This window comes from Elephas maximus, chromosome 3 (genome assembly GCF_024166365.1).
Source record: "Elephas maximus indicus isolate mEleMax1 chromosome 3, mEleMax1 primary haplotype, whole genome shotgun sequence".
Lineage (NCBI taxonomy): Eukaryota > Metazoa > Chordata > Mammalia > Proboscidea > Elephantidae > Elephas > Elephas maximus.
Window position 1 is genome coordinate 158578752 of NC_064821.1, and position 288358 is coordinate 158867109.

Consider the following 288358-nt stretch of genomic DNA (forward strand, 5'->3'; position numbering starts at 1 on the left):
AACCTGAGGGGCTCATCTTGCAGCACTCTACCACACGATGTTCTATTGCTATTCATAATGTTTTCAGTGCCCAATGTTTTCAGAAGTAGACTGCCAGATCCTTCTTTCTAGTTTGTCTTAGTCTGGAAGCTCTGCTGAACCTTGTCCACCATGGGTATCCGCCACTCATGTATCAGGTTTTAATACTGTGGCGGCTTGCATGTTGTTGTGATGCTGGAAGATATGCCATTGGTATTTCAAATATCTATTATTCGTAGTTATTTTAAATTCATTGTCTGTTAGTATTAACATATGTGTCACATCTGAATCTGGTTCTAATGTTTACTTTTTCTCTTCCAACAGTGTTTTTTCTTTCCTTTATGTATTATTTACACCTCATAACTTTTTGTTGAAAGCCTGACATGTTGTATAGGACAATAGATACTGATACGTGTGTGTATTTATTTATTTATGCTTGGGAGATAAGCATGTCTTTCCTTTTGCTATGCCTTTAGTGTTGGGAGTTGTGCTAATCTAGTCATGTATCTTTTTACTAAATGTCAAACCTGTTGTCATTGAATTTATTCTGGCTCATGGCAACTCCATGTGTTGCTGAGTAGAACTGCTTCGTAGGGTTTTCTTGGCTGTAATCTTTACAGAAACAGTTTGCCAGTACATTTCTCCACTGAGTGCTTTCGAACTGCCAACCTTTAGGTTAGCAGCTGATTGCAAACCCCTCATGCCACCCGGGGACATAAGTGTATGTGTGTGTTTGTTTTGGAGATAAGCACACATTTCCATTTGCTAGACCCTCAGTGTTGGGAGTTGTGCTGATCTAGTAGAGACTTTGGCTGTGGTGGCAGTTTGTTGTTGCTGAGGTTACTGTCAACACACCACAGGCTTCAAATTCCTCTAGTGATGTCCTGTGCTTAGGATGTTGACTAGTTTGCCTGAGTATTCTTTTTCTTTTTCTTCAGTTGCTACTCCCTGCTTGACTTTGAGTCTACCTTTTATCCTACTCTCCAAGGATAACCTGTTTCTTGAAGATTTCCCAGCTGTATTTGACTGTTATTTTTACTCATGTTTGTTAGAGGGCTAATGGGGAATAAAGGAGTGGTATTCTGTTATGTTCCAGTTAAATCTCAGTCTTAGGATAGTGAACCTGGGTCTTGGGGGTGTAGCCTTCACAAAAGACCCCCCCCTTTCAGCTGTAGAGCTGGACTTAGCACTTATTCCTGCCCCTCCTTGAAAGGTAGAGCTCTTCTCCCCTATTCCTTCCCCAGCTGCAATGAGTTTCCTCAGTGCCCTTTGGTCAACACAGTTTTTGCTGTTCTTCCCTATGACAACCTGGTGGAGTTCATGGAGGAAAAGCAAAACCCTCTTATGTCTATCGCCCCCAAGACTTTACAATCTCATGCTATCCCATACTTAGTCTTCAGCAATTCATTTAAAATTTTAATTGAGTGTTCCTACCCATTTATATGGCATCTGGCACTGGGTTGTTTTTTTTTGGGTGGCTTCTGCCCCAGTTAAAAAAAAAATGCTTGAGTCTTGTTTTTCCCTGCAAGAGTCTATCTCTCCCCAGTTTTCCATTTAGGTATTTGCTTTGATGGGTTCAAGAAAAGCCATTAATTTGCATTTTGTCCAGCTTTTGTTATGTTGTAATGGTGGGAGCAACACATTTTCCAGCTCTAAATCTCCAAGCTTAAACCTGATGTCTATACACTGCTTTTGAAAACTATCAACATTTGGTACTCACTAATAAATGCAAACATACAGTTACTATGTTGTTGTTGTTAGGTGCTGTCAAGACACTTCTGGCTCATAGTGACCCTATGCACAACAGAACAAAACACTGCCCGGTCCTGCATCATTCTTACAATTGTTGCTATGCTTGAGCCCATTGTTGCAGCCACTTCGTCATTCCATTTTTTTAAAGGTCTTCTTCTTTTTTGCTGACCCTCTACTTTACCACACATGAGGTCCTTCTCCAGGGACTGATCCGTCCCGATAACATGCCCAAAGTATGTGAGATAAAGTCTCGCCATACTTGCTTCTAAGGAGCATTCTGGCTGTATTTATCCCAAGTCAGATTTGTCATTCTTTTGGCAGTTCATGGTATATTCAATATTCTTTGCCAACACCACAATTCAAAGGTGTCAATTCTTCATTCTTCCTTATTCATTGTCTAGATTTTGTATGCATATGAGGCGATTGAAAACACCATGGCTTGGGTCAGGTGCACCTTAGTCCTCAAGGTGACATCTTGGCTTTTTAACACTTTAAAAAGATCTCTTGTACCCGATTTGCCCAATGCAATATGTCTTTTGATTTCTCAACTGCTGCTTACATGGGTGTTGATTGTGGTTCCAAGTAAAATGAAATCCTTATCGTGATGTGGTTTATTGGTCCAGTTGTGAAGATTTTTGTTTTCTTTATGTTGAGGTATAATGCATAATGAAGGCTGTGGTCTTTGATCTTCATCAGTAGGTGCTTCAAGTCCTTTTCACTTTCAGCAAGGCTGTGTCATCTGCATAACCCAGGTTGTTAATGAGTCTTCCTCCAATCCCGATGCCCTGTTCTTCTTCATATAGTCCAGTTTCTTGGATTATTTGCTTAGCATACAGATTGAGTAGGTATGGTGAAAGGATACGACCCTGACGCACACCTTTCCTGACTTAAAACCATGCAGTATCCCCTTGTTCTGTTTGAATGACTTCCTCTTGATTCATGTACAGATTCCTCATATGCACAAATAAATGTTCTAGAATTCCCACTCTCTGCAATGTCATCCATAATTTTGTTATGATTCACACAGTTGAATATCTTAGCATAGTCAATAAAACACAGGTAAACATCTTTCTGGTATTCTCTGCCCTCAGCCAGGATCCATCTGACATCAGCAGTGATATCCCTGGTTCCACATCCTCTTCGGAATCCAACTTGAATTTCTGGCAGTTCTCTGTTGATGTACTGCTGCAGCTGGTTTTGAATGATCTTCAGCAAACCTTTGCTTGCATGTGATATTGTTTGATAATTTCTGCATTCAGTTGGTTCTCCTTTCTTGGAATAGGCATAAACATCGACCTCTTCCTGTTGGTTGACCAGGTAGCTGTCTTCCAAATTTCTTGGCATAGACGAGTGAGCACTTGCAGTGCTGCATCTGTTTCTTGAAACATCTCAACTGGTATTCCACCAACTCCTGAACCCTTGTTTTTCATCAATGCCTTCAGTGCATCTTGGACTTCTTCCTTCAGTACCATTGGTTCTTGATTATATGCTACCTCCCACTTTATGGGACAAATAATAAAGGCCATCTGTTGTATTTTTCCCATTTTTCAGAGACTCCATTGTTCTTATCACCCCCAGTCTTCTGGTCTTGTGGAAAGGACCAATGGAATCATAAAAACTCAATTGGTGGAGATGGGGCCAAGATGGCAGAATAGGCAGATGCTTCTGGTGAGCTCTCTTACAATAAAGACCCCCCAAAACAAGTGAAATGAGTATATTTCTGACAAGCTAGGAGCCTTGAACATTAAAGGCAAAGTTAGAAAACGAACTGAGCAGGAGGGGGAGGAACAGATGATTCAGAAGCAGAGAGGAGTTACCAGACGTGAATTGCCAGGAGCCCTCAGTCACCATTCCTGGGAGTGGCTGTGGTGGGCTGATAATAGCGTTTGGCTGCAGTTTCCTCAGGAAGAAGCTGCCAGCCACAGAGCCTACTCACACATCTGGAACCAGAGAAGAACTGCACTCTTGGCAAAAGCTCAGTATTTGTGAATGTTTTACTAGGCCCCAAGCCCCCAAGCAGGCTTCAGAGGCTGTTGGTTTCACTGGGCCTGAGATAGGCCCTGTTGAGCATCTAGAGCCATCTTCCTGGCCTTGGAGAAGGAATAAATTCACAATTGGGGGAAAAGATAATTTGCCATCTCCACAACCTGGTGAGCTCAGGACAGAAGCAGTTCCTGTTCAGACATAAATGGTCCATGGACTTCGAGTACCTTTCCCACCTGCATGGACCTGTGTGGGCCTATTTCAGAGAATAGGCCCTTGTTGGCAGACTACAACTTTTTTTCAGCTGTGCAGTGAAGAGGTGGGTGTTTGATGTTTGACACTGCTTTGCCTTTTAAACAGGGTCCACACATACCCACATCAGGGGGCTAAGGATTGGTGGCTCCACGCAGGTCATGCAGCCACCCACGACAGGGGTCCAAGGATAACTGGTACCTCCCAGTCTTTACAATGAAAAACACTGGGTGCCCATAGTCCATCTTCAGAACCCACCAACCTGTACATTGTAGGGAAGAGGGACATGCTTTCTTCAGAGATACTTGGGGGAAGATTCTCATCCCCCTGCCTTGTTTTGAGTGTGACCCACTGCTGCAACGAGATACTGGTACCTACACCAATCATCTCTGCCCTCTAAGACTGTAGGACAGAGCTGTACCATACACTTGGTGTTAAGCTACCTGGACACCTGAGCTGAATTTTCATACAAGAAAGTGAATGAACTCCTAGACTGATATAACTGATAACAGCTCTAGCCATCTGGGTACAGGACATCAGAGCTCCAAAGGTGAAAATAATCAAGCTAGCTCACTCAAGCAACCCATTTGGGCATATAAAAAGAAAACAAAGCAAGAATCTACGGTACAGTAAGCAAACTTAAACTAATTCCATAACTTATAGATGGACCGGAGACAACAGTCAATATCAAATCACATAAATAAACAGACCATGATTACCTCAACAAATTCTCAAAACAAAGAATCAAGGGATCTTCTAGATGAAAATACCTTCCTGGAATTACTGGATGCAGGATACAAAAGATTAATATACAGAACCTTTTAAGACATCAGGAAGGAAATCAGGGAATAAGCAGAACAAGCCAAGGAATACACTGATAAAGGAGTTGAAGAAATTAAAAAGGTTATTCAAGAACATAATGAAAAATTTAATAAGCTGAAAAAATCCATAGACAGCAATCAGAAATTCAGAAGACTAATGATAAAATTACAGAATTAGACAATTTAATAGAAAGTCAGAGGAGTAGAATTGAGCAAGTGGAAGGCAGAATTTGTGAACTTGAAGATAAAGCACTTGGCACTAATATATTTGAAGAAAAATCAGATAAAAGAATTAAAAAAAAATGAAGAAACCTTAAGAATCATGTAGGACTCTATCAAGAGAAATAACCTATGAGTGATTGGAGTACCAGAACAGGGAGGGATATCAGAAAATACAGAAAGAATTATTGAAGATTTATTGGCAGAAAACTTCCCTGATATTGTGAAAGATGAGAAGATATCTATCCAAGATGCTCATCAAACTCCACACAAGGTAGATTTTAAAAGAAAGTCACCAAGACATACTATAATTAAAATTGCCAAAACCAAAGATAGAGACTTTTAAGAGCAGCTGGGGGTAAACGAAAAGCCACCTACAAAGGAGAGCCAATAAGAATAAGCTCGGACTATTTGGCAGAAACCATGCAGGCAAGAAGGCAATGAGATGACTTATATAAAGCATTGAAGGAAAAAAATTGCCAGCTAAGAATCATATATCCGGCAGAACTGTGTCTCAAAAATGAAGGTAAAATTAGGATATTTCTGGATAAACAGAAGTTTAGGGAATTCGTAAAAACCAAACCAAAACCACAAGAAATACTAAAGGGAGTTCTTTGGTTAGAAAATCAATAATATCAGGTATCAACCAAATACTAGACCACTGGACAGAACAATCAGATGTCAGCCCAGACAGGGAAATCACAAAAGTAAATCAATACAAAAAAACACTCAGAACAGGGAAACAGCGATGTTATTATGTAAAAGAAGACAACATTAAAACAATAAAGAGGGAGTAAGAAATGTAGTCATAGATCTTCGATATGGAAAGGATGATAAAGTCATCCAAAAAAATAAAAGTTAGATTTAAATTTAGAAAAATAGGGGTAAATAATAAGTTAACCATAAAGGAGACAAACTATCCTACACATCAAAATAAAATAGAAGAAAAAATTAGAGACTCAGCAGAAAACAACAACAATGAATATGAGGAAAGGACAATATATAATCTACTCAGCACATAAAATTAAGTGGGAAAAAGAAACTATCAACAACACACACACAAAAGACATCAAAATGATAGCACTAAATTCATACCTATCCATAATTACCCTGAGTGTAAATGGACTAAATGCACCAATAAAGAGACAGAGAGTGGCAGAATGGACTAAAAAATACGATCTATGTATATGCTGCCTACAAGAGACACACATTAGACTTAGAGACACAAACAAACTAAAACTCAAAGGATGGAAAAAATATATATCAAGCAAACAACAATCAAAAAAGAGCAGGAGTGGCAATATTAATTTCTGACAAAATAGACTTTAAAGTTAAACCCATCAGATAGGATAAGGATGGACACCACATAATGATTAAAGGGACAATATACCAGGAGGATATAACCTTATTAAATATTTATGCACCCAGTGAGAAGGCTGCAAGATACATAAAACAAACTCTATCAGCATCGACAAGTGAGATAGACAGCTCCACAATAATAGTAGGAAACTTTAACACACCACACTCAGTGAAGGACAGGACATGCAGAAAGAAGCTCAGTAAAGACACGGAAGATCTAAATGCCACAATCAACGAACTTGACCTCATTGACATATACAGAACACTCCACCCAACAGCAGCCAGGTATACTTTCTTTTCCAATGCACATGGAACATTCTCTAGAATAGACCACATATTAGGTCATAAAGCAAGCCTTAGCAGAATTCAAAACATTGAAATATTACAAAGCATCTTCTATGACCATAAGGCCATAAAAGTGGAAATCAATAACAGGAAAAGCAGGGAAAAGAAATCAAATGCTTGGAAACTGAACAATACCCTGCTCAAAACAGACTGGATTATAGAAGACATTAAGAGTGGAATAAAGAAATTTATAGAATCCAATGAGAATGAAAACACTGCCTATCAGAACCTTTGGGACACAGTGAAAGCAGTGCTCAGAGGTCAATTTATATCAATAAATGCACACATCCGAAAAGAAAGGCCAAAATCAAAGAAGTATCCCTACAACTTGAACAAATAGAGAGCAACAAGAGAAACCCTCAGGCACCAGAAGAAAACAAATAATAAAAATTAGAGCAGAATTAAATGAAATAGAAAACAGAAAAACAATTGAAAGAGTTAACAAGACCAAAAGCTGGTTCTTTAAAAAATCAACAAAATTGATAAACCACTGGCCAAACTGACAAAAGAAAAACTGGAGAGGAAGGAAATAACCTGAACAAGAGATGAAATGGGTGATATTACAACAGACCCAACTGAAATTAAAAGAATCAAATCAGGTTACTATAAAAAATTGTACTCTAACAAATTTGAAAACCTAGAAGAAATGGATGAATTCCTAGAAATACACTACCTACCTAAACTAACACAGAGGTAGAAGAACTAAATAGACCCATAACAAAAGAAGAGATTGAAAAGGTAATCAAAAAACTCCCAATAAAAAAAAGCCCTGGCCCAGACAACTTCACCGCAGAGTTCTACCAAACTTTCAGAGAAGAGTTAACGCCACTACTACTAAAGGTATTTCAGAGCACAGAATAAGATGAAATACTCCCAAACTCATTCTATGAAACCAGCATATCCCTGATACCAAAACCAAGTAAAGATACCACAAAAAAGAAAATTACAGACCTATATCCCTCATGAACTTAGATGTAAAAATCCTCAACAAAATTCTAGCCAATAGAATTCAACAACATATCAAAAAAATAATTCACCATGACCAAGTGGGATTTATACCAGGTATGCAGGGATGGTTTTGAGCTGCAGACTTTCCAAGGAGCGCCTGGTGGATTCAAACTGCCAACCTTTTGGTTAGCAGCTGTAGCTCTTCACCATTATGCCACCACAGTTTCCTATATGCCAAGAAATATGGAAGGCAGCTTCTTGGCAAACTGACTGGAACAGATCCATATTTATGCCTATTCCCAAGAAAGATGATAAAAATGAATGTGGAAATTATAAAACAATATCATTAATATCAAACCCAAGCAAAATTTTGCTGAAGATCATTCAAAAGCAGGTGCAGCAGTATATTGACAGAGAACTGCCAGAAATTCAGGCCGGTTTCAGAAGAGGACGTGGAACCAGGGATATCATTGCTGATGTCAGAAGGATCCTGGCTGAAAGTAGAGAATACCAGAAGGATGTTTACCTGTGTTTTATTGACCATGCAAAGGCATTCAATTGTGTGGATCATAACAAATTATGGATAACATTGCCAAGAATGGGAATTCCAGAACACTTAATTGTGCTCATGAGGAACCTTTACATAGATCAAGAGGCAGTTGTTCGGACAGAACAAGGGGATACTGATTGGTTTCAAGTTAGGAAAGGTGTGCATCAGGGTTGTATTCTTTCACCATACCTATTCAATCTCTATGCTGAGCAAATAATCCTAGAAGCTGGGCTACATGAAGAAGAATGGGGCATCAGGATTGGAGGAAAACTCATTAACAATCTTCGTTATGCAGATGACACAACCTTGCTTCCTGAAAGTGAAGAGGACTTGAAGCACTTACTAATGAAGATCAAAGACCACAGCCTTCAGTATGGATTGCACCTCAACATAAAGAAAACAAAAATCCTTACAAATGGACCAATGAGCAACATCATGATAAACAGAGAAAAGACTGAAGTCGTCAAGGATTTCATTATACTTGGATCCACAATCAACAGCCATGGGAGCAGCAGTCAAGTAATCAAAAGATGCATTGCACTGGGTAAACCTGCTGCAAAGGACCTCTTTAAAGTGTTGAAGAGCAAAGATGTCACCTTGAAGACTAAGGTGCGCCTGACCCAAGCCATGGTGTTTTCAATCGCATCATACGCATGTGAAAGCTGGACAACGAATAAGGAAGACCGAAGAATTGATGCCTTTGAATTGTGGTGTTGGTGAAGAATATGGAATATACCATGGACTGCCGAAAGAATGAACAAATCTGTCTCAGAAGAAGTACAACCAGAATGCTCCTCAGAAGCAAGGAAGGCGAGACTGTGTCTTACATACTTTGGACATGTTGTCAGGAGGAATCAGTCCCTGGACAAGGACATCATGCTTGGCAGAGTACAGGGTCAGCAGAAAAAAGGAAGACCCTCAGCGAGGTGGATTGACACAGTGGCTGCAACAATGAGCTCAAGCATAACAACGATTGTAAGGATGGCGCAGGACTGGGCAGTGTTTCGTTCGGTTGTGCATAAGGTCACTATGAGTCAGAACCGGCTCTACGGCACCTAACCATAACAGCAACATGCAGGGATGGTTGAACATTAGAAAAAAAATTATTGTAATCCATCATATAAATAAAATAAAAGACAAGAATTGGCAAGGAAGAAGTAAAAGTATCTCTATTTGCAGACGACAGGATCTTATACACAGAAAACTCTAAGGAATCCTCAAGAAAACTACTGAAACTAATAAAAGAGTTCAGCAGAGAGTCAGGATACAAGATAAACACAAAAATCAGTTGGATTCCTCTACACCAACAAAATGAACATCGAAGAGGAAATCACCAAGTCAATACCATTTATAGTAGCCCCCAAGAGGATAAAATACTTAGGAATAAATCTTACCAGAGATGTAAAAGACATGTATAAAGAAAACTATGAAACACTTCTGCAAGAAACCAAAAGAGACCTACATAAGTGGAAAAAACATACCTTGCTCACTGATAGGAAGACTTTACATTGTAAAAATGTCTATTCTACCAAAAGCGATCTATAGATTTAATGCAATTCTGATCCAAATTCTAAAGACATTTTTTAATGAGATAGAGAAACAAATCACCAACTTCATATGGAAGGGAAAGAGGCCCCAGATAAGTAAAGCATTACTGAAAAAGAAAAACAAAGTGGGAAGCCTCACAATACCTGATTTTAGAACCTACTTTACTGCCACAGTAGCCAAAACAGCCTGGTACTTGTATAACAACAGAGGCATAGACCAATGGAACAGAATTGAGAATCCAGACATAAAACCATCCACACACGAGCAGTTGATATTTGATCAAGGCTCCAAACCAGTTAAATGGGGAAAGACAGTCTTTTTAACAAATGGTGCTGGCATAACTGGATATCCATGTTCAAAAAAATGAAACAAGACCCATACATCACACTATGCACAAAAACAAACTCAAAAATGATTCAAAGACCTAAATATAAAATCCAAAACAATGAAGATAATGGAATTAAAAATAGAGACTATGTTAGGAGCCCTAATACATGGCATAAAGAGTATACAAAACATCACTAACAATGCAGAAGAAAAACTAGATAACTGGGAGCTGTTGAAAATCAAACACCTATGCTCATCCAAAGACTTCACCAAAAGAGTAAAAAGATTACCCACAGACTTGGAAAAAGTTTTTAGCTATGACATTTCCAATTAGCACCTGATCTCTAAAATCTACATGATACTGTAAAAACTCAGCTACAAAAAGACAAATAACCCAATTAAAAAATGGGTAAAAGATATGAACAGACACTTCACTAAAGAAGACATTCAGGTAGCTAACAGATGAGGAAATGCCCTTGATCATTAGCCATTAGAAAAATGCAAATCAAAACTACAACGAGATTCCATCTCACTCCAACAAGGCTGGCATTAATCCAAAAAACACAAAATAATAAATGTTGGAGAGGTTGTGGAGAGACTGGAACACTTATACACTGCTGGTGGGAATGTGAAATGGTATAACTACTTTGGAAATTGATTTGGCACTTCCTTAAAAAGCTGGAAATAGAACTGCCATATGATCCAGCAATCCCACTCCTTAGAATACATCCTAGAGAAATAAGAGCCTTTACATGAACAGATATATGCACACCCATGTTCATTGCTGCACTGTTTACAATAGCAAAAAGATGGAAGCAACCAAGGTGCCCATCAACAGATGAATGGATAAATTATGGTATATTCACACAATGGAATACTACCCATCGATAAAGAACAGTGATGAACCTGTGAAACATTTCATAACATGAACGCATTATGCTGAGTGAAATTAGTCAGTCGCTGAAGGACAAATATTGTATAAGACCACTATTCTAAGAACTGGAGAAATAGTTTACACAGAGAAGAAAATATTCTTTGATGGTTGCGGGGTGGGGGGGGGACACAGGGAGGGAGGGAGGGAGAGGAAACAAACAAACAAAAAAACCCAAATCTGTTGCCATTAAGTTGACTTAGACTCAGTGACCCTATAGGTCAGAGTAGAACTGCCCCATAGAGTTTCTAAGGAGCACCTGGTAGATTTGAACTGCTGACCTTTTGGTTAGGAGCTGTAGCACTTAACCACTACACCACCAGGGTTTCCAGAGGGAGAGGGGTATTCACTAATTAGAGAGTAGATAAGAACTACTTTAGGTGAAGGGAAAGACAACACGCAATACAGGAAAGGTCAGCACAACTGTACTAAAACAAAAGCAAAGAATTTCCTGAATGAATTTAATGCTTCGAAGTCCGGTGAAGCAGGGGTGGGGGTTTGGGGACTATGGCTTCAGGGGACACCTAAGTCAATTGGCATAATAAAATTTATTAAGAAAACATTCTGCATCCCACTTTGGAGAGTGGCTTCTGGGGTCTTAAATGCTAGCAAGCAGCCATCCAAGATGCATCAATTGGTCTCAACCCACCTGGACCAAAGGCGAATGAAGAACATAAAACGCAAGGTAATTATGAGCCCAAGAGACAGAAGGGGCCACATAAACCAGAGACTACATCAGCCTGAGACCAGAACTAGATGGTGCCTGGTAGAACTGATGACAGCCCTGACAGGGAACACAACAGAGAACCCCTGAGGGAGCAGGAGAGCAGTGGGATGCAGACCCCAAATACTTGTAAAAAGATCAGACTTAATGGTCTGACTGAGACTAGAAGGACACCAGACCTTCTGTTAGCCCAAGACAGGAACCATTCCCAAAGCCAACTCTTCAGACAGGGATTGGACTGGACAATGTGATAGAAAAAGATGCTAGTGAAGAATGAGCTTCTTGGATCAAGTACACACTTGAGACTATGTTGGCATCTTCTTTCTGGAGGCGAGATGAGAGGGCAGAGGGGGTCAGAAGCTGCGGAATGCACACGAAAGAGAGAGTGGAGGGAAGGAGTGAGCTGTCTCATTAGGGGGAGAGCAATTAGGAGTATATAGCAAGGTGTATATAAATTTTTGTATGAGAGACTGACTTGATTTGTAAACTTTAACTTACAGCACACACACACACACAAAATCAATTGGTGAAGCTCAGAGCATCTATGGAATTGTCCTGGCTGCAGGCCCTCCCATTAGTGTTAATGAACCTAAGGGTCACTCCTTTTGGCCTGCATAAATTAACTCTTTATGAGATCTTAACAAGTTGATCAATGAACTTACTTTATTCAGCAGTCATTGCAGATTCAAATTTATCCAAGCCAAACTATTAAGGTATTGTCAATCACTGATTAATTATGCTAAAGAACATGCCAAATTTCTTAAGGAGACTTTTGACAATAGGGGGAATGAGTGTCGATAGTTCCGTCCCTTTTACCGGGAGATTATTGGAAAAGACATCAACTAAAGGATTCCCTTGAACCTTGATGGGAGGGGCTTTACTTAGTCTTACTTACAAATTCTTGTGCTGCCAAATTACAGGGAGTCAAGGCTTGGATTCATTTCTCCCAACTGAAGAAAGCCCCGACTCCCAAATGGACTGTTGAGCCTCATGAAGGATTAAAATTAAAATTCAGACATCACCAGGAAGAGAAGCAGATGACAGCTGGGTAAACTGCTTTCCCAAGATCTCCAGATTTGGTCTCAAACTGCCTATGCAGCCTGCAGTAAAATTTGGGCTGTGTGGTTTTTTCTTTGTCGTTTTTGGTATCTTAGTACTATTAGCTTTTATGCGTGACTAGGGAATTATATCCTGGTGGTTTTGGTTTTTATATCATGCCAATTGTTACCTTTGAAATAAGTTACTTAAATGAGGGCTTTAACTATTTTTAAATTTCTCTTCATCACTGGGATCATAATTTTTAGTTGTGAGTATTGATGGTTTCACCTTCTGACTGTTATAGTTATTTTTGCTTAATCCAAGTTTATAATTTGTATGGGATTTTAGGATTACTAGCTCTTTTCCTGTCTTAAGTTTTATAATTGTTTCCACCATTTATATTCTATTAACCCCTTCCTGGATTAATGCCAGTCACAAGTTAATTTAGTAGGACACATGAATTTTGAAATAGCATTGTATCTTTTTCATTAGCTTTCTAATTATTAAAACAAACAAAGAAAAAAACCCAAACCTGCTGCCGAGTTGACTCATAAGAACCCTACAGGATGGAGAAGATTTGCCCTTAGGGTTTCTAAGGAGCAGCTGGTGAATTTGAACTGCTGATCTTTTGATTAGCAGCCAAGATCTTAACCACTGTACCACCAGGGCTCTATTCCTCGTAAACCCCCCGTTGCCTTCTTATTTGTCCTTTATTTGTTAGTAGCCTTCTTATCCTCCTTCATGCCTTTCACTGCTGAAGTTAGTTTGTCATCACTATTATTTGCATGTTAGTAGCCCTTGTTTACTTCTTTCGGGCTGTGTTTCTCCACTATAAAGCCCTTCTTAAACTTTCTGCCCATACCGCTCCTCATCACAGCTCCCGTTAACTCCTAGGCACAAAAATTCGTTTCTTAGATTAGCTAAGGCAGTTTCAGGGGCTGTTAATCTCACCGATTGCTGGATAGGCCAGACGGTTCCTTGGGCTGTCCATCAGAATTTGAACCTGGTGGCAGCCCCCGTAATTAATTATTCTCATGTGCCTCCTGTGATAATTAACAAAACCATTACTTTCAGAAAAGCAATCCTGGTAAGGCTATGGCACCCCCGTGACTTACTGTAGGAGCCATGGCTACCCTGTTTTAATTTAAACCAGATCGGGGACAAAGCTATGGAAAATTGCACCTGGGTAAGAGACATCCTAGGTATGAACCATGCCTTTAAAACCTCACAACCCATTTTACTCCTGGTGCAGAAAATAAAAGCTTTCTTGGTCAGGACTGATTTAAACGAACTATCCCACCTCTCCAAGAAACTTTTGAATCCGTCAAAATTGGAACAATTTTTTAATTGAAACCTGGCTTAAACAAGGCAAACAGTCCATCCCATTTCCTCATGATTACACTGAAAGGAAAAAGCTTTGTGCTCCTTTTGGGTATACTTTCTTATGTGGAAGAAAAGGATACCCTGTGAAAATGAATCCTTGTCCTCATTCTGACTCTTATGTTTGGTGGTTGCCTAGATGATTGGAGCATGGTAAGTCAATGCAACCTGGTTCACGTTAGAATCCTTTAGACATTTATACACATAATGAAAGTAGTCATTGGACTAGTAGATTAGGCTTAAAATTATTAGATAGAAAAAAAGACTACGAAAGGTTTAAGCTATGGGTTTAATGCCATGAACGATAAACTGGGGGAGGGATTCTCATTTGTGAGGTCTTTGCATCCTGGTGGAGAGTGGCTGATTTAAAACACGCCATTAGAAACCTCTCTGACACTATGGAGCAAATAGCTGATGATGTTGCCAGTGTCCAGGCTGCCCAGGAAAAGTAACTGAACTCGCTAGCAGTAGTGGTGATTGACAATAGGATCACTTTAGGCTACTTTCTTGCTCAGCAAGTTGGGGTCTGCGCAATTGCAAATACCTCGTATTGCACCTGGATTAACACTTCAGGAGAAGTAGAACAATGGTACTGAAAAATACAAAAAAGGCCATCTGTTTACGCATTCCCAAACTTACCGGATTTGGTTTTTGCCTATCTGATATGTTTATCTTGCTACCCAAAGGAGTGAGCACATGTTATTAGTTGTTGTTAGGTGCTGTCGAGTCTGTCTACCTCAGAGTGACCCTATGTAGAACAGAACGATATACTGCCTGATTCTGCACCATCCTCACAATCATTGTTATGCTTCAGCCTGTTGTTGCAGCCACTGTCAATCTGTCTTATTGAGGGTCTTCCTCTTTTAACTTGGCCCTCTACTTTATCAAACACGATGCCCTTCTTCAGGGACTGGTCCCTCCTGATAACATGTCCAGAGAGCGCAAGATGAATTTCGCCATTCTCACTTCCAAGGAGCATTCTGATTGTGCTCCTAGCAAGGCAGATTTTTTGGAAGTCCATGGAATATTCAATATTCTTCTCCAACACCATAATTCAAAGATGTCAATTCTTCTTTGGTCTTCCTTATCCATTGTCCAGGTTTCCATGCATATAAAAATAGGTGATTGAAAATCCCATGGCTTGGGTCAGGCAGACCATAGTCCTCAAAGTGACATCTTTATTTTTTAACACTTTAAAGAATTCTTTGGCTCTTTGGCAGCAGATTTGCCCAATGCAATACATTGTTGATTTCCTGACTGTTGCTTCTATGGGAATTGATTGTGGATCCAAATGAAACGAAATCCTTGACAACTTCAATATTTTCTGTTTATTATATGATGTTGCTTATTGGTCCAGTTGTGAGGATTTTTGTATCCTTTATGTTGAGGTGTAATCCACACTGAAGGCTGTCGTCTTTGATCTGCATCAGTACGTGATTCAAGTCCTCTTGACTCTCAGCAAGCAAGGTTGTGTCATCTGCATATTGCAGGTCGTTAGTGAGTCTTCCCCCAATCTCGATTCAATGTTTTTCTTTATATAGTCCAGTTTCTTGGATTATTTGCTCAGCATACAGATCGAATAAATATAGTGAAAGGATATAACCCTGACACACACTTTTCCTGACTTTAAGCCACACAGTGTCCCCTTGTTCTGTTTGAATGATGCCTCTTGGTCTCTGTACAGGTTCCTCAGGAGCACAATTAAGTGTTCTGGAATTCCCATTCTTCACAATGTTATCCATAATTTGTTATGATTCACACAGTAAAATGCCTTTGCATAGTTAATAAAATGCAGGTAAACATCTATCTGGTATTCTGACATCAGCCAAGATCCATCTGACGTCAGCAATGATATCCCTGGTTTCACATCCTCTTCTGCATCCAGCTTGAATTTCTGTCAGTTCCCTGTCAATGTACTGCTGCAACCACTTTTGAAAGATCTTCAGCAAAATTTTACTTGCTTATGATATTAATGATGTTGTTTGATAATTTCCCCATTCTGTTGGATCACCTTTCTTCAGATTGGGCACAAATATATGGATCTCTTCCATCAGTTGGCCAGATAGATATCTTTCATATTTCTTGGCATAGATGAGTGAGCACTTCAAGTGTTGCATCCGTTTGTTGAAAGAACTCAATTGGTATTCCATCAACTCCTGGAATCTTGTTTTTCACCAATGCCTTCAATACAGCTTGGACCGATTCTTTCAGTACCATCTGTTCTTGATCATATGCTACCTTCTAAGATGATAAAATGTCAACTGATTCTTTTTGGTACAGCAACTCTGTGTATTTCTTCCATCTGCTTTTGATGCTTACTGTGATCCCTGGTGGCACAGTGGTTAAGAGCTATGGCTGCTATCCAAAAGGTTGGCAGTTTGAATCCACCAGCTGCTCCTTGGAAACCCTGTGGGGCAGTTCTGCTCTGCCCTATATGGCCACTATGAGTCGGAATCAACTCAACAGCAACAGAATTGTGTCGTTCAATATTTTCCCTTATAGAAGCCTTCAATATTGCAACTAGGGGCTTGAATTTTTTTTTTTTTTCAGTTCTTTCAGTTTGAGAAATGCTGAGGATGTTCTTACCTTTTGGTTTTCTAACTCCAGGTCTATGCACATTTAATTATGATACTTTACTTTGTCTTCTTAAGCCATCCTTTGAAATCTTCTGTTCAGTTTTTTTTTAAATTACTTTTTCATTTCTTCCATTTTTTATTTTTTTTTAGCTACTCTACATTTGAGAGCAAGTTTCAGAGTCTCTTCTTACATCTCTTTTGGTCTTTTCTTTTTTTCAAGTCTTTTTAATGACCTTTTTCTCTCTTCTTATATGATGTCCTTGATGTAATTCCACAACTCATCTGCTTTTTAGTCATTAATGTTCAATGCATCAAATGTATTCTCGAGATGGTCTCTAAATTCAGGTGGAATATACTCAAGGTCGTATTTTGGCTCTCGTGGACTTGCATTAATTTTCTTCGACTTCAGTTTGAATTTGTGATGGTCTTTTCTGCAGTTGGCCCTGGCCTTCCTCTGAATGATAATATTGAGCTTTTCCATCATCTCTTTCCACAAATGTAGTAGATTAGATTCCTGTGTATTCCATCTGGTGAGGTCCATGTGTACAGTCGCAGTTTATGTTGGTGGAAAAGGTATTTGCAATGAAGACGTCGTTCGTCTTGCAAAATTCACATGAGATCTCTGGCATTGTTTCTATCACCAAGGCCATATTTTCTAACAATGGATCTTTTTTCTTTGTTTCCAACTTTCACAGTCCAATCACCAGTAATTATCGGTGCATCCTGATTGCATGTTTGATCAATTTCAGCCTGCAGAAGTTGGTAAAAATCTTCAATTTCTTAATCTTTGGTCTTAGTGGTTGGTGTATAAATATGAGCAACAGTTGTATTAAGTGGTCTTCCTTGTTGTCGTTGTTAGGTGCTGTGGAGTCGGTTCCAACCCATAGCAACACTATGCGCAACAGAACGAAACACTCCCCAGTCCTTCGCCATCCTTCAATTATTGTTATGCTTGATCCCATTGCTGCAGCCACTGTGTCCATCCACCTCGCTGAGGGTCTTCCTCTTTTCTGCTGACCCTGTACTTTGCCAAACATGACGTCCTTCTCCAGAGACTGGTCCCTCCTGACAACATGTCCAAAGTATGTAAGATGCCATCTCACCATCCTTGCTTCTAAGGAGCGTTCTGGTTGCACTTCTTCCAAGACAAATTTTTTCATTCTTTTAACAGTCCATGGTGTATTCAATATTCTTCGCCAACACCACAATTCAAAGGCATCAACTCTTCTTTGGTCTTCCTTATTCACTGTCCAGCTTTCACATGCATATGATGTCATTGAAAATACCGTGGCTTGGGTCAGGCACACCTTAGTCTTCAAGGTGACATCTTTGCTCTTCAACACTTTAAAGAGGTCCTTTGCAGCAGATTTACCCAATGCAATGGGTCATTTGATTTCTCGACTGCTGCTTCCATGGCTGTTGAATGTGGATCCAAGTAAAATGAAATCCTTGACGACTTCAATCTTTCTCTGTTTATCATGATGTTGCTCATTGGTCCATTTGTAAGGATTTTTGTTTTCTTTATGTTGAGGTGCAATCCATACTGAAGGCTGTGGTCTTTGATCTTCATTAGTAAGTGCTTCAAGTCCTCTTCACTTTTAGCAAGCAAGGCTGTGTCATCTGCATAACGCAGATTGTTAATGAGTCTTCCTCCAATCCTGATGCCCCATTCTTCTTCATATAGTCCAGCTTCTCAGATTATTTGCTCAGCATACAGATTGAATAGGTATGGTGAAAGAATACAACCCTGACGCACACCTTTCCTGACTTTAAACCAATCAGTATCCCCTTGTTCTGTCTGAACAACTGCCTCTTGATCTATGTAAAGGTTCCTCATGAGCACAATTAAGTGTTCTAGAATTCCCATTCTTCACAGTGTTATCCATAATTTATTATGATTCACACAGTCGAATGCCTTTGCATAGTCAATAAAACACAGGTAAACATCCTTCTGGTATACTCTGCTTTCAGCCAGGATCCATCTGACATCAGCAATTATATCCCTGGTTTCATGTCCTCTTCTGAAACTGACCTGAATTTCTGGCAGTTCCCTGTTGATATACTGCTGCAGCCATTTTTGAATGATCTTCAGCAAAATTTTGATTGGGTGTGATATTAATGGTATTGTTCTATAATTTCCACATTTGGTTGGACCACTTTTCTTGGGAATAGGCGTAAATATAGATCTCTTCCAGTCAGTTGGCCAGGAAGCTGTCTTTCGTATTTCTTGGCATAGATGATTGACCACCTCCAGCGCTGCACCTGTTTGTTGAAACATCTCAGTTGATATTCCATCAATTCCTGGAGTCTTGTTTTTCGCGAATGCCTTCAGAGCAGCTTGGACTTATTCCTTCAGTACCATTGGTTCCTGATCATATGCTACCTCTTGAAATGGTTGAACATAGACTAATTCTTTTTGGTATAATGACTCTGTGTATTCCTTCCATCTTCTTTTGATGCTTACTGCATCATTTAATATTTTCTGCATAGAATCCTTCACAAGGCTTGAATTTTTTCTTCAGTTCTTTCAGCCTGAGAAACACCGAGCAAGTGAAATCCTTATGAATAGCAGTGGAACATTGTCTGATATAGTGCTGGAAGATGAGCCCCCCAGGTTGGAAGCACTTAAAAGACGAGTGGGGAAGAGCTGCCTCCTCAAAGTAGAGTCAACCTTAATGACGTGGATGGAGTAAAACTTTCAGGACCTTCATTTGCTGATGTGGCATGACTCAAAAAGAGAGGAAACAGCTGCAAACATCCATGGTTGATGTAGTCATTCTGTTATGTCATGAAACCATAGTTGATATTCATATCTTCCTTCTTCAGCTGTCCATTCTGTGTTCTTTTTGCTTTCAGTTATTGTTTCAGTTAGAGAAGTGACACAAACTTTCAGCTGTAAGATGTCCGAACCTTTATTTCCCTCCTTTATTGATTTACTCTAATCTTTCATTAAGTTATACTACTGGCCATGGAAGTTCTCAGAGAATTCTCTGGGTTCTAGACCTAAGCTCTCTTCCTTCATTATTTACCAATATGATACACTTGGGCAGCAGAAATGGTTAAATTAGCCAAAAGATTCGCAGTTCTAACCCAACCAGAGGAGCCTTGGAAGACAGAAAACCATGAAAACTCTATGGAGTACTTCTACTCTGCACACATGGGGTCATCATGAGTTGGGATCCACTCAACAGCTACTAACAACAATTTCCGCGTGATAACATGTGTTTTATGAGGACACCTAGCATCCCCTGCTGGATGTTGGACACCAATGCCCCTCTCACCCCTCCAAGAATTTATATGGATGCTTGGATGAATGACTTAAAGACACCAATGGATATAAAATAAAGTTAATTACTCACATAGTAAACAGCAACAAGATTTTCCAAGAGAAAGTATCATGTTCTGTCTAGGGTGAATGAAGAGTAAATGTTTGGCTTTGATTTTTATTGTGGCTAGGAGAGGGAGCCCTGCTGATGTTTGCTTGGTTTGAATTTCCTGCTTGTGCCATGGGAGGGAGTGCATGGCCTTTTTTACTGACTTGCCCAGATGTAAGGCAAATAGGGAAAGGTGAAAGTGGGGCTCAAAAGCTTTAGATAGCCAAACATCAAAAATGGAATTTTTTATTAAAAAATGGGCAAAGAATATGAACAGACACTTCACCAAAGAAGACATTCAGGCAGCTCACAGATACATGAGGAAACGTTCACAATCATTAGCCATAAGAGAAATGCAAATCAAATTTACAATGGGATACCATCTCACCCCACCCAGGCTAGCACTAATCCAGAAAACACAAAATAATAAATGTTGGAGAGGTTGTGGAGAGAATGGAACACTTACACACTGCTGGTGGGAATGTAAAATGGTACAACCACTTTAGAAATCTATTTGGCTCTTCCTTAAAAAACTAGAAATAGAAGTAGCATACCATCCAGCAACCCCACTCCTTGGAATATATTCTAGAGAAATAAGAGCCACCTCATGAATAGATATGTGTACACACATGTTTATTGCAGCACTGTTCACACAGTAAAAAGATGGAAACAACCCAGGTACCCATCAATGGATGGATGGATAGACAAATTATGGTTTATTCACCCAATGGAATACTACACAATGATAGAGAACAATGATGAATCCTTGAAATACCTCACAACATGAATGAATCTGAAAAGCATTATGCTGCGTGAGATTAGTCAGTCTCAACAGGACAAATATTGTATGAGACCACTATTATAAGAACTCAGGAAAAGGTTTAAACACAGAAGAAAACATTTTTTGATGGTTACCAGGGTGGGGAGAGAGGGAAAGGGGAATTCGCTACCCAGATAATACAGAAGAATTATCTTAGGTGAAGGGAAGGACAACACACAATACAGGGGAAGTCAGCATAACTGTACTAAACCAAAAGCTATGAAGTTTCCTGAACTCAAGCAAACTCTTTGAGGGACAGGGTAGCAGGGGCGGGGGTCTGGAGACCATGGTTTCAGGGGACATCTAGGTCAATTGGCATAACAAAGTTTAAGAAAATGTTCTGCATCCCATTTTGGTGAGCTGCATCTGGGGTCTTAAAAGCTTGTGAGCGGCCAAGTAGAATGTATCAATTGGTCCTAACCTACCTGGAGGCAAAGGAGAATGAAGAACACCAAAGGCAAAAGCAAAATATTATCCCAAGAGACAAAAGAGCTGCATAAACCAGAGACTCCATCAGCTTGAGACCAGAACTAGATGGTTCCCAGCTACCACCAATGACCACCCTGGCAGAAAATACAACAGAGAGTCCCTAATGGAGCAAGAGAAAAGTGGGTTCAGAACTCATATTCAAGTAAAAAGACCAGAATTAATGGTCTGACTGGGATTAGAGGAATCCCAGAAGACATGGCCCCTGGGCGCTTTGTTAATCCAGAACTAAAATCATTCCCAAAGCCAACTCTTCAGACAAAGATTAAACTGGACTATAAAACATAAAATAATAGTCGTGAAGAGTGTGTTTCTTAGTTTAAGTAGATACACGAGGCTAAATGGGCAGCTCCTGTCTGTGGGCAGGATGAGAAGGCAGAAAGGGATAGGAGCTGGTTGAATGGGCATGGGAAATCCGGGGTGGAAAGGAGGAGTTTGCTGTCACATTACAGGGACTACAACTATGGTCACAAAACAATATGTGTATAAATTTTTGTATGAGAGCTGTAAATTTTCACCTAAAACACAATAAAAATTAAAAAAAAAAAGAAGCAAGAGCTTAATAAATTCTTTGCTTGTTTTTACTGAAAAACAAAACAAAACAGGAGTCTTTTTCTTTATTTCAATAGAGAACAGCCACCCCAGGAAATACAGCAACTTCCTACTTTGCCTGTTGGTTCGGTTGCTTCCGGAGTCCAAAATGGAAAGCGGCCATCTCAACTTCTAGTCTCATGTACTGTTATTATATTCCCTAATGGGACCTTCCTTCCTTGGGAATTTAGACAGCTATGCTAGAAAAGCCCAGACACAAAAGCCCTATGAGTGGGTTATTAGGTAAAATAGTAAAAGAAACAATTCCTACTTTCACCGTTTGGCCCATGATTTTTACTTGAGTCTACACAATATATTGCCACACAATATATTTACTCACTGCTTCAAAACATATATTGCCTTTTGTCTAAAGCATCCAAACTTTGCAATGTGTTGTATCCCAGCTGGCCCTCTAGCTGAGTTTTCAGTAGGCTGTTCCAACATTCTATAAGGCCATTTGCCTTCAGATAATAATGTACATGGTAAGAGCAGTTGACTGCCCTTGTTTTGCTATGAAATGAATTCCTGGGTGAAAACTGGTGGTGTCAGATCTTGTCTGACTTCAGAGGGAGAGATGAAAATGAAGATTAGCATCAGCCCAAAGCTGACTCCTATGAGGTGGAGGTCAGACATACCTCCACTCTCCAACCACTTTACCAATTCTAACAATAATGGTCCCTCCCAAAGCAGTTTCTACTTCTCTGCTGGGTTTGATAATTCTTTGCAATGGCCACACAGAACTCACAGACTATACCCATGATAATGAGGTTTATTAGGGAAGTAATAGGTTACAATTCAGGATCAGGGTTAACTTGGAAATAACAGGAAAAACTCAGGATACCGTTCTTCGATCAAGACAGCTTCTTCTCAGCCATGCCTGCATGCAGGCCTCTGCCACCAGGCCCTGTTTGAGCCTGGCCTCTGCCCTGCTCGGGCAAATGTTACAGCTCCTTAGCTTGCTGATACGTGCTCGTAGGTAACCCGCTCCACCAAGAAGCCTTCTGCCTGAAGGTGCTCAACTTTCTTACTCCAGGGCTTAGCAAAATCACTGTACCTATCTGCCAGTTCCAGGCCGCTGCTGGTCTGTGTCACCACTGCCTCCAGTGATATAGCTCTCCAGTGTCATAATTCTCTATCTCCTGGGTTTATGAGGTTCACCGCAGCACAGGGATCCTGGGTCCAAAGGATGCACTCTGATCCAGTTCTTCTTCTTGATGGTGGCGAGGTACCCCCTCCCCAAACTGTAGGTTTGACTCTTTTTTTTTTTTTCTTGTACTTTAAGTGAAAGATTGACTCTTTTTAAGCCTAGTGGGATGGCAAAGTTGACCAATCCCCTCGATGGACCATAGGCTGCTTATTCGCATAGCCCCAGCCAATTCCAGCAAGAATTTTACACATCTTATTTCCATACCCCGCCCAACAGTTTTGTGGGAGTTGTAAGGCCATGGCCAGAAAGGCCATATAAAAAGAGAAATCCATTGCCCTGCACTTGGGCATAATGTCATGTGTGATAATATGACAACTAAGGCGTTTCATAATTCCATGAATGATGATGTCGACAGAAGAGTAAGTGTCTATTCCAATGGAAAAATCTCTCCTCTCTTCATGGTGGAAATGGTTTAACATAATCTTCTGCCACTGGTGGGAACAATCCTATATCAAGGGCTCTGAGTTGGTTACTATAGTTGGCAAATTGGGCACTCAACATTGGAGTAAGATCAGCCTTGATGAAGGGAAGCTAATGTTGTGGAGCTAATGTATTATATCCATCTTTGCCACCATAACTATTTTGTACATGAGCCTATTGAGCAAGCATTGGGGTGTTTTGGGAAAGAGGCTGATTAGTATCTACACAGCATGCCATCTTCTCCATATCATTTTGAGAGCCTTCTCTGTAAGTGTCCTTTTATGAGAATTCCCATTGGATGCATATGTTTTTATAACTGTCCCCATTTTGAGAGGTTTATTCACAAACCTCTTCCCCAGACCTTCTTGTTAGCAATATTCTAATCTCATTTTCTTGAAGTTCCTGACCAGATCATTAGTCAGTGTGATAGTTAAGGCTGTGTGTCGACTTGGCTGAGCCATGATTCTCAGTGCTTTTGCGGTTACATAATGATGTAGTTTGGCAATTACATAATGATGTAGTTTGAAAGTTACATCATGATGTAGGTAGTCTCCGTTTTGTAATATAATTACCTCCATGGTGTGATCTGATGTGAGCAGTTGATCATTTGTAAGGGGAATTCCCTTGGGGGTGTGGCCTGCATCCAATATATATGGATGCCCTGGCAAAGCTGGATGGTTTTTCTTGCTCTGGATCCTGCATCTGGCTCATAATGTTACTTCCAGTTCTTGGGGCTTGGGCCAGCAGTCTGCTGTATTCCCTACCAACCGTGGGATTCATCGGCCTCCACAGCCTGTGAGGCTGCAGCCTTCTATCTTACTTGTCGATCAGCCTCTGCCGCTGCGTGAGTCAGAAGCCTCTAGCCTGAAGTCTGTTGCCTGACGGCTGACGCCTGATGCCTGACTCACATATTTGGGACTTGCCAGCCTTTACAACCATTTGAGCCATTTCCTTGAGATAAATTTCTCTCTCTCTCTCTCCATACGCTTCATTGGTTTTGCTTCTCTAGAGAACGCAGCCTAAGAGAGTCACTACCCACGAACTGGTATCAATCCATATTTATGGTTATTTCTCATTCCACACAGAAGAGACAACCAGATTTATTGCTCATGGTTCTGCCCATGGGAAGGATTAAGTTTCCCCATTGTCTTTCAGGACCACTCCTGAGTGAGGTGCTAATGCTGTAGCAGTGCACTTCTGCCTGGTGATGAAGTATCGTGTGAAACTATCTGGAAACCAGGTCCCAAATTTTTCTTCTTCAGTAAACCAGCCTTGGAGAACTTTCCAAGAGCCCATTGATTTGGGTCAGGTGCAGTGGAGTAAGTGGTGTGGAAGTGTGAGCCACTCGGTCATGCGGCTAATTTGTGTCTTTAGGACTGTTTTAAGCCTAGTATTGTACACAGCACTTCCACTTGATGATGGTGTGCTGCTCATTCACCCACATTTACGACTTGGTGGGTCAGAGAGTGCCCAGTTCATATGGACAGCTCAGATAACAAAGTCAGTTTGTATCCCATGGCCAGGTATTTATACTCTGTAGGGCCCAGGAGTAACCAAGAGAAGAATTATTTGTAGAAGAGGACATGGCTTTCCTCCAAAATCCTAGAGGATGGGCAGTGTGATTCTTCTCAGAGGCTTTATTTGGCATCCCTGTATGCCACAGACCGTTAAAACATCCTTGAATCTGTTGGTTCAGACAGTCTGAGAACAGAGTGAGAGTGACACTCTATTGTAATGACTCAAGTTAGGTCTCTAGTCACCAGCCTTAGAGTGTTTCATGTTATATAGAACAGGTAATATTTAGTAGGATGCCCAGTTATTTCAGACCTAGAGACACTGTGACCATTTAGCCACTGCCAAAGATCTCTGCAGATTACCCAGCCACATGACCTCTACCACCCTCGAATCTCATAACCCACACTGAAATCAGGGAACTGTCTTCAATAGTGATATCTTCTACGGCCATTCTCAGCCACTACAAGCTTTGCAAGGATGCTAGTGCTCCTTTTCTCAATGCAGCCTGTAAGAGGCCTTGGCGGAGGGAATGTGGTTTGGTCCCTCCTCGAGGACTTTCTTTGTGGGAGTAGGATAAGAAGGTCGTATATGATAAATCCACTGCAACATGCTTTCTCCCTAAAGCTTCAAATCCCGCCCTCTACATTAAACCAGGATTTTTTTCAGCACCTCAACTTTATTGAATGTGGGCCACAGTAGAGTCTAGGTTTCACCCACCCAACCAAAGAAACTGTAAGAGCCACTCCAAACTGCTCAAGGTTACCCACTGAACGCAAAATTTCTGATAACCGCACCCATGTGAATATACTCAAATTGACACAGCAATGTGCTTTGTCCTTTTTGATCTAGCACCCTAAGAATCCATCCTCATACATACTCTTGAGGCTTTTGTCAATAAAATAGTAAAGTCTTGGGCTACGTGTGTGTGTGTGTGAATGTTATAACCTTCTGGGTTATAATTTGTTCTATTCCTCTGAGGCACGCTGGGATTGGATTCCAGTTAAGAGTTGGGAAGAAATGAGGCATGATGGGTGAGGAACTTAAAGAAAATTAACATTACTTATAAAACAATTGTCTCAGGTCAGATTCATCCATTAAGGGAAACCTTGGCGGCGTAGTGGTTAAGTGCTACAGCTGCTAACCAAAATGTCAGCAGTGTGAATCCGCTAGGTGCTCCTTGGAAACTCTATGGGGCAGGTCTACTCTGCCCTATAGGGTCACTACGAGTCAGAAGAGACTCAACGGCAGTGGGTTTTTTTGGTTTGAGTGTCCTCAGATGAGTGAGGAGGGGCTGCTTCTACTGACAAGGTAAGTAAATGAGGATTTAGGGGATCAAGGTTCTCATATTTGCCCAAATCCACCCACAATTCCCCATTCTAATTATCAGGGTCCCTTTCTTTCCCCTGTGCCTCTAACTGGCTCATAAGTGGCAATTATGTGCCCCTAACTGCCACATAAAAGACCTGGAGAAATCATGGATTCAACCTACTTTATAATTCTGCAATCCACAGAATCAAATTTTTGGTCTGATTTTCAGTTTAATGGGTTTTGAATGAGAAAAGATTTTCTGGTTATCTGACCTTGCCTTGAGTAAGAAATTCAGTGCCTGAACCTGTCATTTTCTTCCTATAAACTGCCCAATGCAGTCAGTAATACCCAGTGCCGTCGAGTAGATTTAGCAGTCAGTAAAGGGTCCTTGTAGTTCTCATTGCCATCATAAAGGTCTGTTGCAGCAGTAATTTGGTATTCCAAAGCCTGGTTTTCAAAAGACATTTTAAGCATCTTTTTTGTTATTGCATGCTATGGACTATGAGATTCCTATTTTCAAGTGGCCACGATGCTATCACTACATTCAGACTCTATTTGGTGAGGTAACCAATCCCAGATTTCTACCTTTGAAGTTATGTTTCCTGGAACCACTCCTGATATCAAATATTGTTAGTGTTCACAGAGGAATCCAGAAACTAACCTAGATATTTCAACCTAGAGGAATTTGACATAGGAAATACATTATAAAATTGGTGGAAGGACTGAAAGAGGAAAAAAAGGAGAAAGGGAATGTCCTCTACAGTGAAGCCTCTAACCCTCATATAGAGCCCACACATGTTTCTATGACCCTACGTTGCCGGCACAGCTACTATAGAAGACTGCAAACATCAGCTGATGCCACCACAAGTCTGTTTCTGCCACTGCAGAGCTAATCTGCCGTTGTTGCTACTGCTACCAGATCCAGAAGAAGGCAACTTCTCTTTTGTTCATTATTCCTTTTACTCTCTTGTATATGACTCCTGTTGTCAGAACCTAAGATGGTACCCTGCTGGCAATAAAGTCTGAGAAATAAGATTTCAGGCTTTCAGTCCCTGTGATGCAGGGGAGAACCTAGAATGATAGAGATGGTGTTGAGAACCTACAGAGCATATCTGGCGCAGCTTTACTTTGTAAAGTGAGAAAAGGGTCCTTGTCAAAGGAGAGAGAGAAAGGAGTCCTTCGGAAGATTAACTTTAGGAACTGGTCCGTAGGAATTAAGGATCTGGAAATGGACTCCCTAAGACTATCTATGCTACAATTTCATGAAAAAATTTCAGGAGTTGTATGTCCCAGCTTGGAGACCACTAATCTAGGCACTAATATTCCCAGAGTGCCGACCCTCCAAATAGTTTGCTCAGGGCACCTTTGACCTCTTTGTTTCTGAGGCTGTAGATGATGGGGTTCAACATGGGGGTCATAACACAGAAGAGCACAGAGACCAGGATGTCCACATCTAGGGAGTAGCCTACATTGGGTCTGTCGTAGTTGAAGTTGGCAGTTCCATAAAAGCCCACCACCACAGTGAGGCGGGAAGCACAGGTAGAGAAGGCCTTGCTTCTACCCTGAGCAGAGGGAATCCTCAGAATGGCAGAGATGATGAGTATGTAGGACTCTGCAGTAAACAGGCAGAGGCTTAATCCAATGGTAGCGCTGGCCACATGGAGCACAGACTCATTGATGGAGGTGTCCGAGCAGGACAGCTTGAGGAGCAGTGGGACATCACAGAGGAAGTGACTGATCTGGTTGGGCCCACACAGAGTGAGTGTAGTTGCCAGCACTGTGTGTGTCAGAGAATTCACCGGCCCACATAGCCAGGATCCAATCACCAAACACACACAGACCTTCACGCTCATGAGGACTGAATACTGAAGGGGGCGGCAGATGGCTACATAGCGGTCATAAGCCATTGCAGCTAATAAGACACATTCCGTGCCGACACAGGTCGCAAAGAAGAAGACCTGGGAAAGGCAGCCCTCATAGGAAATGGTCTTCTTCTCCCGGAAGAAGTTCACCAGCATGACTGGAATGGTGGTGGATGTGTAGCAGATGTCCAAGAAGCTGAGGTTGCTGAGAAAATAATACATAGGAGTTTGGAGGGCAGAACTGACCCTGGTGGCAGTTATTATGAGCGTGTTCCCCAGGAGAGTTGTCAGGTAAATGACCAGGAAGATCAGGAAGAACAACCCCTGTAGTTTAGGGTGATTGGAAAGTCCCAAGAAGATGAATTCGGTGACATCCGTTTGATTATTCATTTTAAACTCTTTCACAGCTACCAAACAATGAAAAAAAAGAAAAAGAAACCATAATGAGAGTGTAAAGAGAATACTCCAAATGAGTTTGTAAAGTTGCAAGGCAATTATCCCATAGTGTTGGATATAGAGCAATCGGGGCAGGGGAGGTAGATGTGGAGGGGTGTCTTCTCTGAAGCCAGCACTTCTCACTTAGCTCAGCTTCAGGGATCTCTCGTGTGGACTTCCATGGTTGCTGGTGGGTTTTTTCATAGGGTAATTTCTATGGACCTATCTCCAAGTCCACGAATTCTTTCTCCAGATGTGTCAAGTCTAGTTGACACATCAAAGGAACTCTTTTCTTTGTTACATTGTTCTTTATTTCTAGCATTTGCATTTGATCCTTTCTTATAGTTTGCATCTCTCTGCTGAAATGATCTGCTTGATCTTAAATGTTGTCTACCTTTTCCAAAAAAGCCTTTAACCTATTCCCCAGAAACATTTTAACTTCCTTGTATGATAGTTTTAACATCTCTGTCATAGCTGAGTCTGAAACTGATGTGCAAGTTGTCTACTCAGATTATATTTTTTCTTACCTTTTGATGCCTCATAACTTTTTTGTTATAAGCCATCGTATTGTGTATTGTTCTATATTGTATAGGACAGTACATACCAAGGAAAAAAAATTTTTTTTGCTTGTATATGAACATGACTTTCCTTCTGCTAGGCCTTTAGTGTGGGAGTTTATATTAATTTAGCCAGGAGTTGGGCATAGTTTGAAGTTTGTTGTTACTACGGTCAGCCTCAGTTCACCCCGGGTTTCAAATTTCTCTAGTGATATCCTGTACTTAAGGGGTAGGCTAGTGTACCTACATTTCTGCTCCCTGCTTGACTATGAGTTTTTCCTATGCACTGATATCCAGAGATAACTTGTTTCTTGAAGATCTCTCGGCTGTATTCAACTGTTATTTTTACTTAATAGTGGGTAGAGGGCAAGGGAGGTGCATTCTCTGATGTTCCAGTTAAGCCTGGGTCTTGGGAGTTCGTGAAGTGCCTGTGAAGTGTGGGAAGTGTCCAGCTGCAGTGCCACATATTCCTGCACCTTTCTTAGAAGTAAGCCTTTTTTTGCCCCCATCCTCTTCCCCAGCTGCAATGGGTTTCCACAGTGCCCTACAGTGAGAGTTGCTCTTGTCCCTGCAGATTACGGCATTTGTTCTGTAGAAAAAATAGGCAAAAGGGGCTGGGAGAAGTTTTGACAATGGCTGCTGTTCCCTCCACTCCCCCAGACAGTACCATCACGGAACCTTTCTCACAATACTTCCTGATCTTCCTTGTGAGCATCTGGTAGAACTCACAGAGGAAAAGCAAGAGGGTGCAAACGCTCTACGTCTGTGGAGCCCAGAGACTTCACACTCTCATGCTAACCCTTATTCAGTCTGCAGTAATTCATTAAAAGCGTTTAGCTGAACATTTTTTAATGTGGTGAAAATATACATAGCAAAACATACACCATCTCAACAATTTCTACATGTTTAACTCAGTGACATTGATTACATTCAAGTTGTGCATCCGTTCTCACTGTCCTTTTCCCAGTCATTCCACTACCATGAACATAAACTCAATGCCCCCTAAGCAAAAACTCCCCCTTTATTCTCCTGCCAATCCCTGGTAACTACTAATAATCTTTGGTTTCTGCATATTTGCTTATTCCACGTAAACGAGATCAGACAGTATTTATTCTTTTGTAACTGACTCATTTCACTCAGCATGATGTTTTCAAGTTTCATTCATGTAGCAGCATGTATTAGGACTTCATCTCTCTTTATGGCCGAGTGGTATTCCATTGTGTGTATATATCAAATTTTGTTCATTCATTTGGTTATTCATTCATCTGTTTATGGATATTTTGATTGTTTCTTTCCTTTGGCTATTGTGAGAAGTGCTGCAATGAACAATGGTGTATATATATCTGTTTGAGTTGCTGCTTTCACGTCTCTTGGGTATATACCTACAACTGGGATTGCTGGGTCATATGGTAGTTCCATGTTCAACATTTTGAGGAACCACCAAACTGTCTTCCACAGCTGCTAATACACAGCTGAACATTCTTACTAGCTAATATGTCAACTAGTGGCTTCTGCCCCAGGTAAAAAGAAAGGATTTTATCTTGTTTCTTCCTTTAAGTGTTTATCTCTCCATTTTTCCATTTAGGTCTTTGCCTTGAGGCCCCAATTCCCAGAACAGTTCAAGAAAAGTCATTAATTTGCATTTTGACCAGATTTTGTTATTGTTGCAATGGTGGAAACAGTAGGCCTTTCAACTCTTTAAATCTCCAAGCTTAACCTGAAGTCTATAAGCCAGTTTTGAAACCGATTTGGCAGTTTCTAATAAAGTTAAACCTACAGTTATTCTGCAACCCAGCAATTCCACTCCTAGGTATATACTCAAGAAAAATGAGAGAATATGTGCACAAAAAGATTGTTATGAGAACCTTCAATGCAGGTTTATCTATAAAAGCCCAAACAAACAGTATACCTGTCAGCATAACAGATAAACAAATTGTGGCATATTCAGACAGTGGAATATTACAGTTATTAAAAAACACAAATGAATGATAGATGTAATAGCAATGATAAATCTAAAAACCATTTTGTTTGGTGAAAGAAGCCATACACAGAACAATACATACTATATGCTTCCATTTAAATGAAGTTCAAAAATAGGCAAAACAAATCTATGGTGACCAAGTGAGAATAGTGGATACTTCGGAGGAGGGTGGTGTTGACTGGAAAGGAGCATGAGGAATTTTCTGGTGTGATGGAAGTGTTATGCATCTTGATTTTGGTTGTTTATATATTTGTAAAATTTCATCAATCTGTACATTTAAGGTTTTTGCATTTTACTGGGTGTGAATTATAATTCAATTTTAAAAATAAAATAGAGAGAGAGAAAAGGAGGAGGCATTTTTCATGCAATTTTCATCTCAGGATTGGTCACACCTAGACCTGAATACTTTTTATGTCACTAAGATCTAAGTCTTTTTTTTTCTTTTTTCTGGTTTTGTATATTTCCACTTTCTTTCTACCGCAATTATAGTTCAATAACTTTTATAAATCACATCAAGTCACTCTATTCATAATGACTTACTTGGAGGAGTGAACCTGATAGGTGGGTGCATGCACCCTGGAGCATAGATGCCAAGCCCTGCTCACAAAGAATGTGTGTGTGTGTGTATGTTTCATTGCGGGGGTCGGGGACATGTGTAAGAACACTGTCCTATAGACAAAGAGATGTCAGGCTGGCATCCCAAGCAATACTGGTGGTAGAAACCTCAGTAAAATAGACAGCATGGGGCTGTGTGGTTCAAGGGCAAACACATTCAAGGAGACTTATGTTGTCCTAATGGCTACAAGACAAAAGATCCCAAGGCTGCTGGGATACCAGGAAACTTCTCTGGGAGCTGTGTTGCCACTAGAGGAAGGAAGGCTGCCGAATTCTCAGCTCTGCTGGCAGCACTCTCATGTGCAGCTGTATCCTCTGATCTTGGAGATGCCTGCCAGATTGCAGGAGCTGGTGGGGTAATCCTAGCTGGTTAATTCTGAGGTGTTGGTGATTTTCACTTTAAGCATGACCTCATTACCTACCTCAGGGGAGGTGGCAGGGAATCAGCTGTCCCAGGAGCCCTGGACTGGGCTATGGGAAGCTGTGGCAGGCTTGCCTTTCTGGCTAAGGTCTTCAGGGACAAAAATAACCTAGTGCTCCTGCCGCAGAGGCCTCAGCAAACATATCCTCCATTCCCTCATAAGCCTGCGAGGAGACCAGATGCCTGCCTGAAAGCCAGGCTTTGGTTTGAGAATGGACAGAGATGGCTGTAGGGTATCAACACTGGGGAACTATTGGCTACATTGTAGGGGAGGGCAGGGGACATATGGGGGTAAATAGCCTGGGTTTTAGAAAACTCTCAGCTTTGAGAAACTGATAAAAATCTATAGATAGAGAATATACACATATATCCATGTAGAGAATCTTCCACGCAATTTTAAAGGGGTCATAGAATTGTGAAGCCCATTCCCATAGTTCTGTACAGTCCCTGTGAGTTACTAAACAAAAGAGCTTTGTCCAAGAAAGTCTTCTGAGAGCTAGAAACAGATTAAAATGAAATGGCCTTTAATTGACAATTTAGGTTCGTGGAGCTCAGAGAAAATCCGTTAAGCAATAGTTCATAGAACAGGAGCCATGTTAGGAGAACTTTAAAGTCCAAAGTGATGAGAACACGGTGAGGACACCAAATCATTTTGGGTGCCAGCCTGGGTGGAGGGTGGAATCATTAATTAAAACAGGAAATATTGAGATACAGCAGGTTTGTGAGTAGGAAATAGTGGATTAGATTTGAGTAATCTTGAGTTTTATATGTCTGTGGGTTATGCATGTGGAAATGCCCAACGGGTATAGTAAATACAGGATTTGTCCTCAGAAGTCAGGCTAGAACTGCAAATATGGATTTGGTTGTCATTGTCTTGAAGGTGGCTGTTGAAGCCATGTGTGTACATGAAATCAACTAAGGAAATAGTGAGAAGAGAAGGCTAAGGTGAAACTCTTGGGAATCCCAAAATTTACAGGAAGTGTGGTAGAAGATGTGTCCATGAAGTATTCTAAAAAGGAATTTAATCGATACTCACCTCTCTGTCTATATTACCTATAGGCATTGCTACCCCTAAGTCTTATTAACCTTTCATCTTTGCTCTGGTTCCTTTATAGATGATTATTTAAAGGTACGCAGTACTCACTGGTAATATTCTTTATGCTTATTTTAAAGGTCTTGAAATGTGACTTCTAATAACTTGAAGTCAGTCCCTGGAGAACATATTCCTGGGGGAAAAGACCTAGTGATCTGCTTCCATAAAGATTGTAGCCTGGGAAACACTATGGGGCAGTTCTATCCTGTCCTGTGGGGTAGTTAGGAGTTGGAATTGACTAGAAGGCACATAACAGCAAACAACAACAGTAGGTTAAATGTTCGTTCTTAAAACATTTACCAAGAAAAATTCTACATCCCGTCTCAGAAATTCATCCCAACATTTAATATTTTTTTCAGCTCTTTTATCTCACCTATGCTTCTCCTTTTGTAAACGGGAAGGGGAAGACAAATTACCCTCTCTTCTAGCATGTAAGAGCTCTCCAGCTATACAATTCTTCAAGCTATACGAGTCTCATTTCTTTTCACCATCTTCCAACAATCTTTTCTTGGTATTGGCTAGCTTTTGTTTCAAACAAGTTTGGTTTCTCCATAATGTCCAATTAGGCCCTGTACTAGGCATATGAGAAAGTCTGAAGATGATTAAGACATGCTTCTTGTCCTCAGTGAGCTGACAATCTAATGAAGAAGATAAACTAGAATATGAGGCAGAACGCTTTTGTTTTTTGTTTACATTAAAAACAAAATTTAACTTCTCTTTGGTCGGATAAAGGCGCCCTGGTGGCGCAATGGTTCACTGTTCGGCTGCTAACCAAAAGGTCAGTGATTCAAACACGCCAGCCACTCCACAGGAGAAAAATATGGCAGTCTACTTCCATAAAGATTACATCCTTAGAAACCCTATGGGAAAGTTCCACCCTGTCCCATAGGGCCAGTATGAGTAAGAACTGACTTGATGGCAGTGTGTTTGTGTTGGTCTAATGCTTCTGCTTGAACACATGGAGGAAGAGGTCACTCGTTACTTGCTTACTGCCCCTCATTCCATCTTGAATATCAGCTCCTTGAGATCAGGGTCCGAGTTTTTAATTGCGTGTCTTTAGGAACCAGTGCAGGACCTAGCATATAGTGTGCAGTCAATAAATTATTGATGAATGAAGAAGTGCCGTAAAGAACACCTATGAGAGCAGAAGTATCAAAAAGCCTCTTTAAAGACATGATATTGAAATGGACCCTAAAGGATTTAAAAGAAATGTGGCATTTGAGATAGAGAAGGGGAGCGAAGGCATGGAGGTTTGGGTGTGCAGAGTTGACTCTTTTTTCTGAATTAGCTCCATGTTTTGTCCCTCTCCCATTTGTCCCAAATCATGAATTTCTTAAAAAACATGAATAGAGTAAATTTAACAGGTTTGCTTCTCTTACAGCATTACTTAAGCTTCTGTTTCCTTATTTCCAAAACAAAGACCCAGACCAGTTGACCTCTGTGATCCTTTCCGTCTCAAATGGCTCATGGTGGTAATGACAAGATGACCTTGTTTTAACTTGTTAAGTTTCGGGAAACTTCTGCCAATTTGTGATGAGCCAGTCAAGGCTACCTCAAAGTGGGCATTGCCTTTTTCTATCCTCTTGTACATATTGCTAAAACCAGCAGCATGTTCCCAATTTAATATTTGCTGAGGGCCTCCTACGTGCCAGGAACACTTCATGAATTTTCCCTTTAATTCTGAAAACAACTTGAAGTGCTGTTATGAGACCTGTCTTACAGATGAAAAATTCAAGTCTTCAAGGGGTTAGTTAGCCTGGTAGCCTGAATTCAGGGCCCCAGACTTGACCACTAAGCAATATTCCCTCCCCTTACTAATGCTCCTGCTTATAAATCCACTTGCCTCCTTCACTCCAAGCATTTCTTGTTTATGCATGTGGCCAATGCCAAATTCACATTGAATTAAATCTCCTCGCCCTTGTGCTCAATTGAGGTATGTAAATTTAAGTATAGCAGCTTGGTACCTATTTTTGTTTTTGTTGTTGTTTTAGCCTCGCAACATTTTGTTTCACTGTCTGAATTTAGGCTAGTTAAGCAAACACTTTATAATATAGAGTCATGAATTTGCATCACTGGAGATTTTAAAGCAAAGGCTAAATTGCTGCATCTCCTACAAAGCGGAATGATTCAAGTCCCAAGTGAAGATCAATTGAGTTAATTCTTACAGTTCTTTTCAGCCCCGAAATCCCATTGTCCTATAGATGTCATGAGGAGCCCTGGTGGCACAGTTGTTAATGTACTCAGCTGCTAATCGAAGGTCGGAGGTTTGAACCCACCAGCCACTCCTTGGGAGACAGACATGGCAGTCTGCTTCTCTAAATAGTTCAGCCTTGGAAACCCCATGGGGCAGTTCTACTCTGTCCTATAGGATTGTTGTGAGTCAGAATTGACTTATGGCAGTGGGTTGATATTTTGGTTTTTTACTGATGTCATTATACATGTGAAAACATGGTGTTACTAAGATCATGAAAATTTCATGTTTTGTATTTCTGGATCAGACTCAATATTGCAATGCAGACCTTATTTTTCCCATACTTGGGGAAAATCTCCTTTTATCATTCTTGAACATCCTCTAGAGTGATAAATATTACTCATGACCAAAAGCCTCCTTAGTGCCAATATTATAACTAATTAAAAAACCCATTGCTGCCCAGTTGATTCTGACTCATAATGACCCTACAGGACAGAGTAGAACTGCCCCCATAGGGTTTTCAAGGAGCACCTGGTGGATTCGAACTGCCGACCTTTTGGTTAGCAACCAAACTCTTAACCACTGCACCACCAGGGTTTCCATATCATAAATACATATCCCTTATTTTACTTGTTTTCTTTACATATTTTTTAAATTTTGAAATACTTATAGATACATACAAATTTGCAAAAAATGTACAAGAAATCCTGCCATTATATTTTTAAAATGAAAACAACTACAGGATTTTTCATCTCATAAGTAGCACATGCTCACTGAAAATTTTTACATAAGGCCAAGTATATGAAATGAAAATGGAATATCTTTACCTTCATACCACACTCTGCCCAGAACGACTGTTAACAATTTGGTGTGTGTCCCTCAGTCCTTTGTTTATACACATATACAATTGACCAATAAAAGAAAGCACTTTAGCAAACAACCTCAGCTTCCTCTCCATCCCTGCATAGCCCTATCCAAAAGTATTGTGATTGTCAGATACAACAGCTCAAATATAATAATAACTACTGTTTGTTGAGTATTTATGCTTTACCAGGCACTGGGCTGCATACTCTACCCATAAGACTCATGTATCTCATGTATCTATCACAACAACCTTATACAGGAGGTATTCTATTGGGGTTTGCAAGTGAGGAAACTGATGGTCAAGGTTACCCAGCTACTAATAGAAAAAAAAAAAGTCAGGTCCATGTGACTGACGCCCATAACTTTTCCACTTCACTGTCCTGGAAAGAAAATTCTATGGAATAAGAAATCAAAAAAAAAAAAAAAAAAAGAAAGAAAGAAAAGAGAGAGAGGGCCAAATAGGGAAAATATCTACACTTTTTAAATTTCCTGAGAATTCAGTCAAACCATCACACACACAAAAAAATTAATAGTAACATCAGTCAAACCAATTTCTTGGAACTATGCTTATAAAAAGAGTTGAATGATTGGCTCTTTACTTTTCCACCCATTATACCTGGTCAGCACCAGCATGAGAGCTTGTGGCCTTTATCAACCATGGATTTCATAGGGTCTGTCTCTGCCACAAATATGACATAGGTCAGCATTTCCTAACTAGTATATTTAGACTCAAGATTTAGGAAAGGGTGACCCTCTTTATAATTTACCCCTCTTCCACCTATGCCATGGTGGAGGTCACCAAGTCCTCTGTCATGCATGTGGGTGTCATGCTGGAGAAGGGCTGACCTCAACTAATGACCTCTCCTTGAGAGACCTCTCCTGCCGTTGACCCTTTGCCATCGTGGAGCCTGTTACTACCAATGGCATCTGATCTCCCTGTCTATTGAAGCTAAATACAGAGTCACAGCTTGAGGCACAAGAACTGCTCATGAAGAAGCTGGTTGAAGTCAATGGAACAGGGAGAAACAAAATCCAGCACTTTGGTCAGGTCCACAGTGAAAGAGGAGGTTGAGAAGAGGCAAATCAGTGGAACTCAGGAGGACATTTCTGACCAGCAGTTCCAGTGTAAACACCTTACTGACCTGAGAAATAACAGCCCATGGGGCATAAATGTGTCCCCATGTCCTCTTGCCCTGTGTTGGTTCTAGTGTTCTCCTCTCCTATGAGAAGAGTTGTGCTTAGTGGAGACCTCGTGGCAGCATCTACTCAATCCCGGCCAGAGTGCAGCAACTCTTGTTTGTTTGTTTTTCTAATCAAGTAACAGTCTCCAAAGGCAAATAAGAGAGAATGAAGTTATTTAGGAATAACCCTGAATCTATGAGATTTCTTTAAAAGGAGGGAGGTGGGGGAAGTACATCATCCACAAAACAAAGGACCTTATTGCAGTTAATAAATTGGTTGCAGGACAACACTTTGCAAACACCAATGTATTGTCCATAAAGATAAGAGCCCTTAGCTAAGCAAATAAAAATGTTTGCAAACATAAATGTTATGTAAATTTATTTATATTTATTTAAATAACTAGTTTGTGACCTATTGACATTCATATATAATTCACTGTGACAAATTTTCCACTCAAAATATCTCACGTAAGGTTTTCAGGCACCCCTCAGATTTTGGAGTAGATAACCTCTAGAGTCAGTGCCACTCTGGTTCTATGAGTACAATTATAGAAATAGACATACACACACAAGACATTAAATCTATGTCACTAAATAAATGCTAATAAGTCATAATAAAAATGTGTACAGTATTTTGTAATATACTCTTATGAGTTAGCTATCTCCTGACACTGGGCAGAGTTTTTCTCAATTATCATGATAAATACACAAACTACTTACCATTGACTCTTGCCAAAAACTTTGGATTTCTGGTTATGGTGTGGGGCTTGTTGATTTCCACACTACTGCCTGGTCTGTAATGGATAATCCTTGGCAATATAAGCTGTTGACTGCGACAGGTCATGAGGAGTTCCTACTATTCTAGGAGCTGCCTAGAGCATACTCATTGCCTAATGCAGAAGTCTAAAATCCTTCTTTGATATCTCCATGAATTCATTTTTCTAATGGTCATTTAAAATCATCTCTGGACCAACCTTTTGGGAGTATCCACCTAATCTCTCTCTAAGCAGCTGTTCTGGGACTTCTCAGAGTGCAAACACAACTGAGGGGCAAGAGGCTACATAGAAACTGTAGAAATGGAGAACAATTAATTCTCTCTTGGACTCATTAAGTTCTTGGCAAACATCTTTTCCCAGGATGCAATGAGGTGATCATCTTCCTATCTCAGGACATTTGTGGGTGAATTTCAGTGCTAGATTACTATTAGAGAATTACAGGTGACTGAAACCTATGAAACTGACTTTTTTCCCTGTTCATTTGGGAGAGAATGGGTAAGGGTTGATGTGCACTTATTTGGTTGGATTCCATGAGACAATTGGGAGTTTTCTCCATTTCCTCTGGAGCCCTGATTTCTGGTCCTGCAATTGCTCATGACCTAGTTAAGAAACACTTGCTTTGGAGTTCCAAAGAGGAAAAAGGCAGAGTTCTGTTGAGCACTGATGTGGAGAAAGCATATGTACTACACTGATGCAGAGATGGGTGTTGTAGGTTTGGAAGTCACGCAATATTTTACGACACCAAAACTAGGACAAAAACATCAGACATTGTCAAGAATTAAGCCTCCAAAGCTAAAAAATTCCATTAGTAACTTGGGTTTCTTTTTTTCCCCCTTCATGTGATGGAAAAGCACAGAAATGGTGCTTATTAAAAGGCCTTGAATCATTAGTCATCCAATAAATGGAAACCTAAATCACATTGAGATACCACTTCACAGTTACCAGGAAGGCTATCATAAAGAAAGACAGATAATAACAAGTGTTGAAGATATGGAGAAATTAGATCTCTCATGCACTGCTCTTAGTAATGTAAAATGGTTGAGCTGCTTTGGAAAACACTCTGACAATTCTTCAAAAACAAAGCATAGAGTTACCATTTGATCTAGAAATTCTACTCCTAGGTATATATCCAAGAAAAACAAAAACATATGTCCACACAAAAACTTGTACACGAGTATTCACAGCAACATTATTCATATAGCCTAAAAGTGAAAAAAAAAAATCCAAATGTCTATCAATTGATGAATGCATAAATACAATGTGGTATATTCATACAATAGAATATTATCCAGCAATTAAAAGGAATGAAGTACTGCTACATGCTACAACATGAGTGGACTTTAAAAACATTATGTTAAGTGAAGGAAGCCAGTCACAAAAGGCCACATATATTATTCTGTTTATGTGAAGCATCAAGAATAGACACATCCATAGTCACAAATAGCAGATTAGTGGTTCTAGGGTTGAAAGTTTGGGGGATGAGAGGGAAATGGGAATGACTACTAATGACTATGGAGCTTCTTTTTGGGGGTGTCAAAAATGCTCTAAAATATCAATGGATAAGAGAACGAGTGCACGTATGATCACAATGTGAAATGCTCGGTGCTGGTGTAGCTGTTAGTCTTGGTGGGATGTGGCACTGCAGTGGTCAAGAGATGCTATATAGAGGGAGCTCTGCTACAACTGCAGCCAGAATGCTCGTGTTTTTCCCCAAGTAAGAATCATTCCCCAGAATGAAAAATATTGATCTAATCACTGATCTTACTAGAGAATCCATGTCCTCCAGCCAGCCTCTTCAGGGCCCCTTGGGCCTCCTTGTTTCTCAGGCTGTAGGTGATGGGGTTCAACATGGGGGTCATAACGCAAAAGAACACAGAGACCAGGATGTCCATGTCAAGGCTGTAGCCTACATTGGCTTTGTCATAGCTGAAAGTTGGCCATTCCAAAGGAGACTACCACCACAGTGAGGTGAGAAGCACAAGTAGAGAAGGCCTTGCTAGAAGCAATCCTCAGGATGCAGGAATGATGGGTATGTAGGACACTGCAGTAAACAGGCAGGGGTTCAGGCCAATGGTGGCACTGGCTGCATGGAGTATAGATTCATTGATGGAGGTATCTGAGCAGGAGAGCTTCAGGAGCAGTGGGATGTCACAGAGGAAGTAGGTGATCTGGTTGGACCCACACAGAGTGAGTGTGGCTGCCAGTACCGTGTGTGAGAGAATTAACTAGCCCACACAGCCAGCATCCAGTCGCCAAACACACACAGACCTTCACACTCATGAGGACTGGATGTTGAAGAGACTGGCAGATGGCTACATAGTGGTCATAAGCCATAGCTGCATAGGACGTCCTCAGTGCCTGCACAGGTCACAAGAAAGAAGATCTGGGAAAGGCAGCCCTCATACGAGATGGTCTTCTTCTCCTGGAAGAAGTTCACCAGCATGACTGGGATGGCGGTGGATGTGTAGCACATATCTAAGAAGCTGAGGTTGCTGAGGAAATCATACATAAGAGTTTGAAGCGCAGGACTGATCCTGATGGCCATTATTATGAGTGTGTTCCCCAGGAAAGTTGTCAGGTAAATGACCAGGAAGATCAAGCAGAACAACCCCTGTAGATTGGGGTGGTTGGAAAATCCCAAGAAGATTAATTCTGTGACATCTGTTTGATTATTCATCTCAAATGGTGTCACAGCTATAAACAAAACAAACAAACAAACAAAAAATCATTCTGAGAATTTACTGAGAGCACCACAAATGGATACTCTCAAATAATGGCCATGCCAAATAATGTTGGATATATAGCTCAGTTTGCTCATTGCATTATGATATTAAGAGTGCCTATCTCATGGTTTCTGGAAATAGTACCATGGGTAATATAAGCAACGTGCCTGGAAATAATAGGAGCTCAATGTACCATAGCTATCATTCTATTATTTTTAACACATTCATAAACCTTCCCAGGTAAAATGTATTCTTTGACACTACCTTACAAATAAATACAAATGTGACTACTTCTCATCACCATCACCACTGATAGCTCAGTCCAAGTAGCCATTTGCTCTTTATCCATGTCCTATTTCCTTCTACCTCTGTCCCCTTTTAGTCTGTTTCCTCACAGGAGCAGCCAGAGTGAGTTTTTATAATGTAAATTAAATCATGCCACTCTCATGCTCAAAACCCTCCAATGGTTTCCCATCTTACTCACAATAGAATCCAAAGACCTTTCTTTGGCCTACAAAGCCTATGGGATCTGACCTCTAACTACCTCTCTTATATTAATTCCCACCATTCCTCCTCTTTGCCCACCAATTCTAGTTACACAGGGCTGCTTTCTGTTTTTAAAGGACAACAAGCACTTTCCCATCTGTTATGGGTTAAACTGTTTCCCCCCAAAATGTGTGCCAACTTGGCTAGGCCATGATTCCCAGTATTGTGGGATGTCCTCCATTTTGTTATCTGATGTAATTACGCTATGTGTTGTAAATGCTAACCTCTATGATACTAATGAGGCAGAATTAGAGGCAGTTATGAGGCAGGACACAATCTATAGGATTAGGTTGTATCTTGAATCAATCTCTTTTTGAGATATAAAGAGAGAAGAGAGCAAATAGGAGAGGGGTCTCATACCACCAAGAAAGAAGAGTCAGGAGCACAGAGTATCCTTTGGGCCTGGGATCCCTGCTCTGAGAAAATCCTAGACCCAAGAGAAGATTGTTGACAAGGTCCTCCCCCAATAGCCGACAGAAAGAAAGCCTTCTCCTGAAGTCAGTGCCTGAACTGCAGACTTCCCTTTGTTAAAGCCATCCACTTGTGGTTTTTCTCTTATAGTAGCACAAGATAACTAAGATGCTATCTTAGGGGCTTGTACTTACTATCTCCTCTGTCAGGAACAATTTTACCCAGTTTTTGCATGGACCACTTCCTGTTTTCACTGAAATTTTTTCTGAAGTGTTTACTCTTCAGGGATACTTGCCCTGACAAATTCTATCTAAAATAGCAGTCCTATCACCGTGTGTCCTATTTTCCAGCTTTACTTTTCTTTGTAGCTCTTATGCTACACCTGGCATGAATTTCTCTATTTGCGTATGTTTGTAGTATAAGCTCTGCGAGGCCATGTCTCAGTTGTGTTCACTCTTCACCCCTAGTATATAAGACAGTGCCTGGCATACAGTACATGCTCAATGAATATTTGTTGAATGAATTAATTAATCTATATTTTTATTTAAATGATTCTGGATTCACTTTATTTCCTGTGAGAATATCTAGTATAATTTTTTTTTTCCATTTTGCCTAATTACGCCCAACTTATCTTCCTTGTATTTCTCTCTTGATCTCTGGATATCATCCTGAGTTAGTTATCCAGTGCTGCTATAACAGAAATACCACACGTGGATGACTTTAACAAAGAGAAGTTTATTCTCTCACAGTTTAGGAGGCTAGAAGTCTAAATTTATGGTGTCAGCTCTAGGCGAAGACTTGCTTCTCTGTTAGCTCTGGGGGAAGGGTCCTTGTCATCAATCTTCTGGTCCAGGAGCACAAGGACCCTGGTTCCTCTTGCTTGGTGATCCAGAGGTCCCTCTCTTCTCTGCTTTATTCTCTTTTACATGTCAAAAGAGACTGACTTAAGATGCAACCTAATCCTGCAGACTGAATGTTGCCTCATTAACATAACTGATTCTAATCCTGCCTCATTAACAACATAGAGATTAGGATTCACAATACATAAGATAATCACATCAGATCACAAAATGGAGTACAACCACACCACACAGAGAATCACGGTTTAGCCAAGTTGATACTCATTTTGGGGGAACACAATCCCATTCATAACACACGCCATCATGATTTTTTAATCCATATAGCAGGAAACTTTGAGTGTTGGAAATTTTAACCTGTTGCTTTGTATTGTAAAAACTACTAACTGTTCAAAGCAAAAATAATAGAAAAGTATTGGAGGGCTTGTAAGATAGATAGTATTGAAATATATAACAATATCAGCACAAAGAGTCAGAAGAAGAATGAATGGAAAAATATTTTGTAATGTTCTTGCATTGTACATTATGAAGGGAAATATTAATTGAAGGCAGACTGTGTTAAGTAAACAATCCATAACACAGCACATGCCCCTCCCCCAAAAAACTGACTGCCGTCGAGTCGATTCCGAATCATAGTGACCCTATAGGACAGAGTAGAACTGCCCCATTGAGTTTCCAAGGAGCATGTGGCGGATTTGAACTGCCGACCCTCCAGTTAGCAGCTGTAGCACTTAACCACTACGCCACCAGGGTTTCCACAACACCTGCAGTGACCACTAAAACAACAAAGGGGTATATCCAAAATTTGATAGAGAACATTAAATGGAGTAATAATAATAATTTACAAAAAACCTTGATCCAAAAGAAGTCATGATAGGTGGGGAAATGAAAAAAAAAAAGCAAAATATTAGATCTAACTCAATCATATCAGTAATACTAGAAAATGTAAAAGAAGTAAACATTCCAATGCAAAGACAGAGGTTGTCAGACAGGATTTTAAAATGATCCAGCTATATTCTCTCTTCAAGAAACATATTACAGAGTCAGGATGAGAAGGCAGGAAGGGACAGGAGCTGGTTGAATGGACAAAGAATATGGACACAGGATGGAAAGGGGAAGAGTATTGTCACATTATAGGGATTGCATCTAATGTCACATTACAATATGTGTATAAATTTTTGCATGAGAAATTAACTTGAGCCGTAAACTTTCACCTAAAGCACAATAAAACAAACAAACATTACATATAAGATCTTGGATACTTTCAACACAAAAGGATGGAGACAAATACATCATGTAAAAACTAAACATAAAAGGCTGAGGTGTAGGCTTTTGGACAGCAAGTATTTCCCAAATAAAGAGGAACGTTTCATAATAATAATAAAAAGAGTCAATTGATCAAGAAGACATAATAATTACAAATGTGTAAGAGCATATAATAAATTTACTTCAAAATATGTAAAACCAAAATAGACAAAAGAACAGTTAGACAGGTTCACAATCATAGTTAGAGATTTTCAACACTTCTTTCTCATTAAAAGTGATAAAATATGCAGAGAAAAATTCAGTATGAATATAGAATATTTAAACAACACAACTAATCAGCTTGAGGTAATTGACGTTTATAGAAAATTATAACCAACAATTGCAGAATGAACATCTAGTTAAAATAGACCATATATTTGACTAGAAAGCAAGTCGCAATAAATGTAAAAGAATTGTAATAATTTAGAGTATGTTACCTGACCATAATGGAATTGAATTAATAATTAACAAAAATGTATCTGAAAGATCCCAAATATTTTGAAATGGAGCAAGCATTACTACAAAACCTATGGGTCAACAAAGTCAAAAGGGAAATAGAAATATTTTGAATAAAATGACAATGAAAATAAAGCATATCAAAAATTTGGGTGTAACTGCAGCAGTGCTAAAGGAAAATTTACAGCTTTTAAAATCAATGATCTAGGCGTCCGCCCTTAGAATTATTTCTAATTTATTGCTCTGAAATAGAGAATAAAACCAAACCCAAATAAAAAAGAAGGAAAAATGTGAAAGATCTGAAGTTCATAAGATAGAAAACATTCTATGATAAGAAATACACAAAGCCAAAAACTGGTTCTTTGAAATGTTTAATAAAATTGAGGCACCACCAGCCAGACTGTTTAAGGAAACAAAAGGCAACATACAAATGATCAAAATCAAGAAAGAAAAATGGGATACCACCTCAGATCCTACAAACATTAAATAGATCATAAGAAAAGATTAGGAACCATTTTATTCCATAAATTTGAAAGTTTAGACTAAATGGACAAATTTCTTCAAAAACAGTTTTCCAAAACATAATAAACTGACATAAGAAGAAAAAAAATTTTGAATAGTCCTATGCCCATTAAAATAAATTTGTAATTAAAAACTTTTCCACAAAGAAACTGCAGGGCCAGATAGTTTCCTTAGTGAAGTCTACCAAACATTTTAAGAAGGTAAAATACAAGAGAACAGAAAAAAAGGGAATACTTTCTATCATGTTTAATAATGGCAGCCCAATTCTGACACCAAAATGTGGTACGTTTGTTACAAGTGAAGAAAATTACAAGCTAATTTCCCTTACAAAAATGGACACTAAAATCCTGAACAAAATACTAATGCACCAATTGAAGAGATGCTTAAAAAGGACAGTACCCCATGAACAATTGTGATTTATTCTAGGAATACAAGGTTGTTTGAACATATAAATATGAATCATTGAGACACCTACTGGATAGGAGAAAAATATTTGGAATCATATATTTAATATAAGGGTCTAATATCCAGAATACATATAGCTCAATAACAGAAAGACACATAACTCAATTAGAAAATGGGCAAAAAGCTTGAATAGATATTTTTCCAAAGAAAAGGTACAATAGCCAATGAGCACATGCTCAACATTGTTAGTCATTAGGGAAATGCAAATCAAAATCACAATGAGATACCACTTCACACCCACTAGGATGGCTATTGTCAGAAAAATGGAAAATAACAAGTGTTGGTAAGGATGTGGAGAAATTGAAATCTTTGTGCATTGCTGGTGGGAATGTAAAACGGTGCAGCCATTGTAAATAATGGTCTGGCAGTTCCTCAGAAGTTAAACATGGAGTTACCATATCACTCAGGGATTCTACTCCTAGGTATATAACCAAAAGACTTGAAGGCAGGGATTCAAACAGACACTTGTACACCAAAGCTCATTGAAATGTTATTCACAATAGTCAAAAGGTGAAATTAACCCATGTCCATCAACAAATGCATGAATAAATAAAATACAGTATATACATAAAATGGATGGTTAGCCATAAACAGAAATGAAGTTCTGAAAGCATACTATGATATGGATGAACCTTGAAAACACTATGCTGAGTGAAACAAGGCAGACACAAAAGGACAAATACTGTGTGATTCCACTAACATGAAAAATCTAGAATAGGCAAATGCATAGAAACCACAGTTTATTAGTGGTTACCAGGACCTGGAGGAAGGGATAATGCGGAGTTATTCATTGAGGAGTACTGCATTTCTTTTCTGGCTGATGAACAACTTTTAGAAATTGATAGTTATGATGGCTGCACAACATGATGAGTACTCTTAAAAAGGCAAATTTTTGTTATATATGTTTTACCACAAAAAATTTTTTTAAGTTAAAAAATTAATCATTGTTGGGCTTCTGGCAAACATGGTGCGGTGCCATGAACAGAGGCACCATGCTGTCCTTCCACAACAAAGACCTGAAAAACTAAGTAAACAAAGACAAGCATCAATCCTGGAATTGTTAAATGAAGGGATAAAGAACTCAGCCAGCACTGAATGGAATAAGAAACCAACAGAGAACACAGTGAGAAGAGATATGTGTAGATGCCCCCATCAGCTAATGCAGCACAGATTTGCCATCTTGTACTCCTGTCTGAAACTGGCAGACAAGGATACGTGAAAGCACCTTCACCAAACTCCCACCAGGAGACAGAACACCGGGTAACCAGCGATACACACTTTCCCACCCCCATCCTCTCCCCCAACTCTACCTCTGAGCTTCCCAGCTGGCAGGAGTGACTTGGCCAGCCAGGAAGTGCAGCGTCCGTGCTGCTTGGATTTGCTGCACCCACACTTGGAGATCAGTGGACAGGGAGGATGGGAAAGCAGCTTCACGATGTTCCCAGCAGGAGATGGAGCACCCGGTAATCAGTGATACATGCTTTCCTAACCCTCACTCTTCTACCCCTACACCTTGGCCTCCTCTGCTTCCTGCCAGCCAGCCTCTTGGCCAGGAGGCAAGTGCTTCAGACCTGGGGCACATGGATTCACCACATCCACACTGGCCAGCTTCCTGAGTGCTATTTGTCTGTTGTTGGAATATATATTTTTTTACATTTCTTTTGGTTTCTTCCATGCCTCCCACCACCTCCCCCATCCTTTCTCTTGAATACCTGGCTCTGTGTGCCACCTTTGCTTCCTCTTGAACAGCTGTGAAGCACCACTTGACTGAGGAACCACTCCCCTGGCCTAGGACACCTTGTGGGTGAGATCCCCAGAGCATTTTTTTTTGCTTTGTTCTGTTTTTTTGTTTGTTTGTTTTCATCTTCTTTTCGTGGCTTGGGAGCCCCTTCTAGCTGGGCTGCACTGCACAGCTTAGGAGCCATTTCCCCTGTCTGCACAGCCCGGTTGATGGGATCCCTGGAAGAACTTCTTTTTCTTTTTTTAATATCTTTTTTTCCTTCCTGAGTTTCTTCATTTCTCAGTTCTCATCTCTCTGTCTACCTTCTTTTCCTGTCCCTTGAATACCTGGCGCTGTGTGACATCTATACTCCTCTAGCCAGGCTACACTGTGCAGCCTGGGACCTAATTCCCCGGTCTTCACAGCGACACCACTGAAAACCCTGGGGGTTTTTCTTTTTACAAATTTTTATCTAGTTTTTCCCCCTTTTTCTCTTATTTCCTTTTTGTTTTTCTCCATTACTCCGGTTCTCATGTCTCCACTCCAATGGCAAGCTCCATTAGTACTCTTTTTTTGGGCTCCTGTTTTTCTCTCCTTTGTCTCCTCTTTCCCATACCCATATTAGTGCCACACATCACACACTCGCCCATCCTTCCTGCCCACCTGCACTCTGCACTGAACATCACACCCCAGAGCAGCACTGGCACTGGCTACTGGAACCTGTCCAGCACTGATTCCCAGCTCGCCCTGTGGGCCATCATATGTGCCATAAACAATGCAGCCCAGCGCCCCCCTTCACCTGGACCTGCTTTGCTGCACCATACCTGAGCAACTGACCCTGCTCATTAGACAAGGAGGTGAAAAGTATCATGACCACAGATGAGTAAACAACAAAGGACACAGAGCGGGCCTGCTTGGACATAAACAAATAAAAAAATAAGCAGGATGAAACAAACATATCTACAGTCAATAAATAAAGAAAATAACTACTGAATGTCCCAAAGACAGCACACAAAATCAAAACACATAAAAAAAAAAACAGGACAGCATGATTCCATTAGGTGTCCAAAATAAAACACCAGATGAATTTCCATTAGGTGTCCAAAATAAAATACCGGATGACTTTCCAGTAGAACAAAAGGCACCAGAACTGCCTGATAGGAAATTCAAATCTCTAATATTCAGAGCTAGCCAAGAGTTGAAGTAAAAAGCAGACAAAATGAGAGAAAAAAAAAAAAGGACAAATTCATGGAAAAGGCAGGTAAATTCAAGGAAAATAAAGACAAAAAATGGAAGAATTCAGGAAAATAATACAGGAACAAAATCCCAAAATAAATTCACAACTAGAAATCACATAAAAAAAAAAATGAGAAACTCAAAATATAACAAGAAGATTACAGAAATGGATAGTGTCATAGAAGGACTGAGGAGCAGGTTTGAAAGGATGAAAGACAGGATCAGTGAAATTGAGGACAAACACTCGGCTACAACTCTGTTTCAGGAAAAATCAGAAAAAAGAATGAAACAAAATGAAGAAATCCTGAGAATTATGTGGAATACGATCAAAAGCAAAAATTTGTGAATGATAACAGTTCCAGAACAGGAGGAGAAAACACAGAGAGGGTCATTGAAGAATTGCTGACAGAAAACTTCCCTAATATAATGAAAGATGAAAAGGTGAGCATCCAAGAACCTCAGCGAATCCCGTATAGGCTAGACTCCAAAAGAAAATCACCAAGGCATATCATAATCACACTCACTGAAACCAAAGGCAAAGAAAGAATCCTGAGAGCAGCTAGAGAAAAACAAAAAGTCACATCCACAGGAGAAACAATAAAACCAAGCTCTGATTATTTGGCAGAAACCACGCAGGCAAGAAGGCAATGGGATGACATATATAAAACCTTGAACAATAAAAATTGCCAGCCAAGAATAATATATCCTGTAAAACTCTCATTCAAATATGGTGGTGAAATTAAGGCATTTCCAGATAAACAGAAATTAAAGGAATATGTAAAAACCAGACTTATAAGAATTATTAAAGGGAGTCCTTTGGTCTGAGAACAGGCAACATCAGGCCACAGCCTGAATCTAGGATGCAACATTGTACCAGCCAGACACCAATTTAGGAAATGAACTCTCAAGTACTAGCCAAAATCAAAAGAATTACAACAGGGAACCGGAGAGGTTAATTTGTAAATGACAACAACGTCAGAACAATAAAAAAAGGGAATAAATAGTGTAGGTATAGAGCTTTCTAATGGAGATGAAGGTAAGGAGATACCAAGTAATAAAAGGCTGGTTCATACCGAGGATGATAACAGTAAATTTTAAGGTAACCATAAAGAAAGTTAACAAACCTACTCATCAAAAAAGAAGAAAAACATAAAGTCACAATAAAAACAAAATTTACAACAGAAGAAATGAAAAAGTAATCCACAAACAGACAGAATTAAGCACAGGATAGTTAGAGGAACAAAGAACATGTAAGCAGCACAAAAAAAAAAAGAAGCACTACAAAATGACAGCAATAAACTCACACCTATCAATAATTACACCAAATGTAAATGGCCTAAATGCACCCATAAAGAGACAGAGAGTGGCAGAATGGATAAAAAAAAAGGAAACATCAATATTCTGTCCACAAGAGACACGCCTTAGAAACAAAGACATAAATTTTTTAAAAATCATATGATAGAAAAAAAAAATATATATATCAAGCAAATAACTTCCAAAAAAGAGCTGGAGTGGCAATGCTAATCTCAGATAAAATAGACTTTAAAACAAAGTCCACCATAAAAGACAAAGAAGGTCAGTATTTAATGATTAGAGAGAAGATTCATCATGAAGACTTAACCATAGTAAACATCTACACACCCAATGACAGGGCTCCAAAATACATTAAACAAACTCAACAGCACTGAAAAGAGAAATTGACACTTTCACAATAACAGCTGGAGACTTCAACACATCCCTCTCAGTAAAGGACAGAGCATCTAGAAAGAAACTCAACAAAGACACAGAAGAGCTAAAGGGCACAATCAGCCAACTTGACCTCATAGACATACATAGAACACTCTGCCTGACAGCTGCAAAGAACACATTCTTTTCCAACGCACATAGAACGTTCTCCAGAATAGACCACATCTTAGGCCACAGAACAACCCTCAGTAATATCCAAAGCTCTGAGATAATATAAAGTACCTTCTCTGGCCATGACACCACCAAAGTAGAAATTAAGACAGGAAGAGCAAGGAAAAAAGAAAAAAAATCAATTACATGAAAACTGAACAATGCCCTGCTTAAAAACCACTGGGTGACAGAAAAAATCAGAGATGGAATAAAAAAATTCCAAGAATGAAAACACATCATACCAAAATCTTTGGGACACAGCAAAGGCAGTCCTCAGAGATCAATTTATAGCAATAGATGCAGACATCAAAAAAGATGAAAGGGACAAAATACAAACATTAGCTACACAACTAGAACAAATACAAAGTGAGCACCAAAAGAAACCTAAAGCCACCAGAAGAAAGGAAATAATAAAGATCAGAGCAGAAATAAATAGAGACTAGAAAAGCAATAGAAAGAATCAACAAACCAAAAGTTGGTTCTTTGAAAAGATCAACAAAATCGACAAACCACTGATCAAAGTGACAAGAGAAAACAGGAGAGGGTGCAAATAACCCAAATAAGAAATGATATGGGGGAAAGTACAACAGACCCAACTGAAATAAAAAGGATCATAACAGAGTATTATGAAAAACTACTCCAACAAATTTGAAAACCTAGAGGAAATGGACAAATTTCTAGAAACATACTATCTGCCCAAACTAACACAAAATGATATTGAAAATCTGAGTAGACCCATAACAAAAGAAGAGATTGAAAAGGTAACTAAAAAAGACTCCCAACCAAAAGAAGCCTATGGCCCAGATGGCTTCACTGGAGAATTCTACCAAATATTCAGAGAAGAGCTTGGAGCACTACTACTCAAACTATTTCAGAACATAGAAAAGCAAGTGATACTTCTGAATTCATTCTACGAAGGTAGCATAACCCTGATACCAAAACCAGGCAAAGACACCACAAAAAAAGAAAATTACAAACCAATATCTCTCATGAACATAGGTGTAAAAACTCTCAACAAAATAGTAGCCAATAGAATTCAGCACCATATCAAGAAAATAATACACCATGACCAAGTAGGATTCATACAAGGTATGCAAGGTGGTTCTACATTAGAAAATCAAAGTAATCCACCACATAAATAAAAGGAAAGAAAAGAATTACATAATCATCTCAATCAATGCCGAAAAAGCACTTGACAGAGTCCAACATCCATTACAGATAAAAATTCTCAATAAATTAGGTATAGAAGGGAAATTTCTCAACATAATAAAGGGCATCTATGCAAAACCAATGGCCAACATCATTCTTAACAGAGAGAGGCTTAAAACATTCCCTTTGAGAACAGGAACAAGACAAGGATGCCCACACCTATTCAACATTGTGCTGGAAGTCCTAGCTAGAGCAATAAGTAAAGAAACAGAAATAAACTGCATCCAAATTGGTAACGAAGAAGTTAACTTGTTCCTGTCGAGTTGATTCTGACTCATAGAAACCTGATAGGTCAGAGCAGAACTGCCCCATAGAGTTTCCAAGGAGCACCTGGTAGATTTGAACTGCCGACCTTTTTGGTTTGCAGCCACAGCACTTAACCACTATGCCACCAGGGTTTCCATGAAGAAGTTAAACTGTCCCTATTTGCAGATGATATGATACTATACATAGAAAACCCAAACGACTCCACTAGACAACTACTGGAACTAATGCAAAGATTCAGCAGATGAGCAGGATACAAGATAAACATACAAAATCAGTTGGATGTCTATACACCAATAAAGAGAGCCATGAAAAGGAAATCAGGAAAACAATACCATTTATAATAGCCCTTAAAAAAATAAAATACTTAGGAATAAATCTAATCAGGGATATAAAGGAACTATACAAAGAAAACTACAAAACACGACTGCAAAAAACCAAAAGAGATCTACTTACATGGAAAAACATACAAAGCTCATGGATAGGTAGACTCAACATTGTGAAAATGATAATTCTACCCAAAGTGATTTACAAATAAAATTCAATCTCAATCCTAATACCAACAACATTCTTTAAAGAGATAGAAAAAGTTATCATTAACTTCATATGGAAAGGGAAGAAGCCCCAAATAAGTAAAGCACTATTGAAGATATTGAAGAAGAAGAATAAAGTAGGACTCGCACTACCTGACCTGTGAACCCACTATACAGCTACAGTAGTCAAAACAGCCTGGTACTGGTAGTATGACAGATACATTGACCAATGGAACAGAATTGAGAACCCACGTGCGTATCCACCTGCCTATGGTCACCTGATCTTCCACAAGGGCCCAAAGCCCACGAAATGGGGAAAAGATAGTCTTTTTAACAAATGGTGCTGGCAAAACTGGATGTCCATCTGCAAAAAAATGAAGCAAGACCCATACATCACACCATATATAAGAACTAATTCAAAATGGATGAAAGCCCTAAATATAAAGCCAAAAACTGTGAAGTTCACACAAGAAAAAATAGGATCAGTGCTAGAGGTCCTAATACACAGCATCAATAAGATACAAACAACAACCAACAACACACAAGCTCCGGAAGATAAGCTAGATAATCGGGATCTTCTAAAAATCAAACACTTATGCTCAACAAAAGACTTCACTAAAAGAGAAAAAAGAGAACCTAAAGGCTCGGAAAAATTTTGTTGGCTATTTCAAATCAGACAAATATCTAATCTCGAAAATCTACAAGAAAATCCAATACCTCTACAACAAAAAGGCAAATAATCCACTTAAAAAATGGGTAAAGGAAATGAACAGACTTTTCACCAAAGAAGACATTCAAGTGGCCAACAGACACATAAGGAAATGCTAGCAATCACTAGCCATTAGAGAAATACAAATCAAAACCACAATGAGATATCACGTCACCCTTGCATTACTTGCACAAATCGAAAAAACAAGAAATAGCAAATGTTGGAGACGCTGTGGGGAGATCGGAACTCTTATGCACTGCTGGTGGGAATGCAAAATGGTGCAACCATTTTGGAAAAAGATATGACACTTCCTTAGAAAGGTAGAAATAGAAATACCATATGATCCAGCAATCCAACTCCTAGGAATATATCCTAGAGAAATGAGTCATCACACGAATGCACACATGCATACCCATGTTCATCGCAGCGTTGTTCACAATAGAAAAAAAGATGGAAACAACCTAGATGCCCATCAACAGACGAATGGATAATCGAACTGTGGTACATATACACAATGAAGCATCATGCAACAATAGAGAACAACAATGAATCTGGGAAGCATCTCACAACATGGGTGAATTTGGAGGGCATTATGCTAAGTAACATAAGCCAATCACAAAAGGACAAATATTGTATGAGATCACTACTATAAAAACTCATGAAAAGGCTTACACACACACAAAAAAAATCTTTGATGGTTGCGAGGGAGGGAAGGGGTGAGGATGGAAAAGCACTAAATAGACAATAGATAATTGGTAACTTTGGTGAAGGGTAAGACAGTACACAATATTGGGGAAGCCAGCACAACTTGCACAAGGCAAGTCATCGAAGCTCCATAGACACATCCAAACTCCTTGAGGGATGGAATTGCTGGGGTACGGGCTGTGGGGACCACGGTCTCGGGGAACAATTATCAACAGGCATAACGTAGTTTATAAAGAAAATGTTCTACATTCTACTTTGTTGAGTAGTATCTTGGGTTTTAAGAGCCTGTGTGAGGCCATCTAGGATACTCCCCTGGTCTCACCCCTTCGAGAGCAAGGAATAATGAAGAAAACTAAAGATACAAGGGAAAGATTAGTCCAAAGGACTAATGCACCACATCTACCATGGCCTCCACCGGATTGCCAGCTATGACCACTGACTGCTCTGACAGGGATCACAATAAACGGTCCCGGACAGAGCTGGACAAAAATGTAGAACAAAATACTAACTCAAAAAGAAAGAATTGACTTGCCGGCCTGACAGAGACTGGGGAAACCCCGAGAGTATGACCTCCAGACACGCTTTCATCTCAGTAATGAAGTCACTTCTGAGGTTCACCCTTCAGCCAAAGATTGGACAGGCCCATAAGAAAAAAAAAAAATTGAGACTAAAGGGGCACACCAGCCCAGAGGCAAGGACTAGAAGGTAGGAGGGGACAGGAAAGCTAGTAATAGGGAACACAAGGTTGAGAAGGAAGAGTGTTGACATGTCATGGGGTTGTTAACCAATGTCATAAAATAAATATGCATACTCACTGTTTAATGACAAAGTAGTTTGTTCTGTACACCTTCATCTACAGTACAATAAAAATATATACATATATATAAACTAATCATTGTCATACTTGCATTAACAAAATAATGGAGAAAAATGTGAACATTTCAATAAATGCATAAAAAGCATTTGATAAAATCAACACTCATTCATAATAAATAAACATTCAGCAAACTAGGAAAAAATGGGAGCTTCTTCAATCTGCTAAAGTATATCTTAAAAAAACCTGTTCCTGTTATTATACGTAATGGTGACACTTTCTGTGTAACACATAGAACAAAACCAGGATGTCCATTGTCACCATTTTATTCAAAATGTTACTGGAGATTCTAACCAGTGCAATAAGGAAAGAAAAGTACATAAAAGACTTAAATGTGTTAAAGGATGATGTCAAACAGCCTTTATTTGTAGATGTCATGATTGTGTATGTTTAGAAAACTAAAAGGAATTAACAAAGTAATATTTAATGAAATCTCAGGAAGGTCAACACATAAATATCAATTTTATTTCTATAATCAAACTTTGTGAGCGTAATTAATGTCACTAAATTGTATACTTAAAAAAGAATGTAATAGCAATATTGTATTACATATATTTTACCACAATTAAAAAAAAGAAACAGAGTTCAGAAATAGACCCACGTATATCTGGTCTATTGATTTTCAACAAAGCTGCCAAGGCCATTCAATGGGGGTAAAGAAAGACTTCTAAATAAATGGAGCTTGATCAACAGAATATATGTATGGAAAAAAAGAATTTTGACTCCCAACTTACTTGACAAAATTGACAATCTTTTTTCAAAAATTCATTTTATTTTATGCTGTTATTGTTGAGAAACATACACAGTAGAACATACGCCAATTCAACATTTTCTACATGTTCGATTCAGTAACATTGGTTACATTCTTCAGGTTGTACAACCATTCTCAGCCTCCTTTTCTGAATTGTTTCTTCCCCATTAACATAAACTCACTGTCTCTTAAGTTTCATATCTAATCTCTCCAGTTGTTTTTGTCGATTTGACCTCATATAGGTAGTTCTTTAAAAAGCACAATCTCAAAGCAGACATTCTTTACTATTTAAGCTAAATGATTTTTTGGTTTAAAGAAGACTTCAGAGGATATTTTTAAGGTTTAAAGGTTACAACAGGGCAATAGTTTCAGGGGTTCTCCCAGTCTCAATGGCTCCAGAAAGTCTGGATTCCTTCAGAATCTGAAATTCTGTTCTACATTTCCCCCCTTTTGATCAGGATTCTGCTATAGAATCTTTGATCAAAATATCCAGTAATTGTAGCTGAGCACCATGCAGTTCTGGTCTTACGGCAAAGGAGGCAGTGGTTCATGGAGACAATTAGCCACACATTCCATTTTCTCTTCCTATTCCTGACTCTCCTTCCTTTGTTGGTCCAGGGATATAGAGGCCAATTGCTGTACCTTGAATGGCCATTTGCAAGGTTTTAAGACCCCAGGCACAACAAACTAGGAGGTAGAACAGAAGCACTAAATATATTAGGTTAATTAACTGGATGTCCCATGAAACTATAACCCTAAACCTCCAAGCCAAGAAACCAAATTCTATGAGGTGTTTGGTTCTATATAAGCAGCCTCAGTGCTACTCTTTTTGTTGTTGTTGTATAGATATATCTGTCACATCCAGAACACTTGCCAATTCAGCTATTTGCAGGCATACAACTTATTGACATCAATCGGCTATGCAACCCTTACCCTTAATCAATGTGATTTTTTTTTCCTCTCCATAAGCTGAAACTTAGTGCTCAGTAAGCAATAACCCCTTTTCCCTACTCCTTCCTACCCTTGGTAACCACTTAACTTTGGCCTCTATACATTTACTTATTCTTGTCTTTTTATATAAGTGAGGTAACAAGAGCCAAAATGTGGAAACAACCTAAATGCTCATCAATGGATGAACACATAAACAAAAAAAATTTGGCACATACATACTATGGAATACTACTCATCCAGAAAGAGAATGAAGTCTTGATACATGCTACAATATGGATGGAGCTTAAAGACATTATGCAGAATGAAGTAAGTCAATCACAAAATTGACACTCTTACTCCACTTCATTCAAATTAAGAATTTCGCTCCTCAAAAAAAAAAAAAAAAAACCGTCAAAAGGTAAAAAGTCAGGTTAGAGAGTGGGAAAATATATTTATCTCACAAAAGAATTACACCCATGCCTCATTTATTGACATGGCTAGATCCCAGAGACCAGGTCGTTATGCAAAAATCGGTGTTATACGATAATGGAGGATTTTTTTTTCTGTTTTCAGACCATGCATTTGTCTGATTTTTTTTTTTAATTTAGAAAATATGATCATAGACATAATAACTGGTAAAATTTACTGATGTGATCATCACTGTGACACAACATCCAGTTAGGGATTATTTCTCTGAGGTAAAGGAGGCTTGGAGGAGACAAAGCTGGATAAAGCTGGGCTCTGTGACTGGAAGAGTCAGTTCGCTTTCCTCCTATGCTGGGTCAGAGTATCCTTCACAGAGCTGTCTCCAGTGTTCCACTCCCACCCCTACAAGCCCTGCGTTCAGGATCCCAAAGCCTGCTCTGCCCTCTGTGCCTGAAAAGTCACCGGGGCTCAGGGCCTTCTGCCAGGGCACTGAGAGCCTGGTTGTGCACCCGGCCCCACCAAAGTGGAGGCTTCAGGCCCAGTTTGACTTTGGGATGTCATTAAATTCGCACACACTTCTTCCGAACACTCTCTCTAATGCCTCTTTCTTTCTTTCCTCCCTTACCAGCCATTGCAATTTTGAGCTGCAGGGCCTCAGGCCGCTAGGAGCTGGGAACCCAGAAGACGCGCCTGCTGCCTCCAAATGGCCTGTACAGCAGACTGGAAGCCATGGCCACAGAGGAGGTGGGCCCTGCTGCAGCGGGATATGGGGCCTCCGGCAGCCAGCGGGAGGGAGTGGGGGCAAGGGGGCAGTGAGGCCCAGCTTCCCCTAGGCTGCCCAGAGACCCTCCTTGAGGGAGGGAATGCTCCCTTGCCGCCAGGCTGGCCGCCTAGTTAATTTGAAAAATAGTAGATTTTTTACTATAGCCGTAAATGGGACGTATTGGATAATGAGATAGTGACAAGTAGGTGTCTATACAAAATACACACAAAAATTCTATAAATCGATAATAAAAACACAAAAAGGCAAACAACTCAATGGAAAAACGGGCAAGCAACTTGAACAGTCACTTCAGAGAAGAATACACCTAAATGGCCGATTGCTTAGGAGAAGGTTCTCAACATCACTATTCATCAGGGAAATTAAATTAAAACGATGCAAAATAGCAATGGTGAGAAAGGACTTCTTTGCCTTGTACCTGATCTCAAGAGCAAAGTATTTGGTATTTTACCATGAAATATGATATTATCTCTACAGTGATTTTTTTTTAGATGCCCATTATATGGTTAAAGAAGTCACCTTCTATCCCTACTTTTTATCATAAATAGATATTAAATTTTGTTAAATGATTTTTTAGCATTCATTGAGATGCATTTTCTAATAATCTTACTTTGGTATGCCAATTATATGTTTGTTTGATACTGTACAATGACTCTTGGTTACTCTTGTTATGTTACTCTATTTCTCTTCTTGTGTTGCTTTAAGTCATTTCTACTGACATAGTCTCAAATTCACTGATGCTTTGGCTGATGAGCCCATTAAAGGTGTTCTTCATCTCTGTTAACTGTATTTTGATTTCTAGGATTTCCATTTGACCTTTTCTTGTTGAGTCTATCTCTGTTGAAATTAGCTGTCTTGTCTTGAATGTTGTCTACCTTTTCCACTAAAGCTTTTAATCTATTACTCATGTTGTTGTTGTGGTTGTTAGGTTCCACAGAATCTGTTCCAACTCAAAGAGATCCTATGTACAACAGAACAAAACATTGCTTGGTCCTGTGCCATTCTCAGAATTGTTGCTATGCTTGAGCCCATCATGGCAGCCACCGTATCTAATCCATCTCACTAAGGTTCTTCCTTTCTTTTCACTGACCCCCTGCTTACCAAGCATGATGTCCTTTTTCAGATACTGGTTCCTGCTGATATCATGTCCAAAATAAGTGAGACAAAAACTCGCCATCCTCGTGTCTAAGGAGCATTCTGGTATATTTCTTCCAAGATGGATTGGTTCCTTCTTCTGGCATTCCGTGGTATATTCAATATTCTTCACCAACACCCTAATTCGAAGGCATCAATTCTTCTTCAGTCTTCCTTACTCATTGTCCAGTTTTCACATACATATGAGATGATTGAAAATACTGTGGCTTGGGTCAGGTGAATCTTAGTCCTCAAGGTGACATCTCTAGTTTTTAATACTTTAAAGAGGTCTTTTGCAACAGATTTGCCCAATGCAATACGTCGTTTGATTTCTTGTCTGCTGCTTCCATGGGTGTTGATTGTGGATCTAAATAAAATGAAATTCTTGACAACTTCAATCTTTTCTCCATTTATCATGATGTTGCTTATTGGTACAGTTGTGAGGATTTTTGATTACTTTATGTTGAGTTGTAATTCATACTGAAGGCTGTAGTCTTTGATTTTCATCAGTAAGTGCTTCAAGTCTACTTTCCTCAAGCAAGGTTGTGTCATCTGCATATCACAAGTTGTTAATGAGTCTTCCTCCAATCTTGATGCCCCATTCTTCTTTGTCTAGTCGAGCTTCTTGGATTATTTGCTCAGCATACAGATTGAATAAGTATGCTGAAAGGATACAACCCTGACACACGGAACAACTTCCTCTTGATCTATGTACAGTTTCCTCATGAGCACAATAAAGTGTTCTGAAATTCCCATTCTTCCCAAAGTTATCCACAATTTGTTGTGATCCACATGGTCGAATGCCTTTGCACATTCAATAAAACACGCTAAACATCTTTCTGGTGTTTCCTGCTTTCGACCAGAATCCATCTGACATCTGCAACGATATCCCCGGTTCCATGCCCTCTTCTGAATCCAGCTTGAATTTCTGGCAGTTCCCTGTCGATACACTGCTGCACCCTCTTTTGAATGACCTTCAGCAAAATCTTACTTGCGTGTGATATTGTTCAATAATTTCCACATTCTGTTGGATTACCTTTCTTTGGAATGAGCACAAACATGGATCTCTTCCAGTCATTTGGCCAGGTAGCTGTCTCCCAAATCTCTTGGCATAAAGGAGTGAGTGCCTCCAACACTGCATCCATTTGTTGAAACATCTAAATTGGTATTCTGTCAGTTCTAGGAGCCTTGCTTTTCCCAATGCCTTCAGTGTAGCTTGGACTTATTCCTTCAGTACCATCAGTTCTTGATCATATGCTACCTCCTGAAATGGTTAAATGTCGACTGATTCTTTTTGATACAGCAATTCCATGTATTCTTTCCTTCTTCATTTGATCTTCCTGTGGCTTTTAATATTTTGCCCATAGAATTCTTCAATATTGCAACTCGAGGATTGAATTCTTTCAGCTTGAGAAATGCTGAGCATGTTCTTCACTTTTGGTTATCTAACTCCAGGCCTTTGCAGATTGCATTATAATACCTTGTTTTCTTGAGCCACTCTTTGAAATCTTCTGTTCAGCTCTATACTTCATCATTTCTTCCACTCACCTTAGGTACTCTACATTCAAGAAAAAGTTTCAGAGTTTCTTCTGACTTGCATTTTGGTCTTTTCTTTCTTTCCTGCCTTTTTAAGGACCTTTTGCTTTCTTCATGTATGATGTCCTTGATGTCGTTCTACAACTAATCTGGTCTTTGGTCATTAGCATTCAATGCATCACGAAAATTCTCAATATTCTAGCCAATAGAATTTAGCATCATATCAAAAAAATAATACACCAGGACCAAGTTGGATTCATACCAGGTATGCAAGGATGATTCAACATAAGAAAACCAATCAACATAATCCACCACATAAATAAAAGAATCACATGAACATCTCAATTGATGCAGAAAAGGCACTTGACAACGTCCAACAATCATTGCATATAAAACCTTTCAATGAAATAAGTATAGAAGGGAAATTCCTCAACATAATAAAGGGCATGTATAGAAAACCAACAGCCAACGTCATTCTTAATGGAGAGAGGCTGAAAACATTCCCCTTGAGAACAGAAACAAGAGAAGGATGCCCTTTATCACCACTCCTATTTAACATTGTGCTGCAAGTCCTAGCTAGGGCAATAAGGCAAAAAAAAAAAAAAAAAGAAATAAAGGGAATTCAAAATGGTAATGAAGAAGTAAAACTGCCCCTATTTGCAGATCATATACTATACATAGAAAACTTAAAGGACTCTGTGAGAAAACTATTGGAACTAATAGAAAGATTTAGCAGATGAGAAGGATACAAGACAAACATACAAAAGCCGGCTGGATTCCTATACACCAATAAAGAGAACAAAAAGGAAATCAGGAAAAAATACCATTTATATAATAGCCCTTAAATAAATAAAATACTTAGGAACAAATTTAACCAGGGATGTAAAAGACCTATACGAAGAAAACTACAGAATACTACGCAAGAAACCAAAAGAGATCTACATAAATGGAAAAACATACCATGCTCATGGGTAGGTAGACTCAGCACTGTGAAAATGACAATAGGATCCAAAGCAATATACAAATACAATGCAATCCCAATAAAATACCAACAACATTCTTTAAAGAGATGGGAAAACTAAAGGGGAAGAGGCCCCAGAGAAGCAAAGCCCTATTGAAGAAGAGGAATAAAGTAGGAGGACTCACACTACCTGACCTCAGAACCTACTCTGCAGTTACGGTAGTCAGAACAGCCTGGTACTGGCACCACTACAGATACATTGACCAATGGAAAAGAATTGAGAACTCTGATGTAAATCCATCTACCTACAGTCTCCTGATCTTCCACAAGGGCCCAAAGTCCATCAAATGGGGAAAAGACAGTCTTTTTAACAAATTTTGCTGGCAAAACTGGATGTCCATTTGCAAAAAAATGAAACAGCTTCCATACCTCACACCATACCCAAAAACTAATTTAAAATGGATCAAAGGCTCAAATATCAAACCAAAAACAATAAAGATCGTAGAAGAAAAAATAGGATCAATGCTAGAGGCTCGAATACATGGCAGTAACAGGATACAAACCATAACTAATGCACAAACTCCAGAAGATAAGCTAGATAACTGGAATCTTCTAAAAATTAAACACTTGTGCTCATCAAAAGACTTCACCAAAAGAGTAAAAAGAGAACCTACAGAAGGGAAGAATTTTTTGGCTCTGACAAATTCAACAAAAGTCTAATCTCTAAAATCCTATAAGAAAATCCAACACCTCTACAACAAAAAGACAAAGAATCCAGCTAAAAGCTGGGTAAAGGAAATGAACAAACACTTCACCAAAGAAGACATTCAAGTGGCCAGTAGACACATGAGGAAATGCTTGCGATCACTAGCCATTAAAAAAAAATGGAAATCAAAGCCACCATGAGATACCATCTCACCCCAGCATTATTGGCACGAATCAAAAAAACAGAAAGTAACAAATGTTGAAGAGGCTTTGGGAAGATTGGAACTCTTATGGACTGCTGGTGGGAATGCAAAATGGTACAACCATTTTGAAAAATGATGCTCTGTTTCCTTAGAAAGCTAGAAATAGAAATACCATGTGATCCAGCAATTCCACTCCTAGGAGTATATTCTAGTGAAATAAGAGCCGTCACATGAATAAACATATGCACAGTCATGTTCATTGTAGCATTGTTCACAATCATAAAGAGATAGAAACAACCTAGATGCCCATCAGCAGATGGGACTGTAGTACATACACACAATGAAGGACTATGCAACAATAAAGAACAGCAATGAATCTGGGAAGCATCTCACAACATGGATGACTCTGGAGGGCATTATGCTGAGTGAAATAACTCAATCACAAAAGGACAAATATTGTATGAGACCACTGCTATAAACATTCATGAAAAGGTTTACAAACACAAAGAAATATTCTTCGATGATTGTGAGGGAGGAAAAGGGTGAGAGTGGAAAAACACTAAATAGACAGTAGATAATTGGTAACTTTGGTGAAGGGTAAGACAGTACACAATACTGGGGAAGCCAGTACAACTTGTAAAAGGCAAGGTCATCAAAGCTCCATAAAAAGACAGTACACAATACTGGGGAAGCCAGTACAACTTGTAAAAGGCAAGGTCATCAAAGCTCCATAGACACATTCAAACTACCTGAGGGACCGAATTTTTAGAGGGACAGGTGTGGGGACCATGGCCTCAGGGAACACCTAGCTCAATTGGCATAACATTGTTTATAAAGAAAATGTTCTACATCCTACTTTGGTGAATAGCGTTTGGGGTCTTAAAAGCTTGTGAGCAGCCATCTAAGATACTCCACTGGTTTCACCCCATCAGGAGCAAGGGAAAATGAAGAAAACTAAAGACACAAGGGAAAGATTTGTCCAAAGGACTAATGGACCACAATTACCACAGCCTCTACCAGACTGTGTCCAGTACAACTAGGTGCTACTTGGCTACCACTACTAACTGCTCTGACAGAGATTACAATAGAGGGCCCTGGACAGAGCTGCAGAAAAATGTAGAACAAAATTCTAACGTGCAAAAGAAGATCAGACTTACTGGCCTGAGAGAGACTGAAGAAACCCCAAGAGTACGGCCCCGAAACACTCTTTTAGCTCAGTAATGAAGTCACTTCTGAGGTTCACCCTTCACCCAAAGACTAGACAGGCTCATAAAACAAAACGAGACTAAAGGGGCACACTAGCCCAGGGGCAATGACTAAAAGGCAAATCCCCTCCCCTTGCCGTCGAGTCGATTCTGACTCATAGCGACCCTGTTGGACAGAGTAGAACTGCCCCAAAGGGTTTCCAAGGAGCACCTGGTGGATTCAAACTGCCGACCTTTTGGTTGGCAGTCAAACTCTTAACTATTTTACCACCAGGATTTCCAAAGGGCAGAAGGGGATAGGAAAACTGGTAACAGGGGACCCAAGGTTGAGAAGACTCAGTGTTGACATGTCCTGTGGTTGGTAACCAATATCATAAAACAGTATGTGTACTATCTGTTTAATGAGAAGCTACTTTGTTCTGAAAATCTTCATCTGAAGTACAACAATAAAACAAAATAAAAACACTAGGAAATCCTGGTGGCATAGTAGTTAAGTGCTACAGCTGCTAACCATATGGTGGGCAGTTCAAACTCACCAGAAGCCCCTTGGAAACTATATGGGGTGGTTCGGCTCTGACCTATAGTGTCACTGTGGGTCAGAATTGACTCAACAGCAATGGGTTTGGTTTTGTTTTGTTTTTGGTGAGGGAATATGGATATAATTCTATCATTGATAGCGTACTTCAGGATAGATCTTGAAACGTTCTTTTTAGTGATGAATGCAGTGTCATTCCTCTCCAATTTGTCATTCCTGGCATAGTAGACCATATGATTGTCTTTTCAAAATGGGCAATACCAGTCCATTTCAGTTCACTAATGCCTTGGATAGCCATCTTTATGTGTTACATTTCATTTTTGATGACTTCCAACTTTCCTAGATTCATACTTTTTAATGGATGTTTGCAGCTGCTTCTTCTCATTTTGAGTCATGCCATATCAGCAAAAAATGTCCCAAAAGTTTGATTCCATCCATGCCATCAAGGTCCACTCTGCTTTGAGGAGGCAGCTTTTCCTAAGTCATATTTTGAACGCCTTCCAACCTGTGGGGCTCATCTTCCAGCTGTCTACCAGACGATGTTCTGTTGCTATTCATAATGTTTTCAGTGGCCATTTTTTTTTTCAGAAATAGACTGCCAGGTCCTTTTTCTTAGTTTGTCTTAGTCTGGAAGCTCCACTGAAACCTGTTCACCATGGGTGACCACGACTCATGTATCAGGTTTTCATACTGTGGTGGCTTGCATGTTGTGATACTGGAAGCTATGCCACTGGTATTTCAAATATCTTAAATTCATTGTCTGATAGTATTAACATATGTGTCACATCTGAATTTGGTTCTAATGTTTACTTTGTCCCTTCCAACAGTGTTTTTTTTTTCTATGTATTATTTACACCTCATAATTTTTTGTTGAAAGCCTGACATGTTGTATAGGACAATAGATACTGATACGTGTGTGTGTATTTATTTATTTACGCTTGGGAGATAAGCATGCCTTTCCTTTTGCTATGCCTTTAGTGTTGCGAGTTGTGCTAATCTAGTCATGTACCTTTTTCCTAAATTTCACACTTGTTGTCATTGAATTTATTCCGACTCATGGCAACTCCATGTGTTGCTGAGTAGAACTGCTCCGTAGGATTTTCTTAGCTATAATCTTTACGGAAGCAGTTTGCCAGGATGTTTCTCCAATGAGTGGGTTTGAACTGCTAACCTTTAGGATAGCAGCTGATTGCAAACCCCTCATGCCACCCAGTGACATATGTATGTATGTATGTGTGTGTGTATTTGGTTTGGAGATAAGCATGCATTTCCTTTTGCCAGGTCTTCAGTGTTGGGAGTTGTGCTGATCTAGTCAAGACTTAGGCTGACATTGTGGCTTGTTGTTGCTAAGGTTAACCTCAACACACCACAGGCTTCAAATTCCTCTAGTGATGTCCTGTGCTTAGGATGTTGACTGGTTTACCTGAGTATTCTTTTTTTTTTTTTTTTAGTTGCTACTCCCTGCTTCACTTTGAGTCTTCCCTTTATCCTACTCCCCAAGGATAACCTGTTTCTTGAAGATTTCCCAGCTGGATTTTACTGTTATTTTTACTCACTGTTTATTAGTGGGATAACAGGGAATAAAGGAGTGGTGTTTTTTTGTTGTTGTTGTTCTGTTATGTTCCAGTTAAATCTCAGTCTTAGGTATATTGAACCTGGGTCTTGGGGGTGTAGCCTTCACAAGTGATCCTGTCCCTCCTTCAGCTGTGGAGCTGAACCTAGCACTTATTCCTGCCCATCCTTGAAAGGTAGCGCTCTTCTCCCCTATTCCTTCCCCAGCTGCAATGAGTTTCCTCAGTGCCCATTGGTTGACACAGTTTTTGCTGCTCTTCCCTGTGACAACCTGGTGGAGCTCATGGAGGGAAAGCCAAACCCTCTTACATCTATGGCCTCAAATAGTTTACAATCTGATGCTAACCCATGCTTAGTCTTCAGCGCTTCATTTAAAATTTTAGCTGAGCATTCCTACCCATTTATATGGCATCTGGTAGCTTCTGCACCAGGTTAAAAAAAATGCTTGAGTCTTGTTCTTCTCTGCAAGAGCCTATCTGCCTACCTCTCCCTAGTTTTCCATTTGGGTGTTCACTTTGAGGACTCAATTCCCTGATGGGTTCAAGAAAAGCCATTAATTTGCATTTTGTCTAGCTTTTGTTATGTTGTAATGGTGGAAGCAACACATTTTCCAGTTCTTTTATCTCCAAGCTTAAACTTGAAGTCTATACACTGCTTTTGAAAACTATCAACATTTGGTACTCTCTAATAAATGCAAACATACAGTTACTATGTTGTTATCATTAGGTGCTGTCAAGTCACTTCTGACTCATAGTGACCCTATGTATGACAGAAGGAAACACTGCCCAGTCCCACATCATCCTCACAATTGTTGCTATGCTTGAGCCCATTGTTGCAGCCACTGTGTCATTCCATCTTCTTGAAGGTCTTCCTCTTTTTCCCTGACCCTATCAAGCATGAGGTCCTTGTCATTCCTAACATAGTAGACTGTATGATTGATTCAAAATGGCCAATGCCAGTTCATTTCAGCTCACTAATGCCTAGGATATCAATCCTTAGGCAGTCTATTTCATTTTTGATGACTTCCAATTATCCTAGATTTATCTTGTACATTCCACATTCCGATTATTAATGGATGTCTGCAGCTATTTCTTCTCATTTTGAGTCATTCTACATCAGTTAATGGAGGTCCTGAAAGCTTGACTCCATGCACGTCATGAAGGTTAACTCTACTTGGTAGAGTTTTATTTTGAAAGTCTTCCAACCTGAGGGGCTCATCTCTCAACACTATTCCAGACAATGTTCTACTATTATTCATAAGCTTTACACTGGCCAATTTTTTCAGAAGTAGACAGCCAGGTCCTTCTTCCTAGTCTGTCTTAGTCTGGAAGCTCAGCTGAAACCTGTCCACCATGGGTGACCTTATCAGTATTTGAAATATTGGTGTCATAGCTTCCAGCAACAAGCAAGGTACCACAATATGACAAACTGACAGATACGTGGTGGATGAGTACCAGCACACGATATATGGCATAGTTTAACTCTTTGGTTAGTCAGCATTCACTTATATCCTTAAACTCCAAATCAAACATCTAAATAACAACAACATACTGGTTCTGCCAAACATGAAACCATTTTCCCTCACACAAAGACACACCGTATTTCCATAACGCTGAGTTCCAGAGACCCATCAGTCCTTGTATATTTCTCTAGATGATCTCATTATTTCATAGTTTAGTTATCATTCCATCTAAATATCTTGTACTTAAAGGCTAAATCATTAAATTAACCACCCACAAATATTCTTTTAAAGGATTGTTGTTGTTAAGTGCCATCGAGTCGATTCTGACTCATAGCTACCCTTTGCACTACAGAACCAAACACTGCCTGGTCCTGCGCCATCCTCACAATTGTTGCTATGCATAAACCCATTGTTGAGGCTACTGTGTCAATCTGTCTTGTTAAGGGTCTTCCTCTTTTTCAGTGATGTCTTTCTCTAGGGACTGATTCCTCCTGATAACATGTCCAAAGTATGTGAGGCATAGTCTGACCATCTTTGCTTCTAAGGAGCATTATGGTTATACTTCTTTCAAGACAGGTTTGTTCATTCTTTTGGCAGTCCATGGCATATTCAATATTATTCACCAACATCACAATTCAAAGGTGACAGTTCTTCTTCGGGTTTCCTTATTCATTGTCCAGATATAACATGCATATGAGGCGATTTGAAAACACCATGGCTTTGGTCAGATGCATCTTAGTCCTCAAGGTGACAACTTTGCTTTTCAACACTTTAAAGAGGTCTTTTGCAGCAGATTTGCCCAATTCAATGCATCTTTGATTTCTTGGCTGGTGTTTCCATGGGTGTTAATTGTGGATCCAAGTAAAATGAAATCATTGACAACCTCAATCTTTTCTCCTGTTATCATGATGTTGCTTATTGGTCCTGTTGTGAGGATTTTTGTTTTCTTTTTGTTGAGGTATAATCCATATAGAAGGCTGTGGCCTTTGATCTTCAGCAGCAAGTGCTTCAAGTCCACTTCATGTTCAGCAAGCAATGTTGTGTCATGTGCATAATGCAGGTTGGTAATGCTTCTTCCACCAACCCTGATGCTCTATGCTTCTTCATAGATTCTCAGATTATTTGCTCAGCATACAGATTGAAGAGGTATGGTGAAAGGATACAACCCTGACGCACACCTTTCCTGACTTTAAACCATGCAGTATCCCCTTGTTCTGTTTGAATGACAGTCTGTTGATTTATGTACAGATTCCTCATGAGCACAATTTAGTGCATTCTTTGCAATATTATCCATAATTTGTTATGATCTACAAGTCCAATGCCTTAGCATAATAGATAAAACACAGGTAAACATCTTTCTGGTACTCTTCTGCCTTCAGTCAGGATTCTTCTGACATCAGCAATGATATCCCTGGTTTCACATCCTCTTCTGAATCCAGCTTGAATTTCTGGAAGTTCCCTGTCAATACACTGCTACAGCCGCTTTTGAATGATCTTCAGCAAAATTTTACTTGCATGTGATATTAATGATTTTGTTTGATAATTTCTGTATTGAGTTGGATCACCTTTCTTGGGAATAGGCACAAATATGGATCTCTTCCATCGGTTGGCTAGGTAGGTGTCTTCCAAATTTCTTGGCATAGATGAGTGAGCACTGCCAGTGCTGCATCTGTTGGTTCAAACATCTCAATTGGTATTCCATCAATTCTCGGAGCCTTGCTTTTCGCCAATGCCTTCAGTGCAGCTTGGACTTCTTCCTCCAGTGCCATGTGTTCCTCATCATATGTTACCTCCTGAAATGTTTGAATGTCGACCAATTTTTTTTGGTATAGTGACTCTGTGTATTCCTTCCATCTTCTTTTGATGCTTCCTGTGTCATTTAATATTTTCCCCATGGAATACTTCAATATTGCAACTTGAGGCTTGAATTTTTTCTTCAGTTGTTTCAGCTTGACAAATGCTCAGGATTTTCTTCCCTCTTGGTTTTCTATCTTCAGGTCTTTGCACATGTCATCATAATACTTTATCTTATCAAGCTGCCCTTTGAAATATTCTGTTCAGCTCTTTTACTACTTCATTTTTTTTCTTTTGCTTTAGCTACGCAACATTCAGGAGAAGTTTTAAAGTCTCTTCTGACATCAGTTAGGTCTTTTTTCTCTCCTATCTTTTTAATGATCTGTTGCTTTCTGCACATATGATGTCCTTGATGTCATTCCACAACTCCTCTGGTCTTCAGTCATTAGTGTTCAAAGCATCAACTCTATTCTTGAGATGGTCTCTAAATTCAGGTGAGATATATGCAAGGTTGTTCTTTGGCTCTCACGGACTTGTTCTAATTTTCTTCAGTTTCAACTTGAACTTGCACATGAGTAATTGATGGTCTGATCCACCGTCAGCCCGTGGCCTTGTTCCGACTGATGATATTAAGCTTTTCCACCATCTCTTTCCACAGATGTAGTTGATTTGACTCCTGTGCATTCAATCTGGTGAGGTCCATGTGTATAGTCACCTTTTATGTTGGTGGAGAAGGTATTTGCAATGAAGAAGTCGTTGGTCTTGCAAAATTCGATCATGAGATTTCCGGCATTGTTTTTGTCACCAAGGCCATATTTTCCAACTACTGATCCTTCTTAGTTTCCAGCTTTCACAGTCCAATCACCAGTAATTATCAGTGCATCCTGATTGTATGTTCAATCAATTTCAGCCTGCAGAAGTTGGTAAAAATCTTCAATTTCATCATCTTTGGCCTTAGTGGTTGGTGTGTAAATATGAATAACAGTCATATTAAGTGGTCTTCCTTGTTGTTGTTGCTGTTAGGTGTCTTTGAGTCGGTTCCAACTCATAGCAACCCTATGCACAATAGAACGAAACACTGCCTAGTCCTGCGCCATCCTTACAATCGTTGTTATGCTTGAGGACATTGTTGCAGCCACTGTGCCAATCCACCTCATTGAGGATCTTCCTTTTTTCTAATGACCTGGTACTTTGCCAAGCCTGATGTCCTTCTCCAGGGACTGATCCCTTCTGATAACCTGTCCAAAGTATGTAAGATGCAGTCTCACCATCCTTGCTTCTGAGGAGTCTTCTGGTTGTACTTCTTCCAAGACAGATCTGTTCATTCTTGTAGCAGTCCACAGTATATTCAATATTCTTTACCAACTCCACAATTCAAAGGTGTCAGTTCTTCTTCTATCTTCAGTATTCATTGTCCAGCTTTCACATGATGCAATTGAAAACACCATGACTTGGGACAGGAACGTCACAGACTTATTTACCAATACTATATACTCGGGTAGCACAAATGGTTAAACTAGCCAAAAGGTTGGTGGAGGCGGAGCCAAGATGGCAGAATAGACAGATGCTTCCAGCGGCCCCTCTTACAACAAAGACCCAAAAAATAAGTGGAAGGAGTATATTTATGACAAGCTAGGACCCCTGAACATCAAAGGCAAGCTTAGAAAATGAACTAAGGGGCAGGGGGAGGAAGAGAGGGTTCAGAAGCAGAAAGGAGTTACTGGACCTGAATCACAGGGAGCCCTCAGGCACCATTCCTGGGACTGGCAGCGGTGGGCTTGTACTAGTGTTTGGCTGCAGTTTCCTCAGGGAGAACCAGCCAGCCACACAGCCTACTCACACCTCCAGAACCAGGGAAGAATGGTGCTCTCAGCAAGAGCTACATACTTGAGTATATTTTACCACACCCCCCACCCCCTGCTCCTAAGCTGCTTCAGCAGCTGATTTCACTGGGCCTGAGATAGGCCCTGTTGAGTGCCTACAGCCATCCTCCTGTCCTTGGAGAAGGAATAAATTTGCAATTGGAGGAAAAGCTAATTTGCCAGCTCCACCAACTGGGGGAGCTCAGGACAGAAGCAGCTCCTGTCCAGGCAAAAATGGTCTGTGGACTTTGAGTACCTTTCCCCTCTGCATGGACCTGTGTGGGCCTATTTCAGGAGAATAGGCCCTTGTTGGCAGACTCCAACCATTTCAGCTGTGTGACAGAGAGGTGGGCATTTGATGTTTGACATTGCTTTGCCTATAAACAGGGTCCTTGCCTACCCACATGAGGGGCCTAAGGACTGGTGGCTCCACTCAAGTCACCCAGCTACCCTGACAGGGTTCCAAGGATAACTGGTACTTCCCAGTCCTTACAACCCAAAACACTGGGCGCCCACAGTCTGTCTGCAGAACCCACCAACCTTTATGCTTTAGGGAACAGGGACATGCTTTCCTCAGAGACACATGGGGGACAATTCTCAGCCCCCTGCCTTGTTAAGAGTGTGATCCCTGCTACAATCAGATACTGGTACCTACACTAATCATCCCTGTTCCTCTAAGACTGTAGGACAGAGGCTGTACCATACACTTCACAATCAGCTACCTGGACACCTGAGCTGTATTCATACAAGAAAAGTGAATGGATTCCTAGACTGATATACCTAATAACAGCTCTAACCATCTGGGGACAGGATGTCACAGCTCCAAAGGTGAAAATACTCAAGCTAGCTCACTCATGCAACCCATTTGGGTATATCAAAACAAAACAAAGCAAGAAACTACAACACAGTAAGCAAACATAAAATAAACTAATGCAATAACTTGTAGATGGCTCAGAAACAGCAGTCAATATCAAGTCACGTAAAGAAACAGATCATGATCGTCTCGATAAGCTCTCAGAACAAAGAATCAAGGGATCTTCTAGACGAAAGTGCCTTCCTGGAATTACCTGAGGCAGAATGCAAAAAATGAATATACAGAACCCTTCAAGACATCAGGAAGGAAATGAGGCAATACCGAGAACAAGCCAAGGAACACACAGATAAAGCAATTGAAAAAATTAAAAAGATTATTTAGGAACATATGAAAAATCTAATAAGCTGGAAAAATCTGTAGACAGACAGCAATCAGAAATTCAGAAGCTTAACAATAAAATTACAGAAGAAGACAAGTCAATAGAAAGCCAGAGGAGCACAATTGAGCAAGTGGAAGGCAGCATTTCTGAACTTGAAGATAAAGCACTTGTCACTAATATTTTTGAAGAAAAATCAGGTAAAAGAATTTTAAAAAATGAAGAAAACTTAAGAATCATGTGGGACTTTATCAAGAGAAATAACTGACAAGTGATTGGAGTACCAGAACAGGGAGGGATAACAGAAAATACAGAAAGGACTGCTGAAGATTTGCTGGCAGAAAATTTCCCTGATATCATGAAAGATGAGATGATATCTATCCAAGATGCTCACTGAACTCCGCATAAGGTAGATGTTAAAAGAAAGTCACCAAGACATATTATAATCAAACTTGCTAAAACCAAAGATAAAGAAAGAACTTTAAGAACAGCTAGGGATAAAGGAAAAGTCACCTACAAAGGGGAGTCAATATGAATAAGCTCGGACTACTCGGCAGAAACCATGCAGGCAAGAAGGCAATGGGATGACTTATACAAAAATCTGAAGGAAAAAAATTACCAGCCAAGATATCTACCAAAACTTTGTCTCAAATATGAAGGTGAAATTAGGACATTTCCAGATAAACACAAGTTTAGGGAATTTGTAAAAAGCAAACCAAAACTATAAGAAATACTAAAAGGAGTTCTTCGGCCAGAAAATCAATAATATCAGGTATCAACCCAAGACTAGAACACTGAGCAGAGCAATGAGAAGTCAACCCAGATGGGGAAATCACAAAAATAAATTAAGACAAAAAACGCTCAAAACAGGGAAACGGTGATGTTATTATGTAAAGAAGACAACATTAAAACAATAAAGATGGACTAAGAAATGTAGTCATAGATCTTTCATATGAAGAGGAAGACAAGGAGATACAAAGAAATAAAAGTTAGGTTTAATTTTAGAAAAACAGGGTAAATGATAAGGTAACCACAAAGGAGACAAACTACCCTACACAACAAAATGAAACACAATAAAAAAATAGACACTCAGGGGAAACAAAATCAACAACAATGAATATGAGGAAAGGGCAATATATAAAGATAACCTACCCAGGACATAAAATTAAGGGGGAAAACGAAACTGTCAAAAACACACACACAAAAGACATCAAAATGATAGCACTAAATTCATTAAAAAAAAAAAAATTTTTTTTTTTTTATTCATAAAACCTATCCATAAATACCCAGAGTGTAAACGGAATAAATGTACCAATAAAGAGACAGAGAGCGGTAGAGTGGATTAAAAAATGATCCGTCTCTATGCTGCATACAAGAGACACACCTTAGACTTAGAGACACAAACAAACTAAAACTCCAAGGGTGGAAAAATGTATCACGCAAACTACAATCAAAAAAGAACAGGAGTGGCAATGTTAATTTCTGACAAAATAGACTTTACAATTAAATCCATCACAAAGGATAAGGAAGGGCACTATATAATGATTAAAGGGACAATATACCAAGAAGACATAACCATATTAAATATTTATGCACTCAGTGAAAGGGCTGCAAGATACATAAAACAAACTCTATCAGCATTGAAAAGTGAGATAGACAGCTCCACAATAATAGTAGGAGATTTCAACACATCACTTTCAGAGAAGGACAGGACATCCAGAAAGAAGCTCAATAAAGACATAGAAGATCTAAATGTCTATGAGGTCTATAACCTCATAGACATATACAGAACACTCCACCCAATAGCAGCAAAGTGTACGTTCTTTTCTAGTGCACATGGAACATTCTCTAGAATAGACCACATATTAGGTCATAAAGCAAGCCTTAGCAGAATCCAAAACATTGAAATATTACAAAGCATTTTCTCTAACCTAAACCGAAACACCAAATCCACTGCCGTCGAGTCAATCCCCACTCATAGCGACCCTATACGACAGAGTAGAACTGCCTCATAGAGTTTCCAAGGAACACCTGGCGGATTCGAACTGTTGATCTCTTGGTTAGCAGCCATAGCACTTAACCACTGCACCACCAGGGTTTCCCTTCTCTGACCATAAGTCCATAAAAGTGTAAATCAGTAACAGAAAAAGCAGGGAAAGAAATCAAACACTTAGAAACTGAACAAGACCCTGCTCAAGAAAGACTTGGTTATAGAAGACATTAAGGATGGAATAAAGAAATTCATAGACTGCAATGAGAATGAAAACACTTCCTATCAGAACCTTTGGGACACAGCAAAAGCAGTGCTCAGAGGTGAATTTATATCAATAAAAGCACACATACAAAAAGAAAGGGCCAAAATCAAAGAAGTATCCCTACAACTTGAACAAATAGAAATAGAGCAACAAAAGAAACCCTAAGGCACAAGAGGAAAACAAACAATAAAAATTAGAGCAGAACCAAATGAAATACAAAAGACAAAAACAATTGAAACAATTAACAAGACCAAAAGCTGGTTCTCTAAAAAAATCAACTAAATTAATATACCATTTGCCTATCTGACAAAAGAAAAACAGGACAGGAAGCAAATAACCTGAACAAGAAATGAGGTGGGTGATATTTCAACAGACCCAACTGAAATTAAAAGAATCATATCAGATTACTACGAAAAACTGTACTCTAATAAATTTGAACACCTAGAAGAAATGGATGAATTCCTAGAAACACACTACCTACCTAAACTAACACAAACAGAGGTAGAACAACTAAATAGACCCATTAACAAAAGAAGAGATTGAAAAGGTAATCAAAAAACTCCTAACAGAAAAAGCCCTGACCCAGACAGCTTCACTGAAGAGTTCTACCAAACTTTCAGAGAAGAGTTAACACCACTAGTACTAAAGGTATTTCATAGCATAGAAAAGGACAGAATACTCCCAAACTCATTCTATGAAGCCAGCATATCCCTGATACAAAAACGAGGGAAAGACACCACAAAAAAAGAAAATTACAGACCTATATCCCTCATGAACTTAGATGCGAAAATCCTCAACAAAATTCTAGCCAATACAATTCAACAACATACCAAAAAAAAAAAAAAAAAACCCCACCGTGACCAAGTGGGATTCAAACCAGGTATACAGGGATGGTTCTACATTAGAAAAACAATTAATGTAATCCCTCATACAAATAAAACAAAAGACAAGAATCGCATGATTTTATCAACTTATGCAGAGAAGGCATTTGAAAAAGTTCAACACCTATTCATGATAAAAACCCTTAGCAAAATAGGAATAAAAGGAAAATTCCTCAACATAATAAAGGGCATTTATACAAAGCCAACAGACAACATCACCCTAAATGGAGAGAGCCTGAAAACATTCACCTTGAGATTGGGAACCAGACAAGGATGCCCTTTATCACCACTCTTATTCAACATTGTGCTGGAGGTCCTAACCAGAGCAATTAGGCTAGATAAAGAAATAAAGTGCACCCAGATTGGTACGGAAGAAGTAAAATTATATCTGTTTGCAGACGACATGATCTTATACACAGAAAACCCTAAGGAATCCTCCAGAAAACTACTGAAACTAATAGAAGAGTTCAGCAGAGTATTGGCATACAAGATAAACATACAAAAATCAGTTGGATTCCTCTACACCAATAAAAAGAACATCAAAGAGGAAATCACCAAATCAATACCATTTACAGTAGCCCCCAAGAAGATAAAATACTTAGGAATAAATCTTACCAGAGATGTAAAAGGCTTATACAAAGAAAACTACAATACACTTCTGCAAGAAACCAAAAGAGATCTACATAAGTGGAAAAACATACCTTGTTCATGGATAGGAAGACTTAACATTATAAAGATGTGTATTCTACCAAAAGCTATCTATACATTTAATGCAATTTCGATTCAAATTCCAATGACATTCTTTAGTGAGATGGAGAAACAAATCACCCATTTCATATGGAAGGGAAAGAGGCCCCGGATAAGTAAAGCATTACTGAAAAAAAGAACAAAGTGGGAGGCCTTACTCTACCTGATTTTAGAACCTATTATACCGCCACAGTAGTCAAAACAGCCTGGTACTGATACAACAGATATATAGACCAATAGAACAGAATTGAGAATCCAGACATAAATCCATCCACATATGAGCAGTTGATATTTGACAAAGGCCCCAAATCAGTGAATTGGGGAAAAGACAGTCTTTTTAACAAATAGTGCTGGCATAACTGGTTATGCATTTGCAAAAAAATGAAACAAGACCCATACCTCACTCTGTGCACAAAAACTAACTCAAAATGGATCAAAGACCTAAATATAAAGTCTAAAATGATAAAGATCATGGAAGAAAAGATAGGGAGAAGGTTAGGAGCCCTAATAAATACATGGCATAAACAGTACATAAAACATTACTAACAATGCAGAAGAAAAACTAGATAACTGGGAGCTCCTAAAAATCAAACACCTATGCTCGTCCAAAGAGTAAAAAGACTACCTACAGACTGGGAAAAAGTTTTTAGCTATGACATTTCCCATCAGCTCCTGATCTCTAAAATCTACATGATACTGCAAAAACCCAACTACAGAAAGACAACCCAATTTAAAAATGGCCAAAAGATATGAACAAACACTTCACTAAAGGAGACATTCAGGTAGCTAACAGATACATGAGGAAATGCTCATGATCATTAGCCATTAGAGAAATGGAGATCAAAACTACAATGAGATTTCATCTCATTCCAACAACGCTGGCATTAATCCAAAAAACACAAAATAATAAATGGTGGAGAGGATGTGGAGAGACTGGGACACTTATACACTGCTGGTGGGAATGTAAAATGGTACAACCACTTTGGAAATTGATTTGGCGCTTCCTTAAAAAGCTAGAAATAGAACTACCATATGATCCACCAATCCCACTCCTTGGAATATATCCTAGAGAAATAAGAGCTTTTACAGAAACAGTTATATGCACACCCGTGTTCATTGCAGCGCTATTTACAATAGCAAAAAGATGGAAGCAACCAAGGTGCCCATCAACGGATGAATGGATAAATAAATTATAGTATATTCACACAATGGAATACTATGCATCGATAAAGAACAGTGAGGAACCTGTAAAACAATCATAACATGGAAGAATCTGGAAGACATTATGCTGAGTGAAATTAGTCAGTTGCAAAAGGACAAATATTGTATTAGACTGCTATTATAAGAACTGGAGAAATAGTTTAAACAGAGAAGAAAATACTCTTTGATGGTTACGAGAGGGAGGAGGGAGGTAGGGTGGGAGAGGAATATTCACTAATTTGATAGTAGATAAGAACTACTTTAGGCGAAGGGAAGACAACACACAATATAGGCGAGGCCAGCACAACTGGACTAAACCAAAAGCAAAGAAGTTTCCTGAATAAACTGAATGCTTCGAAGGCCAGCGTAGCAGGGCCAGGCATTTGGGGACCATGGTTTCAGGAGACATCTAAGTCCATTGGCCTAATAAAATCTATTAAGAAACATTCTGCATCCCACTTTGGAGAGTGGCCTCTGAGGTCATAAAGGCTAACAAGAGGCCATCTAAGATGCATCAATTGTTCCCAACCCACCTGGACCAAAGGAGAATGAAGAACACCAAGGACACAAGGTAATTATGAGCCCAAGAGACAGAAAGGGCCACATCACCAGAGACTACATCACCCTGAGACCAGAAGAACTAGATGGTGCCCACCTACAACTGATAAGTGCCCTGACAGGAACACAATAGACAACCCCTGAGGGAGCAGGAAAGCAGTGGGATGCAGACCCAAAATTCTTCTAAAAAGATGAGGCTCAATGGTCTGACTGAGACTATAAGGACCCCAGTGGTCATGGCCCCACACCTTTTGTTGGCCCAGGACAGGAATCACTCTCAAAGCTAACTCTTCAGACAGGGATTGGACAGGACCATGGGATGGAGAGGGATGCTGGTGAGGAATGAGCTTCTTGGATCAGGTGGACACTTGAGACTATGTTGGCATCTCCTGTCTGGAGGGGAGATGAGAGGGTAGAGGGGGTTAGAAGCTGACGAAATGGACACGGAAAGAGAGATTGGAGGGAGGGAGCGGGCTGTCCCATTGTCTCATTGTCTCATTAGGGGGAGAGTAATTGGGAGTGTGTAGCAAGGTGTATATAAGTTTTTGTGTGACAGGCTGACTTGATTTGTAAACTTTCACTTCAAGCACAATAAAAATTAAAAAAAAAAAAAGATTGGTGGTTCGAACCCAACCAGAGGAGCCTGGAAAGACAGGAAACCTTGAAAACTCTATGGGGAACTTCTACTCTGCACACATGGGGTCATCATGAATTGGAATCCACTCAACAGCTACTAACAACAATTTCTCTCTGATAATGTATGTTTTATGAGGGCATCTAGCATCCACTGCTGGATGTTGGACACAAATGCCCCTTCCACCCCTCCAGGAATTTCTATGGATGCTTGGACGAATGACTCAAAGACACCAATGAATATGAAATAAAGTTAATTGCTCACATAGTAAATAGGAACAACATTTCCCAAGAGAAAGAATCACGTTCTGTCTCAGAGGAAGGAAGAGTAAAGGTTTGGCTTTGAGTTTTTTTGTGGCTAGGAGAGGGGGCCCTGCTGATGTTTGCATGGCTTGAATTTCCTGCTTGTGCCATGGGAGGGAGTGCATGGCCTTTCTTACTGACTTGCCCAGATGTGGGGCAAATTGGGAAAGGTGAAAGTGGGGCTTGAAAGCTTTAGGCAGTCAAACATCAAAAATGGAGTTTTATTAAAAAATGGGCAAAGGATATGAACAGGCACTTCACAAAGAAGACATTCAGGCAGCTAACAGATACATGAGGAAATGCTCACAATCATTAGCCATTAGAGAAATGCAAATCAAAACTACAGCGAGATAACCATCTCACCCCAATCAGGATAGCACCAATCCAAAAAACATAAAATAATACATGTTGGAGAGGTTGTGGAGAGAATGGAACACTTATGCGCTGCTGGTGGGAATGTAAAATGGTACAACTACTTTGAAAATCGATTTGGCTCTTCCTTAAAAAGGTAGAAATACAAGTAGCATACCATCCAGCGATCCCACTGCTTGGGACATATTCTAGAGAGATAAGAGCCACCACATGAATTGATATATGTACATATGTGTTCATCTCAGCACTGTTCACACAGCAAAAATATGGTAGCAACCCAGGTGCCCATCAACGGACAGATGTATAGACAAATTATGGTATATTCACACAATGGAATACTATACAATGATAGAGAACAATGATGAATCCTCGAAACATCTCACAACATGAATGAACCTGGAAAGCATTACACTGAGTGAGATTAGTCAGTCTCAAAAGAACAAATATTGTATGAGACCACTATTACAAGAACTCAGGAAAAGGTTTAATCACAGAAGAAAACATTTTTTGATGGTTAAGAGGGTGGGTAGGGAGGGATAGGGGAATTCACTACCCAGACAGTATACAAGAATCATCTTAAGTGAAGGGAAGGACAACACACAATATAGGGAAAGTCAGTGCAACTGGACTAAATGAAAAGCTAAAAACTTTCCTGAACACAACCAAGCACTTCGAGGGACAGAGTAGTAGGGGCAGGGGTCTGGAGACCGTGGTTTCAGGGGACATCTAGACCAACTGGCATAACAAATTTTATTAAGAAAATGTTCTGCATCCCACTTTGGTGAGTGGCTTCTGGGGTCTTAAAAGCTTGTGAGTGGCCATCTAAGATGCATCAATTGGTCCTAACCTACCTGGAGCAAAGGAGAATGAGGAATACCAAAGACACAAAGAAAATATTATCCCAAGAGACAGAAGAGCCACATAAACCAGAGACTCCATCAGCCTGAAACCAGAACTAGATGGTGCCCAGCTACCACCAATGACCACCCCGACAAGGAATACAACAGAGAGTTCCTAATGGAGCAGGGGAACACTGGGTTCAGAACTCATATTCATGTAAAAAGACAAGAATTAATGGTCTGAGTTAGACTTGAGGAATCCCAGAAGACATGGCCACTGGACTCTTTGTTTAATCCAGAACTAAAACCATTCCCGAAGCCTCCTCTTCAGATAAAGATTAAACTGGACTATAAAACATAAAATAATAGAGTGTGCTTCGTAGTTCAAGTAGATACACAAGGCTAAATGGGCAGCTCCTGTCCATGGGTGGGATGAGAAGGCAGAAAGGGATAGGAGCTAGTTGAATGGGCACGGGAAATCTGGGGTGGAAAGGAGGAGTTCGCTGTCACATTATAGGGACTGCAACTAGGGTCACATAACAATATGTGTATAAACTTTTGTATGTGAGCTGTAAATTTTCACCTAAAGCACAATAAAAATTAAAAAAAAAAAAGCAAGAGCTTAATAAATCCTTTGCTTCTTTTTACTAAAAAAGAAAAAAAGGAGTCTTTTTCTTTATTTCAATAGGGAACAACCACCCCAGGTAATATAGCAACTTCCTACTTTCCTGTTGGTTCAGTTGCTTCCAGAGTCCAAAATGCAAAGTGGCCATATCAACTTCTAGTCTCATGTAACTGTTATTGTATTCCCTAATAGGACCTTCCTCCCCTAGGAATGTAGACTGCTACACTAGAAAAGCCCAGAAACAAAACCCCTATGAGTGGGTTATTAGGTAAAATAGTAACAGAAACAATTCCCACTTTCACCATTTGGCTACAGACCCATGGTTTTTACTTGAGTCTACACAATATGTTGCCACACAATATATTTACTCACTGCTTCAAAACATATATTTCCTTTTATCTAAAGCATCCAAACTTTGCAGAGTGTTATATCCCACCTGGGACCTTAGCTGAGTCTTCAGTAGGCCATTCCAACATCCTATAAGGCCATTTGCCCTCAGATAATAATGTGCATGGTAAGAGCAGTTGACTGCTCTGTTTTTCTGTGAAATGAATTCCTGGGTGAAAAACGGTGGTGTCGAACCTCATCTGACTTCAGAGGGAGAGATGAAAATGAAGATCAGCATCCCCCCAAAGCTGATTCCTATGAGGTGGAGGTCAGACATATCTCTACTCTCCAACCCTTTTACCAATTCTACTATAGTTGTCTCTCCCATGGCACTCCCTACTTCTCGGCTTGTTTGGTAATTCTTTGCAATGCCCACACAGAACTCACAGACCATACCCATGATTCGGGGTTTATAAGGGAAGTAATAGGTTACAATTCAGGATCAGGGGCAACTGGGAAATAACAGGAAACACTTAGGATACAGTTTTTCAAACAAGACAGCGTCTTCTCAGCCATGCCTGTTCGAGATGCCAGGCCCTGTTTGAGCCTGGCCTCTGCCCTGCTGGGGCAAATGTTACAACTCTTTAGCTTGCTAATAAGTGCTTGGAGGCATCCCGCTCCACCAAGAAGCTTTCTGCCTGAAGGTGCTCAGCTTTCTCACCCCAGGGGTCAGCAAACTCTCTGTAGCTATCTGCCAGTTCTGGGCCGCTGCTGCTCCATGCCACCACTGCCTCCAGTGTTATAGCTCTCAAGTCTTACAATTCTCTGTTTCCTGGGTATAGGAGATTCACTGTAGTACAGGGACCCTGGGTCCAAAGGATGCACTCTGATTCAGGTTCTTCTTCTTGATGGTGGTGATATACCCCCTTCCCAACCTGTGGGATTGACTCTTTGTGTGTGTGTGTGTGTGTGTGTGTGTGTGCTTTAAGTGAAGGATTGACTCTTTAAGCCTAGTGGAATGGCAAAATTGACCAAACCCCTTGATGGGCCTTAGGCAGCTTATTTGCATAGTCCCGTCCAATCCCAGCAAGAGTTCTACACATCTTATTTGCACACCCCACCCAATAGTTCTGTGGGATCTGTAAGACCATGGCCAGAAAGGCCATATAAAAAGAGAAATCCATTGTCCTGCACTGGGTTATAATGTGATGTGTGAAAATATGCCAACTAAGGTGTTCCATAATTCCATGGATGATGGTGTTGACAGAAGAATATCTATTCCAATATAAAAATCTCTGCCCTCTTTATGTTGGAAATGGTTTAACATAATCAATCTGCCACTGGTGGGAATAATGCTATATCAAGGGCCCTATAGTTGGGATACTGATTGGTTTCAAGTCAGGAAAGGTGTGCATCAGGGTTGTATTCTTTCACCATACCTATTCAATCTCTATGCTGAGCAAATAATCCGAGAAGCTGGACTATATGAAGAAGAATGGGGCATCAGGATTGGAGGAAGACTCATTAACAACCTACATTATGCAGATGACACAACCTTGCTTGCTGAAAGTGAAGAGGACTTGAAGCACTTACTAATGAAGATCAAAGACCACAGCCTTCAGTATGGATTATGCCTCAACGTGAAGAAAACAAAAATCCTCACAACTGGACCAGTGAGCAACATCATGATAAACAGAGAAAAGATTGAAGTTGTCAAGGATTTCGTTTTACTTGGATCCACAATCAACAGCCATGGAAGCAACAGTCAAGAAATCAAAAGATGCATTGCATTGGCCAAATCTGCTGCAAAGGACCTCTTCAAAGTGTTGAAGAGCAAAGACGTCACCCTGAAGACTAAGGTGCGCCTGACCCAAGCCGTGGTATTTTCAATTGCATCATATGCATGTGAAAGCTGGACAATGAATAAGGAAGACCAAAGAAGAGCTGATGCCTTTGAATTGTGGTGTTGGTGAAGAATATTAAATATACCATGGACTGCCAAAAGAACGAACAAATCTGTCTTAGAAGAAGTACAACCAGAATGCTCCTTAGAAGCAAGGATGGCGAGACTGCGTCTTACATACTTTGGACATGTTATCAGGAGGGATCAGTCCCTGGAGAAGGACATCATGATTGGCAGAGTACAGGGTCAGTGGAAAAGAGGAAGACTCTCAACGAGGTGGATTGACACAGTGGCTGCAACAATGAGCTCAAGCATAACAGCAATTGTAAGGATGGTGCAGGACTGGGCAGTGTTTCGTTCTGTTGTGCATAGCGTCACTATGAGTCGGAACCGACTTGACGGTACCTATCAACAACAACATAGTTGGCAAATTGGGCACTCATCATTGGAGTAAGATCAGCCTTGAGGAAGGGAAGCTAATGTTGTGGAGCTAATGTATTATAGCCATCCTTGCTGCCATGACTATTTTGTATATTGAGCAAGCACTGGGATGTTTTGGGAAAGAGGCTAATTAGTACCTACAGAGCATGCCATCTTCTCCGTATCATTTTGAGAGCCTTCTCTATAATAAGTGTCCTTTTATGAGAATTCCCATTGGATGCATATGTTTTCATAACTGTCCCCGTTTTGAGAGGTTTATTCACAAACCTCTTCCCCAGACCTTCTTGTTAGCAATATTCTAATCTCTCATTTTCTTGATGTTCCTGACAAGATCGTTAGTCAGTGTGATAGTTAAGGTTGTGTGTCAACTTGGCTGGGCCGTGATGCTCAGTGGTTTGGCAGTTATATAATGATGTAGTTTGGCAATTACATAATGACGTAATTTGACAGTTATGTAATGATGTAGTTAGCCTCCATTTTGTGGCATAATGTCATTACCTCCATGATGTGATCTGATGAGCAGTCAATCAGTTGTAAGGGGAATTTCCTGGGGGTGTGGCCTGCATTCAATATATATGGATCAATGGCTTTTGCTTGCTTTGGACCTGGCATCTGGCTCATCATCTGACCTCCAGTTCTTGCGGCTTGGGCCAGCAGTCTGCTGTATTGCCTACTGACCTTGGAATTCATTGGCCTCTGCAGCCTGTGAGCCAGAAGCCTTATGTCTTACTTGTCAATATTGGATTCATCAGCTCCTGCAGCTACGTGAGTCAGAAGCCTCAAGCCTGATGCCTGATGCCTGACCCACATACTTGAGACTTGCCAGCCTTTACAACCATGTGAGCCATTTCCTTGAGATAAATTTTTCTCTCTTTCTCTTCGTATATAACCTTCACTGGTTTTACTTCTCTAGAGAACCCAGCCTAAGAGAGTCACTACCCCTGAACTAGTATCAGTCCATATTTATTGTTATTTCTCATTCCACACAGAAGAGACAACCAGATTTATTGCTCATGGTTCTGCCCACAGGGAGGATTACGTTTCCCCATTGTCCTTCAGGACCACTCCTGAGTGAGGTGCTGATGCTATATCAGCGCACTTCTGGCTGGTGATGAAGTATCTTGTGAAACTATCTGGAAACCAGGTTCCAAACTTTTCTTCTTCAGTAATCTAGCCTTGGAGAACTTTCCAAGAACCCATTGATTTGGGTCAAGTGCAGTAGAGCAAGTGGTGTGGAAGTGGGAGCCTCTCGGCCATGCAGCTAATTTGTGTCTTTAGGACTGTTTTAAGCCTAGTATTGTACACAGCACTTCCACTTGATGATGGTGTGCTGCTCATTCACCCACATTTATGACTTGGTGGGTCAGAGAGTGCCCAGTTCATATGGACAGCTCAGATAACAAAGTCAGTTTGTATCCCATGGCCAGGTATTTATACTCTGTAGGGCCCAGGAGTAGCCAAGAGAAGAATTATTTGTAGAAGAGGACATGGCTTTCCTCCAAAATCCTAGAGGATGGGCAGTATGATTCTTCTCAGAGCCTTTATTTGGCATCCCTGTATGCCACAGACCGTTAAAACATCCTTGAATCTGTTGGTTCAGACAGTCTGAGAACTGAGTGAGAGTGACACTCTATTGAAATGATTCCAGTTAGGTCTCTGGTCACCAGACTTAGACTGTTTCATATTATATAGAACAGGTAATATTTTAATAGGATGCCCAGTTATTTCAGATCTAAAAACACTGTGACCATTTAGTCACTGCCAAAGAATTCTGCAGATTAAAATTTTCTGATTATTTATTGCCCAACCACATGACCTCTACCACTTCAGAATCTCATAACCCACACTGAAATCATAGAACCCATTTCAATAATGGAATCTTCTAGGGCCATTTTCAGGCTGCACGGTACAAACACTACAAGGTTTACAAGGATGCTAGTGCTCCTCCTATCAATGCAGTCTGTAAGAGGCCTTGGTGGAAGGAATGTGGTTTGGACCCTCCTTGAGTACCTTCCTTGTGGGAGTAGGCTAAGAAGGTCATATACGATAAACCCACTGCAACATTCTTTCTCCCTGAAGCTTTGGATCCCACCCTCTACATTATACCAGTTTTTTTTCTAGCATCTCAACTGTATTGAATATGGGCCACAGAAGAGTCTAGGTTTCAGCCAACCAACCAAAGAAACTGTTAGAGCCACTCCCAGCTGCTCGAGGTTACACATTAAACCCAAAATTTCTGGTAACTGCACCCATGTGAATATACTTAGATTGACCCAGCAACGTGTTTTGTCCTTTTTGGTCTAGCACCCTAAGAATCCATCCTCATACATATTCTTGAGGCTTCTGTCAATAAAATAGTAAAATCTTGGACTTTGCGTGCATGTGTGTGTGTGTGTGAACATTATAACCTTCTGGGTTAAAATTTGTACTGCTTCTCTGAGGTGTGCTGCGACTGGACTCCAGTTAAGAGCTGGGAAGTAATGAGGGTAAGGAACTTAAAGAAAATTAACATCACTTGTAAAATAATTGTCTCAGGTCAGGATCATCAATTAAAGGAAAGCTAGTGTCCTCAGATGAGAGAGGAGGGGCTGCTTCTACTGGCAATGTAAGTAAACGAAGATTTAGGGGATCAAGTTTCTCATATTTGCCTGAATCCACCCACAATTCCCCATTCTAATTATCAGGGTCCCATTCCTTCCCCTGTGCCTCTAACTGGCACATAACTGGCACATTATGTGCCCCTAACTGCCACATAAAAGACCTGGAGAAATTACAGATTCAACCTACTTTATAATTCTGCAATCCACAGAATCAAATTTTTGTTCCGATATTCATCTTAATGGGTCTTGAATGAGAAAAGATTTTCTGGTTGTCTGGCCTTGGCTTGAGTAAGAAATTTAATGCCTTAACCTGTCATTTTCTTCCTATAAACTTCCCAATGCAGTCAGTAATAGCAATCAGTAAAGGGTCCTTGTAGCCCTCATTCCCATCATAAAGTTCTGTTGCAGCAGTAACCTGGTATTCCAAAGCCTGGCTTTCAAAAGACATTTTAAGCATCTCTTTTGTTATTGCATGCTATGAAACATGAGATTCCAATTTTCAAGTGGCTATGATGCTATCACTACATTCAGACTCTATTTGGTGAGGTAACTAATCCTAGAGTTCCACCTTTGAAGCTATGTTTCCTGGAACCACTCCTGATACCAAATAGTGTTAGTGTTCACCGAGGAAGCCAGAAACTACCCTAGATATTTCAACCTAGAGGAATTTAACACAGGAAATACATTATAAAATTGTTGGAAGGACTGGAAGAGGAAAAAAAGGAGAAAGGGAATGTCCTCTATTGTGAAGCCTCTAACCCTCATACAGAAAAATAGGCCACACTAATTATATGCTTATGGCCCTACCTTGCCGGCACAGCTACTATAGAGGACTGCGAACATCAGCTAATGTCATCACAAGTCTGTTTCTGCCACTGCAGAGCTAATCTGCTGTTGTTGCTACTGCTACCAAATCCAGAAGAAGGCAAATTCTTTTTTGTTCATTATTCCTTTTACTCTCCTGTATATGACTCCTGCTGGCAGAACCTAAGTTGGTACCCTGTTGGCAACAGAGTCTGAGAAATAAGATTTCAGACTTTTGGCCCCTGTGATGCAGGGGAGAACCTAGAGTGATAGAGATGGTGTTGAAAACCTACAGAATATATCTGGTACACCTTTACTTTGTAAAGTGAGAAAAGGGTCCTTGACAAAGGAGAGGGAGAAAGGAGTTCTTGGGAAGATTAACTGTAGGAACTGGTCCATAGGAATTGAGGATCTGGAAATGGACTCCCTAAGACTACCTATGCTACAACTTCATGAAAAAATTTCAGAAGTCGCATGTCCCAGCTTGGAGACCACTTATCTAGGTGCTATATTCCCAGAGGGTGTACACCCTCCAAGTAGTTTCCTCAGGGCTCCTTTGACATCCTTGTTTCTGAGGCTGTAGATGATAGGGTTCACCATGGGGGTCATAACACAGAAAAGCACAGAGACCAGGATGTCCATGTCCAGGGAGTAGCCTATATTGCGTCTGTCATAGTTGAAGTTGGCCATTCCATAAAAGACCACCACCACAGTGAGGTGAGAAGCACAGGTAGAGAAGGCCTTGCTTCTGCCCTGAGCAGAGGGAATCCTCAGGATGGCAGAGATGATGAGTATGTAGGATACTGCAGTAAACAAGCAGGGGCTTAAGCCAATGACAGCACTGGTCACATGGATCACAGACTCATTGATGGAAGTGTCTGAGCAGGAGAGCTTCAGGAGTAGTGGGATGTCACAGAAGAAGTGGCTGATCTGGTTGGGCCCACACAGAGTGAGTGTGGCTGCCAGTACTGTGTGTGTCAGAGAATTCACTAGCCCACATAGCCAGGATCCAATCACCAAACACACACAGACCTTCACTCTCATGAGGACTGAATATTGAAGAGGGTGACAGATGGCTACATAGCGGTCATAAGCCATTGCAGCTAATAAGACACATTCAGTGCCAGCACAGGTCACAAGGAAAAAGATCTGGGAAAGGCAGCCCTCGTATGAGATGGTCTTCTTCTCCCAGAAGAAGTTAACCAGCATGACCGGGATGGTGGTGGATATGTAGCAGATGTCCAAGAAGCTGAGGTTGCTGAGAAAATAATACATAGGCGTTTGGAGGACAGGACTGACCCTGGTGGCAGCTATTATGAGTGTGTTCCCCAGAAGAGCTGTCAGGTAAATGACAAGGAAGATCAGGAAGAACAACTCCTGTAGGTTAGGGTGGTTGGAAAACCCCAAGAAGATGAATTTGGTGACATCTGTTTGATTGTTCATTTTAAACTCTTTCACAGCTACAAAACAATGAAAAAAGAAAAAGAAACCATTATGGGAATGTACAGAGAATGTTCCAAATGGGTTTGTAAACTTGCAAGGTAGTATCATATAATGTTGGATATAGAGCAGTCTGCGCAGTGGAGGTAGATGTGGGGGGTTGTCTTCTGTGAAACCACCACTTCTTACTCAGCTCAGGTACAGGGACCTCCTGTGTGGATTGCCATGGCTGCTGGTGGGATTTTTCACTGGGTAATTTCTGTGGATCTGTCTCCAAGTCCACAAATTCTTTCTTCTGCTGTGTGAAGTCTAGTTGACACATCAAAGGAACTCTTTATCTTTGTTAGTATTCTTTATTTCTAGCACTTCCTTTTCATCCTTTCTTTTAGTTTCCATCTTTCTGCTGAAATGACCTGCTTGATCTTGAATGTTGTCTACCTTTTCCCCTAAAGCCTTTAACCTATTCCCTAGATTATTTTAAATTCCCTATATGATAGTTTGAAAACCCTGATGATGTAGTGGTTAAGAGCTACTGCTGCTAATCAAAAGGTCGGCAGTTCAAATCCACCAGGAGCTCCTTGGAAACTCTGTGGGACAGTTCTCCTCTGTCCTATAGGGTTGCTATGGGTGAGAATCGACTCGATGGCAACGGGTTTGTTTTTTTCGTTTAGTATGATAGTTTTTAACATCTCTGTCATATCTGAATCTGAAACTGATGTGTGTGTTGTCTACTCAGGTTATATTTTTTCTCACCTTTTTTTATGCCTTGTAACTTTTTTGTGGTTGCCTTTCATGGAATGGCTCACTTCAAATATGACCAACCCAGAGAAGGCCACCACCTGGACATGGACATCCTGGTCTCTGTGCTCTTCTGGGTTATGACACCTATGTTGAACCCCACCATCTACAACCTTAGAAACAAGGAGGTCAAGGGGGCACTAAGGAAACTAGTTGGAGGATGTGCACTCTCTGCGAATACTAGTACCTGGATCAGATGTTTCCCACGTCGATGGAAAAAGACAATGGAAAAGCTCAATATCATCAGTCAGAACAAGGCCAGGGGCTGACTGCAGAACAGACCATTAATTGCTCATATTCAAATTCAAGTTGAAACTGAAGAACATTAGAACAAGTCTATGAGACACAAAGTACAATGTTGAGTATATCTCACCTGAATTTAGAGACCATCTCGAGAATAGATTTAACGTGTTGAATACTAATGATCAAAGACCAGATAAGTTGTGGAATGACATCAAGGACATCATACATGAAAAAAGCAAGAGGTCATTAAAAAGACAAGAAAGAAAGAAAAGACCAAAATGGGTTTTAGAGGAGACTTTGAAACTTATTCTTGTATGTCAAGTAGCTAAAGTGAAAGGAAGAAACAACGAAGTCACAGAGCTGAACAGGAGATTTTAAAGGGCGGCTTGAGAAGACAAAGTGAAGTATCATGATGACGTGTGCGAAGATATGGAGATAGAAAACCAAAAGGAGAAAGAACACCCTCAGCATTTCTCAAGCTGAAAGAACTGAAGAAAAAAATTCAAGCCTCGAGTTGCAATATCGAAGGGTTCTATGAGGAAAACATTAAATGATGCAGGAAGCATCAAAAGAAGATGGAAGGAATACACAAGCCACTATACCAAAAAAAAAAAAAAACTGGTTAACATTCAAACATCTCAGGAGGTAACATATGATCAGGAACCGATGGTACTGAAGGAAGATGTACAAGCTGCACTGAAGGCATTGGCGAAAAAGAAGGCTCCAGGAATTGATGGAATATCGACTGAGATATTTCAACAAATGCATGCCGTGCTGGAAGTACTCACTTGTCTATGCCAAGAAATTTGGAAGACAGCTACCTGGCCAACCTACTGGAAGAGATCCATATTTATGCCTATTCCCAAGAAAGGTGATCCAATTAAACGTGGAAATTATCAAACAATGTCATTAATATCACACACAAGTAAAATTTTGCTGACGATCATTTAAAAGAGACTGCAGTAGTATATCAACAGGGAGCTGCCAGAAATTGAAGCATGATTCAGAAGAGAATGTGGAATAAGAGATATCATTGCTGATGTCAGATGGATTCTGGGTGAAAGCAGAGAATACCAGAAAGAGGTCTACCTGTGTTTTGTTGATCATGCAAAGGTATTTGACTGTGTGGGGAACATAACAAATTACGGATAACATTGTGAAGAATGGGAATTTCAGAACACTTAATTGTGCTCATGAAAAAACTGTATATAGATTAAGAGGCAGTTGTTCCAAGAGAACAAGGGGATACTGCATGGATTAAAGTCAGGAAAGGTATGTGTCAGGCTTGTATCCTTTCACCATGCTTATTCAATCTGTGTGCTAGGCAAATAATTGAAGAAGCTGAACTATATAAAGAAGAACGGGGCATCAGCGTTGATGGAAGACTTATTAACAATCTGCGTTATGCAGATGAACCAACTTTGTTTGCTGAAAGTGAAGAGGACTTGAAGCCCCTACTGAGGAAGATCATAGACCACAGCCTTCAGTATGGATTACACCTCAACATAAAGAAAATAAAATCCTCACAACTGGACCAATAAGCAACATCATAATAAATGGATAAAAGATTTAAGTTATGAAGGATTTCATTTTACTCAGATCCACAATCAACACCTATGGAGGAAGCAGTCAGAAAATTAAAAGATGCATTGCCTTGGGCAAATCTGCTGTAAAAGACCTCTTTAAAGTATTGAAAAGCAAAGGTGTCACCTTGAAGACTAAGGTGTGCCTGATGAAAGCCATGGTGTTTTCAATTGCCTCATGTATATATGAAACCTGCATGATGAGTAAGGAAGACTGAAGAAGAATCAATGCCTTTGAATTACAGTGTTGGTGAAGAATATCGAATATATCGTGAACTGCGAAAAGAAGGAACAAATCTGTCTTGGAAGAAGTACAACCAGAATGCTCCTTGGAAGCAAGGATGGTGAGACTGCGTCTCACATGCTTTGGACATGTTGTCAGGAGGGCTCAATCTCTGGAGACGGACAACATCCTTGGTAAAGTAGAGGGTCAGCAAAACAGAGGAAGACCCTCAAGGAGATGGATTGACACAGCAGCTGCAACAATGGGCTCAAGAAAACAATTCTCAGGATGGCGCAGGACCAAGGAGTGTTTCATTGTCTTGTACACAGGGCTGCTATGAGTTGAAATTGACTCAATGGCACCTAACAACAACAAAAACAACTGTTTTATAGAAAGCTATTGTATAATGTATTGCTCTATATTGTATAGGACAGTGCATGCTGAAGTAAAAAAAATTTTTTTGCTTGTATATGAACATGACATTCCTTCTGCTAGGCCTTTAATCTGGGAGTTTGTATTAATTAAGGCTGAAGTTGGGCAGAGTTTGAAGTTTCCTGTTACTAGGTCAGCCTCAGTGTACCATAGACTTCAAGTTTCTCGAGTGACAGCTTGTATTTAAGTGGTTGGCTAGTTTGCCTACATTTCTCCTCCCTGTGTGACTTTGAGTCTTCCCTCTGCACTGATATCCGGAGATAACTTATTTCTTGAAGATCTCTCAGCTGTATTCAACTGTTATTTTTACTTAATAGTGGGCAGGTAGAGGCTAAGGGAGGGGCATTCTCTGATGTTCTGGTTAAGCCTCAGTCTTAGGTACTGTACATTTGTGTCCTGGGAGTTTAGCCTTCACAGCTGTGAAGTGTCCAGCTGCAGTACTGGACCTAGCACATATTTCTGTACCTTTCTGAAGAGTAAGCCTTTTTTTGCCCCTGTTCTCTTCCCCAGCTGCAATAGATTTCCACAGTGCCCTAAGGTTGAAAGTTTTTGTCACCCTTGTCCCTGCAGATTACGGCATTTGTTCTGTAGAAAAAATAGGTAAAAGGGGCTGGGAGAAGTTTTGACAGTGGCTGCTGTTCCCTCCACTCCCCCAGACAGTACCATCAGGGAACCTTTCTCACAATACTTCCTGATCTTTCTTGAGAGCATACAGCAGAGCTCACAGAGAAAAAGCAAGAGGGTGCAAACCCCCTACGTCTGTGGAGCCCAGAGACTTCACACTCTTCATGCTAACCCTTATTCAGTCTGCAGTAATTCATTAAAAATGCTTAGCTGAACATTTTTTAATGTGGTGAAAATATACATAGCAAAACATACACCATCTCAACAATTTCTACATGTTTAACTCAGTGACATTGATTACATTCAAGTTGTGCATCCATTCTCACTGTCCTTTTCCCAGTCATTCCACTACCATGAACATAAACTCAATGCCCCCTAAGCAAAAACTCCCCCTTTATTCTCCTGCCAATCCCTGGTAACTACTAATAATCTTTGGTTTCTGCATATTTGCTTATTCCATGTAAACGAGATCAGACAGTATTTATTCTTTTGTAACTGACTTATTTCACTCAGCCTGATGTTTTCAAGTTTCATTCATGTAGCGGCATGTATTAGGACTTCATCTCTCTTTATGGCCGAGTAGTATTCCATTGTGCGTATATATCAAATTTTGTTCGTTCATTTGGTTATTCATTCATCTGTGTATGGATATTTTGATTGTTTCTTCCCTTTCGCTATTGTGAGAAGTGCTGCAATGAACAATGGTGTATATATATCTGTTTGAGTTGCTGCTTTCATGTCTCTTAGGTATATACCTACAACTGGGATTGCTGGGTCATATGGTAGGCCTATGTTCAACAGTTTGAGGAACCTCCAAACTGTCTTCCACAGCTGCTAATACACACCTGATCATTCTCACTAGCTAATATGTCATCCAGCTGCTTCAGCCCCAGGTTAAAAGAAAGGATTTTTTCTTGTTTCTTCCTTTAAGTGTTTATCTCTCTCCATTTTTCCATTTAGGTGTTTGCCTTGAGACCTCAATTCCCAGAACAGTTCAAGAAAAGTCATTAATTTGCATTTTGACCAGATTTTCTTATTGTTGCAATGGTGGGAACAGTAAGCTTTTCAACTCTCTAAACCTCCAAGCTTACCTGAAGTTTATAAGCCAGTTTTGAAACTGATTTGGTAATTTCTAATAAAGTTAAACATACAGTTACTCTGCAACCCAGCAACTCCACTCCTAGGTATATAATAAAAGTATATACTCAAGAAAAATGAGAGAATATATTTATGAAAAGATTGTTATGAGAATGTTCAATGTAGGCTTATTCATAATAGCCCAAACAAACGGTGTGCCTCTCAGCATAACGGATAAACAAATTGTGCGTATTCAGACAGTCGAACACTACAGTTATTAAAAAATGCAAATAATTGATAGATGTAATAACAATGATGAATCTAAAAAACATTTTGTGTGGTGAAAGAAGCCATACTCAAAAGAATATATACTATATGCTTCCATTTAAATGAAGTCACAAAATATGCAAAACAAATCTATGGTGACCAGATGAGAATAGTGGTTACTTCGGAGGAGGATGGTGTTGACTGGAAAGGAGCATGAAGGAATTTACTGGGGTGATAGAAATGTTATGCATCTTGATTTTGGTAGTTTATGTATTTGTAAAATTTCATCACCGTATACATTTAAAATTTTTGCATTTTACTGGACGTGAATTATAATTCAATTTTAAAAACAAAGAGAGAAAAGCAGGAGGCATTTTTTGTGCAATTTTCATCTCAGGATTGATCACTAAGATCTAAGTTTTTTTTTTTTTCCAGTTTTGTATATTTCTACTTTCTCTCTACCACAATTATAGTTCAGTAACTTTTATAAAGCACATCAAGTCACTCTACTCACAATGACTTACCTGGAGGAGTTAACCTGATTGGTGGATACATGGACCTGGAGCATAGATGCAAAGCGCTGCTCACAAAGGATGTATGTGTACGTGTGTGTGTGTATGTATGTTTCATTGCGGGAGTAGGGGATAAGTGTGAGAACACTGTCCTATAGACAAAGAGATGTCAGGCTGGCATCGCAAGCAACACTGGTAGTAGAAATCTCAAGTAAAATAGACAGCATGGGGCTGTGTGGTTCAAGGGCAAACAAGTTCAGGGAGACTTGTGTTGTCCTAATGGCTACAGGACAAAGGATCCCAAGGTTGCTGGGACACCAGGAAACTTTTCTGGGAGCTGTGTTGCCACTAGAGGAAGGAAGGCTGCCAAGTTCTTAGCTCTGCTGGCAGCACCCTCATGTGTAGCTGTATCCTCTGATCTTGGAGATGCCTGCTAGATTGCAGGAGCTGGTGGGGTAATGCTAGCTGGTTAATTCTGAGATGTTGGTGATTTTCACTTTAAGCATGACCTCATTAGCTACCTCAGGGAAGGTGGCAGGGAATCAGCTGCCCCAGGAGCCCTGGACTGGGCTATGGGAAGCTGTGGCAGGCTTGCCTTTCTGGATAAGGTCTTCGGGGACAAAAATGACTTAGTGCTGCTGCCGCAGAGGCCTCAGCAAACATATCTTCCTTTCCCTCATAAGCCTGCAAGGAGACCAGATTCCTGCCTGGAAGCCAGGCTTTGGTTTGAGAATGGACAGAGATGGCTGTAGGGTATCAACAATGGGGAACTATAGGCTACATTCTAGGGGAGGGCAGAGAACATCTTCGGAGGGAAATAGCCTGGGTTTTAGAAATCTCACAGCTTTGAGAAACTGATAAAAATCTGTGGATAGAGAATGTGCACATATATACAAATAGACAGTCTTCCACACAATTTTAAAGGGGTCATAGAATTGTGAAACCCATTCCCATAGTTCTGTACAGTTCATGTGAATTACTAAACCAAACACCTTTGTTTAATCTGAGAGAGTCGTCTGAGAGCTAGAGATTAAAATGAAATGGTCTGTAATTGACAATTTAGGGTCATGGAGCTCAGAGAAAATCCGTGAAGCAATAGTTCATAGAACAGAAGCCATGTTTGGAGAACTTCGAAGCCCACAAGTGGTGAGGACATGGTGAGGACACCAGATCAGTTTGAGGGGCAGCCTGGGTGGATAGTGGAATAATTAATTAAAACAGGAAATGATGAGATATAGCAAGTTTGGGAGTAGGAGATAGTGGATTCGACTTGAGTAATCTTGAGTTTTAGGTCTCTGTGGGATACGCATGTAGAAATGCCCAGTGGGCATAGTAAATACAGGATTTGTCCTCAGAAGTCAGGCTAGAACTGCACATATGGATTTGGGTGTCATTGTCTTGAAGGTGGCTGTTGAAGCCATGGGTATACATGAAATCAACTAAGGAAAATAGTGAGAAGAGAAGAAGGCTAAGGTGAAACTCTTGGGAATCCCAAAATTTACAGGAAGTGTGGTAGAAGATGTGTCCATGAAGTATTCCAAGAAGGAAGTTAATCAATACTCACCACTTTCTCTATATTATCCATAGGCATTGCTACCCTAAGTCTTATTAGCATTGACTTACAGCAAGCAGCATTGGCGCTGGGCTAAGAATCTACACGTCTTCTTAGGAAGTCCTTATGTAAGGTGTGTGTTATTCTTTGTTTTCTCCATCTGCTGCACAGATAAACTCAAATCATTTGAAAATCAGTGACACGTATTTTCTCTTAACTCATGATATTGAAAGGTAGATATGACCATCTTTTGTAAAGGCAGATGTCTAGACATATTCATAGAAAGAAATGAAATCTCTCATGGAAGGTGGTTTCACAGAGTGTACTCTGGGAAATTGATGAATGGTCTGTGGATAACAAAATTTTAAAGGGGAATTTTAAATATTCAGGGATTTAAAAATATATGGTTTCTCAAGTTGTACACACTGCGTATTTAATTTAATTTTTTAAATAATATTTTATTTTCATTGAAGGATACACAGCAAATTAGGTTACATTTTTCACACTGTTTTAACCTTCTCATTAATTCTTTCTGGATGTTTCAGTTCCAGTAATCTGGCTTCCCTGTGCCTGTACCCTTTCATCTTTGCTTTAGAGTAATTGTTGACAATTTGGTCTCATATAGATGATGATTTAAAGGTACACAGTACTCACTGGCAATATTCTTTATCTTACGAGAAACTGCTTATTTTAAATGTCTTAAAATGTAACTTCTAATTATTTGAAGTCAATCCCTGGAGAATATATTCGTGGGAGGAAAGACCTGGCAATCTGCTTCCACAAGGATTATCGCCTAGGAAGTCCTATGAGGCAGTTCTACCCTTCTTATGGGGTCGTTATGAGTTGGAATTGACTGGAAGTCACACAACAACAACAACAGTAGGTTAAATGTTCTTTCTTAACACATTTACCAAGAAAAATTCTACATCCCATCTCAGAAATTCATCCCAATATTTAATATTTTTTTCAGCTCTTTTATCTCACCTAAGCTTCTCCTATTGTAAACAGGAAGGGGACGATAAATTACCCCCTTTTCTAGCATGTAAGAGCTCTCCAGCTATACAATTCTTCAAGCTATACAAGTCTCATTTCTTTTCACTGTCTTCCAACAATCTTTTCTTGGTATTGGCTAGCTTTCATCTCAAACAAGTTTAGTTTCTTCATGTGCCCTGTACTAGGCATATGAGAAAATCTAATGATGATTAAGACCTGATTCTGGTCCTCAATGAGCTGACAATCTAATGAAGAAGATAAACTATAGTATCAGGCAGAATGCTTTTGTTTTTTGTTTACATTAAAAAAAAATTAACTTCTCTTTGGTCTGATAAAGGAGTCCTGGTGGTGAAATGGTTAAGTGTTTGGGTGCTAACCAAAATGTCAGCAGTTGGAACCCACCAGCCACACCACAGGAGAAAGATGTGGCAATCTGCTTCTGTAAAGATTACATCCTAAGGACACTATGGGGCAGCTCTACTCTGTTCTATAGGGTCAGAATGAGTCACAATTGACTCAACGGCAGTGGTTTGTGTTGGTCTGATACCTTCTGCTTGACCACTTCTAGGAAGAGGACACTCATTACTGGCTTACAGCTCCTCAATCCATCTTGAATATCAGCTTCTTGAGATCAGGGTCTGAGTTTTAAATTCTGAGTCTAGAAACTAGTGCAGGACCTAGCATGTAGTGTGTAGTCAATAAATTACTGATGAATGAAGAAGCGCCATAAAGAATATCTATGAGAGTAGAGGTATCAAAAAACCTCTTTAAAGACATGATATTGAAATGGACCCTAAAGGATTTAAACAGGTGGAAATGTGGCATTTGAGATAGAGAGAGAAGGGGAGCGAAGGCATGGAGGTTGGGTGTGCAGAGCTGACTCTTTTTTCTGAATTAGCTACAAGTTTTGCCCCTCTCTCATTTGTCCCAAATCATGAATTTCTTAAAAAATATAAATAGAGTAAATCTAACAAATTTGCTTCTGTTAGAGTATTAGCTAGGCTTTTGTTTCCTTATTTCCAAAACGAAGACCCAGACCAGTTGACCTCTGTGATCCTTTCCATCTCAAATGGCCCATGGTGGTAATGATAAGATGACCTTGTTCTAATCTGTTCAGTTTGGGGAAACTTCTGCCAAATTTGTGACGAGCCAGCCGAGGCTACTTCAAAGTGTGCACTGCCTTTTCCTATCCTCTTGTACATATTGCTAAAACCAGCAGCATGCTCCACATTTAATATTTGCTGAGTGCCTCCTACGTGACAGGAACACTTCATGAATTTTCCCTTTAATTCTGAAAACAACTTGAAGTACTGTTATGAGCCCCATTTTACAGATGAAAAATTGAAGCCTTGGAGGGGTTAGTTAGCCCTGTAGTCTGAATTCAGGGACTCAGACTCGACCACTAAGCAATATTCCCTCCCCTTACTAATGTGCCTGCTTATAAATCCACTTGCCTCCTTTACCCCAAGCATTTCTTGTTTACGCATGTGGCTAATGCCAAATTCACGTTGAATGAAATCTCCACACCCTTGTGCTTAATTGAGGTATGTAAATTTAAGTATAGCAGCTTTGTACCTATCTTTGTTTTTGTTGTTGTTGTAATCTTGCAACACCTTGTTTCACTGACTGAATTTAGGCTAGATAAGCAAGCATTTTATAATACAGAAAGAGTCACGCATTTGCATCATTGGAGATTTTAAGGCAAAGGCTAAATTGCTGTATCTCCTACAAAGCGGAATGATTCAAGTCCCAAGTGAAGATCAATTGAGTTAATTCTTACAGTTCTTTTCAGCCCTGAAATTTCATTGTCCTACCGATGTCATAAGGAGCCCTGGTGGTTCAGTGATTAAAGTACTTGGCTGCTAACCAAAAGGTGGGAGGTTTGAACCCACCAGTCACTCCTTGGGAGACAGACGTGGCAGTCTGCTCCTGTAAATACTTTAGCCTTGGAAACCCCATGGGGCATTTCTACTCTGTCCGATAGGATTGTAGAGTCAGAACTGACTTATGGCAGTGGGATGATATTTTGTTGTTTTTTTACTGATGTTATTACACACACAAAAACATGGCGTTACTAAGATCATGAAAATTTCATGTTTTATGTCTGGATCAGGCCCAATATTGCAATGCACGTCTTATGTTTCCCATACTTGGGGAAAATCCCCTTTTAGCCTTCATGAACATCCTCTAGAGTGGTAAATATTATCCATGACCAAAAGCCTCCTTAGTGCCAATATTATATCATAATTAATTAAAAAAGCCCATTGCCACCCAGTTGATTCTGACTCATAGCGACTTTACAGGACAGAGTAGAACTGCCCTCTTAGGGTTTCCAAGGAGCACCTAGTGGATCTGAACTGCTGATGTTTTGGTAAGCAGCCAAACTCTTAACCACTATACCACCAGGGTTTCCATATCATAAATATATATCCCTTATTTTATTTATTTGTTTTCTTTATATATTTTTAATTTTGAAATAATTAAAGATCCATAGGAAGTTTGCAAAAAATGTACAAGAAATCCTGCCATTATATTTTTAAAATGAAAAAAAAAAAAAAAAACTACAGGATTTTTCATTTCAAAGGAGCACATGCTCATGAAAATTTTCACATAAGGCAAAGTATATGAAATGAAAATGTAATATCCTTACCTTCATACCACACTCTGCTCATCATCACTGTTAACAATTTGGGGGGTGTCCCTCACTCCTTTGTTTATAAAAACACATCTACAATTGACCAATAAAGGAAGGCAGCTTAGCAAACAACCTCAGCTTCCTCTTCATCCTTGCATAGCCCTGTCCAAAAGTATTGTGATTGTCAAGTACAACAGGCCAAATATAATAATCGCTACTGTTTGTTGAGTATTTATGCTTCACCAGGCACTGGGCTGCGAACTCTACACATCAGGCTCCGGTCTCATGTATCTATCACAACAACCTTGTACAGGAGGTATTGTATTGGGGTTTGCAAATGAAGAAACTGATGGTTAAAATTACCCAGCTACTAATACCAGAGCCTGGAATTTAAGTCAGGTCCATCCGACTCTGACACCCATAACCTTTCCACCTCACTGTCCTGGAAAGAAAATTCTATGGAATAAGAAATTAAAAAAAAAAAAAGAGAGAGAGGGCCAATTAGGGAAAACATCTACACTTTTTAAATTTCCTGAGAATTCAGTCAAATCATCACACACACAAAAAAATTAGTGGTAACATGAGTCAAACCAATTTCTTGGAAATATGCTTATAAAAAAGTTGAATGATTGGCTCTTTTACTTTTCTACACATCATACCTACTCCTGGTGAGCACTAGCATGAGAGCTTGTGGCCTTTATCAAGCATGGATTTCATAGGGCCTGTCTCTGCCACAAATACGACATAGGTCAGCATTTCTTAACTAGTATATTGAGACTAAAGTTTTATGAATGGGTGGCTGTCTATATAATTTACCCCTCTTCCACGTATGCAATGGTGGAGGGCACTGAATCCTCTCTCATGAATGTGCGTGTCATGGTAGCGAAGGGCTGACCTCTCCTTGAGAGACCTCTCCTCCTGCCAGTGACCCTCTGCCATCACGGAGCCTGATACTCCCAACGGCATCTGATCTCCCTGTCTATTGAAGCTAAATACAGAGTCACAGCTTGAGACACCAGGATTTCTCATGAACAAGCTGGTTGAAGTCAGTGGAACAGGGAAAAACATAAAATCTAGCACTTTGGTCACATCCACAGAGAAAGAGGACATTGATAAGAGGCAAATCAGCTGAACTCAGGAGGACATATCTGACCAGTAGTTCCAGTTACTGACCCGAGAAATAACAGCCCATGGGACATAAATGTGGCCCTGTGGCCTCTTGGCCTGTGTTGGTCCTAGCTTTTTCCTCTCCTGTGAGAAGAGTTGTGCTCAATGGAGACCTTGTGACAGTATCTGCTCAATCCCCGCCAGAGAACAGCAACTCCTGTTTGTTTTTTTTCTGATCAATTAACAGCCTCCAAAGGCAAATAAGAGAGAATGAAGTTATTCAGAGATAACCCTGAAACTATGAGATTTCTTTAAAAGGAGGGAGATGGGGGAAGTAAATCATTCACAAAATTCAGGACCTGATTACAGTTAATAAATTGGTTGCAGCACAACACTTTGCAAACACCGAAGTATTGTCCATAAAGATAAGAGGCCTTACCTAAGCAAAAAAATTGTTTGCAAACATAAATTTTATGTAAATTTATTTGTATTTATTTAAATAATAGTTTGTGTGCTTGTTGACATACTATGGTGTATCACAGGGGAAATGGAATCTTGTACTTCCTTCCTGAAAATTATTCTTTTCTCTCCTGCTTGTCAAAATTAGAGAAGTACTAATATATATATATAATTTATCGTGACAAATTTTCCACTCAAAATATCTCACTTAAGGAATTTAGGCACCCCTCAGATTTTGGAGCGGATAACCTCTAGAGTCAATGCCACTCTGGTTCTACAAGTACAATTGTAGAAATTGACACACACACACAAGACATTACATCTATGACACTAAATAAATGCTGTGAAAACATAATAAAAATGTGTATACTATTTTGTAATATGCTCTTATGAGTTAGATATCTCCTCACACTGGGCAGAGTTTTTTCTCAATTGTCGTGATAAATACACAAACTACTTACCACTGACTCTTGCCAAAGCCTTGGATTTCTGGCTGTGGTGTGGGGCTTGCTGCTTTCTACACTATTGCCTGGTCTGTAATGGATACTCCTTGGCAATATAGGCTCTTGACTGCCATGGGTCATGAGGAGGCCTTACCACTCGTGGAGCTGCCTAGAGCATACTCATTGCCTAATGCAGAAGTCTAAAATCCTTCTTTGATATCTCCATGAATTCATTTTTCTATGATGGCCATTTATAAACACCTCTGGGCCAACCCTTTGGGAGTATCCATCTAATCCTTCTCTAAGCAGCTGTTCTGGGAATTCTCAGAATGCAAACAGAACTCAGGGGCAAAAGCCTGCATAGAAACTGTAGAAATGGAGAGCAATTAAGTCTCTCTTGGACCCATTAAATTCTTGGCAAACATCTTTTCCCAGGATGCAATGAGGTGATCATCTTCCTATCTCTTTCAAGGCATTCATGGGTGAATTTCAGTGCTAGATTACTATTAGGGAAATTCAGGTGACCGAAACCTATGAAACTTTTTCCATTTCCATTTGGGAGAGAATGGGTAAGGGTTGATGTGCACTTATTTGGTTGGATTCCATGAGGCGCTGGGAGTTTTCTCCATTTCCTCTGGAGCCCCTGATTTCTGGTCCTGCCATTGCTTATGACCTAGTTAAGAAATACTTACTTTGGAGTTCTGAAGGGGAAAAAGGCAGAGCAGAGTTCTGTTGAGCACTGATGCAGAGAAAGCATATGTTCTACACTGATGCAAAGAAGGCTGTTGTAGGTTTGAAAATCATGCAGAATTTTAGTGCACCAAAACTAGGACAAAAACATCAGACATTGTCAAGTATTGAGCCTTCAAAGCTCAAAAATTCCATTAGCAACTTGGGTTTCTTTTTTTTTCCCCCCCTTCATGTGAAGGAAAAGCACAGAAATGGTGCTTATTAAAAGGCCGTGAATCATTAGTCATCCAAGAAAAGCAAACCAAATCATGTTGAGACACTACTTCGCAGTTACTAGGAAGGCTATCATAAAGAAAGACAGATAACAACAAGTGTTGATGAACATATGGAGAAATTAGATCCCTCATACACTGCCCTTACTAATGTGAAATGGTCCAGCTGCTTCGAAAACAATCTGACAATTCTTCAAATACAAAACATAGAGTTACCATATGATTTACAATTCTACTCCTAGGTATATATCCAAGAGAAATAAAAACATATGTCCACACAAAAACTTATACACGAACATTCACAGCAACATTATTCATATAGCCTAAAAGTGAAAAAAAAAAAAAATCCAAATGTCTATCAATTGATGAATGCATAAAGACAATGTGGTATATTCGTACAATAGAATATTCTTCAGCGATTAAAAGGAATGAAGTACTGACACATGGTACAACATGGCTGGACCTTAAAAACATTATGCTAAGTGAAAGAAGCCGGTCACAAAAGGCCACATATTTATTATTCTGTTTATACGAAGCATAAAGAATAGACACATCCATAGTCAAAACTGCAGATTAGTGGTTCTAGGGTTGAGAGTTTTGGAGATGAGGGAGAAATGGGAATGACTGCTAACGACTATGGAGCTTTTTTGGGGGGGTGTCAAAAATGTTCTAAAATATCAGTGAATCAGAGAACGAGTGCATGTATGATCACAGCGTGAAATGTGAAATGCTCAGTGCTGGTGTAGCTGTTAGTCTTGGTAGGATTCGGCACTGCAATGCTCAAGAGATGCTATGTAGAGGGAGCACTGCTACAACTGCAGCAAGAATGCTCATATTTTTCTCTAAATAAGAATCATTCCCCAGAATGAAAAACATTGATCTAATCACTGATCTTAGTAGAGAATCCATGTCCTGCAGCAAGCTTCTTCAGGGCCCCTTTGACCAACTTGTTTCTCAGGCTGTAGATGATGGGGTTCAGCATGGGGGTCATAACACAAAAGAACACAGAGACCAGGATGTCCATGTCAAGGTTGTAGCCTACATTGGGTTTGTCATAGTTGAAGTTGGCCATTCCAAAGAAGACCACCACCACAGTGAAGTGGGAAGCACAGGTAGAGAAGGCCTTGCTTCTACCCTGAGCAGAGGGAATCCTCAGGATGGCAGAGATGATGAGTATGTAGGACACTGCAGTGAACATGCAGGGGCTCAGGCCAATGGTGGCACTGGCAGCATGAAGCACAGACTCATTGATGGAGGTGTCTGAGCAGGAGAGCTTCAAGAGCAGTGGGATGTCACAGAGGAAGTGGCTGATCTGGTTGGGCCCACACAGAGTTAGCATGGTTGCCAGCACTGTGTGTGTCAGAGAATTCACTAGCCCACACAGCCAGGATCCAATCACCAAACACAAACAGACCTTCACACTCATGAGGACTGAATATTGAAGAGGGTGACAGATGGCTACATAGCGGTCATAAGCCATAGCAGCTAATAAGACACCCTCAGTCCCAGCACAGGTCACAAGGAAAAAGATCTGGGAAAGGCAGCCTTCATATGAGATGGTCTTCTTCTCCCGGAAGAAGTTCATCATCATGACTGGAATGGTGGTGGATACATAGCAGATATCCAAGAAGCTGAGGTTGCTGAGGAAAAAATACATAGGAGTTTGGAGGGCAGCACTGACCCTGATGGCCATTATTATCAGTGTGTTCCCCAGGACAGTTGTCAGGTAAATGACCAGGAAGATCAGGAAGAACAACCCCTGTAGATTGGGGTGGTTGGAAAATCCCAAGAATATTAATTCTGTGACATATGTTTGATTTTTCATCTCAAATGGTGTCACAGCTACAAAACAATGAGAAAAAAATCATACTGAGAATTTACAGAGATTACCCTAAATGGATACTGTCAAATAATGGTCATGCCAAATAATGTTGGATATACAGCTCAGTTTGCTCATTGTATTATGATATTAAGACTGCCAACTCGTGGTCCCTGGAAATAATAACATGAATAATATAAGCAATGTGCCTGGAACATAATAGGTGCTTAGTCAACTGTAGCTATCATTCTATTATTTTAAATCTAGTAAAAATCTTTCAAGATAAAATATATTCTTTGATGGTACCTTACAAATATATAAATATACAAATATGGCTACTTCTCCTCACCTTCACCACTGTCCAAGCAGTCATTTGCTCTTTATCTGTGTCACATTTCCTTCTACCTCTGCCCACTTTTAGTCTGTTTCCTCACAGCAGCAGCCAGAGTGAATTTTTGTAATGTAAACTAAATCATGCCACTTTCATGCTCAAAATCCTCCAGTGGTTTCCCATCTTACTTAGAATAGAATCCAAAGATCTTTCCTTGGCCTAAAAAGCCTATGGGACCTGAATTCTAATAACCTCTCTGATATTAGTTCCCATCATCCTTCCCCTTTGTGCGCCCAATTCTAGTTACACAGTGCTGCTTTCTGTTTTTAAACAACCACAAGCACTTTCCCATCTGTTAGGGGTTAAATTGTGTCCCCCCAAAATGTGTGTCAACTGGGCTAGGCCATGATTCCCAGTATCTTGTGGTTGTCCTCCATTTTGTGATCTGATGTCATTATCTTATGTTTTGTAAAAGCTAACCTGTATGATGCTAATGAGGCAGGTTTAGAGGCAGTTATGAGGCAGGACACAATCTATAGGATTAGGTTGTATCTTGAGCCAATCTCTTTTGAGGCACAAAAGAGAGAAGAAAGCAAATAGGGGAGGGGTCTCATACCACCAAGAAAAAAGAGTCAGGAGCACAGAGTGTCCTTTGAACCTGGGATCTTTGCACTGAGAAAATGCTAGACCCAAGAGAAGATTGTCGACGAGGGATAAAGGCTTCTTCTGGAGCTTGTGCCTTAAATTCAGGCTTCTAGCCATCTCGACTGTGTGAGAATAAACTTCTGTTTGTTAAAGCCATCCACTTGTAATATTTCTGTTATAGTAGCACTAGATAACTAAGATACCATCTTGGGGGCTTGTACTTGCTCTCTCCTCTGTCAGGAATAATTTTACCCAGATATTCGCATGGCCCATTTCCTATTTTCACTGAAAATTTTTCTGAAGCATTTCCTCCTCAGAGATATTTTCCCTGAGAATTCTATTTAAAATAGCAGTCTTATCACTGTGTATCCTGTTTTCCAGCTTTAATTTTCTTTGTAGCACTTATGCTACACCTGGCACGAATTTCTCTATTTGAGTCTGTCTGTAGTGTAAGCTCTGTGAGGCCATGTCTCAGTTGTGTTCACTCTTCATCCCTAGTATGTAAGACAGTGCCTGGCATACAGTACATGCTCAATGAATATTTGTTGAATGAATTAATTAATCTATATTATTTAAATGATTCTGAAATTCACCTTATTTCCTGTGAGAAAATCTAGTCAATTTTTTTTCCATTTTGCCTTATTATGCCCAACTTATCTTCCTTGTATTTCTCTCTTGATCTCTGGATATCATCCTGCATTAGTTATCCAGTGCTGCTATAACAGAAATACCACACGTGGATGACTTTAACAAAGAGAAGTTTATTCTCTCACAGTTTAGGAGACTAGAAATCTAAATTGAGGGTGTCACTTCCAGGCGAAGGCTCACTTCTCTGTCAGCTTTAGGGGAAAGGTCCTTGTCATTAATCTTCTGGTCCAGGAGCACAGGGACCCTGGTTCCTGTTGCTTGGTGGTACTGAGGTCCCTCTCTTCTCTGCTTTATTCTCTCTTTTACATCTTAGAAGAGATTGACTCAAGATACAACCTAATCCTGTAGATTGAGTCTTGCCGCATTAACATAACTGACTTTAATCCTGCCTCATTAACAACATAGAGGTTAGGATTCACAACACATAAGATAATCACATCAAATCACAAAATGGAGGACAACCACACCATATAGGGAATCATGGTCTAGCCACATTGGTACTCATTTTGGGGGACACAGTTCAATTTGTAACACACCATCACGACGTTTTAATCTTTATAGTAGAAAACTTTGCATGTTGGAAATTTTAACATGTTACTTTGTATTTTAAAAACTACTAACTGTTCAAAGCAAAAATAACAAAAAAGTATTGGAAGGCTTGTAAGGTAGATAGCATTGAAATACATAAAAATATCAGCACAAAGAGTCAGTAGTAGAATGAATGGAAAAATATTTTGTAATGTTCTTCCATTGTACATTAAGAAGGGAAATGGTAACTGAAGGTAGACTGTATTAAGTAAACAACACATAATACAATGCACAGAGTGACCACTAAAACAACAAAGGGGTATATCCAAAATTTGATAGAGGAGATTAAACAGAGTAATAATTTACAAAAAAAATTTAATCCTAAAGAAGTCATGAAAGTCAGATGTGACAAATGAAAAACAAATAGCAAAATATTAGCTCTAACTGAATCATATCAGTAACACTAGAAAATGTAAATGAAGTAAACATTCCAATATAAAGACAGAGAGTCAGATAGGATTTTAAAATGATCCAGTTATATTCTGTCTTCAAAAAACAATTTACAGAGTCAGGATGAGAAAGCATGAAGGGACAGGAGCTTGTTGAATGGACACAGGAAATGGACACAGGATAGAAAAGGGGAGTATACTGTCACATTATAGGGATTGCAACTAAGGTCATGTGACAATAATGTATAAATTTATGTCTGAGAAATTAACCTGAGCTGTAAACTTTCACCTAAAGCACAATAAAACAAATATATTACACATAAGACTTCAGGTACATTCAACACAAAAGGATGGAGGCAAATACATCATGTATAACTAAACATAAAAAAGTTGAGGTGTAGGCTTTTGGACAGCAAGTATTTCCCAAAGAAAGAGTAACATTGCATAACAATAATAACAAGAGTCAATTGATCAAGAAGGCATAAAAATCATAAATGTGTAAAAGTATCTAATAAATGTGCTTCAAAATACATAAAACAAAAATTGACAAAAGAAAAGTTAGGTTCACAATCATAGAGATTTTTAATACTTCTCTCTCATTAAAAGTGATAAAGTATGCAGAGAAAAATTTAGTATGGATATAGAATATTTAAATGACACAAAAAATCAGCTTGACATAATTGACATTTATACAACATTATAACTGACAATTGCATTTATAGAACATTATAACTGACAATTGCAGAATAACATCCAGTTAAAATAGACCATATGCTTGACTAGAAAACAAGTCTGAATAAATGTAAAACAATTGAAAGAGACTATGCTACCTGACCATAATGAAATTGAATTAGTAATTAATGACAAAAATATATCTGAAAGATCCCAAATATTTTGAAATGGAGCAAGCATTTCTATAAAAGTTATGGGTCAAGAAAGTCATAAGGGAAATAGAAAATATTTTGAATGAAATGACAATGAAAACAGAGCATATCAAAAAATTTGGGATGTAACTACTGCAGAGCTTAAAGGGAAATTGATAGCTCTTAAAATCAATGATCTAGGCTTCCACTGGTAAAATTATTTCTAATTTATTGCTTGGAAATAGAGAATAAAATCAAACGCAAATAAGAAAGAAGGAAAAAATAAGAAATATCTGAAGTCCATAAAATACAAAACATTTTATAATAGGAAATCCACAAAGCCAAAAATCAATTCTTTGAAAAGTTTAATAAAATTGAGGCACCTATAGCCAGACTGTTAGGGAAACAAAAGAGAAAATGCAAAAGATCGAAATCAAGAAAGAAAAAGGGGATACAACCCCAGATCCTACAAACATTAAATAGATCATAAGAAAATATTAGGAACAGTTTTATGCCAATAAATTTGAAAGTTTAGACTAAATGGACAAATTTCTTGAAAAACACAACTTTCCAGAACATAAGAAATTGACATAAGAAGGAGAAAAAAAATTGAATAGTTCTATATCTATTAAAAGAAATTTAATTTGTAATTAAAAATTTTTCAACAAAAAATCTGCAGGCCCAGATAGTTTCACTGGTGGAGCCTACCAAACATTTTAAGATAAAATACAATATTACAAAAATCCTCCAAAGACCAGAAAGAGAGGGAATACTTTCCATCATGTTTAATAATGGCAGCCCAATTCTGACACCAAAATGTGGTAAGTTTGTTGCAGGTGAAGAGAACTACAAGCTAATACCCCTTATGAATATGGACACTAAAATCCTGAACAAAATATTAGTGCCTCAAATCAAGGGATGCTTAAAAACGACAGTAGCCCATGAATAATTGTGGTTTATTCTAGGAATGCAAGGTTGTTTTAACATTGAAAAATGAATCATTGAGACAACCTACTAGATGGGAGAAAATATTTGGAATCATATATTTAATAAGGGCCTAATATCCAGAATACATAAAGAACTATATATAGAGCTCAACAACAACAAAATAAACAACTCAATTAGAAAATCATCAAACAGCTAGAATAGATATTTTTCCAAAGAAAATGTACAATGGCCAATGAGCAGATGCTCAATGAAAAGATGCTCAACATTGTTAGTCATTAGGGAAATGCAAGTCAAAACCACAGCGAGATACCAATTCACACCCACTTGGATGGCTATTACCAGAAAAATGGAAAATAAAAAGTATTGCTGGTGGGAATGTAAAATGGTGCAGCCACTGTAGATAATGCTCTGGCAGTTCCTCACAAAGTTAAACACAGAGTTACCATATCACTCAGGAATTCCAGTCCTAGGTATATAATCAAAAGACTTGAAAGCAGGAATTCAGACAGTTGTATACCAAAGCTTATTGAAATATTATTCACAATAGTCAAAAGGTGAACTTAACCCAAGTGTCCATCAACAGATAAATGAATAAACAAAATGCAGTATATACATACAATGGACTGTTAGCCATAAACAGAAATGAAGTTCTGATAGCATACTATGATATGGATGAACCTTGGAAACATTTTGCTGAGTGAAACAAGTCAGACACAAAAGGACAAATACTGTATAATTCCACTAATATGAAAAATCTGGAATAGGCAAATGCATAGAAACCAAAGTTTATTAGTGGTTACCAGGACCTGGAGGAAGGGATAATGGGAAGTTATTCATTAAGAAGTACTGTATTTCTATTCTGGCTGAAGAACTTTTGGAAATTGATAGTTACGATGGCTGCACAACATGACGAATGCAATTAACATCACTGAATTGTACTCTTAAAAATAGTTAAAATGGCAAATTTTTGGTATATATATTTTACCACAATAAATATTTTTAAGTTAAAAAATTAATCATTACCGGGCTTCTGGCCTACATGGTGCCGTGAACAGAAGTACCATGCCGTCCTTCAACAGCAAAGACCCAAAAAACTGTGCAAAACAAAGACAAGCATCAATCCTGGAACCTGAAGCATTAAATGATGGGGTAAAGACTCAATGAAGCACCAAATGGAATAAGAAACTGACAGAGAACAGAGTGAGAAGAGATAGGTGCAGAGGCCCCCATCAGCTAACACAGCACAGATTCACCATGTTGTATTCCTGTCAGAGATCGGCAGACAGGAAGCATGTCAAAGCACCTTCACCGAGCTCCCAGCAGGAGACAGGGCACACACTAACCAGTGATACACGCTTTCCCACCACCCCCCCGAATCCTCTCCCCACTACTCTACCTCTAAGCTTCCTGGCCGGCAGTGGTGATTTGGCCAGCTGCTTGGATACGCCCCACTCGCATTGAGATCAGTGGACAGAGAGTCTGGGAAAGCAGCTTCATGATGTTCCCAGCAGGAGGCAGAGCAACCAGTAATCAGTGATATAAGCTTTCCTAACTCTCATGCTTTTACCCCCTCCCCTTGGCCTCCTCTGCTTCCCGCCAGCCACAGTATCTTGGCTAGGAGGCAAGTGCTTCAGACCTGGGACACTTGGATTCACCACACCCACACTGACCAGGTTCCTGAGTGCCATTTGTCTATTGCTGGGATTGCTTTTTTCCATTTCTTTTGGTTTCTTTTGTGCCTCCCACCACCTCCCCATCCTTTCTCTCCAACACCTGGCTCCATATGCCGTCTTTGCTTCCTCTGGAAAGGCTGTGAAGTGCCACTTGGCTGAGGAACCACTCCCCTGGCCTGGGATACCACACTGGTGAGATTCCCAGGGCTTTTTTTTTTTTTTTTGCTTTGTTTTGTTTTACTTTGCTCTGTTCCTTTTTTTGTTGTTGTTGTTGTTCATTTTGATTTTTTTTCCTGACTTGGGAGCCCCTTCTAGCCAGGCTGCACTGCACTGTTTAGGAGCCACTTACCCAGTATTCCCAGTCTTGTTGGTGGGATTGCTAGGGGAATTTCTTTTTTTTTTTTTAATTCTTTTTTCCTTTTTGGGTTCCTTCATTTCTCAGTTCTCATCTCCCTATGCTTACCTTCTTTTCCTGTCTCCTGAATAGCTGGCATGGCATGACATCTATACCCCTCTAGCCAGGCTATTCTGTGCAGCCTAGGAGCTAATTCCCCGGTCTTCACAGCTGCACCAGTGGAAACTCTGGGGCTTTTCTTCATTTCTTTTTACAAATTTTTATCCAGTTTTTGTTTTCCCCATTTTCTTTTACTTTTTGTTTTTCTCCATTACTTGGGTTCTCATCTCTCCACTCCAATGGTAAGCTCCATTAACACACTTTTCTTTTCGGTTCCTGTCTTTCTTTCCTCTCTCTCCTCTTTCCCATAACCATATTAGCTCCACACATCACATCTTTGCCCCTTCTTCCTGTCCACCTGCACTGTGCACTGAACATCACATCCCAGAGCAGCACAGGTATGGCCTACTGGAACCTGCCCAGCACTGATTTGCAGCCTGACCTGTGGGCCCTAATACATGCCACAAACAACCCATCCCAGCACCCCTCCCTCCAGCTGGAGCTGCCCTGCTGCACCATAGCTGAGTGACTGGCCCTGGCCATTGGACAAGGATGTGAAAAGTGTCATGACTGGGAGAGTAAGGAACAAAGAAACACAGCTGGCTAAGACATAAAAAAAAAAGACATAACCAAATAAAACAAAAAAGGAGGATGAAACAAACAGATATACAATCAATAAATGAAGAAAATAACTACAGAATGTCCCAAAGACAGCAGACAATATCAAACATATTAAAAAAAAACAAGACAGCATGGTTCTAGCAGGTGTCCAAAATAAAACACCAGATGACTTTCCAGTACAAGAAAAGGCACTAGAACTACCTGATAGGGAGTTCGAATCTCTAATACTCAGAACTATCCAAGAGTTGAAGCAAAAACAGTCAAATATGAGGAAAAAATGGACAAATTCATGGAAAAACAGGCAAATTCATGGAAAATACAGACAAAAATGGAAGAATTCAGGAAAATAATACAAGAACAAAATGCCAAAATAAATTCACAACTAGAACTTGCACACACAAAACAATTAGAAACCCAAAATATAAGCAACAAGATTACAGAAATGGATAGTGTCATCAAAGCACTGAGGAGCAGGTTTGAAAGGATGGAAGACAGCATCAGCGAAATTGAAGACAAACACTTGGCTACAACTCTGTTTCAGGAAAAATCAGAAAAAAAAGAATGAAGAAAAATGAAGAAATCCTGAGAATTATGTGGAATATCATCAATAGTAAAAAATCTGCAAGTGTTAGGAGTTCGAGGACAGGAGGAGAAAACGGAAAACAGAGACAGGATCATTGAAGAATTTGCTGACAGAAAACTTCCCTAATATCATGAAAGATGAAAAACTGACCATCCAAGAACCTCAACGAACCCCATATAGGATAGACCCTAAAAGAAAATCACCAAGGCATATCATAATCACACTCACTGAAACCAAAGACAAAGAAAGAATCCTGAGAGCAGCTAGAGAAAAACAAAAAGTCACATACGGAGGAGAAACAAGATTAAGCTCTGATTATTTAGGAGAAATCATGCAGGCAAGAAAGCAATGGGATACCAAAAAACCCACTGCAGTCGAGTCGATTCTGACTCATCAATGGGATGACATATGTAAAACCTTGAGAGAAAAAAATTGCCAACCAAGAATAATATATCCTGCAAAAACTGTCATTCAAATATGGTGGTGAAATAAGGACATTTCCAGATAAATAGAAATTAAGGGAATATGTAAAAACCAAACCAAACTTACAAGAATTATTAAAGGGAGTCCTTTGGTCTGAGAACAAACAACATCAGGCCACAGCCTGAATCTAGGATGCAACATTGTTCCAGCCAGAGAACAACTTAGGAAATGAACTGTCAAGTACTATCCAAAACCAAAAGAATTACAACAGAGAGCTGGAGAGATTAATCTGAAAATGACAACTATGTCAGAACAATAAAAGAGGGAATAAATGGTGTAGGTATAGAACTTTCTAATGGAGATGAATGTAAGGAGATACCAAGTAATAATAGACTGGTTCAAACTGAGGAAGATAACGGCAAATTTCAAGGTTACCATAAGGAAAGTTAACAAACCTACTTATCAAAATAAAGAAGAAAAACATAAAGCCTCAGTAAAAACAAAATCTACATCAACAAAAGAAATGAAAAAGAAATCCACAAACAAACGGAATTAAGCACAGGATAGTAAGAGGAACAAAGAACATGTAAGCAGCACACACACGCATGCACACACACACAAAGCACTACAAGATGACAGCAATAAACTCACACCTATCAACAATTACACTGAATGTAAATGGCCTAAATGCTCCCATGAAGAGACAGAGAGTGACACAAGGGATAAAAAACAGGATCCATCAATATTCTGTCTACAAGAGACACACCTTAGAAACAAAGACATAAATTTATTAAAAATCAAATGATGGAAAAAGATCAATCAAATAACTTCCAAAAAAGAGCAGGAGTGGCAGTACTAATCTCAGATAAAATAGACTTTAAAACAAAATCCACCATAAAAGACAAAAAAAAAACCCAGTTCCATCAAGTAGATTCCGACTCATAGCGACCCTATAGGACAGAGTAGAACTGCCCCCATAGAGTTTCCAAGGAGCGCCTGGCGGATTTGAACTGCTGACCCTTTGGTTAGCAGCCACAGCATTTGACCACTACACTACCAGGGTTTCCAGAAGGGCAGTATATAATGATTAAAGGGATGATTAATCATGAAGACTTAACTGTAATAAACATCAACACACCCAATGACAGGGCTCCGAAATACATCAAACAAACTCTAACAGCACTGAAAAGAGAAAATGACACTTTCACAATAACAGTTGGAGACTTCAAAACATCCCTCTCAGTAAAGGACAGAACATCCAGAAAGAAACTCAACAAAGATACAGAAGAGCTAAAGGGCACAATCAGCCAACTTGACCTCAAAGACATATAGAACACTCTACCCGACAGCTGCAAAGTACACATTCTTTTGCAATGCACATGGAACGTTTTCCAGAATAGACCACATCTTAGGCCACAGAGCAACCCTCAATAATATCCAAAGCTCTGAGATAATACAAAGTACCTTCTCTGACCACTACACTATCAAAGTAGAATTTAACAACAGGAAGAGCAAGGAAAAAAAATCAATTACATGAAAACTGAATAGCACCCTGTTTAAAAACCACTGGGTAACAGGAGAAATTAGAGATGGAATAAAAAAATTCCTAGAGTCAAACAAGAATGAAAACACATCATACCAAAATTGTTGGGACACAGCAAAGGCAGTTCTCAGAGGTCAATTTATAGCAATAGGTACACACATCAAAAAAGAAGTAAGGGACAAAATCCAAACATTAGCTACACAACATGAAGAGATTGAAAGAGAACAGCAAAAAAAGCCCACAGCCATGAGAAGAAAGGAAATAATAAAGATCAGAAAAGAAGTAAATGAAATAGAAAATAGAAAAACAATAGAAAGAATCAACAAACCAAAAACTGGTTCTTTGAAAGGATCAACAAAATCGACAAACAACTGGCCAAAGTGACAAAGAAAAACATGAGAGGATGCAAATAACCCAAATAAGAAACGAAATGGGGGACAGTACAACAGACCCAAATGAAATAAAAAAGATCATAACAGAATTATGAAAAACTATACTCCAACAAATTTGAAAACCTAGAGGAAACGGGCAAATTTCTAGAAAAACACTACCTGCCCAAACTAACACAAAATGATGTTGAAAATCTGCATAGACTCATAACAAGAGACTGAAAGGGTTAAAAAAAAAAAAAAAACTCCCAACAAAATAAAGCCCTAGCCCAGATGGCTTCACTGGAGAATTCTACCAAACATTCAGAGAAGAGCTTACACCAGTACTACTCAAACTATTTCAGAACACAAATAAGAAAGTGGTACTTCCGAATTCATTCTATGAAGCCAGCATAACCCTGATGCCAAAACCAGGCAAACATACCACAAAAAAACAGGAAATTACAAACCAATATCTCTCATGAATATAGGTGTAAAAATTCTCAACAAAATTCTAGCCAGTAGAATTCAGCATCATATCAAAAAATAAAATACCACAACCAAGTAGGATTCATATAAGGTATGCAAGGATGGTTCAACGCTAGAAAATCAATCGAAATAATCCACCACATAGGTAAAAGGAAAGAAAATAATTACATGATCATCTCAATTGATGCCGAAAAGGCATTTGACAGAGTCCAACATCCATTACTGATAAAAAGTCTCAGTAAACTAGGTATAGAAGGGCAATTTCTCAGCATAATAAAGGGCATTTATGCAAAACCAATGGCCAACATCATTCTTAATGGAGAGAGGCTGAAAACATTCCCTTTGGGAACAGGAACAAGACAAGGATGGCCACTCCTATTTAACATTGAGCTGGAAGTCCTAGCTAGAGCAATAAGTCAAGAAACAGGAATAAAATGCATCCAAATTGGTAATGAAGAAGTTAACCCGTTGCTGTCGAGTTGATTCTGACTCATAGCGAACTGAAAGGTCAGAGTAGAACTGCCCCATAGAGTTTCCAAGGAGCACCTGGTGGATTCGAACTGCCGGGCTTTTTGGTTTGCAGCCACAGCACTTAACCACTACGTCACCACGGTTTCCATGAAGAAGTTAAACTGTCCCTATTTGGAGATGATCCTACACATAGAAAACCCAAACTACTCCTCTAGACATCTACTAGAACTAATGCAAAGATTCAGCAGATGAGCAGGACACAAGATAAACATACAAAATCAGTTGGATGTCTATACACCAATAAAGAGAGCCATGAAAAGGAAATCAGGAAAACAATACCATTTATAACAGCCCCTAAAAAAAATAAAATACTTAGGAATAAATCCAATCAGGGATATAAAGGAACTATACAAAGAAAACTATAAAACACGACTGCAAGAAACCAAAGACTCAATCCAGTGTCGTCGAATCAATTCCGACTCATGATGAAGAAACCAAAGAGATCTACTTAAATGGAAGAACATACTAAGCTCATGGATAGGTAGACTCAACATTGTGAAAATGATAATTCTACCCAACTTGATTTACAAATACAATGCAATCCAAATACCAACAACATTCTTTAAAGAGATGGAAAAACTCATCATTAACTTCATATGGAAAGGGAAGAAGCCCCAGATAAGTAAAGCACTATTGAAGAAGAAGAATAAAGTAGGAGGACTCACACTACTTGGCCTGTGAACCCACTATACAGCTACAGTAGTCAAAACAGCCTGGTACTGCTACAATGATAGATACGTTGACCAATGGAACCAAATTGAGAACCCAGATGCATATCCACCCGCCTATGGTCACCTGATCTTCCACAAGGGCCCAAAGCCCATGAAATGGGGAAAAGACAGTCTTTTTTAACAATTGGTGCTGGCAAAACTGGATGTCCATCTGCAAAAAAAATGAAACAGGACCCATACCTCACACCATATACAAGAACTAATTCAAAATGGATGAAAGACCTAAATATAAAGCCAGGAACTATGAAGTTCATAGAAAAAAAAAATATGATGAATTTGAGAGACCCTAATACACAGCATTAATAGGATAAAACCACAACCAACAACACACAAACTCCAGAAGATAAGCTAGATAACTGGGATCTTCTAAAAATTAAACACTTGTGCTTAACAAAAGACTTCACCAAAAGAGTAGTAAGAGAACCTACAGACTGGGAAAAAAAAATTGGCTATTTCAAATCAACAAATGTCTAATGTCTAAAATATACAAGAAAATCTAACACCTCTACAACAAAAAGACAAATAATCCATTTAAAAAATTGGCAAAGGAAATGAACAGAAATTTCACCAAAGAAGACATTCAAGCAGCCAACAGACACATAAGGAAATGCTAGCGATCACTAGCCATTGGAGAAATACAAATTGAAACCACAATGAGGTATCACCTCACTTTGGCATTACTTGCACAAATGAAAAAAACATAAATAGCAAATGTTGGAAAGGCTGCAGGGAGATCGGAACTTATGCACTGCTGGTGGAAATGCAAACTGATACAATCATTTTGGAAAATGATATGACACTTCCTTAGAAAGCTAGAAATAGAAATACCATATGATCCAGCAATCCAACTCCTAGGAATATATCCTAGAGAAAAAAGAGTCATCACACAAATAGACATATGCACACCCATGTTCATTACAGCATTTTTCACAATAGCAAAAAGATGGACACAACCTAGATGCCCATTGACAGATGAATGGATAATCGAACTGTGGTACATACACACAATGGAGCATTATGTAACGATAAAGGACAACAATGAATCTGGGAAGCATCTCACAACATGGATGCATCTGGATGTACTAACAAATAAAGTAGTTTGTTCTGTACACCTTTATCTAAAGTACTATAAAAATATTTATATATATAAACTAAAAATCATCATCCTCACATTAATAAAATAATGGAGGAAAAACATGAACATTTCAATAAATGCATAAAAATATTTGATAAAATCAACACTCATTCATAATGAAAAAGATTCAACAAACTAGGAAAAAATGAGAACTTCTTCAATCTGGTAAAGTGTAAAAAAAAAAAAAAACCTATTGCTATCATCATACTTAATGGTGACACTTTCTGTGTAACACATGGAACAAAACCAGGATGTCCATTCTCACCATTATATTGAAAATTTTACTAGAGATTCTAACCAGTGCTATAAGGAAAGAAAAGTACATAAAAGACTTAACTGTGTTAAAGGATGCTGTCAACCTGCATTTATTTACAGATGACATGATTGTGCATGTTTAGAAAGCTGAAAGGAATTAACAAAGTAATATTTAATGAAATCTCAGGAAGTAAGGTCAACAGATAAATATCAATTGTATTCCTATAATCAACAAACATTGTGAGTGTAATTGATGTCACTGAATTGTATAATTAAAAAAGAATACAATAGCAATATTGTGTTACATATATTTTACCACGGCCACAGAGGCAGGCCCTGCTGCAGATGGATATGGTGCCTCCACCGGTGGGAGAGAGTAGAGGGCAGGAGAACAAGGGGTAGTGGGGGAAGCAAGGCCCAGGCTTCTTCTAGGCTGCCCAGAGACTGTCCTTGAGGGAGGGAATGCTCTGTTTCCACCAGGCTGGCCGCCTCGTTAATTTGAAAAAATAGTAGATTTTTACTACCGTCCTAAATGGGACATATTGCATAATGAGATAGTGACAAGTAGGTGTCTATACAAAATACATAAAAAATTTCTATAAGTTGGTTATAAAAACACAAAAAGGCAAACAACTCAATGGAAAAATGGGCAAGCAACTTGAACAGTCACTTCAGGGAAGAATATACCTAAATGGGCAATTGCTTAGGAAAAGGTTCTCAACATCATTATTCATCAGGGGAATTAAATTAAAACAATGTGAAATAGCAATGGTGAGAAAAGACATCTTTGCCTTGTACCTGATCTCAAGAGCAAGGTATTTGGTATTTTACTATTAAATATGATATTATCTCTATGGTGATGTTTTTTTAGATGCCCATTATGTGGTTAAAGAAGTCACCTTCTATTCCTACTTTTTATCATGAATAGATATTAAATTTTGTTAAATGATTTTTCAGCATTTGTTGAGATGCATTTTTTAATAATCTTTGGTATGCCAATTATGTGTTTGTTTGATACTGTACAATAGCTCTTGGTTACTCTTGTTATGTTACTCTATTTCTCTTGTGTTGGTTTGAGTCATTTCTACTGATATATTCTCAAATTCACTGATGCTTTGGCTAATGAGCCCATTAAAGGTGTTCATCATCTCTATTACTGTATTTTGATTTCTAGGATTTCCATTTGCCCTTTTCTTGTTAATTCTCTGTTGAAATTAGCTGTCTCATCTTGAATGATGTCTACCTTTTCCACTAAACCTTTTAATCTATTACTCATGCTGCTGGAGTTGTTAGGTGACATCGAATCAATTCTGACTCATAGAGACCCTATGTACAACAGAACAAAACATTGCTTGGTCCTGTGCCATCCTCAGAATTGTTGCTATGCTTGAGCCCATCATTGCAGCCACTGTGTCTAATCCATCTCACTGAGGGTCTTCATCTCTTTTCGCTGACCCTCTACTTACCAAGCATGATGTCCTTTTTCAGAGACTGGTTCCTCCTAATATCATGTCCAAAATATGTGAGACAAAAACCTCACCATCTTCATGTCTAAGTAGCGTTCTGGCTATATTTCTTCCAAAACAGATTGGTTCCTTCTTCTGACAGTCCATGGTATACTCAATATTCTTCACCAACACCCTAATTCAAAGGCATCAATTCTTCTTCAGTCTTCCTTACTCATTGTCCACTTTTCACACACATATGAGATGACTGAAAATACTATGACTTGGGTCAGGTGGACCTTAGTCCTCAAGGTGACATCTCTACTTTTTAACACTTGAAAGAGGTCTTTTGCAACAGATTTGCCCAATGCAACATGCCATTTGATTTCTTGTCTGCTGCTTCCATGGGTGTTGATTGTGGATCTAGATAAAATGAAATTCTTGACAACTTCAGTCTTTTCTCTGTTTATCATGATGTTGCTTATTGGTACAGTTGTGAGGATTTTTGACTACTTTATGTTGAGTTGTAATCCATACTGAAGGCTGTAGTCTTTGATTTTCATCAGTAAGTGCTTCAAGTCCACTTTCCTCAAGCAAAGTTGTGGCATCTGCGTATCGCAAGTTGTTAATGAGTCTTCCTCCAATCCTGATGCCCCATTCTTCTTTGAATAGTCCAGCTTCTCTGATTATTTGCTCAGCATACAGATTAAGTATGGTGACAGGATACAACCCTGACACACACCTGATTTTAACCATGCAGTATCCCTTTGTTCTATTGGAATGACTGCCTCTTGATCTATGTACAGTTTCCTCATGAGCACAATTAAGTGTTCTGAAATTCCCATTCTTCCCAATGTTATCCACAATTTGTCATGATCCACATGGTCGAATGTCTTTGCACAGTCAATAAAACACAGCTAAACAACTTTCTGGTATTCTCTGCTTTCAGCCAGAACCCATCTGACATGAGCAATGATATCCCTGGTTCCACGTCCTCTTCTGAATCAGACTTGAATTTCTGGCAGTTCCCTGTCGATATACTATTGCAATCGCTTTTCAATGATCTTCAGCAAAATTTTACTTTGCGTGTGATATTAATGATATTGTTCAATAATTTCCACATTCTGTTGGATCACCTTTCTTTGGAATGGGCACAAATATGGACCTCTTCCAGTTGTTTGACCAGGTAGCTCTCTCCCAAATTTCCCAGTATAAATGAATGAGTGCCTCCAGCACTGCATCTGTTTGTTGAAATATCTCAATTGGTATTCTGTCAATTCTTGGAGCCTTGTTTTTCCCAATGCCTTCTGTGCATCTTGGACTTCTTCCTTCAATAACATTGGTTCTTGATCATATGCTACCTCTTGAAATAGTTAAATGGCAACTGATTCTTTTTGGTACAGTGATTCTGAGTATTCCTTCCATCTTCTTTTGATGCTTCTTGTGTCTTTCAATATTTTGCCCATAGAATCCTTCAATATTGCCACTCGAGACTTGAATTTTTCCTTCAGTTCTTTCAGCTTGAGAAATGCTGAGCACTTTCTTCCCTTTTGGTTATCTGACTCTGGGTCTTTGCACATTACACTATACTACCTTGTCTTCTTGAGCCATCCTTTGAAATCTTCTGTTCAGCTCTTTTACTTCATCATTTCTTCTGCTCACTTTAGGTACTCTATGCTCAAGAACAAGTTTCAGAGTTTCTTCTGCCATGCATTTTGGTCTTTTCTTTCTTTCCTGCTTTTTTAGTGGCCTTTTGCTTTCTTCATGTATGATGTCCTTGATGTCATTTAAAAACTAATCTGGTCTTCAGTCATTAGCATTCAATGCATCACAAAAATTCTCAACAATATTCTAGCCAATAGAATTTAACATTACATCAAAAAAATAATACACTAGGGCCAAGTGGGATTCCTACCAGGTATGCAAGGATGGTTTAACATAAGATCAATCAACATAATCCACCACATAAATAAAAGAATCACATGATCATCTCAATTGATGCAGAAAAGGCATTGGACAAACTCCAATGCCCATTCCTGGTAAAAACTGTCCATAAAATAGATATAGAAGGGAATTCTTCAACATAATAAAGAGCATTATATAAAACCAACAGCCAACATCATTCTTAATGGAGTGAGGCTGAAAACATTTCCCTTGAGAACAGAAACAAGACAAAGATGCCCTTTATCACCACTCTTATTTAACATTGTGCTGCAAGTCCTAGCTAGAGCAATAGGGCAAGAAAAAGAACTAAAAGGAATTCAAATTGGTAAGGAAGAATTAAAACTGCTCCTATTTGTGGGTGATATACTATACATATAAAACCCAAAAGACTCTATGAGAAAATTATTGGAACTAATAGAAAGATTCAGCAGATGAGAAGGATACAAGATAAACATACAAAAGTCAGTTGGATTCCCATATACCAATGAAGAGAATAACAAAAAGGAGATAAGGAAAACAATACCATTTTTAATAGCCCCTAAAAAAAAAACAAACTTAGGAATAAACTTAACCAGGGATGTAAAAGACCTACATGAAGAAAAATACAAAATACTACTGCAAGAAACCAAAAGAGATCTACATAAAAGGAAAAACATACCATGCTCATGGATAGGTAGATTCAACATTGGGAAAATGACAATCCTACCCAAAGCAATTTACAAATACAATGCAATCCCAATCCAAATACCAACAACACTCTTTAAAGAGAAGGAAAAACTAATCATTAACTTTATATGAAAGGTGAACAGGCCCCAGAAAAGTAAAGCACTATTGAAGAAGAAGAATAAAGTAGGAGGACTCACACTACCTGACCTCAGAACCTACTATACAGATACGGTAGTCTGAACAGTCTGGTACTGATACAATGACAGATACTTTGACCAATGGAACAGAATCGAGAACTCAGATGTAAATCCATCCACCTACAGTCACCTGATCTTCGACAAGGGCCCAAAGTCCATCAAATGGGAAAAAGACAGTCTTTTTAACAAATGGTGCTGGCAAAACTGGATGTCCATCTGCAAAAAAATGAAACAGGACTCATACTTCACACCATATACAAAAACTAACTCAAAATGAACTGAATACTCAAATATCAAACCAAAAACTATAAAGATTATAAAAGAAAAAATAGGATCAATGCTAGAGGCCCTAATACACAGCATTAACAGGACACAAACCATAACCAACACACAAACCCCAGAGGATGAGGTAGATAACTGGGCTTTCTAGAAATTAAATGCTTGTGCTCATCAAAAGACTTCACCAAAAGAGTAAAAAGAGAACCTACAGACTGGGAAAAATTTTTTGGCTGTGACAATTCCAACAAAGGTCTAATCTCTAAAATCTACAAGAAAATCCAACACCTCTACAACAAAAAGACAAATAGTCCAGTTAAAAAATGGGCAAAGGAAATGAACAGACGCTTCACCAAAGAAGATATTCAAGGGGCCAAGAGACACATGAGGAAATGCTCGCCATCACTAATCATTAGAGAAATGCAAATCAAAACCACCATGAGTGCCACCTCACCCCAGCATTACTGGCACGAATCAAAAAAACAGAAAATGACAAATGTTGGAGAGGCTTCGGGAAGATTGGAACTCTCATGTACTGCTGGTGGGAATGCAAAATGGTACAACCATTTTGGAAAACAGTATGGCACTTCCTTAGAAAGCTAGAAATAGAAATACCATATGATCCAGCAACCCCACTCCTAGGAATATATCCTAGAGAAATAAGAGCTGTCACACGAATAGACATATGCACAGCCATGTTCATTGCAGCATGGTTCACAGTAGCAAAAAGATGGAAACAACCTAGATGCCCATCAACAGATAAATGGATAATCGAACTGTGGTACATACGCACAATGGAGCATTAGGTAACGATAAAGAACAATGAATCTGGGAAGCAACTCACAACATGGATGCATCTGGAGGGCATTATGCTGAGTGAAGTAAGTCAGTCACAAAAGGACAAATATTGTATGAGATCACCACTATGAAAACTCATGAAAAGGTTTACACACACAAAAAAAACAATCTTTGATGGTTACCAGGGAGGGGAGGTGTGAGGATGGAAAAACACTAAATAGACAATAAATAGTTGGTAACTTTGGTGAAGGGTAAGACAGTACACAATACTGGGGAAGCCAGCACAACTTGTACAAGGCAAGGTCATGGAAGCTCCATAGATACGTTCAAACTCCCTGAGGGACCGAATTACTAGGCTGATGGCTGTGGAGACCATGGATTCAGGGGACATCTAGCTCAGTTGGCATAATATTGTTTATTAAAAAAAAAATGTTCTACATCCTACTTTGGTGAGTAGTGTCTGGGATCTTTAAAGCTTGTGAGCAGCCATCTAAGATACTCCACTGGTCTCATCCCTTCAAGAGCATGAAAGAATGAAGAAAACTAAAGATACAAGGGAAAGATTGGTCCGAAGGACTAATCTACCACAATTACCACAGCCTCCACCAGACTGAATACAGTAAAAGTAGATGGTACCCAGATACCACCACTAACTGCTCTGATGGGGATTACAATAGAGTGTCCCAGACAGAGCTGGAGAAAAATGTAGAACAAAATTCTAACTCACAAAAAACGACCAGACTTACTGGCCTGACAGATACTGAAGAAACCCTGAGAGTATGGCCCCTGGACACTCTTTTAGCTCAGTAATGAAGTCACTTTTGAGGTTCACCCTTCAGTCAAAATTAGATAGGCTCATAAAAGAAAACAAGACTAAAGGGCCAAACCAGCCCAGAGGCAAGGACTAAAAGGCAGATCTGCCTCCCCTTGCCATCGAGTCCATTCTGACTCATGGCGACCCTATAGAACAGAGTGGAACTGCCCCACAGAGTTTCCAAGAAGCACCTGGTGGATTTGAACAGCCAACCTTTTGGTTGGCAGGCAAACTCTTAACCATTATGCCACCAGGGTTTCCAAAAGGCAAAAGGAGACAGGAAAACTGGTAATAGGGAACCCAAGGTTGAGAAGGTACAGTCTTGACATGTTGTGGGGTTGTTAACCAATGTCACAAAACAATATGTGTACTAACTGTTTAATGAGAAGCTAGTTCATTCTGTAAATCTTCATCTAAAGCACAACAATAAAAAACTAATAATAACAATAGGAAAACCTGGTGGCATAGTAGTAAAGTGCTACAGCTGCTAACCAAATAGTCAGCAGTTCATATCCACCAGGCACTCCTTGGAAACTATATGGGGCAGTTCTGCTCTGACCTATAGAGTCTTTATGAGTCAGAATTGACTGGACGGCAATGGATTTGGCTGTTTTCATTTTCGTTATGGGTATATGGATATAATTCTATCACTGACAGCATTGTACTTCAGGATAGATCTTGAAATGTTCTTTTTGGTGATGAATGCAATGACATTCCTCTTCAATTTGTCATTCCTGGCATGGCAGACTGTATGATTATCTTATTCAAAATGGCCAATACCAGTCCATTTCAGCTCACTAATGCCTAGGATATCAATCTTTATGCATTACATTTCATTTTTGATGACTTCCGACTTTCCTAGATTCTTACTTTGAAATGGATGTTTCCAGCTGTTTCTTCTCATTTTGAGGCATACCATAACAGCAAATAAATTTCTGAAAGTTTGACTCCATCCATGCCATTAAGATCCACTCTACTTTGAGGAGGCAGCCCTTCCTCAGTCATATTTTGAGTGCCTTCCAACCTAAGGGGCTCATCTTCCAACATTATACCAGGCGATGTTCTGTTGCTATTCACAACGTTTTCAGTGGCCAGTTTTTTCAGAAGTAGACCACCAGGTTCTTCTTCCTAGTTTGTCTTAGTCTGGAAGCTCCATTGAAACCTGTCCACCATGGGTGACCACCATTCATGTATCAGGTTTTCATGCTGTGGTGGCTTGCATGTTGTTGTGATACTGGAAGCTATGCTACTGGTGTTTCAAATATCTATTACTCATAAAAAAGGTATTTTAAATTCATTGTCTGTTAGTATTAACATATGTGTCATACCTGCACCTGGTTCTAATGTTTACTTTGTCTCTTCCAACAATGTTTTTTCTTCCTTTATGTATTATTTACACCTCATAATTTTTGTTGAAAACCTGACATATTGTATAGGACAGCAGATAATGATATGTGTGTGTGTGTGTGTGTGTGTATTTATTTATTTATGCTTGGGAGATAAGCATGCCTTTCCTGTTGCAATACCTTTAGTGTTGGGAGTTGTGCTAATCTAGTCATGTACCTTCTTCCTAAATGTCAAACCTGTTGTCGCTGAATTTATTCTGACTCATGGCAACTCCATGTGTTGCTGAGTAGAACTGCTCCACAGGGTTTTCTTGGTTGTAATCTTTACAGAAGCAGTTTGCCAGGACTTTTCTCCACTGAGTGGGTTCAAACTGCCAACCTCTATGTTAGCAGCTGATTGCAAACCACTCATGCCACCTAGGGACGTGTGTGTGTGTGTGTGTGTGTGTGTGTGTATTTGGTTTGGAGATTAGCATGCATTTCATTTTGCTAGACCTTCAGTGTTGGGAGTTGTGCTGATCTAGTCAAGACTTTGGCTGAGATTGCAGTTTATTGTTTCTAAGTTTACCCTCAACACACCACGGGCTTCAAATTCTCTAGTGATGTCCTGTGCTTAGGATGTTGACTAGTTTGCCTGAGTATTCTTTTTTTTACTTCAGTTGCTACTTGCTGCTTAACTTTGTGTCTTCCCTTTATGCTACTTTCCAAGTATAACCTGTTTCTTGAAGATTTCCCAGCTGTATTCTACTGCCATTCTTACTCATTGTTTGTTAGTGGGCAAACAGGGAATAAAGGAGTGGCATTCTGTTATGTTCCAGTTAAATTTCAGTCTTAGGTATAGTGAATCTGGGTCTTGGGGGTGTAGAGTTCACGAGTGACCTTGTCCCTCCTTCAGCTGTAGAGCTGGACCTAGAACTTATTCCTGCCTCTCCTTGAAGGTGGAACTGTTTGCCCCTATCCCCTTACCCAGCTGCAATGGGTTTCCTCAGTGCTCTTAAGTCAACACAGTTTCTGCTGCTCTTGCCTGTGAGCACATGGTGGAGTTCATGGAGGAAAAGCAAAACCCTCTTGTGTCTATGGCCTCCAAGAGTTTACAGTTTCATGCTAACCCATACTTAGTCTTCAGCAATTCATTTAAAATTTGAGCTGAGCATTCCTACCCACTTATATGGGCATCTGGTGGCTTCTGCCCGAGGTTAAAAAAAAAAATCTTGAGTCTTATTCTTCCCTGCAAGAGTCTCTCTCTCTCTCCAGTTTTCCATTTAGGTGTTTGCCTTGAAGACTCAATTCCCTGATGGGTTCAAGAAAAGCTGTTAATTTGCATTTGGACCAGCTTTTGTTATGTTGTAATGGTGGAAGCAACACATTTTCCATCTCTCTAAATTTCCAAGCTTAAACTTGAGGTCTATACACCACTTTTGAAAACTATTAATATTTGGTACTTTCTAATAAAGGCAAGCAAAACAGTTACTATGTTGTTGTTGTTAGGTGCTGTCAAGTCACTTCTGACTCATAGTGACACAACAACATGGCACAACAGAACAAAACATTTCCCGGTCCCGCATCATCCTCACAATTGTTGCTATGCTTCAGCCCATTGTTGCAGCCACTGTGTCAATACATCTCCTTGAAGGTCTTCCTCCTTTTCGCTGACTCTTTACCAAGCATGAGGTCCTTCTCCAGGGACTGATCACTCCTGATAACATGTCCAAAATATGTGAGACAAATTCTCGCCATCCTTGCTTCTAAGGAGCATTCTGGTTGAACTTCCTCCAAGACAGATTTATTCATTCTTTTGGCAGTCCATGGTATATTCAATATTCTTTGCCAACACCACAATTCAGAGGTGTCAATTCTTCTTCAGTCCTCCTTATTCATTGTCCAGCTTTTGCATGCATATGAGGAGATTGAAAACACCATGGCTTGGGTCAGGTGCACCTTAGTCCTCAAGGTGACATCTTGGCTTTTTAACACTTTAAAAAAATCCCTTGTAGCTGATTTGCCCAGTGCAACCCATCTTTTGGTTTCTTGACTGATGCTTCCTGGGGTGTTGATTGTGGATCCAAGTAAAATGAAATCCTTGACAACTTCAATCTTTTCTCCGTTTATCATGACAAGGTTATTGGTCCAGTTGTGAGGATTTTTGTGTTCTTTACTTTGAGGCGTAATCCATACTGAAGCCTGTGGTCGTTGATCCTCATCAGTAGGGGCTTCAAGCCCTCTTCACTTTCAGCAAGAAAGTCTGTGTCACCTGCATAACACAGCTTGTTAATGAGTCTTCCTCCAATCATGATGCCCCATTCTTCTTCATATAGTCCAGCTCCTCTAATTATTTGCTTAGCATACAGATTGAATAGGTATGGTGAAATGATACAACCATGACATGCACCTTTCCTGACTTTAAACCATGCAATACCCCCTTGTTCTTTTTGAATGACTTCCTCTTGATTCACGTACAGATTCCTCATAAGCACAGTTAAGTGCTCCAGAATTCCTGCTCTTTGTAGTGTTATCCATAATTTGTTATGATTCACACAGTCGAATGCCTTAGCACAGTCAATAAAACTCAGGTAAACATCTTTCTGGTATTCTCTGTTTTCAGTCAGGATTCATCTGACATCAGCAATGATATCCCTGGTTCCACATCCTCTTCTGAATCTGGCTTGAATTTCTGGCAGTTCCCTGTCAATGTACTGCCTCAGACACTTTTGAATGATCTTCAGCAAAGCTTTGCTTGCATGGAATATTAATGATATTGTTCAATAATTTCTGCATTAGGTTGGATCACCTTTCTTGAGAATAGTCATAAATATGACCTCTTCCAGTTGGTTGGCCAGGTAGCTGTCTTCCGAATTTCTTGGCATAAACTAGTGAGCATTTCTAGTGCTGCATCTGTTTGTTGAAACATCCAATTGGTATTCTGTCAACTCCTGGAGACTTGTTTTTCATCATCGCCTTCAGTGCAGCTTGGACTTCTTCCTTCAGTACCATCAGTTCTTGATTATATGCTACCTCCTGAAATGGTTGAACACCAACAAATTCTTTTTGGTATAGTGACTCTGTGTATTCCTTCCATCTTCTTTTGATGCTTCCTGCATCGTTTAATATCTTCCCGGTAGAATCCTTCAGTGTTGCAACTTGAGGCTTGAATTTTTTTCTTCAGTTCTTTAAGTTTGAGAAATGCCGAGCATGTTCTTCTTTGGTTTTCTATCTCCAGCTCTTTGCACATGTCATCATAATAATTAGTTTTGTCTTCTTGAGCCATCCTTCGAGGTCTTCTGGTCAGCTCTTTTACTTCTTCATTTTTTTCTTTTGCTTTAGCTACTAGACATTCAAGAGCAAGTTTCAGAGTCTCTCCTGACACCCATTTAGGTCTTTTATTTTTGTCCTGTCTTTTTAATGACCTTTTGCTTTCTCCATGTATGATGTCCTTGATGTCGTTCCTCATCTCGGTCTGGTCTTTGGTCTTTAGTGTTCGATGTGTCAAGTCTATTCTTGAGATGGTCTCTAAATTCAGATGGGATATACTCAAGGTTGTACTTTGGCTTTTGTGGATTTGTTCTACTTTTCTTCAGTTTCAACTTGAACTTGCATATGAGCAATTGATGGTCTGCTCCATAGTCAGCCCCTGGCCTTGTTCTAAATGATGATATTAAGCTTGTCCATCGTCTCTTTCCACAGATGTAGTCGATTTGATTCCTGTGTATTCCATCTGGTGAGGTCTATGTATATAAAAAAAAAAAAAGTATATAGCCATGGTTTATGCTGGTGAAAAAAGGTACCTGCAATGAAGAAGTCATTGGTCTTCCAAAACTTAATCATGTGATTTCTGGCATTGTTTCTATCACCAAGGACCTATTTTCCAACTACTGGTCCTTCTTTGTTTCCAACTTTTGCATTTCAATTTAACAGTAGTTATCAGTGCATCTTGATTGCATGTTCAATCAATTTCAGACTGCAGATGTTGGTAAAAATCTTCGATTTCTTCATCTTTGGCTTTAGTGGTTGGTGCATAAATTTGAATAATAGTCATATCAACTGGCCTTCCTTTTAGGCATGTGGATATTATCCTATCACTGACAGTTTTGTACTTCAGGATAGATCTTGAAATGTTCTTTTTGACAATGAATGCAATGCCATTCCTCTTCAAGTTGTCATTCCTGGCATAGTAGACCATATGATTGTCTGATATAAATAACTAATACCAGTCCATTTCAGCTCACTGAAGCCTAGGATATAGACGTTCATATGTTCCATTTTATTTTTGATGATTTCCAATTTTTCTAGATTCACACTTTGACAGTTGAACATAAATATTATTTAGAGAAGTAACTAATTAGCTCACTTGATCATCATTGTTAGTTTTGCCTATAACTTCATTTAAATTGACATATGCAGTATAAAATATTTTATTTCTGGATTCTTTCACCATAATAATGTTCTTTAGATTAACCCGTGTTTATACGTGTATCAATAATTTGTGTGTGTGTGTCTGTGTGTGTTTTAAATAACTGTGTAGTCTTCTACTATATGACTATGTAACAATTTTTTATACAAATTTCTCTTAATGGACATACTGCTTATTTTCAGTTTGGGCTATTAGGAAAAAATCTGTTTTAAAAACCTTCTTGAATAAGTCCTTTCATCAGGTAAGTGCACTCTTTTCTTGGTTATATGCTTTGAAATAGAATTGCTGGGTTATAGTAACTGTATAGTAACCATGTAGTAACCGTGTAGCACCTGTATAGTAACTGTGTAATAACTGTGTAGTAACTGTGTAGTAACTGTATAGTAACTATACGACCTAGCAGTCCTGCTTCTAGGCGTCTAACCAAGAAAAGTGAGTGCATATACTGACAAAAGGACTTTGTTTGAGACTGTTGAAAGCAGATTTCTTCATAATAGCCCAAACTGAAAATAAACAGTATGTCTATTAAGAGGAAACTGGATAAAAAATTGTTACGTAGTCATACAGTGGAATACTACACAGTTATTAAAACAACACAAACTATTGATACATGTAGAAATATCAGTTAATCTAAAGAATGTTATTTGGGTGAAAGAATCCAGGAATAAAATATTTTATACGGCATATATCTATTTAAATGTTACAAAGTTCAAAAATAGCCAAACTAACAACGATGATCAAGACACCTAATTAGTAACTTTTCTAGATGATATTGATAGGAAAGGAGTATGAAGGAATTTTCTGAAGTGATGGAAGTGTTCTATATATTGACTTGGGTAGTGGTTACACTGGTGTATATACATGTAAAATTTCATCAGTATGTACACTTAAGATTTGTGCATTTACAATATGTGAAATGCAATTCAATTTTTTTAAATAACAAAAGAAATAAAATCAGGAGGTGTATTTCATGCAATTTTCATTTCAGGGCTGGTCAGACCCAAGTCCAACCAATCACTAAGACCTCCTAAATATTTTCCCATTTTCTCATCTTTTTATTTCCTCTCTACTACAGTTATAGTCAGTACCTTATCACCCTTAATCTGGATTATTTCAACTGTCTTCACATGGTTTCCCTGCTTATAGGCTTAAGTCTTCTTGCTTATCTACACACAGCTCACTCTCCTCACAATGACTTATTTGGCTGGTTGGTGGTCCCTTGGATTCTGGACCGCAGATGCAAAGGCATGCTCACAACAGATGTATGTGTATGCAGGTGTGTGCATGTATGTACATGTTTTATTGTGGGGGGAATATGTGTGAGAACACTGTTCTAAATGCACTTTCCTAAAACCAGAGAGAATGCTGTTGGCAAAGGGATGGCAGGCTGGCATCCCAAGCGACACTCTTGACAGAAATCTAAAGCAAAATGGCAGCATGGGTCTGTCCAGCTACGGGCAACAAGCTCAGGGGGACTTGTGTTGACCTAACAGCTCTAAGAAAAAGCAATCCAATGTCTGTAGGACATCAGTGAACTTCTCTGGGAGTTGTGTTGCTGCTAGAAGAAGAGAGTTTGCTGTTTCTGAGCTCTGCTGCCAGCCCTCTCACCTATAGCTACACTCCCTGTCCCTGGAGAACCAGGGAGCTTGTGGGTCAGTCTTGGCTGGTTGCTGCTAAGCTCCATCAGATTAACTCTGAGGAATTTGGGGATTTAAACTTTAAGTAGGACCTCATTTGCTACCACAAGGGAGATGTCAGGGAACCAGGTGCATCTGGGACACACGACTGGGATGTGGGAGGCTGTGTCAAGCCTGTCCTCTGAACAAGGTCCTTGGAAACAGAAGTAACTGAGTGCTCCTGCCACAGGGCCCTCAGAAATATCTTCCCTCCCTTCATGGGTCTTCAGGGACCCCACATGTCCGGGTTGCTTGGAAGCAAGGCTTTGGTGTGAGAATGGACATGTTTTCCTACAGAGTATCAACAATGGAGAGTCATAGACTACATTCTAGGTGAGGGCAGACTGGGAGCAGCAGACATTTGGAGAGAAATAGCCTGGGGTTTTAGAAAACTATCAGAATTGTTAGCTTTGATTGAAAAACTGATTTAAAAACTATTAAAAACCAAACAAAACAGAAAACCAAACTCCCTGCTGCTTAGTCAATTCCAACTTATAGAAATCCTATAGTACAGAGTAGAACTGCCTCATAGGGTTTCCAAGGCTGAAAATCTTTAAGGAAGCAGATGGCCACATCTTTTTTTAGCAGAGTGGCTGGCGGGTTTGAACCATCAGTTAGCTGCTGGGCATTTAACCACTGGGTAACCAGAGCTCCTGATAAAACTACAGATCCAGAAAGTTAATATACACCCAACCATAGAATCTTCCATGTGACTTCAAAGAGATCATATAATTACGAAACCTCTCCTGAGTCCCTTATACTCCATGTGCTTTAGGTTAAAATACCTTTGTTTAGTCCAAGAGTGTCGTCTGAGAGCTAGAACCAAGTCAAAATGAAATGGTCTATATAACTGATGATGTAAGGTCAGAGAATTGGAGAAAATCCCTGAAGTGATAGTTCACAGAGAAGGAGCCATGTTTGGAGTACTTTAAGTCCGTAAGTGGTGAGGACACCAAATCACTTTGGGTGGATGGTGAGATTATTAGTTCAAACAGGAAATATAGGAGGTCTGGTATCCAGGAGATAGTGGATTCAATTTGATTAATATTTAGTTTTAGGTGCCTGTGGGATATGCATGTGGAAATATCCAATCGGCAATTGAAAATATAGGATTTCTCCTCAGAAGAGAGGCTAGAATTGCAAACAGTCATTGTGGCTGTTGAAATTGTGGGTATACTTGAAATCAACCAAAGAAAATAAGTAGAATGAGAAGAATGGAAGAGTTAGTTGGGACTCTTGTGATCCCCCAAAAATACACATTCGAGAAGGATTCCAGGGAGGTGGCTAACCAATACTCATCTGTCTTTCTTGGTTGGCTGTAGACATTATTACTTCTAAGTCTCACAATAAATCAGCATTACAGGGCTAGGAATCTGCATGTCCTCTTAGAAAGCCAGTATGAAATATGTGCATGTTATTCTTTATTTTCTCTCTCTATTCACTGGAAAATCATTGACACATTTTCTCTTTACTCATGGTATCAAAAAAAGTAGATAGGAAGACCTCTTTTATAGGTAGATGTCTAGATGTACTCATAGAAAGACATGAAATCCCTCATGGAGGGTGGTTCTACAAAGAGTGTACTTTAGGTAACTGATGCATGGTCTTTAGATAACTAAACTGTAAAAGTGAATTTTAAATATTAAGAGATTAAAAAAATATGGTTGCACACAATGCTTATTAAAATGCCTTGAAATATGACTTCTAATTAGTTGAAGTCAGTCCCTGAAGGACATATTCATGGAACATAATATACGTATGCAATGGAATCGGAGCCATAAGAAATTTTTTTCCTTGTTCTGACCAGTTCCTCTAATTTCTTGTGGGCCAGTGGGAGGGGTAGGGTGTGGAGCAATGTCCAATCCATTTTCCATATCCCTGATGCTCACGCTCCTCATACAAGGCAACAATGGAGAATTATCATTGTCATCATTATCATTAAAATGATCATTAACATTATAATTGTCACTAGCATTAATAAGACTACTTATGCACTACAGTTTATGTGATACTCTGGACACTAGCCCCTTGGAATATGCATGCTAGTAACTAGGAATGGTGTTGTTAGTTGTCATCGAAGCAGTTCTGACTCATGGCAACATTATGTAAAACAGAACAAAACATTGCTCCATATTCATGATCATTAGTATGTTTGAGTCCATTATTGCTGGTGTTGTGTAGTGCCTTGCAACCAATGGGGCTCATCTTCCAGCACTATGCTGGGCAATACCCTGTTGTAATCCATAAGATTTTCATTGGCTATTTTTTGGAAGTAGCTCTCCAGGCCTTTCTTTCTACCCTGCCTTATTCTGGAAACTGCAGAAAATTGTCCACCCAAAGGTGACCCTGCTGATATTTGAAAAACCAGTGTCTTGGCTTCCAGTATCATAGCCTCACATAACCCTCCATGTACGACAAACTGACAGGTGATTGATCATATATGAATAAAATAAAAAAAAAAAATTTTTTATATATATGATAAAAAAAAGATAGGCAACCTTAATCTCAAACTCTCAAATACTTCTTGCTCCTATTTAATTTATTTATAGATACTGAATTTTTTATTGTGCAATAAATAGATTCATAGGAAATTACAACGAAACGTACAAGGAGTTCTGTCATCATATATATTAAATGAAAAATTTATGGGATTTTAAAATTCAAAAGTAGCACATGCTCACTGTAAGTGTTCAAGTAAGGCAAAGTACATGAAATGAAAATGGTATACTTTACTTTCACACCACAGTCTGCCCAGCAGCTCTGTTAACAACTTGGTGTGTGTCCCTCAGTCCTTTGTTTATATGCATATACAATTGACTAATAAATGAACGGAGTTTAGCAAACAACCCCAGCTTCCTCTCCATCCCTGCTCACCATGTCCAATAGTATTGTGATTGTCAGAAATAGCAGCCCGTAATAGATACTGTTTACTGAGTACTTATGCTTTACCAGGCACTGGGCTGCATACTATGCACCTATACACACAAGACTCCTGTATCTCCTTATACAGGAGGTATTCTATTAGGGTTTGCAAGTGAGAAAACTGATGGTTGAAGTTACCCAGTTATTTATACCAGAGCCTAGAATTTAAGTTAGGTCCATCTGACTCTGATTCCCACAACCTTTCTACTTCATAGTCCTGCAAAGAAATTCTATAGAATAAAATAAAAAAAAAAAAGAAAGAAAGCGCCAAATAAGGAAATACCTACACATTTGAAATTTCTTGAGAATTCAGTCAAATCAACAGGAAAACAAAAAGTTAATGGTAACATCAATTAAGTCAATTTCTTGGAATTATGTTTATTAATAAAGCTGAATAATAGGCTCTTTCACTTTTTATCTATAGTACCTACTCCTAGGCAGCACCAGCACGAGAGAATGTTGCTTTTATCAGGAAAGGTTTCTCAGTGTTTATCTCTGTTACAAAAATGACATAGATCAGCTTTTCTTAACCGGTGTATTTAGACCCAAGTTTGAGAAAAAAAAATTTTTTTTTCTTTTTTTGAGAAAAGGGTGGTTCAATAGGGCTTCATGGGAAATTGCATCCCTCCCTCACCTATGCTATGGTCAGTATGGAGCCACTGAGTCCCCTCTCATGAGAATGTGTGTCAGAGTGGAGAAAGGCTGACCTCAACTAATGACCTCTTCTTGAGAGACCTCTCCTCTGCCATTGACCCTCTGACATCATGGAGCCTGATACTCCCAATGGCATCTGATCTCCCTGTCTATTGGAGCTGAATACAGAGCCACAGCTTGAGCATAAGAAGTGGTCATGAACAAGCTGGTTGAAGTTAGCGGAACAGGGAAAAACACATCCAGCACTTTGGTCAGGTCTACAAAGAAAGAGGAGGTTGAGGCAAATCAGCTGAACTATGGAGGACATTTCTGATCAGCAGTTCCATGCAAACACCTTACTGACCTGAGAAAAATAACAGCCCATGGGACATAAATGTGGCCACGTGGCCTCTTGGCCTGTATCGGTCCTAGCCGTCTCCTCCCCCGTTAGAAGAGTTGTACTCAGTGGAGAAGTCGTGGCAGCATCTGCTCAATCCCGGCCAGACATCAGCAACTCATGTTTGTTTGTTTTTATTTTCTAGTCAATTAAGAATCTCCAAAGACAAATGAGAGAGAATGAAGTTATTTAGGAATAATCCTGAATCCATGAGGTTTCTTTAAAAGGAGGGAAGTGGGGGAAGTAAATCATTCACAAAACTCAGGACCTGATTACAGTTAACAAATTGGTTGCAGGACAACACTTTGCAAACAGCAATATAATGTCCATAAAGATAAAAGCCCTTACCTAAGCAAATAAAAATGTTTGCGAACATAACTCTTACGTGAGTTAACTTGTATTTATTTATATAGTTAATCTGTGTATTATTGACATTCTATGGTATATCACAGGGGGAATAGGATCTTGTACTTTCTTTCTGAAAATTATTTTTTTCTCTCCTGCTTGTCAAAATTAGAGAAATACTAACACATTGCTACATATATAATTAACCGTGACAAATTTTCCACTAAAAATATCTCACTTAGGGAATTCAGGCACCCCTCAGATTTTGGAGTAGACAACCTTTAGAGTCAATGCCACTCCTGTTACATGAGTGTAATCGCAGAAATCGACACACACACACACACACACAATATTAAATCTATGTCACTAAATAAACTCTACGAAATCATAAAAATAATGTGTGCACTATTTTGTAATATGCTCTTATGAGTTACATATCTCCTGACACTGGGCAGAGTTTTTTGCAACTGTCATGATAAATACACAAACCACTTACCACTGACTCTTGCCAAAAGCCTTGGATTTCTGGCTATGGTGTGGAGCTTGCTGCTTTCCACACTATTGCCTGGTCTGTAATGGATACTCCGTGGCAATATAGGCTCTTGACTACCATGGGTCATGAGGAGGTCTTACCATTCTAGGAGCTGCCTAGAGCATACTCATTGCCTAATGCAGACATCTAAAATTCTTCTTCGATATCTCCATGAATTCATTTTTCTATGATGGCCATTTATAAACACCTCTGGATCAACGTTTTGGGAGTATCCATCTAATCTCTCTCTAAGCAGCTGCCCTGGGACTTCTCAGAATGCAAACACAACTCAGAGACAAAAGCCTGCATAGAAACTGTAGAAATGGGGAGCAATTAATTCTCTCTTGGACTCATTAAGCTCTTGGCAAACATCTTTTCCCAGGATGCAATGAGGTGATCATCTTTCTATGTCCTTCAGGACATTCATGGGTGAATTTCAGTGCTAGATTACTATTTGGAAATTACAGGTGACTGAAACCTGTGAAACCAACTTTTTTCCCTCTCCACCTGGGAGAGCATGGGTAAGGGCTGATGTGCACTTATTTGGCTGAATTCCATGCGGCATTGGGAGTTTCTCCGTTTCCTCTGTAGCCCCTGGTTTCTGGTCCTGCCAGTGCTCACGACCTAGTTAAGACACTGCTTGCTTTGGAGTTCCGAAGGGGAAAAAGGCAGAGCAGAGTTCTGTTGAGCACTGATGCAGAGAAAGCATATGTACCTGCATTGATACAGAAAAGACAGTAGGTTTGAAAATCATGCAGTATTTTATGGCACCAAAACTAGGACAAAAACATCAAACATTGTCCAGAATTAAGCCTCCAAAGCTCAGAAATTCCATTAGCAATTTGGGTTTCTCCTTCCTTCCTTCCTTCCTTCCTTCCTTCCTTCCTTCCTTCCTTCCTTCCTTCCTTCCTTCCTTCCTTCCTTCCTTCCTTCCTTCCTTCCTTCCTTCCTTCCTTCCTTCCTTCCTTCCTTCCTTCCTTCCTTCCTTCCTTCCTTCCTTCCTTCCTTCCTTCCTTCCTTCCTTCCTTCCTTCTTTTTTCCTCCAAGTGAAGGAGAAACACAGAAATGGTACTTATTAAAGGCCTTGAATCATTAGTCACCCAAGAAATGCAAACCAAAATCACATTGAGATACTACTTTGCAGTTACTAGCAAGGCTATCATAAAGCAAGACAGATAGTAACAAGTGTTGATGAAGATATGGAGAAATTAGATCCCTCATACACTGCTCTTACTAATGTGAAATAGTCCAGCTGCTTTAGAAAACAGTCTGGTAGCTCTTCAAAGACAAAGCACAGAGTTACCATATGTAGCAATTCTACTCCTAGGTATATATTCAAGAGAAATAAAAACATATGTCCACACAAAAACTTGTACATGAATATTCATAGCAACATTATTCATATAGCCTAAAAGTGAAAAAAAAAAACTAAATATCTGTCAGTTGATGAATGGATAAATGAAATGTAGTATATTCATACAATAGAATATTATTCAGCAATTACAAGAAAGGAAGTACTGATAAATGCTACAACATGGGTGGATCTTAAAAACATTATGCTGAGTGAAAGAAGCCAGTCACAAAAGGCCACATGTTATATTATGGCATTTATACGAAGCATCGAGCATAGGCACACCCAACTCCACTGGTCTCACTCCTTTGGGAGCAAGGAAGAATGAAGGAAACTAAAGATACAAGGGAAAGATTAGTCCAAAGGACTAATGGACCACATCTACCACGGTGTCTGCTAGAACTGAGTCCAGTGTAACCAGGTAGTGCCCAGCTACCACCACTGATTGCTCTGACAAGAATCACAATAGAGGGTCCTGGACAGATCTGGAGAAAAAGGTAGAACAAAATTCTCACTCGAAAAGAAAGACCAGAGTTGCTGGCCTGACAGAGGCTGGAGAATCCCGGAGAGTATGGCCCCCAGACACTCTTTCAGCTCAGTAATGAAGTCATTTTTGAGGTTTACCCTTCAGCCAAAGTATGGACTGGCCCATAAAACAAAAAGAGACTAAAGGGGTACACCAGCCCAGTGGCAGTGACTAGGAGGCAGGAGGAAACAGGAAAGCTGGTAATAGGGAACCCAAAGCTGAAAAGGGAGAGTGTTGACATGTCCTAGGGTTCTTAACCAATGTCATAGAACAATGGCGTGTGTACTGACTGTTTAATGAGAAACTGATTTGTTCTGTAAACCTTCCTCTACTGTACAAAAATAATTAAAAAAAAAAAAAAGAATAGACATAGCCACAGTCACAAACAGCAGATTAGTGGTTGCTTTGGCTGAGAGTTTGGGGGGTGAGGGGCAAATAGGAATGATTGGTAATGATTATAGAGCTTCTTTTGGGAGGTGTCAAAAGTGTTCTAAAATATCAATGGATTAAAGAACGAGTGTACATATATGTTCACAATGTGAAATGTGAAGTGCTCAGTGCTGGTGTAGCAGTTAGTCTTGGTGGTATGGGGCACTGCAGTGCTCAAGAGATGCTATGTAGAGAGAGCACTGTTACAACTACAGCCAGAGTGCTCATGTTTTTCTGCAAATAAGAATCATATCCCAGAATGAAAAACATTGATCTAATCACTGATCTTAGTAGAGAATCCATGTCCTCCAGCCAGTTTCTTCAGGGCCCCTTTGACCTCTTTGTTTCTCAGGCTGTAGATGATGGGGTTCAACATGGGGGTCATAACACAAAAGAACACAGAGACCAGGATGTCCATGTCCAGGTTGTAGCCTACACTGGCTTTGTCATAGTTGAAGTTGGCCATTCCAAAGAAGACCACCACCACAGTGAGGTGAGAGGCACAGGTAGAGAAGGCCTTGCTTCTACCCTGAGCAGAGGGAATCCTCAGGATGGCAGAGATGATGAGTATGTAGGACACTGCAGTAAACAGGCAGGGGCTCAGGCCAATGGTGGCACTGGCAGCATGAAGCACAGACTCATTGATGGAGGTGTCTGAGCAGGAGAGCTTCAAGAGCAGTGGGATGTCACAGAGGAAGTGGCTGATCTGGTTGGGTCCACACAGAGTAAGTGTGGCTGCCAGCACTGTATGTGTCAGAGAATTCACCAGCCCACACAGCCAGGATCCAATCACCAAACACAAACAGACCTTCACACTCATGAGGACTGAATATTGAAGAGGGTGGCAGATGGCTACATAGCGGTCATAAGCCATAGCAGCTAATAAGACACATTCAGTGCCAGTACATGTAACAAGGAAGAATATCTGGGAAAGGCAGCCCTCATACGAGATGGTCTTCTTCTCCCGCAATAAGTTCACCAGCATGACTGGGATGGTGGTGGATGTGTAGCAGATGTCCAAGAAGCTGAGGTTGCTGAGGAAATAATACATAGGAGTTTGGAGGGCAGGACTGACCCTGACAGCCATTATTATCAGTGTGTTCCCCAGGAGAGTTGTCAGGTAAATGACCAAGAAGATCAGGAAGAACAACCCCTGTAGATTGGGGTGGTTGGAAAATCCCAAGAAGATTAACTTGGTGACATCTGTTTGATTCTTCATCTCAAATGGCGTCACGGCTATAAAACAATGAGAAAAAAAGAAATCGTACTGAGAACTTATAGAGCGTGCCCCAAATGGATACTCTCAAATAATGACCATGCCAAATAATGTTGGATATATAGCTCAGCTTGCTCATTGCATTATGATATTAAGACTGCTTATCTCATCGTTCTTTGAAGTAGTAACATGAAATAATATAAGCACTGTGTCTGGAACAAAAAAGGTACTCAATCATCTGTAGCTATCACTCTATTGTTTTTAATCCAGTTATAAACCTTTTAAGGTAAAATATGTTCTTTGACACTACCTTACAAATATATACAAATATGACTAGTTCTCACCATGTTCACCACCAATAGCGGAGTCTAGGTAGTCATTTGCTCTCCCCTAGACTATTGCAATAGCCTACTATCTGCATCCCATTTCCTTCTACCTTTCCCCTCTTTTAGTCTGTTTCCTCACAGGAGCAGCCAGAGCACGTTTTTGTAATGTAAACTAAACCACGCCACTTTCATGCTCAAAATCCTCCAATCGTTTCCCATCTTACTCAGAATAGAATCTAAAGATCTTTCCTTGGCATAAAAAGCCTATGGGATCTGACCTCTAACTACATCTCTGATATTAGTTCCCACCATTCTTCCTTTTTGCCTACCCAACTCTAGCTACACAGGGCTGCTTTCTGTTTTTAAACTACAGCAAGCACTTTCATCTGTTATGGGTTAAATTGTGTCCCCCCAAAATGTGTGTCAACTTGGCTAGGCCATGATTCCCACTACTGTGTGGTTGTCCTCCATTTTGTGATCTGATGTAATTTTTCTATGTGTTGTAAATGGTAACCTCTATGATGTTAATGAGGCAGGATTAGAGGCAGTTATGTTCATGAGGCAGGACACAATCTACAGGATGAGGGTGTATCTTGAGTCAATCTCTTTGGAGATATAAATGGGAGAAGGGAGCAAATAGGAGTAAGATCTCATACCACCAAGAAACAAGAGTCAGAAAGGAGTGCAGTGTGTCATTTGGGCCTGGGATCCCTGCACTGAGAAATTCCTAGACCCAAGGGAAGATTGTTGACAAGGACATTCCCCGACAGTTGACAGAGAGAGAAAGCCTTTTCCTGGAGCTGGTGCCTTGAATTTGGACTTCTAGCCTCCTAGACTGAGAGAATAAATTTCTATTTCTTAAAGCCATCTACTAGTAGTATTTCTATTATCGCAGCATTAGATAAGTAAGACACTCTCTTAGGGGCTTGTGCTTGCTATTTTCTCTGCCAGGAACTATTTTACCCCGATATTTGCATGGTCCATTTCCTATTTTTACTGAAGTTTTTTCTGAACTGTTTCCTATTCAGGGATACTGTCCCTGACAACTCTATTAAAATAGCAGTTCTATCTCTATGTATCCCCTTCTCTAGCTTTAATTTTCTTTGTAGCACTTATGTTACACCTGGCATGAATTTGTTTCTCTATTTGAGCCTGTTTGTAATATAAGCTCTGTGAGGCCATTGTCTCAGTTTTGTTCACTCTTCATCCCCAGTATTTAAGACAGTGCCTAGCATATAGTACATGCTTAATGAATATTTGTTGAATGAATGAATGAATCTATATTATTGAAATGATTCTGGAATTCACTTCATTTTCTATGAGAAAATCTAGTCTAATTTTTTTTCCCTTTTGCCTAACTATGCCCAGTTTATCTTTCTTGTATTTCTCTCTTGATCTGTGGATATCATCCTGCTTTAGTGATCTACTGCTGCTATAACAGAAATACCACAAGTGGATGACTTTAACAAACAGAAGTTTATTCTCACATAGTTTAGGAGGCTAAAAGTCTAAATTCAGGGTGTCAGCTCTAGGGGTAAACTTACTCTGTCTGCTCTGGGGGAAATGTCCTTGTCATCAATCTCCTGGTCTAGGAGTTTCTCTGCACAGGTACCCTGGCTCTTCTTGCTTGGTGGTACTGAGGTCCCTTCCCTCTCTGCTTGATTCTCTCTTTTATGTCTACAAAGAGACTGACTGAAGATACAACCTAATCCTGTAGAATGAGTGCTGCCTCATTAACATAAATGCCTCTAATTCTGCTCATTAACATCATAGAGGTTAGGATTTTCAACACATAAGATAACCACATCAGTTCACAAAATGGAGGACAACCACACAATACTGGGAATCATGGCCTAGCCAAGTTGAAACACATTTCTGGGGGACACAGTTCAATCCATAACACACCCTGTCATGATTTTTTAATCTTTATAGTAGAAAACTTTAAGTACTGGAAATTTCAATGTGTAACTTTCTATTTTCAAAACTACTAACTGTTCAAAGCAAAAATAATAGAAATGTATTGGAGGGCTTATAAGATAGATAGCAGTGAAATATATAATATTTCACATAAAGGGTCAGAAGGAGAATAAATGGAAAAACATTTTGTAATGTTCTGGCATTGTACAGTAAGAAGTGACATATTAACTCAAGGTAGACTGGTATTAAGTAAACAATGCATAATACAACACATAGAGTGACCACTAAAACTACAAAAGGGTATATCCAAAATTTGGTAGAGGAAATTAAATGGAATAATAATTTACAAACACAAAAAAAAATGAACCCAAAAGAAGTCATGAAAGTCAGATGGGACAATGGAAAAGAAATAGCAAACTATTAGACCTAACTCAATCATATCAATAATACTAGAAAATGTAACGCCAATAAAAAGACAGAGATTGCCAGACAGGATTTTAAAATGATCCAACTATATTCTCTCTTCAAGAAACATATTACAGAGTCAGGATGAGAAGGCAGGAAGGGACAGGAGCTGGTTGAATGGACACAGAAAACCTGGATGGAAAGGTGAAGTGTACTGTCACAATACAGGGATTGCAACTAATGTCACATAACAATATATGCATAAATTTTTGTATGAGAAATTAACCTGAGCTGTAAACTTTCACCTAAAGCACAATAAAACAAAGAAACAAACATATTACATGTAAGATCTTGGATATGTTCAACACAAAACGATACAAATACATCATGTAAACACTAAATATAAAAATGTTGAGATGTAGACTTTTAGATAGAGAATATTACCCAAATAAAGAGGAACATTTCTTAATAATACAGAGAGTCAATTGATTAAGAAGACATAATAATTATAAATGTGTAAAAGCATCTAATAAATGTACTTCAAAATATATAAGACAAAAACTGACAAAACAAAAATTAGATTCACAATCATAGTTAGAGATTTTTAATACTTCTCTCTCATTAAAAGTGATAAAATGTGCAGACAAAAATTCAGTGTGGATATAGAATATTTAAACAACATAAAAATCAGCTTGACATAATTGATATTTATAGAACGTTATAACCTAAAATGGCAGAATAAACATCTAGTTAAAATAGACCATATGTTTGACTACAAAGCAAGTCTCAATAAATGTAAAAGGATTGAAATAATTTAGAGTATGTTGACCATAATAGAATTGAATTAATAATTAACAACAAGAATATAGCTGAAAAATCCCTAATATTTTGAAATTGAGCAAGCATTTCTACAAAACCTATGGGTCAACAAACCATAAAGGAAATAGAAAATATTTTGAATGAAAACAGAACATATTTTTAAAAAATTGGTGTAACTACAGCAGTGCTTAAAGGGAAATTTATAGCTTTTAGTTAGAAAAGAAATAAGAAATAAATTAGAAAAGAAATAAAAAGCTTAAAATCAATGATCTAGGCTTCCACCTTAGAATTATTTCTAATTTATTTTTTTGAAATAGAGGATAAAAACAAATCCAAATAAAAAAGAAGGAAAAAATAAGAAACACCTGGAGTCCATAAAATACAAAACAGGCTATGACAGGAAATCCATAAAGCCAACAGCTGGCTCTCTCAAAAGTTTAGTAAGGATGAGGTGCCGCTAGGAAGACTGATTAAGGAAAAGAAAGAGAAAATACAAATAATCAAAATCAAGAATGAAAAAGGGGATATCACCTCAGACCCTACAAAGATTAAATAGATCATAACAAAATACGAGGAACAATTTTATTCCAATAATTTGAATATTTAGGCTAAATGGACAAATTTCTTGAAAAACACGTTTTTAAAACATAAGAAATTGACATAAGAAGAAGTAGAAATTTGACTAGTCCCATACCCATTAAAAGATATTTAATTTCTAATTAAAAACTTTTCCACAAAGAAATTACAGGCCCAGATAATTTCACTGGTGAAGTCTACCAAACATTTTAAGAAGATAAAATAAAATATTACAAAAATTCTCCAGAGAACAGGAAAAGAGGGAATACTTTTCAACATGTTTAATAATGCCAGCCCAGTTCTCACACCAAAATGTGATTAGTCTGTTACAAGAGAAGATAATTACAAGCTAATATCCCTTATGAAAATGGACGCTAAAATCCTGAACAAAATTCTAGTGCATCAAATTAAGAGAGGCTTAAAAAGGATAGTACCCCCTGAACAACTGTGGTTTATTCTGGAAAGCAAGGTTGTTTTAACATTTAAAAATCAATCATTGAGACAACCTACAGGATGGGAGAAAATATTTGGTAATCATATATTTAATAAGGGTCTAATATCCAGAATACATAAAGAACTACAGCTCAACAACAAAAAAACAAACAACTCAATTAGAAAATGCACAAAGAGCTTGAATAGACATTTTCCCAAAGATATGATACAATAACCAATGAGGACATGAAAAGATGCTCAACATCGATAGTCATTAGGGAAATGTAAATCAAAACCACAATGAGATACCAGTTCACAACCTCTAGGATGGCTATTATCAGAAAAATGGAAAATAACAAGTGTTGCTAAGGATGTGGAGAAATTGAAACCTTCGTGCATTGCTGGTGGGAATGTAAAATGGTATAGCCGTTGTAGATAACGGTCTGGCAGTTCCTCAAAAAGTTAAACATACAGTTACCATGTCACTCAGGAATTTCACTTCTAGGTATATAACCAAAAGACTTGAAAGCAATGACTCAAGCAGATACTTGTACACCAAAGTTCATTGAGATGTTATTCCCAACAGTCAAAACATGAAAATAACCCAAGTGTCCATCGACAGGTGAATGGATAAACAAAATGCAGTATACACACACAACAGACTATTACTCAGCCATAAAGAGAGATGAAGTTCTGATACATGCTATGATATGGATGAACCTTGAAAACATTTTGCTGAGTGAAACAAGTCAGACACAAAAAGACAAACACTGTATGATCCCACTAATATGAAAAATCTAGAATAGGCAAATGCATAGAAACCAAAGTTTATTAGTGGTTACCAGGGCCTGGAAGAAGGGATAATGGGGAGTTATTCATTAAGAAGTACTGCATTACTTTTTTGACTGATGAAAAACTTTTGGAAATTGATAGTTATGATTGTACGTGCAGAACATGAATGCAAATAACATCACTGAGTTGTACTCTTAAAAATAGTTAAAATGGAAAATTTTAATTAAATTTTACCACAATAATTTTTTAAGTTAAAAAGTAATCATTGTCATCCTTACATTAACAGAATAATGGGTAAAAAGCTTGTGAACATTTCAATAAATACATAAAAAAGTATTTGATAAAATCACCACTCATTCATAATAAAAAAAATTCAACAAACTAGAAAAAAATGGAAAAATTTTCAGTCTGGTAAAGTGAAAAAAACCTATTGCTATCATCATACTTAATGGTGGCACTTTCTATGTAACGCATACAACAAATTCAAAATTTTACTAGAAATACTAACCAGTATAATAAGGAAAGAAAAAGACATAAATGTGTGAAAGGAAGATGTCAACCTGATTTTATTCATAGATGTCATGATTGCGTTTGTTTAGAAAACTAAAAGGAATTAACAAAGTAATATTTAACAAAATCTCAGGAAGTAAGGTCAATATATAAATATCAATTGTATTCTGATAATCAACAAACACTGGAAATGTAATTTATAACAATACCATTTGTAAAGTTTTAATAATCATTAAGTGTATAGGAATAAATATAACAAATTAAGTTGTACTAAATAAGTATTGTAATAAATTGCAATTTTTCTCCATTGTAACGTACAAAACACTGGTGAGAAAAAAACAAAATAATCCTATAGTTTCAATGCATTCTCAATAAAATTTTAGCTGTCGTTTTTGAAGAAATTACAAGCTGATAAATTTATATGGAAATTCAATGGATCAAGACTAGTGAAGATAATCTTGAAGAAGAAAAGTAAAGTTGAAGGACTTACATGTCTATATTTAAAGAATTAGCATAAAGATAGAGTAGCATTATTGTAAGACAAATGAATCGATGGAAAAAACAGAGAGCTCAGAAATAGACGTACACATATCTGGTCTATCGATTTTCAACAAAGCTGCCAAGGCCATTCAGTGGAGTAAAGAAAGACTTCTAAATAAATGGAGCTAGAGCAACAGAATATATGTATGGATAAAAAGAATCTTGACTCCCAACTTACTTAAAGGACAAAATTGATAATCTTTTTTTAAGTTCATTTTATTTTATGTTGTTGTTGAGAATATACACAGTAGGACATACACCAATTGAAAAATTTCTGTATGTATAATTCAGTGACATTGATTATATTCTTCAGGTTGTGCAGCCATTCTCACTCTCCTTTATGAATTGCTTCTCCCCCATTAACATAAACTCACTGCCTCTTAAGTTTCATATCTAATCTTTCGAGCTGCTGTTGTCAATTTGATCTCATATAGGTAGTTCTTAAAAAAGCAAAATCTCAAAGCAGACGTTCTTTACTATTTAAGTTAAACTATTATTTGGTTTAAAGAAGGCTTCAGGGAATATTTTTTGTTTAAGGTTTAAAGATTATCTCAGTGTAATAGTTTCAGGGGTTCTCCCAGTCTCTATGGCTCCAGAAAGTCTGGATTCCTTGAGCATTTGAAATTCTGTTCTGCATTTTCCTTGTTTTGATCAGTATTCTTCTATAGACTCTTTGATCAAAAAGTTCAGTAATGGTAGCTGAGTACCATTCAGTTCTACTAGTCTCATGTCAGAGGAGGCAGTGGTTCGTGGAGGCCATTAGCCATGCGTTCCTTTTTCTCCTCCTATTCCTGATTCTCCTTCTTCCGTTGTTGTAACTTGGACTGCCACTTGCAAGGTTTTAAGGACCCAGGCACTCCACGACAAACTAGGGAGTAGAACAGAAGAACTAAACATGACATTAGGTCAATTAAGTGGGATGTCCCATGAAACCACGGCCCTAAACCTCCAAGCCAAGAAACCAAATTCCCATGAGGTGTTTGATTGTACTTAAGCAGCTTCGGCACTGCTTTTTTGTTGTTGTTGTTGCTGTAAATGTATCTATCACACAACATTTGCCAATTCAACTATTTGCAGGTGTACAACTTGTTAACATCAATTACATTAATCGGCTGTGCAACCCTTACCCTTAATCAATGTGATTTTTTTTTCATCTCCATAACCTGAACCTTAGTGCTCAATAAGCAATAACCCCTTTTCCCCCCCTCACGCCTACCCTTGGTAACCACTTAACTTTGGCCTCTATACATTTAGCTATTCTTCTTTTTTTATATAAGTGAGGTACCATAGCCAAAGAGTAGAAACAACCTAAATGCTTATCAATGATTGAACACATAAACAAAATGTGGCACATACATACAATGGAATACTACTCATCCAGAAAGAGAATGAAGTCTTGATACATGCTACAACATGGATGGAGCTTAAAGACATAACGCTGAGTGAAATAAGTCAATCAAAAAATTGACAATTTTACTCCACTTCATTCAAATTCAGAATTTTCCTCCTCAGAAAAACACCATCAAAGGTAAAATGTCAAGTTAAAGAGTGGGAAAATATATTTATCTTACAAAAGAATTACACTCGCTCCTCATTTATTGACATGGCTGGATTCCAAAGATCAGGTCGTTATGCAAAAATCAGTGTTATATGAAAATGGAGGATTTTTTTCCTGTTTTCAGACCATGCATTTGTCTGATTTTTCTTTTTTTTTTAATATGATCATAGAAATAATAATGGCTAAGATTTACTAATGTGCTCATTACTGTGACATCAGTTGTGGATTATTCCTCTGAGGAGAAGGAGGCTTGGAGGGGACAAAGCTGGATAAAGTCGGGCTCTGTGACTGGACGGCTCACAGCTTAACCAATTCAACTTCCTCCTGTACTGGGTCAGAGTTTCCCTCACAGAGACATTTCTAGAGCTCCACTCCCACCCCTGAAAGCCCTGAGTTCAGGATCCCAAAGTGTGCTCTGCCCTCTGGGCCTGGAGAGTCATTGAGGCTCAGGGCTTCCTCCTAGGGTTCTGGGAGACTGGCGGTGCACCTGGCCCCACCAAAGTGGAGGCTTCAGGCTGGTTTGACTCACTTTAGGATGTCATTAAACTCACACACACTTCTTCCAAACACCCTCTCTAATGCTACTTTCTTTCCTCCCTTCCCACCCCACAGCAGTTTTGAGCTGCAGGCCTCAGGCTGCTAGGAGCTGGGAACTAGAACAGGCTCCCTCTGACTCTGAATGGCCTGTACATCAGACTGGAGGCTGTGGCCACAGAGGAGCAGGCCCTGTGGCAGGTGGATGTTGTGTCTCAGCTGGCAGGAGGGAGTGGAGGGCACTGGGGGCAGTGAGGCCCAGCTTCCTGGAGGCTTCCTGGACACCCTCTTTGAGGGAGGGAAAGCTCCATTGCCGCCACGCCCACTGCCTCGTTAATGTGAAAAATACTCAAATAGTAGATCTTTTACTATTTCCTAAATGAGAACTATTGGATAATGAGACAACGAGGAATAGATGTATATTCAAAATACACAAAGAATTTCTATAAATTGTTAATAAAAACACAAAAAAGCAAAAACTCAATCGAAAAATGGGCACGTAACTTGAGCAGACACTTCACAAAGTATACCTAAATCACCAATAGCTTAGGAAAAGCTTTTCAACATCATTATTTATCAGGGAAATTAAATTAAAACAATGTGAAACAGGAATGGTGAGAGAGCTCATCCTTGCTTTGTATACAATCTCAAGAGTAAAGTATTTGGTCTTTTACCATTAAATATGATGTTATCTCTAGGGTTGTTTTTTTTTTAGATGCCCATTATAAGGTTAAAAAAGTCACCTTATATACCTACTTTTTATCACGAATATGCATTAAATTTTGTTAAATGGTTTTTCAGCATTCATTGAGCTGCATTTTCTAATAATCTGACTTTGGCATGCCAATTATGTGTACGTTTGATATTGTACAATAGCTCTTGGTTACTCGTTATGTTACTGTATTTCTCTTCTTGTTTTGGTTTGGGTAATTTCTACTGACGTATCCTCAAGTTCACTGATTCTTTGGCTGATGAGCACATTAAAGGTATTCTTCATCTCTGTTATTGTATTTTGATTTCTAAGACTTCCATTTGACCTTTTCTTGTTGTTTCTATCTCTGTTGAAATTAGCTGTCTCATCTTGAATGTTGTCTACCTTTTCCCCCATTGCCACTATTTAACCTATTACTCACGTTGTTGTTGTCATTGGTAGGTAATACATAGCAAGTGTACTCCTGATAGGTCCCTGGGTGTTGCAAATGGTTTGCACTGAACTACTAACAGAAAGATTGGGGCTTCGAATCCACTCAGCGGCACTGCAAAAGACAGGCCTGGAGATCTACTTCTATAAAGATTACAGCCGAGAAAACCCTAGGGAGCTCAGCTCCACTCTGTAACACATGGGGTCATTGTGAGTCAGAATTGACCTGGCAAAAACAGTTCCTGATTTTGGTATCCCTAGTTGGTGTACTGCTGCAACCACTTGTGAATGATCTTCAGCAACATTTTATTTGGGTGTGATATTAATGATATCATTAGATAATTTCCACCTTCCGTTGGATCACCTTTCTTTGGAGTAGGCAAAAATATGGATTGCTTCCAGTCTGCTGGGTGTTATGAACTCTAATGTAAAGTATCAGAAGGATAGTAAGGTGTAGAGGTAGAAGAACAGGAACTGGGGTCCCCTAGATCTGGGCTGAATCTTGGTTTGGGTTCTTGCTGGCTGTGTGACCTTGGGCAAGTTCCTTAACCTGTCTAAGTGCTTGCCCCCTCGACCGTAAAATGAGGCTAATAATGTTTTCCTATATGAGTGTAGGAAACCCTGGTGGCATAGTGGTTAAGTGCTACAGCTGCGAAACAAAGGGTAGGCAGTTCGAATCCGCCAGGCACTCCTTGGAAACTCTATGGGGAGGTTCTACTCTGTCCTATAGGGTCGCTATGAGTCGGAATCGACTCGACGGCACCGGGTTTGGTTTTGGTTATATGAGTGTAAGGATTAAGGTACTTAATCTGGTCTTTGATATATCGTGAATAATCAAACGGTAATTATTGTGGCAACTACTTTGTCGTATTATGAAAGTGCCCTCAGAAGTTATTTTTCTTACATCATTATACAAGGGAACTTCCTCAAGTTGTTGATCATCACTTTCTGTGTCTGTGGGAAAGAAATAGATCAATCTAAAGAACATCTAGATTTTAACATATATAAAAATTTATGTCCCTTTTTACAAAAGGTTTGTCTAGTTAATGTAAACAACAAAAACGTTAATCAAAGTTTACATATGCTATGCGATAACCATAATTCTGAGTTTTCTTTTCAATCTACTACTGGCAACTCCTATTATTCTATATGGAGTCCCTGTGTAAAAAATTTAAATTAAATATGTTGAAAGGTACTACAAGAGGGGGCTTGCTATTTAATGAACATTTGTCTCAAATGAAAACTTGGATGTTACAAGTTTAGTTGAAATCATAAAAACTGTGCAAAAAAAAAAAGGAAAGTGTGTATTATTTTTACGGTGGCTGCAGCCTTGTTTTCCCCAATGCCTTCAGTTCAGCTTGGACTTCTTCTTTCAATGCCATCAGTTCTGGTCTTATGCTACCTCCTGAAATGGTTAATGTTGACCAATTCTTTTTGGTACATTGACTCTGTGTATTCCTTCAATCCGCTTTTGATGTTTCCTGTGACTTTCAATATTTTGCATATAGAATCCTTCAATATTGCAACTTGAGGCTTGAATTTTTCTTCAGTTCTTTTAGTTGAGAAATGCAGAGTGTATTCTCTCATTTTGGTTTTCTACCTACAGGTCTTCGCACCTTTCATTATAATACATGTCTTTTCAAACCACCCTTTGAAACCTGTTCAGCTCTTTTACTTCATCTTTTCTTCCTTTTGCTTTAGGTACTCTGCATTCAAGAACAAATTTCGTAGTTTCTTTTGACATGCATTTTGGTCATATTCTTTCCTATGTTTTTAATGGCCTCTTGCTTTCTTCATGTCTGATGTCCTTGACGTCATCCCAAAACTTGTCTGATCTTTGATTATTAGTGTTCAATACATCAAATCTGTTCTTGAAATGATCTCTAAATTCTGGTGGGATATACTCAAGTTCATGTTTTGGCTCTTGTGGACTTGTTCAAATTTTATTCAACTTGAACTTCAACTTGCATATGAGCACTTGATGGCCTGTTTCACATTCAGCCCCTGGCCTTATTAGGATTGATGATATTGAGCTTCTCTGTCATCTCTTTCCACAGATGTAGTTGATTTGATTTCTGTATATTTCATCCGGCAAGGTCCACATGTATAGTTGCCATTTATGTTGGTGAAAAAGGGTATTTGTAATGAAGAAGTCGTTGGTCTTGCAAAATTCTATCATGTGATCTCTGGCATCATTTCTATCAAGAAGACCATATTTTCCAACTACTGATCCTTCTTCTTTGTTTCCAACTTTCACATTCCAATCACCAATAGTTATCAATGCAGCTTGATTTCACCTTTGATCAATTTCACACTGCAGAAGTTGTTTACCAATTTCTTTATCTTTGCCCTTAGTGGTTGATGTGTAAATTTGAATAATAGTCATATTAATTGGTCTTCTTTGTAGGCATTGTACTTCAGGACAGATCTTCAAATGTTCTTTTTGATGATGAATGTGACACCATTCCTCTTCAATTTGTCATTCCCAGTGGAGTAGGCCATATGATTGATTGTCCTATTCAAAATGACCAATACCAGTTCATTTTAGCTCACTGATGCCTAGGATATTGATCTTCATGTGTTCCATTTCATTTTTGATGACTTCCAATTTTCCTGGATTCATACTTTGCAATGGATGTTTGCAGCTGTTTCTTCTCATTTTGATTCGTGCCACATCAGAAAATGAAGTCCTAAAAACTTGACTCCATCCACGTCATTAATGTCCACTCTACTTTGAGCAGGTAGTTCTTCCTCAGTTATATTTTGAGTGCCTTCCAACCTGAAGAGCTCATCTTTTGGCACTGTATCAGACAATGTTCTGCTGCTTTTCATAAGGCCAGTTTCTTCAGAAGTAGACAATCAGGTCCTTCTTTCTAGTTTATCTTTTTTGGGAAGCTCCACTGAGACCTGTCCACCATCGGTGATCACCCCTCATTTTGTACTGTGGTGGCTTGCATGTTGTTATGATGCTGGAAGCTATGCCACTGCTATTTCAAATGTCTATTACTTACAGTTACTTTAAATTCTTTGTCTGATAGTTTTAACATTTGTGTCACATCTGAATCTGCTTCTAATGTTTGCTTTGTCTCTTCCAACAGTGTTTTTTCTTACCTTTATGTATTATCTGTGCTTCAGAACTTTTTGTTGAAAGCCTGACATGTTGTATGGGACAATAGATACTAATACTATGTGTGTTTGTGTGTGTATTCATTTATTTATGCTTGGGATATAAGCATGCCTTTCCTTTTGCTATGTGTTTAGCGTTGGGAGTTGTGCTAATCTAGTCACATGCCTTTATTCCTAGATGTAAACCTGTTGCCCTTGAATTGATTCCAATTCATGGTAACTCCATGCACTACAGAGTAGAACTGCTCCATAGGGTTTTCTTGGCTGTAATCTTTATGGAAGCAGTTTGCCAGGCCTTTTCTCCACCAGGCAGATTTGAACTGTTAGCCTTTAGGTTAGCAGCTGATTGCAAACCACTCTTGCCACCCAGGGACATATGTATGTATGTATGTGTGTGTGTATTTGGTTTGGAGATAAGCATGCATTTCCTTTTGCTAGAATTTCAGTGTTGGGAGTTGTGCTGATCTAGTCAAGACTTTGGCTGAGGTTGCAGTTTGTTTTTCCTAAGGTTACCCTCAACACACCACAGGCTTCAAATTCCTCTAGTGATGCCCTGTGTTTAGGATGTTGACTAGTATGCCAGAGTCTTTTTTTTTTTTTCCTCAGTTACTACTCTCTGCTTGACTTTGGGCCTTCCCTTCATCCTATTTTCCAAGTCTAACCAGTTTCTTGAAGATTACTCAATTATATTCTACTGTTATTTTTACTCATTGCTTGTTAGTGGGCTAATGGGGAACAAAAGAGTAGCATTCTGTTATGTTCCAGTTAAATTTCAGGTATTGTGAAACCGGGTCTTGGAGGTGTGGCCTTCATAAGTGATCCCACCCCTCCTTCAGCTGTAGAGCTGAACCTAGCACTTATTCCTGCCCATCCCTGAAAGGCAGCAGTCTTTTCCCCTATCCCTTCCCCAGCTGCAATGAGTTTCCACAGTGCCCTTTGGTTGACATAGTTTTTGTTGCTCTTCCCTGTGACAACCTGGTGGTGTTCATGGAAAAGCAAAACGCTTTTATGTCTATGGCCCCATGACTTTACAATCTAATGCTAACACACACTTAGTCTTTAGCAATTCATTTAAAATTTTTAGCTGAGCATTCTTGCTGACTCATATGGCATCTGGTGGTTTCTGCTCCAGGTAAAAAAATACTTAAGTCTTGTTTCTCCCTGCAAGAGTCTATCTCTCTCCTCAGTTTTCCATTTAGGTGTTTGCTTGAGGAATCAATTCCTTCATGGGTTCAAGAAAAGTCATTAATGTGCATTTTGTCCAGCTTTTGTTATGTTGTGATGGTGGGAAGATGTGTATGTATATGCGTGTGTGTGTGTGTGTGTGCATGTTTTATTGTGGGAGGGAGTATGTGTAAGAACACTCTTCTAAACCCACTATCCTAAACCCACTGAGAACACTATAGGCATAGGAATGGTAGACTGGCATTCCAAGAAACACTGTTGGCAGAAATTTAAAGCAAAGTAGCAGCATAAGTCTGTCCAGCCAAGGACAACAAGCTCAGGGGGACTTGTGTTGACCTGATGGCTATAAGAGAAAGGACCCCACCTTCTGTAGGACACCAGCGAACTTTTCTGGAAGCTCTGTTGCTACTAGAGGAAGGGAGTTTTCTGTTTCTGAGCTCTGTTGGCAGCTCTCTAACCTATAGTTGCACTCCCTGCCCCTTGAGAACCAGAGACCTTGTGGGTCAGTCCTGTCTGGTTGCTGCTAAATTCCATCAGATTGACTCAGGGGAATCTGGTGATTTTCCCTTTTAGAACCTCATTTGCTGTCACAGGGGAGATGTCAGGCAATCAGGCACCTCTGGGACACAGGACTGGGTTTGGGAGGCTGTGTCAGGCCTGTCCTCTAAATAAGGTCCTGAGAAACAGAAATAACTGAGTGCTCCTGCCACAGGAACCTCAGAAACATCTTCCCATCCCTCACGGGTCTTCAGGGAGCCCACATGTCTGGGCTGCCTGGAAGCAAGGCTGTGGTGTGAGATGGGACAGGTTTTCCTACAGAGTATCAACAATGGAGAGTCATAGACTACGTCCTAGGTGAGGGAAGACTGGAAGCAGCAGACATATGGAGAGAAATAGCCTGGGCTTTAGAAAACTGTCAAAGTGTCAGCTTTGAGAAACATAAAAACAAAACAAAACAAAAAACCAAACCCATTGCTGTTGAGCTGATTCCAACTCACAGCAACTTTATAAGACAGAGTAGAACTGCCCCATACAGTTTATAAGGCTGAAAATATTTACAGAAGCAGATTGCCACATCTTTCTTTTAAAGAGTTCTAACCATCAATTAGCAGGTGAGCACTTAGCCACTGAACTACCAGGGTTCCTGATAAAAACTATAGATCCAGAAAATTAACATATACCCAAACATAGAATCTTCCATGTGATTTCAAAGAGATCATATAATTGTGAAACCTCTCCTGAGTCCCTTATACTCCATGTGCATTAGGTTAAAACACATTTATTCAGTCCAAGAGAGTCATCTGAGAGATGGAACCAGCTTAAAATGAAATGGTCGGTAACTGTCAATGTAGGGTCATGGAGCTTGGAGAAAATCCCTGAAGTTCACAGTGAAGGAAGCATGTTCGAAGCACTTTAAGTCCATGGGTGGTGAGGACACCAAATCACTTTGGGTGGATAGTGAGATTATCCATTAAAATAGGAAATAAATGAGGTGTAGCTGGTCTGGGGGTAGGAGGCAGTGGATTCAATTTGAGTAATATCGAGCGGGATATCCATGTGGAAATGCCCAAGAGGCAGTTGAAAATACAGGATTTGTCCTCAGAAGACAGGCTAGAATTGCAAAGAGTCATTGTGGCTGTTGAAGCCATGGGTATACATGAAATCAAAGAGAATAGGTAGAGGGAGAATAATGGAATGCTGAGTTGGGAATCTTGAGATTCCTAAAACTTATACGCAGTATGGTAGAAGATGCATCCAAGAAAGATTTCAGGAAGGTGGCTAACCAATACTCACCTGTCTTTCTAGGTTGGTTGTAGGCATTATTACTTCTAAGTCTCGCAATAAATCGACATTACAGAGCTAAGAATCTGCACATCTTCTTAGAAAGCCAGTATGCAACCTGTGCATGTTATTCTTTATTTTCTCTGTCTACTCACTTGAAAATCACTGACACATTTCCTCTTTATCCATATATCAAAAAAGTAGACAGGAAGATCTCTTTTATACTTAGATGTCTAGATGTGCTCACAGAAAGAAATGAAACTCCTCATGAAAGGTTGTTCCACAAAGAGTGTACTTTAGGTAACTGATGCATGGTCTTTGGATAACTAAATTGTAAAAGTGAATTTTAAATATTAAGGGCTTAAAAATAATATGGTTTCTTAAGTTGTACACAATGTTTATTAAAATGCCTTGAAATACAACTTGTAATTAGTTGAAGTCAGTCCCTGAGGGACATATTCATGGAACATAAAGTATGTATGCAGTGGAATCAGAGCTATAAGAAATTTTTTTCCTTGTTCTGACCAGTTCCTCTAATTTCTTGTGAGCCAGTGGGAGGGGGTAGGGTGAAGAGCGATGTCCAATCTATTTTCCATATCCCTGATGCTCACACTCTTGGTATATGGCAACTATGGAGAATTATCATCACTCTCATCGTCATTACAATAATCATTAACATTATAATCATCACCCGCATTAACAAGCAGCACTTACGCACTGCAGTTTATGTGATACTCTGGACACTAGCCCCTTGGGATATGCATGGTAGTACCTAGGAATGGTGCTGTTAGTCGCCACTGAGGCAGCTGCTACTCATGGCAACATTATGTAAAACAGAGCAAAACGTTGCCTGGTCCTGTACTATCTTCATGATCATTGGTACGTTTAAGTCCATTATTGCAGTTATTGTGTAGTGCCTTCCAACCAAGTAGGCTCATCTTCCAGCACTATATTGGGCAATACCCTGTTGTAATCCAGAAGATTTCCACTGGCTAATTTTTGGAAGCAGATCTCCAGGCCTCCCTTCTTACTTTATCTTAGTCTGGAAACTCTGCTGAAACTTATTCACCAAAAGTGATCTGCTGGTATTTGAAATACCAGTGTCTTGGCTTCCAGGATCATAGCCTCACACAACCCTCCATTTTCACAGCATGACAAACTGACAGGTAATGGATTGCATATGAATAGGCAACCTCAATTTCAAACTCTCACTTTTTGATACTATTTTATTTATATTTAAATTTTTATTTCAAAATAAATAGATTCGTAGAAAATTATAAGGAAATGTACAAAGGGTCCTGTCATTATATTTTTTTAATGAAAAATTTATGGGATTTTTAAATTCAAAAGTAGCACATGCTCACTGAAAGTTTTCACATAAGGCAAAGTACATACAATGAAAATGGGGTATCTTTACTTTCACACCACACTCTGCCCAACACCACTGTTAATACTGCGGTGTGTGTCCCTCAGTCCTTTGTTTTTATGCATATACAATTGACCAATAAAAGAAGGCAGTTTAACAAACAACCCCAGCTTCCTCTCCATCCCTGTACACCATGTCCAAAAGTATTATGATTGTCAGATACAACAGCGTGAATATAATAGTAGCTACTGCTTGTTGAGTATTTATGCTTTACTAGGCACTGAGTTGCATACTCTATACACAAAAACTGATGTATCTATCACAACAACCTTAGACCTGATTACAGTTAATAAATTGCTTCCGGCACAACACTTTGCAAACACCAATGTATTGTCCATAAATATAAGAGCCCTTAGCTAAGCAAATAAAAATGTTTGTGAACATAAATGTTATGTAAATTAATATTTATGTATTTAAATAGTTAGTTGGTGTTATGTATTGATATACTGCGGTGTATCATAGGGGGAATAGGATCTTGTACTTTCTTCCTGAAAATTATTCTTTTCTCTCCTGCTTGTCAAAATTAAAGAAGTACTAATAATACCTTTTTTATATAGTGGAGTGGGTATATATATATATATATATAATTAACTGTGACAAATTTTCCACTCAAAATATCTCACTTAAGGGATTCAGGCACCCCTCAGGTTTCAGAGTAGATACCCTCTAGAGTCAATGTCACTCTGGTTCTACAAGTACAATTGTAGAAATTGACACACAAGATATTAAATCTATGTAACTAAATAAATGCTATGAAATCATAATAAAAATGTGTACACTATTTTGTAATATGCTCTTATAAGTTAGACATCTCCTCACACTGGCAGAGTTTTTTTCTATTGTCATGGTAAATACACAAACTACTTACCACTGACTCTTGCCAAAAGCCTTGGATTTCTGGCTATGGTGAGGGGCTTGTTGATTTCCACGCTACTGCCTGGTCTGTAATGGATACTCCGTGACAATATAGGCTCTTGACGGCCATGGGTCATGAGGAGTTCCTACCATTCTAGGAGCTGCCTAGAGCATACTCATTGCCTAATGCAGAAGTCTAAAATCCTCCTTTGATATCTCCATGAATTCATTTTTCTATGATGGCCATTTATAAACACCTCTGGGCCAACCCTTTGGGAGTATCCATCTAATCTCTCTCTAAGCAGCTGTCCTGGGACTTCTCAGAATGCAAACACAACTCAGGGGCAAAAGCCTGCATAGAAACTGTAGAAATGGAGAGCAATTAATTCGCTCTTGGACTCATTAAGTTCTTGGCAAACATCTTTTCCCAGGATGCAATGAGGTGATCACCTTCCTATCTCTTTCAGGACATTCGCGGATGAATTTCAGTGCTAGATTACTATTAGGAATTTACAAGTGAACTGAAACCTATGACTCTGATTTTTTCCTCTCCATTTGGGAGAGAACGGGTAAGGGTTGATGTGCACTTACTTGGTTGAATTCCATGAGGCACAAGGATTTTTCTGCATTTCCTCTGGAGCCCTTGATTTCTAGTCCTGCCATTGCTCGTGACCTAGTTAAGACACTACTTGCTTTGGCGTTCCAAAGGGTAAAAGGTAGAGAAGAGTTCTGTTGAGCACTGATGCAGAGAAAACATGCCTAGCACTGAGGCAGAGAAAGGCTGTAGGTTTGAAAATCATGCAGTATTTCATGGCACAAAAACTAGGACAAAAACATCACACTTGTCCAAAATTAAGCCTCCAAAACTCAAAAATTCCTTTAGCAACTGGGTTTCTTTTTTTTTTTTTCCCTCTCCATGTCAAGGAGAAACACAGAAATAGTGCTTATTAAAAGGCCTTGAATCATAGTCATCCAAGAAATGCAAACCAAAATCACACTGAGGTACTACTTTGCAGTTACTAGCAAGACTATCATAAAGCAAGACAGATAGTAACAAGTGTTGATGAAGATATGGAGAAAATAGAACCCTCATACACTGCTCTTAGTAATGTGAAATGGTCCAGCTGCTTTAGAAAACAGTCTGGCAGTTCTTCAAAGACAAAGCACAGAGTTACCATATGAAGCAATTCCACTCCTAGGTATATATTCAAGAGAAATGAAAACTTATGTCCACACAAAAACTTATACATGAATATTCATAGCAACATTATTCATACAGTCTAAAAGTAAAAAACAAAACAAAACAAATGTCTATCAATTGATGAATGGATAAATGAAATGTAGTATATTCATAGAATATTATTCAGCAATTAAAAGGAATGAAGTACTGATACATGCTACAATATGGATGGATCTTAAAAACATTATGCTAAGTGAAAGAAGCCAGTGACAAAAGGCCACGTGTTATATTATGCCATTTATATGATGCATCGAGCATAGGCATATACAACTCCACTGGTCTTACCCCTTTGGGAGCAAGGAAGAATGAAGAAAACTAAAGATACAAGGGAAAGATAAAATGGACCACATCTACTACGGCCTCTGCCAGACTGGGTCCAATGTAACTAGATGGTGCCCAGCCACCACCACTGACTGCTCTGACAGGGATCACAATAGAGGGTCCTGGACAGAGCTGGAGAAAAAGGTAGAACAAAATTCTTACTCAAAAAGAAAGACCAGGCTTGCTGACCTGAAAGAGACTAGAAAATCCCTGAGAGTATGACCCCCAGACACCCTTTCAGCTCAGTAATGAAGTCACTCTTGAGATTTACCCTTCAGCCAAAGATTGGACAGGCCATTAAACAAAACGAGACTAAAGGGGCACACTAGTCCTGGGGCAGGGACTAGAAGGCAGGAGGGAACAAGAAAGCTGGTAATAGGGAACCCAAGGCTAAAAAGGGAGAGTGTTGATATGTCTTGGGGTTGTTAACCAATGTCACAGAGCAATGTGGGTATACTGGCTGTTTAATGAGAAACTAATTTGTTCTGTAAACCTTCATCTAAAGTACAATAAAAAATTAAAAATAAGAATAGGCATAATCATAGTCACAAATAGCAGATTAATGGTTGTTATGGCTGAGAGTTTAGGGGGTGAGGGGTAAATGGGAATGACTGCTAATGACAATGGAGCTTCTTTTCAGGGATGTCAAAAATGTTCTAAAATATCAGTGGATCAGAGAACAAGTGCGTGGATGATCACAATGTGAAATGTTCAGTGCTGGTGTAGTTGTTAGTCTTGGTGGGATGGGGTACTGAGTGCTCAAGAGATGGTATATAGAAGGAGCACTGTTACAACTGCAGCCAGAATGCTCATGTTTTTCTCCAAATAAGAAACATTCCCCAGAATGAAAAACATCGATCTAATCACTGATCTTAGCAGAGAATCCATGCCCTCCAGCCAGCCTCTTCAGGGCCCCTTTGACCTCTTTGTTTCTCAGGCTGTAGATGATGGGGTTCAACATGGGGGTCATAATGCAAAACAGCACAGAGACCAGGATGTCCATGTCCAGGTTGTAGCCTACACTGGGTTTGTTGTAGTTGAAGTTGGCCATTCCAAAGAAGACCACCACTACAGTGAGGTGAGAAGCACAGGTAGAGAAGGCCTTGCTTCTGCCCTGAGCAGAGGGAATCCTCAGGATGGCAGAGATGATGAGTATGTAGGACACTGCAGTAAACAGGCAGGGGCTCAGGCCAATGGTGGCACTGGCCGCAAGGAGTGCATACTCATTTATGGAGGTGTCTGAGCAGGAAAGCATCAGGAGCAGTGGGATGTCACAGAGGAAGTGGCTGATTTGGTTGGGCCCACACAGAGTGAGTGTGGCTGCCAGCACTGTATGTGTCAGAGAATTCACCAGCCCACACAGCCAGGATCCAATCACCAAACACAAACAGACCTTCACACTCATGAGGACTGGATATTGAAGAGGGTGGCAGATGGCTACATAGCGGTCATAAGCCATAGCAGCTAATAAGACACATTCAGTGCCAGTACATGTCACAAGGAAGAATATCTGGGAAAGGCAGCCCTCATACGAGATGGTCTTCTTCTCCCGCAATAAGTTCACCAGCATGACTGGGATGGTGGTGGATGTGTAGCAGATGTCCAAGAAGCTGAGGTTGCTGAGGAAATAATACATAGGAGTTTGGAGGGCAGGACTGACCCTGACAGCCATTATTATCAGTGTGTTCCCCAAGAGAGTTGTCAGGTAAATGACCAAGAAGATCAGGAAGAACAACCCCTGTAGATTGGGGTGGTTGGAAAATCCCAAGAAGATTAACTTGGTGACATCTGTTTGATTCTTCATCTCAAATGGCATCACAGCTATAAAACAATGAGAAAAAAAGAAATCATACTGAGAACTTATAGAGAGTGCCCCAAATGGATACTCTCAAATAATGACCATGCCAAATAATGTTGGACATATAGCTCAGCTTGCTCATTGCATTATGATATTAAGACTGCCTATCTCATGGCCCCTGGAGATAGTAATATGAATGAAACAAGCAATGTGCCTGGAATATAATAGGTGCTCAATCAACTGTAGCTATCATTCTATTATTTTTAACCCAGTCATAAATCTTTCAAGATAAAATGTATTCATTGACACTATCTTACAAATATATACAAATATGACTAGTTCTCACCATGTTCACCACTGATAGTGCAGTCTAGGTAGCCATTTGCTGTTCCCTAGACTATTGCAATAGCCTACTATCTATGTCCCATTTCCTTCTACCTCTCCCCTCTTTTAGTCTGTTTCCTCACAGCAGCAGCCAGAGTAAGTTTTTATAATGTAAACTAAATCATGCCACTTTCATGCTCAAAATCCTCTAATCATTTCCCATTTTACTCAGAATAGAATCCAAAGATCTTTCCTTGGCATACAAAGCCTATGGGATCTGACCTCTAACTACATCTCTGATATTAGTTCCCACCATTCTTCTTTTTTGCCTACCCAACTCTAGCTACACAGGGTTGGTTTCTGTTTTTAAACTACAGCAAGCACTTTCATCTGTTATGGGTTAAATTGTGTCCCCCCAAAATGTGTGTCAACTTGGCTAGGCCATGATTCCCACTACTGTGTGGTTGTCCTCCATTTTGTGATCTGATGTAATTTTCTTATGTGTTGTAAATGGTAACCTCTATGATGTTAATGAGGCAGGATTAGAGGCAGTTATGTTCATGAGGCAGGACACAATCTACAGGATGAGGGTGTATCTTGAGTCAATCTCTTTGGAGATATAAATGGGAGAAGGGAGCAAATAGGAGTAAGATCTCATACCACCAAGAAACAAGAGTCAGGAAGGAGTGCAGTGTGTCATTTGGGCCTGGGATTCCTGCACTGAGAAACTCCTAGACCCAAGGGAAGATTGTTGACAAGGACCTTCCCCCACAGTTGACAGAGAGAGAAAGACTTTTCCTGGAGCTGGAGCCCTGAATTTGGACCTCAATCTTCGTGGACTATGAGAGGATAAATTTCTGTTTCTTAAAGCCATCCACTAGTGGTATTTCTGTTATTTATTATTTATTTTTTTTTAGCACTAGACATGGAAGACACAGTCTTAGGGGCTTGTACTTTCTATTTACTCTACCAGGAACAATTTTACCCAGATATTTGCATGGTCCATTTCCTATTTTTATCGAAATTTTTTCTGAACTGTTTCTTCTTCGGGGATACTGTCCCTGACAATTCTATCTAAAATAGCAGTTCTATCTCTATGTATCCCCTTTTCCAGCTTTAATTTTCTTTGTAGCACTTATGCTATGCCTGGCATGAATTTGTTTCTCTTTTATATTATAAGCTCTGTGAGGCCATCATCTCAGTTTTGTTCACGCTTCATCCCCAGTATCTATGATAGTGGCTGGCATATAGTACATGCTCAATGAATGAATCCATATTATTAAAATGTTTCTGGAATTCACTTTATTTTCTGTGAGAAAATCTAGCCTAATTTTTTTTCCATTGTGCCTAACTATGCCCAATTTATCTTTCTTGTATTTCTCTCTTGATCTGTGGATATCATCCTGCTTTAGTTATCTACTGCTGCTATAACAGAAATACTACAAGTGGATGGCTTTAACAAACAGAAATTTATTCTCTCATAGTTTAGGAGGCCAAAACTCTAAATTCAGGGTGTCAGCTCTAGGGGAAAGCTTACTCTGTCTGCTTTGGGGCATAGGTCCTTGTCATCAATCTTCTGGCCTAGGAGTTTCTCAGTGCAGGGACCCTGGCTCCTCTCTTGGTGGTACTGAGGTCCCTCTCCTCTCTGCTCGATTCTCTCTTTTATATCTCCAACGAAACTGACTCAAGATACTACCTAATCCTGTAGATTGAGTGCTGCCTCATTAACATAACTGCCTCTAATTCTGCTTATTAACTTCATAGAGGTTAGGATTTACAACACATAAGATAATCACATCAGTTCACAAAATGGAGGACAACCACACAATACTGGGAATCATGGCCTAGCCAAGTTGATACACATTTTTGGGGGACACAGTTCAATCTGTAACACACCTCATTGTGATTTTTTAATCTTTATAGAAGAAAATTTTACATATTTGAAATTTTAATGTGTTACTTTCTATTTTAAAAACTTCTATCTGTTCAAGTGAAAAATAATAGAAATGTATTGGAGAGCTTATAAGATCAATAGCAGTGAAATATATAACAATAGCAGCACAAAGGGTCAGAGGGAGAATAAATGGAAAAATATTTTGTAATGTTCTGGCATTGTACAGTAAGAAGGGAAATATTAATTCAAGGTAGACTGTATTAAGTAAACAATGCATAATACAACACACAGAGGTATGTGCAAAATTTGATAGAGGAAATTAAATGGAATTATAATTTACACACAAAAAAAATTAACCCAAAAGAAGTCATGAAAGTCAGATGGGACAATGGAAAAGAAATAGCAAACTATTAGACCTAACTCAATCATATCAATAATACTAAAATACTAGAAAATATAAATGAAGTAAACACTACAGTAAAAAGACAGAGATTGGCAGACAGGATTTTAATATGATCCAACTATATTCTCTCTTCAAGAAACATATTACAGAGGTAACATGAGAAGGCAGGAAGGGGCAGGAGCTGGTTGAATGGACACAGGAAACCTGGATGGAGAGGTGAAGTGTACTGTCACATTATAGGGATTGCAACTAATGCCACATAACAATATATGTATAAATTTTTGTATGAGAAATTAACCTGAGATGTAAACTTTCACCTAAAGCACAATAAAACAAACATATTACATATAAGATCTTGGATATGTCCAACACAAAACGATGGAGACAAATAACATCATGTAAACACTAAACATAAAACTTTTGAAGTGTAGACTTTTAGATAGAGAATATTACCCTAATAAAGAGGAACATTTCAAAATAATACAAAGAGTCCACTGAATAAGAAGACATGATAATTATAAATGTGTAAAAGCATCTAATAAAAGTACTTCAAAATATATAAGACAAAAATTGGCAAAAGAAAAATTAGACAGATTTTTAATACTTCTCTCTCATTAAAAGTGATAAAATGTACAGACAAAAACTCAGTATGGATACAGAATATTTAAACAACACAAAAAAATCAGCTTGACATAATTGATATTTATAGGACATTATAACTTGCAATGGCAGAATAAACATCTAGTTAAAGTAGACCATATGTTTGACTACAAAGCAAGTCTCAATAAAAGCAAAAGGATTGAAATAATTTAGAGTATGTTACTTGACCATAATAGAATTAATAATTAACAACAAGAGTAGATCTGGAGTTTCAGATGGGGCCAAGATGGCTGACTAGGTAGGACTACCACAGATCCCTCTTGCAACAAAGGCTCAGAAAAACAAGTGAATGGATCACATACATGACAATCTATGGACTCTGACCATCAAACACAGAACTAAGGAGTTCACCTGAGTGACAGGGGAGTGAAAAGCCACGCGGTGAAGCAGCGACGCTTCTGGAACCGGCGTCCCCCACCACACCCTTGAGCCCTTGCGGTTCCCAGGTGCCAGAGTGGTTGGGCTGATTTTGGCTTATTGAGATGGGGCAAACACGGGATGCAGCCCTAAACCCCTGTAGTAACCTCAGCCAGAAACCCAGCCAGTGCACACAGGCTGCACACCGACGTGGCTAATAGGAAAAGAAATCACGGGAAAGTAGCAACTGGTTTTGGAGCCTGGAGTGCAGTGTCCCAGCCAGAAAACCTTGGTGCTGGGCTTTGGACTAGGAGCGAAGGAGCTGACCACAGCTTCCTGAGATGGCACGAGCATGGGATGCAGGCCTGACCCTCAGGGGCAATCTCGACCCAGCCAGCACGCACAGGCTACACACCCCTCTGGAATCTCAGATAAAACAGTCTTTACCAAACAAGATAAGTAACTTTGGCTATATTGCCTTGCTACTCTCTCCTAACCATCTGATCCCTCCCCTCCTTGCCCCAGGCGGCTTCATTAACATTGGAATGTCCTGGGCCAGGGAATGAAGTGCTCTTCAGGTTTTTTTTTTTTTTTCCTTAACCCATTCTCCTGGCCTGAGAGAAGCAGCAATTAACAATCTGGGAGAGAAAAATCCTTCCCTGACTTCCTTAAACTGGTATAATAATACACAACCAGCTCCAGCTTTCATCCCTACATGGAAACAGGTGGTTATTGTAATGCAAGGCAATTCTGATAGAGATCTGACTATAACTGTCTTAGTGAAGCAATGGAAAGACAAGTTTTGGAGGTCTGACAACTCTCTACCTATTAAACAGAGCCCTCGCTGATCCAAAGCAGGGAACTGAGGGCTAAAGCCCCAGCCACACCACCTAGCCACCTGCTAAAGGGGTCTGAGGATAGTGACGCCTACCAATCTTTAGAGGTACAAGCATTGGGTGCCTAAGGTACAGCAACAGAGCTCACTCACCAAAGTTCTCTGGGAATAGAGACACTCCTACCTCACTGGCACGTGGGGGAATGCCGTCAGCATCCTGCCCTCCTCGAAGTGTGACCCCCTGCTGCTACTAGAATCTGGTGAATACATTCTCCACTACTCCTCTAAGTTAATACGTGACAGCCTACACCACACACTAGGTGACCCACAATCGGCACACCGAAGCTGATGCTATTCAAGAATAGTGAATGGATTCATAGGCTTATATACCTGGTAACAGCTCAAACCAGCTGGTAATAGGATATAAGTGATTCAAAGGCTACAGCAATCAAGATAGCACAATCTAGTAGCCCATCTGGGTATATTGAAACAAAACAAAACAGGAAGAATCAGTGAGCAAATATAAAATAAATCCCTACAATATGTTATAGATGGCTTGGAGACAGCAGTCGATATCAAATCACATAAAGAAGCAGACCCATTGCTTCTACAAATCCCCAGATTAAAGAATCAAAATCTCTGAAGGTACAATCCTGGAATTACCAGATGTAGAATATAAAAAACTAATGTACAGAATGCTTCAAGACATCAGGGATGACCTCAGAAATGAAATAAGGCAATCTACAGAAAAAGCCAAGGAACACACTGATAAAGCAGTTGAAGAAATCAAAAAGATTATTCAAGAACATAGTGGAAAAATTAATAAGCTGCAAGAATCCATAGAGAGACAGCATTCAGAAATCCAAAAGATTAACAATAAAACTACAGAATTAGACAACTCCCTAGGAAGTCAGAGGAGTTAGAGGATAAGGCAATTGACACCAATATAGTTGAAGAAAAATCAGATAAAAGAGTTCAAAGAAATGAACAAACCCTACGAACCATGTGGAACTCTATCAAGAAGAGTAATTTGCATGTGATTGGAGTTCCAGAACAGGGAGGGATAACAGAAAATACAGAGAGAATAGTTGAAGGTCTGTTGGCAGAAAACTTCCCTGGCATCATGAAAGACAAAAGGATATCTATCCAAGATGCTTATCAAACACCATACAAGATAGATCCCAAAAGAAAATCACCGAGGCATATTAACAAACTTGCCAAAACCAAAGATAAAGAGAAAAATTTAAAAGCACCCAGGGATGACCAAAAAGTCACCTACAAAGGAGAATCGATAAGAATAAGTTCAGACTACTCGGCAGAAACCATGTAGGCAAGAAGGCAATGGGATGACATATATAGAGCACTGAAGGAGAAAAACTGCCAGCCAAGAATCATATATCCAGCAAAACTCTCTCTCAAATATGAAGGTGAAATTAAGACATTTACAGATAAACACAAGCTTAGAGAATTTGCAAAAACCAAACCGAAGCTACAAGAATTACTAAAGGAAATTCTTTGGTCAGAAAATCAATAATATCAGATACCAACACGACACAAGGTCACAGAACAGAACATCCTGTTATCAACTCAAATAGGGAAATCACAAAAACAAAATAAGATTAATTTAAAAAAAGAAAAAGATGCTCAAAACAGGGAATCGTTGAAGTCATTATAGAAAAGATTACAATAATCAAAAAAAAGGGACTAAATACAGGAGGCATAGATCTTCCATATGGAAAGGAAAACAAGGCAATATAGGATGACACAAGTTAGGATTTTACTTAGAAAAGTAGGGGTAAATATTAGGGTAACCACGAAGAGGTCTAACAATTCCATACTTCAGAATAAGAACCAAGATAAACATAACGACTCAGCAAAAATAAATTCAACTACTATCAAAATGAGGAACACACAATTTACAAAGAAAAACTTCTCAGCACAAAAAAGTGGAAAAATGATATTGTGAACAACACATAAAAAAAAGGCATCAAAATAACAGCATTATAATTATGCTGAATGCAAATGGACTAAATGCACCAATAAAGAGACAGAGAGTGGCAGACTCGATTAAAAAAACACGATCTGTCTATATGCTGCCTACAAGAGACACACCTTAGACTTAGAGACACCAACTAAAACTCAAAGGATGGAAAAAATATATCAAGCAAACAACAATCAAAAAAAAAAGCAGGAGTGGCAATATTAAATTCTGACAAAATAGACTTTAAAATTAAATCCACCACAAAGAATAAAGAAAGACACTACATAATGATTACAGGGACAATTTACCAGGAAGATATAACCATATCAAATATTTATGCACCCAATGACAGGGCTGCAAGATACATAAAAAAAACTTTAACAGAATTGAAAAGTGAGATAGACACCTCCACAGTTATAGTAGGAGACTTCAACACAGCACTTTGGGAGAAGGATAGGACTTCCAGTAAGAAACTCAATAGAGACACAGAAGACCTAATTGCTACAATCAACCAACTTGACCTCATAGACTTATACAGAACACTCCACCCAACTGCTGCAAAGTATACTTTTTTTTCTAGTGCACATGGAACATTCTCTAGAATAGATCACATATTATGCCATAAAACAACCTTTGCAGAATCCAAAACATCGTAATATTATCAAGCATCTGCACAGACCATAAGGCCATAAAAGTAGAAATCAATAACAGAAAAATCAGGGAAAAGAAATCAAATACTTGGAAACTGAACAATACCCTGCTGAAAAAAGACTGTGTTATAGAAGACATTAAGGAGGGAATAAAGAAATTCATTGAATGCAATGAGACTGAAAACACTTCCTATCAAAACCTCTGGGACACAGCAAAAGCAGTGCTCAGAGGTCAATTTATATCAATAAATGCACACATACATAAAGAAGAAAGAGCCAAAATCAGAGAACTGTCCCTGAAACTTGAACAAATAGAAAGTGAGCAACAAAAGAATCCATCAGGCAGCAGAACAAAACAAATAATAAAAATTAAATGAATTAGAGAACAGAAAAACAATTGAAAAAATTAACAAAGCCAAAACCTGGTTCTTTGAAAAAATTAACAAAACTGATAAACCACTGGCCAGACTGACTAAAGAAATACAGGAAAGGAAACAAATAACGCGAATAAGAAATGAGATGGGCCATATCACAACAGACCCAATGAAAATTAAAAGAATCAGATCAGATTACTACAAAAAATTGTACTCTAACAAATTTGAAAACCTAGAAGAAATGGATGAATTCCTAGAAACACACTGCCTACCTAAGCTAACACAATCAGAAGTAGAACAACTAAATAGACCCATAACAAAAAAAGAGATTGAAAAGGTAATCAAAAAACTCCCCCCCAAAAAAGCCCTGGCCCAGACAGCTTCACTGCAGAGTTCTACCAAACTTTCAGAGAAGAGTTAACACCACTACTACTAAAGCTATTTCAAAGCATAGAAAAGGATGGAATACTACCTAACTCATTCTATGAAGCCAGCATATCCCTGATACCAAAACCAGGTAAAGACACCACAAAAAAAGAAAATTACAGACCGATATCCCTCATGAACATAGATGCAAAAATCCTCAACAAAATTCCAGTGAATAGAATTCAACAACATATCAAAAAAATAATCCACCATGACCAAGTGGGATTTATACCAGGTATGCAAGGTTGGTTCAATATTAGAAAAACAATTAATGTAATCCACCATATAAATAAAACAAAAGACAAAAACCACATGATCTTATCAATTGATGCAGAAAAGGCATTTGACAAAGTTCAACACCCATTCATGATAAAAAATTCTCAGCAAAATAGGAATAGAAGGAAATTCCTCAACATAATAAAGGGGATCTATACAAAGCAAACAGCCAACATCATCCTAAATCGAGAGAGCCTGAAAGCATTTCTCTTGAGAACAGGAACCAGACAAGGATGCCCTTTATCACCGCTCTTATTCAACATTGTACTGGAAGTCCTAGCCAGAGCAATTAGGCTAGACAAAGAAATAAAGGGCACCCAGATTGGCAAGGAAGAAGTGCAATTATCTTTATTTGCAGACGACATGATCTTATACACAGAAAACTCTAAGGAATCCTCAAGAAAACTACTGAAACTAATAGAAGAGTTCAGCAGAGTTTCATGTTACAAGACAAACATACAAAAATCAGTTGGATTCCTCTACATTAACAAAAAGAACATTGAAGAGGAAATCACCAAATCAATGTCATTTACAGTAGCCCCCAAGAAGATAAAATACTTAGGAATAAATCTCACCAAAGAAGTAAAACATCTATACAAAGAAAACTACAAGGTAAAATTGCAAGAAACTAAAAGGGACCTACATAAATGGAAAAACATACCTTGCTCATGGATAGGAAGACTTAACATTATAAAAATGTCTATTCTACCAAAATTCCAACTACATTTTTTAAATGTGATGGAGAAACAAATCACCAACCTCATATAGAAGGAAAAGAAGCCCCGGATAAGTAAACCATTACTGAAAAAGAAGAACAGAGTGGGAGGCCACATCCTATCTGATTTTAGAACATATTATACAGCCACAGTAGTCAAAACAGCCTGGTACTGGTACAACAACAGACACATAGACCAATGGAACAGAATTGAGAATCCAGATATAAATCCAGCTGATATTTAACAAAGGCCCAGTGCCAGTTAATTGGGCAAAAATAGTCTATTTAACAAATGGCACTGGCATAACTGGATATCCATTTGCAAAAAAATGAAACAGGACCCATACCTCACACCATGCACAAAAACTAACTCCAAGTGGATCAAAGACCTAAACATAAAGACTAAAACGATAAAGATCATGGAAGAAAAAATAGGGACAACGTTAGGAGCCCTAATACAAGGCATAAACAGAATACAAAACATTACTAAAAATGATGAAGAGAAACCAGATAACTGGGAGCTCCCAAAAATCGAACACTTATGCTCATCTAAAGATTTCACCAAAAGAGTAAAAAGACCACCTACAGACTGGGAAAAAATTTTCAGCTACGACATCTCCGACCAGTGCCTGATCTCTAAAATCTACGTGATTCTGCTAAAACTCAACCACAAAAAGACAAATAACCCAATTAAAAATTGGGCAAAGGATATGAACACACACTTCACTAAAGAAGACATTCAGGCGGCTAACAGATACATGAGGAAATGCTCTCAATCATGAGCCATTAGAGAAATGCAAATTAAAACTACAATGAGATTTCATCTCACTCCAACAATGCTGGCATTAATCCAAAAAGCACAAAAGAATAAATGTTGGAGAGGATGTGGAGAGACTGGAACACTTATACACTGCTGGTGGGAATGGAAAATGGTACAACCACTTTGGAAATCGATTTGGCGTTTCCTTAAAAGCTAGAAATAGAACTACCATATGACCCAGCAATCCCACTCCTTGGAATATATCCTAGAGAAATACGAGCCTTTACACGAACAGATATACGCACACCCATGTTTATTGCAGCACTGTTTACAATAGCAAAAAGATGGAAGCAACCAAGGTGTCCATCAATGGATGAATAGATAAATAAATTATGGTATATTCACACAATGGAATAGTATGCATTGATAAAGAACGGTGAGGAATCTGTGAAACATTTCACAACATGGAGGAAGGCATTATGCTGAGTGAAATTAGTCAGTTGCAAAAGGACAAATATTGTATAAGACCACTATTATAAGATCTTGAGAAATAGTTTAAACTGAGAAGAACACATTCTTTTGTGGTCATGAGATGGGGGAGGGAGGGTGGGAGAGGGCTATTTACTGATTAGATAGTAAATAAGAACTACTTTAGGTGAAGGGAAGGACAACACTCAATACCGGGGAGGTCAATACAGCTGGACTAAACCCAAAGCAAAGAAGTTTCCTGAATAAACTGAATGCTTCGAAGGTCAGCAACACAAGGGCACGGGTTTGGGGACTATGGCTTCAGGGGACACCTAAGTCAATTGGCAAAATAAAATCTATTAAGAAAACATCCTGCATCCCACTTTGAAGTGTGGCATCTGGGGTCTTAAACGCTAGCAAGCGGCCATCTAAGATGCATCAATGAGTCTCAAGCCACCTGGATCAAAGGAGAATGAAGAACACCAGGGTCACAAGGTAATTATGAGCCCAAGAGGTAGAAACGGCTACATGAACTAGAGACTAGATCATCCTGAGACCAGAAGAAGTAGATGGTGCCCAGCCACAACCGCTGACTGCCGTGACAGGGAACACAACAGAGAGCCCCTGAGGGAGCAGAAGAGTAGGATGCAGACTCCAAATTCTCATAAAAAGACCAGACTTAATGGTCTGACTGAGACTAGAAGGACCATGGCAGTCAAGGTCCCCAAACCTTCTGTTGGTCCAGGACAGGAGCCATTCCCGAAGCCAACTCATCAGACATGGGTTGGACTGGACAATGGGTTGGAGAGAGATGCTAATGAAGAGTGAGCTACTTGTACCAAGTGGACACTTGAGACTATGTTGGCATCTCCTGTCTGGAGGGGAGATGGGAGGGTAGAGGGGGTTAGAAACTGGCAAAATGGTCACAAAAGGAGAGGCTGGAAGGAGGGAGCGGGCTGACTCATTAGGGGGAGAGTAAATGGGAGTATGTAGTAAGGTATGTATAAGTTTATATGTGAGAGACTGACTGGATTTGTAAACTTTCACTTAAAGCATAATAAAAATTATTAAAAAAAAGAGTATATCTGACAAATCCCTAATATTCTGAAATTGAGAAAGTATTTCTACAAAACCTATGGTTCAACAAAGTCATAAGGGAAATAGAAAATATTTTGAATGAAATAACAATGAAAACAGAGCACATTAAAAAAAATTGGGTGCAACTACCGCAGTGCTTAAAGGGAAATTTATAGCTTTTAATTAGAAAAGAGATAAGAAATAACTTAGAAAAGAAATAAGCTTAAAGTCAATGATCTAGGCTTCCACCTTTAGAATTATTTCTAATTTATTGTTTTGAAATAGGGGATAAAATCAAATCCAAATAAAAAGAAGTGAAAAAAAAAGGAAGATCTGAAATCAATAGAATAGAAAACAGACTATAATAGAAAATCCATAAAGCCAAAAGTTGGCTCTCTGAAAAGTTTAATAAGGTTGAGGCACCTCTAGTAAGACTGATTAAGGAAACAAAAGAAAAAATACAAATGATCAAAATCAAGAATGAAAAAGGGGATAGCACCTCAGGTCCCACAAGCATTAAACAGATCATAAGAAAATATTAGGAATGATTTTATTTCAATAAGTTGAAAATTTACACTAAATGGACAAATTTCTTGAAAAACACAACTTTCTAAAACATAAGAAATTGACATTAGAAGAAATAGAAATTTGAATAGTTCCATATCCATTAAAAGAAATTTAATTTCTAATTAAAGACTTTTCCACAAAAAAACTGCAGGCCCTGATAATTTCATTGGTGAAGTCTACCAAGCATTTTAAGAAGATAAAAAAAATATTACAAAAATCCTCCAGAGAACAGAAAAAGAGGGAATACTTTTCAACATGGTTAGTAATGCCAGCCCAATTCTCACACCAAAATGTGATAAGTCTGTTACAAGAAAAGAAAATTACAATGTAATATCCCTTATGAAAATGGACGTTAAAATCCTGAACAAAATTCTAGTGCATCAAATCAAGAAATGCTTAAAAAGGATAGTACCCCATGAACAATTGTGATTTATTTTAGGAATGCAAGGTTGTTTTAACATTTAAAAATCAATCATTGAGAAAATCTACTGGATGGGAGAAAATATTTGGCAATTATATATTTAATAAGGGTCTAATTTAGTTAATATGCAGAATACATAAAGAACTATAGCTCAACTACAAAAAAGCAAACAACTCAATTAGAAAATGGGTAAATAGCTTGAATAGACATTTTTCAAAAAAAAAGTTACAATGGCCAGGGAGTACATGAAAAGACGCTCAACATCATTAGTCATTAGGGAAATGCAAATCAAAACCACGATGAGATACCACTTCACACCCTCTAGGATGGCTGTTATCACAAAATGGAAAATAACATGTGCTGGTAAGGATGTGGAGAAATTGAAACCTTTGTGCATTGCTGGTGGGAATGTAAAATTGTGCAGCCACTGTAGATAACGGTCTGGCAGTTCCTCACAAAGTTAAACATACAGTTACCATGTCACTCAGGAATTTCACTCGTAGGTATACAACCAAAAAACTTGAAAGCAATAACTCTAGCAGACACTTGTACACCAAAGTTCATTGAGATGTTATTCCCAATAGTCAAAACGTGAAAATAACCCGTGTCCATCAACAGGTGAATGGATAAACAAAATGCAGTATACACACACAACAGACTATTACTCAGCCATAAAGAGAGATGAAGTTCTGATACATGCTGTGATATGGGTGAACCTTGAAAACAGTATGCCGAGTGAAACAAGTCAGACACAAAAACACAAATTCTGTATGATCCCACTAATACGAAAAATCTAGAATAGGCAAACACATAGAAACCAAAGTTTATTAGTGGTTACCAGGGCCTGGAAGAAGGGATAAAACCAAAAACCCAGTGCCGTCGAGTGGATTCCAACTCATAGCGACCCTATAGGACAGAGTAGAACTGCCCCATAGAGTTTCCAAGGAGCACCTGGCGGATTCAAACTGCCAACCCTTTGGTTTGCAGCCGTAGCACTTAACCACTACGCCACCAGGGTTTCCGGAAGAAGGGATAACGGGGAGTTATTCATTAAGAAGTACTGCATTTCTTTTTTTAGCTGATGAAAACTTTTGGAATTTGATAGGATTATACTTGCAGAACATGAATGCAAATAACATCACTGAGTTGTACTCCTGAAAATAGTTAAAATGGCAAATTTTTGTTATATTTTAGCACAATAATTTTTTTAAGCTAAAAAAGAAATCATTGTCATCCTCACATTAATAAAATAATGGAGAAAAAATGTGAACATTTCAATAAATGCATAAAAAAGCATTTGATAAAATCAACACTCATTCACAATAAAAAAAAATTCAACAAACTGGGAAAAAATGGAATATTTTTCAGTCTGGTAAAGTGAAAAAAACCTATTGTTATCATCATACTTAATGATGAACCTTTCTGTGTAACTAACACATAGGACCAAATCAGGATGTCCATTCTCACCATTATATTCAAAATTTTAATAGAAATCCTAACCAGTACAATAAGGAAAGAAAAATACATAAAACACAAATGTGTGAAAGAAAGATGTCAACCTGCCTTTATTCATAGATGTCATGATTGTGTTTCTTTAGAAAACTAAAAGGAATTAGCCAAGTAATATTTAACAAAATCTCAGGAAGTAAGGTCGATATATAAATATCAATTGTATTGCTATAATCAACAAACACTGAAAATGTAATTTATAGCAGTACCGTTTACAATAGTTTTAATAATCATTAAGTGCATAGGAATAAATTTAACAAATTAAGTTGTAATTAATAGGTATTGTAATAAATTGTAATTTTTCTCCATTGTAATGTACAAAATACTGATGAGAGAAATTAGGAAGACCAAAATTATCCTATAAATGTAATGCATTCTCAGTAAAATTTTAGCTGTCGTTTTTGAAGAAATTACAAGTTGATTGTAAAATTTATATGGAAATTCAATGGATCAAGACTAGTGAAGACAATCTCGAAGGAGAAAAGTAAAGGTGATGGACTTACACGTCTATATTTAAAGAATTAGCTTAAAGATTCTGTAGCACTGTTGTTAAGAAAGACAAATGGATCAGTGGAAAAAACAGAGAGCTCGGAAATAGACGTGCACATATCTGGTCTGCTGATTTTCAATAAAGCTGCCAAGGCCATCCAACGAGTAAAGAAAAACTTCTAAATAAATGGAGCTGGAGCAACAGAATGCGTGTACGGGAAAAAAGAATCTTGACTCCCAACTTACTTAAAGGACAAAACTGATAATCTTTGTTAAAGTTCGTTTTAGTTTATGTTTTTTTTTGTTGAGAATATACACAGTAGGACATACACCAATCGAACAATTTCTCTATGTACAAATCAGTGAAATTGATTACATTCTGCAGGTTGTACAGCCATTCTCACTCTCTTTTCTGAATTGTTTCTCCCACATTAACATTAACTCACTGCCTCTTAAGTGTCCTATCTAGTCTTTCAAGCTGCTGTTGTCAATTTGATCTCATATAGATAGTTCTTAAAAACTTCATATAGGTAGTTCAAAAAACTTCAGGGGATATTTTTTGCTTAAGGTTTAAAGATTATCTCAAGGCAATAGTTTCAGGGTTTCTCCCAGTCTCTGTGGCTCCAGAAAGTCTGGATTCCTTGAGCATTTGAAATTCTGTTCTGCATTTTCCTCGTTTTGATCAGTATTCTTCTACAGACTCTTTGATCAAAAAGTTCAGTAATGGTAGCCGAGTACCATTCAGTTCTACTAGTCTCATGTCAGAGGAGGCAGTGGTTCGTGGAGGCCATTAGCCGGGCATTCCATTTTCTCCTCCTATTCCTGATTCTCCTTCTTCCATTGTTGGTCCAGGGGAATAGAGACCAATTGTTGTAACTTGGATGGCCACTTGCAAGGTTTTAAGGACCCAGGCACTCCACAACAAACTAGGAGGTAGAACAGAAGAACTAAGCATGATATTAGGTCAATTAAGTGGGATGTCCCATGAAACCATGGCCCTAAACCTCCAAACCAAGAAACCAAATTCCCATGAGTTGTTTAATTGTACATAAGCAGCTTCAGCACCGCTTTTTCTGTTGTTGTTACTGTAACATGGATGAAGCTTAAAGACATTACGAGGAGGGAAATAAGTCAATCACGAAATTGACAATCTTACTCCACTTCATTCAGATTAAGAATTTTGCTCCTCAAAAAAACACCATCAGAGTAAAATATTAGGTTAGAGAGTAGGAAAATATATTCATCTCACAAAAGACTTACACCATTCGTCATTTATTGACATGGCTAGATTCCAAAGGCCAGATCGTTATGCAAAAATCGTCATTATATGAAAATGGAGGATTTTTTTCTGTTTTCAGACAATGCATTTGTATGATTTTTTTTATTTAGAAAATATGATCATAGAAATAATAATGGCTAAGATTTACTGATGTGCCCATCACTGTGCCACAACATCCAGTTCTGGATTATTCCTCTGAGGTGAAGGAGGCTTGGAGGAGACAAACCTGGATAAAGCCAGGCTCTGTGACTGGAGGGCTCACAGCTTAACCAACTCACCTTCCTCCTGTGCTGGGTCAGAGGTTCCCTCACAGAGCAATCTTCAGAGTTCCACTCCCAACCCTGCAAGCCCTGCTTTGAGGATCTCAAAGCCCGCTCTGCACTCCGGGCCTGGAGAGTCACTGAGGCTCAGGGCTACCCTCCAGGGTGCTGGGAGACTGGCTGTGCACTTGGCCCCACCAAAGTGGAGGCTTCAGGCTGGTTTGACTCACTTCGGGATGTCATTAAACTCACACACACTTCTTCCAAACACTCTCTCTAATGCCACTTTCTTTGCTCCCTTCCCACCCCACAGCACTTTGAGCTGCAGGCCTCAGGCTGCTAGGAGCTGGGAACCCAGAACAGGCGCCCACTGCCGCAGAATGGCCCGTACATCAGAATGGAGGCCGTGGCCACAGAGGAGCAGGCCCTGCGACAGGTGGTTATTGTGCCTCAGCTGGCAGGAGTGAGCGGATGGCACTGGGGTGCAGCAAGGCCCAGCTTCCCGGAGGCTGCCCGGAGACTCTCTCTGAGGGAGAGAAAGCTCCATTACCGCCCTGTCTGCTGCCATGCCCGCCGCCTCGTTAATGCGAAAAATACTCGGATAGTAGATTTTTTGCTATTTCCTAAACAAGAAATATTGGATAAGGAGACACTGAGGAGTAGATGAGTATTCAAAATACACAAAGAATTTCTATAAATTGATAATAAAAACACAGAAAGGCATAAACTTCAACTGAAAATGGGTAAGTGACTTCAACAGTCACTTCAGAAAACAGTATATCTAAATGGCCACAAGCTTAGGAGGAAAAGGTTCTCAATATCATTATTCATGAGGGAAATTAAATGAAAACAATGCAAAATAGAAATGGTGAGAAAGGACACCCTGGCCTTGTGCTTGATCTCAAGAGCAAAGTATTTGGTATTTTACCATTAAATATGATGTTATCTCTAGGGTTTTTTTTAGATGCCCATCATAAGGTTAAAAAAAAGTCACCTTATATACCTACTTTTTTATCATGAATATACATTAAATCTTTTTGAATGATTTTCAGCATTCATTGAGTTGCATTTTCTAATAATCTGACTTTGGTATGCCTATTATGTATATGTTTGACACTATACAGTAGCTCTTGGTTACTCTTGTTTTGTTACCGCATTTCTCTTCTTGTTTTGGTTTGCGTAGTTTCTACTGACATATTCCCAAGCTCACTGATTCTTTGGCTGATGAGTCCATTAAAGGTATTCTTCATCTCTTTTATCTTATTTTAATTTCTAAGTTTTCCATTTGACCTTTTCTTGATGTTTCTATCTGTGTTGAAATTAGCTGTCTCATCTTGAATGTTGTCTACCTTTTCCCCTACTTACACTAAAGCTTTTAACCTATTACTCATTTTGTTGTTGTCATTGGTAGGTAATACATAGCAGGTGTATTCCTGATAGGTCCCTGGGTGGTGCAAATGGTTTGCACTGAACTACTAACAGAAAGATTGGGGGTTTGAACCCACTCAGTTGCACTGCAAAAGAAAGGCCTGGAGATCTGCTTCTATAAAGATTACAGCTGAGAAAACCCTGGGGAGCTCAGCTCCATTCTGTAACACAGGGGGTCGCCGTGAGTAGGAATCAACCTGACAACAATGGTTTACTGATTTTGGTATCCCTGATAAGCTGTGTGAAATTAAATATGTTGAAAGGAACTACAACTACAACAAGAAGGGGCTTGCTGTTTAATGAACATTTGTCTCAAATGAAAATTTGGATGTTACAGATTTAGCTGAAATCATAAAAACTGTGCAAAAAAAAAGCAAAGTGTGTATTACTTTTATAGTGGCTGCAGCGTTGTTTTCCCCAATGCCGTCAGTGCAGCTTGGACTTCTTCCTTCAATACCATCAGTTCTTGATCTTATGCTACCTCCTGAAATGGTTAAATGTTGACCAATTCTTTTTGATACATTGACTCTCTGTATTCCTTCCATCTGCTTTTGATGTTTCCTGTGTCTTTCAATATTTTGCACATAGAATCCTTAAATATTGCAATTCGAGGCTTGAATTTTTTCTGCAGTTCTTTTAGTTTGAGAACTGCAGAATGTATCCTTCCCTTTTGGTTTTCTACCTCCAGGTCTTTGCACTTCTCATTATAATACTTTGTCTTCTTGAGCCACCCTTTGAAATCTGTTCAGCTCTTTTACTTCACCATTTCTTCCTTTTGCTTTAGGCACTCTACGTTTGAGAACAAATTTCAGAGTTTCTTCTGACATGCATTTCGGTCTTTTTCTTTCCTATGTTTTTAATGGCCTCTTGCTTTCTTCATGTCTGATGCCCTCCCACAACTTGTCTGGTCTTTGGTCATTAGTGTTCAATGCATCATCAAATCTATTCTTGAAATGGCCTCTAACCTACGGTGGTATATACTCAAGTTCATCTTTTTGGCTCCTGTGGACTTCCTCTAATTTTATTCGACTTGAATGTGCATATGAGCACTTGATGGTGTTTCACAAACAGCCCCTGGCCTTATTCTGACTGATGATATTGAGCTTCTCCATCATCTCTTTCCACAGATGTAAGTTGATTTGATTCCTGTATATTTTATCCAGTAAGGTCCACGTGTATAGTCGCTGTTTATGTTGGTGAAAAAAAGGTATTTGCAATGAAGAAGTCGTTGGTCTTGCAAAATTATATCATGCAATCTCTGGCAATGTTTCTATCACCAAGGCCGTATTTTCCAACTACTGATCCTTCTTCTTTGTTTCCAGCTTCCACATTCCAATCACCAGTAGTTATCAATGCATCTTGATTTCACGTTTAATCAATTTCACACTGCAGAAGTTGTTTACCAATTTCTTTATCTTTGGCCTTTGTGGTTGATGTGTAAATTTGTATAATAGTCATATTAATTGGTCTTCATATTCGACTAGAGGGCACTGGGTTTTTAGGTTTTTGATTGGGTGTAGTCATATGGATATAATCCTATCACTGACAGCATTGTGCTTCAGGACAGATCTTCATGTGTTCTTTTTCGCGATGAAGGCAGCGCCATTCCTCTTCAATTTGTGATTTCTGGCAGAGTAGGCCATATGATTGATTGTCATATTCAAAATGACCCATACCAGTTCATTTTAGCTCACTGATGCCTAGGATATTGATCTTTATGTGTTCCATTTCATTTTTGATGACTTCCAATTTTCCTAGATTTATACTTTGTAATGGATGTTTGCAGCTGTTTCTTCTCCTTTTGAGTTGTGCCACATCAGCAAATGAAGTCCTAAAAGCTTGACTTCATCCACGTCATTAAGGTTCACTCTACTTTGAGCAGGTAGCTCTTCCTCAGTCATATTTTGAGTGCCTTCCAACCTGGGGGAGCTCATCTTTCAGCAATATATCAGACAATATTCTGCTGCTATTCATAAGGTTTTCAGTGGTCAGTTTTTTCAGAAGTAGACCATCAGGGCCTTCTTCCTAGTTTGTCTTTGTCTGGAAGCTCCAGTGAAATCTATCCACCATGGGTGGCCACCCCCCATTTCGTACTTTGGTGGATTGCATGTTGTTGTGATGCTGGAAGCTATGCCACTGCTATTTCAAATATTATTACTTGTAGTTATTTTAAATTCATCAACTGATAGTTTTAACATCTGTGTCACATCTAAATCTACTTCTAATGTTTGCTTTGTCTCTTCCAACAGTGTTTTTTCTTACCTTCATGTATTATGAATGCTTCATAACTTTTTCTTGAAAGCCTGATATGTTGTATAGGACAATAGATACTGATACCTATGTGTGCATGTGTGTGTATTTATTTATTTATGCTTAGGACATAAGCATGCCTTTCCTTTTGCTATGTGTTTAGCATTGAGAGTTGTGCTAATCTAGTCACATGCCTTTATTCCTAGATGTAAACCTGTTGCCCTTGAATTGATTCCAATTCATGGTAACTCCATGCACTACAGAGTAGAACTGCTCCATAGGGTTTTCTTGGCTGTAATCTTTATGGAAGCAGTTTGCCAGGCCTTTTCTCCACTGGGCAGATTCAAACTGCCAAGCTTTAGGTTAGCAGCTGATTGCAAACTGCTCGTGCCAGCCAGGGACATATGTATGTATGTATGTGTGTGTGTATTTGGTTTGGAGATAAGCATGCATTTCCTTTTGCTAGACCTTCACTGCTGGCAGTTGTGCTGTTCTAGTCAGACTTTGGCTGAGGCTGCAGTTTGTTTTTGCTACGGTTACCCTCAACATATCACAGGCTTCAAATTCCCCTAGTGATGCCCTGTGCTTAGAATGTTGACTGGTTTGCCAGAGGTTTTTTTTTTTTTTTCCCTCACTTGTGACTCTGTGCTTGACTTTGGGTCTTCCCTTCATGTTACTCTCCAAGGATAATCTGTTTCTTGAAGATTACCCAGCTGTATTCTACTGTTATTTTTACTCATTGTTTGTTAGTGGGCTAATGGGGAACAAAGGAGTAGCATTCTGTTATGTTCCAGTTAAATTTCAGGTATCGTGAAACTGAGTCTTGGAGGTGTGGCCTTCATAAGTGATCCACCCCTCCTTCAGCTGTAGAGCTGAACCTACCACTTATTCCTGCCCATCCTTGAAAGGTACAACTCTTCTCCCTGTTACCTTTCCCAGCTGCAGTAATTTTCCTCAGTGCTGTTTGGTCTACACAGTTTTTTTTTTTTTTTTTTTTTTTGCTTTTCCCTGTGACAACCTGGTGGAGTTCATGGAGAAAAAGCAAACCCGCTTATGTCTATGGCCTCACAACTGTATAATCTCATGCTAACCCATACTTAGTCTTTGGCAATTCATTTAAAAATTTTAGCTGAGTGTTCTTGCCAACTGATATGGCATCTGGTGGTTTCTGCTCCAGATAAAAAAAATACTTGAGTCTTGTTTCTCCCTGCAAGAGTCTATCTCACCCCAGTTTGCCATTTAGGTGTTTGCGTCGAGGAATTGATTCCCTGATGTGTTCAAGAAAAGCCATTAATTTGCATTTTGTCCAGCTTTTGTTATGTTATAATGGTGGGAACAACATATTTTCCAGCTCTCTAAGTCTCCAAGCTTAAACCTGAAGTCTATTAACCACTTTTGAAAGATATTAATGTTTGGTACTCTCTAATAAAGGCAACCATACGGTTACTGTATGACCTAGCAATTCTACTTGTAGACGTATAGCCAGGAAAAGTGAGTGCATATGCTGACAAAAGGACTTGTTCAAGAATGTTCAAAACAGATTTCTTCATAATGGCCCTAACTTAAAATAAACAGTATGTCTATTAACAGGAAACTGAATTTAAAAAATTTGTTACATAGTCATACAGTGGAATACTACACAGTTATTAAAAAACACACACACACAAATTATTGATACATGTATAAACAGTGGTTAATGTAAAGAACATTATTTGGGTGAAAGAATCCAGAAATAAAAGAATTTGTGTTGTATCTCTATTTAAATGAAGTTATGAAGTTCAAAAATAGCCAAAACTAAAGATGAAGATCATGTGAGTTAGTTGCTTTTCTGGATGATATTGATGGAAGGGAGCATGAAGGAATTTTCTGAAGTGATGGAAATGTTCTATATCTTGACTTGGGTAGTGGTTACACAAAATCTTAAGGGTACATATTGATGAAATTTTACATATATATATGTAAAATTTCATCAATATGTACCCTTAAGATTTTGTGCTTTTACAACATGTGAAATACAATTCTTTTTTTTTTTTTAATAACAAAAGAAATAAAAGTAGGAGGTATTTTCCATTTCATTCGGACCCAAGTCCAAATGATTGCTAACCAAAAAAAACCAAACCTGGTGTCACTGAGTCAATACAATTCACAGCGACCCTATAGGATAGAGTAGAACTGCCTCATAGTGTTTCCAAGGCATGGCTGGTGGATTCGAGCTGCCAACCTTTTGGTTAGCAGCTGTACCAATCACTAAGACCTCCTAAATATTTTCCCCATTTTCTCATTCTTATATTTCTTTCCTACTACATTTATAAAAAAAAAAAAAAATTATAGTCAGTACCTTATCACCTTTAATCTGGATTATTCCATTTGCCTTCACATGGTTTCCTTGCCTATAGTCCTGTGTCTTCATGCTTATCTACACAGAGCTCACTCTCCTCACATTGACTTATTTGGAGGAGTGAACCTGGTTGGTGCTCCCTTGGACTCTGGACCACAGATGCAAAGGCATGCTCACAGTGGATGTATGTGTATGCAGGTATCTGCATGTGTGTGCATGTTTTATTGTGGGGGGCGTATGTGTGAGAAAACTGTTCAAAACCACTATCCTAAACCCAGTGAGAACACTATAGGCACAGGAATGGCAGACTGGCATTCCAAGAAACATTGGTGGTAGAAATCTAAAGCAAAGTAACAGTGTAAGTGGGTCTTCAGGGAGCCCACATGTCTGGGCTACCTGGGAGCAAGGCTTTGGTGTGAGAATGGACATGGTTGCCAGCAGATTGTCAACAATGGAGAGTCATAGATTATATTCTAGGTGAGGACAGACTGGAAGCAGCAGACATCTGGAGAGAAATAGCCTGGGCTTTAGAAAACTGTTGAAGTGTCAGCTTCGAAAAACTGATAAAAACTGTTAAAAACAAAACAAAACAAAAAGCCAGACCCATTGCTGTCAAGCTGATTCCAACTCATAGTGACCCTGTAGGACTGAGTAGAGCTGCCCCATAGGATTTCTAAGACTTAAAATCTTTATGAAAGCAGATGGCCACATCTTTCTTTTATAGAGTGGCTGGTGGGTTCAAACCGTCATTAAGCAGTGGAGGACTTAGCCACTGCATCACCAGGGCTCCTGATAAAATCTATAGATCCAGGAAATTAACATATGCCCAAACATAGACTCTTCCACATGATTTCAAAGAGATCATATAATTGTGAAACCTCTCCTGAGTCCCTTATACTCCATGTGCATTAGGTTAAAACACATTTGTTCGGTCCAAGAGAGTTGTCTGAGAAATAGAACCAGCTTAAAACGAAATGGTCTGTAACCGCCAATGTAGGGTCATGGAGCTTGGAGAAAATCCCTGAAGTTCACAGTGAAGGAGGCATGTTCAAAGCACTTTAAGTCCATGGGTGGTGAGGACACCAAATCACTTTGGGTGGATAGTGAGATTATCCATTAAAATAGGAAATAAATGAGGTGTAGCTGGTCTGAGGGTAGGAAGCAGTGGATTCAATTTGAGTAATATTGAGTGGGATATCCATTTGGAAATGCCCAAGAGGCAGTTGAAAATACAGGATTTGTCCTCAGAAGACAGGCTAGAATTGCAAAGAGTCATTGTGGCTGTTGAAGCCATGGGTACATGAAATCAAAGAGAATAGGAAGAGTGAGAAGAATGGAACGCTGAGTTGGGAATCTTGAGATTCCTAAAACTTACATGGAGTATGGTAGACGTATTCAAGAAAGATTTCAGGAAGGTGGCTAACCAATACTCATCTGTCTTTCTAGGTTGGTTGTAGGCATTATTACCTCTAAATCTCACAATACATCAACATTACAGGGCTAGGAATCTGCATGTCCTCTTAGAAAGCCAGTATGCAACCTGTGCATGTTATTCTTTATCTTTTCTATGTACTCCCTTGAAAATCACTGACACATTTCCTCTTTACCCATATATCAAAAAAGTAGATAGGAAGATCTAGCCGTCTACATGTACTCATAAAAAGAAATGAAATCCCTCGTGGAGGCTGGTTCCACAAAGAGTGCACTTTAGGTGACCAATGCATGGTCTTTGGATAACTAAATTGTAAAAGTAAATTTTAAATATTAAGAGATTAAAAATCATATGCTTTCTTAAGTTGTACACAATGCTTATTAAAATGCCTTGAAATATGACTTCTAATTAGTTGAAGTCAGTCCCTGAGGGACATATTCATGAAACATAATATATGTATGTAGTGGAGTCGGAGCTGTAAGAATTTTTTTTTCCCTTGGTCTGACTGGTTCCTCTAATTTCTCGTGGGCCAGTGGGAGGGGGTAGGGTGAGGAGCGATGTCCAATCCATTTTCCATATCCTTGATGCTCACGCTCTTGGTACATGGCAACTATGGAGAATTATCATCACTGTCATCATCATCATTAAAATGATCGTTAACATTATAATCATCACCAGCATTAACAAGCACCACTTATGCACTACAGTTTGTGTGGTACTCTGGACACTAGCCCCTTGGAATATGCATGGTAGTACCTAGGAATGGTGTTGTTAGTTGCCATCAAGGCAGCTATGACATATAGCAACATTATGCAAAACAGAACAAAATGTTGCTTGGTCCTGCACCATCTTCATGATCATTGGCATGTTTGAGTCCCTTGTTGCAGCTATTGTGTAGTGTGTTCCAACCAAGAGGGCTCATCTTCCAGCACTATATTGGGCAATATCTTGTTGTAATCAATAAGATTTTCTTTGGTTAATTTTTGGAAATAGATCCCCAGGCCTTTCTTTTCTGCTTTATCGTAGTCTGGAAACTCTGCTGAAACTTGTTCACCAAAACTGACCTGCTTGTATTCGACATACCAGTGTCTAGGCTTTCAGCACCATAGCCTCACACAACCCTCCACTTTCATAGTATGACAAACTGACAGGTGATGGATCGCATATGAATAGGCAACCTCAATTTCAAACTCTTGAACCCTTTTTTCTACTATTTATAGATATTTAATTTTTTTATTTTGAAACAAATAGATTCATAGGAAATTATAAGGAAATGTACAAGAGGTCCTGTCATTATATTTTTTAAATGAAAAATTTATGGGATTTTTAAATTCAAAAGTAGCACATGCTCACTGAAAGTTTTCACATAAGGCAAAGTATATGAAGTGAAAATGGGATAGCTTTACTTTCACACCACACTCTGCTCAGCACCACTGTTAACAGTTTGGTGTGTATCCCTCAGTCCTTTGTTTATATGCATATACAATTGACCAATAAACAAAAAACTCCAGGTTACTCTCCATCCCTGCACACCATGTCCAAAAGTATTATGATTGTCAGATACAACAGTCCAGATGTAATAATATCTACTTCTTATTGAGTATTTATGCTTTACTGGGCACTGGATTGCATACTCTACACACACAACTCATATAGCTCATGTATGTATCACAACAACCTTAGACATGAGGTATTCTACTAGAGTTGGCAAGTGAGGAAACTGATGGTCAAGATTACCCAGCTACTTATACCAGAGCCTGGAATTTATGTTAGGTCCATCTGATTCTGATGCCCATAACCTTTCCACTTCATTGTCCTGTAAAGAAAATCTATAGAATGTGAAATTTAAAAAAAGAAAGAAAGGGCCAAATAGGGAAATATCTACACATTTGAAATTTCCAAAGAATTCAGTCAAATCAACACCAAAACAAAACAAAACAAAAAAGTTAATGGTAACATCAATTAAATCAATTTCCTGGAATTATGTTTATTAATAAAGTCAAATAATTGGCTATTTCACTTTTTACCTATAGTACTTACTCCTGGGCAGCACTAGTACAAGAGAATATTGCTTTTATCAGGAAAGGTTTCTCAGTGTTTTTCTCTGTTACAAGCATGACATAGATCAACATTTCTTAACCAGCATATTGAGACTCAAGTTTGACAAAAGTGTGGTTCAGCAGGGTTTCATGGGAAATTGCAACCCTCTCTCACCTATGCTATGGCTAGTATGCAGCCACTGAGCCCCCTCTCATGAATGTGTGTATCACAGTGGAGAAGGGCTGACCTCAACTAATGACCTCTCCTTGAGAGACCTTTCCTCCTGTCATTGACCCTTTGCCATCATGGAACCTGATATTCACAACGACATCTGATCTTCCTGTCTATTGAAGCTGAACACAAAGGCACAGCTTGAGCACAAGAACTGCTCATGAATAAGCTGGTTGAAGTCAGTGGAACAGGGAAAAGCACAAAATCCAGCACTTCGGTCAGGTCCACAGAGAAAAAGGAGGTTGAGAAGAGGCAAAGCAGCTGAACTTAAGAGGACATTCCTAACCAGCAGTTCCAGTGAAAACATCTCACTGACCTGAGAAAAATAACAGCCCATGGCACTTAAATGTGGCCCCATGGTCCCTTGGCCTTGTTGGTCCTAGTGTTCACCTCCCCTGTGAGAAGAGTTATGCTAAAAGGAGACCTCATGGCAGCATCTGCTCAATCCCAACCAGACAGCAGCAATTCCTAATCAGTACATAACCTCGGGAGGCAAACGAGAGAGAATGAAGTTTTAAGAATAACCCCAAATCTGCAAGATTTTTTAAAAATAGCAGTGTGGGGGAAGTAAATCATTCAGAAACTTCAAGGCTTCATTAAAGTTAATGAATTACTTGCAACATGCCTCACAAACATCAATGTGTTGCACCATGAAGATGAGAATTCCTACCCTAGTGAGAAAAAATGTTTTCAAATAGAGGCGGGACCAAGATGGAATAACCAGATGCTTCCAGTGATCCCACTTACAACAAAGACCCAAAAAATCAAGTGAAATGATTATATTTATGACAAGTTAGGAGCCCTGAACATCAAAGGCAACATTAGAAAATGGACTGAGTGGTGGGGGGGAGAGAGATGGTTCAGAAGCAGAGAGGAGTTGCCGGAACTGAATAGCTGGGATCCCTCAGGCACCATTTCCAGGAGCAGCTGTGGCAGGCTGGTGGTGGCATTTGGCTGCAGTTTCCTCAGGGAGAAGCAGCCAGCTGCACAGCCTACTCACACCTAGAGAAGAACAGCACTCTTGGCAAAAGCTAAGTACTTGCATATATTTTACCGTGACCCCAGCCCCCAAGCTGGCTTCAGCAGCTGTTCATTTCCCTCGGCCTGAGATAGGCCCACTTGAGCGTGCTGAGCCATGCTCCCAGCCTTGGAGAAGGAATAAATTCACATCAGGGGAAAAAGATAATTTGCCAGCTCCACTAACCAGGGTAGCTCAGGACAGAAGCAGCTCCTGCCCAGGCATAAATGGTCCATGGACTTTGAATATTTTCCCCTCTGCACGGACCTGTGTGGGCCTATTTCAGGAGAATAAGCCCTTGTTGGCAGACTGCAACTGTTTCAGCTGTGCAGTGAAGAGGTGGGTATTTGATATTTGACACTGCTTTGCCTATTAAACAGAGTCCTCACCTACCCACATCAGGGGCGTAAGGACTGGTGGCTCCACTCACATCACCCAGCCACCTGTGACAGGGGTCCAAGGATAGCTGGTACCTCCCAGGCCTTACAACCAAAAACATTGGGTGCCCATGGTCCATCTGCAGAACCCAACCACCTGTACACTCTAGGGAACAGGGACACACTTTCCTCAGAGACACTCGGGGGACAGTTCACAGACACCTACCTTATTGAGAGCATGACCCCTGCTGCAACCAGATACCAGTACCTTCACTGAACACACCTGTGCCCCTAAGACTGTATGACAGAAGCTGTATGACACGCTTGATGACCAGCTACCTGTACACCTGAGCTGAATCCACACAGAAAAGTGAATGGACTCATAAGCGCATATACCTGATAACAGCTCTAGCCATCTGGTGACAGGAAGTCAGGGCTCCAAAGGTGAAAATAATCAAGCTAGGTCATTCAAGCAACCCATGTGGGCAAATCAAAACAAAACAAAGCAAGAAACTAGGATTCAGTAAGCAAACATAAAATAAACTAATACAATAACTTATAGATGGCTCGGAGACAACAGTCAATATTAAACCAGATAAAGAAACAGAGAATCAAAGGATTTTCTGGATGAAGGCACCTTCCTGGAATTACTGGCTGCAGAATACAAAAGATTAATATACAGAACTCTTCAAGACATCAGGAAAGAGATCAGGCAATACACAGAACAAGCCAAGGAACACACAGATAAACAGTTGAAGAAATTAAAAAGGCTATTCAAGAACATGAAGAAAAATTTAATAAGGCACAAGAATCCATAGAAAGACAGCAATCAGAAATTCAGATGATTAACAATAAAACTACAGAATTAGACAACTCACTAGAAAGTCAGAGGAACAGAATTGAGCAAGTGGATGTCAGAATTAGTGACTTTGAAGATAAAGCACTTGGCACCAATATATTTGAAGAAAAATCAGATAAAAGAATCTTAAAAAATGAAGAAACCTTAAGAATCATGTGGGATTCTATCAAGAGAAACAACCTATGAGTGATTGGAATACCAGAGCAGGTAGGGATAACAGAAAATATGGAGAGAATTGTTGAAGATTTGCTGGCAGAAAACTTCCCTGATAGCATGAAAGATGAGAAGATATCTATCCAAGATGCTCATCGAACTTCACATAAGGTAGATTTAAAAAAAAAGTTTTCAAAACATAACTGTTAGGCACATTTATATTTTGTTTGCACCTACTGTCATACCACAATGTGTCATAGAGAGATGTGACCCTATGATTTCTCTCCTAAAATTATTTTTTTCTTTCCTGTCTGTCAAAATTAGAGAGGAACCAAGACTCAAGATAATTTGCTTTTACCACGAACCAATTTCCTACTCATATCATCTTACTGAAAGAACTTAGGCACCTCTGAGGTTTTGGAGTATATATCTAAAGTCAATTTAGCTATGGTTAAAAAAAAAACTTTTTTTTTTTATATGGGTATTATTGTAGAAATTCCAATAAATACACACAAAAATGATGCTAAACTTATGCCATTACATAAATGTCATGGAAATAGTAATGAAAATACATATAATATCCTATAATATGCTTCTTATGGGCTAGGTATGTCCCGGCACCGAGGATCTTGATTGTGATGATAAATACAAAAACTACTTACCACTGACTCTTGCCAAAAGCCTTGGATTTCTGGCTATGGTGGTAGGGCTTGCTGCTCTCCACACTACTGCCTGGTCTGGAATGGATATTCCTTGGCATTATAGGCTGTTGAGTGCCATGGGTCATGAGGAAGACTTGCTATTCCAGGAGCTGCCTTGAGCGTGCTCATTGCCTAATGCAGAAGTCAAAAACCCTTCTTTGATCTCTCCATGAATTCATTTTTCTAAGACAACCATTTATAAACACCTCTGAACCAACCTTTGGGAGTACCCATCTAATCACTCTCTAAGTGGCTGTTCTGGGACTTCTCAGAGTGCAAACACAACCCAGGGTCAAAAGCCTGAAGAGAAATATAGAAATGAAGAGCAATTAATTCTCCCTTCAATCCATTAAGTTCATGACAAACATTGTTTCCCAGCATGCAATGAGATGATCAGCTTCCAGTCTCTTTCAGAATATTTACAGATGTATTTCAGCACTAGATTTCTATTCAAAAACTGTGGCTGACTAAAGCTGTGGAACTGAATTCCCCCCTTCGCATTCAGGACAGAAGGGGCAAGGATTGGTGTGCACTTATTTGCTTGAATTCCACAAGGCACTGGGAGTTTTCTCCGTTTGGTCTGAAGCCCATTGATGCAGACCTCAGACCTGGACTCATTATGCTTCATGTCCTGCTGGTTGTACCTCTATGTGGAGCCACTGTGCTAACAGCATACCTGCCGTCTTAGTGATCCAAACCCATTGCTGTTGAGTTGTTTCAGACTCTTAGCGACCCTATAGGCAGAGTAGAAATGCCCCATAGGATTTCCAAGGAGGAGCTGGTCGATTCCAACTGCTGACTTTTTGGTTAGCAGCCAAGCTCTTAACAACTGCGACACCAGAGCTCCTATGTCTTAGTGCTCAGCCACTCCAAATTGGAGCTGCTCGCTGGATGTGGTGCTTCCTTTCTTCCACATCAGCCTCCTCTAGGTCATCATGTCCCTGATTTCTGGTTCTGCTCATGACCTAGTGAAGACACCACCTGCTTTGGAGTCCTTTAGAGGAAAAAGGAGGAACAAACAGCTAAGTAAGGCACTAATGGGGAGAAGGCTGTAAGTTTGTAAATCTTGAAGTATTTTACTGCACCAAATCTAGGGCAAAAACACTATAAAGTGTTAAAATTGAAGCCTTCAAAAATTAAAAAATACCATTAGCAACTTGGGGGTTTTCCCATAGGTGAAGAAGAAGCACAGAAATGATGCTTATTTAAAAAATCTTAGAATCATTATACAGCAGGAAAAGGCAAATAAAAACCACAGTGACATAACACTTCACAATCACTAGGATTGCTTGAATCAAAAAATTAGATAACTAGTTTTTGAGAGGATGTGGAGAAATCAGAACTCTCATACATTGCTGGTGGGAACGTAAGATGGTGCAGCCACTTTCGAAAAGGTCTTTGTATTCTTCAAAAGGTTGAGCATAGAGTTATATGATCCAGCAATTCCACTACTAGGTATATACCCAAGGTAAATGAAAACATATATCCACACAAGAACTTGTATGACAGTGTCCATAGAAACTCTATTCATAACAGACTAAAAGTGGGAACAACACAATGACTATGAATTGATGAATGGATAAGTAGTCTTACAATAGAAAATTATACAGCAATTAAAAGAAATGAAGTATTGATACATGATGCAACATGGCTGAACCTTGAAAACATGCTACATGAAAGAAGCCAGTCACAAAGACCACATATTGTATGATTCCTTTTACATGAAATGTCCAGAATAGGAGAACCCACAGAAGCAAAGTAGATTAATAGTAGCCTAGGGTTGAGGGGTTTGGGAGAATATTGGGAGTAACTGCTAATAGATATAAGGTTCCTTTTGAGGTGATGAAGATGTTCTAAAATATCAATGGATCAGAGAACATAGTACACATGTGACCACAATGTATGAAATCCTCAGTGCAGGTATAGCTGTTTGTCATGGTGAAATGAGGTACCTCAGTCACCAAAAGGTGATATATAGAGAGAGCACTATTAAATTGCAGCAGAATTTGCACGTTCTTCTCCAAATAAGAATTGTATTCCAGAAGGAAAAGCATTGATCTTACCACTGATATCACTAGAGAATCCATGTTCTCCAGCCAGTTTCTTCAGGCCCCCTTTGACCTCCTTGTTTCTCAGGAGGTAAATGATGGGGTTCAACATGGGGGTCATAATACAGAAAAGCACAGAGACCAGAAGTCTATGTCCAGGCTGTAGCCTACATTGGGTCTGTCATAGTTGAAATTGCCTGTTCCAAAGAAGACCACCACCACACTGAGTTGGGAAGCACATGTAGAAAAGGCCTTGCTCCTCTCCTGAGCAGACGGAATCCTCAGGATGGCAGAGATAACATGTATGTAGGACACTATGGTAAACACCCCCACAAGTCTGTCCGTTTGTCATACTGCATGTTGCTGTGGTGCTGAAAGCTATGCTACCAGTATTCAGATACCAGAAGGGTCACCCATGGTGGGGAGGTTTCAGCTGAGCTTCCAGACTAAGACATAATAGGAAGAAGGACCTGGCAGTCTATTTCTGAAAAGAATTAGCCAGTGAAAACCTTATGAGTAACAGCAGAACACAGTCTGATATAGTGCCAAACAACGAGCCCCCCAGGTTGGGAGGCATTCAAAAGACGACTGGAGACCAACCTTCTCAAAGTAGAGTCGGCTTTAATGATGTGGATGGAGTCAAGCTTTCAGGACCTTCATTTGCTGAAGTGGCATGACTCAAAATGAGAAGAAACAGCTGTAAACATCCATTAATAATTGGAATGTGTAATGTACAAAGTATGAATCTAGGAAAACTGGAAATCACAAAAAATGAAATGGAATGCATAAACATCAATATCCTAGGCATTAGTGAGCTGGAAGGAGTGGTAGTGGCCATTTTGAATCAGACAATCATAAGGTCTACTATGCCAGGAATGACAAATTGAAGAGAATGAAAACTTGAGGATGATGACAACTTGAAGACAATGCATTCATCATCAAAAAAGAACATTTCAAGATCTATCCTGAAGTACAATGCTGTCAGTGATAGGGTAATATCCATACGCCTACAAGGAAGACCAGTTAATATGACTATTATTCAAATTTATGCACCAACCACTAAGGAAAAGATGAAGAAATTGAAACTTTTTACCAGCTTCTGCAGTCTGAAATTGATCAAACATGCAATCAGGATGTACTGACTATTACCGGGGATTGGAATGCGAAAGCTGGAAACAAACAAGGATCGATAGCTGAAAAATATGGCCTTGGAGACAGAAACGATGCCTAAGATCACACAACAGAATTTTGCAAGACCATCTACTTCTTCATTGTAAATACCTTTTTTCACCAACATAAACAGTGACTATACACCTAGACTTGCCAGATGAAATACACAGGAATCGAATTGACTACATCTGTGGAAAGAGACCAACAGAAAAGCTCAATATCATCAGTCAGAACAATGCCAGGGGCTGACTACGGAACAGATGATCAATTGCTCGTATGCAAGTTCAAGTTAAAACTGAAGAAAATTAGAACAAGTCCACAAGAGCCAAAGTACAACCTTGAGAATATCCCACCTGAATGTAGATTTGACATCCTGAACACTAATCACTAAAGACCAGATAGGTGAGTTGTGGAATGACATCACAAACATCATACATGAAGAAAGCAAGAGGTCATTAAAAAGACAGGAAAGAAAAAAATGGGTGTCAGAAGAAATTCAGAAACTTGCTCTTGAATGTTGAGCAGCTAAAGCAAAAGGAGGAAATAATGAAGTAAGAGAACTGAACAGAAGATTTCAAAGGGTAGCTCGAGAAGACAAAGTAAAGCAGTATAATGATATGTGCAGAGAGCTGGAGATAGAAAACCAAAAGGGAAGAAAACACTCAGCATTTCTCAAGCTGAAAGAATTGAAGAAAAAATTCAAGTCTTAAGTTGCAATAGTGAAGGATTCTATGAGGAAAATACTAAATGACCTAGGAAGCATCAAAAGAAGATGGAAGGGAATACAGAGTAGACAGGGCCAAGGTGGCAGAGTAGTCAGAGGCCTCCGGTGATCCCTCATACAACAAAGACACACACACACACACAAAAACAAGTGAAATGATTATATTTATGACAAGCTAGGAGCCCTGAACGTCAAAGTCAGAAAATGGACTGAGCAGCAGTGGGAGGGTGAGACGGTTCAGAAGCAGGGAGGAGTTGCCAGACTTGAATCGCTGGGAAACCACAGGCACCATTCCCAGGAGCGACTACGGCGGGCTGGTGGTAGTGTTCAGCCGCAGTTTCCTCAGGGAAAAACAGCTGGCCACACAGCATACTCACACCTCCAGAACCAGAGAATAATGGCACTCTTGTCAAAAACTAAGCACTTGCGTATATTTTACCATGCCCCCAGGCCCCAAGCAGGCTTCAGTGGCTGTTGATTTCACTGGACCTAAGATAGGTCCTGCTGAGTGCTCTGAGCCGTTCTCCCAGACTAGGAGAAGGAATAAATTCAGATAACCTGTCAGCTCCAGTGAACTGGGCAGCACTGGACAGAATCAGCTCCTGTTCAGGCATAAATGGTCTGTGGCCTCTGCATAACTTTCCCCTCTGCATGGACCTGTGTGGGCCTATTTCAGGAAAATAGGCCCTTGCTGGCAGACTGCAACTGCTTCAGCTATGCATTGGAGAGGTGGGTGTTTAATGCTTGACACCACTTTGCCTATTAAACAGGGTCCTCACCTACCCACAACAGGGGCTGAAGGACGAGTGGCTCCACTCACATCACCCAGCCACCTGCAACAAAGGTCCAAGGATAACTGGTACCTCCCAGCCCTTACAACCAAAAGCATTATGTGCCCATGGTCTGTCTGCAGAACCCACCCACCTTCACACTGTAGGGAACAGGGACACACTTTCCTCAGAGACACTGGGGGGATGGTTCTCAGCCCCCTGCCTTGTTGAGAGAGTGACCCCTGCTGCAACCAGATACTGGAACCTACACCAAACACCCCTGTGCCTCTAAGACTGTAGGACAGAGGCTGTATGACACACTTGATGGCCAGCTACCTGGATACCTGAGCTGAATCTACACAAGAAATGTAAATGGACTCATATGCTCATATACCTGATAACAGCTCTAGTCATCTGGTAGGATGTCAGAGCTCCCAAGGTGAAAATAATCAAGGTAGCTCACTCAAGCAACCTATTTGGGCATATCAAAACCAAACAAAAGAAAGCAAGAAGCTAGGATATAGTAAGCAAACATAAAATAAACTAATACATTAACTTGCAGATGGCTCGGAAAGAACTGTCAGTATCAAGTCACATAAAGAAGCAGACCATGATCGCTTCAACAAGCTCTCAAAGCAAAGAATCAAGGGATTTTCTGGACAAAGGTGCCCTCCTGGAATTACTGGTTGCAGAATACAAAAGATTAATATACAGAATTCTTCAACACACCAGGAATGACATCAGGAAGGAGATAAGGCAATATGCAAAACTAGCCAAGGAACACACAGCTAAAGCAGTTGAAGAAATTAAAAAGGTTATTCAGGAAAATAATGAGAAATTTAATAAGCTCCAAGAATCCATAGAGAGACAGCAATCAGAAATTCAGAAGGCTAACAATAAAATTACAGAATTAGACAACTCAGTACAAAGTCAGAAGACCAAAATTGTGGAATTGGAAGCCAGAATGAGTGAGATTGAAGTTAAAACACTTGGCACCAATATATTTGAAGAAACATCAGATAAAAGAATTAAAAAAAATTAAAAAGCCCTAAATATCATGTAGGACTCTATCAAGAGAAATAACCTAAGAGTGATTGGAGTACCAGAACAGGGAGGGATAGCAGAAAATACAGAGAGAATTGTTGAAGATTTGTTGGCAGAAAACTTCCCTGATATTGTGAAAGATGAGAAGGTATCTATTCAAGATGCTCATTGAACTCCACATAAGCTAGATCTCAAAAGAAAGTCACCAAGAGTATTATAATCAAACTTGGCAAAACCAAAGACAAAGAGAGAATTTTAAGAGCAGCTAGGGATAAACGAAAAGTCACCTACAAAGAAGAGTCAATAAGAATAAGCTCCGACTACTTGGCAGAAACCGTAGGCAAGAGGCAATGGGATGACTTAAATAAAGCATTGAAGGAAAAAAATTGCCAGCCAAGAATCATATATCCAGCAAAACTGTCTCTCAAATATGAAGGTGAAATTAGGACATTTCCAGATAAACAGAAGAAGGGAATTCGTAAAAACAAACCAAAACTACAAGAGAAACTAAAGGGAGTTCTTTGGTTAGGAAATCAATAATATCAGATATCAACCCAAAACTAGAACACAGGACACAGCAACCGTATGTCCACCCAGATAGGGAAATCACAAAAATAAACCAAGATTTAAAAAAAAAACACTTAAAACAGGGAAAGAGCAAAGTCATTACTTAAAACAAGACAACATTAAAACAATATACAGGGACTAAGAAATGTAGTCATAGATCTTTCACATGGCGAGTAAGACAAAGCAATACAAAGAGATAAAATGTTGAAATTTAGAAAAATAAGGGTGAATATTAAGGTAACCAGAAAGGAGACAAACTATCCTACACATCAAAATAAAATACAAGAAAAAATAGACACTCAGCAGAAACAAAATCAACAACAACGAATAAGAAGGAAAGACAATATATAAAGGCAAACCACTCACCTCAAAAAATTAAGTAGGAAAAAGAAACTGTCAACAACACACAAAAAAAGACATCAACAAAATGACAGCACTAAACTCATACGTATCCATAATTGCACTGAATGTAAGTGAACTAAATGCACCAATATAAAGAGACAAAGAGTGACAGAATGGATAAAAAAAAAAAATGATCCGTCTATATGCTGCCTACAAGAGACACAACTTAGGCTTAGAGAAACGAACAAACTAAAACTCAAAGGATGGAAAAATATACATCAAGCAAACAACACACAAAAAAGAGTAGAAGTGGCAATATTAATTTCTGACAAAATAGACTTTAAAGTTAAATTCATCATTAAGGAAACGGAAGGACACTATATAATGATTAAAGGGACAATATACCAGGAGGATATAGCCATATTAAATATTTATGCACCCAGTGACAGGGCTGCAAGATACATAAACTCTTACATTGAAAAGTCAGATAGACGACTCCACAATTATAGTAAGAGACTTCAACACACCGCTTTTGGTGAAGGACAGAGCATCCAGAAAGAAGCTCAATAAACGGATGGAAGATCTAATTGCCACAATCAACCAGCTTAACCTCATAGACATATACAGAACACTCCACCCAAAAGCAGCCAAGTATACTTTCCTTTCTAGCACACATGAAACATTCCCTAGAATAGACCACATATTAGGTCATAAAGAAATCTTTAGCAGAATCCAAAACATCAAAATATTATAAAGCATCTTCTCTGATCATAAGGCCATAAAAGTAGAAACCAATAACAGAAAAAGCAGAGAAAAGAAATCAAACATTTTAGAAACTGAACAATGTCCTGTTCAAAAACAACTGGGTTATAGAAGACATTAAGGATGGAATAAAGAAATTCTTAGAACCCAATGAGAATGAAAACACTTCCTATCAGAATCTTTGGGATACACCTAAAGCAGTGCTCAGAGGTCAATTTATATCAATAAATGCACATATACAAAAGGAATAAAGGGCCCAAATCAAAGAATTAACCCTACAACTTCAACAAAAGAGAAAGAGAGCAACAAAAGAAACCCTCAGTCATCAGAAGAAAACAAATAATAAAAATTAGAGCAGAATTAAATGAAATAGACAACAGAAAAACAATTTAAAGAGCTAACAAGACCAAAAGTTGGTTCTTTGAAAAATTGAAAAAACTTGATGAACCATTGGCCAAATTCACAAAAGAAAAAAAAAGACAGGAAGCAAATAACCTGAATAAGAAATTAGATGGGTGATATCACAACAGACCCAACTGAAATTAAAAGAATCGTATCAGATTACTAGGAAAAATTCTACTCTAAAAAATTTGAAGACCTAGAAGAAGTGGATGAATTTCTAGAAATACGCTACCTACCTAAACTAACAAAAACAGAGATAGAACAACTAAATAAACCCATAACAAAAGAAGAGGTTGAAAAGGTAATTAAAAAACTCCCAACAAAAAAAAGTTCAGGCCTGGACAGCTTTAAGGCAGAGTTCTACCAAACTATCAGAGCAGAGTTAACACCACTACTACTAAAGGTATTTCAGACCATAGAAAAGGACGGAATACTACCAACCTCATTCTAGGAAGCCACCATATCCCTGATACAAAAAACCAGGTAAAGACACCACAAGAAAAGAAAATTACAGACCTATATCTCTCATGAACGTAGACGCAAAAATCCTCAACAAAATTCTAGCCAATAGAATTCAGCAACACATCAAAAAATAATTCACCATGAACAAGTGGGATTCATACCACGTATGCAGGAACAGTTCAACATTAGAAAAACAATTAATGTAATAGCTCATATAAATAAAACAAAAGGCAAGAACCACATAACCTTATCGATTGATGCAGAAAAGGTATTTGACAAAGTTCAACAGCCATTCATGATAAAAAGTCTCAGTAAAATAGGAATAGAAGGAAGATTCCTCAACATAATAAAGGCCATTTATACAAAGCCAACATCCTCATCCTAAATGGACAGAGTCTGAAAGCATTCCCCTTGAGATCGGGAACCAGACAAAGATGCCCTTTATCACCACTCTTATTCAACATTGTGCTGGAGGTCTTACCCGGAGCAATTAGGCTAAATAAAGAAATAAAGGGCATCCAGATTGGGAAGGAAGAAGTAAAAGTATCTCTCTTTGCTGATGACATGATCTTATACACAGAAAATCCTAAAGAAGCCTCAAGAAAAACACTGAAAATAATAGAAGGGTTCAGCAGAATATCAGGATACAAGATAAACATACAAAAATCAGTTGGATTCCTCTACACCAACAAAAAGAACATCCAAGAGGAAACCATCAAATCAATACCATTTACAGTAGCCCCCAAGAAGATAAAATACTTAGGAATAAATCTTACCAGAGACCTAAAAGGGCTATACAAGAAAACTACAAGACACTACTGCAAGGAACCAAAAGAGACCTACATAAGTGGAAAAACATACTTTGCTCATGGACAGGAAGACTTAACATTGTAAAAATGTCTATTCTACCAAAAGTGATCTATAGATAAGATGCATTTGTGATCCAAATTCCAATGACATTTTCTAATGAGATGGAGAAACAAATCACCAACTTCATATGGAAGGGAAAGAGGCCCTGGATAAGTAAAGCATTACTGAAAAAGAAGAACAAAGTGGGAGGCCTCACTCTACCTGATTTTAAAACCTATTATACTGCCACAGTAGTCAAAACAGCCTGGTATTGGTACAACAGATACATAGACCAATGGAACAGAGTTGAGAATTGAGACATAAATCCATCCCCGTATGAGCAGCTCGTATCTGACAAAGGCCCAAAGTCAGTTACATGGGGAAAAGACAGTCTTTTCACAAATGGTGCTGGCATAACTGGATATCTATCTGCAAAAAATTGAAACAAGACCCATACCTCACTCCTTGCACAAAAACTAACTCACAATGGACCAAAGACCTAAATATAAAATCTAAAACAATAAAGATCATGGAAGAAAAAACAGGGACAACATTAAAAACCCTAATACATGGCATAAACAGTATACAAAACATTATTAACAATGCACAAACACCAGAAGAGAAACTAGATAACTGGGAGCTCCTAAAAATGAAACACCTATGCTCATCTGAAGACTTCACAAAAAGAGTAAAAAGACTAAAAAGACTACCTACAGACTGGGAAAAAATTTTTAGCTATGACATTTCCAATCAGCGTCTGATCTCTAAAATCTACATGATACTGCAAAAACTCAACTACAAAAAGACAAATAACCCAATTAAAAAATGGGCAAAGGATATGAACAGGCACTTTACTAACGAAGACATTCAGGTAGCTGACAGATACATGAGGAAGTGCTCATGATCATTAGCCATTAGAGCAATGCAAATCAAAACTACAACGAGGTTTCACCTCACTCCAACAAAGCTGGCATTAATCCAAAAAACACAAAATAATAATGTTGGAGGGGATGTGGAGAGACTGGAACACTTATACACTGCTGGTGGGAATGGAAAATGGTACAACCACTTTGGAAATCAATATGGCACTTCCTTAAAAATCTAGAAATAGAACTACCATACGATCCAGCAATCCCACTCCTTGGAATACATCCTAGAAAAATAAGAGCCTTCACACAAACAGATTTATGCACACCCATGTTCATTGCAGCACTGTTTACAATAGCAGAAAGATGGAAACAACCAAGGTCCCCATCAATGGATGAATGGATAAATAAATTATAGTATATTCACACAATGGAATACTACACATCAATAAAGAACAACGATGAATCCGTGAAACCTTTCGTAACTAGAAGGAATCTGGAAGGCATTATGCTGAGTGAAATTAGTCAGTTGCAAAAGGGCAAATATGTGTATGAGACCACTATTATAAGAACTCAAGAAAGAGTTTAAACAGGGAAGAAAATATTCTTTGATGGTTACAGCAGTGGAGAGGGATGGAGGGGGAGGGGTATTCACTAATTAGATAGTAGACAATAACTATTTTAGGTGAAGGCAATGACAATATGCAATACAGGAGAGGTCAGCACGTTGGACAAAACCAAAAGCATAGACATGTCCTGAATAAACTGAACGCTTCAAAGGCCAGCGTAGCAGGGGTGGGGGTTTGGGGACCATGGTTTCAGGGGACATCTGGGTCAACTGGCATAATAAAACCTATTAAGAGAACATTCTGCATCCCACTTTGGAGAGTGGCATCTGGGATCTTAAATTCTAGCACGCAGCCATCTAAGATGCATCAATTGGTCTCAACCTACCGGGAGCAAAGGAGAATGAAGAACATCAAAGATACAGCGTAATTATGAGCCCAAGAGACAGAAAGGGGCACATAAACCAAGGATTACATCAGCCTGAGACCAGAAGAACTAGAGAGTGCCCGGCCACAACTGATGCCTTCCCTGACAGGGAACACAGCAGAGAAACCCCGGGGGAGCAGGAGAGCAGTGGAATGCAGATCTCAAATCCTTGTAAAAAGAGCAGACTTAACGGTCTGACTGAGGCTAGAAGGACCCCAGAGGTCATATCCCCCAGACCTTCTGTTAGCCCAGAACAGGAAACATTCCCAAAGCCAACTCTTCAGACAGGGGTTGGACTGAACCATGGGATAGAAAATGATACTGGTGAGGAGTGAGCTTCTTGGATCAGGTAGACACAGGAGACTATGTGGGCAGCTCCTGTCTGGATAGGAGATAAGAGGGCAGAGGGGGTCAGAAGCTGGCTGAATGGACATGTAAATAGAAAGGGGAAAGGAGTGTGCTGTCTCATTAGGAGTATATACCTAGGTGTATTTAAATTTTTGTCTGAGAGACTGACTTGATTTGTAAACTTCCACTTAAAGCACAATAAAAATTAAAAAAAAAAAAGATGGAAGGAATACACAGAGTCACTGTACCAAAAAAAATTGGTTGACATTCAACCATTTCAAGAGGTAACATAGGATCAGGAACTGATGGTATTGAAGGAAGAAGTCCAAACCGCACTGAAGGCATTGGCAAAAAACAAGGTTCCAGGAATTGATGGAATACCAACTGAGATACTTCAACAAACGAATGCAGCACTGCAAGTGCTCACTCCTTGATGCCAAGAAATTTGGAAGATAGTTACCTGGCCAACCCACTGGAAGAGATCCATATTTATGCCTATTCCCAAGAAAGGTGATCCAACCGAATGTGGAAATTATTGAATAATATCATTAATATCACACACAAGCAAAATTTTGCTGAAGATCATTCAAAATCGGCTGTAGCAATATAATGACAGGGAACTGCCAGAAATTCAGGCTGGATTCAGAGGAGGACGTGGAACCAGGGATATCATTGCTGATATCAGATGGATCCTGGCTGAAAGCAGAGAATACCAGATGGATGTTTACCTGTGTTTTATTGACTATGCAAAGGCATTTAACTGTGTGGAACGTAACAAATTATGGATAACATTGAGAAGAATGGGTGTTCCAGAATACTTAACTGTGCTCTTGAAGAAACTGCACATAGATCAGGAAGCAGTTGTTTGGACAGAACAAGGGGATTCTGCATGGTTTAAGGTCAGGAAAATTGTGTGTCAGGGTTGTATTCTTTCACTGTATCTATTCAATCTGTATGCTGAACAAATAACCTAAGAAACTGTACTATATGAAAAAGAACAGCATCAGGATTAGAGGAAGACTCATTAACAACCTGCGATATGCAGATGACACAACCTTTCTTGCTGAAAATGAAGGGAACTTGAAGCACTTACTGATGAAGATAAAAGACCACAGCCTTCAGTATGGATTATGCCTCAACATATAGAAAACAAAAATCCTCATAACTGGACCAATAAGCAACATCATGATAAGTGGAGAAAAGATTGAAGTTGTCAAAGATTTCATTTTACTTGAGTCCACAATCAATGCTCATGGAAGCTGCAGTCAAGAAATCAAAAGACACCTTGCATTGGGCAAATCTGCTGCAAAGGACCTCTTTAATGTGTTGAAAAGCAAAGATGTCACCTTGAAGACTAAGGTGGGCCTGATCCAAGCCATGGTATTTTCAACTGTGTCATAATCATGCAAAAGATGGACAATGAATAAGGAAGACTGAAGAAGAATTGGTGTCTTTGAATTAGAGCGTTGGCAAAGAATATTTAATATACCATGGACTGTCAAAAGAAACGAACAAACCTGTCTTGGAAGAAGTACAACCAGAAAGCTCCTTAGAAGCAAAGATGGCGAGGCTGCATCGTACACAATTTGGACATGTTGACAGGTGGGATCAGTCCCTGGAGAAGGACTTCATGCTTGGTAAAGTACAGGGTCAGCAGAAAAGATGAAGACCTTCAATGAGATGAATTGACACAGTGGCTGCAACAATGGGCTCAAGCATAACAATGATTGTGAGCATGGCATGGGACCGGGCAGTGTTTCGTTCTGTTGTACATAGGGTCCCTACGAGTCCGAGCCGATCTGATGGCACCTAACGACAACAACAACATGGTAAACAGACAAGAACTCAGACCAACGGTGGCACTGGCCAGCTGGAGCACAGACTTATTTGATGGAGGTGTCTGAGCAGGACAGCTTCAGGAGCAGTGGGATGTCACAGAGGAAGTGGCCCGTCTGGTTGGCCCACATAGAATAAGTGTGGTTGTCAGCACTGTATGTGTTATGGAATTCACCAATCCACAGAGCCAGGTCCCAGTTAACAAGTACACACAAAACTTCACACTCATGAAGAGTGGATATTGAAGGAGGTGGCAGATGGCTACATAGAGGTCATAAACCATAACATAAGATACCCTCAGTGCCAGCACAGGTCACAAGGAAGAGCATCTGGAAACGGGATCCCTTGTACGAGAAGGTCTTCTTCTCCTGGAGGAAGTTCACCAGCAAGGCTGAGACAGTGGTGGATGAGTAGCCGACGTCCAAGAAACCCAAGTTGCTGAGGAGATAATACATTAGAGTGTGGAGGGCAGGATTGACTCCTGCGGCTGTTAATAGGAAATCATTTCCCAGAAGAGTTGTCAGATAAACAATCTAGAATACCAGGAAGAAGAGCCCTTGGAGTTCTGGATGGTTGGAAAATCCTAGGAAGATTAATTTGGTGATTACTGGTTGATTTTTCCATTTCTTTGAATTCTTTCTCAACTGAAATGAAAATTAAGAAATAAAATATAAAGACGATGAAACGCAGGGACAAACACTGAAGGGCTGGCTAACTCTTACCCAAGCTAACTCTTACTCATTCTTAAATTCTTGGATTAAATAAGCAACATCTCTTCTAGAAAGCACAGCTTGTCTCTCTGAGAGTCTACTGTCTAAACCTCATGTTCCTCTGGCCCTGCGCATACTTGTCACACTACTGCTATTTCCTCTCAGCCTGTTTGACTCTCCTACTAGTCTATAGGTTCTATTAGGCAAGGAATTTATCTCTCTCTTTAATCCATATGTACTTTCTAAAACTTTTGTTAGAAGCAAGGAAGGAAGGGAATCCAGTTTTTAGCACTGACAGTGCCATAAAGTTCATGAATTAAATTAGAGCCCAAATACTTTTCATTCCAACTTCTCTTTTCCAAAGAGCCCACTGTAAACATGTCATAGCACCAAATTCGCTCTACCAAGTGTAAAATAGCCCCTGTGATTTTTAACTCCCTGATGTTATTCCCGTGAATGCCACATTACATGGCAAAATGACTTTGCAGATGTAGTTAAGGTTATTGATCACATGAAATTAAGACAGGGGGCCTCAGAGATTCAAAGCATGAGAGGGATTTGACATGCCAAATGAAAATGAAGAAGGCCATCTGTAAAGATAAAAGGAATCTTCATTCAATAATCACAAGAAACTAAGTTCTCCTAACATTGTGAATGAGCTTGGAAGTGGAAGCTTCCCCAAAGTGTCTAGATAAGAACTAGCCCATGTGGCACCCTGATTTCAGCAGAGCACCCAGTTGAGCCGTACTGTGCCTGGACTTCTGACCCACACAACTGTGATGCAGTAAAGGGGTGTTTTAAACCACTAGGTTTGGGGTAATTTGTTACAATACCAATAAAACCAAAACCAAACCCAGTGCCGTCGAGTCAATTCCGGCTCATAACGACCCTATAGGACAGAGTAGAACTGCCCCATACAGTTTCCAAGGAGCACCTGGCGGATTTCAACTGCCGACCCTTTGGTTAGCAGCGGTAGCACTTAACCACTATGCCACCAGGGTTTCCACAATACCAGTAGAGTACTAATATATTGAATATCACTTTTGGTGTATGTGGGGCTAATTATGATAGAAATTATCAAATGCTAGTTTGAAAGAATCCTCAGAGGTCGTCTCATCCAATATCCTCTTAAATCCATGACAATCTCCATTCTCCATCTTTGCTCTTTTCTTTCATGCTGCCTTTGGCCATTTCTGTCCAGTTCTTACTCTCTCAGAGAACAGATAAAAGGAATAAAAAGAGGAAAAATCCAAATTTATACTGTTCAGTTTCCTAGTTAGTAACTCCAGGAAAAGAGTTGGAGAAAGATAAGTTTGAAGCTGTTGGATATGATAGTATTTCTGAATTATTTTCAAATTTTAATTAGTCTCTTCCCGTACTGCTTTACCATAGAAAACAACTGTGTGTTACGTTGTGACATCACAATCACAAGTTCTAAGAAATATTTAGGGTCACTAACTTGCATCCAGAATTATTTTCTTGGTGGGTTGTCCTTAAATAAAGCTTTCCATACCTTGGCCTTACTATTTTCTGTGAAAATTTAAGTTTTCTCCTTCCCTTAGGCTAAGCCAGGGGTCAGCAGGGGACCAAATCTAGCCCACGGCTGTTTTTACAGATAAAGTTTAATTGAGACACAGTCACATCCAATCATCTAGGTATTTCTGTGCTACAATGGTAGAAATGAATAGTTGTGACAGAGATCATATAGCCTACAAAACTTAAAATATTTACCATCTTTCCCTTTACAGAAAAAGTTTGCCCATTCCTGGAGGAAGCAATTGAGTTTGAGAGTTTGACAGACTTGGATTTGAATCATGGCTTTGCCACTGATTAACCCTGACTTTGAGCAACTTAACTTCAACAAGCCAACAAGCCTCAGTTTGCTCATGTTTAAGATGGGATTTTTTTTTTTTTTTAATGTCTGGATTAGAGTGTTTGTTAAGATTATATTAAATAATGAATAACAGAGCAGTGTTTGAAACAGTGTTAGCCTTCAACACATAAAATAGAGTCTCCACTGTGTTGCTGCCCTTTTTCAAGTTCCTCTTTCAAAATGTTTATTTCCCCTCCACACTTCTCCAGATTGTCTCAAATTATTCACTAGTTGTGATAAGAATAAACTATTATTTTCTATTTATTGCCTTCTTTAATTTTTCACTTCACCATCTCTACTAACTCCACTTTTAAGCAACTGGAGTGTAATTAAATTATTTCTTTCTCGTAAAAAAGTACTTATGGTCCACTCTTACAATTGTACCTGCTTTTTTTGTGAACAGATTTTCATAAGGCTCCTATGAGGGAAGCAGGTAAATTTCATTACCTGTACTTTTATGTAAGATTTCCTTTGAAATTGTAGGCGAAAATAACCAAGTATCACATAGCTATGAGGCTGCAAATAATATTAGGAGTGGTTTATAAAATTAGGACTAATGCCCATGAACTTTCTTCTTATGATATTCTCTACTCCCAGTACAAAACCTAGGAGTTATCCTTGGGCCCTCCCTTCCCTCATTCCTACTAACGTATAATTCTTTAACAAAGTCCACTGATTCTCTCTCTTAAATATATTTCAAACTTATGGGTTTATTTCCGTCTCCATAGCCAAACACATGAACACTCCCTACATGACTGACTCCTTCTCATTCTTTGAGTCTCAGCTAAATGTCATCTGTCAGAGAAGCCTTCTGAATATCAATCTAGGGGAAAAAAAAAAAACGCGTTGCCATGGAGTCAGTTCTGACTCATGGTAACCCCATGTGTTTCAGAGTAGAACTACATTCCATAGGGTTTTCAATGGCTGTGATTTTTCAGAAATAGATTGCCAGGGCTTTCTTCCAAGACACCCTTGGTTGAATTCAAACTGCCAACCTTTTGAGCGCTTAACGGTTTACACCACGCAGGGACTCCTAATCTAGAAAATGGTTTTTTTTGTTTGTTTGTTTAATCTCTTCAAGCATCCTGTTAGGTTTCTTCAAAAAACGTATACTGATCTTCAGTTACATATTTGCTTACTCATTGACTGTTACTTTCTCCCTGGTAAGTAAGCTCTGAGTAAGCAAAGATCATGTCTGTTTTGCTCATCTTTGGATACTATTGTCTGGCCTGTAATTGACACTCAATAAACATTCATTTTATGAATAAATTAATGGCTGGTTTTAAAAAACAGAGAATGAATGTAACTATCTAATGTTACATCAACTCAAAATAAAAGTTCAGTCATGGTGAAAAAGATTTTTGTCACCGAAGTTTTCAATCTCAATTGATATTCCATCAATTCCTAGAGCCTTATTTTTCACCAATGCCTTCAGAGCAGCTTGGACTTCTTCCTTCAGTACCATCGGTTCCTGATCATATGCCACCTCTTGAAATGGTTGAATATCGACTAATTCTTTTTGGTATAATGACTCTGTGTATTCCTTTCGTCTTCCTTTGATGCTACCTACAACCATTTCAAGAGGTGGCATATGATCAGGAACTGATGGTACTGAAGGAAGAAGTCCAAGCTGCTCTGAAGGCATTGGTGAAAAACAAGGCTCCAGGAATTGATGGAATATCAACTGAGATGTTTCAACAAACAGATGCAGTGCTGGATGTACTCACTCGTCTATGCCAAGAAATATGGAAGACAGTTTCCTGGCCAACTGACTGGAAGAGATCCATATTTATGCCTATTCCCAAGAAAGGTGATCCAACTGAATGTGGAAATTATAGAACAATATCATTAATATCACTTGCAAACAAAATTCTGCTGAAGATCATTCAAAAATGGCTGCAGCAGTATATCGACAGGGAACTGCCGGAAATTCAGGCCGGTTTCAGAAAAGGACGTGGAACCAGGGATATCATTGCTGATATCAGATGGATCCTGGCTGAAAGCAGAGAATACCAGAAGGATATTTACCTGTGTTTTATTGAATATGCAAAGGCATTCGACTGTGTGGATCATAACACATTATGGATAACACTGCAAAGAATGGGAATTCCAGAACACTTAATTGTGCTCGTGAGGAACCTTTACATAGATCAAGAGGTAGTTGTTCGGACAGAACAAGGGGATACTGATTGGTTTAAAGTCAGGAAAGGTGTGCGTCAGGGTTGTATTCTTTCACCATACCTATTCAATCTGTATGCTGAACAAATAATACGAGAAGCTGGACTATATGAAGAAGAATGGGGCATTAGGATTGGAGGAAGACTCGTTAACAACTTGCATTATGCAGATGACACAACCTTGATTGCTGAAAGTGAAGAGGACTTGAAGCACTTACTTATGAAGATCAAAGACCACAGCCTTCAATATGGATCACATCTCAACATAGAGATAACAAAAATCCTCACACCTGCACCAATGAGCAACATCGTTATAAACGGAGAAAAGACTGAAGTTGTCAAGGATTTCATTTTACTTAGATCCACAATCAACAGCCATGGAAGCAGCAGTCAAGAAATCAAAAGACGCATTGCATTGGGAAAATCTGCTGCAAAGGACCTCTTCAAAGTGTTGAAGAGCAAAGATGTCACCCTGAAGACTAAGTTTTGCCTGACCCAAGCCATGGTATTTTCAATCACATCATATGCATGTGAAAGCTGGACAATGAATAAGGAAGACCGAAGAAAAATTGACCCCTTTGAATTGTGGTGTTGGTGAAGAATATTGAATATACCATGGACTGCCAAAAGAACGAACAAATCTGTCTTGGATGAAGTGCAGCCAGAATGCTCCTTAGATGCAAGGATGGCGAGACTGCGTCTTATATACTTTGGACATGCTGTCAGGAGGGATCAGTCCCTGGAGAAGGACATCATGCTTGGCAGAGTACAGGGTCAGCAGAAAAGCGGAAGACCCTCAACGAGGTGGATTGACACAGTGGCTGCAACAATGAGCTTAAGCATAACAACGATTGTAAGGATGGCGCAGGACCAGGCAGTGTTTCGTTCTGTTGTGCATAGGGTCGCTATGAGTGATTACAAATCACTGTTATACCAAGCAATTCAGTCAAAAGGAGTAAGGGGCCTATGTGTTGGTGTAACTTCAACTTGTAGAAAAATATAATAGTAATACAGTAATAGTAGCAACAATAACAATAATATCTAACATTTGCTGCACTTACTGTCAGGTACAGTCAATGTAATAAATACCTTACCTTTATCTCCTTTCATTTTTATAACTTTGAGAGGTAATTATCATTATTATTCCAATTTTTCTAATGTGTAAACTGAAGTTTAGAGGAGGTAAATAAATGCCCAGGGTCATGTAATTAATAAAATATGTGTTGGCAAAGATTTAGAAATCTAGAATAAATGTTCAGCTCTACATTTAAACACCTTCCTGTTTCTGTACATTAATTTACTTATCTGTAAAATGAGAGGACTGGACTAGGTGACTGATAGCATCCCATACAGCTCTGATAGTCTGTGATGATACTTGGTATATATTTACCTCTCAGTCTCCAAGATGAAACCAAATAACAAAACAAGGGTGAGAAATCCGGAGGTCTCCCAGAAATACAAGTCATTTATTCATCTGTCTTCATCTCCTGCCATGAGGTATAAAGGTCAGGGATAGAATGGGGTTTTAGCTTCTACACTGGTGTGGTAGGCCAAATAATGAACCCTTCAAAGATGTGCATGTCCTAATCCTTGGATCCTGTGAATGTTATGTTACATGGCAAAACGGAGTTTGCAGATGGATTTAAGATTATGGACCTTAATATAGGGAGATTATCCTGGATTATCTAGGTGGATCCAAACTAGTCACTTAAGCTCTTAAAAGCAGAGAAGTTTCTCCAGCTGGAAGAAGATGAGTCAGAGAGATGAGACAGCAGAAGCAGAGCCAGAGAGATCCAAAGTATAAGAAGGAGTTGATCCACTGTTGTCTTTCAAGGGGGCCACAGGCTAGAAAATATGGGTGTTTTCCAGAAGCTGACAGTGACTACTGTCCAACAGCTAGCAAGTAAACAGGGATCTAAGTCCTACAGCCACTTCGAACTAAATTCTGCCCAAAACATGAATGAACCTAGAAATGGAATCTCCCCTAGAGCCTTCAGAAAGAAATGCAGCCCTGCTGACACCTTGATTTTGGCCTATGAGTCTCGAAGCAAAGAAACCAGCCAAGCAACACTGTACCTGGAACGTCTGACCCACAGAACTGTGAAATAATAAATTTCTGTTGTTTAAGCTGCTAAGTTTGTGGTGATTTGTTATAACAGCAACAGAAAACTATTACAACTGGCATCTGATTACATGTCTTGGGCAACATCAACTACAAGATCTTCAGAAATATCTTTAGCCTTAATTCAGCTTCCTCCCATCAGTATCCTGCTGTTACCCACTGGTTTTTCCTTCCAATGAATACTCTAAGCTACTTCTATATCACATCTTCAATTTGTACAGTGAATTTCCAAATAGGCACGATGCTGGAGAAGGATTCCCAAGTGCCCAATATAATCACTTTTGCATGTCCCAGAAATTGGATAGATTCTCCCCAGTTTTCTCAGTTGGGGCACTCAGAGCTTATTTAGTCTTTATCGTTCACCTATGTTCACAAATATAAGTCGGTGTTCTAACTACTCTTCTATTATTTGAGCTTCTGATTATTATATAACCCCTTTGAACTACAGATTTCTGATCTATAAAATGGGGTTAATAGTACCCACTTTACAGGGCTGAGACTTAAATTCTCATTTACTCTGAATAGCAAGAAACAGTGCCTGGCCCTTCCCTACTTCCTTCTCATTGAAGTCTCTTGAATACCAGCCCAAGTGTCCCGCTGTGCATTTTAAGAATCAGGTCTTTGAACTTCTGATTCTTGCCATGATGGAATAAAAGGAACTAGATCTATCTTCCTGCCGTAACAACTAAAAACTGGAAAAAAAAAGGTTTTGGATATTTGAGCAGCTAGCATGGAACAGGAAACAGTGAGTATAGGGGAACAAATGAGGTAAACCCTACGAATGTCCCATCTCATTGCGTGGAGAGGGTTTTCAGGCCACAATACAAAGATGAGGTATACAAGCAGAGCTCAGTGGTCTTCCTTAGTTGACAAGACATAATTCGTAGTGTGGGGATACCAAGGTGCCTAAAATTCATGTGGCAGAGTACTAGAGAGAAGAGAGCTGCTCAGAGACAGAGTGCTGTAGATCCACAGAGGATTCCCCTCAACTTTTCAGTAGACTGCTAATCAACACATGAGAACCAAAGGAAAGATCCCTAGGAAGAATCAGGTGGAATAATTTACAAAACTCACATAGAGCTGAGAATTGTTCGTGTTCTCACCAATTATAGCATAAAGAACTCCTAACACACATAAAATAGAGTTATCAGATGGACATTACCTCAGCAGAGAGGCAAAATTAATGCTAGATTCAAGGCTATTCTAAAAACACCTAATAAAACTTAAAAAAAAAAAAACTTAAAAGGCAGCTTTTAAAGAATCAAATTATTTCCAAGAGGCTTAACTTCTGTGTCTCAGAACAAAGTCCCCAAAATACTTAAAGGAAGACTAAAAATAATATGGCTTATCTATGTAAAATTCACAATGCCCAACATTAATCCAAAATTATCAGCCATACCAATAATCAAGAAAGTAAAACCTACATAAAGAAGAAAAAATTAATCATTAAGAACAGACTAGGTAACGACACTGACAGTAGACTTAGGAGATAGGCATTAAAACAGCTAAATATATGTCTAAGTGTTCAATAAGCTAGAGGAAAGCATGAGTATTGTAAGGAGAGACATGGAAGATAAAAAAAGAAAAAATGAACTTCTAAACAATAAATATAATGTCTAAGATGAAATATACACTGGGTGGGATTTACAGCAGATTAGACACAGCAGAAAATGAGTAAACTTGAAGGCATAGCAATAGAAACTACCTAAAATGAAACAAGAGAGAAAAAAGACAGAAAAAATGAGAACATCAGTGAGCTTTGGGACAACATTATGTGACTTAATATACATGCAATTGAAGTTCCAGAAGGAGGAAAGGACAGAAAAAAAAATATGGAAAACGCTGGTCAACATTTTCCCAAGTTTGATTAAATATATAAACCCAAAGATTCAAAAAGCTCAATAAGCTCCAAACAGAAGCCCCAAGAAGAAAACTCCACCAACTAAATCATAATCGAATTGCTTGAAACTAGTGATAAAGGCAAAACCTTAAAAACATCCAGAAAATAAAACAAAAAACATACACATGTTACATACAGAAAAACAGATAAGAATGACAGCAGACTTCTTGTCCAAAGCAATGCAAGTCAAAAGACTGTGGCGCAATAGGAAACCCCATCCATTGCTGGTGAGAGTGTAAAATACCATAGCTTCTGTGGAAAACTTGGGACTATTCCCATCCACCACCACCACAACTTCCAGAACCATGCTGTGAAAAGCAGGCAGCCAGTGGAGGGAGCTGATCTGTTTGGAGCTTTTTTAAAAGTCCCATCACCAGAGTACTGTCAATATTATGACAATATTTCCAGAAGCTTCTTGGAAAATCTCATTACCAGAGCTTTGTTACTACCCAACCTGACTTGAAACTCAGTTCTGCAGGAAAAACTCTAGCTCCAGGTGTTATGTAAAACAATAGCAATGAGCTAGAATTTTTACATTACTGTGACTTTAGTTGGGCAAACAAAAGTCTGAACAAAAATTTAAAAGGAAGACCTGGAGATCAGGAACTCTATGACCACAGGGAACTCTGAAAAGCACTGATATATTCCTGGGTATCTAGAAGGCTGTGCATTCATGCACAGAGGTGTGTACGAGGCCAATTAAGACCAAGGAGAGTCCCAGTAACTCACCTCAACTGACCTTCTGTCCAATGCAAGCAGGAAGTGAAAGCTAAGGTGGACTTGCAAACTGTCTGAGATTTGAAGGTATGAATTCACACACAAATTCCCTTAACAAAAGGTGGAAGACTTACTGAATCAAGTCATCTAGGGAAATCATCTGACCAATCATTGGATGATCACTAAACTACAGTGAGTAACAGGCAATCCCTAGGATGCTTGAAAATAAAGCGAGAATTTTAAAAAGAATAATCAGAGAATTCAATAGCTGCACACTGCAGCAAAAAGAGAAATTACACAATTAGTCCAAGAAAGCTGCTAAACAAACAAGAGAATCCAGGGGGAGAAAACCAGCAACAACAATAAAGCCAGGAGTTTGGGGGAAAGAGAATCTGATTCCAGAGTTACTGCAATATTTTCTCCACTAAAATGCCCAATTTTTGCAAAAATTGAGACATGCAAAAACGTGGGAAAATACAGCTCATATGCGTAAAAATAACACGTTCAGTTAAAAAAAAAAAAAAGTTGAAAAGGTCCCTGTAATCAGTTGAATTTTGCCCCACTATTTTTTTTTTTTCAAAAGATGTTTCGAAGCCCTAATCCCTGGCCCCTGACTTATGGTGTACTCAAGTTACAATGAACCACATTTATGCCCATCTTTTTTTTTTTTTTATGGTTAGTAATATGTACTCTGCTGCAGTGCATAATTTGCTAATGTTGTTATTCTCAAATGTTCACTTGCAGATGTTCAATGTTAGGATTTACAAAGATACTGATAATAATAGGCAATAATAACATCAACTGAAAAAAAGAGTCATTCAACTTATGTCGTAACTGACATACAAAGGAATCATTGCAACAGAACCCCATCATAAATTGGAGACTACCTGTACTGTACTCGTGAATGTGACCTTATTTGGAAGTAGGATCTTTGGAGATGTAATCAAAGTTAAGATAAGATCATACTGGATGAGGCTGGGCCCCAATCCAATGACTAGCATCTTTATAAGAAGATAAAACAGACACTGCCACAGAGAGAAGATGGCCATGAGAATATGGAGGCAGAGATTTGCATTATGATGTCACAACCCAAAGAATGTCAAGGATTGCTGACAATCACCAAAAGCTAGAAAAGGCAAGGAAAAATTCTTCATTAGAGACTTTGGATAGAGCATGCCCTGATGATATCTTGATTTTGAACTTCTAGTCTCTAGAACTGTAACAGAATAAATTTCTGTTGTTTTAAATCACCTAATTTGTTGCAGCTACCTGAGGAAAATAATACAGTCCCTGAGGGGGATTAGATGTTAAGTTTAGTAGACAAAGATTTTAAATAAGCTATTATAAACATAAACAGGTTCAAAGAACTAAAGCAAACTGTTTAAGTAATAAAGGAAAATTATATTTCACCAAATTGTGAATATCAATAAAGAGGTACAAAGTATACTAAGTACCAAGTAGCATTTATGGAGGAGAAAAGTAAAATAGCTGAAATGAAAACAGCTAAACAACAGAGTTGAGCAGATAGAAGAAATAATCAGAAAACTGGAAAGTAGGTCAATAGATATCCAGTCTGAGGAACAAAGGGGACAAAGAATGAGAAAAAATGAACAGAATCTCAGATATCTGTAGGACACTATCAAAATATAAACATTTGCATAATGAGAGTTCCAATAGGGGAGAATACAAAAAAGGGTGCAAAGTATATTTTAAGAAATAATGACTGAAAACTTCCCAAATTTAATGAGAATATTTGTGATGGTTAAGGTTGTGTGTCACCTTGGCTGGGCCATGATTCTCAATGTTTTGGCAGTTATATAATGTTGTGATCACTTCCCTGTTGAAATCTGATATGTGATCACCCCCGTGATGGAATCCACTGAGTGGTACCCCCCAGGGGTGGGGCCTGTGGTGGCTCATTGCCCCCTCAGCCTTCATCTCTCCACCTTCTACAACCTACTTCCCTCCTGCTCACTTTGCAAAAGTTGTTGGCTTGTTCTGGGTCCAGCAGCTGTCTCTGATCTGACCTCTGGTTCTTGGGACTTGAGCCAGCAGCTTACCTGTTCATCTTGGGATTCATCGACCTTCACAGCCTGCGAGCAAGAGTCCTGCTCTCCGACCTGCCTATCTTGGGTTCACTAGCCCCTCCAGCTAAGTGACTCAAGAGAAACCTTGAGGTTTTTCCTGCTGACCTTGGGGATTTCTTGACTGTCACAGCCTGTAAGGGAGAGTTCTGCTCTCAACCTGCTCATCTTGGGTTCACCAGCTTCTGTGGCTGCATGAATTGGAAAAGGCCTCTACCCTGATCCAAGGACTTGGGATGTTCCAGCCCCTAATTGCAGGAGCTGTTTCCTTGGTATAAACCTCTCTATACATATTTATATGTGTTACTGGTTTTGCTTCCCTAGAGAACCCAGGCTAAGATAATTTGGTACCAGAAGTGGGGTCTAGAGAAACAATATTGTAAGGATGAATTTTCTAAATTTGTTCTCAAGTCTGATTAGTCTTAAAGGTGTTGATGACTCTGCTTCCAACAGTAAAGAGGGCACTGCTAATCCATGGCATGAGGTGGTGATACAAATACCAAAATATCACCACCAGTAGATCAGGCATTGGCGAAAGGTGAGGCTCTGGGTGAACACATGTGTGATGTCTTTCTAGAGTTTTGTCAGAATGAGAAGTACAAGGAAGCTGGGTCCTACTTTTGCTAGACAAAGTGGTGAAAGAAAGAGATGTACTCGGGGCTTCAGAGTCAAAGCTCAAGTGCCGCATAAATGACCTCAAATCTTCCACTTGTGCTTTGAAAGAAAGCCTTATTTCTTGTAGTAACAGAGCTGATATTGCTAACAGCCAAACCCAGACTCTTATTGTACAAGTGGCTGAATTACAATGCCAGCTCAATTGCCAACCTGGAGAGGTATCTGATGTTAAAGTGAGGGCATTGATTGGGAAGAAATGGGATCCTGAAACTTGGAATGAGGACATACGGGCAGATAATCAGGAAGCTGGAGACACTGATCCCCTAAATTCCCTTGAATCACTCCTGCCAACAGAACCTCTTCCATCTGAAGAGATTACTTCATGTTTGTCTGCTACACCACCCTGCCCAGGAAAACCATTAGCCGCTCCACAGCCACCTAATGAGATTAGCACTAGCCCAGCTGCCTCTAAAGTGCCCTTGCCAGAGTCATTGCCTGTGGCATCACCTGAGAGAGATGCTTTATAAGACAATGTTGAATGTTTTCAAAACAACTCCACACAACCAATTCTGGCCTCTAGACCTATAACTAGACTTAAGTGCCAGTGAGCCATGAAAGGTGAAGTACAAAATGTGACCCAGAAGGAGGTATGCTACACTCCGAAAGAACTACTTGGCTTTTCTAATATGTACAAACAGAAACCTGGGGAATATGTGTGGGAATGGCTATTAAGGGTGTTGGATAATGGTGCAAGAAACATAAAGATGGATCAGTCTGAGTTTATTGATCTGGGTCCACTAAGCACAGATTCTTCAATCAATGTTTCAGCTCAAGAAGTTAGGAGAGGATCTAATTGTTTGTTTGGCTGGGTTGCTGAAGCGTGGATTACATGGTGGCCTACTCTAAACTAAGTTGAAGTACCAGACTGGCCTTGGTGTACTGTAGAAGACGGTATCTGAAGGCTTAGGGAAATTGGCATGCTGGAGTGGATTTATCAGGTTAGATCCACAGACCCACACATGGAGTGCCCAGAGGACTCACCTTTTACCACAACTGTGAGGAACAAATTTGTGAAGGGAGTTCAAGCATCCTTGAAGACTGCTGTGGTTGCTATTTTGTGTAAATCAGATTTGACAGTGGGAACTGCCCTAACTGAATTAAGATGCAAGGCTGGTTCAATATTGAAAATCCACCAATGTGATCTTCCATATTAACAGGCTAAAGAAGAAAAATCACGATTGAATCAATCAATGTAGAAAAAGCATTTGACAAAACCTAACAGCTATTCATGATAAAAACTCAACAAAGTTGGAATACAAAAGAACTTTCTCAATTGATAAATGTTATCTACAAAAGAACATGCAGCAAACATCACCCTTAATTGTGAAAGACTGAAAGCTTTCTCCTTAAGACTGGGAAAAAGGGAAGGATGGTCACTCTCTCCAGTATTGAATTCCATTCAAATTGTACAATAGAGGTTCTAGACAGTGTAATAAGGATAGAAAAGGCATATAGATTGGAAAGGAAGCAATAAGCTGTACCTACTTGCAGATAACATGATGATCTACACAGAAGATCCTAAGGAATCTACAAAAGAAATCTCATAGAACTAATAAGTGAACCCAGCAAGGTCATAAGACACAAGACCAACATACAAAAATCAATTAAATGTCCATACACTAGCCATGAACAATCTGAAAATAAAAATAAGAATACAATTCCATTCATAATAGCACCAAAAAAATACCACACTTAGGAATAAATTTAATTAAAAAAAAAAAAGCCTTATACACTGAAAATTACAAAACATTGTTGTGGGAAATTTTAAAAAGATCTAAATAATGGAGAAACATTTAATGTTCTTAAATTAAAAGACCCTATATCATTAAGATGCAATTCTACTCAAATCGGTCTATCAATTCAATGCAACCCCTATAAAACTTCCATCAGGCTCTGTTGTTGTTGTAAAAACTGACAACCAGATCCTAAAATTTGTATGAGAATGCAGAAGACCCAGAGTAGCCAAAGCAATTCTGAAAAAGGACAAAAGTGGAGAACTGTTTCATATATAGGAAGCCTCAATATTGTTAAGATGTCAGTTATCTCCAACTTTATCTATAGGTTCCACACAATCCCAAATAAAAAATAATAGCAGACTTTTTTGGGTAGGAATTCACAATTTAGTTCTAAAATTTACTTGGAAATTTAAAAGATATAGAATAGACAATTCATATGTACCATGTAAAAAAAATTATCATGTAATGGATCATAGACCTAAATGCAAGATATGTAACTATTAAACTCCTAAAATAAAACATAGGAGAAAATCTTCATGTCTTTGGTCATGCAAAGAGTTCATAGATATGATACCAAAAAACATGAGATATAAAAGAATATATTCAAAAATTGAGCTCCAACAAAGTTTAAAAAACTCTTGGTCTTTAAAATGATGTTGCAGATTGGGAGAAAATATCTGCAAAACATTTATCAAACAAAGAGCTTGCATCCAAAAGATGTAAAAATGAAAAACTTTTACAACTTAACAATGAGAAGACAAACAACCCAATTTTAAAAATGGGCAAAGATTTGAATAGACACTTCACCAAAGAAAATGTAGATAGCAAATAAGCACCTGAAATATGCTCAATATTATTAGTCATTAGGAAAATACAAATTAAAACCAAAATGAGATACCCTTTACCTCCTCTGAGGAGCCCCGATGGTGCAGTAGTTAAAGAATTCAGCTGCTGACCAAAAGGTCAACGATTTGAACCCACCAGCTGCTGCACAGGAGACAGATGTGGCAGTCGGCTTCTGTAAAGATTTAAGGTCTTGGAAACCCTATGGGGCAGTTCTTGTCTGTCCTATAGGGTGGTGTGAATTGGAATCAACTGGACAGCAATGGGTTTTGGTTTTACCTCCTCTAGAATGGCTAAGGACACCCCTGGTAATGTAGTGGTTAAGAGTTTGGCTGCTAACCAAAAGGTCAGCAATTCAAATTCACCAGGCACTCCATGGAAACCCTGTAGGGCAGTTCTATTCTGTTCTGTAGGGTCAGTATGAGTCGGAATCAACTTGATGGCAACGGGTTTGGTTTTTTTGGTTTGGAATGGCTAAAATTAAAAAGACTGACAAAAGCAAGTGCTGACAAGAATGTGTGGAGCAACTGGAACTCTCCTATACTGCTGTTATGGATTGAGCTGTGTCCTCAAAAAATACATGTTGTAAATCTTAACTTTTATGCCTGTGGTTGTAACCCCATTTAGAAATGAGTTGTCTTTCTTATATTAATGAGCCAGGGTTAGCGTAGGGTGTGTCTTGAGTCAATCTCTTTTGAGATATAATAGAGAGTAAACAAGCAAGCCAGCAAGGAGAGATGGGGAAGGAGTGATGCCAAATCACATGAAGCTCTCCCAGGAACAGAAGCTCAAAAGGGACAAGGGCCTTCCTCCAAGGCTGACAGAGACAGAAAGCCTTCCCCTAGAGCCGACACCCTGAATTCCAACTTCTGGCTTTCTAAACTGGGAGAAAATTAATTTCTGCTTGTTAAAGCCATCTATGTGTGATATTTGTTATAGCAGCACAAGATAACTAAAAGGGAAAAAAAAAAAAAAAAAGCAACCCTGCTGCCAAGTTGACTCCAACTCATAAAGATTTTTTTAATAGAAGTGTAAGTGAAAAACAGTTTGGCAGCTTCTTAAAAGTTAAGTGTACACTACCATACAAGCCAGTAATCCACTCGAAGGTATTTATCCAAGAGAAAGAAAACCACCCAAAGACTAGTACATGAGTATTTATGGTATATTTATTTCTAAAAATCGTAGACTAAAAACAAGTCATATGTTAATCAACAGGTGAATGGTTGAACAAATTGTGGTGTATCAATACAATGAAATGCTAATATGCAAAAACAAGGAAAAAAGAAAAGAAAAGAATAAAAATGTACAAACTATTCATACATGCAACAACATGAATGAATCTCGGAATAATTTTGATGAATGTAAGAAGCTATATAAAACAGAACACTATGATTTCATTTATACAAAATTCTAGAAAATGCAAACTAACATATAGTAACTGAAAGCAGATCACTGGTTGCTTGGGACTTGGAGTTAGTTAAAAGGCATAGAAAATCTTTTGAGGGGTGACAGAAATACTCATTATTTTGAGGTGTGTTGATTTCAGTGGTTACACATATGTCAAAACTCATTAAATTGTACACTTTAAATATGTGCAAGTTATTGTGCATCAATTATATCTCAATAAAGCTGTTAAAAATCAAGGTCTTTCCTTGTATTTTAAAGCCATCTTAAAATTATGAGTATGCTAAATACTTGAGCTTTTTGCAAGCTATTGTTGTGATACAAATAAAGTAGAAGATCTTGCCGTGGAAGACCTTGGGGTCCATGGAAAGAGAAAGATTCAAAATAGAAGAACCATTAGAGGAAGTCTGAGTAGCAGAGCCTTGCTTATAAAGGCTGCTGGGCCCAGACGAACTCTATTCATGGCTCAGGCCAGGTAAACAGCATGGAGGACTAGCTGAATAGGAAATCACAAGAAGGCACTTACCTATCGTGTATAATTTGAAATGCACCAAGTCTCCCAAAATCTCCTTACCAACCTGCCTGTTTGACCTCAATATGTCCATTGGGTCAGAAATTCAAGTTTAAAGCTCCTCTCAGGAAAGCCATCTTTAAGATATACATGTGTTGCATGGAAACTCTCTCTTTAGCCTTTCTATGGCCTTTATTTCATCAAATTTGTCTGGTGTGTCACCTCATGAGTTCAAAAAAAACCAGTCAGTAATTAAGTATTGTATGAGGAATTGACGAAATAGATGGAGGTAAATTTATTGACTAGATGTTTTATAAGACATAAAGAATAGAAATTGGGGAACCTACAGCCTAGGCTAAATTTATTGTCCTAAACAATGTGTTAAGAGTTTAGAGAATTTTCATTTGTGGGGAGAACTCCAGTGGGAACTCAGTAGATTGCAGATTTCTTGTTTCCCTTCCTTTCTCAAGCAAGATGGCTAGTGTATATTGGTTGTCCAACACTTTAACAAAAGTAGCCTATTGGGACAAGAGCAATGTGGTTTCTGTAGTGGAAAACCATGTGTAACTAATTTAATATTCTCTGAGTAAGGAATGAGTCAAGTAGGTGACAGCAGCCCAAGGCTCAGTGAATGAAAATTTATTGTTCATTCAGTATGTTTCTAGCAATTGGGACAATGAAAACTACTCCAATTCTAAAAATGTCTTTGACAAGTTTTTATGTCAAATATTATTAAAAATCGAGTTGCTTTGAATTGATGGTGCTTTGCCTCTAAGGCAGCAAACGCTGGTGAGGAATAAAAGGCTCACTTCTCACTGTGGATGAGTTTAGATGGAGGGTTAGTCAAGGACCCATGCTTGAGTCAATCTCATTTAACATCTTTAGACTTATTCTACAGGATAATAGGTGGTACACAATTAAGCCTCTAAATCTGAGAATGACATTAAACCCTAACAGAAAGCAAAGAATTAGCCAAGATATTGTGACAGGTCCCAAGAACATCTCACAAGTTCTTGCCAGTGTGTAGGCAAATAAGTAGCAGATTACTTTTTATGAGAGGTCTGTAGTATCAGATTAAGTCCAAGAAAAGCTTCAGGAACGACTGAGAATTATTTTCCAAAGGCTTACTGCATGTGCTGCTTTGATTTTTTTTAAATAAACAAATTACCATTTATCAACAAGAAAGGAACTGGAAATTAAATACAGCACTCTCAGAGATGGTGACCCCTTTAATAGTGCATGAAATTCTGATTCCTGACTCTTAAATGAGGTGATGGAATAAGTAAAAGACAAGAAATATAAGCAGGAGGATGAGTGGACAAATCAAAAAGACTGAAAAGATTAAAAAAAAAAAAGAGAGAGACATGAATGAAAGTTATCAAATCAAGAAGGATATGCGTTAGGTGAACATAGACTCATTTGACATTTGTGGCTTACAGAAATCATCCTGTAAGGAAGACAGACTAAGCATTATTAACCCCAGCTTAAAAATTAGAAAACTAGGAATTAGAGATGTTAACACGAACAGGTTCATTAAGAACAGAGCCTTGACTTCTGCTACCATGTACTTTTTACTTGACTACTCAACCTCTGTGACTTAGTACAGCAGATAATAAACTCATTACCCCCAACGAACAAAGACTTAGACAAACTGATGAAAAATGGAACCATAAATGCCTCCTTGCGATAACCAGGATATATTAGCTGATGAAGGTAGAAATAAAATAGAGCAAAAGAGAACCTAGCATAATAGGATACCAGTCTTGATTACCAAGGAATAACGGGAGAGTGCCTTCAAGGTAGAAGAGGGTCAAAGAAGAAAAATGGAGCACTGAAAATTTGCCTTCTCCACAATTTTACCTAGAGTTGATCATCTATATTTAAAAGGTATAGCAGACCCCTTAGGAAGATACACATCAACTGCAGTGGTGCTCAAAGTCAGTCTGAATTTTCTTTTTTCAAGGATTTTCAGAGTTTGCAGCTCCCTTTTTTCTTAAATTGATAAAATATGATTCCCTGTAGATGGATGGTTTTCAGAAATATCTTAAAGTTATTTGAAAAAAAATCATTTTTGGAAAAAGTCCAGTGAATCACTTGAGCAATAAATTTGGATACTATCATCTGAGAACATATGGTTCTGAGACTTGTGTTCTTGTGTGTCTAGAAAGTAGGCTCGAAAAGGAATAGGGTGAAAGTCAAGCTTCTCTTAAGATCTCCCGATTGAGGTTGTGACCCCACTCCTCCACACTAACCTCCCTCCCACAGTGACCCAACTGCTGGTGGATTTTGGGGGATGAAGGGAGGCGTGTTTCATGATTCCCTTCATTGGAGTGAATAATTGAAAGTGGAGAATGATATGTTAGTGCATCTTTGGAGAATGTAATTAGGTAATATCATGCAAGAAGGAAACTGTCATAAAGCTAATAAAATGCAAATGAGAAGGAACTGCAGCTCTGCTCATCTGCATTATCTCATTTTCAGAATTTAAGATGAAACAATAGAGATGAGCCAAGAAGTTACATACATTCATCAGCAATGCTGAGGAGTCCTGATCTCTAGCCATCAATCGAAGGGAGCACGCACTGCTGGCAGTTTCTCTTCATGTATCTGAATCTGAAATAGAGAGGAAGGGGGATAAAAATTGGTACAGTGAATGGATTAGAGGTGATGTTTTGATTATGTCAGTAGCTCTTAAACTTTTTTATTAAGAAAATGCTCTGCATCCTACTTCGGTGAGTGGCATCTGGGGTCTTAAAAGCTAGCAAGCAGCCATCTAAGATGCATGAATTGATACCAACCCACTTGGAGCAAAGGAGAACGAAGAACACCAAAGACACAAGGAAAATACCAGCCCAAGAGATAAAAGGGCCACGTAAAGCAGAGACTCCATCAACCGGAGACCAGAAAAACTAAACGGTGCACAGCTACCATCAATGGCTGCCCGGACAGGGAGCACATCAGAGAATCCTTGCTGGAGTGGGAGAAAGTGTGGAGCAGAACTCAAATTCACATAAAAAGACCAGACTTAATGGTCTGACTGAGACTGGAGGAACAGCTGAAGCCATGGCCCCCAGAAGCTCTGTTAAACCAGAACTAAAACCAAGAAAAAAAAATAGTTCTTAAACTTTTCTAATTCATGAGCTGTTTGAAAACATTTGTGAGTATGGTTCATCCATACTATTGCCCCTTCTGAAGCCATTTTAATTCCAGGAGCTAAATATATCTTAAAGGCATTGACAATTGTATCGGTCATCATTTACCCAAATGCTTTTGAAATGCATTTATATTTCCTATCAGACCTACTTTTTAGGATAACTAATTTATTTGTGTGTTTCAAAATTGCCATCCCCTTGTCCTAAGACATTGAGGTTAGTGGATAAGTAAATCTCTGTTCACCTTATCTGTACTACTTATGATTATGTAGATTTAACTTTGCTATCCTAAAACCAGAAATGTTTTGTTTGCCATTTTATATTTTTATCAACTTGTTCCTTCTTCTATGATATAACAGAAACTAACAAATTCAGTGTGATTTCTTGAACATCAGCCTTGTTCCCACTCTTTAACGTGTAGGTGACTATTATACGCACCATAGATTAACTGGGAAAGTGAATTACCCATATTCGTTAATAATGAAAATAATATTTCGTATTTATGGCATCCCCACTGTGTACCATGTTTCATCCTGAGCCGTTTGAATTCATTATATCATATGTTATTCTTGTGAGGTGTGGTTGAGTTGGTTCCAACTCTGTACAACAGAACAAACTACTGTGCCATCCTCACAATCATTGTTATGCTTGAGCCAATTGTTGCAGCCATTGTGTCAGTCCATCTCCTGAGCGTCTTCCTCTTTTTCACTGACCCTCTACCAAGCATGATGTCCTTCTCCAGGGACTGCTTTCTCCTGACAACATGTCCAAAGTATTTGAGACAAAATCTCTCCATCCTTGCCTCTAAAGAGCATTCCAGCTGTATTTCTTCTAAGACAGATTTGTTTGTTCTTCTGGCAGTCCATGATATATTCAATATTCTTTACTAACACTACAACTCAAAGGCATCAATTCTTGTGTCTTCCTTGTTCATTGTCCAGCTTTCACATGCATATGAAGCAAATGAAAAACACCATGGCTTGGGCCAGGTAGACCTTAGTCCTTAAACTGACATCTTTGGTTTTTAACACTTTAAAGAGATCATTGCCAGCAGATTTGCCCAATGCATTTGATTTCTTAACTACTGCTTCCATGGGCATTGATCGTAGATCCAAGTAAAATGAAGTCCTTGACAACTCCAATCTTTTCTTCATTTATCATGATGTTGCTTATTGGTCAAGTTATGAGCATTTTTGTTTTCTTTATGTTGAGGTCCAATCCATACTGAATAATGTACTCTTTGATCTTCATCAGTAAGTGTTTCAAGTCCTCTTCACTTTCAATAAGCAAAGTTGTGTCATTTGCATAACATAGGTTGTTAATGAGTCTTGCTCCAATCCTGATGCTGCTTCTTCTTCATACAGTCCAGCTCCTAGGATTATTTCTTCAGCATGCAGATTGCATAAGTATGGTGAAAGGATACAACTGTGACACACACCTTTCCTAACTTTAAACCATGCAGTATCCCCTTGCTCTATTCAGACAACTGCCTCTTGGTCTAAGTACAGGTTCCTCGTGAGCACAATTGAGTGTTCTGGAATTCCCATTCTTTGCAATGTTATCCATAATTTGTTATGATCCTCACAGTCAAATGCCTTTGCATAGCCGATAAAACACAGGTAAACATTCTTCTGGTATTTTCTGCTTTTAGCCACGATCCATCTGACATCAGCACATCCTCTTCTGAATCTGGCTTGAATTTCTGGCATTTCCTTATCGATGTACCACTGCAATTGCTTTTAAGTTATCTTCAGCAAAATTTTACTTGTCTGTGATATTAATGATATTGTTCGATAATTTCCGCATTCAGTTGGATCACCTTTCTTGGAATGGGTACAAACGTGGATCTCTTCCAGTCAGTTGGCCAAGAAGTATAGACGAGTGACCGCCTCCAGTGCTGCATCTGTTTGTTGAAACATGTCAATTGGTATTCTGCCAGTTCCTGGAGACTTGTTTTTTTGCCAATGCCTTCAGTGCAACTTGGACCTTTTCCTTCAGTACCATCTGTTCTTGATCATATGCTACCTCCTGATTATCTGGAAATGTCCTAATTTTTCCTTCATATTTGAGAGACTGTTTTGCTGGATATATGATTCTTGGCCAGCAATTTTTCCCTACACTGCTTTATATAAGTCACCCCATTGCCTTCTTGCATGCATGGTTTCTGCTGAGTAGTCCAAGCTTATTCTATTGACTCTCCTTTGTAGGTTACTTTTCTTTTATCCCAAGCTGCTCTTAAAATTCTATCTTTATCTTTGATTTTGGCAAGTTTGATTTTAATATGTCTTGGTGACTTTCTTTTGATATCTACCTTATGTAGCGTTTGATGAGCATCTTGGATAGATATCTTCTCATCTTTCACGATATCAGGGAAGTTTTCTGCCAACAGATCTTCAACAATGCTCTCTGTATTTTCTGTCATCCCTCCCTATTCTGGTACTCCAGTCACTCGTAGGTTATTTCTCTTGCTAGAGTGCCATGTGATTCTTAGGGTTTCTTCATTTTTTTTTTAATTCTTTTATCTCATTTTTCTTCAAATATATTCATGCTAAATGTTTTATCCTCAATCTCTTTAATTCTGACTGCCACTTCCTCAATTCTGCTCCTCTGACTTTCTATTGTGTTGTCTAATTCTGAAATTTTATTGTTAATCTTCTGAATTCCTGATTGCTGCCCCTTTATGGTTTCTTGCAGCCTATTAAATCTTTCATTGTGTTCTTGAATAACCTCCTTAATTTCCTCAACTGCTTTATCTGTGTGTTCCTTGGCTTGTTCTGTGTTTTGCCTGATCTCCTTCCTGATCTCTTGAAGAGTTCTCTATATTAATCTTTTGTCTTCTACCTCTGGTAATTCCAGGAAGATATCTTCTACTGGAAGATCCCTTGATTCTTTGTTTTGAGAGCTTGTTGAAGCAATCATGGTCTGCTTCTTTATGTGATTTGATATTGACTGTTGTCTCTGAGCCATCTATAAGTTATTGTTTTAATTTATTTTATGTTTGCTTACTGTATCCGAACTTCTTGCTTTGTTTTGTTTTGATATACCCAAATAGGCTGCTTGAGTGAGCTAGCTTGATTATTTGCACCTTTGAAGCTCTAACGTCCTGTCACCAGATGGCTAGAGCTGTTACCAGGTATATGAGCTTAGGAGTCCATTCACTTTTCTTGTATGGATCCAGCTCAGGTGTCCAGGTAGTCAGTTGCCAAATGTGTGGTTCAGACTCTATCTTATAGTCTGAGAGGGGCAGGGGTTATTGGTGTAGGCACAGGTATCTGGCTGCAGCAGGGGGTCACACTCTAAGCAAGGCAGGGGGCTGACAACCATCCCCCAAGTGTCTGTGAGGAAAGCGTGTCCCTGTTCCCTAGAGTGCACAGGTGGGTGGGTTCTGCAGATGGACCATGTGCACCCAATGCTTTTGGTTGTAAGGACTGGGAGGCACCACTTACCCTTGGACCTCTGTCGTGGGTAGCTAGGTGACGTGGGTAGAACCACCAGTTTTCAAGCCTCTGGTATGGGTCAATGAGGACCTTGTTTAATAGGCAAAGTGGTGTCAAACATCAAAAACCCACCTCTCCACCACACAGCTGAAATAGTTGAGGTCAGATCTCAGGTACATACACCATTTCAGTCTGCCACCAAGGGCCTATGCTCCTGAAATGGGCCCACACAGGTCCATGCAGGGGTGAAAGGTATTCAAAGTTTGCAGACCATTTGTGCCTGGACAGGAGCCACTTCTGTCCTTAGCACCCCAGCTTAGTGGGGCTGGCAGATTATCTTTTCCCCAAATTGTTAATTTATTCCCTCTCCAAGGCCAGGAAAATGGCTCAGGGTGCACAGCAGGACCTATCTCAGGCCCAGTGAAATCAGCAGTCACTGAAGCTGGCTTGGAGACTGGGGGTGCAGTAAAATAGATGCAAGCACTTAGCTTTTGCTGAAAGCGCTATTCTTCTCTGATTCCAGAGGTGAGTAGGCTGTGCAGCTCACTGTCTCTCCCTGAGGAAACCATGTCCCAAACACTGCCACCAGCCCCACCATGGTTGCATCAGGGGATCATGTCTGAGGGGTGCTGGGTCCCACCAAGTCAGGTCCAGCAACTCCTTACTGTTTCTAAACCGTCTCTCCCTTTCCCTGCCCCTCAGTCCAATTTCCTAACTTTGCCTTTGGTATTCATGGCTCCTAGCTTGTCATATATAATCATTTCACTTGTTTTGGGGGGTCTTTGTCATAAGAGGGATCACCAGAAGTATCTGACTACTCCACCATCTTGGCCCCATCCCCATATGCTACCTCCTGAAATGGTTGAATGTTGATGAATTCTTTTTGGTACAGTGGCTCTGTGTATTTCATCTTCTTTTGATGCTTCCTGCATCATTTAATATTTTTCCTGTAGAATCCTTCAATATTGCAATACAAGGCTTGACTTTTTCCTCAGTTCTTTCAGCTTGAGAAATGCCAAGCATGTTTTTCCCTTTTGGTTTTCTATCTCCAGGTCTTTGCACATATCATTATAATACTTTACTTTGTCTTCTTGAGATGCCCTTTTAAATCTTCTGTTCAGCTCTTTTACTTCATCATTTCTTCTTTTTATTTTAGCTACTGTATGTTCAAGAGCAACTATCAGTCTCTTCTACTATCCATTTTGGTCTTTTCTTTCTTCCCTGTCTTTTTAACAACCTCTTGGTTTTTTCATGTATGATGCCCTTGATGTCATCCCACAACTTAAATGTTCTCTGGTCATTAGAATTCAATGCATCAAATCTATCCCTGAGATGGTCTCTAAATTCAGGTAGGATATCCTCAAGGTCATACTTTGGCTCTCATGGGCTTTTTCTAATTTTCAGCTTGAACTTGCATATGAGCAATTGATGGTCTGTTCCATAGTCAGCCCTGGCCTTGTTCTGGCTGATGATATTGAGCTTTTCCATCGTCTCTTTCCACAGATGTCGTCAGTTTAATTCCTGTGTATTCCATCTTGTGAGGTCCATGTGTATACTCACTGTTTATGTTGTTGAAAAAAGGTATCTGCAATGAATAAGACATTGGTCTTGCAAAATTCTATCATGAGATCTCTGGTGTCATTTCGATCACCAAGTGTCATGGACTGAATTATCTCCCCCCAAAAATGTGTATACTAACTTGGTTAGGCCATGATTTCCAGTACTGTGAGGTTGTCCCCCATTTTGTGATTGTAATTTTTTGCTGAAGAGGATTAGGGTGGGATTGTAACACCACCTTTACTCAGGTCACCTCCCTGACCCAATGTAAAGGGAGTTTCCCTGGGGTGGAGACTGCACCACCTTTTATCTCTCAAGAGATAATAGGAAAGGGAAGCAAGCAGAGAGTTGGGGATCTCATACCACCAAGAAAGCAGCACCAGGAACAGAGTGTGTCCTTTGGACCTGGGGTCCCTGTGCCTGAGGAGCTCCTTGACCAGGGGGAGTTTGATGACAAGGAATCTTCTTCCAGAGCTGCCAGAGAGAGAAAGCCTTCCCCTGGAGCTGACATCCTGAATTTGGACTTGTAACCAACTAGGCTGTGATAGAATAAATTTCTCTTTGTTAAAGCCATCCACCTGTGGTATTTCTGTTATAGCGGTACTAGATAACTAAGACTCCAAGGCTATATTTTCCAACTATGAATCCTTCTTTGTTTCCAACTTTTGCATTCCAATCTCTGGTAATTATCAATGCACCTTGATTGCATGTTTGATTAATTTCAGACTGCAGAAGTTGGTAAAAATCTTCTATTTCTTTATCTTTGGCCTTAGTGGTTGGTGCATGAATTTGAGTAATAGTCATATTAATTGGTCTTCCTTGTAGACGTATGGATGGGTATTATCCTATCACTGACAGTGTTGTACTTTAGGATAGATCTTGAAATGTTCTTTTTGATGATGAATGTGACTTCATTTCTCTTCAATTTGTCATTCCTAGCATAAAAAAAAAAAAGAAAAAAAAATTTTTTTTTTTTTTTTTTAGCATAGTATACCATATGGCTGTCAGATTCAAAATGGCAAACACCAGTCCATTTAAGCTCACTAATGACGAGGATATTGATCTTTACACATTCCATTTCATTTTTTTAAATAACTTTTATTAAGCTTCAAGTGAACGTTTACAAATCCAATCAGTCTGTCACATATAAGTTTACATACATCTCACTCCCTACTCCCACTTACTCTCCCCCTCTTGAGTCAGCCCTTTCAGTCTCTCCTTTCTTGATAATTTTGCCTGCTTCCCTCTCTCTCTATCCTCCCATCCCCCCTCCAGACAAGAGTTGCCAACACAATCTCAAGTGTCCACCTGATATAATTAGCTCACTCTTCATCAGCGTCTCTCTCCCACCTGCTGACCAGTCCCTTTCATTTCTGATGAGTTGTCTTCGGGGATGGTTCCTGTCCTGTGTCAACTGAAGGTCTGGGGAGCATGGCCGCCGGGATTCCTCCAGTCTCAGTCAGACCATTAAGTTTGGTCTTTTTATGAGAATTTGGGGTCTGCATCCCACTGATCTCCTGTTCCCTCAGGAGTTCTCTGTTGTGCTCCCTGTCAGGGCAGTCATCGATTGTGGCCGGGCACCAACTAGTTCTTCTGGTCTCAGGATGATGTAGGTCTCTGGTTCATGTGGCCCTTTCTGTTTCTTGGGCTCTTAGTTGTTGTGTGGCCTTGGTGTTCTTCATTTTCCTTTGCTCCAGGTGGGTTGAGACCAATTGCTGCATCTTAGATGGCCGCTTGTTAGCATTTAAGACCCCAGACGCCACATTTCAAAGTGGGATGCAGAATGATTTCATAATAGAATTATTTTGCCAATTGACTTAGAAGTCCCCTCAAACCATGTTCCCCAGACCCCTGCGCTTGCTCCGCTGAGCTTTGAAGCATTCGTTTTATCCCGGAAACTTCTTTGCTTTTGGTCCAGTCCAATTGAGCTGACCTTCCATGTATTGAGTGTTGTCTTTCCCTTCACCTAAAGTAGTTCTTATCTACTGATTAATCAATAAAAAACCCTCTCCCACCCTCCCTCCCTCCCTCCCCCCCTCGTAACCACAAAAGTATGTGTTCTTCTCAGGTTTACTATTTCTCAAGATCTTATAATAGTGGTCTTATACAATATTTGTCCTTTTACCTCTGACTAATTTCGCTCAGCATAATGCCTTCCAGGTTCCTCCATGTTATGAAATGTTTCAGAGATTCGTCACTGTTCTTTATCGATGCGTAGTATTCCATTGTGTGAATATACCACAATTTATTTACCCATTCATCCGTTGATGGACACCTTGGTTGCTTCCAACTTTTTGCTATTGTAAACAGAGCTGCAATAAACATGGTTGTGCATATATCTGTTTGTATGAAGGCTCTTGTATCTCTAGGGTATATTCCTAGGAGTGGGATTTCTGGGTTGTATGGTAGTTCTATTTCTAACTGTTTAAGATAACGCCAGATAGATTTCCAAAGTGGTTGTACCATTTTACATTCCCACCAGCAGTGTATGAGAGTTCCAATCTCTCCGCAGCAACTCCAACATTTATTATTTTGTGTTTTTTGGATTAATGCCAGCCTTGCTGGTGTGAGATGGAATCTCATCGTAGTTTTAATTTGCATTTCTCTAATGGCTAATGATCGGGAGCATTTTCTCATGTATCTGTTGGCTGCCTGAATATCTTCTTTAGTGAAATGTGTGTTCATATCCTTTGCCCACTTCTTGATTGGGTTGTTTGTCTTTTTGTGGTTGAGTTTTGACAGAATCATGTAGATTTTAGAGATCAGGCGCTGGTCGGAGATGTCATAGCTGAAAATTCTTTCCCAATCTGTAGGTGGTCTTTTTACTCTTTTGGTGAAGTCTTTAGATGAGCATAGGTGTTTGATTTTTAGGAGCTCCCAGTTATCTGGTTTCTCTTCACCATTTTTGGTAATGTTTTGTATTCTGTTTATACCTTGTATTAGTGCTCCTAGGGTTGTCCCAATTTTTTCTTCCATGATCTTTATCGTTTTAGTCTTTATGTTTAGGTCTTTGATCCACTTGGAGTTAGTTTTTGTGCATGGTGTGAGGTATGGGTCCTGTTTCATTTTTTTGCAAATGGATATCCAGTTATGCCAGCACCATTTGTTAAAAAGGCTATCTTTTCCCCAGTTAATTGACACTGGTCCTTTGTCAAATATCAGCTGCTCATACGTGGATGGATCTATGTCTGGGTTCTCAATTCTGTTCCACTGGTCTATGTGTCTGTTGTTGTACCAATACCAGGCTGTTTTGACTACTGTGGCTGTATAATAGGTTCTGAAGTCAGGTAAGGTGAGGTCGCCCACTTTCTTCTTCTTTTTCAGTAGTGCTTTGCTTATCCGGGGCTTCTTTCCCTTCCATATGAAATTGGTGATTTGTTTCTCTATCCCCTTAAAATATGACATTGGAATTTGGATCGGAAGTGCGTTAAATGTATAGATGGCTTTTGGTAGAATACACATTTTTACTATGTTAAGTCTTCCTATCCATGAGCAAGGTATGTTTTTCCACTTAAGTATGTCCTTTTGAATTTCTTGTAGTGGAGCTTTGTAGTTTTCTCTGTATAGGTCTTTTACATCCTTGGTAAGATTTATTCCTAAGTATCTTATCTTCTTGGGGGCTACTGTGAATGGTATTGATTTGGTTATTTCCTCTTCGGTGTTCTTTTTGTTGATGTAGAGGAATCCAAGTGATTTTTGTATGTTTATTTTATAACCTGAGACTCTGCCAAACTCTTCTATTAGTTTCAGTAGTTTTCTGGAGGATTCCTTAGGGTTTTCTGTGTAAATAATCATGTCATCTGCAAATAGTGATAACTTTACTTCTTCCTTGCCAATCCGAATACCTTTTATTTCTTTGTCTAGCCTAATTGCCCTGGCTAAGACTTCCAACACGATGTTGAATAAGAGCGGTGATAAAGGGCATCCTTGTCTGGTTCCCATTCTCAAAGGAAATGCTTTCAGGTTCTCTCCATTTAGAGTGATATTGGCTGTTGGCTTTGCATAGATGCCCTTTATTATGTTGAGGAATTTTCCTTCAATTCCTATTTTGGTAAGAGTTTTTATCATGAATGGGTGTTGGACTTTGTCAAACGCCTTTTCTGCATCAATTGATAAGATCATGTGGTTTTTGTCTTTTGTTTTATTTATGTGGTGGATTACATTAATGGTTTTTCTGATATTAAACCAGCCTTGCATACCTGGTATAAATCCCACTTGATCAGGGTGAATTATTTTTTTGATGTGTTGTTGGATTCTATTGGCTAGAATTTTGTTGAGGATTTTTGCATCAATGTTCATGAGGGATATAGGTCTATAATTTTCTTTTTTTGTAATGTCTTTACCTGGTTTTGGTATCAGGGAGATGGTGGCTTCATAGAATGAGTTGGGTAGTATTCCGTCATTTTCTATGCTTTGGAATACCTTTAGTAGTAGTGGTGTTAACTCTTCTCTGAAAGTTTGGTAGAACTCTGCAGTGAAGCCGTCCGGGCCAGGGCTTTTTTTTGTTGGGAGTTTTTTGATTACCGTTTCAATCTCTTTTTTTGTTATGGGTCTATTTAGTTGTTCTACTTCTGAATGTGTTAGTTTAGGTAGGTAGTGTTTTTCCAGGAGTTCATCCATTTCTTCTAGGTTTTCAAATTTGTTAGAGTACAATTTTTCATAATAATCTGAAATGATTCTTTTAATTTCATTTGGTTCTGTTGTGATGTGGTCCTTCTCATTTCTTATTCGGGTTATTTGTTTCCTTTCCTGTATTTCTTTAGTCAGTCTAGCCAATGGTTTATCAATTTTGTTAATTTTTTCAAAGAACCAGCTTTTGGCTTTGTTTATTCTTTTGATTGTTTTTCTGTTCTCTAATTCATTTAGTTCAGCTCTAATTTTTATTATTTGTTTTCTTCTGGTGCCTGATGGATTCTTTTGTTGCTCAGTTTCTATTTGTTAAGTTGTAGGGACAGTTCTCTGATTTTGGCTCTTTCTTCTTTTTGTATGTGTGCATTTATCAATACAACTTGGCCTCTGAGCACTGCTTTTGCTGTGTCCCAGAGGTTTTGATAGGAAGTATTTTCATTCTCGTTGCTTTCTATGAATTTCCTTATTCCCTCCTTGATGTCTTCTATAACCCAGTCTTTTTTCAGGAGGGTATTGTTCATTTTCCAAGTATTTGATTTCTTTTCCCTAGTTTTTCTGTTATTGGTCTCTAGTTTTATTGCCTTGTGGTCTGAGAAGATGCTTTGTAATATTTTGATGTTTTGGACTCTGCAAAGGTTTGTTTTATGACCTAATATGTGGTCTATTCTAGAGAATGTTCCATGTGCGCTAGAAAAAAAAGTATATTTTGCAGCAGTTGGGTGGAGAGTTCTGTATAAGTCAATGAGGTCAAGTTGGTTGATTGTTGTAATTAGATCTTCCGTGTCTCTGTTGAGCTTCTTACTGGATGTCCTGTCCTTCTCCGAAAGTGGTGTGTTGAAGTCTCCTACTATAATTGTGGAGGTATCTATCTCGCTTTTCAATTCTGTTAAAATTTGATTTATGTATCTTGCAGACCTGTCATTGGGTGCATAAATATTTAATATGGTTATGTCTTCCTGATCAATTGTCCCTTTTATCATTATATAGTGTCCTTCTTTATCCTTTGTGGTGGATTTAAGTCTAAAGTCTATTTTGTCAGAAATTAATATTGCTACTCCTCTTCTTTTTTGCTTATTGTTTGCTTGATATATTTTTTTCCATCCTTTGAGTTTTAGTTTGTTTGTGTCTCTAAGTCTAAGGTGTGTCTCTTGTAGGCAGCATATAGATGGATCGTGTTTCTTTATCCAGTCTGTGACTCTCTGTCTCTTTATTGGTGCATTTAGTCCATTTACATTCAGGGTAATTATAGATAAATAAGTTTTTAGTGCTGTCATTTTGATGCCTTTTTATGTGTGTTGTTGACAATTTCATTTTTCGACATACTTTTTTGTGCTGAGGCGTTTTTCTTAGTAAATTGTGAGATCCTCATTTCCATAGTGCTTGACTTTATGTTAGTTGAGCCGTTACGTTTTTCTTGGTTTTTATCTTGAGTTATAGAGTTGTTATACCTTTTTGTGGTTACCTTATTATTTACCCCCATTTTTCTAAGTAAAAACCTAACTTGTATTGTTCTGTATCGCCTTGTATCACTCTCCATCTGGCAGTTCAATGCCTCCTGTATTTAGTCCCTCTTTTTGATTATTGTGATCTTTTACCTATTGACTTCCATGATTCCCTGTTATGTGTATTTTTTTTTAATTAATCTTAATTTGTTTGTTTTTGTGATTTCCCTATTTGAGTTGATATCAGGACGTTCTGTTTTGTGACCTTGTGTTGTGCTGATATCTGATATTATTGGTTCTCTGACCAAACAATATCCTTTAGTATTTCTTGTAGCTTTGGTTTGGTTTTTGCAAATTCTCTAAACTTGTGTTTGTCTGTAAATATCTTAATTTCGCCTTCATATTTCAGAGAGAGTTTTGCTGGATATATGATCCTTGGCTGGCAGTTTTTCTCCTTCAGTGTTCTGTATATGTCGTCCCATTCCCTTCTTGCCTGCATGGTTTCTGCTGAGTAGTCAGAACATATTCTTATTGATTCTCCCTTGAAGGAAACCTTTCTTTTCTCCCTGGCTGCTTTTAAAATTTTCTGTTTATCTTTGGTTTTGGTGAGTTTGATGATAATATGTCTTGGTGTTTTTCTTTTTGGATCAGTCTTAAATGGGGTTCGATGAGCATCTTGGATAGCTATCCTTTCGTCTTTCATGATGTCAGGGAAGTTTTCTGTCAGGAGTTCTTCAACTATTTTCTCTGTGTTTTCTGTCCCCGCTCCCTGTTCTGGGACTCCAATCACCCGCAGGTTATCCTTCTTGATAGAGTCCCACATAATTCTTAGGGTTTCTTCATTTTTTTTTAATTCTTTTATCTGATTTTTTTTCAGCTATGTTGGTGTTGATTCCCTGGTCCTCCAGATGTCCCAGTCTGCATTCTAATTGCTCGAGTCTGCTCCTCTGACTTCCTAGTGCGTTGTCTAATTCTGTTATTTTATTGTTAACCTTTTGGATTTCTACCTGTTGTCTCTCTATGGATTCTTGCAACTTATTAATTTTTCCAGTATGTTCTTGAATAATCTTTTTGAGTTCTTCAACAGTTTTATCAGTGTGTTCCTTGGCTTTTTCTGCAGTTATCCTAATTTCATTTGTGATATCATTAAGCATTCTGTAAATTAGTTTTTTATATTCTGTATCTGATAATTCCAAGATTGTATCTTCATTTGGGAAAAGTTTTGATTCTTTTGTTTGGGGGATTGGAGAAGCTGTCACGGTCTGCTTCTTTAAGTGGTTTGATATGGATTGTTGTCTCCGAGCCATCACTGGGAAACTAGTTTTTACAGAAAATCCGCAAAAAAAAAAAAAAAATGCAGTCAGACCCCTATCAGAGTTCTCCCTCTGGCTCAGGCTATTCAGATGTTAATGAAGCCGCCTGGGGAGGGTGGGGGAGGGAACAGAGAGATAGGAGAGTAGCACCTCAGAATATAGCCAGAGTTGCTTGTCTTGCTTGGAATGACTATTATATCTGAGATTCCCGCGGGCGCGTCGCCTATGTGTGCTGGCTGTGTGGAGATTGCCCCCAGGGGGTCTGGCCCGCTGGAATCACGGTCAGATCCTCCGCTTCCAGCCCCACGCCCAGCGTCAAGGCTCCCCTACTGGGACGGTGCACTCTCGACTCCAAAATCAGTCGCTGCCTCCCGGGGACTTCTCGTCCCTCCAGCTGCGTGGCCGTGCCGCCCCCGAGAACTAGTTGGGCCTCCTCCCGGGGTTAGTTCAGATGGGTGGAGCAACTCCCCATGCTTGTGCCGTGACCGAGTGTCCCGGCTGGGACGCTGTTCTCCCCGCTCCAATACCATTTGCTGCCTCCTGGGGACTTCTCCTACCGGCTGTGTCCCACGCCACCCGCGCGACCCGGCTGGCCCCCTTCCCGGGGTTAGTTCAGGGAGGTGGAGCAACTCTCCGTGTTTATGGCGTACCTGCATCCAGTCCAAATCCCTGCGGGACGGTTCCCCGGCTCGGATGCTGCTCTTTCTGCTCCAAGACCAGTCACTGGCTCCCGGGGACTTCTCCTACCGGCTGCGTCCCACGCCGCCCATGGAACCAGCTGGTCCCCCTCCCGGGGTTAGTTCAGGGGGGTGGAGCAGGTCTCTGTGCTTGTGCCATACCTGACTGGTGCGCTGGCTCCAGGCTCTGGAAACAATTGCTGCTTCCCCGTATTAGTTCGTTCTCCGTCTCTAAATCTGTGTTTGTTGCTCAGGGTTCGTAGATTGTTATGTATGTGATCGATTCACTTGTTTTTCCGTGTCTTTGTTGTAAGAGGGATCCGAGGTAGCATCTGCCTAGTCCGCCATCTTGGCTCCGCCCCTCCATTTCATTTTTGACGACTTCCAATTTTTGTAGGTTCACACATCAAGTATTCCATGTTCTGATTTTTAATTGATGTTTGCAGCTGCTTCTTCTCATTTTGAGCCATGCCACATCAGCACATGAGGGTCCAGAAAACTTGACTCCATCCATGTCACTAAGGTCAACTCTACTTTGAGGAGGCAGCTCTTTCCCAGTTATATTTTGAGTGCCTTCCAACCTGAGGGGCTCATCTTTTGGTGCTATTCCAGACAATGTTCTGCTGCTAGTCATAATGTTCTCACTGGCCAATTTTTTCAGAAGTAGACTTCCAGGTCCTTCTTCCCAGTCTGTCTTAGCATGGAAGCTCCACTGAAGCTTGTCCAACTTGGGTGACCTTGCTGGTATTTGAAATACCAGTGGCAAAGCTTCTAGTATCACAGCAACATGCAAGTCACCACAGTATGACAAGCTGACAATATTATGAGGTAGATACTATTGCTGTTTCCAATTTACAGATGTGGAAACCAAGGCTTAAAGGGTTTAAAAAATTTCCTAAGATCACACAACTGATAAGTGTTGGAGGTGGTGTTCAAACTCAGATATACCTATCTTCAGGGCCCGAGGTCTTGATTCAAATTTGTTATGTAGAAGAAAAAATATTGCATCTATCATAAACTTGTTACAAGTCGAAGAGAGTTTGATTGGACCAAAAAATTTGAATCAGATTATGCAAAGTGTTAAAAGCTGGTGACTTTGGAGGAATGCAATCTTCTCTTTAACTTTCCCTAGGGCATCACTAGATCTAGAGCTGTCCTGATCTGCCTCTTCTAAGGAATATTCTGTATTGAAGTGTCTGATCAAAATAGTATATTAAAAAGTTGCACTATCAGTAAAGGCACAAAAAAGTATGGGTTGTTCTAATCATATTTTCATGTAAAGAAGCAATGCTGGTTATTTTGACCCAAAATTTCGGGAAGAAATAACTAAGAAACCTCATGCATATATATCATATATACAAATTGCCTGAGTGATTTTCTTTCACTTATTTTCCCATGCTATTTTTAATGTGGGGTTTTCACCCCCATTACATTTCTTCCCTAGAGGAAATCTATGATGGCAGCAATATTCATTCTAAAGATTTGGGTCAGAGTAGTTAAACAAACTGGACCTGTTTAATGAAAATAGAAGTATGAAAACTGACATTAAAAGTGATTAAATGCACTGTATTAATTTAGCACTTAATTACCTGGAAGTGAGAGAGAGTGGAAGTAGGTTTCTCAAAATTCACTGGCACTGAATTCATTACAACTTTATGTCAATCCAACTTATTTGTGCAAACTACTGAGTGAGAAGAAAAATAGCATATTATAGAGTTATGTTCAAAGCAACCAGCTGACGGAACTCTGACTTTTCAGCTAATTCTTGGGAGCCATAGAAATACGTTTTGTTGTTTTGTTTTGTTCAATCTACAAGCTAAGCTGGTTATCTTTGCCACTGAATTTAAGTTGTTGTTGCTGTTAACTGCCATCAAGTCAGCCCGCAGTTCATGGTGACCCCATGTGTTACAGAGTAGAACTGCTTCATAGGTTTTTCTTGATTGTAATCTTTACAGAAGCAGATTTCCAGGCCTTTCTTCTGTGGAACCACTGGGTGGGTTTGAGCCTCCAATCTTTGTATTAGCAGCCGACCACAAACCGCTTACGCCACCCTGGTTCAATGCATTTAGGTTACCCACACTGATATTGGTCTGTATTGATCTTAACCATAGAATTACTGCAAAACAGACTTGATCACACCTCTCTGACTCATGGGGAAGAAAAGTGTGTGAGTTTAGGAGCTCAGCCCAGGACTGTGCTCTCAGGAAGCGAGCCCTGCCTCATAAAGGATGCACTTGTTGTCTGCGGAATCCGTGTGTTTCCATGGAACACACAGAAGCTTAGGAGTCAGACAGGACTGGGTTTGAATGCCAGCTCCTCTCCCCTGTAACCGTATTATTCATACAAAAATTAGAGGAAACATTGTCCCTAATTACCTCCTGACTGACATTTTGCCTGTCCTTGCACACCAAGTCTCCCCTGCAGCCTTGATTGACCAACAGTCTTTATTAGCAAAGACAGCTTGTGTCTGTTCCTGATGATTCGAAGTTGCCCTTAAAAAAAGGTATCTGGAGGCTGCAAGGGATTGGAAATCAATAGAACAATCATTCTACTCTTGAAGCGTTATTTTTCTTCAGCTTCTCTAAGAGACATCTTGAGTTGCTCATTTTCTCCCTTTATAGCAAGAGTCAGGATATAAAATATTGTATATCCTGCTGATGCCTTACTCACAGCTGGGCTACTTTCATCATTTTTCTTTGGATGAAAGAGAAATAGAAATATCATGGAATCTCAGTTCATGTTATTTCTCTGGATATTAGCTTTCCAACAACTTGATATAGCCATAACACAACTGAGAATCAGAAAGTCTTTTAAAAAAGAGAAAGAAAGAAAATCCCGCCCTCCCCCAAAGAAAAGATGCTAAGAGCTGACAGGAAATGTAGAAACCTGCTGGTTACAGGTGCACTGATGGACACAGTGGAAGCTGACCACCTGATGATGCAGTAAGGGCCAGATAAATTTTAGAAAATGAGAACAACTATTTTTAAAAGCAGAGCCAACCAGGCCACTCAGCAAAGGGACAAACTTCCTTATGCACCTAGCAGTAGTGATGGATATCATCGTATAAAATAAAATTTTGTTCAAAAAGATAACCTTCAGCCATCAATAAGTTATTAAGTTGTATTTAACCTACTTCACTTAAGAAGGGAGTGAAATACCTAAAGCTATTTTAGAAGAACATTCATGAAAGCCACTTGAACATTTAAAATACTTTGGCACTTGAAGAAATAATCTTCCAATATACAGAATTTCAAATTGCATTGACCAGCTCATTCCGGGGCAATAGATAAGTGCTACCAGTGAATTTCACAACAGCTTTTCTTTCTTCTATAAATGTGAATGTAACTTGTAATATTTAGACTCCCAATCCCAGATATTATTCAGATGAGAGCTACAAGTGTTTCATTGTGTCACCTTCTGTCCCAACAACCTGAATAAATAGTTCAGTTGGTGTTACCTGTGATCTTGGTATATTTCATCAACATCGATTTATTTGTGGCACATAAAATAGCTGGGCTGAGTTCACTGACACACTCTCCCCCATAATATGGTCCTTGTGGGACTAGAAAGAAGAGATATAACCATATAATAACAGAGTTGGAAGGGGTCTAGAAACATCTAATCCAAGAACTTTAATTTAGAGGTACAGTTGAGGTTGAGTGACTTGCTCAAGGTCACATGGCTGGACCAGAGTCTGTAGCCAGGACCAGAATCTAGGTCTCCTGATTCCAGTCCAACTCTCCTTCCATCATGTTTCCCATCAAATGTAAGGATAACCAAACCAAAACCAAACCCATTGCCGTCACTCCCAGCTCATAGCAACCACATAGAACAGAGTAGAACTTCCCCTTAGGGTTTCCAAGGCTGTAAATCTTTACAGAACAGACTGCCACATATTTCTCCTGCAGAGCTGCTGATGGGTTCAAACTGTCAAACTTTTGGTTAGCAGCTGAGCTCTTTAACCATTGCACCATCAGGGCACCTAATGTGAGGATAATAATGTACATTTGTAACAATTTTGAAATATCCTCAAAGGTGCCCCAGAGTCTTAAAAGCCTGTGAATGGTCATCTAAGATACTCCACTGGTCTCACTCCTTCAGGAGCAAGGAATAATAAAGAAAACTAAACACACAAGGGAAAGATTAGTCCAAAGAACTAACAGACTGCATCTACCAAGGCCTCCACCAGACTGAGTTCAATACAGGTAGATGGTGCCCAGCTACCACCACTGACTGCTCTGACAGAGATCACAATAGAGGGTCCAGGACAGAGCTGGAGAAAAATGGAGAACAAAATTCTAACCCACAAAAAAGGGCAGACTTATTGGTCTGACAGAGACTGGAGAAACCCTGAGAGTATAGCCCCCAGACACCTTTTAGCTCAGTAATGAAGTCACATCCGAGGTTCATCCTCCAGCCAAAGATTGGACAGGTCCATAAAACAAAATGAGACTAAAGGAGCATACCAGTCCAGGGACAAGGTCTAGGAGGCAGAAGAGGACAGGAAAGCTGGTAATAGGGAACCCAAGTCCAAGAAGGGAGAGTGTCGGCATGTCATGGGGTTGTTAACCAATGCCATAAAACAATATGTGTACTGTTTAATGAGAAACTAGTTTGTCCTGTAAACCTTCATATAAAGTACAACTCCCCCCACCCACACACACACCCCAGAACACATGAGCCAATTGAAAATCACTCTTTGAACGGGTCACTGTGATTTGGAATCGACTTGACAGCAAGGGATATTTAGACTTCTAAGGAAAGCTACTATTCAAATAATAAGAGTGTAAAATGCTTACATGAACTATTTTACAAATTAACTACTACTTTACAAATGCTTAACTAGGTACCTTGTACTGACAAACCACATTTTTACTTAAGGGAAAGTTAGCAAGAGAGATAAAACATTTCAATTCATGCTAATAATTTAGTAAAAAGATTGTTTCTCAAACTCTGCTCGCAGGCCCAGCGTTCCAAGCCAGTGAGAGAAGCGAGAAGAGCAAGGGACTCGTGTGTGTGTGTGTGTGTGTGTGTTATTTGTTCTATATTCTAGAATTTTGCTTGAGGTTTCTTTATTAAGATAATTTGGGGCCCTGATGGTGCAGTGGTTACGTGTTAGGCTGCTAACCAAAAGTTGGCAGTTCGAATCCAACAGCCTCTCCCTGGAAACCCTATGGGGCGGGTCTACACGTCATGTAGGGTCACTATGAGTCAGAATCAACTCAATGGCAATGGGCTTTGTTTTTTGTTTTGTTTTGGTGCTGGAGGTAATCTCCCGATCCAGCTTCTTAGCTAGAATTCTCTTGTCCTTGTAGTCTGGCCTCTCTCATTCTCGCCTTCCTTTCCTATGCTCCTTCTCTACTGAGGGAGTCTTTAACATCTTCCTACCTCATTGAAATACAGTCTTTGTGTAGGAGAGGCTTTAGGTTGGATTTCCCTGCTGGGTACATGAGAAGATTCCCCTCACTGTATACCAGTATCCAGTTCCTAAGGATCAGTAGTTTGTACCCTTTTACAAATGTCAAGCAGGGAATAGCAATTTCCATTCCCACTACTCGGAACATTGTCTTTGTAGTACCAGCCTGAGACAATTGCAGTTAATAGCCAGTTCTCTGTGAAGATTTATATAGAATATATTTTTAAATGAGACAACATGGGGTCATAAAAGACATTTTAAGGACTAAGAAGCTGAGAAAATTGGAAAGGAGGAAGCAAAGTTAAACTCAATTATTTTCTACTTACCTCTTTACTTGGGATTTTTCTTTATTAAAAAGAAAGTGAACAAAACTGGGTACAGGAGCACACAGCAGAGGCTGGGGTTTCTGCAGTAGAGCAAACCATTGCTGTTGAGTTGATTCCGACTCATAGTGACTCTGTAGGACAGAGTAGAACTGCCCTATAGAGTTTCCAAGGAGCACCTGGTAGATTCGAACTGCCAACCTTACGGTTAGCAGCCGTAGTACTTAACCACTACACCACCAGGGTTTCCTCTGCAGTGGAAGGGGAAATCAATTCCACAAGCAACAGAGGAAAGTTGAGAGAGACACAGGAAATGGAGCTGGTGCCTAGAGGTTCCTGGCCCAGTACCTGGAATGAGGTGATGGGGCTCAGCAGTCCCACCTGTGGCCCTCTTCAGCTTCTTGCCTCTGTTAAGGAGCAGCTCCTGTGTGAATTAAGGGACACAAGTCAATGGTCTTCCATGATACAAACTGCATTATTCCATTCTGACCCAGCTTATACCCAAGAGGTCTGAGGAGAGGTTATGCTCAGAAGGGAGTCTCTTGGGTCTCTGTTCCTCCTTGTTCTTAACTTTTTAAGCAAAGCAGATTAAACCATTTCCTTCCCTTCAGCTATTTATTTCCAGAAATGAATGCTGTGTTTTCTTTATCTGTGGGCTTCTCAACATCCTGAAAACCTTTCCTCTATTTTCTATTTCTGCCTCATCCTTCACCTTGCTCACCTGGGCTTTCCTGGTGAGATTTTTGCAGAGAAGCATAAAATAGGTGGGAGGTTGGAAGCAGGGGCACATTTAGGTCATTTGATATCCAGAGAAGATCATGTTTTAACATCCCTCCTCCTACATGTGACAAAATTATTTCTAACAGTAATCATGAAAAGAAACAAAGTAATAGCCTGAAAAGAAATGGAGACAGAGAAAAAAAGATTATTGAACTTTGTATATACAATCATGCCAGTAAAAAAAAAAAAATTTAATATAAATAAATATGACAGTATAAAAAAATGAAGTTATGGATTAATACTTTCCAGATTAGATCTCTATTTTTTTTTAATAAAAAATTGTACACTTCCTATTTTGTATACATACTGGTCTGTTGCAGTAGCAAATAATATTCTAGTTTCTGTTTTTGAGCTTTAAATTCTGTAAATTTGTCAGTGATTTTGTCAAAAATGACCATCTTTGCATATTCATATGCAATACACTTTATAGCTAGATTTGTCAACCTATCTTTACTCATACCTAAACCTAGTGCCGTCGAGTCAATTCCAACTCATAGCGACCCTATAGGACAGAGTAGAACTGCCCCATAGAGTTTCCAGGGAGCGCCTGGTGGATTTGAACTGCCTACCCCTTGGTTAGCAGCTGTAGCACTTAACCACTATGCCACCAGGGTTTCCATTCTCTTTACTCATAGTTGACCAAAAATACTTTTGATTAGTTTTAATATTAGAAAGTTAGCTTCACATGAAACACATATATACAGAAAGTCAAGGAAAGTCTGATAAGTTCATCAGAGATTCATAAAAATCCTGTATCACAAAAAAATTCCAGAAATTACATTGTACTAACGTCATTGTTTCTTCAGAATCTTCAAGCAAGTCTGCGGTCAAAAATTTCCACTACAATATCTTCAGAAAACTTGTCATAATTTTATTGTATTTGGTGGCAGCTTCTAAAATTTGTGATGGTTTGGGATTTTCAAGCTCCATTCAGGGTCAGTTTGCATCTCTAACCCTTGTGGCACTGCATATTCCTATGTCAAAGCTGTAGATTCTAGATAAACTAGCAATGACACTGTCATTCAAAAGACTAAAACAAACAAACAAAAAACAGAACTTGAGTTTTTCCTCCCAAAAGAACCTGCATCAATAACCGAGAATTCTTCAAATTAACTGCCATGTAGAACGCAATGCTTACCAAAGTAATAAAAATACGCTCTGGGCTGGGCAATTGAAGCTTATTCTGTGTTTTTAAGAAGGCCTTCGGTGGCACAAACAGTTAACGTGCTTGCCTCCTAACTGAAAGGTTGGAGGTTCAAGTTTACCCAGAGACACCTAGGAAGACAGGCCTGGGAATCTACTTCCAAAATGTCAGCCATTGAAAACGCTATGGGACATAGTTTTACTCCGACACACATAGGGTTGCCTTGAATTGGAATTGACTCCGAGGCAACTGGTTGTTTATCATTATAACCCATCAGTAACTGCAACTATTATTTGGAGCTTAGAGTCATGATGATTTCTTTTTTCAGGAAGGAATATTTTATCCCTGACGTTGTTTAGAATTGCTTATACAATGTATTAATAAAAAGCAGATAGATTCCCACCTGTTTTATTACCATTTTAAAATTTCCTACAATCAATACACCCCTATATTGCATGCCCCCAAGGTGGACTGTTCGCCTTGCCACTGGCTGGAGGTGAGTGAGGTTGAGAAATTCTGGGAGGAGAAAGGGGAGGCAAAGGGAGGCATGTAAAGTCAGCCCTAGAAGTTTTTTCACCTATACTGGCACTAGAATCCCAAGATTCCCAAAATTGTGTTCGTTGCAATGTTTGGGAACATATGGTTAGCAGAATCAATGCTACTTCTTCTCTTAGACTGATGGTAAGTGTGGGAAGGTAAATCTGTGCACAGCTCTAGAAAGAATTTATTATTTGATTTTCTTCCTGTAAGTCTCCTTGAAAAGCTGGTGCACAATCACAATTACTCAGTTTATATATAACAAACCACTTTTGAAACTATCCTCCCATTGGATCCTGATCAGTTCTCCACAAGATAAGCAGAGCAAATTATTACATTCCTGTTTATGTGGACTTGGTTTTTAAACCAGCCATTACTGTAATATAATTGGCATACAACGAACTGTGCACATTTAAAACATATAATATGATAAATTTTGACACAGGAACACAACCTGAAGTCATCATTGCAAACAAGCTAGTGAGCATATCCATCACTCCCTGAAGTTTTCTCATGTCCTTTTGTAATGGCTCCCTCCTGCTCATCTCCAAGACCCCATTCTCAAGCAACCACTGATCTGCTTTTCACCACTACAGAATTACTTGCATTTCCTAAAGTTACATAAATGAAATTATACAATATATACTCTTTTTGTCTTTTTTTCACTTGGCATAATAACTTTTGGATTCATCTATACTGTTAAGTATATCAATAATTCATGTACTATCCCATTGTATATACACGCCACAATTTGTCTATTCATCAGGTGTTGATGGTTATGTGGAGTATTTTCAGTTTTGGTCTATTATAAATAAAGCTGCTATGAACATTTGTGTACAAGTATTTGTATGAATATATATTTTTATTTCTCATGGGTAAATGCCTATGAGTGGAATGGTGGGATTATATGGTAGATGTATGTTTAATTTTCAAAGAAATAGCCAAACCATTTTCCAAAAGTAGTAACAACTTACATCCTCACAAGAAGTGTTGAGAGTTCCAGTTGCTCTACAGCCTCTCCAATATTTGGTACAGTCTGTATTTAAAAAATTTTAATAGCTTAGCTTTATTGAGATATAATTCACATTCATACAATTCAACCATTTAAAGTTTATAATTCAGTGGTATTTAGTACATTTGCAGAGTTGTGCAAACAATACTACAATATGAATTTGGAATATTTTCATCATCCTCTGTCATGGATTGAGTTGTGTCCCCTAAAAACATGTGTATCAATTTGGCTAGGCCATGATTCCCAGTATTGTGTGACTGTCCACCATTTTCTCATCTCATGTGATTTTCCTATGTGATATAAATCCTACCTCTATGATGTTAATGACAGGGGTTAGGTGACAGTTATGTTAATGAGGCAAGACTCAATCTACAAGACTGGATTGCGTCTTGAGCCAATTTCTTTTGGGATATAAAGGGGAGAAGTGAGCAGAGAGAGAGGGGGGCCTCATGTCACCAAGAAAGCAGCACTGGGAACATAGCCTGTCCCTTGGACTCGGAGTTCCTGTGCAGCGAAGCTCCTAGTCCAGGGGAAAATTAACAACAAGAACCTTCCTCCAAAGTTGACAGAGAAAGCCTTCCCCTGGAGCTGACACCCTGAATTAGGACTTCAAGCCTCCTAGGCTATGAGAAAATAAACTTCTATTTGTAAAAGCCATTCATTTGTGGTATTTCTGTTACAGCAGCACTAGATAACTAAGACATCCTCCCCCTTCAAAAATACCCCATAACCATTTGCAGTCATTCAGCATTCCCTCCATATTCCCAGTCTTAGGCAACCACTAATCTTTCTATCTCTGTAAATTTTTTTTTTAATTGTGCTTAAGATGAAGGTTTACCAAGCAAAACAGTTTCTCTTTGAACAATTAATACACAGGACTTCCAGTCAACACAGCACCCTAAACAGAAGCACCATGCCATCCCTCCCCAGCAAAGACTAGAAAAACTAAGTAAAACAGAGACAAAAATCATTCCTGGAACCCAAAGTCTCAAATGAAGAGATAAAGAACTCAGCCAAACACCTAATGGAATAAGAAACTGACAGAGAACAGAGAGTGAGGAGAGATAGTGGTAAGGTTTCTTATCAGCTATTGTAGCACAGATTCGCCGTCTTGGATTTCTGTCAGAGATAGACAGACCGGGAGCACAGGAAAGCAGCTTCACAGAGCTCCCAGAAGGAGATAGAGCACCTGGTAACCAGCATTACATGCTTTCCTACCCCCCATCTTCTCCTCACTGCTCTACCTTGGAGCTTCCTGGCTAGCTGAAATGGCTCAGCCAGGCAGGAAGTAAAGCATCCCTGCTGATTGGATTCACCCCATCCACATTGCAGATCAGTGGACAGGGAGTAAGGGAAAGCAGCTTCATGAAGTTCCCAGCAGGAGACAGAGCACCCAGTAACGAGTGATACATGCTTTTCTAACCCCCATCCTTCTTCCCCTCCTGCTTTAGCCTCCTCTGCTTCCTGCCAGCCACATTTTCTTGGCTGGGAGGCAACTGCTTCTGCCCCAGGCCACTGGGAGTCACTCTGCTGGCTGGGTACCTGAGATGGTGTTGCTTCTTTCCATCTCTTTCGGTTTTTTCTGTGCCTCCCACCACCTCCCCCTCCTCTCTTGAACATTTGACTCCGTGTACCAACTTTGCTTCTTCTTGAAAGGCTGTGAAGTTCTGCTCAACTGGGGAGCCACTCTGCCAGCTCACAACACCATGCTGGTGGTATCCCTGGGGCATTTTTTTTTTTTTTTGCTTGTTTTCTTTTTTCTTTTCATGGCTTGGGAGCCCCTTGTAGCCAGGCTGCACTGCATAGCTGCAGAGCTACTACCCCAATCTGTGCAACTGCATAGGCAGGATCCCTAGGGGCATTTTTTTTTTCATTCTTTCTCTTTTTCCCTTGCTGTCTTTCTTCATTTCTCAGTTCTCATCTGCCTGTACTTACCTTTTTTTTCCTATCTCCTGAATACCTGGTGCTGTGTGACATCTACGCCCCCTCAAGCCAGGCTATACTGCACAGACTGAGAAACTTTCCTGCTCTTCACAGCCACACTGGTGGGACCCCTGGAGGCTTTTCTTTCCTTTTATTTTTCTCTTTTCCAAACATTATCTAGTTATTTTTTTCTTTTTCCCTTTTTCTTTTTTTTTTCTTTTTGCTTTTCTCCATTTCTCAGTTTTTCATCTCTCCACTCCAATGGCAAGCTCCCTTTGCACTCTTTTCTTTTTTCCCTGGTTGGTTGGTTTGTTTTTGGCTCCTATTTGTCTCTCCTCTTTCCCATACCCATATTAGCTCCATACATCACAACCTCTTGCCTCTTTCTTGCCTACCTGCACCGTGCACTGAACATCACACCTCCGGGCAGCACGGTCATGGCCTACTGAAACCTGACCAGCACTGACTCTGGGCCCACCCGGTCGGCCTTAGTACGTGCCACAAACAACCCATCCCAGACCCTCCCCATTGGCTGGACCTACCCTGCTGCACCATAGCTGAGTGACTGGACTTGCCCTTGGACAAGGATGTGAAAAGTATCATGACTACTGACAAGCAAACAACAAAGAATGCACAGCCCACCTGCTCAGACATAACCAAATAAAACAAACAAACAAAAAAACAGAACAAAACAAACAAATCTACAATCGAGAAATGAAGAAAATAACTACTGAATGTCCTGAAGACAGCAGACAATATCAAAACATACAAACAAAAAAAAGGACAAGATGGTTCCAGTAGCTGTCCAAAAAAAAAAAAAAAAGATGAATTTCCAGTAGGAGAAAAGGCAATAGAAGTGCCTGACAAGAATTCAAGTCTCTAATATTCACAGCTATCCAAGCGTTGAAGCAAAAAGCAGACAAAAATGAGGAAAAAATAGACAAATTCATGGAAAAGTCAGACAACCTCATGAAAAATATAGACAAAATAATGGAAGAATTCAGGAAAATAATACAGGAACAAACGCCAAAAATAAATTCACAACTAGGAATCATACAAAAACAACAATTAGAAATCTAAAAGATAAACAACAAGATTTCAGAAATGGACAGTGTCATAGAAGGGCTGAGGAGCAGGTTCGAAATGATGGAAAGCAGGATCAGTGAAATTGAAGACAAATACATGGATACAACTCTGTTCGAGAAAAAATCAGAAAAAAGAACAAAAAAAAAACCCTGAGAATTATGTGGGATAAAATCAAAAGCAAGAATTTGGAGTGATCGGAGTTCCAGAACAGAGAGAGAAAATGGAAAACACAGAGAGGATCATTGAAGAATTGCTGACAGAAAACTTCCTTAAGATCATGAATGTTGAAAAGCTGATCATTCAAAAAGCTCGATGAACCCCATATAGGATAGACCCCAAAAGAGAAACACCAAGGCTTATCATAATCACACTCGCTAAAACCAAAGACAAAGAAAAAATCCTGAGAGCAGCTTGAGAAAAACAAGAATTCACATACAGAGGAGAAACAATAAGACTAAACTCTGATTATTTGGCAGAAACCATGCAGCCAAGAAGGCAATAGGATGACATATATAAAACCTTGAAAGAAAAAAATTGCCAAACAATAATAATATAGCCTGTAAAACTTTCATTCAAATATGATGGTGAAATTAGTACATTTCCAGGTAAACAGAAATTAAGGGAATATGTAAAAATTAAACCAAACCTACAAGAATTATTAAAGACAGTCCTTCTGTCTGAGAACAAACAACATCAGACCACAGCCTGAATCTAGGATGCAAGATTGTACCATCCAGATACCAACCTAGAAAATGAACTCTCAAAGACTGTGCAAAACCAAAAGAATTGCAACAGGGAACCAGAGAGGTTAATTTGTATATGACAACAATGTAAGAACAATAAAAAGAAGAAATAAACAGTGTAGGTACAGATATTTCTAATGCAGAGGAAGGCAAGGCAACACCAAGTAATAATAGACTGGTTCAAACCTAGGAAGATAAGGGTAAATTTCAAGGTAACCACAAAGAAAGTTAACAAACCTACTCATCAAAATAAAGAAGAAAAACATAAAGTCCCAATAAAAACAAAAGAAATCCAGAAAAAAAAAGAACTCAGCACAGGAGAGTAAGAGGAACAAAGAAAATGTTAGCACCACAAATGAAAGCACTACAAAATGACAGGAATAAACTCACACCTATCAATAATAACACTGAATGTAAATGGCCTAAATGCACCCATAAAGAGACACAGAGAGACAGAATGGATTAAAAAAACAGGGTGCATCAATATGCTGTCTACAAGAGACAAACTTCAGAAACAAAGACATAAATTGATGAAAAATCAAAGGATGGAAAAAATATATATAAAGCAAATACCAAAAAAGAGCAAGAGTGGCAGTACTAATCTCAGATAAATCAGAATTTAAAACAAAATCCAACATAAAAGACAAAGAATGACACTATATAATGATTAAAGGGACAATCCATACATAAAACAAGCTCTAACAGTACTGAAAAGAGAAATTGAGAGTTCCACAATAATAGTAGGAGACTTCAACACGTCACTCTCAGTAAAGGACAGAACATCTAAAAAGAAACTCAACAAAGATACAGTAGACCTAAAGAGCACAATCAGCCAACTTGACCTCACAGACATATATATTTAACACTCCACCCAACAGCTGCAAAGTACACATTCTTTTCCAATGCACATGGATCTTTCTTCAGAATACACCAAATCTTAGGCCACAGCAAAACCCTCAATAAAATCCCAAACACTGAGATAATACAAAGTGTCTTCTCTAACCACAATGCCATCAAAGTGGAAATTAACAAGAAGAGCAAGGGAAAAAAAATCAATTACATGGAAACTGGATAACACTCTGCTTACAACTACTGGGTAATAGAAGAAAACAGAGATGGAATGAAAAAGTTCCTAGAATCAAACAAGAATGAAAACACATCATACCAAAATCTTCAGGACACAGCAAAGGCAGTCCTCAGGGGTCAGTTTATAGCAATAAATGCACACATCAAAAAAGAACAAAGGGACAAAATCCATACATTAGCTACACAACTTGAACAGATACAAAGAGAACAGCAAAAGAAGCCCACAGCCACCTGAAGAAAGGAAATAATAAAGATCAGAGCAGAAATAAATGAAATAGAGAATAAAAAAAAAAATAGAATCAACAAAACCAAAAGTTGATTCTTTGAAAGGACAGCAAAATTGACAAACCACTGGTGAAAATGACAAAAGAAAAACATGAGAGGACACAAATAACCCAAAAAAGAAATGAAATGGCAGACATTACAACAGACCCAACTGAAATAAAAAGGATCGTAACAGAGTATTATGAAAAACTATACTCCAACAAATTTTGAAAACCTAGAGGAAATGGACAAATTTCTAGAAACACACTACCTACTCAAACTAACAAAATGATGTTGAAAATCTGAACAGACCCATAACAAGAGATTGAAAAGGTAGTAAAAAAAAAAAAACTCCCAGCAAAAAAAAGCCCTGGCCCAGATGGCTTTACTGGAGAATTCTACCAAACTTTCAGAGAAAAGCTTACACCAATACTACTCAAACTATTTCAGAACATAGAAAAGGAAGCAATACTTCCAAATTCATTCTATGAAGCCAGCATAATCCTGATACCCAAACCAGGCAAAGATATTACAATAAAAGAAAACTATAGACCAATCTCTCATGAATATAGATGCAAAAATTCCCAACAAAAGCATAACCAATAGAATTCAGCACCATATCAAAAAAAAAAAAAAAATACACCACCACCAAGTAGGATTAATACCAGGTATTCAAGGGTGGTTCAGCATTAGAAAATCAATCAATGTAATCCACCACATAAAAAAAAGAAAGAGAAGAATCACATGATCATCTCAAACAATGCAGAAAAGGCATTCAACAAAGTTTAGTCCAACACCCATTTCTGATAAAAACTCTCAATAAAATAGGTATAGAAGGGAAATTTCTCAACATAATCAAGGGCATATATGCAAAACCAATGGCCAACATCGTTCTTAATGGAGAGAGGCTGAAAACAATCCCCTTGAGAACAGGAACAAGACAAAGACGCCCTTTATCACCACTCCTATTTAAAATTGTTTTGGAAGTCCTAGCTCCAGCAATAAGGCAACAAAAAGAAATAAAAGGCATCTAAACTGGTAATGAAGAAGTTAAACTATCCCTATTTGCAGATGATATGATACTATACTTAAAAAAACCAAAAGACTCCATGAGAAAACTACTGGAACTAATAGAAAGATACAGCAGATTAGCAGGATACAAGATAAACATACAAAAATCAGCTGGATTTTATACACCAATAAAGAGAATGATGAAAAGGAAATCAGGAAAACAATACCATTTGTAATAGCCCAGAAAAAAATAAAATAATTGGGAATAAATCTAACCAGGGATGTAAAACACCTATACCAAGAACACTATAAAACACTACTGCAAGAAACCAAAAAAGATCTACATAAACGGAAAAGCATACCATGCTCATGGATAGGTAGACTCAACATTGTGAAAGTGACAATTCTACCCAAAGCAATTTACAAATACAATGCAATGTTGATCCAGATACCAACAACATCCTTTAAAGAGATGGAGAAACTTATCGTTAACTTTATATGGAAAAGGAAGAAGCCCCGGATAAGTAAAGCACTATTGAAGAAGGAGAATAAAGTAGGAGGACTCACACTATCTGACCTCAGAGCCTACTATACAGCTTCGGTAGTCAGAACAGCCTGGTACTGGTACAACGACAGATACGTTGACCAATGGAAAAGAATTGAGAACCCAGATGTAAACCCATCTACCTATGGTCACCTGATCTTCAACAGGGGCCCAAAGTCCATCAAACGGGAAAAAGACAGTCTCTTTAACAAACGGTGCTGGCAAAACTGGATGTCCATCTGCAAAAAAATGAAATAGGACCCATAACTCACACCATATACAAAAACCAACTCAAAATGGATCAAAGACCTAAATATAAAGCCAAAAGCCATGAAGTTCATAGAAGGAAAAATAGGATCAATGCTAGAGGCCCTAACACACGGCATTAACAGGATACAAACCACAACCAACAACACACAAGGTCCACAGGATAAGCTAGATGACCGGGGTCCTCTAAAAATCAAACACTTATGTATAAGATAAACATATAAAAATCACTTGGATTCCTCTACATCAACAAAAAGAACATCGAAGAGGAAATCACCAAATCAATACCATTCATAGTAGCCCCCAAGAAGATAAAATACTTAGGAATAAATCTTACCAAAGATGTAAAAGACCTATACAAAGAAAACTACAAAGTACTACTACAAGAAACTAAAAAGGACCTACTTAAGTGGAAAAACATACTTTGCTCATGGATAGGAAGACTTAACATAGTAAAAATGTCTATTCTACCAAAAGCCATCTATACATACAATGCACTTCCGATCCAAATTCCAATGTCATTTTTTAATGTGATGGAGAAACAAATCACCAACTTCATATGGAAGGGAAAGAAGCCTCGGATAAGTAAAAAAAAAAAAAAAAAGTAAAGCATTACTGAAAAAGAAGAAGAAAGTGGGAGGCCTCACTCTACCTGATTTCAGAACCTATTATACAGCCACAGTAGTCAAAACAGCCTAGTACTGGTACAACAACAGGCACATAGACGAATGGAACAGAATTGAGAACTCAGATATAAATCCACCCACATATGAGCAGCTGATATTTGACAAAGGCCCAGTGTCAGCTGACTGGGGAAAAGATAGTCTTTTTAACAAATGGTGCTGGGATAACTGGATATCCATTTGCAAAAAAATGAAACAGGACCCCATACCTCACACCATGCACAAAAACCAACTCCAAGTGGATCAAAGACCTAAACATAAAGACTAAAAAGATAAAGATCATGGAAGAAAAAATAGGGACAAACTTAGGAGCCCTAATACAAGGCATAAACAGAATACAAAACATTACCAAAAATGATGAAGAGAAACCCGATAACCGGGAGCTCCTAAAAATCAAACAACTATGCTCATCTAAAGACTTCACCAAAAGACTAAAAAGACCACCTACAGACTGGGAAAGAATTTTCAGCAATGACATCTCTGACCTGCGCCTGATCTCTAAAATCTATATGATTCTGTTAAAACTCAACCACAAAAAGACAAACAACCCAATCAAGAAGTGGGCAAAGGATATGAACACACACTTCACTAAAGAAGATATTCAGGCAGCTAACAGATACATGAGAAAATGCTCCCGATCATTAGCCATTAGAGAAATGCAAATTAAAACTATGATGAGACTCCATCTCACTCCAACAAGGCTGGCATTAATCCAAAAAGCACAAAATAACAAATGTTGGAGAGGCTGCGGAGAGATTGGAACTCTTATACACTGCTGGTGGGAATGTAAAATGGTACAACCACTTTGGAAATCTATCTGGCGTCATCTTAAACAGTTAGAAATAGAACTACCATACAACCCAGAAATCCCACTCCTCGGAATATACCCTAGAGAAATAAGAGCCTCCACACAAACAGATATGTGCACACTCATGCTTATTGCAGCTCTGTTTACAATAGCAAAAAGCTGGAAGCAACCAAGGTGTCCATCAACGGATGAATGGTTAAAAAAATTGTGGTATATTCACACAATGGAATACTACACATCGGTAAAGAACAGTGACGAATCTGTGAAACGTTTCATAACATGGAGGAACCTGGCAGGCATTATGCTGAGCGAAATTAGTCAGAGGTAAAAGGACAAATATTGTATAAGACCACTATTATAAGATCTTGAGAAATAGTATAAACTGAGAAGAACACATACTTTTGTGGTTATGAGAGGGGGGAGGGAGGGAGGGTGGGAGAGGGTTATTTACTGATTAGTTAGTAGATAAGAACTACTTTAGGTGAAGGGAAAGACAACACTCAATACATGGAAGGTCAGCTCAACTGGACTGGACCAAAAACAAAGAAGTTTCCGGGATAAACTGAATGCTTCAAAGGTCAGCGGAGCAAGGGCGGGGGTTTGGGGACTATGGCTTAGGGGGACTTCTAAGACAATTGGCAAAATAATTCTATTATGAAAACATTCTGCATCCCACTTTGAAATGTGGCATCTGGGGCCTTAAATGTTAACAAGCGGCCATCTAAGATGCATCAATAGGTCTCAACCCATCTGGATCAAAGGAGAATAAAGAACACCAAGGTCACACGATAACTGTGAGCCCTAGAGACAGAAAGGGCCACATGAACCAGAGACTTACATCATCCTGAGACCAGAAGAACTAGATGGTGCCCAACCACAACCGATGACTGCCCTGACAGGGAGCACAACAGAGAACCCCTGAGGGTGCAGGAGATCAGTGGGATGCAGACCCCAAATTCTCACAAAAAGACCAGACTTAATGGTCTGACTGAGACTAGAGGGATCCCGGAGGTCATGGTCCTCAAACCTTCTGTTGGCCCAGGACAGGAACCATTCCCGAAGACAACTCATCAGACATGGAAGGGACTGGACAGTGGGTAGGAGAGAGATGCTGATGAAGAGTGAGCTATTTGTATCTTGACACTGTGTTGGCATCTCCTGTCTGGAGGGGGGATGCGAGGGTAGAGAGGGTTGGAAGTTGGCAAAATTGTCAAGAAAGGAGAGACTGGAAGGGCTGACTCATTACGGGGAGAGCAAGTGGGAGTACGGAGTAAGGTGTATATAAACTTATAGGTGACAGACTGACTTGATTTGTAAACACTCATTTGAAGCTCAATAAAAATTAAAAAAAAAATTTAAACACTTAATGCTCGTCAAAAGACTTCACCAAAAGAATAAAAAGTGAACCTACAGAATGGGAAAAAAAATTTGCCTATTACAAATCAGACAAAGGTCTAATCTCTAAAATTTACAAGAAACTCCAACACCTCTACAACAAAAAGACAAATAATCCAATTAAAAAATGGCAAAGGAAATGAACAGACGCTTCACCAAAGAAGACATTCAAGCAGCTAACAGACACATGAGGAAATGCTCCCGATCTCTAGCCATTAGAGAAATGCAAATCAAACCCACAATGAGATACTGGCACGAATCAAGAAAACAGGAAATAAAAAATGTTGGAGAGGCTGCCGGAAGATAAGAACTCTTATGCACTGCTGGTGGGAATGCAAAATGATACAACCAATTTGGAAAATGATATGGCACTTCCTTAGAAAGCTAGAAATACCATATGATCCAGCAATCCCACTCCTAGGCATATATCCTAGAGAAATAAGAGTCATCATAAAGACAGACATATGCATACCCATATTCATTGCAGCATTGTTCACAATAGCAAAAAGATGGAAAGAACCTAGATGCCCATCAGCACATGAATGGATAAGCAAACTGTGGTAGATACAATGGAGTATTATGCAAAGATAAGGAACAAAAATGAATCTGTGAAGCATTTCATAACATGGATGAATCTGGAGGACATTATGTTGAGTGAAATAAGTCAACCACAAAAGGACAAATATTGTAAGAGACTACTACTGTAAATACTCATGAAAAGGTTTACATACAAAAAGAAACAATCTTTGATGGTTAGGAGGGAGGGTTGGGGTGGGGATGGAAAAACACTTAACAGACAATAGATAATTTTGGTGAAGGGTAGGACAGTACACAATACTGTGGAATCCAGCACAACCTATACAAGGCAAAGTCCTGGCAGCCCCACAGACACATCCAAACTCCCTGAGGGGCTGAATTGCTGGGCTGAGGGCTGTGGGGACCATGTTCTTGGGGAAGATCTAGCTCAATTGTCATAACATAATTTATAAAGAATATGTTCTACATTCTACTTTGGTGAGTAGCGTCTGGGGTCTAAAAAGCCTGTGAGCAGCCATTTCGGACACTCCGCTGGTCTCACCCCTTCGGGAGCAAGGAAGAATGAAGAAAACTAAAGATACAAGGGAGAGAATAGTCCAAAGGACTAATGGACTACATCTACCATGGCCTCCACCAGACTGAGTCCATGCAACGAGATGGTACCGGGCTACCACCAGTGACTGCTCTGACAGGGATCAAAATGGAGGGTTTTGGACAGAGCTGGAGAAAAATGTAGAACAAAATTCTAATTAAAAAAGAAAGACCAAATTTGCTGGCCTGACAGAGGCTGGAGAAAGCCTGAGAGTATGGCCTCTGGACATCATTTCAGCTCAGTAATGAGGTCGCTCCTGAGGTTCACCCTTCAGCCAAAGACTGGACAGATGCATAAAACAAAAGGAGACTAAAAGGGTGCACCAACCCTGGGGCAGGGATTAGAAGGCAGGAGAGAACAGAAAAGTTGGTAATAGGGAACCCAGGGTTGAGAAGGGAGAGTGTTGATATGTCATGGGGTTGTTAACCAATGTCATAGAACAATGTGTGTACTAACTGCTTGACGAGAAACTAGTTTGTTCTGTAAACCTTCATCTAAAGTACAATAAAAAGAAAAAAAAATACTACACAGCCACAATAAGTAAAGCAGCCTGCTACTGACTGGTATAATAGACATATAGACCAATGGAATAGAATTGGCAGTCTAAAAATAAATCCACTCATCTATGGTCAAATGATTTTCAACAAGAGTGCTAAGACTATTCAGTAAAGAAAGAAGACTTTCTTCAATAGATGGTGCTGAGAAAATTGGATTTCCACATGCAGAAGAATGAATCAGGATCTATGCTTCGCACCATACAAAAAAACAATTCAAAATGGATCAAAACCAAAAAATTCTTATAAGAAAATAGAAGAGAGTGGTTGTGGGACCTTGTTTTTAATGACAGTTTATCAGATATAACAACAAAATCAAGAGCAGCAAGACAATTTATCTAAATGAGACCTCATAAAAATTAAATGCTTTTGTTTGTCAAAGGACTTTATTAATAAAGTGAAGTGATGACCTACGGATTGGGAGAAAATATTTGGGAAGAACATATCTGATAAACAGCTATTATAAGAAAAAAAAAAAAAACACTCCCACAACGTAACAACAAAAAGGCAAACAACCCAATCGAAAAATGGGCAAAGGACTTGAAGAGACATTTCACCAAAGAGGATAAGATGGCCAATAAGCTCATGAAAAAATACCCATTAGCCATTAAAAAAAAATTACTGCTGTTGAGTAGATTCTGACCCATGGTGGCCCCTTGCTTTACAGAGTAGAACGGGTGCATAGGGTTTTCTTGGCTGTAATCCTTACACGAGCAGATTGCCAGACCTTTCTTCCACAGTACCACTAGGTGGATTTGAACCACCAAACTTTCAGCTAGTAGTCAAGCACAAAATATTTGCTCCATCCAGGGACCTAGTCATTAGTCAATGGGGAAATGAAAATCAAAACTACTATGAGATATCACATCACTCCCACTAGAATCTCAATGATCAAAGCAAACAAAAAACCAGGTGTTAGAGACGATGTGGAGAAATTACAGTCCTTGTCCATTGCTGGTGGAAATATAAAAGGGTACAATCACTATGGAAAACAGTTCGGCAGCTCCTCAAAAAGTTAAATATTGACTATATGACCCAACAATCTCAATCCTAGATATATACCCCAAAGAAGTGAAAACAGGAATGCAAGCATAAACCTGTACATCAGTCTCCATTGCAGCACTTTTCACAATAGCCAAAAGGTGGAAACAAACCTAAATATCTATCAACAGATGAATGGTTAAAGAAAATGTGATATACACACAGAATGGAATATTATTCAGCCATAAAGAGAAACGAAGTCCTGATGCATGTCACAACATGGATGAATCTTGAAAACGTTACGTTGAGTGAAACAAGTCTGTCACAAAAGGACAAATACTATATGACCTCACTGGTATGAGGTAAGCAAATATATAGAAAACAAAGATTATTAGTGATTACCAGGGGTGGAAGGGAGGGAGAAAGGGGAAGTTTTTTGTTAAGGGGCATTGACTTTATGTTAATAATGGTAGAATAATTCAGAAAAGGATAGTGATAATGGTTGCAAAGTATGAATAATGTGTCAATATCACTGAATTTTACATGTAGCAATTGTTTAATTGTTGACTTTTTGGTGTGTATATTTTTACCACAATAAAAAAAGGAAAAATTTTGAGACAGAAAGGGGCATAAAAAATCAATAGCAAAAATAGCAAACCTTGAAGATTTACAGTTTCTTGATTCAAGGTTTAGAATTTTCTCTTGATCCATTATGAATTTTTTTTTTCCCAAAGCACTTGAATATGTATTACCTATTTTTATCTATGGATAAGCCTTTTGAAATACACTGGGAAGATATTTTTATTCTGATTCAATAAGTAAATTAAAAAATATATTACATGGATCACAGAGGATTTTTAGGGCCGTGGACCAATTCCACGTGATACCGTAATGGCAGATACATGATGTTATGTATTGTCAAAACTCATAGAACTGTGCAACACAAAGAGTTAACATAAACCATGGAATTTTTTTAATAATCCTAAATCAGTATGGGTTCATTATTTGTAACAAATATACCACACTAATGCCAGATGTTAATAATGGGGGCAGGGGTGCAGCAGGGAGATGGGGTATATAGGAACTGTCAGTATTTTCTGCTCAATTATTCTATACACCTAAAACTGCTCTAAAAAAATAAAGTCTATTAACGATGAAAAATATGTATTAGTTTGTAAGCTTTTTCCATTGAATGCGTTGTAAACATTTCCTCATTTAATTAAATTCTTCAACACTATGACTTTAAATGTCATATTTTTACAAGGATTTTATCTGAATGTAATCTATTTTATACTCCGAAGTATACAAATTAAAATTAAATTTTTAAAATTTGCTATCACCATAAATTAAAAAATTTCATCTGGATTGAGTTAGTGTTACGAATAGCAGTAGAACACAATTGATCAAAACAATACAAATTCATTTCAAATTATGAAAAATAGTGTTAAACATAAAGAAGTAAAATTTCACAGGAAATGGGGCTTTAAAAAATAGTTGGTTCATGTATCCAATATTTCTTATTGCTAGAATGATATAGAGTTTAACATCAATTCTGCTATTTTTTTTTTTATAATTGTCAGTACTAAGCAACTATGTCGAAGTAAAGAAGTAGCTAGAAATGGAAAGAGTTTTGCTAACTCTCCGTCACTCAATTCAGTGAACTTCTTCTGAGCTCTATGCCAAATTTGTATAATGTTGTATAATCAATAATCTTAAAGTATAGCAGCTAATAGCTCAATTATTGTTGAAAGCAAAGAATTGGAAACCACCCACCTTAAAAGAAGATTTGTTGTTCATTCATTACAGTTACTTACTTTTTTCATTTTTTCTGGGAAGTATCCCAAAAACACTTTACCAAGACTTGTCAAATTACTGTTAATTACATCTGTTGCTCTTCCACTTAGATATACTTGCTTTACTCAATAGACTCAGGAAGGATTGAGGAAATCCAATTACCATTCATTTTAATACATTTTTGCAATTCAATTTTTTTTTGTAACGTGCTTTTATCTTATCATGTGCTTTTATCAAAGTCTTGGAGCTGTGATTTGATACCGACCTCATTCAATTTATAGTAAATATCTACTACATAATCTAATTGACAAAGCCAGCTCTTGTCAAATCAATCAACTAAATTAGAAAAAAAAAAAAGATTTCATTTTTTATTTAAATAAGCATATTACTATGCATACCCACGACAATCATCTTGGTTCTAATTTTTGATCCTAAGATAGATAAATCGATAGGTAAACAAACAAAATATAAAGACTTGCCAAGAATGAAATAACCCCTTACTGCCTTTGCTATTTCTTATTGATGATCTCTTTGTTGTAGACTCGTATGTCCTGCCCTCACGAAAGATATGTTCTTGGTCAGCGAATAGAAGAAGTGAGATAGTATTGAGGAAAAATATTTGTCACTTCTGCTGCAGTCTATGATATATCTGAATTCCTAACACCTATCATAGACCAAAATGATGCCATTTCTAAAACAAAGCTTCCCCTTTAACAGAAATATGTGAAAGACAGGGAAAGACAGGCAGCCATACTGAGTTCTTGAAAAGACTTTGCCTTAATCAATATTGTAAATTGTCCTTTTGTTTGGCACCCTGAGTGAATGACTTCACTTAGATTTGGGATGGTTGGGAGATGTACCCTTGTCTGATCAATCAGCCAAATCAGAAAAAAAAGTGCCTTCATTTTTAATTTAAATAAACATATTACTATGCATACCCATGACAATCATCTGGTTTCTAATTTCTTTTTTGTAAAGTAGCAGAAAGGAAAAAAAAAAAACTGCCAGTAAGCGGTTATTTCATTCTTGGCAAGTCTTTCTATTTTGTGTATTTACCTATCTCGGAACTAATTCTTAGACTTTGATTTATCTACCTTAAAATAAAAAATCAGAAGTAAGATGATTGTCATGGGTAGGCACAGTAATATGTTTATTTGAATTAAAAATGAAGTAACTTTTTTTTTTCCTCCTGATTTGGCTAATTGATTTGACAAGGACACATCTCTCACCCATTCCAAATCTAAGTGAAGTCATTCACTCAGGGTGTCAAGCAAAAAGTTTGTTTTCTGTTTATTTTTGTAACACAGCAGAAAGGTAAATGCAAAAGTGGAGGTGAGAAGGGAGAAACAGTAGGGGGCCGCAGAAGAATTCACCTAGCACGGTGAAAGTCATTCCATGAACTAGGTGGGCTTGGACCTTAAAAGAAAAAAGTGCAATGGAAGCTCCATAGACACATCCAAACTCCCCGAGGGACCAAATTACTGGGCTGAGGGCTGTGGGGACTATGGTCTCAGGGAACATCTAGCTCAACTGGCATAACAGACTTTGTAAAGAAAATGTTCTACACTCTACTTTGGTGAGTAGCATCTGGGGTCTTAAAAGCCTGTGAGCGACCATCTAAGATACTCTGCTGATCCCACCCCATCTGGAGCAAGGGAAAATGAAGAAAGACAAAGATACAAGGGAAAGATTACTGCAAAGGACTAAAGGACAACAACCATGGCCTCCACCAGACTGAGTACAGTATAACCAGATGGTGCCCAGCTACCACCATTGACTGCTCTGACAGGGATCACAATAGAGGATTCCAGACAGAGCTGGAGAAAAATGTAGAACAAAATTCTAACTTACAAAATAGACCAGATTTACTGGCCTGACAGACTGGAGAAACCCCAAGAGTATGGCCCCTGGACATCCTTTTAGCTCATTAATGATGTCACTCCTGAGGTTTACCATTCAGCCAAAGATTAGACAGGCCCATAAAACAAAATGAGACTAAAGGGGCACAACAGCCCAGGGGCAAGAACTAGAAGTCAGGAGAGGACAGGAAAGCTGGTAATAGGGAACCCAAGGTCGAGAAGAGAGAGTGTGGACATGTCTTGATGTTGTTAACCAATGTCATAAAACAATATGTATACTAATGCTTTAATGTTCTGCAAACCTTCATCTAAAGTACAATAAAAAAAAAAGAAAGAAAAAAGTGCACATTGGACATGATGGGCTTGAGGCCAACTGATTTATAAAGTGCATTATTATTAACTGCAACAAATTGGGAAGCCAAGGCTTGATATACTGGAAAAGATTTGTCCCAAGTAGTATCAGGAAAATGCTGCTATTAACCAGGTTTTTTTTTTTTTCCATGCTCAGCAATGAACACGATCAGTGATTGCCTAAACACTTATCGAAATTACCTAACTAATGAACATAACTAAAAGGCATGGTAGGTAGACTTTTGATTTTTAATAGTTCAAAAGAACAGTACCCAAGCAACCAAAATACTGGACTTCTCACCAGAAGTTTTAAGTATTTCCAGCTCTCTTAAAGGACAGATGAGAAAGAATGCAGAGCAAAACTAATTATTCAGAAAAACATGATAGAAACTAGATCACCATAAAAAGCTAGAAAAACCCCCCAAAAGATCACTGCATTGGCCGTATCTATAATCAGTCAAGCTCTCTGTAAACCACAAGAACTCAACTCTTTTTGCACTTCCCTGTATCCACAGGTCTTGCCTAAATTTATTTTTTGACATACTCATCTTTGTAGCTTCTCCCATCTTCTTTCCTTAATGCTAAGAAATCTACAGAATCTTGAGCTCAAACCAGTGTTTTATTGAGGAAACCACAAGCCCTGCCTCTTTTTTCTTTTATTTTTTCTTCCATTAACATTGCCTACAATTTTCCTAAAACCGACTCTGGTTATTATCCTCCTTAAAATTACCCACAAATTATTCTGAATTGAATGTATGATTAGAGAACAAGATTTGGATATGGGGGATACAGTGACTTTCATGTTCTGATATTAGCTACTGAACTCACTGAAATTCAAGATTAGTTATGGCTCTGAAATGGATGAGAGGTACAAATCAGGACTGATGAGACTTGGAGTACAATTTTTCATAGTATTCTGTTATGATTCTTTTTATTTCAGTTAGTTCTGCTGTAATGTGCAGTGGATTAATTACTTTTGTGTGTGGCCTTTCTAGCCATGATCTTGTAACTCCCATCAGGTGATTGGGCAGGACTGTGTGGTAGGGTAATTGTGGCCTACCAAGGGGATTGGTCAGTTTTGACTTAAAAGAGAGCCAATTTCAGAGCAGAGAGGAGGATCCTACCATTACCAAGGAATTACAGCCAGGAGGAGCAGAGAGCGCATTCTTTGGACCTGGGATCCCTGTGCTGAGAGGCTCCTGGAAGCAGGAGACAGAGAATGAGAGAGAGCAAGTTGTAACCCTGAAGCTGGTGAGAAGTGCTGGCAGGATAGACCTGGCAGCAGAGACCCAGCAGCAGGAAATGGATGGCACGATGGGCTTCCTGGCCCATGGAGAGAGAAAGCTGAGTGCGTTTGAGGAGAGGCCTATGGCTAGAGAGAGGTATGCCTGCAAGCACAGCCGAAAAGAGGCCACCCTCATGGAAGTACTGTATCTGAATGTTTCTGAGCCTGAGTTGTAACTGTTACTTCCCTAATAAACCCTGTAATCGTGAGTATGGTCTGTGAGTTCTGCATGGCCATTGCAATGATTTATCGAATTCAGCAGAGAAGTAGAGTGCTGTGTGAGGGACGGTTGGTGTTAGAATTAGCAAAGACGGTGGAGAGAGGAGGCTTGGTCTGGCCTCCACCTCATGGGAATCAGCCTTGTGCTGTTGATCTTGGTACTCTTTCCCCCTTGAGGGGTTGGAGGAGGTCAGTCACTGCCCCCAAGCCATTTTTACATAATGTCACCCATCTCGTTTCTTATTTGGGTTATTTGCATCTTCTCCTGTTTTTCTTTTGTCAATTTGGCCATTGGATTGTCAGCTTTATTAATCATTTTTGAAAAACCAGCTTATAGTCTTGTTGGTTCTATTGTTTTTGTATTCTGTCTCATTTATTTCTTCTCTAATTTTTATTATTTCGTTTATTCTGATGACTGTGGGCTTCTTTTGCTACTCTAATTGAGTTGTAGGGTTAATATTTTTATTTTTGTCCTTTCTTCTTTTTAGATGTGTGCATTTACTGGTGCATTTAGGCCACTTACATTCAGTGTGATTATCAATAGGTATGAATTTATTGCTGTTATTTTCTTAGGATGTTTTTTGTGATATTGACTATTTTTTTTGTTCCACTTAATTTTCCATGCTGAGTTTTTTTTGGGGGGGTCGTGGCTTGTCTTTTCATTTCCTTTGTCATTTTTGGTTTTGTGTGTGCTGAATCTTTATGATTTGCTCCTTTTATATTTTGATGAGTAGGTTTGTTGACTTTCTTCGTGGTTACCCTGGAATGTACCTTTACCTTCCTGAGTTTAAAGCAAAAGTTTATTTCTTGATATCACCTTGACTTCCTTCCCATATGGAAGTTCTAAATCTATACGCTTTATTCCCCCTTTAAGTTTTGAAGTGGTCATCAGTTACAGATTAACATCTCTGGTTCCCTGTTTTTCATCTTTTAGCTTTATTTTATTTTTGAGAGTTCCTTATTTGGGTTTCCTGTCTGATGCTGTCATGTGTTTTAATCTCAAGTTGTTGTGTGGTGTGTTCTTGGTTTTCTGTCTGAAGAACTTTCTGTAATATTTTCTTGTAAAGTTGGTCTGGTTTTTAAAAATTCCTTTAATTTCTGTTTATCTAGAAATGTCCTAATTTCACCATCATATTTGAGGGATAATTTTGGTGTATATATAATTCTTGGTTGGCAGGTTTTTTTTTTTTTTTTCTTCCAAGGTTTTATATCTTTATCCTATTGCCTTCTTGGCTGCATGGTTTCTGTTGAGTAATCAGAACTTAGTCCTATCAATGCCCCTTTATAGGTGATCTTTTGTTTTTTCCAAGCTGCTTTCAGGATTCTTTGTCTTTGGTTTTAGAAAATTTGATTATGCTATGTCTCAGTTTTCTTCTATTGAGATCTATCCTGTATGGGGTTCATTGTTGTCCTTGTAGGGTTATCTTTTCGTCTTTCATGATAGCAGGGAAAGTATCTTCCACAATTCTCTCTGTGCTTTTTATTGACTCCTCCCTTTCTGGGTTTCCAATCACACTTAAGCTATTACTCTTAATGGTGTCCCATGTAACTCTTAGGCTTTCTTCATTTTTCTTCTTCTTTTTTTTTTTTTTTTTGATCCTCAAACAGATTAGTGTCAAGGGATTGGTCTTCTATTCTGCTGATCCTGTCTTCCATTATTTCAGTTCCACTCCTATGACTTTCCATTGAGTCATCAATTTCTGCAAACTTATCGTTAAGCTTCTGGATTTCTAGTTGCTGCTTCTGTATAATTTCCAATGGTCTATTTTGTCATTTTGTTCTTGATTGTTTTCTTGAATTCTAGTGTTTTGCCTGTGCATGCCTTGGTTTTTTCTGTGTTCTCCATAGTTTTATCCATGTTTTACTCGATTCCTTTGAGGACTCTATACATAAGCCTTTCGAATTCCTTGTCAGAAAGTTTCATTACTTTTTCTTTCTTAGAGAGGATTTCTGATTTTTTATTATGATCGCCTGCTGGGGCAACTTGCCCTGCTTTTTTAGATGGCTTATTACTGCCTGTTGTCTCTGGGACATTAAGGGGTTATTGTATTTATTTTCTATTTGCATAATTGTTTGCTGGGTCCTGTTTTTTGTTTATTTGTTCTGTTTTGGTGATCCCTGGCAGGTGTGGCTAGAGTAGTGGAGCAGTGCTCTGGTTGCAGGACTGACTGTGCTGGAGCCCTCCTTACCTGCCTTTGAACTTGAAATTATCATGCTCTTTTCTTTCCTGGTCTGATTTATAAACTTCTAACAGGCACCTGAGATGAGGTCAAAACCAAAAATATGTTGGGCAACTCTCCAAAAAACAGATATTGAACCTATCATGACAAAAAATAAAGGGGGAGGAGTGGGGGAAGACCTAGATGAGAGAACCCTTTACTCTTCATACAATCTTCATTCAAGACTTCTAAGTCAATTCTTTGCAGAGGCAGGCTGTATCCCTAACAGCCTGCCTCTGGAAGCCTAAATGCTGATCAGTGACAATTAAAAGTTTCATTGGGCACTATTAAAACTTTCAAAGTCAATGAGTTGTAGTAGCTATGGCAAATGAGTGGCAATGGGATTGTTAAATAGTCACTGTTTGCAAGATACATCAGCAATAGAAGTGTGCAAATTAAAAGATTTCTCCTGTGACACTAAGTCACTGGGAAACTCATTTAATCACATCCCTAAATAATTAGAAGCTCTGTGCCTTCATTAAGAACCAAAAATAAGTGCTGCACCATGTGCAGGTAAATGACAGCAGGGACATGCAAAAGTTGTTTTCTAGTTCAGACTCAGAAAAATGTGTCATTTTTATTGGTGAGGAAAAAAATTCCCTATAATAATTTTGTGATTATGCTCTCGTTAGGAGCCACCAGAGAGCTCAGGAAGTCCAGAGCTGTCATAAAGTATCCTGCTATTTCCACCTTCTCCTCAATAACAGCTTTATGGTAAAACTAATATAATGAGACTTCATACTTTTTATCTCTTTTACCTGGGGATTCTCATTGACATTATACACATTAAGGTTACAGTGAGCCTCATACCAAAAAATCAGGTGGCCAGAGATCAACACAGCTTACATTGGATAAATTGCTTTTAAAAGAAAATTACGTCCAAGTTTCTTTAGAGGCTGATTTTGAGAGAAGGAAGGTACAAGGCATAAGGGGAATATGTCACGTTTCAGCCATTTTTTAATGGGAAGCAACGTGTCCACTTGGCCACTGGTGATGCTGCGTTGTATCAAGGTGTTAGTTCTGCTGGGTTGAGCCTCTGATACTGATGTTAAGCCATGTACTGCCTTGACAAGAACTTGAGTTTGAGTGGAAGCAGAAAGAGGTCACTCATTTCCTTTATAGATTATCAGTTTATGTGCTGAGCTCCTACTAGGTACAAAACCCTGGGAGAAGTCCCAAGGGGAATACAGTGCTGAATCACTTGCAAACCCCAACTTCAAGAGCTTATACTCTGGTAAAGAAGATAAAGTAAATTCCTTAACATTGATAATGCAAGATGTAGAGACGGTGGTGCTTGTAAATGCATAAAAGACTTCTGGAAGACTACAGAAGACATCATTAAAGTTCTCCAGGAAAAGCAACTGAGAGTCAGGAGTAGAAGGGAGAATGTCTTTGAAAAATAATAATGACCTCCATAGTTTTTACTATGTGCCAGAAACTGCTCCAGGGGCTTTATTTCTAGGTGTGTCTAGCTGTCATATGCCAGAAAATTGATGACTTTTCTACCTTTTCCTCTCAAAAAATTTTTTTATCTGTAGTATAACACATATACATAGAAGTATACAAAATGCAGCTTAAAAATATACCACAATGCAAATGCTGTGTAACCATAGCCCAGGTTAAAAAATAGAACATTGCTAGCACCCCCCATAAGTCTTTGTGGACACCCTCTTAATCTTTACTCCTTCCTTCCATGATAAAGTTAACCACTATCATAACTTCTATCTGCCTGTTTTTGAGCTTTAGATAAATGCAGTCATATAGTATATATTCTTTTGGATCTGTCTTTTACCTCTCACCATTGTGTTTGTGAGATTCTTCTATGTAGTTACATGTAGCTGCAGGTCATTCATTTCATCACCGTAAGGTATTTGATTGTATAAATATTCCACAGTTTATTTATCTGGTGTCCTGTTCATGAACATTTGAGTTGTTTACAGTTTTCTGGCATTATTACAAATATTTCCAGCATTATTACAACTATGGGCATTCTTGTATATGCTCTATTGGGTAAACATCTAGGGGTGGAATTACCGGGTAATAGGGTATGCATGTATTCAGTTGCCAATTGGTTTTCCGCTTTAACTCCCACCAGTGATGTCTGAAAGGTTCCATCACTTCACATCATCACCAGCCTTTGGTATTAACCTGTCTTTTTCATTGTAGCCATTCTAATACCTGTGTACAAGTATATTATTCTGGTTTACTTTGCATAATTTGCATGTCTGTGAGTCTAAAGAGATTGCTCACTTTTGCATATGGCCATTCAAAGATTCTCTTTTGTCTATTTAAGCCTTTGGCTCTTTTTTTTTTTTTTTTTGCATCATCTATACCCTCTTTAGTATGCATTTTCTATAAATAAAGAGATTCTTCTACACAATTACAATATAATCAAGATAATCAGGCAGGTCCCATTCAAGATTTTCTAATTGTCCCGGTAATATTTTCTACAGAAAAAATGATCCAGTTTAGAATTATGTACATGTTGAATTTAGTTTCTGGTCCTTTTAGTCTGCTTCAGTCTGGAATAACTCCTCAGGCTTTCTGTGATTTTCATGCCCTTGACACATTTGAAGATTACAGGCTGGTTATTTTATAGAATGTCCTTAATTTGTGTTTGTCTGATGTTTCCTCATAACTACATTCAGGTTATGCATCTTTGGCAGGAATATCACAGAAGTGATGTGGTGTTCTTCTCATTACATCCTGTAAACCAAAAAAAAAAAAAAACAACCCAAACCCATTGCCATCAAGCCGATTCCGACTCACAGTGACCCTATAGGACAGAGTAGAACTGCCCCATAGAGTTTCCAAGGAGCACCTCGTGGATTCAAACTGCCAACCTTCTGGTTAGCAGCTGTAGCACCTAACCACTACATCACCAGCGTTTCCTGCATCCTATAAGGTGGTAATAACTTTGGTTTTTCCCACTCCTCACCATGTTCATCTAGATTGTTTGAAATGAATGAGAGGATATATTATTCCTTACAGTAAAGATAAAAAAAGAATTCTTTTTTTTTTTGGAGTAAAGATAGGGGGTAAAATATGAAAGAATTCTTGTGAGAATGTGCACTAGAGTCAGTGAAGTGTTGCTAACATGGATCAACTAGAATCAGTTTGGATTTCATAACTCTAGCAGGCATGACTTCAACATATCATGATATGGAATTGAGAAAATGAACAGTGGAGGTAATAGAGGACTGGATATTGGTAGTGGAGGCAAGAATTGTGTAGACACATGTTAGAAAGGGCACCATTGAAACCATGACCGTGAAGACCTTCGTAGGGATGTTTCTTCCAACCTAAAAGAAGACCATATGGAAAGAGAGCATGTCAGAATGCCCAAAATGTTTTTTCTAATTAAAGACACTTAAATGGAGATTTTTACATAAGATGGAAGGTATATGGTAGGCTGGGCCTAATACAAGTATTCCTGTGTGCATTTCCTTCCTTGCCCTATCTCTCAGTTAAGGTCTTCTTTGCCTATGAATACCAACTATTTGGTGTTATCTTGATAGGCCCTATACTGCTACTAAACTTTTCATGTATGTGTGGGATGTCTCTAAACAGACTGTTACCTTGTAAAGGGAACAGAGTCTGTTTTTTTTTGCAACCATCGACTCAACAGCAATGGTTTTTTGTTCTTTTTTTCAATTTTCTCCTCGCAGAGATAAGATGTGTGTGTGGGTTTAACCTTCACAGAATTCTATAAATAAAGAAGTTGAATTGAGTAAATGGACTCCATATTCAGATGAATTTGAGAGAAAAGGTGCAGATCATCTGCCAGGTAAGCTTCATTGCTTACCAGTTTAACATCGCTTGTTGCCATAAGACTACACTGACATTTAACATGGTTGGTATTTCTATTGTGAAGTGCAATTGAAAACACACCCACCGCTGGGACTGCTACTGGGATTACACTTGTTTTTCAAAATGCATTATTAATAATAAGACTTCTGAATATTGAAAAAGAAATGTGATTACTTTTCTGGTAGTTGACAATAAGATCTAGAGAAAAAGTAAAATTATGAGAGTAAGAGAAATAATGAGCAAGAGAAAGAGAGTATAATTCCATTTATGTCTCTATTCCACCAAAACTGCCAGCCTGTTTGTTTCCATAAAGAACAATTAACAGTAGAAGTAAAGCTACCCCTGTTTGCTGATGACATGATCCTGTATATAGATAATCCTAAGGAATCCACATGCACAAAAAAAACTATTAGCGCTAGTAAACTAGTTGTAGAATACAGTCAATTGTATTTTTATACATTAACAATGAACAATCTGAAAATGAAATTAATAAAATAATTTTATTAACAATAGCATCAAAAAAATTTAACAAAGTATAAGACTTGAAAACTAAAAACTACAAAACATCATTGAAAGAAATTAAAGAAGACTAAATAAAGTGGAAGGAAAAGTACAGCCAGAATGCTCCTTAGAAACAAGGATGCTGAGACTGTCTCTCATACTTTGGATATGTTATCAGGAGGGATCAGACCCTGGAGAAGGACATCATGCTTGGTAAAGAAGAAGGTCAGCAAAAAAGAAGGCCCTCATCCAGATGGATTGACACAGTGGCTGCAACAATGGGCTCAAGCATAGCAATGATTGTGAGGGTCGCACAGCGCTGGACAGTGTTTCGTTCTGTTGTACGTAGGTCGATATGAGTAGGAACCAACTTGATGGCACCTAACAACAACAACAAATAAATGGAAAGAAATCATGTGTTTGTAGAACACAAGAATTAATATTGTTAAGATGACAACACTCCCCAAATAGATCTACAGATTCAAAGCAATCCCTTTGAAATCCCAGTTACTTTTTTTTTTACATAATTTGACAAGCTGATCCTAAAATGCAAGGGACCCAGAATCTCCAAAACAATCTTGAAAAACAAGAATGGCGTTAGAGGACCCCATACTTCCTCATTTCAGAACTTACTACAAAGCTACAGTAATCAAGATATATAAATTAATGGAATATAATTGAGAATATAGAAATAAATCCATACATTTAAGGTCAGTTGATTTTGACAAGTGTGCCAAGACAATTCAATGAAGAAAGAAGATTTTTTTAACATATGGCACTGGGACAATTGAACAGCCACGTGCAATGGAATAAAATTGGACACTTCATACCATATAAAAAACTAACTTAAAATGAACCAAAGACCTAAATGTAAGAGTTAAATCTATGAAACTCTTAGAAGAAAACATAGATATAAATAGTGACTTTGGATTAAGCAGTGAATTCTTAAATATGATACTAAAAACAAAGCACATATAATCAAAGAAAAAAGTAGACAAATAGGACTTCATCAAAATTAATACTTTTGGTGCTTCAAAAGCACTATCAATAAAGTGAAAAGAAAACTCAAAGAATAGGAAAAATATTCACAAATCATTTATCTGATAAGGATCTGGTATTCAGTATAAATAACACATACAACTCAATAATAAGAAGACAACTAACCCAATTTTTAAAAATGGACAATAATCTGAATAGACATTTCTCCAAAGAAGATATATAAAAGGCAAATAAGCACACAAAAAGATGCTCAACATCATTAGCCAGCAGAAGAAAGTAAATCATAACCAAAATGAGATACCACTTTACATCCACTACCAAAAAACCAAATCTGTTGCCATTGAGTCAGCTTCAACTCATAGCGACCCTACAGGACAAAGTAGAGCTGCCTCCTAGAGTTTCCAAGGAGTGCCTGGTGGATTCTAACTGCTGACCTTTTGGTTAGCAGCTGTAGCTCTTAACCATTACGCCACCAGGGTTTCCTTACATACACTAGGATGGCTATGATAAAAAAAAGATAACAAAGATTGGTGAGAAGTAGAGAAATTACAACCCTCATGCATTGCTGGTGGGAAAGTAAAATAGCTCGGCTGCTTTGGAAATCAGTTTGGAAGTTCCTCAAAATATTAGACATAGGTTACCATACAACCCAGAAATTCCACGCCTAGATAAATACTCAAGAGAAACGAAAATGTTATGTCCAAACAAAAACTTCTACATGAATGTTGATAGCAGCATTATTCATAATAGCCAAAAAGTCAAAACAACCCAAATATCTATTAATTTATGAATGGATAAACAAAATGTGGTATAGCTGTACAATGGAAGGTTATTCAGCCATAAAAAGGAATGACGTCCTAATACATGCTACCACATGGATAAATCTTAAAAAAAATTATGCTAAGTGAAAGAAGCCAAACACAAAAGGTCACATGATTCGATTTCTATGAAATGCCAAAAAGAAGCAAAGTCACATTGACAGAAAGTAGATTAATGGTTACCAGGGCTGAGGAGAGAAAAGGGCCAATGGATATGGGGTTTCTTTTGAGGTGATGAAAATGTTCTGGAATTAGATAGCGATGATGGTTATATAACCTGGTGAATATACTGAAAACCACTCAGTTTTAGACTTCGAAAGGGCGAATATTGTGGTATGTGAATTTTGTCTCAATAATTAAAAAAAGAACAATTAACTACCCTTGAATCAGTAAGGGGAAAATCAAGCAAACTTGTTTAGTTACATTATCTAGTTATTTGATTAGATCGTACTGGATTATCTGGTCAATTTGGTCGAAACAGTCAACCCAAAAGCTTTCCATAGCATTAGTCAGAGGTAGAAGAGAGAAGGAACATCTTATGCCTGTTAGACTGAAAGCTGTAATGGCCGAGGCTGTCTCTTTTTATTGCACTTGTAAATATGCACTGAGATTCTCATATAATGGATGGAGCCAATAAACGTAATGAATAGATTAATAATAAAACCAAATCAGAAAAGGAAAAGAGCAAATGACTGGCGTGTACTGTTGTCAGAACAAATTCACTGAAGGGAGAAAAACAGCCTGTTGGATTCAGCTGCTAAGGAACAGCAATTTATTTAGAAAGCAGCCGCCTTTCCAGAACGTATTATCTTCTGATAAAAGTGATGAATATGTATGTATAAAAAGGGAGGAAGTCTGGTTAAAGATTTCACTCAAGATAACTCAATTGATTCCTTTCAGAATTGAGCAACCTGGCAGTGAATCAGCATCATTGGCAGGGCATTAGCTCTTCCATAACTGTCTGTATTTGAAGCACACTCTTCTACCTTGCCAATTATACTAGCCAATCCCAACCTACAAAGTGAAAGGGAAGACTATTCCTATTAGAATTCAGTATTGGGTAATTTTCATATTGTTCCTGTCACTAATATATTTTATGAACTTAGAACAACCATTATACTCCTTTGAACTCCAAATCCTCAATTGTAAAAGGGGTTCAAGACCAAGCTCTTGGGTAATTGTCTTGGTTATCTAGTGCTGTTAAACAGAAATACCAAAAGTGGATGGCTTTAACAAACATTTATTCTCTCACAGTCCAGTAGGCTAGAAGTCCAAATTCAGGGCACCAGCTGTAGGGGAGGGCTTTCTTTCCTCTGTTGACTCTGGAGGAAGTTCATTGTCATCAGTCTTCCCGTGGTCGAGGAGCTCCCGTGGTCTAGGAGCTCCCATGGGCAGGAATCTCAGGTCCAAAGGACACACACTGCTCCTTGTGCTGCTTTCTTGGTGGTATGAGGCCCCCAACTCTCTGCTTGCTCCCCTTTCCTTTTATCTGTTTTAAGATAAAAGGTGATGCAGGCCACACCTGAGGGAAACTCCCTTTACTTTGGACCAGGGATGTGACCTGAGCAAGGGTGTTACATCCCACACTAGTCCTCTTTAACCACTGCAGAGAATATGATTTATAACACATAGAAAAATCACAAAATGGAGGGCAACCACACAATACTGGGAATCATGGCCTAACCGAGTTGACACATGTTTTGGGGGGACACAATTCAATCCATGACAGTAATGAAGAACAGAGTGTTATGCATAAGGTCTCTGCAAAAAAAAAAAAAAAAAATCCACAAAACTAACAATCCCCAAGAAACCTCTCCTATCCTCCTAGGTTCTTTCATTTGCCTTATTCACTGTTATGGGTTGAATTGTGTCCCCCCAGAATATGTGTTGTATATCCAAATACCTTAAGGGACTGAGTAGTGGGGCTGAGGACTGGGGATCATGATCTCAGGGGACATCTGGGTCAATTGGCATAACATAGTTCATAAAGAAAATGTTCTACATCCTACTTTGGTGAGTAGTAACCTGTGGTCTTAAAAGCTTGCAAGTAGCAATCTAAGATACATCTATATGTCCCAGCATGTTCGGAGCAAAGGAGAATGAAGAAAATCAAAGGCACAAGGAAAATGTTAGTCCAAAGGACTAATGGACCACATGACCCACAGTCTCCACCAGCCTGAGCCCAAAAGAACTAAATGGTGCCCAGCTACCACCACTGACTACTCTGGCAGGGATCATAACAGAGGGTCCCAGGCAGAGCAGGAGAAAAATATAGAACAAAATTCAAATTCACAAAAAAAGACCAGACTTACTGATCTGATGGTAACTGGAAGAACCCCTGAGACCCTGCTAATTCAGAACTGAAGGCACTCCCAAAGACCACCTTTCAGCCAAAGATTAGACAGGCCTATAAAATAAACAATAACACACGTGAGGAACGTGCTTCTTAGTTCAATCAAATATATGAGACCAAACCGGCAACACCTGCCCCAAAGACTAGAGGCAGGAGAGGACAGGAAAACTGGATGAATGGACACTGAGAACCCAGGGTGAAAAGGGAAAGGGGGAGTGCTGACACGTTGCAGCATTTGCATCTAATGTCACAAAACAATTTGTGTATAAAGTTTTTGAATGAAAAACTAATTACTGCTGTAAACTTTCACCTAAAACACAATAAAATTAAAAACAAACAAATAAAAAGCATTGTCCATCAATTAAAAAGAAAAAATTTATATGTATGTGTTGTAAATCCTAACCCTTATACCTGTGGTTATAATGCCATTTGGAAATGGGTTTTCTTTGTTAAGTTAATGAGAGTATTAAGGTCTTAAATCAATTATCTTGAGGTATATAAGAGATTAAACAAGCAAGTAAGCAAGCAGAGATGGAGGAAAAGAGATGCCAAGCCACATGAAGATTGCCCAGGAGAAAAGCTCAGAAGATACAAGGACCTTCCTCCAGAGTCAACAGAGAAAGAAAGTCTTCCCCGAGAGCTGGTGTTCTGAATTCGGAATTTCAGCCTTCTAAATTGTGAGCAAATAAATTTCTGTTTGTTAAAGCCACCTATTTATGGTATTTGTGTTATAGCAGCACTAGATAACTAAGACACTGACCTTTAAATAAAAGGGCAGAATTCTCAGTTTCACCCAGTGGCCAGCCAATAAAGCCTCTTCTCCATTCAGCAAAGCTTGAGAATCAGTGGGGAGAACATGGGCCTTTACCCTACCTTGGGTTTCCACCCTACCTCTAGCCACAGCATCTTGGGTTATGCCAACCCAGAGCTGTGAAAGAGCTAAGCAGGGCTAGAGTAAGGTTCTTATGCCAACTCTACAGCCCAGTTCTAAAAACTGTTTGACATTGGACAGGTTACTAACTTCTTTAAGCCTCGGCTTCCTCACCTGTAGAATAGAGTGAATAGCGGTATCAAATCTACAGAGTTGTTGGGGATTAAATAAGGTAATGCATGGAGTTTTGAATAGACAGAGATGCTGTCGAGTCAACTCTGACTCATGGCGACCTTACCTACAACAGAATGAAACATTGCCCAGGCGTGTATCAACTTCGGAAAGCCTGGTGGCGTAGTGGTTAAGTGCTATGGCTGCTAACCAAGAGGTCGGCAGTTCAAACCCACCAGACGCTCCTTGGAAACTCTATGGAGCAGTTCTGCTCTGTCCTATAGGGTCGCTATGAGTCGGGATCGACTCGATGGCAGTGGGTGGTTTTGGGTATCAACCTCATAATTGCCAGAATGTTTGAGTCGGTTGTAGTGGCTACTGTGCCAATCCATCTCACCAAAGGTCTCACTTGCGCTCGCCGGCCTTCTACTCTACCGAACATGAAGTCCTCCTCCTCCAATGATTAATCCTCCTGATGACGTCTCCAAAGCAAGCAAGTCGAACAATGTTCTGTTGTGATCCATAAGGTTTTCATTTGCTAAATTGAAAAGATCATCAGGCCTTTCTTCCAAATCCGTTTTAGTCTGGAATCTCCACTGAAACCTGTCCACCATGGGTACCCTGCTGGTACTTGAAATACCAGTGGCGTAGTCTCCAGCATCCTAGCAACACACAAGCCACCATAGTAAAAAAAATTGACAGATGGGTGGTGGCTTGAACATATCCATTGCCATCAAGTCTCAGTAAATACTAGCTATTGTTATTGATACTACTGTTTCTTCGTATCGAAGTATTCCCCCTACACAATATAAGGGGAGAGAGACTGAGTTACTAGTTTAGAATACCAAGAGATAATTATAAGTCACTAGAAAAAGAATGGCTCTCTACCAGTAACTCCTGACTGTATTCAGAAAACACAGAACTCTATTAAATTAATGGGATCCCTGGTGGTGCAGTGATTAAGACCTCAGCTGCTAAACAGAAGGCCAGCAGTTCAAATGAGGAAAAAGGGGTCTCTTTACAGAATTCACCTTCCCTGGAATCATCTACAACCCACAAAGCTGTAGAAAACCTGTGGGCCTGATTTGTCCTGTGATCTGCATGGGAGGTAGGGACTCTGGGGAAGGAGGCTTTCCACGTGCCCACTCTGTTCCCACACATGATCCTGGGATTAATCACAGTTTCCCAAGGGTGAACTCAGGATTCATTGATTCATTGGTTCGACTTGGCGTTTTGGTGTGTGCCTTTGGTGCTTCCGCACTTTTGGGATTGGAGAGAAAAATGGTATTAGAAACCAAAAGAAATGCTGCCATGTAACCAAGGTGCATGAGTGTTCACCTGGCTTTCTTTGTGGAAGATCATAGTGAGATGGCCTTTCTGAGCATCTTTGTAGTAAAGCATTGTTAAAATTCCAACTTATAGTTATTTTTTTTTTTAAGTTTGTCTTCTATGAAAGGGAACATGTTTTCTTTAACTGGAAGCACTTCGTTTCTGCAATAACTTCATACAGCTGCTATGAGAAATCATTTTAGGCAAACTTAAGGGCTTCCTAGTGAGGAAAGGCTGTTTCAGGAGAGGAATAGCTTTTCTTTTTCTGAGGAGGATAAGATATTGCTCCTTTGTCACGAAAAAATAGTCACAGAGGCTCATGCTGCTGACACAGAAAAGATGACTAACTTTTCTTTTCCCTTATGCTGTTGATAAGAAAAGAAGTGAAAGAAACAGGAGCAGATGAGCCGGAGGGGAAGGCAAAGTTGGCTCTGTATTTAGTCCTAATAGTCAAGGAACGTAAATAAATCACTTGCGACTGTAACCAAGAGAAGGTGCAGCAGATGGGTAAACTTTTCATAGGAAGAACGTCTAAAATCCCTGATTTATCCCACTAAAATATTCCAGGAATGACAGCAATATAAAAAGGAACTTTTACCAAAGCCCAAGTGTGAGGACACAAATCAGGGTTAAATTGAGCAGTGATAGATAACAATGTGAGAAAGATCCCTGACTTTACAAGTGTTTGACTTCTTTGAATCTTGTTCTTTTCATATGTTGGTTATATCATTTTAAATGATTGTGTTCAACGTCAGCTATTTAAATAAAGAAGGTCTCTAGGTTGCACTTACCTGTGTTTTATACTGCATGGTTTAAAGTCAGGAAAGGTGTGTAACAGGGCTGTATCCTTTCACCATACCTGTTCAATCTGTATGCTGAGCAAATAATCCAAGAAACTGGACTACATGAAGAAGAACTGGGCATCAGGATTGGAGGAAGACTCATTAACAACCTGTATTACCCAGATGACTCAACCTTGCTTGCTGAAAGTGAAGAGGACTTGAAGCACTTACTGATGAAGATCAAAGACCACAGCCTTCAGTATGGATTACACCTCAAAATAAAGAAAATAAAAATCCTCACAACTGAACCAATAAGCAACATCATAATAAACGGAGAAAAGAGTGAGGTTGTCAAGGATTTCATTTTACTTGGATCCACAATCAACACCCATGGAAGCAGCAGTCAAGAAATCAAACAATATATCGCATTGGGAAAATTGGCTGCAAGAGATCTGTTTGAAGTGTTAAAAAGCAAAGATGTTACCTTGAGAACTAAGGTGTGCCTGACCCAAGCCATGGTGTTTTCAATCGCCTCATATGCACGTGAAAGCTGGACAATGAATAAGGAAGACCAAAGAAGAATTGATGCCTTTCAATTGTAGTGTTGATGAAGAATATTGAATATACCATGGACTGCCAAAAGAACGAACAAATCTGTCTTAGAAGAAGTGCAACCAGAATGCTCCTTAGAAGCAGGGATGGCGAGACTACATCTCATATACTTTCGACATGTTATCAGGAGGGGTCAGTCTCTGGAGACAGACATCATGCTTGGTAAAGTAGAGGGTCAGTGAAAAAGATGAAGACCCTGAACAAGATGGATTCACAGTGTGACTGTAACAGTGGGGTCAAGTGTAGCAGCAATTGTGGGGATAGTGCAGGACCAGGCAGTGTTTCGTTCTGCTGACAACACCTGACAACAACTAAGTTGCACAAATGATTTTTGCTCAACTACTAACCTAAAGGTTGGTGGTTCAAACCCACCCAGTGGTACCACAGAAGAAAGGCCTGGCAATCATTCCATTAAGAGTGCAGCCAAGAAAATCCTATGGAGCAGTTCTACTCTGTAACACACACGGGTTGCCATGAGTCAGAATTGACTTGACGGTAAGGAACTTTGTTTTGTTATAAAGAATAATGTAATAAAAATCTTGCCAATCTTTCTTTCTGTTCCCTTATACTCAGGGATGCCTGGCTGTTAGGACTGTCAGGTACATAATTGTGAACTCATGGGTATGAATGGAAATTTAAGAAAGTATTTGGTTACATTTCTGTCTCTCTAAATACGGCCAACCTTGAGAGGTAACACTCTCTAGACAATTTTAGATGTGAGTATATTTGCCCCTTATTATCTTATTCCATATTTCATAGCATTCCTAGGCAGGAATCTAATCTAAAACTCCCTGCTTCAACTAAATTCAATTTCTTGTTTAATCTACACAGAAGAAAAGCCACCAGTGTTTGTCCTGGGCTAAGTGGTGAGAAATGAAAAGGGAAAGGGGGGGCTTTTTTTTTTTAATTTTTTTTTATTGTTCTTTAGATGAAGGTTTACCGAATAAACTAGCTTCTCATTAGGCAGTTAGTACACACATTGTTTTATGACATTGGTTAACAAACCCAAACATGTCAACACCCTCACTTCTCAACCTTGGGTTCCCTATTGCCAACTTTCTTGTCCCCTCCTGCCTTCTAGTCCTTGCCTCTGGGCTGGGTCTGTCTAATCTTTGCCTGAGGGGTAAACCTCAGGAGTGACATCATTACTGAGCTGAAAGGGTTTCCCAGGGGCCACACTCTCAGGGTTTCTCCAGTCTCTGTCAGGCCAGTAAGCCTGGTCTTTTTTTTGTGTGTGTGGGTTAGAATTTTGTTCTACATTTTTCTCCAGCTCCATCCAGGACCCTCTATTGTGATCCATGTCAAAGCAATCAGTGGTGGTAGCTGGGTACCACCTAGTTGTACTGGATTCAGTCTGGTGGAGGCCGTGGTAGCTGTGGTCCATTAGTCCTTTGGACTAATCTTTCCCTTGTGTCTTTAGTTTTCTTCATTCTCCCTTGCTTCCAAAGAGATAAGACCAGTCGAGTATCTTAGATGGCCACTCACAGGCTTTTAAGACCCCAGACACTACTCACCAAAGTAGCACGTAGAACATTTTCTTTATAAACTCTGTTATGCCAATTGAGCTAGATGTTCCCAGAGACCATGGTCCTCACGGCTCCCATTCCAGCAATTCGGTCCCTCAGGGAGTTTGGATGTGTCTATGGAGTTTTCATGACCTTGCCTTGTACAAGTTATGCTGGCTAAGGAGGGACGATTTTACGACTAGAAGACAAAATAGATCAGCCATGCTCTCTGCAGTCCCTGGCTCCAGATATGATGGTCCACACAGTGGAAAGAGAAGGGAAGGCAAAGAACGGGGCCCATCTGTCTGGAAGGTACAGATAAGCACAACCATGTTAGCTCCTATCACACTGTCCTGGACATTTACTGGGTCTGTCCCATATAGTCAGGTCAGAAAGAAGACTCTCTCCCAGGAAATTTCCTATTCTATAATCCTCTCATTGCTGAACAATGTGTTATTCTTTGGTAGCTGCAAAAATCCTTCATATTTCTTTTGGTGTCTAGCCAAGGCCTCCTTATTTATCTCTCAAGATTTCAAATGTGTCCTCAGAATACAGAAACATGGAAGTTAGAGTATTCTAAGTCCTTCTCAGAGAAAGGCTGTTCATTTATTCAGCAAGTGTTTATAGAATTCCTGCTGTGACTGGACCTAGTACTACCCTAGCTCCCAAGGAAAAAAAAAACAAATTTTTTTGAAGGCATATATAAATAAGCAACACAACCTATCTCTACCATGTGCTCTGAGATAGATGCTGCACCTAAGAGCAAACAAGAACCACAAAGCCTCTATTTTGTGGGGCTCAAAGCCTATAGGTTTTACTGCTGACAATTAAACCAACAGTATCACAAGGTGAATAAACATGAATATAGGGGAAGCACACTGCAATGGGAGAAAACTGTAAGGGGTCCTGACCCTGGAGATGAGCCAGGGAAAACTTCCCAGAGTAAGGGACATTTTAGTGAGCCTTACAGGGTTAGTAGGAGTTAGTCTGGTGGAGGATAAGGTACAGAGAATGCCAGGCAACTGGAACAGCCCATGGAAAGCCCAAAGGTGAAAGAACTCCAGTGTGATTGGAGAATAGAGTGTGTGTGTTTATGTGTGTGTGTGTACACATATTACACATGAGGTGGAGAGGGAGGAAGGGGAGGTGTGTCAGACATAAACCATTGCCTACCCAGTAGCCAATATCCCACTTCTTCCCAGATAAACTCCCACTGTACATTACTTGATTTCTTAGAAGGAAGTCTCTGCCGCAGCCCACAGAATAAATCATGATTGGCCTGAATCTCTCTTGGTAATCTCAGTCCTCTCTTAACCAATGATTGGTCTATTAGTAGGCCTGTGAAAAGAGTAGCCTCCACTAAAGAGGGACGTAGGGAACTGGTAGCCTCTGAGGAGAGCTGGACTTTAATTAAAACCAGAAGACAAAATAATCAGTCAAGTTGTTGAGAATAAAGGGGAGTTTTATAAGTCTCAGAACAGATTCCATAGAAGTTTTGGTAGGAAGGAAAGAGCGGGAAATGGAATCAAGGGCACAGGATATAGAGATGTGATTAAGGGGTAGATACCAGGAGGGGATTACATACCGGGTAGAGAGCAAGGATAAATGGATATGTGGCAAAATGGGTTTAGCTGATTAGGACTCTTCTAGTTGAGAGTAAGGAGGTTTGGGATAATACAGGATCTCAAGGGACATTTCCTCTGAAGAACACATAAAGCAATGGAGGATAGTCTGACCCAGAGAAAACCCACGTGAAACCTACTTCAAATACTTGAAGGGCTGTAAGACGAGCTCAAGAAGGAACTCTGTATGGCTCTGAGAGCAAAGACACAATGGGTGAACAGTACAGGCAGGCAAATTTCAACACAATGTAAGCACATTCCAACAATGAGAGCTGTCCAATAGGATGGACCACTCGCTGTGTGAGGCAGCGAGTTCCTGTCACTGAAAACATCCATGAGAGGCTGAATACTACTTGCCCTGGAGGTTTGGAAAGAGATTCACTCATTCTTGGATATGGGATAGTGTTCTGTGACCTCTCAGGTCCCTTCCAACTTTCGGGATTTATCATTCTGGTGTGACAAACAGGTAATAAGAAGCTACTATGCGTGAGACACTGTTTAGTGCTCTGAAGTTCAAAATAATAAACAAAGTATGAGTCTTGCCTCCAAATTATTTACCAAGTAGTGGATAAAAGGACAGGTTAAAATGTATATGTATATATATATATATATATATAAAACAAAAACAAACCCATTGCCATCGAGTCCATTTCAACTCATAGCACCCCTACAGAACAGAGTAGAACTTCCCTACAGAGTTTCAAGGAGTGGCTGATGGATTCGAACTGCCTATCTTTTGGTTAGCAGCTAAGCTTTTAACCACCATTTATATATATAAAATAATGCATATCTCAAACTTCCCTTTTATAGCTGAGGTTAAAGTCAACTAACTAACATCTTTGTAGCTTCACTTGTTGATTAAGAAATTGAGATTGAATATTGGACCAGGTGTTGTACCTGATAGAATGGAGATACTATCAAGGGATGACACTGATAAATTGTATTAGGATGGTATTATATTCAGGAGATTCAGGGATGATCACACTCTGTCCCTGACCCATTACCCTGAGGGTTATAGACAAAGAACTCAGAGTTATAGACAAAGGACAAAGTAAATCAAAGAAAGAAGGTAAAGTAACACTGTGGAATATTTGTAAATTTGGCCTCAAATTGCAGGATTCTAGGGACCTAAGATGTATCCCATAAAGAAGTTCTTTCTCTAATTTAGGTTGGTTTGAATGGACTGGAAACAAAGCAGACTGTGAGGCTTGCCCTTTCTACCTTCCACAAACCCAAATCCTCATCCTAGATTCTTCAACTATAACAGGCAACAAAGAAAAGACAAGTGTATCTCTCAGTTCTTCACATGGACTTGGCCTCTGCTTCCTGCCTTGGGTCTTCTCAACCCTAAACACTAGAGCCTGACATTATGTGGGAGAGGAGAAAGAAGGCCAAGGATGAGCCTAGAGGGAAGTAAAAGGATAGAAGAGGGAACATCACACTCATATATACTGAGGCTGTTCTTTTTAAACGGTTCACTTACTAGTAACTGGCCAATCCAAATCTGGTCTCTTCTTTAAGGAGAGGCCTCCTCTTGATCCCAAACCATTTTGAGAGTGACAGGAGGCAGAGAAGGGTTGGATTAGAGAGAGGTCAGGAGAGGCCTGACTTTCTTCTCTCAGAGATCAACATTGCTGTCCTTAGTTATTGTTACTTATTGCCAAATCAGCTCCGACTGATGGCGACCTTATGTACAACAGTATAAAATATTGTCTGGTCCTGCACCTTTTCCACGACCTTTGATATGTTTGAACCCGCTGTTCATGCTGTCGTGTCAATCCATCTCATTGAGGGCCTCCCTCTTTTTCACTGACCCTTCTCTTTACCAAACACGATGTCCTTTTCTGGTGACTGATCTTTCCTGGTGGTATGTCCAAAGTAACCAAGATGAAGTCTCATCATCCCCGCTTCTAAGGAGCACTGCGGTTGTATTTCTAAGAATTATTTGTTCATTCTTCTGCCGGTCCATGGTGTACTAAATATTCTTTGACAACACCACAATTCAAATGCTGTCTTATATCTTGGTGTTGATCAGCCTGTTTACAACCTATCTTACACAGGACGATTTGGTGTGTTCAACACATCTTTTTAAGGGTTATGAGCTCTTTGAAAAAATATATTAATTGTGCTATGCTTTAAGACTGAACATTAGTTAGAATCTGAGAGAATCATTTAAAAAATTATCAAGATAATTATTTACTGAGTCTAAACCATGTGGCAGGCACTATGTCAGCACTTACTACCAAAAACCAAAAAAAAAAAAAAAACCAAATCCATTGCCGTCGAGTTGATTCTGACTCAGCAACCATATAGGACAGAGTAGAACTGCCCCATAAAGTTTCCAAGGAGTGCCTGGTAGATCAAACTGCCGACCTTTTGGTTAGCGGTCGTAGCTCTTAACCACTACACCACCTGGGTTTCCACCTACTAATAAATTATATGATTTATTCACATAATAACCCTGTATTTAGGAATTATTGCTAGAATAATAAAAGGTTTTGCTTTCCACCACACTTCAATTTCACACAAATATATTTCTGTTCATTCTTGTGGCAAAATGTTTTTGCAAAAACTTCTGTGAGTATAGTTCTTGGTAATGTGAGGCGTGTTTATGCTTCACAGGTGTATTTGATTTTACACGTATTTCATGTATCTTCTTTGCCAATACCCAACCCTAGGTAATTTCCTCTGTTTTCTCTACTGCCACTCCTCAGGCTGCTGAGAGTTTCTGTGGGCATCCACAAAGCTATGCTCCTGAGGCCCACTCTGAACCCATGCAATCCTCAGCTGGACTCTCACTGTTGCTCAGGCAATCATTTTATTCATCTCTTTGGCTCTCTGATGCATTCCCCATAGTACTGTCTCAGTTATCTCGTGTTGCTTCAACAGAAAAACCACAAGTGGATAGCTTTAACAAAGAGACATTTATTCTCTCACAATCTAGGAGGCTAAAAGTCCCAATGCAGGATGCCGGCTCCAGGGGAAGGATTTCTCTCTCTGTCAGCTCTGAGAGAAGGTCTTTGTCATCAATCTTCCCCTGGTCCAGGAGCTTCTCAGTGCAGCTACCACAGGTGCAAAGGACATACTCTGCTCCTGGAACAACTTTTTTGGTGGTATGAGGTCCCTCTCCCCTCTGCTTGATTCTCTTTTATATCTTAAGAGAGACTGACTCAAGATAAAACCTAATCCTGTAGACTGAGTCCTGCCTCATTAACATAACTACCTCTAATCCTGCCTCATTAACATCATAGAGGTAGGAGTTACAACACACGGGAAAATCATACCAGATCACAAAATGGTGGAAAACCACACAGTACTGGGAATCACGACCTAGCCAAGTTGACACACAAATTTGGGGGACAAAATTCAATCCACAACAGTAGCTATTTCAGTTTTTTTCCATACTCCTTAAGATCCCCCCAACTCTACTTCTCTAGACCCACTTCATTCTCAGCTCATGGCCATTCTACTACAATATGGCACCCCCATTTCTTCAAATGTATGCTCCTCTGACTTCATTCCATAGAGACATAGTCCCCATGGCAACCACTGCAGGCTTTGGTTCATTTCCTCAGAAACCCCAGCTGGCAGAGATGGTTATATCAGAAAACTTTTGCAGGATATGCTGGGAGCTCTTGGTTCTGGGTGCAGAAAGCTCAAAGGCAGCCCTAGATTTAAATAACCAAAAAGAGACAGGTACATAAGTACAAATGAGAAGCCATGGGGGGAGCCTAGAAACAGCAATCCCTTGTCCTGGTAGCTTCTTGTGGGAAGTCATAGGTTCTATGAAAGAACAGAGGTAGAAGTCAGTTGGAATTTGAGATCCTGATAGCAGCAGTTATTATTATGCCTTGTTTCATTGCTTCAAATTGGGCATGTAACATTTAAAGGAATAAAATGAACCTGACTTTACTTCTCTTTTAGTTATAGTTCCAAACCTGGTTTATGGTGTTATGGGAGGGTGTGTGACACTATAAACCTATTCAGCGAACATTTGTTGTGTCCTACTTTGTGCCAGACACTGTGTTAGGTGATGGAAATGAATGAATACAATATAGAATCTGTCCTAACAGAAGACACATACACACTAGGGGAAAATGGAAGACCTTTGAATTAGACTTAAGTCCAGATGTAGTTCCATCACAGAGCACAAGCAGTTGCAGGTTTACATGAATAACTCTGTCCAACAAAGAAAGGAGCCCTGGTGGTGCAGTAATTAAGCACTCAGCTGCTAACTGAAAATCCACTCCACAGGAGAAAGATGTGACAGTCTGCTTTCATAAAGATTACAGCCTTGGGAACCATATGCGGGCAGTTCTAATGTATCCTATAGGGTCGATATGAGTCAGAATCAACTTGAAAGCAGTGGGTTTGGTTTTTTTTTTTTTTTTTTTTTTTGGTCCAACAGAGAAACCACTGAACTTTATAATACATTCACATTACCAAAGCAGGTAATTTTGTTTTGAATCAGTACACCATGAGCCCCCCATAAGGAGCTCATCCTTCACAGCTCTTGAGTGTTTGAACTTCCTTCTTCCTTCTTTACTCTCATGCTTACTTGCACAGCAGCTGTAAAAGGAGCTCTCTCTTGACCAAAATTTGAGGAAGACAATTTCAAGTTTCACAACAAATAACTATAATAAAATGTTGTCATGCTGTATCCCACATAAGAACAAACTACGTGGGAACATGGGAAAGGGAGTAATTTATTTTGCCCTGGGGAGTTGGGAAAAGGGTTGGCAAAAGCTTCAAGAAAATATTTGTGCTGTGATTTGTCCTCCTTCTTTATTCCTAGATAATACTTTAAATCGTATTCCCCTTTTTGGGAAATTAACAATAGCATATTTCATATTACAAGAACAACATATGTTCATAGAAATTAGAAAATCACCGTAACAGTCCAGATCCTAGTCCTCCACTGTATGCAGGTGGGTAAGCATGAAGCTTAAGAGAACACTGTCAGTAATTTTGAGCACAGAGGGTTTGAATGCCAAATGACCAAAATGTAAGTGTTTGTTATAATCAGGCCTTTTTTCTTTTTCTGAAAAGAACTCTGAAAACAACACTTAATGGGTATCCGAAAATGGGAAGAGGAGGGCCAGAAACCTAAATCCTTTATAATTTTCCCCAGCCTCCATCTAGAGTTGCCAGAAGATCTTTGCAGGTCAGCTGGAATTTGAGATTCTGATATCAGCAGTTATTGTTATGCTGTACTTAGATGTTCTTATTAAGGACTGTCTGGAATCAGAGTCTTGTTCCTCGTCTATCTCAGAAGGCAGCAAACAGTCATTTATTCACTCTCCATATCCCTTAAGCTTTCATTACTTAATTTCTTTCTTCTCATTAAATTAGAATTTTAAAAAATCCCTTCTTAGTTTCCTTAAGGGGTTTTCGAAAGACAAAGGAAACCATCATATCTTCAGAGTGTCATAAACCTCAGGGACACACATAGCACTCAAATACTAGAGATTATGTCTAATGATTTTTTTTTAAATAGTTTTCATTATTTTGCCATGTCCTGAAATCCCATAAAAGTATAACAGATATGGGTTTGGGGATTTTACTGAATTAAAACTTGTAAAGAAGTGAAATGAGATGACTATTTCCGTGATTTTCATCATCATTTCATTTCAAATACCAGAAAAAATAAAGTATTAGTTAAGATTCACAATTTGATGTCTCCATATAGGAGAAGCCAAGGCAAGGTGCTTAAAATTTAACAGGGCTGATGAAGGCAATATATATGGGTAACACTGGTGGCGTAGTGGTTAAGTGCTACAGCTGCTAACCAAAGGGTTGGCAGTTTGAATCCACCAGGTACTCCTTGGAAACTCTATAGGGCAGTTCTATTCTGTCCTATAGGGTCGCTATGAGTCGGAATCAACTCGACGGCACTAGTTGAGTGGGTCGATGTGTGTGTGTGTATATATATATATACACATACATATACACGACCATAATCTCAAGTTTCCCGTTGGCAACACTTTGGGTGTTTCCCCAAAAACTATTTCTAGGGATCCACCTATTATACTTAGAACCATCAAAATTGCTGAAAGCACTTTAAAGGTATTAATTATCTGACTTACTATTTTAATCAGCTATAAAGTATATCTCTAGAAAATAGGAAGAGGATTGGGTATCAGGAATCCTTCTTTGATGACAGAAAACCAAATGACAAAAGAGAGGTAATTTGTCCCAAGACGTATAAAAGGCAGATTGGAAATGACAGCTGGACTCAAGTTTGGTTCAGCCCAAGTGAAGAAAATGCCACCTCATTCATTGACACCAAAATACTCACCTTCACCTACAAACGAATTTTTTTTCGTTCAGCCTCAGAGATAATATTAATGATTGCCAGCAATAGTAATGAAAGCCAAGCTTAAAAAAAAACTTAATCACCATAATTGACAATTAAGTTGGGTAACAGCACAGAGACAGGTGATTTCACACAAGGCTAATGAAAATAGGCTATTAAAATCCACACATGTTTGGCAGCAATTATGAGCTCCTGGAGCCATTTGCTTTGAAATGTGCACATTTCACAGGTGGCTGCCTGCCAATGAGACAACTCTGAGCAAGACCAAGAAAGAAAGAGGAAAAGATGGAGTTGCCAGAGATTTCTTTAAGTGCCATTTCCTTACAGGGGCTCACTGGATTGTTATCATTACATGGGTAAGCCTTTAAAGCTTACCCATGTAATGATAACAAGGAAAGATGAACAGTTCACATTTCTGGAAAACGACTCCCCATTTTCCTACAAAACTGAGATGGAATTGGCAGAGGACAGGGGTGTGTGTACTAGCAGATGAAGAGGAGCAGAGTGGAGGGGGTCCCATGGAGTAAGCGCTGGGCTATCTGAGAGAGGGCTAGATTTCATATCTAAGAGTGCTCTCAAGGTTTTTATTTTAAGAGCTTTCATAAAATGTGAATTAGAAGTAATAATCCCTGTTGCCCACGGATGACAGAAGAATAGTTAAATGAATCCTATCATCATAAAAGATGATTAACTTCCCTACTAACTGGCATATCCAGAGATTATGAGTTTGAAGGAGAGGGTATTTTAGCAGAATGGTGGGAGAAGGTAGGGTTAGGTTACTGCAGTTTCATGCATCCCTTGGTTCCCGATTCTTTCTCCCTTAGGCTTGGTCTGCCACCATTCTGCTAAAAGCCCCTCTCCTTTAAGCTCTGGGTATCCTAGTTAGTAGGGAACCTAGCCATCTTTTTGTGATGACGGGAAACAAAATGACAGAGAGATGACTACTTGACTCAAGGCAGTCTGGGAATGATACCTATATTCAAATATGGTAGTGTGAATAAAGGCCTCCTCCTCCCATCACTGCCATGTACGAAGACTGGGGTAATTCCAATGCACTCACCAAGAGCTTTGGTATCTAGCTGCATCTTTCTCTCCTTCCTAGTTACTGCCTTAATACTAGAAGTCTTCAACTTTCACATGGAAAATCCATCCAACACGCCAGCCCCGCCCGTTTTTTTTCTTTTTTTTTCATTTGATGTCCTAAATCACAATATTCTCCACTCTAACAACAAATTACTGATACCACATCTTGGAATTTTTCATCATCTTATATGGTTTCTATTCTTAAATTCTAATGTCCTCACTTCCCTAATCAGCTTAGACACCAGAGTTCATTTATTGGGAGAGAAAGAATAGTACCGTAGTTAAAAGCATGACCTATCGGGGAGACTGCCTGGGTTTAAGTTCCATGCCTGCCACTTACTGGTGGTCCTTGAACAAGTTAGTTAATTTCTCCATGCCTTAGTTTCCTCATCTATAGAATTGGAGTGAAAATAATAGAACTTATTCTATAGAATTATTGTGTCAAATAAGTTAGTACTTTTCTATTACCTAATAATTATAAGCAAATAAGTTTTAGCAATTTTTAGTTAAATAAGTTAGCACTTTGGAGAGTACTTAACAAATGGTACTAAATCAATAAATACTATTATTGTAAACCTTTTCTGCTAATAACTTAAACTCCTTTGGAGATTATTTCTTTCTTTCTCTTTTAAATGAACTTGGAAATTAGCTTGTCAAGGTCCATGAAATAGACTACTGAGATTCTGCTTGGGATTACATTGGGTTTTTGAATGAGTTTGGGGAGAATTAATATCTTTACTTTAATTTCAGGTCTTCTTGTCCAGGAACATAGTATGCCTTTTCATTTATTCCAGTCATTATCTTTTTTGTCCTTCTGTACAGTTTTTGATGAAAAATAATTGGGTGTGATCCAACTCTAAACTCTTCTATATTATTCTATAGGTTTATACATCAGTCCTTACATGAATTTGACACTGTCTTCTTGCTGTAGCTTATAGAAAGTTTTGAAACCAGGTACTGTAGTTTTTCCAACTTTTCCTTCTTTTTCACTCACTCGCCTATGTCAAGAAATTTGGTAGAGAGCTACCTGGCCAACTGACTGGAAGAGATCCATATTTACGACTGTTTCAAAGGAAGGTGATCCAACTGAATGCAGAAATTATTGAACAATATCATTAGTATCACATGCAAGTAAATTCTTGCTGGAAATCATTCAAAAGTGGCTTCAGCAGTACCTTGACAGGGAACTGTCAGAAATTCAAACCAGATTCGGAACAGAACATGGAACCAGGGATATCACTGCTGATGTCGGATGGATCCTGGCTGAAAACAGAGAATACCAGAAAGATGTTTACCTGTGTTTTATTGACTGTGCAAAGGCATTCGACTGTGTGGCACATAACAAATTATGAATAACATTGCAAAGAATGGAAATTCCAGAACACTTAGTTGTGCTCATAAGGAACCTGTACATAGATCAAAAGGTAGTCATTCCAAGAGAAGTAGGGGATACT

The 288358-nt window shown here is 39.1% G+C and overlaps 1 protein-coding gene and 1 pseudogene across 1 annotated transcript; both read right to left on the reverse strand.

Annotated features, from left to right (window-relative positions):
* Window positions 1-27808: 27808 nt before the first annotated feature.
* On the reverse strand, window positions 27809-38536 carry LOC126071386 (olfactory receptor 1052-like). The gene is made up of 2 exons (XM_049875569.1): window positions 38413-38536; window positions 27809-28761 (listed from the first exon to the last, which is right to left on the reverse strand). Exons 1-2 carry the CDS (start codon window positions 38534-38536, stop codon window positions 27809-27811), a joined length of 1077 nt encoding a protein of 358 aa, XP_049731526.1.
* A 1680-nt stretch (window positions 38537-40216) lies between these two features.
* On the reverse strand, window positions 40217-221765 carry LOC126071387 (olfactory receptor 5V1-like; annotated as a pseudogene).
* Window positions 221766-288358: the final 66593 nt, after the last annotated feature.

Bases quoted from the DNA above. Each gene is read 5' to 3' on its own strand.
- LOC126071386 (XM_049875569.1), bottom strand. From the start codon at position 38,536: ATGACCTGTCGCAGTCAACAGCTTATATTGCCAAGGATTATCCATTAC. The intron at 28,762-38,412 runs GTAAGTAGTTTG...ATTGTTTGGTAG, and splicing joins GTTTTTGGCAAGAGTCAATG to CTGTGAAAGAGTTTAAAATG.